At 42.0% G+C, this 288,358-nt stretch overlaps 6 protein-coding genes across 16 annotated transcripts in view; 3 read left to right on the top strand and 3 right to left on the bottom strand.

Moving 5' to 3' along the window:
- hivep2a (HIVEP zinc finger 2a) overlaps positions 1-20,036 on the top strand; it is a 96,864-nt gene extending 76,828 nt beyond the window's left edge. For all 4 annotated transcript variants that reach the window (XM_021611989.2, XM_021611988.2, XM_021611990.2 and 1 more), the window contains 7 exons: positions 8,086-8,155; positions 8,281-13,411; positions 13,675-13,826; positions 14,646-14,821; positions 15,069-15,170; positions 15,618-16,558; positions 17,271-20,036. In XM_021611989.2, the coding sequence (XP_021467664.2) occupies positions 8,522-13,411; positions 13,675-13,826; positions 14,646-14,821; positions 15,069-15,170; positions 15,618-16,558; positions 17,271-18,137 (7,128 nt within the window). In that variant the 5' untranslated portion in view covers positions 8,086-8,155; positions 8,281-8,521 and the 3' untranslated portion in view covers positions 18,138-20,036. The remainder of the gene's footprint in view (positions 1-8,085; positions 8,156-8,280; positions 13,412-13,674; positions 13,827-14,645; positions 14,822-15,068; positions 15,171-15,617; positions 16,559-17,270) is intronic.
- A 20,017-nt stretch (positions 20,037-40,053) lies between these two features.
- si:ch211-202p1.5 (uncharacterized protein LOC103909337 homolog) lies at positions 40,054-60,434 on the top strand. The gene is made up of 4 exons (XM_021611987.2): positions 40,054-40,305; positions 52,698-52,863; positions 58,756-58,884; positions 58,992-60,434. The coding sequence occupies exons 1-4, from the start codon at positions 40,245-40,247 to the stop codon at positions 59,119-59,121; spliced, it is 486 nt and encodes a 161-aa protein (XP_021467662.2). The 5' UTR covers positions 40,054-40,244; the 3' UTR covers positions 59,122-60,434.
- A 14,036-nt stretch (positions 60,435-74,470) lies between these two features.
- Positions 74,471-130,111, bottom strand: adgrg6 (adhesion G protein-coupled receptor G6). 6 transcript variants are annotated; one of them, XM_036985050.1, is made up of 27 exons: positions 129,246-130,111; positions 124,979-125,067; positions 110,691-111,038; positions 107,843-108,445; positions 106,592-106,639; positions 104,212-104,277; positions 102,822-102,890; positions 91,628-91,716; positions 91,401-91,453; positions 91,234-91,272; positions 90,878-91,020; positions 90,450-90,561; positions 89,851-89,939; positions 89,349-89,550; positions 88,945-89,110; positions 87,741-87,887; positions 87,416-87,532; positions 86,047-86,092; positions 85,847-85,953; positions 85,611-85,738; positions 85,174-85,442; positions 84,897-84,999; positions 84,370-84,653; positions 83,931-84,032; positions 83,323-83,478; positions 83,001-83,038; positions 76,700-76,847 (listed from the first exon to the last, which is right to left on the bottom strand). In XM_036985050.1, coding segments are annotated over exons 1-26 (3,594 nt in total). In that variant the 5' UTR covers positions 129,248-130,111; the 3' UTR covers positions 76,700-76,847; positions 83,001-83,021. The 6 variants fall into 6 exon arrangements, with proteins under 6 accessions (XP_036840941.1, XP_036840943.1, XP_036840942.1 ...); XM_036985046.1 differs by lacking the exon at positions 83,001-83,038 and having other exon boundaries at positions 74,471-76,847; positions 129,246-130,106; XM_036985048.1 differs by lacking the exons at positions 83,001-83,038; positions 102,822-102,890 and having other exon boundaries at positions 74,471-76,847; positions 129,246-130,104.
- Positions 130,112-132,835: 2,724 nt separating this feature from the next.
- Positions 132,836-180,243, bottom strand: vta1 (vesicle (multivesicular body) trafficking 1). Its single transcript, XM_021611986.2, has 8 exons — positions 180,013-180,243; positions 166,153-166,247; positions 158,306-158,433; positions 154,416-154,491; positions 151,880-151,991; positions 138,935-139,177; positions 137,445-137,522; positions 132,836-134,241 (listed from the first exon to the last, which is right to left on the bottom strand). Exons 1-8 carry the CDS (start codon positions 180,101-180,103, stop codon positions 134,096-134,098), a joined length of 969 nt encoding a protein of 322 aa, XP_021467661.2. The 5' UTR covers positions 180,104-180,243; the 3' UTR covers positions 132,836-134,095.
- Positions 180,244-180,575: 332 nt separating this feature from the next.
- Positions 180,576-185,221, bottom strand: gje1 (gap junction protein epsilon 1). Of its 3 annotated transcripts, none has more exons than XM_021611983.2 (3): positions 184,954-185,221; positions 183,425-183,607; positions 180,576-183,020 (listed from the first exon to the last, which is right to left on the bottom strand). In XM_021611983.2, the coding sequence occupies exons 1-3, from the start codon at positions 184,981-184,983 to the stop codon at positions 182,625-182,627; spliced, it is 609 nt and encodes a 202-aa protein (XP_021467658.1). In that variant the 5' UTR covers positions 184,984-185,221; the 3' UTR covers positions 180,576-182,624. The 3 variants fall into 3 exon arrangements, with proteins under 3 accessions (XP_021467658.1, XP_036840947.1, XP_021467659.1); XM_036985052.1 differs by lacking the exon at positions 184,954-185,221 and adding an exon at positions 184,103-184,369; XM_021611984.2 differs by lacking the exon at positions 184,954-185,221 and adding an exon at positions 184,039-184,353 and having other exon boundaries at positions 180,577-183,020.
- Positions 185,222-186,463: 1,242 nt separating this feature from the next.
- Positions 186,464-200,263, top strand: nmbr (neuromedin B receptor). The gene is made up of 3 exons (XM_021611982.2): positions 186,464-186,951; positions 192,961-193,306; positions 197,635-200,263. The coding sequence occupies exons 1-3, from the start codon at positions 186,551-186,553 to the stop codon at positions 198,016-198,018; spliced, it is 1,131 nt and encodes a 376-aa protein (XP_021467657.2). The 5' UTR covers positions 186,464-186,550; the 3' UTR covers positions 198,019-200,263.
- The last annotated feature ends 88,095 nt before the right edge of the window (positions 200,264-288,358 follow it).

Genomic DNA, 288,358 nt, shown 5'->3' with positions numbered 1-288,358 from the left:
GTACAACGCCCTGTTTGATATATAGTACAACACCCTGTTTGATATATAGTACAACGCCCTGTTTGATATATAGTACAACGCCCTGTTTGATATATAGTACAACACCCTGTTTGATATATAGTACAACGCCCTGTTTGATATATAGTACAATGCCCTGTTTGATATATAGTACAACATCCTGTTTGATATATAGTACAACACCATGTTTGATATATAGTACAACACCTTGTTTGATATATAGTACAATGCCTTGTTTGATATCTTGGGGTCCCCATGGTGTGCAGTATAAATTAGGAATAGAATACCTCAACCTTGAGAGCTGGGAGGGATCTGTGTGGGGGAGGAGGGGTATGTTGATGGGGAGGAAGGGGGGACATGGAGGGTAGTGAAAGCTTACTTGTTCAATGTCACGTGATGAGCTTCCAGGCTTAATTAAACCTGTGTTAATCCTCCATCCAAGATAGTCACATCTGAAATGTCCGTAAGGAAGCGTCCCTCTTTCCTACAGTTACATGGTTTTAAAGGTTAACTGCTGGTCGCCCATTTTATGTTGATATAAAGTTCAGACTACCTCATGAAGTTCTACTGTAGGTGAAAAGACGGTGGGCTTTCAATGAAGCATGGTGTTGTAAGTAAGGAAGACAATTAATCAGTACCATTCCAGCTGCTTCCTGTCATTTCTGCAAAATGTTGTGGAAAATGTAATGAAGGCTGGCTCGGTAATGGTTTCAAGCTTACCCGGTGGAACTTACGCGGTGGAAAATATGACCGTCTTTCCATATACAATTAAGACCGACATGAAGCCCTTTTCTTTTTTTATCCTGGAGTTTTTTCTTCATTCTCCTTCTTTTTCCTTCCAGAGAAAGGATGTGATGTGTTTCATCCAGGGCTAAATGGAAACATGTACATTAACCGTCTACAGCTGTGGAGCATGAATTAACTAGGGATACTTGGTTCTGCTGCTTAGCTGGAGAAATCCCATAATTGCACCTCCAACAACATAGAGCGTCAACGCTGGGTCACATGGTTTATCCCACAATGCACTCAGCATGCATGTTTAGCCGTTACCACCTCCAGGAGAAAAATCCTCAAACCTGGCTGCATGCTGCTGACTTTTTGTTGTTGTTCTTTCTAACATTGCAGCAGTCTGCAGAAATGCCTGTTGGAGCATCTCAGAGCAGAGGGCCGGTACACAGACACAGCGAGAGGTGTTTTCCTCTATGCCGTTTTCAATTACCCAGCCCTGTCCCACAGTTGGTCTCCCAGAGTGTCCCACAGTCCCTCCCTTCCCCTCCCTCCCTCCCTCAACCTAGCCTCCCCAGGACCTTAGCATGGCGACACTTACTGCCTCTCCCTTTTGTCTGTGTCCGTCTGGCCACTTGTTTGATTGGTAACTGTATATCAGGCTGGGGACACTGGCGAGGCCGCCAGAGTTCCCGTTGCATTAAGCATGACCTCATGTTGAAAGGAGCTGATTTTCCCTCTCTAAATGGCTCTCAGCCTGCGGGGGCCCGGCCCGGCCTTTTGGCTCGACACCCCAATCACTATGCTCAGACCACTGAACTCTCCCAGCACCCCATATTAGGCCTCTCACTGATAGAGGAGGATGAGGAGAGAAAGAGAGGGAGGGAGAGAAAGAGAGTGAGAAGGAGGACAATTGTGTGCTGGTGTGATATTGTGTGTGTGTGTGTGTGTGTGTGTGTGTGTGTGTGTGTGTGTGTGTGTGTGTGTGTGTGTGTGTGTGTGTGTGTGTGTGTGTGTGTGTGTGTGTGTGTGTGTGTGTGTGTGTGTGTGTGTGTGTCTACTCAGGCTCAGGCTCATGGACTGGCTTGTCTGGGGAAATGATGTCACGCTCTGTTCCCTATCAAGCCTGTCCAAAGTCCACAGATGATTCTGGGCTAATTCATCTTCAAGATGAGGCGTTGGGCTGGTGGCATGGCCAAACCGGTTGCACTGTACATATACCCCTTTAGCTTCTTCTGCACATACAACCAAACACATAATACTGGACTCTCAGAGTATGAACAGCATCTTCTCTGTGTTGTAGTCCTTTACCCAACACCTACAGACAGCTCTGTGTTGTAGTCCTTTACCCAACACCTACAGACAGCTCTGTGTTGTAGTCCTTTACCCAACACCTACAGACAGCTCTGTGTTGTAGTCCTTTACCCAACACCTACAGACAGCTCTGTATTGTAGTCCTTTACCCAACACCTACAGACAGCTCTGTTGTAGTCCTTTACTCAACACCTACAGACAGCTCTGTTGTAGTCCTTTACTCAACACCAACAGACAGCTCTGTTGTAGTCCTTTACTCAACACCAACAGACAGCTCTGTTGTAGTCCTTTACTCAACACCAACAGACAGCTCTGTTGTAGTCCTTTACTCAACACCAACAGACAGCTCTGTTGTAGTCCTTTACTCAACACCAACAGACAGCTCTGTTGTAGTCCTTTACTCAACACCAACAGACAGCTCTGTTGTAGTCCTTTACTCAACACCAACAGACAGCTCTGTTGTAGTCCTTTACTCAACACCAACAGAAAGCTCTGTATTGTAGTCCTTTACTCAACACCAACAGACAGCTCTGCTCCTGGTCTCTAGAACTGACTAATGTCCTCTGGGAGAGAGCCAGGGGTCAGATCAGACACTGGATGGATGCACCAATCAAAAGCTCATAAACAAATGAGCAAACGGTGTCTTTGGGGCAAGTGTCTGTGAGGTGAGGTGTGTGCTGTTGGCCTGAGTGTCTGACTAGCTCCGCACCATGGACAGAGATAGTGTTTATAGCCGGTGCTCCTACTGTAGATGACTTGTTCATAATGGCCCAGAATTCTTAGATGAGCAGATAACATTCATCACAATCAGCAGTAACATCATCAGGCATGGGGGCTGTCTTATTTAATGGCCGGTGTCATGGCCCAGTGAAGATTTGGCACACAGCGATTTGTTAAGAGACAACCCAGCGCCCAGATTTTTGTAACGTCGATATGTTTAGAATTAGTTGCTGGATGATGTTTACTTGTTCAATGCCAAATATGTTTGTGGTATCTCACAACAACAAAGGCAAATAGAAGCAAGAATTTCCACCTGGCCTGTCAGAGGTAAAGAACAACTATCATATTGCTTGTACCTTTTGCAGGGCTGCGCACAGTTCACACATCAATTTAAGGTGTGGTTTGCTATGCCTATTGAACGTCCATCTTCCTACTCTCACCCCACACAGACGGAGAGTCGAGGTGACCCGAGCAGAGCGAGCGACCAGCCGCCTAGCCAGCTTGTGTAACCAGCCTCTTTCGTAACGCCAATTCATAAGTTTGGTCACCCTGCTGCATAGAATTCAGGCTTGTTCCTCACACAGGAAGTGTCACCCACACTCCTCACCTCAGCCAGTCTGAATGAGAATAGCCGAAACCTCTCACCTACGCAGAGCGCAGCTCTCTCTTTTCACCACTCACACACACACATCCTCTACGTTAAAAATATCTCCTCCCATCCTATTCAACTGCCTAGCTAAACCTCCTACTTGCTGCTGGAAATATAGACCTGGATATGACAGGATGGATGCCTGTTTGGATAGGATTCTTGTCTGAATCCTGTACCTAGTAGTTTAATCAGTAGAGAGTTTGTCCCGAAACAAAATATCCATCCCATCATGCTATAGACATAGCCCATTCACACATACCATCCTATACATTTCTATAATACACTGTACACTGTAGTTGTAATTTTAGTGTTGCTCTGTGAGGCCAAACTGGCTCTGCTGATCATCTGGACCTGTTTGAGCGATGGATGGTCTCTCTCTCTCTCCCCTGGTTTTTCAGCCTGTTGCGTTCTGCCTCTTCACAGTCTCAGACTGCAGTATCTCCCAGCTGCAGTCTCTCCCGGCTCCAGGCTGTGCTTCATCTTTGGGCTCCTAATGAGGAGTCAATATGACACTCCCGGGGGCTGACTTGCAAACAGCCTGGGTGATACATCCACAGAACCTGCTTACAGGGGATAAAATCACACCCCAAACCTGCTGGCTGTGCAAATGGTGCTGTCACATGCTGTCAAAACCCAAGCTGCTGGGAGTTAAGTTTAAGTGTGAAAATAGTTATTGCTGGGATTTCAATAAGATTCAGGGATATTTTCTGTTTCAAAGATTTTTCCCGTGGCGGGCCGAGGGGCCTTTATTTATAGTGCTTTGTTTTGCTGATGTTTGTATTCCATTCTATTTTAGTCATGGTCAATATGAAATATATTGATACACGATACAGACTGGTGAAGACCATGCAAGCTACTTTTTGTTCACCTTTAGAGCCACAAATGAACCTGCAACTGAACAGAACCGAGAAGTGTGTCCAAGACCGCATCATTAATACAGTTGATTCAGTCCTTTCTATAGTCACACAAACATGTGTGGTCTGTCAATGATGTACATGCAGTCCATTTGAGAACCAAGTGATTCTGAATACAGCACATTGTGAATAATTCCCTGAACCCGTTCAGGTGAAAGGCAACGTTGAGACAGATGCGCCTAAAACACACAATACTTTATTTGTACGAGCCTTGCCTCAATCTATTTTCAGAGCCCTTTCACATTTTCCCACAGCTAGCAGTTGATAAAGCCAGTTAGAGCTGTTAAAGTTGCCTCCATCCCTAATGAGCTGGATAGCTGGAACAAAGACCACAGCACACCGACCCAGCTCCCCTCTCATTCCCACTGTAAGGAAAGATAAAGAAACGATAGCATGCAGATATGTATGTGTTTCTATGCCAGTTCTATCTTCCCATAAAAGCCAGAGGGAAAAAACAAAGAAAGAAAATGAAACAAGCCAACACACAGATAAATAAATAAGAGGTTTCAGTTGGGGGTCTCATTAGGCCTCCTGAGGCTGAGGTACTGACCATGATGCACTTCTAGGCAGGACTACCATAAACTCTGTAATTACTGAATGGAAACAATTAGCAATGCCTTGAATTATTCAGTCTGCCCTGGAAAGTACAAGAAACTGTGCCTGTTTCTGCTCAGGGAAATCAGAAACGGCCTGTGTGTGTGTGTGTGCCTGCCTACATGGCTGTCGTGAATGTGATGTCACCAGGAGGACAAACAAAAGGGGGTAACCGGAGCCCTAAAAACACGCCACCGCGACCGCACGCTGGTGGGTGTGTCACAGTCAACCCCACAGACGGGCCACTGAATTAGGCCACTGTGCTAATCGAATGGCCCTCTGGTTTAAGCGATAACCAAAGCACACAGGCGTCTGCCCATGTGACTAACCTTTGTTTCTAGAGGAATTACACACATTTTTGAATTGCCAAACTCTGTAAGAGAGATGGGACTGGAAGCAGATGAGGTTGATTGAATTGTCTCTATTTGTGTTATAACATGTAATGCTGGCAGGTCTAAAACAGCAGAGCAGTCGATAATAACAGTGTTAAAGACTGTTATTAAGACGTTTATTTACACTATTTTGTTTGTATATTTATATACAGTGCTCTTGTCCTGCATTGAACTTTTGGTTGGACAAGGAGAAATATGGCGTCATGGTTCATTTTAACTTCAGATGTTGGTATTTGAGGGAGGGAAAAATAAAATGGGATTCACTCTATTCTCTATTTCAGTGTTGAAAGGAATTCCAAGCACTTCAAATTGGTATGTGGCATCTTGGCTGGCCAAATGGTTTAAGGATAACTATGGCTGCCACACATAAGTGATTGACACACAAAATAGCACAACATTCTATAATCCTCTCTCCTGAATCTGCCTGCCCAAAAAACGCTCAATACCTAATCCCTGCTTTGGAAAGAGGACATATTTTGCTAGAGTTAAAGGGCCTCTGTAAGGTTTGATCTTTTCACAATGGAGATGTGCGTCAGTGTATAGGGCATGGCACTGCCCCAGGCTAGCAGCCTCCTACACTCCCCGTAGATCCCTAGTCAGAAACCAGAACTGGGCCGAAGGTGGGCAGAGGCTCTCTCTCAGCGTTCTGTCCTCCCCCATTATGCATACCTCCGGGGGAGGAGGGGTTGATGGAGGTATATGTAGTGCATGGCTTGATGTGTGTGTGTGCTCGTGAATGCGTGCAGAAACTTACTGTAGGGGCCGGTGGACTGTATAATAACAATGGCTGCTTTATCAGGGGCATCAGTTGTTGGCAGAGGGCCATCATATCAGATGATGTACTGTTGGACTATGGAGATGTTACATAAAATGCTTGAATCATCCAGTGGAGGGTTTCTGTTTATATCTTTGAGGATGTTCCGTTTCTATAGAGCGAAGTGTCCCTGACACACTGCCTCTGTCACTGTCCCACGCACACTTCCTCCAGGTACTCCACTTGAAACGGATGCCAATGAATATTCTCACCCACACTCAATCAGAAAATAGGGCAGGGTTTTAGTTGGGATGAATAGCACTTTATATAACCCATTCAATACTTTTTCTTTGATTTACAAAATGGTAAGCTTCTGCTTCGGCACCATAGTAGCAGAAATGTATAGATTAACAAGAGATACGTTTCTGTTTATCAGCATTGCATCCACATCCCTGGTGCCCAGCAGCAGAGCTAGAAAGATTCATTAAAGGAAGGAGATGCTCCCAATTGTGGAGAGGGGAGAGGGGGCGAGGGGTGTGCCAACGTGGCCGCCATTAAGTGTGATATATGAAACTGACTCCAGCTTAGACAGATTGCTCTTTTCCACTCAGTGATAGGTTTGCTCTGGTATCACGAAGCTCAGTTGCGTCAGTTGACCCTTATTTCACAAAATACTAGCAATTGAGAACATATTTTGTGAAAATAAGCTAGGAGGAGTTAAGAGGCAGGTACAAGTACTTTAGGTTTGGACATCTTTGTTATTTATTATTCCTCTCTGAATATCTCTCTCAGAATGTATCTATATCTACGTTATCTTTACAAAGCTGTCAATCAAGCACATTTCATTAAGTTGGTATCAACACCTGTTCATGCAGGTGTGTTTCAATTGAGACTGCTTTCTGTATTTTCCTATTTTTAAACGTAGCAAAACATGGCTGTTTTGAAACATACACATTTGGCTTTTGATTTAATTGAAACATATATGGGTGTTTTACGATATTGTTGGTGATATTTACAGAAAGGGGCTCTGGCCTGTAACAAACCTCCATCCAACCACTTATACTGTAGTTGCGAAACTGTAGTTGCGAAACTCAGGCTTCCACAGAGGGCTTATGGGATGTGCAGAGGGGTATACTAGAAAGCTTGGATCAAAGTTAGTCAGCTAACTTTGATAAGCGACCAGAAATGACTGTTGATTTGGTGGTTCATTAAAAAAAGTTCAAGTTAGATATGCTTTTTTGTTTGTTGAATCAATTAGACCATGCCGATTTTCAAGCTTCTTTAAAAAAAACAAATCCAAAGTTAGCTGGCTAGCTCCTTGAACCTGCTTTGTAGTGTACCCCTCTGGTGTTTGCACACATTCCTTTTGTGTAACAGCATTGAAGAGAATGAAAACAAAAACGGGACCAAAAGTAAATATTTCCGGTGCTAAAAATACCAGTGGTTTTCTGCCGGGCTATTTTTAGTTCTCACGTTGGCCTCCAGACACCCGCGTCACACAGCTTTCGTGCTCTTACCCCAGCAGCGCCAGAGCAAAGGGGCCTTGTGTGTGTGTGTGTCTGTCGCAATCAGAGAAAAAAAAACTGAAATCAGGAAATACACAGCATAGACTTGCAGGTTCAGCATGTTAGCCTCAGAAACTGGAGTTCATTCTGTATTCAGGTGTTGGTGTGGTTTCTGTACGTTAACACTCGGAAATAGAACCACAAATGTTTATTTATAGTTTCTGTGTCTTTTAGGAACTACGTGGGCCTATTTGGTACTGATGACTCACTGTTAGCAAGAGGGGGTGGTTCAGTTTGAAACTACACTCAGTCAACTTCAGTCTAGTTTAGCACTGTACTCTTTGTACTACATGCCACTGTACATGAGAATATAGATGACCGAACTGGGATTCATTTATTTGAAAATGGAGGAAAATCCTAGAGACATAAGTTATTAACAGTGACTTCTCAGTGAGTGTTTTGTTTCAATCACTGAATTATTTCTCTCTCCTCTCTCCAGGTCTTAAGTGAAGATTCTTTTGGAAGTTGTAAAAAGAGAGAAATCAACAAGCATTTTTTTTTTAAGACCGGTAAGTGTTCAATAATAAATATGTACCCAATCAGGATTTTTAAGATCATGTCTTATTTTACAGTACATGGCATTTATATATATATATATATATATATATATATATATATTCTGTTTTGTTTTCAGATCACGAAAAGATCTTCATACATTTAATGAATTGGACAGAAAATTGGAGGGATGTTAGCAAGTCTACAGTATGATTGACAGAAAGAAAGTGTTCTGATGCAGACTATAGAGGATCTTCGTGACTCAAATGTGGAACAACCCAACAACTTCAGCAATGGAAGGCCCCTTTGTTTAAGATCTCCAGGTGTGACAGCATCTGACATTTGACCTTTGAGAAACCCAACTGACGTCTAGCGGGACAATGGAGCCACGTGAATCTGCTGCTGGACCAAAATGCACCAAGGATCCCCGGGAGAAGCTACAAAGGAAGTGGGTCTCTGAGCCCTCAGCTGGCACAAAAAGAAGCACTTTTGCTGACCCGGAGGAAAAGAGGCACTCGCATCGCGAAATCCTTCAAAGTGGTGCCAGTGGCAGCAATATTACTGGCTCAGCACGAAAGTATGGCTCTGGGAAGCTGCTATCAACTGCAATGGGTCAGTCATCTCAAGATAGTCAGTACGCACAGGCTTTCCCTCGTACTTACTCCTACCAGCTACCACAACCGTACCCACAACAGCCCATGCAAGAGCGCTTCCTGTCCGGAGCCAAGCCACAGCCCGGTCTGGAGGCCCATGCCTGGCCCTTCGCTGGACAGCTCCCATCCGACGACATATTCCCTGGACACTCCCGTGCCCATGGAGTTTTCCCTCGTCAGAAATCTCCCAGTTTACCCAGTTCTTTTGGCCAGTATTCCCAGTCAGGGCCGGAGCCACCAGAAGAGGGATACAAGAAGGAGCAGAAACCCAAGAAGCCAGGGAAGTATATCTGCCACTACTGTGGAAGGGCTTGTGCTAAACCCAGCGTGCTGAAGAAGCACATTCGTTCACACACTGGGGAACGCCCCTACCCTTGTGTCCCCTGTGGGTTCTCATTTAAAACCAAGAGTAATTTGTACAAACACAGGAAATCTCATGCCCATGCCATCAAAGCAGGACTAGTCCCATTCTCCGAACTGGCAGTTTCACGCACAGACATGGATCAGGCATCCTCAGTGGGAGAGACGGAAGTACACTCAGACGGTGAACAGAGCACAGACACCGACGAGGAAACTGCAGAGGCCTCCATGTTAATGGACAAATGCAGCCCTATTCCCCAGATATCATTTGAGATGGACAAAAGCACAATGGAGAAGGGTAGGGAGCCGGCATATGCTGACTCAGCTGAGGAGCTAGCTATGGCTTCCATGAAAGTGCCTATCCTAATTGTCCCAAAACAAGGGGTCCCACCAACAGCATTGGAGTGCCCCCCATTCACGGACCTCAAGGCTTCTCACATCAGCTCCCAGGTTGGCCGCGTGGATGACTCTCCCACTATCAAACAGAGACTGGCTCTGAGACTGACAGAGAAGAAGGGATCACAGGACTCAGACCAGCAGTCCCAGCAGTCCCTGAACCTTCTGAGTCCACACAGCAAAGGCAGCACAGACTCGGGCTACTTCTCCCGTTCAGAGAGTGCAGAGCAACAGATCAGCCCTCCCAACACAAACGCAAAGTCCTATGAGGAGATCATGTTTGGTCGGACTTGGTATTACAAACCTAACTCTGCTAGATCTAGACAATCCATTGCAGTAGGCATGGCCACTGTTGGCCAAGACACTAACATAGTAATGGGGAAGATATCTGAGGATCATATTTTTTTCCGAAATGATAGCGGTGAAGTGCAACTATTAGCAGGTGTTGACCCTAAGCAGTATCCCACAGGCCCTTGCCAAAGCAACACAGGTCTACTAGAGACTCCTTCTGATTCAGGGACACTCATTAGGAGTAACTCAATGCCAACATCCTCCCCGACCAACCTCAACGTCCCACCGGGGATAAGAGTGAGCCACTCCTTCGACGAGATGATGACCTCTGATGATGTCTTCTACCCGGGTGCTGCCGGTCTGAGGAGGCTTAGGAGACAGGCAGCTTTTGAGCATTCAGCACATGAAGGGCATGGCGACTATGAAACCTATGGACACGTTCCCAAGAACGCAGCCCCATCCGTGGCATTAAAGCTAGGGGAGCGCAGTCCTGTGGTGCCAGAGCATACAGCATACAGCCCATATGGTACTAAAGGGGGAATGACAGAGATTGCCACTCGTAAACGCAGGAAGGAAAAGAGTGTAGGAGATGAGGAGGATGGCCCTGTCCAGTACGACAGTAGTTGTAGTGGCTCAGTAGATATGGTCAGAGATTATGATTCAAAACAAGGTAGTCAAGAGGGTTCAAGGGGGACACCTACTGGAAAGGGATCCATGGGATCTATGTACAGTGCACATAGCCAATCAGACAGTTTTGAAACATGCTGTAGTAGCATGTGCTCAGAGGATGTAGTGCTAGTCCCAGACTCTGACAGAAAGGCAGCTGGCAATGTTATATCTGTCATTCAGCACACCAACTCACTCAGTAGGCCAAACTCCTTTGAGAAGTCAGAGTCCTTCGAGCACCCAGCCTACCTGCAAGATAAACCCTCCAGCCAATACTCAGAGCAGTCAGATACAGAGAACATAGAGGATGTGCAGAGCCCAGAGTTTATCCTGAGGTCTGAGAGCATGGAGCTGCAGCAGCAAAGCAACAGTGATTTAGTTTCATCCAACCAGCCCTGTCACATGCCCCCCAAACTGGTACGTCAGCCTAACATCCAAGTGCCTGAAATCAGGGTGACAGAGGAGCCAGACAAACCAGAGAAAGAGCCTGATGTACCGACCAAGGAGCCGGAGAAGCACGTTGAAGAGTTCCAGTGGCCCCAGAGGAGTGAGACACTGTCCCAGCTACCTGCGGAGAAGCTGCCTCCTAAGAAGAAGCGTCTGCGTCTGGCAGACCTGGAGCACTCCTCTGGGGAGTCCAGCTTTGAGTCTTGCACCAGCCTGTCCAGGAGCCCCAGCCAGGAGAGCAACCTGTCCCACAGCTCCAGCTTCTCTATGTCCTTTGACAGGGAAGAGAGCCTAAAGTCTGTGTCACCGTCCAAGCAGGAGGACTTTGGCAAGCAGTCTGAGTACAGCGGAAACTCTCTCACTATCCCCGGCCATCACCAGCAGAGGGAGATGCGACGCTCCTCATCAGAACAGGCTCCCAGCGCTCTGCCCACCGAGATCCCAGAGATCCGTAGCAAGTCTTTCGACTATGGTAGCCTCTCAACATCATCCAGACAGGGAGAGGTTTACTCCAGTGCATCAGCCATGAAAGATCGGAGACGGGGCTACCTAGTAAGGCAGGCATCCCTCAGCGTTTACCCTGAGACTGCGGTGCATGAGCATGGTGGTCTCGAAATTACTGTCAAGCAAGAGCACTCGGACCATGGACCTTCATCTTGGCAGAGCCCCCCATCCTCTCAAAGTTCTCTCGGTGCATCAGCCAGCGAAGTAGCAAGACCCAAGAGAGGGTCACATCATCATCTTCTGCAACAGAGCATTAGTGAGGACAGCCAGGACGACTCACCACTGTTCCAGAAGTCATCTCGTCTGCCAAGTCAACAGTCATCTGAGGGAGAGCATCCAGGTCACGAGCTCATGAGCAAGGAAACGATGCAATACTCCTCACTCCAGAACAGCTTGGCTTCACTGCCTTTCCTGCCATGTCAGCCGGGTCTGTTCTGGCATCCCGAGTCCACACAGAGACATAAGCAGCATCTGGCTTTCCAGCCACACCAGTTACAGAAACTACATATCAGACAGCCTAGTCTACCACACATGATCCAGAAATCCAACCCACCTCTTAATCAGCTACAGCAGATTCAGGAGCAATGCGATGCAAAAGCTGACGGTGCTATCAGTCAGAACTATCAGTATCCCTCCAGAGCCTCCCCGCAGGCCCAGCATTACGGATCTCTACCGTCTAAAGTGGCCCTCACCGAGAGCACGGTGCTCCTGCAACAGGTCCAGCCAATCTTCGCCACTCAGAATGCAGGTTCACAGTCATCTCTCCCAGGTATGCTAGTCCCCGTTAGGATACAGACTCAAGTGCCATCTTACGGAAGTGTTATGTACACAAGTGTTTCACAACTCTTAGCTAACCATGGCCAGAGCACTTATTCAGCAAGAGTCATATGCTCAGAGAGTGTATCATCTAGTTCACCCACAGGTTGCACTGTTTCAAAGCAAGGCGTTGGCTTCAATTTATCTCAGATCCTTGGTCAGTCTGAGGGAGCTCTACGTTATCCACTGTGGAATATTCCAGATCTGAACACTGAACACGGGAGACTGAACACGGGAATTCCGCTGTCGTTGACATCAGGAACCATCTCCACCACGGATGCGTCCTCCTGTATTGGGGGAAGCAAGCGGATGCTATCACCCGCCAGTAGCCTGGAACTCTTTATAGAGACCAAACAGCAGAAACGGGTCAAGGAGGAGAAGATGTACGGTCAGATTGTAAAGGAGCTGAGCGCTGTCGAGCTGAGTGCTTCGAAAGACAGCGGCAAGTTATCAAAGTGTGCCCCTCTGAAGAGCGAGGGTTCAATGGACGATCAGGAGAGGATGTCCTCCTCCCCACCAGCAGACTTCCCCTCCACCAAAATCCCAGTGCGTTCCAACGCACCTCACATACCTGATGTGCCACCAGCTGACAGCTTCACTCCCCCTCTGCAAATCGTGACGGACTTCCCTGGTGGCAGAGAGTCCCCAGAGGAGCTGGACGTAGATGACTCCACCCCAGAGGCTAGCTGCAGCCCACAGTTCATGGTCTCCTCCAGTGACACTCCAGAGGAAGCCAAGCCACTCATGGGCAGCAAGATACCTGTCAACATGCTGGTGCAGCTGGCTGCCAATCAGAGTGGGGGTGCTGCCGGAAGCACTCTAATGCTCACAGATCTGGCCGACGTTCAGCAGTTCTTTCAGTTCCCCAGTCTTCGCACGACAACCAGTGTCAGCTGGTGCTTCCTGAATTACACCAAGCCAAACAACGCTCAGACGACTCCCCTGACTTCTGTCTATGGCTCCTGGTGCGTCAGCTCCTACAACCCCAACCCTCTCAGCCTCAGCACCAAGGCTACTCTGGCCCTGCTCTGCTCCAAGCAGAGGAAGAACACAGAAACCTACACGATGGCTGCTATGTATCAACCCAGGACTGGAAAACTTGTGTCCTCTCTTGCTTGGAAGCAGAAGTTTGAACAGGTAATCACACGTCACATACAGCATGCCATCTATTCATAGTTAATGTATTTATTGGTTAATGGGTGGTTAACGGTTTGTTACTAAATAAGTATTCAAGGTTTAGAATTTGCATGCTTTAGAGAGTTTGAAATCTCCTACAATATTAGAAACCAATCTGGGATAAAAGTCTATTTTGAAGCCAACATTCCAGTACATCTGCCATCAAGTGTTTTTGTGTGTTTGTGAGGATTGATTGGAGTGTTATGCATGTTTTTCACTTGCAGATGAAGCCAGAGCTCATGCAGCTAGATGTGAGCAAATATGGGAAGAAAATCAAGGGGCTGAGCTCCAGGGATCGAGTCAAGGAGGACCACGGAGAGAAGGAGGCCTCCTCAAAGCAGGCTGAGCCCACTCGCATCAAAATCTTTGAAGGAGGGTATGTGAAGATGGCTGCCATAAGCCATTAAAAAAAATGAAAGCTTTTTAATATCAGTGTCGCACCTTTTCGAGGAGGCTGCCTAAATTTGTATATTGTTGTGACTTTTACACAAAATGTACAGTTTTGTGAAACGCAGAAGATGAACAGCACTTTATTTATTGCCTGGTGGGTGAAACCACTTCTTCAGAGATTATATTATTTGAGAATGGTAATAAAAAATGACTGTGATAACCGGAAATTAAGTATTACCTGATTTTTAAAAATGACTTCACATTTTTTATTACTTCACATTTATGGACTTGAGGGTGTTTTCTGTAGAAATTTGATAGATAAAAAAAAATGGGATGTATTTTTCAGGTGTATTTTAAATGTGGTTGAAAAGAGTTACTAGTATAGGCTTCTGTTTTTATAGAAATATAGTAGAGCAAAGTTTTGTTTAACAGCCAAGGGTATTATTGACTACTGTGCATGAGGCTTCGGTGCAAGCAAAAAATACATTTCCAAATTAGTTTTTCAATCATCTGAAATGTTATCAAAATCACATATCTGTAATGTCTCTTTTATGATATTACTATGTACAGTGAGAAAAATGTATAAGAATTCCATTTCATAAATGGGAACAGCTGTAAAAATATCTCTGACCAATACCCAGTTGAATTTGGCACCAGAATAATTTTCTCTAAGCAATATAAGGCAAACCTTCCCAATGTAAAGTGGTCTGTTTGATGTACTTGATATTTGCCCCCTTAACACATGCTTCGATATACTCAAAATCCTCCAATAACGTTGACAAATCTGGTCTTCTTATGTTTTCAGGTACAAATCCAATGAAGACTATGTTTACGTGCGGGGAAGAGGAAGAGGGAAGTACATCTGTGAAGAGTGTGGGATCCGCTGTAAGAAGCCAAGCATGCTGAAGAAACATATCCGCACACACACCGATGTCCGGCCGTATGTCTGCAAGTTCTGCAACTTTGCTTTTAAAACCAAAGGTGGGTTTCCTTCTTCTACTTCATATAACCAGACATATACGAATGTACACCTTTCCTCTCAAGTAATTTAACCTGATAGTTCAAACATAAACAGTGTTCACACTGGAAAATGATTTATGTAGAACTGCAAATACAGACTTCGGTTTACATTGCATTAGGAGAGTGGCAAGGTTCTTTCTCTCTGCTTCAGTAACGTCCTATGCTGCTTCCAGTAAGACTTTTTAAAAGTTGTAAACTCTTGTTTCAGGAAACCTGACAAAACACATGAAGTCGAAAGCCCACATGAAGAAGTGCTTGGAACTCGGGGTGTCAGTGACATCTGTGGAGGATCCTGACGCCGAGGAAGCTGGTATGAATCAGACAGACTGACTGAGCACATTGTGTAGAGATGAGCCAATATTTCATAAATACTGAGCCCTGTAAGTTGCACTGGTGCGGTTCTTGAGGGACAATTATCATGATGAAAAACAGGAGCCACCTCTCTGCCAGTTTTATGTAAAATATCCAACTTTAAGATACACAGTTCACATTTTCCCTGCTTGAATTCCATCATTCTGCATAGAGTATAAAAGAACTCCAGTGACCTATTCAATCCAACTGAAATAAATTGCGGTTGCTTTAAAATATCTGTAAAACGCATAAATATAAAAAGTCCTACTGTGTTTTTATATCCCATTTCCTTGTTAAGACTGCACTAAATGCCGTTTATTTGTCTTGCAGAATAAAGTAGGCTACTGTTATTGCATTTGCATAGCGACTGGATCAACGGTTGATTAACCAATATGTTTCTTTTTAGACAATGGCGAGGATGGCCAGAGGGAGTCTGGGAAGATGTCAGGCATTATGGCGGACCACCAGTTCTCAGACGCTGATGATTCTGATGGTGGCGAGGATGACGGGGATGAGGTGGATGATGATGAAGACGATGACGACGATTACGATGGCGACTCCACGCCGAAAACACGCTCCAGAAGCACTAGCCCTCAGCCCTATGGCATACCGTCTCTCTCCATCACAGCTGTGGCGGCCTCTCAGAGTGCCTGCTCCTCAGACCTGCTGGGCCACGGCCCCAAACCTCCCATCTTCAGCTACTTCACCAGCCTGCCCAGCATCCAGATCACCCAGCTCATGGTGCCTAGCGAGCGTGCAGGCCAGGGCCAGATGGCAGAGTATCAGCGTCTGCTGCAGGGCGCCCTGGGCGAGGACTATAAGAACAGGCTAGACATACCCAGCTCCATGGACAAGGACTTTGGCCTGTCCACAGATCACAGCTCCTCCTCCTTTGACCTGTCCCCGTCTCGCCTCTCCTCTCCAGGCCTGGGGTCCTCCCCTCTCCGAGAGCCCTCCCCCACCACCTCCTCACGCAAGTACCTCTCCCCCCGACGGGACCTGTCCCCCCGTGGCCGCCTGTCACCCCACAGAGAGGTGTCCCCTCTCCGGCACATCTCCCCCAAGAGAGACATCTCCTTCAGGAGGGACCTCTCGCCTCGGAGGGACCTGTCCGCCAGAGGTCACCTCTCGCCCCTGTCCCACGCCGGACGCCCCACGTCACCGGGCAGGGACCTTGCGGGCAGGAGGGAGCTGTCTCCACGGAGTCACCACCGGGGCATGATCAGACCTGTCTCCCCCAGGAGGGGAATGCACCATCACAGTGCCCCTTGGAGTCTAAGTCAGCACCTAGACTCAGAGATGGTGTCACTGGGCCAGCGCAGTAGGAGCCACTCAGAGATGGAGACAGTAAGTGTTCCAGAACATATTCAACTGTTCTCTTCTATTTTATTCTATTCACACTTGAGCCTTCATAAACAGCTCCTTACTGACGGTATGTTAACTAATGAATGGTCTCTTCAACCGTCTTAGAGAGTCTAACTTAAAGTTAAAGTACAATGGACCCATGAAGGACTACCATATAGTGCTACTCTATCTGCAGACATTACTATTTCTATTTCTAATTAAGAATCCCTGGGGAAATAGGTCAAATAGGTACAGTGTGCATGTGCTGTGCAGTTATTCTTCTCTTCTCCGTGCCATCTGGCTTGTTTCCATGGAACTGAGTGATATACAGATAAGGCTGCCATAGCTTGGCTCATCACTCAGTGGTTAATAACTGCTGTTTTTGTTCTTACGAGTCTTGTTAAACCCAACTTTCCAGGAACCCCAGTTTAAATAAAGCATGACATGGAGCCCGCTTCAGCTGTATCATTTTCAAATATTCATATTTGACTTTTTTTTAGCTGGTAATAGTTTTGTCGTGTGGGAGCAGATTTTTCAGTACGAACCCACATTTTTAAGTGTTAACATTTTATACATCATTAGGTGTACCACAGTGTAGATGTTTTGCTGCATATAGTTGTGACATTTACTTAGATCATCTGCATACTAAGATCCACAGACCCTATTGATCTACGGCCACTATACTTTGTACTGAATTCACCTTGTATTGTTTCAGGAGCAGAATAAGGGTTCCCCTCCCCACAGCAGCCAGGAGTCCCCTCTGCCCCACCAGGGCCTGTTCAGCCACCTCCCTCTGCACTCCCAGCAACAGGTCCGCACCTCCTTCCCCATGATCCCCATCGGCGGCATCCAGATGGTGCACTCCGTGCCCACCTCAGTCACCGGCCTGACCCATCCCGCCCGCCTCCCCCTGCAGAAGAGCACGTCCGAGGAGTCCAGCACCAGCGAGGTCTCCTTCCACCTGGTCGAGGGAGGAGGAGGGTCCAGGGGTTCCACCGGGTCGTCCGACTCACCCCAGCGCCAGGAGAGGATGGTGTCATCATCCTTTTCCTCTCGGGGGACGCCGGTCCCCTCCCCTGGCCCGTCCTTACCCTGGTCAGGAAGTCGCCAGGACAGCGCAGACATGTCAGACAGCAAGGACATTAAGCAGCAGGAGGAAAGCATACAGACTTGTACCAATGCTATCGCCTCGCTCCGCATCGCTACAGAACACGACACTCTGGAGAAGGGCATGTTGGTGTGCTCTTCAGACGCCCATCAGAGACACCCCTCCCCACTGCCTCACTCCTCTCACTCCCCTTACCCCAGCCCTCAGGAGAGAAGCTCCAGCATCATTCAGCACTTTAGTGGCCTAGAGGTTAGGCAGTCCCCGGACGGCCACTCTGCCTCCCCTCTCCCCCTACACTCCAGCTCCAGCTCGGAGACCTCCCTGCCAGCCACATCAAAGGGCCCGGCGGGTTCCACGGCAGGCCCAGGCCACTGTGCCAAGGAGAGGTCGCCAGGTCAACAAAGCCCTGGGGAAAGACCAGAAAGCACAAAGAGAGGCAAAAATATATTAAAGGATGCCACCGAGAACAGGTGAACATTGTTAAAAAGGGAAGGACGTGCAACGCAAAGACATCAACCCGTACAATTGCACACACACACACGACGCGCACACAGAGAGACAGACATTTAAACACACACACACACACACAAACAAGTCTTTAAACAAGCAAATTAAGTAGATACTCTGTAGTTTAAATGTATAGCATGCCTTTTATAACCTGGTTTGCTATTTTAACAATTTCTTTCTTATTTAAATTTTCAGAGAATATACATACAGTATGTTAACTTATATATGAGCCTGACCAAATTGATGATGGACTCCAGTCTGGTACTTTTAAATGTACAGATGTGTGTGCCTTTTCTTTACTTGTTGCTTATATTCTTATAAGCATATTAAGCAGGAAGATATGTTAATATATCACGTTTGTGTATCAGCTTTGTAATAAATGCAATTTCTCGTCTTTTTTAGACACTTGAGTCTGAATGATGTGAAGTATCAATATATGTAAGGTTGCACTAAAACATATTTTTATATGAGTGAAATGAAATGGCTTTTGTGTACAGCAGCAATTCTATAATACTATTTATTGTATCATGTTTCATAAAATGTACATTTTTCTTAATGTTGTGGATGCCTTTTCTATGTAAAGCATGGGTTTTGCTATGGCATAATTAGAGCAAACAATATGTACACTGTAAAATGGCTTTATATGTTAGAAGTATTTATATACACCTAAGTGAATGCACTTTACTTGGAGGTATATACATATGATACAATTTACCAGAATATATATCTAGTATATAAATATATATATATATAGTATATAAATATATATATATATATATATATATATATATATATATATATATATATATATATATATATATGTGCACTTAGGTTTTAGATTGACACCCACATACAGTATGGTAGTTAGTTCTAAATGCTTGGACCTTTTTCTCTCCTGTTCGCTGGATTGGCTACACTAGTTGTGATTTTACATTTTTTACAAAAAGTAGAACTGTTCAGCATTAAGTGAATCAATGTGCTTTTATTTTTTGTTTTCATTCAACGCTTACTGAAGTAGTAGTGAAATATTAAAGATAGTTTGATCTTCTGTGAATCACGTTGCTTGAAGTACTTGATTTATTGATTAGTATGGGGAACATTCCAGCTGATGTAAATATTGAATGCCCATGAATTTGTATACACACACACACATACACAGACGCATGCACGCACGCACGCACGCACGCACGCACACACACACACACGCACAAACACACACACACACACACACACACACACACACAGAGATTAGTGAGACACCAGTGTGTTACCTACGAGGAGACCCCATCGGCTTACACACACACAGTCATACACATTTATACATGGAAAGAGTTCATTCTGGGCAATGACGTCAGTTCATCAACAAAACAAAATATATGAAATGCTTGTACACACAGATATCCAGAACTCTGAAAAATGCACCTTATGTTTCCTAAATTTGGGGGGGTACTATCCAATAATGCTGTATCTCAATTTTGGAACTGGGATTTGGAATCCAGTTGCTTTTAAAAACCTGTTTGCGAATAAACAACCTAAACGAACAGGAGCATTCAGCCCGTCACTCGTGTGTGTATATCTGTATTTTGTATGGTGTGTATAAGATCTGTGTCATTTACTCTTTGGACATTTTTGTCACTAGTCCTTGGTATTCACCTAACTGTATCAACATGTCTTTCAAATCTAAGGTATCAAAGCACAAATCATAGTATAGAAAGAAAAAAAAGAAAGATGTTAAACATACATAGAAAAGGTAACATTGTGATGTTCAGTGGAAAGTACAATATCATGGAAGACCCCAGTTTCAACAATTAATCACAGTGCAGGTGGAAATAAAACGGATTGTTGTTTTCAAATAAATACCACTACAATAAAATGTCCTCGATGCTTTAATTCTTTCCAAATACCTTTGGGCCTCACTGTATGAGGGCACACTTGCAATATCACGTAGGCCTACAGTGCATGTCCTACTTTACAGTACCATAGGCCCCATTAGGAGTCTGCACACAAAATAAGTGTAGGCCTTTGGTAAACTTAACTCAGTTATAGCTCTTCTGTAAAACCTGAAAGAGCTCTCCAGTTGCTAATCTTAGGCTATCACTGTCATACTGCGTAGAACACATAGTTACTTCCCTTTGGTTTAATCCACTCTGACACAACTAGGTTGGTTATTCTCACTAACGTGTTTGTCTCTCAGATCACTTTGAAAGATACTTTGATCTTAGGGGTATTTTAGTTTTGATTAGTTTTGATTTCTTTACTTTGAAAGCAATTCTGTTTACGGAAATTGTCATGGGAATTCTCACCATAGATGATCAGTAACTCAAACCTATTTTGGATTGTCAGATTGTCATCCTCATGAATATTGCAACTGAAAAGAAAATCTTATTTACTCAATAATACATAGTCATATTCAAGTGATCAAGTGCTACAACACTAAATGGGTATTATTGTAAAAATGTCCTCTAATGGTGTTACACTGATCATGTAGAGATTAACATGTAATACATATTGGTATTCAGGTAGAATGTTTAAATAGGAAATCATTACACACAATACATTTTAACCAGCCACCAAATGGCTATTGGTTGTTTCCTATCCAGGCATGTGGATGCAGTGGCATGCTGCTGTGACAGTTGTATGTGAGAACATTATAGGTATTCTAGTCCTCACACCTCCATCACGGTGGCGTGCAGGTGTTCGGTTGAGCGTCCGCCCCAAGGACATGGCTGTGTCACTCAGACACCGGCCATCCATCTGCCCGTGTCCTGTCTCTTCATGTCCAACCCTCTCTGATGAACGGCTACAACAGACAGATCAGGACTGCAGGACGGCCGCTGGAGCCAGCCTCTTAGTATAACTAAGCATGACCCTGCTCAGGGAAAACTCCTGGTCCTAAAGAAAGGCTACCTACTCCCTATTGTTCTTTTACAGCCGTTTACAGTCGTCATTGATTTAATGGGTGAGGCGTGTACTGTAAATACATATTTTGATTTGTTTGAGAAATCCACTGCCCCTCCCTAGTGCCACAATCACCCACTTCACCCTTTGTATTGAGTGGTTATTGATGGCACCGGAGGGGATGGCTGTCGTTTTATTTGCTCTTAACCAACCGTGCTATTATGTTTGTGTTTTCGCATTGTTTGTAACTTATTTTGTACATAATGTCGGACTCTGATGCCCGGAAAGAACTTCTGGACATCAGAACAGCGATTACTCACCTCGAATTGGACAAATCATTTTTCATTAATGAGTCTGCACCGGAAGGATATACTCCAAACACCCGAACAGGCCCCCATCCCCTCATTCGCTGGAGAAAGAAACAGAGATTTTGCGGAAAGAGATCGGGGTGCCTTGTGAGGATCAGGCGACGAGTGGCTAATCTGCCTTTGCCATCCATACTGCTAGCTAACGTTCAATCGCATATTTGCATATTGCATATTTGCATATTTGCATATTTGTAAACAACAGCTGGTGCACAATATCTAAGGAAGTCTCAAGGTTTTGCACACCTGAGAATGAGTATCTCATGATAAGCTGTAGACCACACTATCTACCTAGAGAGTTTTCATCTGTATTTTTCATAGCTGTCTACATACCACCACAGACCAATGCTGGCACTAAAACCAAACTCAATGAGCTGTATACCGCCATAAGCAAACAGGAAAACGCTCATCCAGAGGTGGTGCTCCTAGTGACTTTAATTCAGGGAAATTTAAATCAGTTTTACCTCATTTCTATCAGCATGTTAAATGTGCAACCAGAAGGGAAGAAAATGCTAAACCACCTTTACTCCTCACACAGAGACGCGTACAAAGATCTCCCTTGCCCTCCATTTGGCAAATCTGGCCATAAATCTATCCTCCTGATTCCTGCTTACAAGCAAAAATTAAAGCAGGAAGCACCAGTGACTAGGTCTATAAAAAAGTGGTCAGATGAAGCAGATGCTAAAATATGGAATATCTTCCGGATGGCATTGAGGAATACACCACATCAGTCACTAGCTTAATCAATAAGTGCATCGATGACGTCGTCCCCACAGTGACTATACGTACATACCCCAACCAGAAGCCATGGATTACAGGCAACATTCCCACTGAACTAAAGAGTAGAGCTGCCGCTTTCAAGGAGCAGGAATCTAACCCGGAAGCTTATAAGAAATCCCGCTATGCCCTCCGATGAACCATCAAAATGGCAAGCATCAATACAGGACTAAGATCGAATCGTACTACACCGGCTTCGACACTCGTCAGATGTGGCAGGGCTTGCAAACTACAGTATTACATACTACAAAGGGAAGCACAGCTGAGAGCTGCCCAGCCTACCAGACGAGCTAAATAACTTCTATGCTCGCTTCAAGGCAAGTAATACTGAAACATGCTTGAGAGCATCAGCTGTTCCAGATGACTGTGTGATCACGCTCTCCGCAGCCAATGTGAGTAAGACCTTTAAACAGGTCAACATTCACAAGGCCGCAGGGCCAGACGGATTACCAGGACGTGTGCTCCGAGCATGCGCTGACCAACTGGCAAGTGTTTTCACTGACATTTTCAACCTCTCCCTGTCTGAGTCTGTAATACCAACATGTTTCAAGCAGACCACCATAATCCCTGTGCACAAGAACACTAAGGTAACCTGCCTAAATGACTATCGACCCATAGCATCACGTCTGTAGCCATGAAATGCTTTGAAATGCTGGTCATGGCTCACATCAACACCATTATCCCAGAAACCTTAGACCCACTCCAATTCGCATACCGCCCCAACAGATCCACAGATGATGCAATCTCTATTGCACTCCACACTGCCCTATCCCACCTGGACAAAAGGAACACCTATGTGAGAATGCTATTCATTGACAACAGCTCAGCGTTCAACACCATAGTGCCCTCAAAGCTCATCACTAACCAAGGGTTAGTGCACATTGACTCTGTACTGGTACCCTCTGTATATAGCCCTGCTCTTGTTATTTCCTGCTGCTCTTTAATTATTTTGTTGTTCTTATCTCTTAATATTCTGTGTATGCAGCAAAGTGTATACTGTATGATCAATGTATTTTTTACAATGTATAATTTATAAAGGTCTCCTGTGTAAATTAGGTCTTCTGACCCTCAGCTGGACTTTTCTGGATAAAACCAAAGAATTCTATTTAGAATTGTTGAATCGTCAAGCCATGCAATTGTTTCGTGCTGGTAAACAAGCTGTCTAAAAACTGTCATATTTAGCCAAACTAGTCACTTATCTCATTTTAAATTTGCCCTTTGCAATCACCATCATGTAGTACTACATGGAAGACTGCAATTTGTCATCAAGATGTGTTCCAAAGAAGTGGTGCCTGTTTTCCTGGAGAGGCATCTGGTTGGAGGAGTAAACAGCTTTCCAATTTTAAGTGCCAGGAAAAAAAGAAACAAATTAAAACCATAGCCTCTCAAATTTTCCCCTCTCATTTCCATTTTTCAAGGATCGGGAAAGTTCATCTGAGCACTTGACAGGAAAAACTGGTGTCATTAACAACCTCAGATGGAAACCACTTGCCTTCGGAAAGTATTCAGACCCCTTGACTTTTTCCACATTTTACAGCCTTATTCTATAATGGATTAAATATTTGGATTAAATATTTTAAAAGTCTCAGCAATCTACACACAATACTACACAATGACAAAGCAAAACAGTTTTTAGAAATGTTTGCAAATGTATTAAATAGGCCCTTTTTTATGAGACTCTAAATTGGTCATCGGTCATTGGTCATTGGTCATTGGTCATTGGTCATCCTTGAGATGTTTCTACAACTTGATTGGAGTCCACCTGTGGTAAATTCAATTTATTGGACATGATTTTGAAAGGCACACACCTGTTTGTATAAGGTCCCACAGTTGACAGTGTATGTCAGAGCAAAAACCAAGCCATGAGGTCTAAGGAATTGTCTGTAGAGCTCAGAGACGGGATTGTGTCGAGGCACAGATCTGAGGAAGGGTACCAAAAAATGTCTGCAACATTGAAGGTCTCCAAGAACACAGTGGCCTCCATTATTCTTAAATGGAAGAAGTTTGGAACCACCAAGACTCTTCCTAGAGCTGGCCGCCTGGCCAAACTGAGTAATCGGGGGAGAAGGGCCTTGGTCAGGGAGGTGACCAAGAACCTGGTGGTCACTCTGACAGAGCTACAGAGATCCTCTGTGGAGATGGGAGAACCTTCCACAAGGACAAACATCTCTGCAGCACTCCACCAAACATGCCTTTTCTGGTAGAGTGGCCAGACGGAAGCTATGCCTCAGTAAAAGGCATATGACAATCCCCTTGGAGTTTGCCAAAAGGCACCTAAAGACACTCAGACCATGAGAAGCAAGATTCTCTGGTCAGATGAAACCAAATTTTAGCTCTTTGGCCTGAATGCCAAGCGTCACGTCTGGAGAAAACCTGGCACCATCCCTACTGTGAAGCATGGTGGTGGCAGCATCATGCTTTGGAGATGTTTTTCAGTGGCAGGGGGACTAGTCAGGATCAAGGCAAAGATTAACGGAGCAAAGTACTGAGAGATCCTTGATGAAAACCTGCTCCAGAGCGCTCAGGCCTTCAGACTGGGGCATTGGTTCACCTTCCAACAGGACAACGACCCTAAGCACACAGCCAAAACAACGCAAGAGTGGCTTGGGGACAAGTCTCTGAATGCCCTTGAGTGGCCCAGGCAGAGCCCGCACTTGAACTCAATCAAACATCTCTGGAGAGACCTGAAAATAGCTTTGCAGCAACACTCCCCATCCAACCTGACAGATTCTGAGAGGATCTGCAGAGAAGAATGGGAAAAACTCCACAAATACAGGTGTGCCAAGCTTGCAGCATCATACACAAAAAGACTTGAGACTGTAATTGCTGCCAAAGGTGCTTCAACAAGGTACTGAGTAAATGGTCTGACTGCTCATGTAAATGTGTTATTAAAGTTTTTGTTATTTTATAAATTAGCAAACATTTCTAAAAAACTGTTTTTGCTTTGTCGTTATGGAGTATTGTGTGCAGATTGACGAGGGAAATAAACAATTAAATCCATTTTAGAATGAGGCTGTAACGTATGAAAATGTGGAAAACGTCAAGGGGTCTGAATGCTTTCCCGAAGGCACTGTACTGTAACTTTACTGTACCTATGTGTGATGGCTTGACCAAAGAGGAGATAATAATGAGGTAGGTGTGTGTCAGCGCCATTGGAATATGAACCATAACAACATGTTTCCCAATTGGTGTTCAGAAACTGTCATTCAATGAATGTCAGTGCAAGACATAGACACATAGGTTTATTCAGAATATCTGCACTACATAAAGGCTTGGCACATTGTACCCTAAATAAAAGTCAGCACAGACATAGAATAGAATATATGAATGTAGAAACTGTTTTGTCGACTCTGGGCTAAACTGCTTTGAGAACGTTCATGTCATAGAGATATACTGCCATCTGTAGGTAAAACAAAGTAATACAGCTGTGTAGAAAACCTGGTCAAAATGTGGAGGGAAAGTATCGGCCTGCACGTAAGTAGACGGATGACTGTCCTCTATTAGTCAGCACCTCTCATGTATTTCATCTTATCCCCTTACATGAGACTTTAATAGTTTTTATTTCATGAGAAATGCTTTCAATCATTTAGCATCACAGCAATTAGATTATAATACCCAAACAATTTATGCAATTATATACGTAAACACTGCATCAATGTTTCCCAAGGCAAGAAATTTCCAAACATCTGTCCCAGTTACTGACTATCTCACAATCACACAACATGAAGAAACTGTCTATGTCTATGTCCTAGGAGAAAAATCACTCCAATGTCCCTCATAAGATCCCAGCCACTGCGCAGACATGAACTTTCCAATGTTGTGTACAGTATTGACTGAGTCTGACTCTGATTGGGAGCAGCTCTTTTTCCACAAGGGAGAGAGGTATTTTTATTGTCCAAGCTGTTTGGCTGCCTCCCAGATGGATGAAGCTTCTTCTCTCTCGCCCTGAGCTCCAGGCAAGCTGATAGGGGACTAGAGCCACATGTGGTCCACATAAACGGAACCAGATGTAGGGCAGAAAACAACAGTCTCTGAGCCAGACTAATGTTATTGTTTACTGTAATCTCTCACATTGGTGGTGATATGAGACTTCAATGAAACAGATACACAATCACAATATGTAAGAGAGCAGTTTGGGAGAATTATTGAAATATCTGCGACCTGACCTGAATATTCCTTTAACACTACATTTATTTTATGGAAACAGGGTTTTCCTAAAAATGTGGTCCTCTGCACGTATTTACGCCAGGTGTCCTTGGTTCTACATGTCATATACTGTGTCAAATCCTGGTTCATTTACTGTTTATGGTCTGTACATGCTAGCCAATGTTTTCCATTTAGGATCCTCTATGTTCCTTTGCATTACATCTTGAACATTATTTAAATGTTTTGTAAACCCCCACAGATCCTCTAAAGATAGAATCCCCCCCCCCCGCCCACATACACACCTCTTCACCTTTCTCCCTCTCTCTCGCTCTCTCCAAATGCAATCCCATAATATGTATTTTAGGTTCATTTGGATATGGGAACGAGATTTTGAAGGGCTCTTTCTGAGAAGGAGAGCTGTTTTTTGCATTATCCACACTGCATCCTGGCACTGTCCTAGAGAGAACACTGAGTGGTAATGAGTTAATTGCTCTGTAATTAGGAAATTGTAGAACAGCACAATAGCGGGTTTGGAGGGATGGCCTCTCCATACCCTGATAGCATCCAGTCATGTCAGATGATGCTCTCTCTCTCTGTCTACAGTAACTGTTCAAGTCCACATAGTTATCTAACACGCTGCCTTTTCACCCTAACTCTCCGCACTGACTGAGTGTGTGTGAAATGTATCTAAGGAGAACAAGATGGCCCAGAATGCCTTCCGTTTGAGTCAGGCCCTGCTGAATTGTGATCACACTCACAGCTGCCACCGTTAAGATTTATTTGGAAACATCGGGGGAAAGAACAACATCCATTCTGCTGTGATGGGCTTGAAAAAGGGCAAGGGTGTGCTGAACATACTGACAGGTTACTTTCAATCAGATGGAGGGAGCTTGTGGAGGACAGAGCAGGGCTGTCTGCTTCACACCGAGACAACCCTCTCTCCATTAATCCAGCCCTCTAAATCAGTCAGCAGCATCACACCATCACCACGCCGTGTCTCTGTCTTCCCACCGACACCGCTCCAGGTCACACATTAATGACACGTCTCAGCAGAAATCTGGATAGTAAAACCTTTTCTTCTCTCCTGCGACAGGTCCTCGCTGGGGTGTTTATGGGAAAACGGGAATGTGTTGAAAAAGTGAAGAAGGTGTTGCAGCAACACATTCCAAGGTCTTGTCTTCTACTCTGTAGTGTGTTACAGTACATTGAGATGGGAATCCTGGAGCCAGTTTCAGTCAGGAGCAAAGGAGGGGAGAGCAGCCCAGCTGTCAACTTCAGAGATGTGGCTAGAATGCCCAACATCTCTGGAGATAATTGTGGACTACAGGAAAAGGAGGACCGAGCATGCCCCCATTCTCACTGGTGGTGCTGTAGTGGAGCAGGTTGAGAGCTTCAAGTTCCTTGGCGTCCACATCAGCAACAAACTAACAAGGCCCACCAAGACAGTTGTGAAGAGGGCACGACAAAACATATTCCCCCTCAGGAGACTGAAAAGATTTGGCATGGGTCCTCAGATCCTCAGAAGGTTTTACAGCTGCACCATCGAAAGGGTTGCATCACTGCCTGGTATGGCAACTGCTCAGCCTCTGACCGCAAGGTACTACAGAGGGTAGTGCGTACTGCCCAGTACATCACCGGGGTCAAGCTTCCTGCCATCCAGGACCTCTATACCAGGCGGTGTCAGACGAAGGCCCTAAAAATTGTCAAAGACTCCAGCCACCGTAGTCATAGACTGTCCTCTCTACTACCGTATGGCAAGTGGTACCGGAGCGCCAAGTCTAGGTCCAAGAGGCCTCTTAACAGCTTCTACTTCCTAGACTCCTGAACAGCTAATGAAATGGCTACCCAGACTTTTTCCATTTTCCACTGCTACTCTCTGTTAATATCTATGCATAGTCACTTTAATAACTCTACCTACATGTACATATTACCTCAATTACCTCAACACCGGTGCCCCCGCACATTGACTCTGTACCGGTATCTTCTGAATATAGCCCTGCTATTGTTACTTAATGCTGCTCTTTAGTTATTTGTTATTCTTATCTCTTACTTTTTGGGGGCTATTTTCTTAAAACTCCATTGTTGGTTAAGGGCTTGTAAGTAAGCATTTCACTCTAAGGTTTACACCTGTTGTATTTGGCACGTGACAAATAAAATTAGATTGGATTAGATTTGATTTTGAGATAGACATAACACAGAGGAAACAACAGAGCCAACACAGAGATGTGCATATAATGTGAGCTTCCCAAAGTGGGTAGGAGAAAAAGGAGAGGAGCGGGAGAGATGGAGGGAACGGAGGAATGGATGGGGGGTGGACAAATTAGGGGGAGGGTGAAGCAGCGGGGAAGATGGAGCTCAGTGAGACAGAGAGGACATATGGTTGGAAAATCTGTTCCTGATTACATCACCACACTCTCAGGCCACATTTGGTTGAGGTATGCCCAGGGATGGAGGAGGGAGGTGGTGTCAGGGAGAGAGGGAAGGAGGGATAGAGAGAGAGCAGGTCTAATCTCATTGATGTGTGTTTGAGCTGGGGTACAGGGTGGACTTGGCTCCATCTGTCTTTTTGTTATTCTTAGAGCTACGTTGTCGTCATCCGCTCCGCGTTGGTGGCGTTTGAAAATGTCACACTGTGTTGCAAAATGCAGACCGTCAGCATACTGACTGATGCCTCCATCCAAACATGAGAGAACTGGACAAAAACAAGAATGAGAGTGTTTAATACATTGGGAGTGAGGAATGATGTTATGATTATTATCAGTAACGCAACATTCACAAGTGATTGCACATTCTGACACCAGTGAAACTGGGTGAAATAAAAACACAATCTTTTACACACTTGTGGCAATATCATTGTAACTACTACATTTTTACTTTAACCGCATGGGCGAAGACTGCTTATGAAAATATTGAAGACTTAATTGACATTTGAATTTCAAAGCCAAACAAGCCAAAAAATTATGGATTTTTTTTTATTTATAAAAGAAAATTATCCTAAATGATAATCAGAACAACCAAATACAAGTATTTCTGTACATTTTTGGTGAATTATACAATTTAGCCTCAAAGCAATCATCCAAGAACTCCCAAGTTCTCTCCATGAAACTAAACCTCTAGATATAGGCACAAACGTTATAAAACATTTGAAGTAGCAACCTAAAAATGTATGTTTTTCTGGTTGCATAATTACATGATTCTACAAAGGAACAACATCGGGGATTCTTTTCTTAACGTATGCTAAGTACTGTTATTTTACTTCATTCATAAACGGTGGATGTGGTAAGTTGATTATGGTTACTGGGAAAATGTGGATAGGTAAAAAATTGGATGAGCAAAGGTCCCAAACAAGCTAATCCCATGTCCCCGCAAAGCCTTCTGCTGTGGTGACGCCAGGAAAGCAATTCACCACAGACAGTGGATCATTTGTTTCAGCATACACACACTTCTTTGTTGTTTTGTTGCGCCTGGAAAAGGACGTGTAAATATGCCATTGCAAAAACAATGCTTTTCAAATGTATAACTGTTTCGAAATAGTAACATTGGGGATCATTTCGGTGATAAGGTTAGAGTTCAATAAATCAAAAGATATTGGAAGATTGCCCCTCTTCAGTTGATGTTGGAAGATTTGCTGCTGAGATCGCTATCCAGTCTATCAGGAGTCTAGTCTAGATACATCCATCTCTCCTAAGGTATTCACAGATACTGCTGAGTTGTCTGCTTTCAAATGCATTCAACAGGATGAGCTCAAAACTGTGTTTTTACTCAAAGGGGACTTTTATGCTTATTAAACCAAAAAAACATTTACTGGCAATTCCACTTCCCTTCTCTCTCCTCCCGGTGCTTTCCAGAGGGGCTAATCAGTAATAATCCCATTTGATTTCTCTCCACACATGGCGTCCAAACCCCAAAGTGGACCACGAAAAGCAGGATGTGGTGAGGCTCCTGTAGATATGGCCACTGAGACACATTATAATGTGGTCTCTCTCCCAGTGCTGTGTCTGATTGTGGCAAGAAGGGAACTCCATTATGGCTTTGGGAACACCATTAGTTTAAAACCTTCAACATGATGGGCCTGGCAGTTCCAGAAGACAGATAGGCACAAAGAGCCCATTTCAAGTCTAACTCCTCTGTTTTCTGTTCTGTAATCATATGTTCACGTTACACAGGGGACAGGGTAGTGTGTGGGTGTTGGAAAGGAAGGGAGAACATTGGATCCATCAAAAGGTAAGGAACATATTTTTAGTATGAACTACATTTGAATCAATTATAATCTTGGCTGAATCCCATGACGAATCTCTATTTTGGACTAAAATTGAGATATAAATAAAAAAAACCACTCCATTTCCCCCAATAAACATATATTGACATAATGGTCAGGAGGTGTGTCAGCTTACATCAGTCTCACCAAAAGCAGCAAATTTGAATCTAAAGGGTCACATGGTCTTTAACTGATCTTTTAAATCTTATGATGTGGAACTGTAGCGCTTGGAGAGAAAAAACTAAACGATGCACTTACAAGGATTGTGTGCTAGGTGGAGCTGTCTCAAAGGGAGTGAGTAACGTTCCACTAAAGCCAGAAAATAAAAGTGGCACAAATTCCTGTTGGCCATAGGTTATCTCTGCTCTTGAACTACTTATGAGGAACACAACCTTTTGAGCATAAACATACAAATAAATACATATTCAGTAATAAACAAAACAAAACAAAAATCAGCAAATCAGATAGCTGCAAATGCTCTGATAGTTTTAACTCTTCTCTATTTTGATGTGTTGTACAGTATGCCAACCCTGTGGCGACCAGGAGGTGAGTACTGTTCAATCTCTCAATATGAAGCATGTGAACCCTGTCTGACGTGTTGTAATTCATTCCAGGTGCCACCTGTTAGAGTGGGGCTGGCTTTTGTATTTAAATGCCCAGTGTTTCCTGAGTCCAGCAGATCCCTTTTTATTTTGATCCATGTAGAGGTTGGCGGTCGAGAGAGGGAGGACGGTGTGGCTAAAGGCGTTCACTTACATAGGTTCCCTTTGCTTCTAGCAGAACTAGGTGTGGCTAAAGGCATTCACTTACATAGGTTCCCTTTGTTTCTAGCAGAACTAGGCTAAGCAAAACAAACGTCTGTGCTAGCATATATTACTCCCTAAAGACCTTCACTTGAAAAATGAAAAAAAAAGTGGCAATATTACTGTTGTTTGTTCCTTTTGAGCCCCCGTAGCAACAACATACACTTCCTCAAAATAGGCTGAATTGATTAAGACAAATAATTAATTTAGATGTTTTTGCCAAGGAGGTCTTAGGCGCATAATTTTAGATCTACAATGTTTATTGCAGTATTTATCAATTGAAAATTTGCATGAAGACTAGTGATCTCTTGTTGAGGGACAAAACACTTAATGTTTCTACTCCTACTAGGAGGAGTACTGTTGATCAATCACTGATGAAAGGTTCGTAGACTTCGGCTTCCTTCCGAACTTCGGACTTGCCTCAAGAAAAAAATGTGTGTTCAAACAACTGATAAAACCCCTGCCAAAGACCAAAACGTCACAATATGCATGTGCAAACTGTTTCAACTGGGAAGCATTAGTCAATCCCTGTTCCTGGAAAGCTACCATCCTGTAGGTTTTACTCCAACCCCAGTTGTAACCAACCTGATTCAGCTTATCAACCAGACAATTATTAGAATCAGGTGTGATAGAGTAGGGTGTGCACTCAAACCTACAAGACAGTAGCTCTCCAGGAACAGGGTTGGGGAGCCCTGCTTTAGTCCATTTGACAGGGCAAATTAGAGTATGTGCCTTGCTCAGGGGCACATCAACAGAGTTCTCACCTAATCAACACAGGGATTCAAACCAGTGATCTTTTGGTTACTGGCCCAACGCTCTTAACCACTAGCCTACCTGCCACCCATAGTCCAAATTCAGTGAAACTAGATTGTAAGTATGCTTGTGGTGTGAGAGCCCATCTCCCTACAGATCCGTTCTCCTTCCCCCAGGACATGCCCTCCTCAATAGCAATATTAAACATTAGCTTTACTATAAATATCAACAATTACAAGTGAACACCTGAGGAGGGAGTGCTCTGGGAGAAGCAGAGAAGATCTGAAGGGAGATAGGGGACTCGCAGAGCAAGCACACTTACAATCCGGTTCCACTGAATTTGGACCAAGCCACACCATCCCTGCTCTCGTCCTCCCAGCGCATGCCAAACTGTGTACGGAAAAAAAGAGATCTGCTGGACACAGGGAAAGACTGGGTATATACTGTAAAAAAAAAACTGCTCCCCTACTGACAGGTAGCACCTGGAGATAATAGCATATACATGACACATGTCACACCTGCAAGAGTGTTAAAAGAAAGAGGTAATTGTAGGAACCAATACAATTGATGAAATATCTCCCTTTGGCTTATATTCTAGAAACAGACCTGTGTGCCAGGGAGAAGGTGTCAAAGAAATATATGGTAAACTATTTCTATCCTTGAACATTCTTAGTAGACATAATCCTACATTGAGACTGGCAAACAAACAAATATATGCACACGCATGCACACACAAACACACACGCTCATAGACAAAAGGTTTGCCGGGCCACCAGACAACACTCTGTCTAAACTACTAACAAACTCTGCAACGGCTGTCCTGCCCTACTGACATGTCATATAGTTAAGGATTAGTCGTTCCCTTTTTATTTGCCTTTTATCAATGTCCAATAGTGTCCTTTTGTGCTCTCCAGGTAGTAGAAGTACATTCTTTGGACTGTTGTGTCTATTGCTGTAGTGGTGACACATTTTTTCAGTTCAGGAGATCATACATCTCAACTTTCCACTGCACATGTAAATGTTTAGCGGTCTATCTGCCGCCAGTTAAGGAAGTAAGAAAGTGATGAAAAGATGACATTACAGTCATAGTCACTGGCTCCTGTTATCTAGGCATCAATGCAGAAAGCATGTTGCTCCAGATGTACCACTGGTGCTGGAATAATTCAGTTGGAACCATCTGTATTGGGAACACACTTACTGCAAGCGTCATTAGAATTAGATAGTTATTGGGTTAGGTTGGGGTTGAGCCAGGGTGTGGACTAGGGTTAGGGTTATGGCTAGGGTTAGGGTTATGACCATTGTGTGGACATGAAGCTAGGGTTAAAGTTAGCGTCAGGCTATCAGGAATCAAGGTAAGACCAAGATTGTTGAAGTGACAATGTTTATTATAGCAACAGGGACAGGCAACGACAGGTCAAGGCAGGCAGGGGTCGATAATCCACAGTATAGGGCAGAAATCGGTAATCCAGAGGTAGGGCAAAGGTACAGGACGGCAGGTGGGCTCAGAGTCAGGACAGGCAGAGTAGTTGGGCAGGCAAGGGTCAAAACCAGGGGGGGCAAGAAAAAGAGAGACGGGGAAACAGCAGGAGCTGGTGAAAACGCTGATTGACTTGACAAAGAAGCCAAACTGGCAACGGACAAACAGAGAACATGGGTATAAATACACAGGGGATAATGGGGAAGATGGGCGACTCCTGGAAGGGGTGGAGAAAATCACAACGACATGTGAAACAGATCAGGGTGTGACAGTATCGGGGTTCAATGGCGATCCTCTTGTTGTTGATACCTGGAGGTTGTCTTGAGGAGGGCCGACCGGGCTCTCCTCCAGGTACCACGACTGCGTCGGACAAACATCTGGGCAGAGGGTATGCCGACCTCTTCCTCCTGCTCAGAGAAGAGCGGGGGCTGATACCCCAGGGAACACAAACGGAGATAGGCCCGTAGTCTCAAGATCCTGGTTGGCTCCGACTGGTCCTTTGGACTAGGGGTAGAACCCAGAGGACAGGCTGGCCGACGACCCAATGAGGGCACAGAATGCTTTCCAGAACTGGGATGTGCTGTAACCCCGGATAAAGCGGCGATAGAAGTTGGCTAACCCCAGGAAGCATTGTAGCTCCACCCTGGAAGTAGGCTGGGGCCAATCCACCACTGCTTTCACCTTCCCGAGATCCATTTGCACACTTTCTGCGGCGATGATGAAACCCAGAAAGGGATGGTGGAATGATGGAACTCGCACTTCTCTGCTTTTACAAACAGCTGGTTCTCCAGGAGGCGTTGGAGAACCTGTCGGACGTGGAGTACATGTTCTTGGTTGGAACGGGAGAAGATGAGGATGTCATCTAGGCAGTCAAAGATGAACCGGTTCAACATGTCGCGGAGAGCATCATTGGCCAGAGCCTGGAACACAGCAGGGGCGTTGTAGGCCAAATGGCATGACCATATATTCGTAGTGAACGCGTTGAAGGTGGTCTTCCACTCGTCCCCTTCCCGTATCTCCACCTGGTGGCAGGTGTTCCATAGTTCCAGCTTGGAAAACAAGGTGCCCCCCTGGAGCGTCTCAAAAGTAGAGGAGATGAGTGGTAGCGGGTAGCGGTTCTTCACCGTTATGTCGTTGAGACCCCGGTAGTCGATGCACAGGCACAGGGTCTTGTTCTTCTTCTCCACAAAGAAGAACCCAGCACCGGCGGGAGAAGAAGAACGGATTAATCCTGCAGCAAGGGATTCCCCAATGTATGTCTCCATCCCCTTTGTCTCTGGTCCCGGCAGAGAGTACAGTCGTCCCCGGGGCGGAGTCGTAATAGAGAGAAGGTCAATCCCGCAGTCATTAGGTCGGAGCGGCGGGAGCAAAGTGGCCCAGGCCTTGCTGAACACCTCCCAAAGGTCCTGGTACTCCGCGGGACCAGCGGAGAGGTCAGAGGCACCTTCCGAGGGCAGGTTGTGCTGATTTCAGGCAATGGACGTGGCAGAACGGGCTCCAGCCCATGATGGCACCAGTAGACCAGTTAATGAGGGGATTGTGTCGCTGGAGCCAAGAGAATCCCAATACCACGGGAATCTGAGGGGACTTGATGAGCAGGAACTGGATAGCCTCGCTGTGGTTCCCTGACACACGTAGGTTGATGGAAGTGGTGGTGGGTGACTCCGCCTGTAGAACACCCGTCCAGCGATCTAACGTCCATGGGAATGGAGAGGAGCTGAGTGGGGAGGTTCAGTTCAGACGCCAGGGTAGCGTCCAAAAAGCTTTTGTCGGCCCCAGAGTCAATGAGAACCCGGAGAGATTTGGACTGGTCTCCCCACAGTCGAATGGCATGAAAAGGGGTGCGAGCAAGGGAATCAGGAACATTCTCCATATGGCCCACCAGAGCCTGGTTCTTTTGAAGGACACGAAATGACCAAGAGACCCACAATACAGACAACTCTTTGTGTCGATCCTGTATTGCCATTCCACTGGCGACAGCCCAGCTCTGCCTAGTGGCATAGGCTCTGGAAGTGGTGACTCGGCCGTCTTTGCAGCCCTCAGGGCAGGTTGGGAAGCCTCGGGTTCTCTCGGCAACGAGACCGTCGGGAGTTTCCGGGATGACTAGGAGGCTAGGCGGGATCCCTGGGCGTACAAGCGAAATCGAATTCCCTCTCCCTCCGTCGTTCCTGTAATCTCCAATCGATACGGATGGTCAAAGCGATGAGGGACTCGAGCTCCGAACTCCTGGGCTGCAAGCTCGTCCTTGACCTCCTCCGAAATGCCATGCAGGAACATATCAAAAAGTGCCTCTTGGTTCCAAGCACTCTCCGGCAGGCAGGGGTCAATAATCCAGAGTATAGGGGCTAAGGTACAGGACGGCAGGCAGGCTCAGGGTCAGGTCAGGCAGAGGTCGGTAATCCAGAGGTAGGGCAAAGGTATAGGACGGCAGGCGGGCTCAGAGTCAGGACAGCCAGAGTAGTCGGGTAGGCGGGCTCAGAGACAGGACAAGCAAGGGTCAAAACCAGTGAGGTGAGAAAAAGAGAGACTGTGGAAAAGGCAGCATTGGAGAAAAACGCTGGTTGACCTGACAAACAAGACAAACTGCAAAGGTATAAACAGAGAACACAGGTATAAATACACAGGGGATAATTGGGAAGATGGGTGACACCTGGAGGGGGGTGGAAACAATCACAAGGACAGGTGAAACAGATCAGGGTGTGATCAGGGTTAGAGTTATGGCTAGGATTAGGTTTGAACTGGGGTGTGAAGATGAAGGTAGGGTGAGGGTTCATAATGCACATTGTGCAGCCCTGATAGGATAGGATGTCAATGGACATTTTCCAAATTTGGTGTGGGGTCTTTCCATGAAATAAGTGCCTTTTGCCTCCCTTTGACATTTTAAGTAAGTATGTTGCACAAATACTGAATTTGCAAATATGTTGCACAAATACTAAAAGCCTGTTATACTGTATTAAATGAAGTGCCCATCAATATATGATGAAAGACCCACTTAAGGTAACGTTTATCGAAGTTTTCACAATCATTGTAAAGCCCTAGTTATTTTGCTGCTTTGACAAAAAGTCATTTCTGAAGATGATTATTTATCTAAAAAAATACTGTCCCTCATTTAAGGTCAACCTTGTTATGTGAACTAGACTCTTGTTTTAAGATGGTGAAACTATTCCTTTTTAAATATTTTTTTCAAAAGAAACACAGAACACATACAGCAGTAGTCAAACAGAACAGCAAACTCTCACATATTGGCCATGAGACACATGCATTTGACCATCTTCTCACGCTCTCACGGCACTTATATCTCACGCATTGAAAAGTACTGCTTTTATTTTTCTAATCAATCCATTGTATAATGAGTGCGTTACCTTTTATACTGTGCTCCTAATCATTTTGAAATCGGAGCATCTGCGCATGCAATTTAAGATCATGAACTGAAACTCTATCATTGTCTTGTCTTGCCACAGCACTGGGAACAGTGGCAATCAACGGGATTGGATGTATGTTTTAAAGAAATGCCCCTCAAGATTAGTGTGGAGCTGAATAGAGCCCCACAGCAGAGGTGTCATAATACCCATAAAACCTAACGGTCAAATAGGGAAATGGTTCCAATCGTTTCTCCACCATTAATTTTCCCCATAGGGGTTATTAGAAACACTTAAAATAAGAGCTGTGTTCTGTGTGGGCTTATCCCAGCGTGACGTTTTGATAACCATGTAAATCTCTCTCAGACAAGGTGACTTTTATCAATATATTCGGCTATGTTTACTTTCAGATTCGAAAATGCTAATTAGCATCAAAGTAGACATCATGGAAGACTACAAATCCCTGCAAGCTCCTGCACGTCATCTCTAGCTGATACGTTTGCTAACAGGTATTGTGTCAATTTAAAACTTGCACAACAGTTCATAAAATTGTCAATTTAAAGAAATGCATGTAATTTATGCATTACTACACATAGCTAACATCAAACACAGTTGAAGTCAGAAGTTTACATACACTTAGGTTGGAGTCATTAAAACTAGTTTTTCAACCACTCCACAAATTTCTTGTTAACAAACTATAGTTTTAGAAAATTGGTTAGGACATCTAAATATAGCTTTCAGTCCTGCTGTCACAAGGGGATTTATAGCTGATTTAAGATGAAGTTGTCAACCCTGGTACTTTATTTGGCACTTACTAGGTACTTATTATAGGATACATTTTTTTTAACCTCTTGAGATATGAAAACATGTTTTTTATTAAGTTGAACATGTGCTCTTTATGACAGAATGTTACAATTAGGAGCAATAAAAAGTGTTTTTTCCCCCCACGAAGTTACACTACTCAAAAGACACATAATTGGTGGAACGACCCTGTGGTTGTGTGACTGACTGATTGTGACTGCCCTGGAGTGATTGAATGTGTAGACAGTCTAATTGTGGTTGGAGGTCAATGGAGTAATTGTTCCTCGGGAAATTTGAGAATGTCCTCCTAAGCCCAAAGCTGCCATTTACTAAATCACCCAATAATAATTTATCACAGGTGGTTGTCATGATCTGAGTGAAATGGAGGGAGTCATCAAGCTACTCTAATTGCAAGGAGTTGATCATCCACAAAATCTTCAAGAGATGATCCAGTTTTTTCTTGACTTAGTGAGTTTAAACACAACACATCCAACACATCCTCCACTTGAAGTTAACGTTCTGTTAGACATTTTACTAGACGGCATTTGGGATTTTATAGATTTGATCGAAAACATTCATCAAAGAAGGAGAGAAAGACAAAAAACATCTTCCCAAAAATCTGTCTTGTATAAAACAATTCCTGAAATGATGAGAAATGACGGTGAAGTCCCCTGAGCCAGTAGAAACTGTAGATGTCACAACACCAAGGGATCACACCTATGTGTCACAACATAAAACTGTCCCTTACCCATACCTTAAAAATAAATGAAACGTTTCTTTCTGCCTCTCCTTTGATCAAAACTTAACAGTAATCTAAGCCCTTTACTTAAGGGTAAATGTATTTTTTACATTCTGCATGCACTGTTGAGATATCCCTGCAGAGCTAACCCTGGGAGCCTAAGTGAGTGAGTGGCCATATGTACTGACAGTCGATGAAATACTGTTCATTAAATCCCTTCCGCAGCCTTTGGGGAAGAAAAGTTGGGCTGAAAAGTCTCGGATGTGTTTTTGCTCCCTCTCCCCTTTCATCCACTCCCACCTCATTTCACCTCAAGTATCTAATTGCTGTAGCCAGGGGCACACTGAGCAAAGATGTTGTTTTGTGTTTCGTCAAGCCTTTAATTATCTCTCCTGAATGTAAAGCTAAGCCTAATCTCAACTAATGAGAAGTCTAAAACTCTGCTAAATGGGAGTGAGGGTGGGAAGAAATAGCCCCTGTGGTGTGACTCAGAATACAACAGTATACACCTACTGTGATCATGTTACAGGCCCCATTGAAGAGTGCTCAAGGAAACTTTCACGCAGAGGGTCTCTAAGGATTAGGTTACTCACCAGGGTCATCTTCACAGTTTCTATAGATCACACACAACCCCCAACAATGATATTAGGCTTTGATAGGATCAAAATGCGATGTACAAAAGAAATAAACAATCTAACACACAAAAAGTGTGGAATATGTGAGTACTGTCAACTATTTTGAAGGCAGCAAAACTTTACCCAATAACCCGGCTTAGAGCAATTATCAACATGTCTGGAACACAGATGTTTCAATTCACTCTTTGTTTTAATGAAAATGTTGGTTTACCACAAAGGGCTTCCCTTGGTTTGGCTAAAAGACATGGTGCTAGACAGCTTCGATGTATGAAGTTGAGGGGTTTCCTCCCAAATACTCCCCCCCCCTAGCTCTATGGACTTTGTTCTTTAGACCTTTCTATGCCAAACATAGCCTCCAAATCCACTGCCTGCTGGGAGTCTGACAACCCATCATTCCCCAGTTACCTTCCCACTAAAACATCTGCTTCACTAGTTCTCTAGTTCTGAACTCATAGCAGGGCTCTAATCTAGTCCCACCTGGCTCGGACTGTGACAACATCTTCAGCACACCTTTTGGTCAGTGGGAGAACACTTTACAGGACCAGAACTCTCTTCTCACAAGGTAGCTCTTTCCTGCTGCATGTTATCAGTGACTGGCAGGCATGTAGCACATGGCAGATGTACAACACACACACACACACACACACACACACACGCACACGCACACGCACACACACACACACGCACACACACACACACACATACACACACACACACACACACACACACACACACACACACACACACACACACACACACACATGTAAGGCTGTTGTACATGTGTGGGACTCTGTGGGGGTAGCCCTGGGAGAGAAGAGGCATCAATAGTGACAGAGACAGAGTCTGGGAAGGAGGAGGGAGGGTGTGTGTGGTGGTGCTTGAGGTGTCTGAGGTACTGCTGCTTAAGACCAGACCAGAGCCTGGGACTGACTCCAGAGCTTCTCTGAGCTCCACTTCTTACTGATCCCTGCTTCTGGATCGATCTGCCTGTTGTGTGTCTCAAGGAGAAATTGTCACTATCTTTTTTGAATTTGGAACTGTTTGTACTCATTGGAACAAAATAATGGATCTCACCACTTTTTACTTCCTGACCACTACTTTGGTTTTGATACTGGAACATGAAGGTAAAGACTTTCTCCTGATATTACAGATGTTTACATTATTATTGAGCGCTTTTTGTTTCAATTGGAATAAAGTGTTTTTTACTATCATGTGGGGTGTAATTGTTGCACCTAAGCTGTGGTTTAATAGAGACAACATGTAGTAGGTAAGTGAGCCCTCATGTTGGCCATGCCTGTGAGCAGATGCCTGTCTGCTTTTACTGTCTGCTTTTACTGTCTGCTTTTACTGTCTGCTTTTATCTGTTGTTCAAAAGCTGCTTCAATTGGATTTATTGTGTCTACTGGGAACTGTGCAGCCTGTTTTCAATTATTTTGACAACTGTTGCCCACATCCCCTGCTCAAGAGTTACAATATTCTGTGTGAGTTTGCATAAGCATAACTAACCTCTGATATGATCTTTGCTGCTGATGCAATGTTGTGAACTGATATCCTTTTTGTGCTCATGTCGAATGAGGACAGTGTTATGTAGTACACGTTTCAAAACAAAGGGAAAAATTCCATCTGAACTCAAACGATAAAACATACCTGTACTGTACAACTTTGGATGATGTCATATGTACAGGTAAAGGGAAATGGATAGGAGAAATGTGCAGATGCGGTCCAACCAAAGTTCTTATCTATGCTTGAGACTGATTGACCATAGGATTTATGTGCGAGCTAATCTAAACCACAGTGTTCTGATTAAATACCCAACTGGGCACTTCAACTACCATATATTCATCAGAGGGAAAAGTCCCAAAGCACCTACAGACTCCTTGATCGAAGAAGGAGAAAACTGAAAGTCTTATGTTAGGACACAAACAAAAGTAAAAAGGTAACTATCTAGAGATAAGTCCTCTCTACAGATACTGTACCTTGAGATACAGCAGGTCAGATCTCTAGATCAGACGATAGAAGGCAACAGGTGTTCGCAGTGGGTTTTTGTTATATCATGCAGCACTTTTGAGGAATTTCAACAACGCCTTTAGCATGTTCAAAAGAATATACTGCTCTTTTGGTCTGAATATTTCTACATTATGTGCTGCTGTCCATGTGTGCTGCACATTCCCTTAGGAATCACAGAACAGAAGTTAGTTCTATACCCGGGCTCTCCAGGCAACCCCCCCCCCCCCCCCCCCCCCCCTCACTCCCGTAGAAGGCTTTAGCCAGAGGAAACAGGGATTCAGCTATGGTGGTGGACTAACATTCCACAGCACCCCCATGATCTGAACCAGGAAAGACATTCACCATAAATGTCGATCCAAGTCACATGAATAGACAGCTTGTAGACAATATGTCAATTTCAAGACTTTATGAAGGGGGGAAAAAAGTCCTCTCTCATTTTATTAGATGAGTCGGGGAATCCAGGAGCATTGGTTAACATGGGTCCTTATTATTAGACAGATACTTCTGAAAACGATTTCCTGTGTCATGGTTGACTAGGCGCTGTTAAAGTACACTCTTTGGTTTATTGTTTCTTATACATGATAATAATGGATTAACATTGGTTAGTTCAGCAATCTCTGGAATCCATAAACCCTGTTATACACAGCACCACTGTTGCTTGTGCCACCCAAAAAGAAGACCATGTGTATATACAGGATTACCAGGGATAGAATCTGTGGTAGGTTATCCTGTTATATCCAGAACTAATCTTGTAAAAGCACAGGGCCAGGGGCTCTGACAATATTGCCTCAAAATTCTGCCAGAGATGGTTTTTGGACTAAATGGTATGGATTAAATAGTAATCTCATGGACGTATTTGCCAATCAACTCCTGAACCTCTAAAGCAGTGAACGCTCACTTCTCCAAACAGGTCGCTAAATTAAATTTTGCTTGGCAATCACATGGCATCTCAGGAGGCACACAAGGCTTGTAAGCGTAACATTTCCATGCTAAGTGCCAATACAATACAATCCATGGGCCGGGCGTCTGTTCGACGCCGAGGAGTCTAAAGTAACAAATCCACTATAAAAAAAAAACAGTTTCCTGATCAGGAGATGATTTACCTCAGCTATTTACGCCAATCAAATCTAATTTACGTAAACCCCTGAACACCTGTAGGATCAGACTCTCTATTAGGGGATTTTCAAGGAGACTTGTTTATGAAGAGCTGAGAGCACTGTTTGGGTGTACAAGGGAAATCTGTTTTCATTCAAGTGATAAAAAGCCAGAGGCAGGCCCAGCTATTGGAAGCTGCGCTCGTGGCTTGCACCAGCAGACTCCTGAATGCACTAGAGGAACTTGTGCAGGGTACAATGTGGTTCGCCACTGACTCATTGGGGTGAACCCAAATCCACATGGCATTTGGGATTCTCCACCACTTTAGTTTTATAACACATTTATTGAACTACAGTCCTTTACAGGGTGTAACAGTTTGATACAATTGACATAAGAAAATGCAAAGCTGTGAGAAATATATTAGGGTTAGATGTGGAAAAAATAATAGCCAGACAGTGTTACTAGGTAGACAGTGTCACTATCAGGGTAGACTGTGCCACTATCATGGTAGACAGTGAAACTATCAGGGTAGACAGTGCCACTATCAGGTAGACAGTGCCACTGACAGGGTAGACAGTACCACTATCAGGGTAGACAGTACCACTATCAGGGTAGACAGTACCACTATCAGGGTAGACAGTGCCACCATCAGGGTAGACAGTACGAATATAAGGGTAGAAAGTGCCACTATCAGGGTAGAAAGTCCCACTATCAGGGTAGAAAGTGTTACTTTCAGGGTAGACAGTAGCTCTATCAGGGTAGAAGTGCCACTATCAGGGTAAACAGTAGCTCTATCAGCGTAGAAGTGCCACTCTCAGGGTATACAGTACCACTATCAGGGTAGAATGTGCTCCTATCAGGGTAGACAGTAGCTCTATCAGGGTAGACAGTGCCACTATCAGGGTAGACAGTAGCTCTATCAGGGTAGACAGTAACACTATCAGGGTAGACAGTAGCTCTATCAGGGTAGACAGTAGCTCTATCTGGGTAGACAGTGCCACTATCAGGGTAGACAGTCGCAGTATCAGAAAAAAAAATCCCCTGTATCTATTAGAGCGCACATAGAGTGGCAACATAATCTAGACTTAATTTAGACTTCAGAGAGTACTACTGTGTCTGAATGACATCAAATTAATAACCAGTGATAATCAGTATCTTTCGGAGGGCTGGATGAAAGCTATCGAATTAATTAATGAATGAATGTGTCATTTTTTGGTGTCAAGTTGGCAACCCATAAATTCACACACAAACAAGCAGTACAATAATTCACGGTGATAATTAGCCTTCCGGTGTTTTCTGCAGTGCGCATCCCATAAAGAAAAATAAGAAAAAATACAAATACAAATTAAATATCTGTTGCAAGTGCTGAGATGGGCTATAGACAGAGAGATGGGCTATAGACAGTGAGATGGGCTATAGACAGAGAGATGGGCTATAGACAGTGAGATGGGCTATAGACAGTGAGATGGGCTATAGACAGAGAGATGGGCTATAGACAGAGAGATGGGCTATAGACAGTGAGATGGGCTATAGACAGAGAGATGGGCTATAGACAGAGAGATGGGCTATAGACAGAGAGATGGGCTATAGACAGAGAGATGGGCTATAGACAGAGAGATGGGCTATAGACAGTGAGATGGGCTATAGACAGTGAGATGGGCTATAGACAGAGAGATGGGCTATAGACAGTGAGATGGGCTATAGACAGTGAGATGGGCTATAGACAGAGAGATGGGCTATAGACAGAGAGATGGGCTATAGACAGAGAGATGGGCTATAGACAGAGAGATGGGCTATAGACAGTGAGATGGGCTATAGACAGTGAGATGGGCTATAGACAGAGAGATGGGCTATAGACAGTGAGATGGGCTATAGACAGTGAGATGGGCTATAGACAGTGAGATGGGCTATAGACAGTGAGTTGGGCTATAGACAGTGAGATGGTCTATAGACAGAGAGATGGGCTATAGACAGTGAGATGGGCTATAGACAGAGAGATGGGCTATAGACAGAGAGATGGGCTATAGACAGTGAGATGGGCTATAGACAGTGAGATGGGCTATAGACAGTGAGATGGGCTATAGACAGTGAGATGGGCTATAGACAGTGAGATGGGCTATAGACAGAGAGATGGGCTATAGACAGAGAGATGGGCTATAGACAGAGAGATGGGCTATAGACAGTGAGATGGGCTATAGACAGAGAGATGGGCTATAGACAGAGAGATGGGCTATAGACAGAGAGATGGGCTATAGACAGTGAGATGGGCTATAGACAGAGAGATGGGCTATAGACAGTGAGATGGGCTATAGACAGAGAGATGGGCTATAGACAGTGAGATGGGCTATAGACAGTGAGATGGGCTATAGACAGAGAGATGGGCTATAGACAGTGAGATGGGCTATAGACAGTGAGATGGGCTATAGACAGTGAGATGGGCTATAGACAGTGAGATGGGCTATAGACAGAGAGATGGGCTATAGACAGAGAGATGGGCTATAGACAGTGAGATGGGCTATAGACAGTGAGATGGGCTATAGACAGAGAGATGGGCTATAGACAGAGAGATGGGCTATAGACAGTGAGATGGGCTATAGACAGTGAGATGGGCTATAGACAGTGAGATGGGCTATAGACAGTGAGATGGGCTATAGACAGTGAGATGGGCTATAGACAGTGAGATGGGCTATAGACAGTGAGATGGGCTATAGACAGAGAGATGGGCTATAGACAGAGAGATGGGCTATAGACAGAGAGATGGGCTATAGACAGTGAGATGGGCTATAGACAGAGAGATGGGCTATAGACAGTGAGTTGGGCTATAGACAGAGACATGGGCTATAGACAGAGAGATGGGCTATAGACAGAGAGATGGGCTATAGACAGAGAGATGGGCTATAGACAGTGAGATGGGCTATAGACAGTGAGATGGGCTATAGACAGTGAGATGGGCTATAGACAGTGAGATGGGCTATAGACAGAGAGATGGGCTATAGACAGAGAGATGGGCTATAGACAGAGAGATGGGCTATAGACAGTGAGATGGGCTATAGACAGAGAGATGGGCTATAGACAGAGAGATGGGCTATAGACAGAGAGATGGGCTATAGACAGTGAGATGGGCTATAGACAGTGAGATGGGCTATATACAGTGAGATGGGCTATAGACAGTGAGATGGGCTATAGACAGTGAGATGGGCTATAGACAGTGAGATGGGCTATAGACAGAGAGATGGGCTATAGACAGAGAGATGGGCTATAGACAGAGAGATGGGCTATAGACAGTGAGATGGGCTATAGACAGAGAGATGGGCTATAGACAGAGAGATGGGCTATAGACAGTGAGATGGGCTATAGACAGTGAGATGGGCTATAGACAGAGAGATGGGCTATAGACAGAGAGATGGGCTATAGACAGAGAGATGGGCTATAGACAGAGAGATGGGCTATAGACAGAGAGATGGGCTATAGACAGAGAGATGGGCTATAGACAGAGAGATGGGCTATAGACAGAGAGATGGGCTATAGACAGAGAGATGGGCTATAGACAGAGAGATGGGCTATAGACAGTGAGATGGGCTATAGACAGTGAGATGGGCTATAGACAGTGAGATGGGCTATAGACAGTGAGATGGGCTATAGACAGAGAGATGGGCTATAGACAGAGAGATGGGCTATAGACAGAGAGATGGGCTATAGACAGTGAGATGGGCTATAGACAGTGAGATGGGCTATAGACAGTGAGATGGGCTATAGACAGTGAGATGGGCTATAGGCAGTGAGATGGGCTATAGACAGAGAGATGGGCTATAGACAGAGAGATGGGCTATAGACAGAGAGATGGGCTATAGACAGAGAGATGGGCTATAGACAGTGAGATGGGCTATAGACAGTGAGATGGGCTATAGACAGAGAGATGGGCTATAGACAGAGAGATGGGCTATAGACAGAGAGATGGGCTATAGACAGAGAGATGGGCTATAGACAGAGAGATGGGCTATAGACAGAGAGATGGGCTATAGACAGAGAGATGGGCTATAGACAGAGAGATGGGCTATAGACAGAGAGATGGGCTATAGACAGAGAGATGGGCTATAGACAGTGAGATGGGCTATAGACAGTGAGATGGGCTATAGACAGAGAGATGGGCTATAGACAGAGAGATGGGCTATAGACAGTGAGATGGGCTATAGACAGTGAGATGGGCTATAGACAGTGAGATGGGCTATAGACAGAGAGATGGGCTATAGACAGTGAGATGGGCTATAGACAGTGAGATGGGCTATAGACAGTGAGATGGGCTATAGACAGAGAGATGGGCTATAGACAGTGAGATGGGCTATAGACAGTGAGTTGGGCTATAGACAGAGAGATGGGCTATAGACAGTGAGATGGGCTATAGACAGTGAGATGGGCTATAGACAGAGAGATGGGCTATAGACAGAGAGATGGGCTATAGACAGTGAGATGGGCTATAGACAGTGAGATGGGCTATAGACAGTGAGATGGGCTATAGACAGAGAGATGGGCTATAGACAGTGAGATGGGCTATAGACAGTGAGATGGGCTATAGACAGTGAGATGGGCTATAGACAGAGAGATGGGCTATAGACAGTGAGATGGGCTATAGACAGAGAGATGGGCTATAGACAGTGAGATGGGCTATAGACAGTGAGATGGGCTATAGACAGTGAGATGGGCTATAGACAGAGAGATGGGCTATAGACAGAGAGATGGGCTATAGACAGTGAGATAGGCTATAGACAGAGAGATGGGCTATAGACAGAGAGATGGGCTATAGACATCGAGATGGGCTATAGACAGTGAGATGGGCTATAGACAGTGAGATGGGCTATAGACAGAGAGATGGGCTATAGACAGTGAGATGGGCTATAGACAGTGAGATGGGCTATAGACAGAGAGATGGGCTATAGACAGAGAGATGGGCTATAGACAGTGAGATGGGCTATAGACAGAGAGATGGGCTATAGACAGTGAGTTGGGCTATAGACAGTGAGATGGGCTATAGACAGTGAGATGGGCTATAGACAGTGAGATGGGCTATAGACAGTGAGATGGGCTATAGACAGTGAGTTGGGCTATAGACAGTGAGTTGGGCTATAGACAGAGAGATGGGCTATATACAGTGAGATGGGCTATAGACAGAGAGATGGGCTATAGACAGTGAGATGGGCTATAGACAGTGAGATGGGCTATAGACAGTGAGATGGGCTATAGACAGTGAGATGTGCTATAGACAGTGAGATGGGCTATAGACAGAGAGATGGGTTATAGACAGTGAGATGGGCTATAGACAGTGAGATGGGCTATAGACAGTGAGATGGGCTATAGACAGAGAGATGGGCTATAGACAGTGAGATGGGCTATAGACAGAGAGATGGGCTATAGACAGTGAGATAGGCTATAGACAGAGAGATGGGCTATAGACAGAGAGATGGGCTATAGACATCGAGATGGGCTATAGACAGTGAGATGGGCTATAGACAGTGTGATGGGCTATAGACAGAGAGATGGGCTATAGACAGTGAGATGGGCTATAGACAGTGAGATGGGCTATAGACAGAGAGATGGGCTATAGACAGAGAGATGGGCTATAGACAGTGAGATGGGCTATAGACAGAGAGATGGGCTATAGACAGTGAGTTGGGCTATAGACAGTGAGATGGGCTATAGACAGTGAGATGGGCTATAGACAGTGAGATGGGCTATAGACAGTGAGATGGGCTATAGACAGTGAGTTGGGCTATAGACAGTGAGTTGGGCTATAGACAGAGAGATGGGCTATATACAGTGAGATGGGCTATAGACAGAGAGATGGGCTATAGACAGTGAGATGGGCTATAGACAGTGAGATGGGCTATAGACAGTGAGATGGGCTATAGACAGTGAGATGGGCTATAGACAGTGAGTTGGGCTATAGACAGTGAGTTGGGCTATAGACAGAGAGATGGGCTATAGACAGAGAGATGGGCTGTAGACAGAGAGATGGGTTATAGACAGTGAGATGGGCTATAGACAGAGAGATGGGCTATAGACAGAGAGATGGGCTATAGACAGTGAGATGGGCTATAGACAGTGAGATGGGCTATAGACAGAGAGATGGGCTATAGACAGTGAGATGGGCTATAGACAGTGAGATGGGCTATAGACAGAGAGATGGGCTATAGACAGTGAGATGTGCTATAGACAGTGAGATGGGCTATAGACAGAGAGATGGGTTATAGACAGTGAGATGGGCTATAGACAGTGAGATGGGCTATAGACAGTGAGATGGGCTATAGACAGAGAGATGGGCTATAGACAGTGAGATGGGCTATAGACAGTGAGATGGGCTATAGACAGAGAGATGGGCTATAGACAGTGAGATGGGCTATAGACAGTGAGATGGGCTATAGACAGAGAGATGGGCTATAGACAGAGAGAAGGGCTATAGACAGTGAGATGGGCTATAGACAGAGAGATGGGCTATAGACAGAGAGATGGGCTATAGACAGTGAGATGGGCTATAGACAGAGAGATGGGCTATAGACAGTGAGATGGGCTATAGACAGTGAGATGGGCTATAGACAGTGAGATGGGCTATAGACAGAGAGATGGGCTATAGACAGTGAGATGGGCTATAGACAGTGAGATGGGCTATAGACAGAGAGATGGGCTATATACAGTGAGATGGGCTATAGACAGTGAGATGGGCTATAGACAGTGAGATGGGCTATAGACAGTGAGATGGGCTATAGACAGTGAGATGGGCTATAGACAGTGAGATGGGCTATAGACAGTGAGATGGGCTATAGACAGTGAGATGGGCTATAGACAGTGAGATGGGCTATAGACAGTGAGATGGGCTATAGACAGAGAGATGGGCTATAGACAGAGAGATGGGCTATAGACAGTGAGATGGGCTATAGACAGAGAGATGGGCTATAGACAGAGACATGGGCTATAGACAGAGAGATGGGCTATAGACAGAGAGATGGGCTATAGACAGAGAGATGGGCTATAGACAGTGAGATGGGCTATAGACAGAGAGATGGGCTATAGACAGAGAGATGGGCTATAGACAGTGAGATGGGCTATAGACAGAGAGATGGGCTATAGACAGAGAGATGGGCTATAGACAGTGAGATGGGCTATAGACAGAGAGATGGGCTATAGACAGAGAGATGGGTTATAGACAGTGAGATGGGCTATAGACAGAGAGATGGGCTATAGACAGTGAGTTGGGCTATAGACAGTGAGATGGGCTAGAGACAGTGAGATGGGCTATAGACAGTGAGTTGGGCTATAGACAGTGAGATGGGCTATAGACAGAGAGATGGGCTATATACAGTGAGATGGGCTATAGACAGTGAGATGGGCTATAGACAGTGAGATGGGCTATAGACAGTGAGATGGGCTATAGACAGTGAGATGGGCTATAGACAGTGAGATGGGCTATAGACAGTGAGATGGGCTATAGACAGTGAGATGGGCTATAGACAGTGAGATGGGCTATAGACAGTGAGATGGGCTATAGACAGAGAGATGGGCTATAGACAGAGAGATGGGCTATAGACAGTGAGATGGGCTATAGACAGAGAGATGGGCTATAGACAGAGACATGGGCTATAGACAGAGAGATGGGCTATAGACAGAGAGATGGGCTATAGACAGAGAGATGGGCTATAGACAGTGAGATGGGCTATAGACAGAGAGATGGGCTATAGACAGAGAGATGGGCTATAGACAGTGAGATGGGCTATAGACAGAGAGATGGGCTATAGACAGAGAGATGGGCTATAGACAGTGAGATGGGCTATAGACAGAGAGATGGGCTATAGACAGAGAGATGGGTTATAGACAGTGAGATGGGCTATAGACAGAGAGATGGGCTATAGACAGTGAGTTGGGCTATAGACAGTGAGATGGGCTAGAGACAGTGAGATGGGCTATAGACAGTGAGTTGGGCTATAGACAGAGAGATGGGCTATAGACAGAGAGATGGGCTATAGACAGTGAGATGGGCTATAGACAGTGAGTTGGGCTATAGACAGTGAGATGGGCTATAGACAGTGAGATGGGCTATAGACAGTGAGATGGGCTATAGACAGTGAGATGGGCTATAGACAGTGAGTTGGGCTATAGACAGTGAGATGGTCTATAGACAGTGAGATGGGCTATAGACAGAGAGATGGGCTATAGACAGAGAGATGGGCTATAGACAGAGAGATGGGCTATAGACAGAGAGATGGGCTATAGACAGAGAGATGGGCTATAGACAGAGAGATGGGCTATAGACAGTGAGATGGGCTATAGACAGAGAGATGGGCTATAGACAGAGAGATGGGCTATAGACAGAGAGATGGGCTATAGACAGTGAGATGGGCTATAGACAGTGAGATGGGCTATAGACAGTGAGTTGGGCTATAGACAGTGAGATGGGCTATAGACAGTGAGATGGGCTATAGACAGTGAGATGGGCTATAGACAGTGAGATGGGCTATAGACAGTGAGATGGGCTATAGACAGTGAGTTGGGCTATAGACAGTGAGATGGGCTATAGACAGTGAGATGGGCTATAGACAGAGAGATGGGCTATAGACAGAGAGATGGGCTATAGACAGTGAGATGGGCTAGAGACAGTGAGATGGGCTATAGACAGTGAGTTGGGCTATAGACAGAGAGATGGGCTATAGACAATGAGATGGGCTATAGACAGTGAGTTGGGCTATAGACAGTGAGATGGGCTATAGACAGTGAGATGGGCTATAGACAGTGAGATGGGCTATAGACAGTGAGATGGGCTATAGACAGTGAGTTGGGCTATAGACAGTGAGATGGGCTATAGACAGTGAGATGGGCTATAGACAGAGAGATGGGCTATAGACAGAGAGATGGGCTATAGACAGTGAGATGGGCTATAGACAGTGAGATGGGCTATAGACAGAGAGATGGGCTATAGACAGAGAGATGGGCTATAGACAGAGAGATGGGTTATAGACAGTGAGATGGGCTATAGACAGAGAGATGGGTTATAGACAGTGAGATGGGCTATAGACAGAGAGATGGGTTATAGACAGTGAGATGGGCTATAGACAGAGAGATGGGTTATAGACAGTGAGATGGGCTATAGACAGTGAGATGGGCTATAGACAGAGAGATGGGCTATAGACAGAGAGATGGGCTATAGACAGTGAGATGGGCTATAGACAGAGAGATGGGCTATAGACAGAGAGATGGGCTATAGACAGAGAGATGGGTTATAGACAGTGAGATGGGCTATAGACAGAGAGATGGGCTATAGACAGAGAGATGGGCTATAGACAGTGAGATGGGCTATAGACAGAGAGATGGGCTATAGACAGTGAGATGGGCTATAGACAGAGAGATGGGCTATAGACAGAGAGATGGGTTATAGACAGTGAGATGGGCTATAGACAGAGAGATGGGCTATAGACAGTGAGATGGGCTATAGACAGTGAGATGGGCTATAGACAGTGAGATGGGCTATAGACAGTGAGATGGGCTATAGACAGTGAGATGGGCTATAGACAGAGAGATGGGCTATAGACAGTGAGATGGGCTATAGACAGAGAGATGGGCTATAGACAGAGAGATGGGCTATAGACAGAGAGATGGGCTATAGACAGTGAGATGGGCTATAGACAGTGAGATGGGCTATAGACAGTGAGATGGGCTATAGACAGAGAGATGGGCTATAGACAGAGAGATGGGCTATAGACAGTGAGATGGGCTATAGACAGTGAGATGGGCTATAGACAGTGAGATGGGCTATAGACAGAGAGATGGGCTATAGACAGTGAGATGGGCTATAGACAGAGAGATGGGCTATAGACAGTGAGATGGGCTATAGACAGTGAGATGGGCTATAGACAGTGAGTTGGGCTATAGACAGTGAGATGGGCTATAGACAGTGAGATGGGCTATAGACAGAGAGATGGGCTATAGACAGAGAGATGGGCTATAGACAGAGAGATGGGCTATAGACAGTGAGTTGGGCTATAGACAGTGAGTATGGCTATAGACAGTGAGATGGGCTATAGACAGTGAGATGGGCTATAGACAGAGAGATGGGCTATAGACAGAGAGATGGGCTATAGACAGAGAGATGGGCTATAGACAGTGAGATGGGCTGGAGGACAGACAATAAGTGGATTGTTCTATAGACTGTTGGCCCTTTTGAAAAGCGTACAGTAAGATGGGCCTGATGTGTAGAGATTAGAACAGCATTAGCAGTGCCAAATGATCTACAGTGCATACTTCAGAACAGAATGAAAATGGAGTGACTGCAATCTCCCAGTTCTGTACCGTCTGTCCTTGTAAACGTTTCATCAGCTTATAGTATTATTTTTTATATAATGCTTTATTCATGGGGTTGTTCCTTCTCTCCTAGCATACTCAGACTCCACTGCCCCTGGGCCTGGCGCAGAGGAGGGCCCCGTGATGCAGCTCATCTACAGACCCCTACGGCGGGAGAAGCGTTGTTCCTGTGAGAACCTGAATGATAAAGAATGTGTGTACTTCTGCCACATTGGCATCGTCTGGGTCAACACTCCTAGGTGAGTTCATCAAGAACAACATCTCACAGCACAACTCACCCTCTCATAAACAAAACGTAGGTAGAAAGATATCTACGACAGAGATATCTGTGTTGTGAAAACAGAGAGGTTTGTCTGTACTTTGTTAAGTTGTACATATTGAAAAGGTGGAGATACATAACATTTTAATTATCATTTCTCACGCTGTATCATATTTGCATATTGAGCCATATTGTAGAGTATATTTTAGAAATAAGGCTCGTTGGGGGCTAAAGGCTGTAGTTAAGCACGACGCAACGAGGAGTGGCTGGATACAGCCTTTAGCTGTGGTATATTGACCATAATCACAAACCCCCGAGGTGCCTTATTGCTATTATAAACTTGGTTGCCAACATAATTAGAGCAGTAAAAATAAATGTTTTGCAATTATAAACTGGGTGGTTTGAGCCCTGAATGCTGATTGGCTGACAGCCATGGTATATCAGACCGTATACCACGGCTGTCAGCCAATCAACATTCAGGGATCAAACCACCCTGTTTATAATTGCAAATTAAGCCATGATATGGGATGGCAGGTAGCCTAGTGGTTAGAGTGTTGGGCCAGTACTGAAAGTTTGCTGGATCGAATCCCTGAGCTGACAATGTAAAAATCTGTAGTTCTACCCCTGAACAAGGCAGTTAAGTCACTGTTCCCCGGTAAGCCGTCATTGTAAATAAGAATTTGTTCTAAACTGACTTGCCTAGTTAAATAAAGGTTACATTTAAAAAATGTTGTGACAGTGTTCTGAGAAGCCACAGGTTTTTTGTGTGTGATTTATTATCACATCAGAGTGTAATGAGCTGGATGATTTGTGGTTCTTCATAAAACTCAAAACCACAGTGTCAAGGATTTAATTTAAGTTACTGTCTATCATCAACTCAGACTTTCTCTCTCAACTCTTTCCTGCTGAAGCTTTTTGTTTAACACGAGTAAAGGTGAATACCAGTGAACTTCAACATTACAGTCGACTCACAATAAGTTGGATCTGAACATACAGTACTTCCTGATCCAAATATCCCACATCCAATTAGTTAGAGGAGCGGTTAGGGCATCTGCCCTCTCTTCTGAATTCCTTGTTTCCTCATGTGTTCTAAAAGTCCCAGGTTTCTATAAGTTTTCCAATATCCTTTCCAATGGTTAGCCTAAAACCAGCTGCTAAAGACCAAGACCTGTACAGTGTAGGTACTGTGCTATGTTTAAACATGGAATCACAGTAGTAGTATGCAATTATGTGATCATTGGTAATACCACATTTCCTCCTACCAAACACACTTAAACATAAGAATGGAAATCAGTAGTTAGGAACTGATATTACATTTCACATGAATGTTCACAAATGATCATTCATTTCCAAACTGAGCATAGAATTTTCTGAGACTCTCGCATGGTTTCTACTCAATTCTGTTGACTCAAGCTATCTACTTTCAACTCAAGAAATTAAGACAGTTCACAGTTTATAAAGAGAAGAGACAGGCTTTCACCATCCAAAAATACTGAGGTTAAACTACAACAGAGAGAAAGAGACGAAGGGGGGAAATGAAAGGGTTACCTTTCAACAGCTGCCAAAAACACCTTATGGAATGCAGATGTTTTGGCTGCTCAGACAGACAGGTAGACAGACAGTCAGACAGATGGGTGCATGTGTGTGCGTGTGTGTGTGCATGTGTGTGACGGTGTGTGGAGAACACAGGGAGGAGGTGACCCTGTTTGATGCTGTTGCTTTGAGTCGTGCATGGCATCTGGAATCAGTTCACTGTGTGGTCTTGTTAACATGTCCCAGGCTGTAAGGTGGGACATCATGGCGGGCAGGCAGACTGGCTCTGGTTGGCTTCAGGATCAGGTTAATATCCAGAGCAATGAAGCAGCAGCTTTAGGATATATACATGTGTTATGGAGGACTGGCGTCCTCTCTGTGTCCTGTAAGACAGGTTTAATACATCATACCCTCGAGACTCACTAGACACCAGTGTTTGCCCAGCTTTTCAGGGCCATGCAGCTTTATTTACGTGATCTGCCTCGTTGGTTCTATAAAAGCATTTTGTGGGTGCCAATAGAGATATAATATAGGATATTGAGCAATTAGCCCACAATTTCTCTGTCCCTGCGGAAATCTAATTAACATAGAAAAAAAATTCCTACCAAAATCTGTCTGTTTTATGACCACTCTGTTGAAAGTTGAAGACTCTCAAGAACATGATGGCTTCTGTCTGTAGCATCCAAATGGTTTGGGCTATAAGGTCCTGGTACTAGTTCAAAAAGTGAATGGAAGTACAGTTGAAGCTACATACACCTTAGCCAAATACATTTAACCTCAGTTTTTCACAATTCCTGACATTCAATCCAAGTAAAAATTCCCTGTTTTATGTCAGTTAGGATCACCACTTTATTTTAAGAATGTGAAATGTCAAGAATACAGTGCCTTGCGAAAGTATTCGGCCCCCTTGAACTTTGCGACCTTTTGCCACATTTCAGGCTTCAAACATAAAGATATAAAACTGTATTTTTTTGTGAAGAATCAACAACAAGTGGGACACAATCATGAAGTGGAACGACATTTATTGGATATTTCAAACTTTTTTAACAAATCAAAAACTGAAAAATTGGGCGTGCAAAATTATTCAGCCCCTTTACTTTCAGTGCAGCAAACTCTCTCCAGAAGTTCAGTGAGGATCTCTGAATGATCCAATGTTGACCTAAATAACTAATGATGATAAATACAATCCACCTGTGTGTAATCAAGTCTCCGTATAAATGCACCTGCACTGTGATAGTCTCAGAGGTCCGTTAAAAGCGCAGAGAGCATCATGAAGAACAAGGAACACACCAGGCAGGTCCGAGATACTGTTGTGAAGAAGTTTAAAGCCGGATTTGGATACAAAAAGATTTCCCAAGCTTTAAACATCCCAAGGAGCACTGTGCAAGCGATAATATTGAAATGGAAGGAGTATCAGACCACTGCAAATCTACCAAGACCTGGCCGTCCCTCTAAACTTTCAGCTCATACAAGGAGAAGACTGATCAGAGATGCAGCCAAGAGGCCCATGATCACTCTGGATGAACTGCAGAGATCAACAGCTGAGGTGGGAGACTCTGTCCATAGGACAACAATCAGTCGTATATTGCACAAATCTGGCCTTTATGGAAGAGTGGTAAGAAGAAAGCCATTTCTTAAAGATATCCATAAAAAGTGTCGTTTAAAGTTTGCCACAAGCCACCTGGGAGACACACCAAACATGTGGAAGAAGGTGCTCTGGTCAGATGAAACCAAAATTGAACTTTTTGGCAACAATGCAAAACGTTATGTTTGGCGTAAAAGCAACACAGCTGAACACACCATCCCCACTGTCAAACATGGTGGTGGCAGCATCATGGTTTGGGCCTGCTTTTCTTCAGCAGGGACAGGGAAGATGGTTCAAATTGATGGGAAGATGGATGGAGCCAAATACAGGACCATTCTGGAAGAAAACCTGATGGAGTCTGCAAAAGACCTGAGACTGGGACAGAGATTTGTCTTCCAACAAGACAATGATCCAAAACATAAAGCAAAATCTACAATGGAATGGTTCAAAAATAAACATATCCAGGTGTTAGAATGGCCAAGTCAAAGTCCAGCCCTGAATCCAATCGAGAATCTGTGGAAAGAACTGAAAACTGCTGTTCACAAATGCTCTCCATCCAACCTCACTGAGCTCGAGCTGTTTTGCAAGGAGGAATGGGAAAAAAATTCAGTCTCTCGATGTGCAAAACTGATAGAGACATACCCCAAGGGACTTACAGCTGTAATCGCAGCAAAAGGTGGCGCTACAAAGTATTAACTTAAGGGGGCTGAATAATTTTGCACGCCCAATTTTTCAGTTTTTGATTTGTTCAAAAAGTTTGAAATATCCAATAAATGTCGTTCCACTTCATGATTGTGTCCCACTTGTTGTTGATTCTTCACAAAAAAATACAGTCTTATATCTTTATGTTTGAAGCCTGAAATGTGGGAAAAGGTCGCCAAGTTCAAGGGGGCCGAATACTTTCGCAAGGCACTGTAATAGTAGAGAGAATTACTTATTTCAGCTTTCATTTCTTTCTTCACATTCCCAGTGGGTCAGAAGTTTACATACACTCAATTAGTATTTGGTAGCATTGCCTTTAAATTGTTTAACTTGGGTCAAACGTTTTGGGTAGCCTTCCTCAAGCTTCCAACAATAAGTTGGATGAATTTTGGCCCATTCCTCCTGACAGAGCTGGTGTAACTGAGTCAGGTTTGTAGGCCTCTTTGCTTGCACACACTTTTTCAGTTCTGCCCACAAATTATCTATAGGATTGAGGTCAGGGCTTTGTGATGGCCACTCCAATACCTTGACTTTGTTGTCCTTAAGGCATTTTAAAACAACTTTGGAAGTATGCTTGGGGTCATTGTCCATTTGGAAGACCCATTTGCGACCAAGCTTTAACTTGAGATGTTGCTTCAATATATCCACATAATTTTCCTCCCTCATGTCGCCATCTATTTTGAGAAGGGCACCAGTCCCTCCTGCAGCAAAGCACCTCCACAATATGATGCTGCCAACCCGTGCTTCACGGTTGGGATGGTGTTCTTCAGCTTGCAGCCTTCCCCCTTTTTCATCCAAACATAACGATGGTCATTATGGCCAAACAGTTCTATTTTTGTTTCATCAGACCAGAGGACATTTCTCCAAAAAGTACAATCTTTGTCCCCATGTGCAGTTGCAAACCATAGTCTGGCTTTTTTATGGCGATTTTGGAGCAGTGGCTTCTTCCTTGCTTAGTGGTACTTCAGGTTATGTCAATATTGGACTTGTTTTACTGTGGATATAGGTACTTTGCACTGGTTTCCTCCATCATCTTCACAAGGTCCTTTGCTGTTGTTCTGGGATTGATCACTTTTCGCACCAAAGTACGTTCATCTCTCGGAGACAGAACATGTCTCCTTCCTGAACGGTATGACGGCTGCGTGGTCCCATGGTGTTTATACTTGAGTACTATTGTTTGTACAGATGAACCAGACTTGTGGAGGTCTACAATTTGTTTTCTGAGGTCTCGGTTGATTATTTTTTTCCCATGATGTCAAGCAAAGAGGCACTGGGTTTGAATGTAAGCCTTGAAATACATCCACAGGTACACCTCCAATTGACTCAAATGATGTCAATTAGCCTATCAGTAGCTTCTAAAGCGATGACATAATTTTCTGGAATTTTCCAAGCTGTTTAAAGGCACAGTCAAATTAGTGTATGTAAACTTCTAACCCACTGGAATTGTGATACAGTGAACTATAAGTGAAATAATCTGTCAGTAAATAATTGTTGTAAAAATGACTTGTAGATGCACAAAGTAGATGTTCTAACCGACTTGCCAAAACTATAGTTTGTTAACAAGACATTTGTTGAGTGGTTAAAAAACGCCAACCTAAGTGTATGTAAACTTCTGACTTCAACTGTATATATGGAGATAGTTTAGTACCTAAAATAAAGGGATAAATATATGTAAATAAAACAAAAATTGTTTCCTGATCTTATATCTCTCAGATATAGGACAGACACTTCAGAACAAACTTCGTTTAGATTTTTGGCGGGACTATCTGTTGTTCCATGTTGTGAATCTGTAATTCAATGCATTTCTATTGGCTAATAACAGTAATGCCAAATTCAATGTGTCATCCAATAATTGTTTTGTATATATTTTTTGATACCTTAAGGGGTCTTAAGAGCACTTGAAAAATGAATTCCTGACATTCTGTGCTGTGGTAAAATAAAACACTGAGTTCCCTTTGTAAGTTGAAAAAGACAATACATAAAATTCAAAGCTGTTGTGTTTATCAGTGCATGTACATCGTGATCTCATCATTCCCTTAACTCTTTCTCCAGTCAGGTAGTGCCATATGGAGTGGGCTCCTTCCCTGTTCGACTGAGGAGAGAGGTGGGACGGTGCGTCTGCCTGAAGAGAAGGGACTTTGAGTGTCTTTACTTCTGCTCTGCCTTGCGTACACTCAAAGAGTAAGTGTTCTTGAATCACACTTGAAATGTGTTAACATCATTGCTATCCCATATCAAATATTGAGAGGAAAAGAGTTAACACTGTCATGATTTATTTGTTTTTATAGAGGTCAAAATGATTTGGTCAAGAGGACATTTGCGACAAATTTGAAGAAGAGATATAAGGCTGAAATGTCAAATAAAAGGATCCAACAAACACTTAACGCAAGAAACCTGAAAGAAGAGAATGGACACTAGTTTCATCACCCTAGTTTCATGTCATCTGATTGGTCTCTTTTACAATATGACGCAAAAGGACATTGTACAGTGGTGGGGCACTTCTGAAACGTATTTATGAAATGTTGTAACTTTGCCGTCTTTTTGTGATTGTGACTCATTCTCAAATGTTTTAATGCTGTACATAAATATTTTGTTACTTTACAACATACAGTACATACGTCATTTTCAAATCAAATGAAGTTATATAGTTACAGTAATGCATAAATGAGCAGTATTTAAGATGTTACATGTAAAAATGTCTTGTATCTCTGTCAATGTTGTTTCTGCATGTTACACTGTTTTGGCCTCGACATCCTTTCGCTGTCATGGAGCTAGAACGTGAAAGACATGCTAGAAATGGAAAGCAATGCAGTTCACGGGTCTTAAAAGTGAGTTACAGCATGTATCAAACTAGACAGGGAATCATCTGTGTGATCTAGGACAGGTGGGTCATTTAACGCATCATATATCCAAAAGGTATTCAAGTAGAGTTTACATGTCACGGCAGTGGTATTCAACGTCGGGGTTGCCAAAATAGTCCCTGCTGAACAAGTTTGAATACCAGTGTTACAATTAAAATTGCATTGCTACCAAACATGGATTCCAGACTAGGGCTGGTATTCAAGCAAACCTGCAAGGCTACCAGACCGCTGAAGAAAAACCCATTCCATACAGTATTACTATCTCTACAGGGTCCAAAGCTAGTCTGTATTGACATAGTATCTGATAACTAGCTATGCAGGTTTGTTTGAGCACCAGTATTGTTTAAAAGATGATCAAATGACTATTTATTTTGTTTGTGAGATGATTTTATAGCTAATACATTCAAATCTAAACAACATCCTTGTCACAGTGTGGTTTTATTACAATAGTCCCTTGTTTGTTACAGTGATCTTCCATCAACCCTTGAGTCTAGATCTGCCTGTGAAATGTTCCGTATAGGCACAGACTAAGAAGTGTGTGTGGTATGTACAGTACATTATGTATCACTTACAATGAAGGAACATTCATTGGCCGAACGCCCTAGCCTGTCCCGCATTTATGGATCAAAAGGATAGTGGCTGTCAGCCAATCATCATACCTCTTCTCTTCTCTGGTCACCTTGCGGTCAGGTCAAGCGTTGCTCTGGGGATCAGTGTCCTCTCTGTGCTCCCTGCGGAGCGTCGTTCTGCCAGCATGAAGAAGCCCACAGGACCGCTGGATTGAACATGATTACAGCCTGAACCCTATCTAATCTTCTCCCACAAAGCTGTTCTCACCACTCAGAGGAAAATAACTCAGTTCTCGCTGCATGACTTGTGGCTTTCTGTTGCTGCAATTTCCTTGACTATGCTCTATTATTGTTAACAGGGTTGTTTGCAAGGTTTTCCTTTAGATTACTGTGGCACATCCAACCATCCCATGGGGAAAATCTAAATGGACCAATTCTACACACACAACACAATATCATTTCAACTTGATATAGTAAAGCTGAAGCCTTTCAATTTTTTTCTGAACGCACCATGATAATTAGTTTTCTTTTGAACAATTTTGTGAAAGAAATAGATATTGCATGTAGAAAAATCCCATTTAAAGCCATCAGTTGGCAAATAAATCTAACAAATACAGAGGTGGAAACAAATGTCTCCTGTAGACAGTTGGCACAGGGGCAAATGTTTATTTTATTTGCTTTTTATACTTAGGGGGTATAGGGGATATATCAGCTTTAATAATGAAAGACAGATTGTAGATTCCATCAATGTAATTGTCTGCATCATTTCCAATCCCCCATAAAAAATGTTGTACACATAAACAGTAACGGTCAAAAGTTTACCTACTCATTCAAGGGTTTTTCTTAATTTTTTAATATTTTCTACATTGTAGAATAATAGTGAAGACATGAAAATGATGAAATAACACATATGGAATCCTATAGTATCCCAAACAAATATATTTTATATTTGAGATTATACAAAGTAGATACCCTTGGACTTGATGACAGCAACTCTTGGCATTCTCTCAACCTGATTCACGAGGTAGTCACCTGGAATGCATTTCAATTAACATGTGTGCCTTCTTAAAAGTTAATTTGTGGAATTTCTTTCCGTCTTAATGCATATGAGCCAACCAGTTGTTGTGACAAGGTAGAGGGGGTATACAGAAGACGGCCCTATTTGGTAAAATACCAAGTCCATATTATGGCAAGAACAGCTCAAATAAGCAAAGAGAAATGACAGTCTATCATTACTTTAAGACATGAAGATCAGTCAATATGGAACATTTCAAGAACGTTTTAAGGTTCTTCAAGTGCAGTCGCAAAAACCATCAAGCGCTATGATGAAACTGGCTCTCATTAGGACCGCCACAGGAAAGGAAGACCTAGAGTTACATCTGCTGCAGAAGATACTTTCATTAGAGTTACCAGCCTCAGAAATTGCAGTCCAAATAAATGCTTCACAGAGTTCAAGTAACAGACACATCTCAACATCAACTGTTTAGAGGAGACTGTGGGAATCAGGCCTTCATGGTCGAATTGCTGCAAAGAAACCACTACTAAAGGACACCAATAAGAAGAAGAGACTTGCTTGGACCAAGAGACACAAGCAATGAAAATTAGACCGGTGGGAATCTGTCCTTTGGAGTGCTGCATCAGATGACCTGGCCTCCACAATCACCTGACCTCAACCCAATTGAGATGGTTTGGGATGAGTTGGACCGCAGAGGGAAGGAAAATCAGCTAACCACTGCTCAGCATATGTGGGATCTCCTTCAAGGCTGTTGGAAAAGCATTCAGGTGAAGCAGGTGAAGCTGGTTGAGAGAATGTCACGAGTGTGCAAAGCTGTCATCAATGCAAAGGGTGGCTACTTTGTTTAATATTTGTTTGGTTACTACATGATTCCATATGTTTTATTTTATAGTTTTGATGTTTTCATTAATATTCTACAATGTGGAAAATATTACAAATAAAGAAAAACCCTTGAATGAGTAGGTGAGTCCAAAATATTCACTGGTAATACTGTATATATATATATATATATATACACACACATGTAAACGCATACATACATACATACAAACGTACATACATACATACATACAGACATACTGTACATACATACATACATACATACAGTACATACATACATACATGCATACATACATACACTTGGGAGTTTTTTCCATTATTTTCTGCAGATCCTCTCAAACTCTGTCAGGCTGGATGGGGAGCATCGCTGCACAGCTATTTTCATGTTAGATCGGGTTCAAGTCCAGGCTCTGGCTGGGACACTCAAGGACATTCAGAGACTTGTCTAGAAGCCACTCCTGCTTGGAAGCCACTTGTCTTGGTTGTGTGCTTAGGGTCGTTGTCCTGTTGGAAGGTGAACATTCGCCCCAGTCTGATGTCCTGATCACTCTGGAGCAGGTTTTCATCAAGGACCTCTTTCTGTACTTTGCTTCATTCATCTTTCCCTCAATCCTGACTAGTCTCTCAGTCCCTGCGGCTGAAAAACATCCCCACAGCATGATGCTGCCACCACCATGATTCACCTTAGGGATGGTGCCAGGTTTCCTCCAGATGTGACGCTTGGTATTCAGGCCAAAGAGTTCAATCTGGGTTTCATCAGACCAGAGAATCTTGTTTCTCATGGTCTGAAAATCTTTAGATACTTTTTTTTGCAAACTCCAAGCGGCCTGTCATGTGCCTTTTGCTGAGGAGTGGCTTCCATCTGGCCACTCTACCATAAAGACCTGTTTGGTGGAGTGCTGCAGAGACAGTTGTCCTTCAGGAAGTTTCTTCCATCTCCACAGAGGATCTCTGGAGCTCTGGAGTGTCCAACTTCCTGACCAAGGCCCTTTTCCCCCAATTGCTCAGTTTGACCCGGGCGGCCAGCTCTAGGAAGTGTCTTGCTGGTTCGAAACCTCGTCCATTTAAGAAAGATGGAGTTCACTGTGTTCTTGGGGACCTTCAATGCTGCAGAAATATGCTGGTGCCCTTCCCCAGTGGCCAGACGGTGCCTCGACACAATCCTGTCTCGGAGCTCTATGGACAATTCCTTCGACCTCATGGCTTGGTTTTTGCTCTGACATGCACTGGCAACTGTGGGACCTAGTATAGACAGGTGTGTTCCTTTCCAACTAATGTCCAATCAATTGAATTTACCACAGGTGGACTCCAATCAAGTTGTAGAAAGATCTTAAGGATGATCAATGGAAACAGGATTCACCTGAGCTCAATTTCGAGTCTCATAGCAAAGGGTCTGAATACCTATATAAGTAAAGTATTTCTGATCTTATTTTATTTGCAAACATTCCAAAAAACAGTTTTCGCTTTGTCATTATGGGGTATTGTGTGTAGATTTATGAGGATTTGTATTTATTTATTTCATTTTAGAAGGAAATATATATATATTCATTCATTATTTTCCCCTAACCCTACCCACCCCTCTCCTAATTGAAGTAAACAAATGGACAACAACACCTAGGTTCTACTTCCAGTGTATACATACTATATACATATGGACACAATGCACCTTACAACAGTTATCTTTTGATTGTTTTTAATCCCATCCTTCAGCTACCATCAAGCCCTCCCATCCATCTCCGAATCCCAGCCAGCTTGATTTCTACTTTGCCATACATTTTTAACTGTGCTGTTTTACAAGAGTTCTGAACCCATATACATTTTATGGACACAGCATAATTTACATGATCTTTCTTGTTGTTTTTAATCCCACTCTTCAGCTCCACACAACCTGTCCCATCTATCGCCCAACACCATTACATTTTTATTTATATTTTCCATATATTTTTCAACTGTGCTGGGATTTTTCTCAAAAGTTCTTTACCTTTTTATTATTTTGGATAAAGAGTGTGGACAAATTAGCAGTGGGCAGGATTCGAAACCAGGCTGCAGCAGTATTTGTGCACCGGAGGCTGCGGCATAGACCGCTAGACCACCCTAGGCCACGATCTACTGATTCTGTCTCTTCGCAGCAAAATCTGGAGAGCTGGGATGGTTGCATCCCCCATATATTTATATAACATTCTATTGGTTGCAAAATTATGTATAATAATTTAAATAAAACAATTTAGAGTTTTAAATTCAGCGTTGTTTCATAACAGTTCATAAACAATGTGTCATGAAATCGGAACTTCGAAAATCTCTTCCCGGCTATTTAGCAATCTATATGGCACAGCTGACCTTTTTTTGGCCCTTAAATGAAACTGGTATACTTTTTATTTATTACAATTTTCTTGAACCAATTTTGGTCATAAATGCTTGCCCAACAGACGAGTTCCTTACTTTTTCCCCCTTCCAATTTCCTCTTCCATTTTTGCGGTGAATCTGCAATTAGTTGGTTGTAATTTTGGGAAGAGCAGACATTTCCATATATTTTTCTGAGCTGCATGTGTGACATACTGTAACTCCACCAGTCGTATTCATTAAAATAATTTATAAAGACTATACAATTTTCAAAAAATTCTGTTTTTTTAAATCAATTAGTATGTTTGAGTTTAACCAAAATATTTGTTGTATTATTTGTTCTGTCTTTTCTGGTGGATTAAACTGAAATTGCAACCAACGTTCTAAGGCAAATAATTTTTCCAACAATTGTTTACTGACAGATTATTTAACTTATAATTCACTGTATTACAATACCAGTGGGTCAGAAGTTGACATACACTAAGTTGAATGTGCCTTTAAACAGCTTGGAAAATTCCAGAAAATTATGTCATGGATTTAGAAGCTTCTGATAGTCTAATTAACATAATTTGAGTCAATTAGAGGTGCACCTGTGGATGTATTTCAAGGCCTACCTTCAAACTCAGTGCCTCTTTGCTTAACATCATGGGGAAATAAAAAAAATCAGCCAAGACCTCAGAAAAAAAATTGTAGACCTCCACAAGTCTGGTTCATCCTTGGGAGCAATTTCCAAATCCTTGAAGGTACCATGTTCATCTGTACAAACAATAGTACGCAAGTATAAACACCATGGTGCAAATCAATCCCAGAACAACAGCAAAGGACATTGTGAAGATGCTGGAGGAAACAGATACAAAAGTATCTATATCCATAGTAAAAATGAGTCCTATATCGACATAACCTGAAAGGCCGCTCAGCAAGGAAGAAGCCACTGCTCAAAAACCACCATAAAAAAAGCCAGACTACAGTTTGCAACTGCACTTGGGGACAAAGATCATACTTTTTGGAGAAATGTCCTCTGGTCTCATGAAACAAAAACAGAACTGTTTGGCCATAATGACCATCGCTATGTTTGGGGGAGACTTGCAGAAGAACACCATCTCAACCGCGAAGCACGGGGGTGGCAGCAGCATGTTGTGGGGGTGCTTTGCTGCAGGAGGGACTGGTGCACTTCACAAAATAGATGGCAACATGAGGGAGGAAAATTATGTGGATATATTGAAGCAATATCTCAAGACATCAGTCAGGAAGTTAAAGATTGGTAGCAAATGGGTCTTCCAAATGGACAATGACCCCAAGCGTACTTCCAAAGTTGTGGCAAATGGCTTAAGGACAACAAGGTCAAGGTGTTGAAGTGGCCATAACAAAGCCCTGACCTATAGAAAATTTGTGGGCAGAACTGAAAAAGCATGTGCGAGCAAGGAGGCCTACAAACCTGACTCAGTTACACCAAATTCTTATTTTCAATGACAGCCTAGTGGGTTAACTGCCTGTTCAGGGGCAGAATGACAGATTTGTACCTTGTAAGCTCAGGGGTTTGGACTGGCAACCTTCCGGTTACTAGTCGAACACTCCAACCACTAGGCTACCCTGCCGTTTGACACAAGTTAAACAATATAAAGGCAATGCTACCAAATACTAATTGAGTGTATGTAAACTTCTGACCCACTAGGAACGTGATGAAATAAATAAAAGCTGAAATAAATAATTCTCTCTACTATTATTCTGACATTTCACATTCTTAAAATAAAGTGGTGATCCTATCTGACCCAAGACAGGGAATTTTTACTAGGATTAAATGTCAGGAATTGTGAAAAACTGATTTTAAATGTATTTGGCTAAGGTGTATGTAAACGTCCGACTTCAACTGTATGTATACTGTGTATATCCACATCACCGTCAGACCATTTTATTGGTAAACCACATGGTAAAGTCAAAGTATCATGTTTTAATGATCGAATACTTAATATATATCCTTAGAGGTTAGAAAATATCTATATATTCTATGAGGCTGTGGAGGGAGCCAACTTGTAGATTTAAAAGAAAGCATAACATCGTTGTTTTTAAGCCATTGATTTCTAACCCTTTGATATTATTGTTGGATCGGATTTTAAACAACTTCTTGTAACTAGGGGGCAGTATTTTCATTTTTGGAAAAATAACGTTCCCAGAGTAAACGGGCTATTTTGTCAGGACAAGATGCTAGAATATGCATATAACTGACAGCTTAGGATAGAAAACACTCTAAAGTTTCCAAAACTGTAAAAAGATTGTCCGTGAGTATAACAGAACTGATATTGCAGGCAAAAGCCTGAGAAAAATCCAATCCGGAAGTGACTCATGTTTTGAAAGCTCTGCGTTCCGATGCGTCCCTATTGAGCAGTGAATGGGCTATCAACCAGATTCCTTTTTCTACGTATTCCCCAAGGTGTCTACAGCATTTTGACGTAGTTTCACGCATTTATGTTGAAGAATGAGCGTAAGCGACTATATTGCGTAAGTGGTCACCTGATGGCTCTCAGAGTGATTCTTGCGTAAAATACAGAGGTAGCCATTTTTCCTCTCGGTCCTACTGAAAAGCCAACTGTCCCAGTTGATATATAATCGAATAGTTATTTGAAAAACACCTTGAGGATTGATTATAAACAACGTTTGCCATGTTTCTGTCGATATTCTCAGCCAAACGTGAAGAACAAACGGAGCTATTTCGCCTACAAAAATAATATTTTTGGAAAAAAGGAACATTTGCTATCTAACTGGGAGTCTCGTGAGTGAAAACATCCGAAGCTCATCAAAGGTAAACTATTTAATTTGAATGCTTTTCTGATTTTCGTGACCAAGTTGCCTACTGCTAGCTGGACATAATGCTATGCTAGGCTATCGATAAACTTACACAAATGCTTGTCTTGCTTTGGCTGTAAAGCATATTTTCAAAATCTGAGATGACAGGGGGATTGACAAAAGGCTAAGCTATGTTTCAATATATTTCACTTATGATTTCATGAATAGGAATATTTTCTAATAACATTTATGTCCGTTGCGTTATGCTAATTAGTGTCAGATGATGACAACGATCCCGGACACGGGATGGGGAGTTACAACAGTGGCTAACATTTTGATGGCCATAATAAATAGATATGCAGTTAGTGGACAACCTTGTTTTACTCCTCTTGACAGTTTAATACTTATAGAGAAGTAGCCATTATTTACTATTTTATACCTAGGGTTACTATAAAAAAATAACTTTAACCCATTTTATAAGAGATTCTTCAAAATTGGCATTTATATATAAATTCCAAATTCCTTTCTATATCAAAATCCTTTTCAAAGTCAGCTATAAATACCAGGCCTGATTTCCCAGATCTTTCATAGTGTGTTCTATTGTTTCCAGTTCTTGCCTTATATTATCTCCAATGTATCGTTTATGTAAAAAAAACTTTCTGATTAGGATGAATAATAGCCAACAATACCTAAATTATATGCACTATGCATTTCGCTGGAATTTTTGCATGACAACACTAAAGTGTAAGGGGCCTTCAATTTTTTTACATGAACTGGATCTTTATCAAGATTTATCACTTGGATCCTGTTTCAGTAATAATGAAATTAGACCTTCTTTTTAATAATGGATTTAATGGTGCTCAGTGGGATGTTCAAAGTTTCAGATATTTTTTTTATAACCAAACCCTGATCTTAGCTCCTTGATCTTCTTCATGCTGCTTGCTTGGTGGTGTTGCAGACTCTGGGGATTTTCAGAACATACTGAGATCATGTGACAGATCATGTGACACAGATTGCACACAGGTGGTCTATATTTAACTAATTATGTGACTTCTGAAGGTAATTGGTTGCACCAGATCTTATTTAGTGAATACAAATGCACGCACAACTTGTCCTTTTTTTGTTTTAGTTATTTTTCATTTCACGTCACCAATTTGGACTATTTTGTGCATATCCATTACATGATATCCAAATAAAAATCCATTTAAATTACAGGTTGTAATGCAACAAAATAGGAAAAACACCATAGGGGATGAATAATTTTGCAAGGCACTGTAATTTGTCAGAAAAAGTACTTTGTCAATTATTATGCCCTAGTTAAGAACAAATTAAAAACAAGCCAATAGGCTTTGATTCATTTGACCATATCCTCGCCCACATGGAAATTCTGTAAGAGTAAAATATATGACAATTATTTGATTGTCCAACTGCATTTTGTCCCCTATCAACACTTTTTAAACTTTTGGTGCCAGCGAGAATGACATGTATATCTCACTAGGTCAGGATATTTAAGCCTCCATATATCCACTAGTTCCAATATATCCATAACATTTGTGATTTCATTCAGTGCCTGAGGATGATAGTTTGTAGTGTGATTTCCTTTACTGTTCATTGAGGTATTTAAAACCGTATTATAATCTCCCACCATAATAATTGTGTCTTGTGTTGCTTGTAGGGTTGATAAATTATTATATCTATTTTATTTTTATAGATTTTTTTTGCTTTTTTCTCCCCAATTGTAGTTAGTCTTGTCTCATCGCTGCAACTCCCGTACGGACTTGGGAGAGGCGAAGGTCAAGAGCCATGCATCCTCCTAAACACAACCCGACCAAGCCGCACTGCTTGACACAATGCCCACTTAACCCGGAAGCCAGCTGCACCAATGTGTCAGAGGAAATACCATACACCTGGCAACCATGTCAGCGTGCACTGCGCCAGGACCTCCATAGGAGTCGCTAGTGTGCAATGGGACAAAGACATCCCTGCCGGCCAAACCCTCCCCAAACCCAGACGACGCTGCACCCATCCTGCCAGCTGCAACAGATCCTGGACTCGAACCCCGAATCTCTAGTGGCACAGCTACTTAGACCACTGCGCCACTCTGGAGTCCCTTATATATCTCCAAAGCTTGGATCATCATTATTTGAACCGCATAGATTAATACGACATATCTGTTTATAGTCAAATAACATACTTAAAATCACCCATCTACCTTGCAGATCTTTTTGGACATTGTGCACATTTGGATCAAAATAATGGCTAATTATTATCATCACCCCATTTGAGTTTCTTTCCCCATGGGAGAAGTATATTTGGCCTCCCCAGTCCCTTTTCCACACAACTCCATCTAAAATTGTTGAATGAGTTTCCTGTAAACAATATATATTGTATTCCTTCTCTTTTAGCCAGGTAAATACTGATCGTCTTTTCTTATTATCTGCTAAGCCATTACAATTATAGCTGGCTATACTTATTTCACCATTTACCATAATGAGATACACGTTTCAAATCTATTTATCATAATATATGTTTGTCAACTTTTCCTTAAAAAGTGCAATAGTAATTGAGTGTCCATATAGCTGTTTCATGATTTTTGCATTGCTACGAAGTAAACCTCCAAATGTCCTCCACTATGTTGGGTTGTCAGCCCAGTGACCGGCGCACCACGTCTGGCCCTCCGGATTCCAAGGCCGCTGAGAGACCAGGACCCATCCACCCACAGAACAGAAACAGATCAACTGCCAATATATAGTTAGTAGTATATAATATATAGTTATCAAAACATAAATATATACAAAATCTTGTGTATCTTAATTTCCACAATTCACCAAGAATATGCGTAATAATGTAGGCAGTTAATGTGAAGGATTGTTACCTATAACCAGTACTGCCATCACAAAGATTACATTTTTGGAAATAAATGATTATTTTAGTAAACATTTATTGCGATTTGTCCTATATTATCCCAAACATCATAATCCCATAGCAATATATGTGGGACACGCACACGCACACGCACACACACACACACACACACACTCGACCCCTCTTGATTTGATGTATGAATGCAGATGCAGCTGTTTGAGAAGGCATGCAAAATTGAGCAACAAAAAAAAGGGCAAAAATTGGTAAATTTGATTAACCAATGTCAAGTCCTAACTGATGGAGATCAGATACACCTCCTTCCCCTGAAACACACACAAGCTGGTCCCCCGTTGTGACTATTTCCCCAAGCATCTCTGTGCAGTCAGACCTTTGATCATTCCGTGCAACCAGCGCCACAGTAGTTAGCCCCCTCTCTGTGACCCCCATGTGTTACTGTAGCTAGTGTGCCAGCACTGCCACTAACTGGGTGGGGGGACCCCACCAGCTAGGTGCAAGGTCATCAAGGTTCTCATTAGCAGCTCTGAGAAATTCCCTGTATATTATGCTCACTCATTAGGGGGCTTTGCCAGGCAGGCTCAGAATCTTGAGGGGGCATATGTTTTACAGATGGGTCTTGAGGGTCAGATCTAGTGTGCCGAGGGAGCTAGGTGAAGCTAAGGCCATGTCCTCTCGAAACAGCTAAGCTATTTATAGTTAAATAGCACAAGAGTATTATAACTGGTAAATACAATTGTAGTAACCCAGGTGAGTTGCACATGTGACCTGCAGATCAATCTAACCACTTACGATGCCTGTCTAGCCAGACAGAGTTTCTAAATGGCCCAATCGTCTGGTTGTGTAATTACCCTTCCATTTCTCTGAAGAGTTCCTTTCTTGCAGGGTGTTTTCTGACTACTGATACTTTGTTGACTGACTGCACCTACCACGTCAGTGCCATGTCTGGAGAAGAACAGACAACAGACACTGTCACACATACACCCTGCCACTGGAAGATGTGGGGGAATTAATTCATTCCAGATAATCCAGTGTACCCTGTCTCCACATCATTGTGAGTCTCCTGTAGGAGAGGAGGAGAGGGGAGGCAGGCCGATAAAAGTGTCTGTGCCAAGGCGCCCTGGCATCAAACAGGAGCATGATTATCGTCGAGATTAATGGGGAAGGCTGAATGTTTCCACAGCTCTAGGTAGCTATTTTAAAACCCAATAATGTTGACTCTGCCTTTTGTTTTTGTTGTTGTTTATTCTCCATGTGCCATCCTCCAGTCTGAGGTAGTCTAAAAACAGTCTGGTCAACAGGCCGGGATAACTGGAGAGAAATAGGCCATGCATACTCCTCTACATGTATATAAGTTTAGTAGTATGTATGTTACTAATATCTATACCTTAATTTAGAATGTTTAGTATCTGACTGCTGCTATAGCTTCCCCTCTTATCATTGTGTGGCTGCCTGTGCCTCCCTCCCTCTCTTCCTCCATTTCCAGCGTCCCCAGGAACGTGTTTGGTTTACCTCACAGGAAGGTTTCTACAGGAAACCTCTGGGAGGAATGTGTGGGGTTTTCATTTACCCAGAGAGGGGGAAGAACAAATACTCTCTCTCTGCCTCTACCTTCTCCTCAGTGGTGAAGTGAACAGCCCACAGACTTCCCCATCAGGCCTACGCAGGGCCCTGTAAAGACTGTCACTGAGCTTGTAAACGTTAAACATGCACTCTTAGAAAAAATTGCTGTCTAGAACCTAAAAGCGTTCTTCGGGGTCCCTATAGGAGAACCCTTTGAAGAACCATTTTTGGTTCCAAGTAGAACCCTTTCCTCAGATGGTTCTATATTCTACCCTAAAGGGTTCTTACCTGTAACCAAAAACGGTTCTACCTGTGACTAAAAAGGGCCCTGGTCTCGGGACAGCCAAATAACCCTCTTGAAGTCCCGTTTGCTGTATCTAAGAGTGTGGCTTGTCAAGTCAATCTAACAAGGGAAGGGAAACCTCACCTTCATGGAATAATGTCAGGAAAATGTAGATCATAGAGTAGGAGCCAGAGGGATGTGTTTTGAAATCCTTGTAGGTCTCATCTCTTCCCGACATACAGTATATGATGATTTACTTTAGATGGAATTCTTTGGAGCACCGAGTTCATTCATACAATATCTCCAGAGAAAAAGTGTGTATATTTCTTCACGACACACATCACGAAGGCACCAGATGCTGAGTAATCTTTTCCGGATGATAAAAAAATATTTATCTGTTTTGCTTATTGAAACTTCATATTTGACATTTTTGTGCTCAGAAGAAGTCATATATCATCAGATCAACTGTTAATTCCATGCCAGATCATTCCAAAAGCAGTGTCAATGGATAGTTGAGTGAATCTGTTCTTAATTTTTCATAATAGATTCCATTGGGAACTCAAACCGAACAAACAAATAACAACATAATAGTGAATAGTACACTGGCATATTCAACTGCAGCAATGCCCATCGAGCAAACCCTGTTTAAGATTCTGCCTGTGCCACAATATTTGATTATGTCTAAATTCTAAGAAAACTAAATGAATGTAGCCACTACAGGTGATGAGCAGTTTCAATATCTCTCCAGAAGTTGTCTTTCTCTGATCCACCTGTTGTTATGCAAGGATCTGAGCCATGTTATCGAGAATAAGTCTGTTTACATCCTGAGAGGTTATCGCTGGGGTCATGTTACCTTACCTGACCCGTTACCCCGGACCAGACAGACACACATCTGCTGAGAGCAGACCTGGCGCATCAACCGCCTATCAACACACATGACACCGACAACATCAGTTAGCACGAATTGGGGAAGATAATTTTCACCATAAAAACGCACCTTTATAATAAAAGCATTACATGCATAATTGCATTTGCGGTCACTTTCGATAATGGTGTATTCCGCTAATGGAACATGCTAGTGGTTGTATTAATTTGGGACCTATCGCATCCCACAACTGTCTCAGACTCTGTTTGGAATATTTATTTCTCACACAGAATAGAATAGATAGGCTTTTGTACTTTGGGGGGGGGGGGGGGGGGGGGGGTTAGAGAGGCTTTTTATTTCTCTATTTGGTAAGGTCAGGGTGTGATGTGGGGTAGGCATTCTATGTTTTGTTTTCTATGTTTCTTTATTTCTATGTTTTGGCCGGGTATGGTTCTCAATCAGGGACAGCTGTATATCGTTGTCTCTGATTGGGAATCGTACTTAGGTAGCCCTTTTTCCCATCCTTCAGTGTGGGTAGTTAACTTTGTTAGTGGCACTATAGCCCTGTAAGCTTCATGGTTGTTTTTCGTTTCTGGTTTTGTTGGCGACATTTTAAGTAAAAAGAACGCTGACCACGCTGCACTTTGGTCTACTTCTTTTGACTGCCGGGACAATGCTATTATTGTTCTTCTGAAATAGAAAACATTTGCTTCATATCCTTCTTTTTTAGGCCTGTCTAAAATAAATAATGAATTTGTTGTGAATGTGTAGGCTATATTACATGGATGTATTCTACTTTTGAAAATGGCTTGTAGGATATGTGTGGGAGCCTGGAGACGCTATATGTGTTTATGTTGATTAACGGCCAATTACGAGTTATTCTCTTGACAATCACCCGCTGGCGAAATTTCGTGACCGCCACATCGATGCATTTGATGATGCTAGTAATATCCTTTTCTGTGAAGTACGTCTCTACACAAAAGTCTGAGGGACAACAAGCATCAAGGGTGCCGGAAGGTCGAAACGTTGTTATAAATAAAATCACCTGGGAGCATGAGCAGCAGTGTGCAGCTTTTTCCTTAATGTTTTCCATGAGTTGCGGAAAGCACCTGGATGAGCGTATGTTCTTCAGCTTTTGTACAAGCATCAATACCACATGTACTGTAAATAGGATAGTATAAAATATTTAGGATGACTCTGCTTGCTTATGAGATTATGTAAACGGTATAGTGTGTAAATGCTATGGTCTGTCAATCTGATGTAATACAATACAGAGGTATCTACATTTGTGAGAGGCAGATGTAGCAAGAATGGTGGGAAGCCTGAACTCTTCTGGTCAAAATGGTCAGGTCGGTTATGATGACAGTGTAGTTTGTCAACAATAGAAATGTGAATGTTGGCAGGGATGAGGCATCACATCTCTCGAAGACTGGACCACCGTGGCTTCCCAGATTATGAGGCATTAAAACACAGTTCCCGAAGTCAAGAAGGGGAAACCATATAATTTCAATGTTTGAGTGTGAAAAATGGTTTGAAACCTTGTTTCCCTCTTTGACTTCTGGCAGCAAGCATGACTAGAATATCAACCTCTTCCCAGCACATATGCACCCAACCACATATTGGATATTCTGAGTAAACCACATTGCGAAGACTTGGCAACTGTGCAGAGAAGAACAGTCAGTAAGTGTAAATTGAGAATGAATTAAACAGTCGTAACCGTTATGTCTTTCAGCAAACTCATCTGGTACATAGAACTTGACATGACACATATTAGGGTTATGATTAATAGAATTAGCTACTTTTCATTCCCTTTATTGGTGAGACACAACTCGTCAATGGAGAGGCAGCTTCATGAAAATACATTATTGTCAGGAGTTGTGGAAAAACAAATAACAGGGTCTGGATTTTTTGTTGTTGAATAGAACCAGATCAGCCACATTCATCAGAGTGATACGTCTAAGGTACAGTGTTGGTTTGGATGTAGCCATAGTGATTTTATAGCTCTGTGTCCCTAAATTAATAGAGACATGTACAACTGAATCAGAAACAAATCATGTCTGGATTCCCTCTGCATTGATAGAACTAGATAAGATATAACCTAGAGGATCATTTGGAATATTTTATGCAAATATCTATAAAGATGGCAGAGCAGTCGTTATCTAATTCATAGTAAAGCTGAGAACTCCGTCGTATTAGCTCAAACCACTTTATAATCCCTCCCCACACAATCTTGAATTGAAGACCCTAAATACGTTCAACACGAGATAACCTTTCCAAGCAAGGTTTCTATCATAACAAATTCGGCCCGAGGGAATTTGTTAGCGATGTTTCAATTATTTTCTTGATGCTGGAAAATAACAATTGAGAGCTCTGACTGCTTCCAAAATATAACTGGCCCTGTTCGCCTGCCCAGGTCAAGATCAATGCTTTGTTTTGCCACCAAGCTGCATCTCTCCAAATCTATCTATCCAAGATGAACAACAAATGTAAAAAGCTCTATAGAAATAAATATAACGATACAGTAAAATAACAAGATTGTTCCATCGCTTCACAAACACAAAACAATAGCTCACACAGCAACATTTAACACAATGCAATATATTCCGTTCCCCTATTGGTGGGAAAATAAGACTAAGTGAAGTAAAGCAACAACGAAGAGAAGATTAACATTTAGCTGCTTACAAATGTTGGCATTAACTTGGATGAACAAATAATGTCAGTGTTTGTAGTCCCTTTTCAATCAGTCCTGTATTATACGTTGTGCTGTGAGTTGCTCTATTGTGAAATTATTCAATGTGGAATGTTTATGAAACTATGAGCTGGATCCAATCCGTATTGCAGAAGATAAACGTTTTAGCGCAAGTAAAACATAAAGGAAATTTCCCAATGCACCAACATATGCTGTGTTTACATCTGTGAATGCCGAAACATTGCCTTGAAATTTCATTCGTGCTATAGTGCGGATCTCCCGCGATACGGATTGAATCTAGGCCTACCTTACCATATCCAGGTTTAATGGCTGGGGTTTGATAACCTCTATCCATAGAACAGTCAGAGAAATTACACTTGACACACAGATCACAGATCAAGTTACCAAAATGAAGTAGAAATTAATGGACCAATTCTATACATTCTTTCTGCATATGTTATTCAGTAGTAGAGCATCTGAAGCTTAATGTTTCAAAAATATACACGCCAAATCATCTCATCATTGTGTTGATGATGATGTTGATTGGTTGACCAAGATAAAGTAAGCACTTTATGCAAAACATCCTCATGTAAGACACTGTAAAGGAGCATAACATTGCTTTCCAGCAAAAAAAGCACACACAAGATTCACAAATAGACAACTGCAAATTAGAACTACACCTAAACTTGATCCATTTTCAACACACATTGACAATGCTGCAGCTTTTAAAAACTCCGTCATGTTAGTCTTTGGATTTGAAATATAGGCCTATGCCTGAGCATTTAGTCCAGATTTGACCCTTTTCCTTCATTGCTGCCCATACTGGAGTTCTACAGACGGCATAATGAGAATGGAACAGCTAAACTGGATGACATTTCTGTACAGGAATGGTGACCCTGCTGAGAATCCTAGGCATGTGCAACACCAACTGAGAAGCAATTATACGGGGGCATATCAGATATACCATCAATATTTACACAACACATAGCCAGTTGAAGATTAGCATCACAGTATGTACATTGCAAACTCCATTCTCTGCTTCTCCCGTTTCTTTTCTATAGAACTATACATTTCCCCATTTCTCTTTTCAGTACTGACTGGACCAGCTGATTGAGTCAGATATTATACAGTATACACATATTCATACTACTAGCTACCGTCCTGCTGCTCTGGAGGCTATAACCCTGGGGTGACATTGTGGACTGGGGAGATCACCAAGGGTTAGGGGCTAGCAGCAGCAGGAGGAGGAGGAAGAAGAGTTGAAGTGCCGGGAGGTCTAGAACTTGGTGCTGTGGCTGAAGCTGTCCGACATGATAATGTTCTTGTAGAAGTTGTCGGAGCGCACCGAGCAGTAACCTTTGACCTTGTCAATGACCTGGTGCACGGGGATGATGGAGGAGGAGGCCTCACCCTCCGAGGAGACAGTTTTAGCATTGGTCTGGTTGGCGTAACCTTTACCTGTTAAATATGAAGGAGAGACAAGGTCATGGTTCAGAAAGAACACAATGATCTTTGTGCAGTGCACATTTTTGGTTTTTTTCTTAAACTCACAATGACACAAAACGAATGGCTCCAGACAATTGACAAATAAGCAAAGTGAAAAACACATCACTAAGCACACACACAATGTAGATAGAAATCTATATATGATTGTGTATATATGATTGTAGGTTGAATATGTGGCACTCATTTTAAACAATTCTAATGCATAGGCTTTGCCAAGATGATTCGCCTGTGTTTTCTGTGTAAAACAGCTTGTTTCTTAATCTTGAAAAATGTTTGAGGTTTAGGTTTATGTCTAGTTACTGTTTAAATTGAGTCCCAATATTTTCTGAGCAAAAGTTCACATGCATCTGTGCATTCTTGTGGAAATCATTCCTATACACGCATGCACATTCAAACAACCTTCAAATTCTACCACAACGGACAACTATGCATAACTCTGTGTATCTTGCCAAAATGTTTGAACCGTTTTCATCTGTTTTTGTCTTATTCTTGTTTTGTTTGCCAAGTGATAAAATATTTTGGTTGGTCTTTTCCATTTGATAATGTCAAGGCAAAACCATCCATCAAAACTCAATTATTTGAGTGGGTCAACTCAGGAATAACACAGGCTTTGCAATGCAAATACTTTGGCATCTTCAGTGACAGAACATCTGGCTGCCTCCTCACCAGACTGTCAACTCACCATGTATGGGAAAAAGCGCGACTAACAATTTTGACTTATCGAGAGTAGAAACATACAGTGCATTCGGAAAGTATTCAGACCCTTTGACTTTTTCCACATTTTGTTACATTACAGCCTTATTCTAAAATGGATTAAATAGTTTTCCCCCCTCATTAATCTACACAAAATACCAGGTTTTTAGATTTTTAGCAAATGTATAAAATAAACTGAAATATCACATTAACATAAGTATTCAGACCCTTTCCTCAGTACTTTTTTGAAGCACCTTTGGCAATGATTACACCCTCGAGTCTTCTTGGGTATGACGCTACAAGCTTGGCACACCTGTATTTCGGGAGTTTCTCCCATTCTTCTCTGCAGATCCTCTCAAACTCTGTCAGGTTGGATGGGGAGCGTGGGTACACAGCTTTTTTCAGGTCTCTCCAGAGATGTTCGATCGGGTTCAAGTCCGGGCTCTGGCTGGGCCTCTCAAGGACATTCAGAGACTTGTCCCGAAGCAACTCTTGCGTTGTCTTGGCTGTGTGCTTAGGGTCATTGTCCTGTTGGAAGGTGAACCTTTGCCCCAGTCTGAGGTCCTGAGCGCTCTGGAGCAGGTTTTCATCAAGGATCTCTCTGTACTTTGCTCCATCCATCTTTCCCTCGATCCTGACTAGATCCCAGTCCATGCCGCTGAAAAACATCCCCACAGCATGATGCTGCTACCACCATGATTCACTGTAGGGATGATGCCAGGTTTCCTACAGACGTGTGGAAAAGGGGAAGGGGTCTTAATTTGAATACTTTCTGAATGCACTGTATGACTATATATGTCTGCTTTCAGTTCGAGAGAGAAACAGCTACAGTGCCTTGCGAAAGTATTCGGCCCCCTTGAACTTTGCGACCTTTTGCCACATTTCAGGCTTCAAACATAAAGATATAAAACTGTATTTTTTTGTGAAGAATCAACAACAAGTGGGACACAATCATGAAGTGGAACGACATTTATTGGATATTTCAAACTTTTTTAACAAATCAAAAACTGAAAAATTGGCCGTGCAAAATTATTCAGCCCCCTTAAGTTAATACTTTGTAGTGCCACCTTTTGCTGCGATTACAGCTGTAAGTCGCTTGGGGTATGTCTCTATCAGTTTTGCACATCGAGAGACTGACATTTTTTCCCATTCCTCCTCGCAAAACAGCTTGAGCTCAGTGAGGTTGGATGGAGAGCATTTGTGAACAGCAGCTTTCAGTTCTTTCCACAGATTCTCGATTGGATTCAGGTCTGGACTTTGACTTGGCCATTCTAACACCTGGATATGTTTATTTTTGAACCATTCCATTGTAGATTTTGCTTTATGTTTTGGATCATTGTCTTGTTGGAAGACAAATCTCCGTCCCAGTCTCAGGTCTTTTGCAGACTCCATCAGGTTTTCTTCCAGAATGGTCCTGTATTTGGCTCCATCCATCTTCCCATCAATTTTAACCATCTTCCCTGTCCCTGCTGAAGAAAAGCAGGCCCAAACCATGATGCTGCCACCACCATGTTTGACAGTGGGGATGGTGTGTTGCTTTTACACCAAACATAACGTTTTGCATTGTTGCCAAAAAGTTCAATTTTGGTTACATCTGACCAGAGCACCTTCTTCCACATGTTTGGTGTGTCTCCCAGGTGGCTTGTGGCAAACTTTAACCGACACTTTTTATGGATATCTTTAAGAAATGGCTTTCTTCTTGCCACTCTTCCATAATGGCCAGATTTGTGCAATATACAACTGATTGTTGTCCTGTGGACAGAGTCTCCCACCTCAGCTGTAGATCTCTGCAGTTCATCCAGAGTGATCATGGTCCTCTTGGCTGCATCTCTGATCAGTCTTCTCCTTGTATGAGCTGAAAGTTTAGAGGGACGGCCAGGTCTTGGTAGATTTGCAGTGGTCTAATACTCCTTCCATTTCAATATTATCGCTTGCACAGTGCTCCTTGGGATGTTTAAAGCTTGGGAAATCTTTTTGTATCCAAATCCGGCTTTAAACTTCTTCACAACAGTATCTCGGACCTGCCTGGTGTGTTCCTTGTTCTTCATGATGCTCTCTGCGCTTTTAATGGACCTCTGAGACTATCACAGTGCAGGTGCATTTATACGGTGACTTGATTACACACAGGTGGATTGTATTTATCATCATAAGTCATTTAGGTCAACATTGGATCATTCAGAGATCCTCACTGAACTTCTGGAGAGAGTTTGCTGCACTGAAAGTAAAGGGGCTGAATAATTTTGCACGCCCAATTTTTCAGTTTTTGATTTGTTAAAAAGGTTTGAAATATCCAATAAATGTCATTCCACTTCATGATTGTGTCCCACTTGTTGTTGATTCTTCACAAAAAAATACAGTTTTATATCTTTATGTTTGAAGCCTGAAATGTGGCAAAAGGTCGCAAAGTTCAAGGGGGCCGAATACTTTCGCAAGGCACTGTATAATCACTGTCACATATTATAGGCATTCAGGCCAAATATGTTCAATATTGTGTTCAATATTGGTTTCAGATAATCTTGTTTCTCATGGTCTGCGAGTCTTTATGTGTCTTTTGGAAAAATCCAAGCGGGCAGTCATGTGCCTTTTACTGGAGGAGTGGCTTCTGTCTGGCCACTCTACCATAAAGGCCTGATTGGTGGAGTGCTGTAGAGATGGTTGTCCTTCTGGGAAACTGTCACATCTCTGGACCTCTGTCAGACTGACCATCGGATTCTTGGTCACCTCCCTGACCAAGGCGCTTCTCCCCCGATTGCTCAGTTTGACCGGGGCGGCCAGGTCTAGGAAGAGTCTTGCTGGTTCCAAACTTCTTCCATATATGATGGAGTCCACTGCGCTCTTGGGGACCTTCAATTCTGCATAAATGTTTTGCTACCCTTCCCCACATCTGTGCCTCGACACAATCCTGTCTCTCAGCTCTACGGACAATTCCTTTGACCTCATGGCTTGGGTTTAGCCTTATATAGACAGGTGTGAGCCTTTCCAAATCATGTCCAATCAATTGAATTTACCACAGGTGGACTCCAATCAAGTTGTAGAACGATCAATGGAAACAGGATGCACCTGAGCTCAATTTCGAGTCTCATAGCAAAGGGTCTGAATAGTTATGCAAATAAGGTATTTCTGTTTTTTAGAGTTGCAAAAATTACAAACAAATGTTTTTTGCTTTGTCATTATTGGGTATTGTGTGTAGATTAAGGAGGATTTAAAAAAAATGTAATACATTTTAGAATAAGGCTGTAACATAACACAATGTGGAAAAAAGGAAGGGGTCTGAATACTTTCTGAATGCACTGTGCGACTATATTAGTCTGCTTTCAGTTCAAGAGATAAACAGCTATAATCACTGTCACATATTAATCACTGGCTGTTCATTAAATGTCATCCTCACTTTGATCTTTCACCAAACCAACATGTCTCATAGAGTCATTACTGCTCACTCTATTGCACGTGTCCATCCTAAAGTAACATAAGGTCATCGTTAAAGGCCCAGTGCAGTCATGTGTTTTGTATCATATTGTACAACAGCTGATGAAACTAACACTGTTAAAGTGTGACCAATTTTATTTGTGTTATTTCCTGATAGTTGCTGGTTGAAAATACAATCTACACGAGACCTTCTAATCAGCCTGTTTGCATGGGCGGTAGTTTCGGCCTGCCTGGTGACATCACCAGGTGGCAAATTGGTTAATATTTATTTTACCTCTTATTTACAATGACAGCCTACCCCAGCCAAATCCTAACCCGGGCGATGCTGGGCCAACTGTGTGCCCTCTGGGACTCCCAATCACGGCCTGTGATAAAGCCTGGAATTGAACCAGGGTCTGTAGTGACGCCTCTAGCACTGAGATGCAATGCCTTAGACCGCTGCGCCACTCAGGAGCCCACTAATAGACCAGACCAATAACAAAGAGCGTTCCAAACCTATCTGCCAACAACAGCTCGGTTTAAGTTTTCCCTCCTCACTCAGACCACTCCCAGACAGCCCTAGCAAAATTCTAGCTTGAGAAATAGTTTTTGTCAATTTTTATGGAAAACTATTACAGTAAGGTACTTTAAAAAATTGTGTTATTTAACCTTTATTTAACTAAGCAAGTCAGTTAAGAACAAATTCTTATTTACATTGACAGCCTACCGGGGCAGAACAATAGATTTTTACCTTGTCAGCTCAAGGATTCAAACCTTTCGGTTACTGGCCCAACACTCTAACCACAAGACAATGCCATTAATCGTTGGATCAGTCCAATATGACAACATCATATGACAATTACAGATTATCTCACTAACACATCTGGAAGCAATAGGAGAACACACTGCAGCCTAACATGAATGGTTCTCTCTCGAAGCCGTGGCCTACCTCAGCGAGGCAAATAATAGTGAGAGTATCTACGCATGTGGATGCTGAAAAATGACCTTTTACATGATCTGAGATCTCTGTGAAATGAAGACCCGAATGATAAGAACATGTTGTAACATGTTGCATACTGTACTTTCATCATTACCATTTCCATATGTACTATAATAGTGGCGGTCCCTCACTGGCTATTCTAGAGTGTCTGAGTACATTGGGTACATACCAGATTTGAAACATGTGCTAAATATCAGGGAGCCAAGGTACTTCACCATCGAATCATCACAGGGCCTGTGTATAAGCAAGTAATAACGCACAAACATCATGCTTGAATTGTGCATTTGGTTGTACAGTGCGTGACGGTGATCTTCATTCCATTCCGTGGGTCCGGGATGCACACACACACACACAAACTACAATTTCCCATGTGACAGTGGAATGCTACAAATGCAAGCTGTGTGTTTACTGTGGTATCATTGCTGCTAGCAGAAAACAGAGGCATCCTAGTGGAGCAGAATTAGTGTGGTATGAGAGAGAGACATCCAGAACCGCTGAGAAGGCAAAGGAGCTCACCTGCCAAACTCTCTCATTGGTCAAATCAGTCAAATGTAACTACATCTGTATTTATACAGAACCAAATTAAACATCAATGTTGTTATAGCATGTTATGTCTGATTAAAATCTTGAGATGTTTTACAGTGACTTTAGAGAGAACAATGGCAGAATAGAGCTCCTTGTGTTACAGAGTCTTCATGTCACCATTCAATCTGGATTCAATCTAACTATCAAAGGTAGCATTTTGCATCGAAACCAAATGCACACATGCCAATTTTTATCCTCAACATGTTGTGTTAAATCCAAGATGTCACACAATATTTACATTTCAAACTATTAAATGCTGCATAGTTCTGTTAGACACACCAGTGTTAAGGATAAGTGCAACCAACAGCTGTTAGGTTGAATCCAGGCCTTTATGTTCTAAAGGTGAAAGGTCAATAACACAACATCACATCACACTGTAAGAAAGCATGGAGTCAGGCTGGCTTTGATGCAGTTCAGTTTACCTCAGGAGGTTCTCCTTCGTGCTATTGGTGGGCTACATCTACACACCACAAACATAAATACATACAGGAGATCAGCCACCACGTAGCCCAGGAATGACATATTGTAAACAGAAAAGCAAGAAAATAAATGTTTCACACAGTCCAGCTAATACAAATAGAGGAGAAAGGAAAAGTGTCCAGAGTTAAGTAAAGTATCCTTCTTTTCATAACTACAAAATGTAAACTTTTGTATAAATGAAATGTGGGTCAATGAAAAAGACCAACTGAAAGTAGACAAACGGCTGTGTGTGGCTCAATATTAGACCCTCCCATAGTGTCTTACCTGCATTCCTGCTGCGCTTTGCAAAGGGGTTTAGAGTTGCTTTGGCCTTGGAAGTCCAGTTTGCTGTACTGGAGACAAAAGAGCTGGAGGACAGGGACTTCCTCACGGTGTCCGAGCAGGCCTTCTTGGTGTTGTTAGTGGCTGTCTTGCTCCAGTCTGCCATTCAACAAGACACATTTCACAAATGCTTATTTGGGAGAAAAAAATCATATAAAAAGAGTGAAGTGACATTTTATTAGGGCAGGGTTTTATGGAGTTTCTGTTCATTTGATTGCCTATAAATCTAAGACTTCTCAGGTTTTATAACCACGGTTCTTTGTTACTTTGGAAATCTGGAGTCTAACTTGCTGCACAGGAGTTTCACAGGACTTTCATTTCAATAGGAATTCTATTAACATTGGACAATATTAAATCAAATAATATTATCTTGTCTTTATCACATAATCACATCTGACTTTTATTAGCAATATACAAGTACAGTAATTTCCCTCCTCTCATCTAAAGCCTGATATGATGGTAGTATGATAACAGTTCTGAATATCAGGCCAGATATTTTTCCTGAGAGCAAGAATAGTCTATTTCTTGTCTGTTTCCTGTCAGATCTTTACCTGAGTTGTCTGACAGGCGGAATCTGCCAAAACACAAGTATCTCCTCCACTGTTTCTGGACATTCTCCTTCAGTGCACAGTGGAATATGAAGATGAATAAACCTGTTGGCCAGAGAAGGACAATAAAGGAAAAAGCTGTTAAATAACAACGAAGATGACAGAGATGACAAACAAAAGAGAGTTTGGGTTGGTTCGGCTTTCGGAGCTACCAGGTGTTGTACTAAGGAGCCCTCTGGTGGAACAAATAGTACATAACATGACAGTGAGGAAACTACTTATAATTCTTAACATATAATACAATACAGACCTGCTTTGTAAAATATTTATAAAAAAAAAATACAGACACAAAACTACAAACATTCACATATCCTTAATTAGTAACCAACACTACTGTGTATTATCTTTAGGGTGCACAGCGCACCATAGGGAGGCCCTGTACCCTGCAGTGAGTTGAAGATGGAGAAGAGATACATGAAGGCCAGGTTGACGGGTCCCCAGGCGAAGAAGGCGAAGCCCCAGGTCATGCCCAGGAGGAAGGTGAGACTGATGACGCTCCTCAGGTTCCTCAGCATCTCCTCACGCAGTGTGTGGTTGCTACGCTTCCCGTTGCGACCACAGATCTGGATCATAACCACGATGAACATGGCCACGTTCAGGAGGAAGAGGACAGAGAAGTAGCCCACACAAGTCACATAGAACACCACCTGGCTCCGGATCCAACAGCTGGAAGGAGGGGGGGGGGGGGGGGGATTAGTAATATTGGATGCAATAGGTTAACTGAAATGTTTTAGCTGGGAGGCTGGATCTATATAACGTACTGTATACATACATTAGTCCTGGTCCTATGACTGCCATATGGGAAACATACACTTGGATTACTCAGACTTCATCTACATATACATATACATATACTGTACCTTATGTTATGTTTTCTATCCTATCTCTTGAGCTTGATGCAGGACTTACAATTCAGAAGAGCCTTGTCCAGTCTCCCCCATTCCATACTGCATTTTCCCATAGGAGTTTTTGTCAAAAGCTACCACTATGGCCACTATCGCAGCAGGCAGACCTGGAAGTGAGACATGGTAATAACAATTCAGGTACACCACGATCCAAACAAATGTGAAAATGCCGTGTGGAGCGTAGATAATTCATGCTACCATGCATTTCAATAGGAAGCAAGAATATGACACATACAGCATACTGTATAACAATTAGTTCATCCAACTTTAGTGACACTTACCCCAGCCGACGATGCAGAACTTGAGGATGTACCTCCGGATGTAGGTGTTGAAGACTTTGACCAGGGCGATGTACATGTGGATGGACTCGAGGCCCATCCAGGTGAAGGATGTGAGCAGGAAGAAGTGGAGGAAGACGGCCACGGCTACACACAGGCCCTCCACATCGAAGGAAGCCAGCCAGCCATCCAACAGGAACACCATGTTGAGGAACAGCAGCGACGTGCTCAGGTTCATCAGGATCTTAGAGGGGTAGTCACGACGTAACTTCCTGTACAAGACATACACTGAATAACACTGTGACGACTACAGCTCTGGTTGTCTTTCTTATAATATCATGGCCAATGACTAGGACCAAGAGTCCAGGTGACGTAGATTCAGAAGACTAGTTATAGGAGTATTTCCTAGTCACATGTACTATGGATGGAAACACACTCACTCAAAGGCAATATAAGTCAGAAGTGTTGCAGCAGAGAAGATGGCTGATATGCCACATCCGATGTAGGTGATGAAAGTGAGAATCTTGGTGTTTTTCTCATCAATCTGTGCAGCGGAGCCAGAGATATCCTTCACAGAGAATACAAAAAAATCTTAGACACACTAGCCCATTTTATACAAGGAAACACTACTGTTTTAAATGATTCAGTTACATTTACATGATTTTACTAGTCTTACCATTAGGATGCCAAAGTGTGTGAGGTGATCACAGAGGCAGATAGTCTTGTTTCTATTGGACATGGGACTAACCCTGCAGCCTTTACTGTTCCAGCCACCTGTACCGTCTTGTGGAAACAAAGATACAGTACATTCTACAATTGTATTTGGAGACATATCTTCTCTGTAAAATAAAATCACAATATTTTGTTCAGACTTACTCTTCATGGTGAAATCCCAGAACATGCAGGTTGGCTTTGGTTTTGTCTGAAAGACACCGACACACTTAATCACCGTCTGACAACAGGCAGACGTTCCAGGTGGCAATTTGTATTGTACTACTACTTTAACTGAGGAAGTACCATCAGGAATCAAATATCATCAACTGGGTGGTAACAGAAATGATTTTTTTGACCTATGTGGAATGAGTTTATTATCAAAATAAGAGGAGGAAAAAAATAAGCGAGGGAGAAAACAAAGAAGAAACAGAGGAGGAACAGAGCATATAGAGATCAGAGCAGAGGAGAGGAGAGGAGAGGAGAGGAGAGGAGAGGAGAGGAGAGGAGAGGAGAGGAGAGGAGAGGAGAGGAGAGGAGAGGAGAGGAGAGGAGAGGTGAGGAGAGCAGAGGAGAGCAGAGGAGAGGTGAGGAGAACAGAGGTGAGGAGAGGTGAACAGAGGTGAGGTGAGGAGAGCAGAGGAGAGCAGAGGAGAGGAGAGGAGAGGAGAGGAGAGGAGAGGAGAGGAGAGGAGAGGAGAGGAGAGGAGAGGAGAGGAGAGGAGAGGAGAGGAGAGGTGAGGAGAGCAGAGGAGAGCAGAGGAGAGGTGAGGAGAACAGAGGTGAGGAGAGGTGAACAGAGGTGAGGTGAGGAGAGCAGAGGAGAGCAGAGGAGAGGTGAGGAGAACCAAGGTGAGGAGAGGAGAGCAGAGGTGAGGTGAACAGAGGAGAGGAGAGGAGAGGTGAGGAGAACAGAGGTGAGGAGAGGAGAGCAGAGGTGAGGAGAGGAGAGCCGAGGTGAGGTGAACAGAGGAGAGGTGAGGAGAGGTGAGGAGAACAGAGGTGAGGAGAGGAGAGCCGAGGTGAGGTGAACAGAGGAGAGGTGAGGAGAGGTGAGGAGAACAGAGGTGAGGAGAGGAGAGCAGAGGTGAGGAGAGGAGAGGAGAGCAGAGGTGAGGTGAGGTGAGGAGAGGAGAGGAGAGGAGAGGAGAGGTGAGGTGAGGTGAGGAGAACAGAGGTGAGGAGAGCAGAGGTGATGAGAGGAGAGGAGATGTGAGGTGAGGTGAGGAGAGGAGAACAGAGGTGAGGAGAGCAGAGCAGAGGTGAGGTGAACAGAAGAGAGGAGAGGTGAGGAGAGGTGAGGAGAGCAGAGCAGAGGTGAGGTGAACAGAGGAGAGGTGAGGAGAACCGAGTAGAGGCGAGGAGAGCAGAGGTGAGGTGAGGAGAGCAGAGGTGAGGAGAGGTGAGGAGAACAGAGGTGAGGAGAGCAGAGGAGAGGAGAGGAGAGGAGAGGTGAGGTGAGGAGAGGAGAGCAGAGGTGAGGTGAGGAGAACAGAGGTGAGGAGAGTAGAGGTGAGGAGAGCAGGTAGACTACCTGGTAGTTCAGGTGTGCTATCTCAATCTCCACGGGATCCTGCAGGTTACTGATGGAGTAATTGCCCACACTGCTGGCCACAACATAGCTGTTAAGAGATAGCTCGTCCTGTTTATCCTGAGAATGATCAAAGAAAACACACCAAATTTGTTGAGTTGCATGAAAAAGAGCTATAAACCTGAACATGTCACTCATAACTATAGATTTACATACCAGACACATGAGTCACCATCCATGAAAAGGATGCGTGCGAAATGAAAACATACTGTTATATGCTGAAAGGACACACTAAATCAGATACATTCCATCTAAAAGACGTATAAACCTGGAATAGTCCTGTTTTGCGGAAGAACATGAAGTTGATCCTGGAGACAGCAGCAATCTCAGCATTGGTCCGGGTCAGGTTGTTGAGCAGTGTAGCTGGCAGTGTGACCTGAGCCAGGGGGTTCAGCTGACCCGACTTAAAGGCAATCTGGTGGCAGAGAATCTAGTTAGACCATTGGCTTTACAATAGACAATCCTATGTGACAGTACTTGACTTGCCAATGTAGACAGGTGCCTGCTGACTAATATGCTGATTATATAACGAGTCCCCTGCTGTACCATCTGGAGGTCCTTTCCAAACCTCTGGCGTCCCCGTGCCCTGACATGCCACCACACGTGTCTTGTCACATCATTTACATGATCCACAACATGTGGTGGAGTATGATTAAAGTGTGCCCTTTCTGCTGGCACAGCACAGCACCAGCACAGCATTAGCACAGCATTGACACAGCATTGACACGTAAGGCAAAGGCATAGGGTAAAACACGTGAACCAAAGTGACAACACAGGAAATCAAGAGAGAGGGAAGGCTGTGGTGGACTCGGCTTGCTAGTTAGTCAGCTGATCCTTGCATAATTCTGAATAACAGGACTCCATGTGCAGCACAAGGTTATGAATGTACAGAAAATACTGTTAATTACTTAAACAAATATACATCCTCCCATTTATGTTACATGGACTCAACAGGTCTGATGGGTTGTGAGTCACCTTTAACACTGAACGAGAGTTTCCACAGGAAGGCTTTCCTGGAAGCCTCGGCTGACTGGTTGACTGGCTGACTGGTTGACTGGCTGACTGGTTGACTGGCTGACTGGTGGACTGGCTGACTGGTGGACTGGCTGACTGGTGGACTGGCTGACTGGTGGACTGGTGGACTGGCTGACTGGTGGACTGGCTGACTAATGGACTGCCTGACTGGCTCACACACACAGTAGGAGTAGTGGTGGGGCATAACAACCCCTATTGACTCTCAGTGCACATTGACTGTGAATGAAACAACAACTGCCAGGTATGGATGTTATGAGCTTTGTGCACAGCAGAGACATATATATATATATATATAGTAGGAATCAAATATCATCAACTGGGTGGTAACAGAAAAAATGTGGAATGAGTTCATTATCATAATACAGTACAGTGCAGCAGATAATACTAATCTGTATAACTCTTGTGTATAACACTGACCCTAACTGTTTAGTGAGTACCTGGAGGTCTGTGGAGTTGGGGTGTATGAAGGCACTGAAGGAGGTCCCATTGAAATTGCTGTAGTTGAGGGCTGAAATTCCCAGAGCCAGATTTTTAGAGGTTATGTTTTCTGTAGGCCCATCAAACTCTATCTTCTGAACCAACTCATCCACCGTCTTCAATGTGCTACACATAGATAGAGAGACATTTAGGGGTTATCACAAAAATGGACTTTCACTAGTGTATCACAGTACTTTGGTACTTTGGTACAAAGAGACCACACAGACCCCATACAGTAGATCTACCTGCGAGATATAGTCATCACTCATGTATGTATCCCTCCCAGCATGCTGGACAGTCAGTAAGAAGTGGATTCTGAGGAGAGGAAAGACAATCGCAATGGGAGCAGAGAGGAGTATCTTACCACGCTGAGGATGTAACCAGGGCTGACATGGAGCTGGTCATCACGTTAGAGAGGATGCTAACTACGGTTTTGGCCAGATGGGTGTTGATCTTGGCCACTTTGACCAGCTCCTTAACCTTTCCCACCACCTTGAACACCTCGTCTGCGGAGAGCTCATTGTTGGTGATGTTATCAAGTTGGACGGCGACTTCGGCAGCATTCTCTGTTCGGAGACAGTTAGAAGGGAGACGGATAAACAACTAGAGAGCTCTCCTTGGGCTGTCAATAGACATGTATTATCAGCTGTCTGATGACTGCCCACTGTCTGCCACGGTGAGGGCGTTTACACACGTTTTATCTCTAAAATTGCATCTCAGTGGGCATCTCTGTCCCTCTATGTCTCTAAGAGCAGTGTGTTGAGATCAAATACATCTCAAGTATTCATTCGGGCAGCCGTTTTGATTTCATCTGCTGTGGAGTCATTAAAGTGATTTGAGAGAGCGTGAAGATGTCTGTGGCCTACCTGCTGACACTTTGATGTTATCGATAGCAATGCAATTCCTGAGGTCTGGGGCGCACCAAAACGTTGTGTAATTCAGGGGGCTGATAACACTGGGGATAAACAAACACAGAATGCAATCTGGTATTTTGAGGAAAGATAAATTACCTCAACAAATGAATGCGTTTATTGTCAGAATATCAGCAATGTCAAGTTCTTAGATCTTTTAAAAGCAGACTGATATCCCATTGATATCCCATTGATATCCCATTGACATCCCATTGATATCCCATTGACATCCCATTGATATCCCATTGACATCCCATTGATATCCCATTGACATCCCATTGATATCCCATTGATATCCCATTGACATTCCATTGACATTCCATTGACATTCCATTGACATCCCATTGACATCCCATTGACATCCCATTGATATCCCATTGACATCCCATTGACATCCCATTGACATCCCATTGATATCCCATTGACATCCCATTGATATCCCACTGATATCCCTGGAAATGGGTGATGTAATATTCCTGGAAATGAAAATGAACTTGCTAATTGTTTGTATAAAAATAGGACATCATTTGATACAGTGAATGTGTCAGTCTCACCATGTTCTGGATGCAGTCTGGTCTTTGTTGGGGAAACAGGGGATGTACTGAGTGACCGTTGGTCTGCTCTCTGGCCAGATGTAATGGAGGGGAGTTTCCCCCGTGCAGTTCTCTGAATGACAGAGAAAAGCATGCAGCAAGAACATTTTTAACACTGCACACCAGCAATATATTAATATATTAAGATCCAATGACTACAATAAGATGTTCAGAAACCTTCGAGGCATTCACATTTCAAACCTAATCTAATTAGGAGGTGCTTTAGAGTCGATGTGTAACCGTGCGCTGTGAAATTGGGTTCTTTCTCTGGGCTATGTGAGGGTCATGTTTTTGTGATCTTGGCGAGGATCTCTGCCACAGTCACTTCCTGCAGTAAGAAGGGAGGCATTGAAGTGATTTAAATGGGTCTGGGTGAGATCATGTCCTACCGACAGACTGCACGGCGACAGTGTCTAGCTCCAGTCTGTTGCTGATGCTGGTGCCGCTTCGGCCCATTCTGGTGGAGATGGCAGCTTCTCCCAGGGTCACGTTGGTGGTGGTCTTGTAGACCAGCAGGGCCCGGCAGGTGTATCTGGAGGGTGGAGAAGGAAGAGGAGGACGGGTGGGGAAGAATGAAGAGGGAAGAAGAGTAGCAGGATACTTAATTCACATGGAAAGGCAGACCTAGTGAATTACCATTCTTCTTTTAGGATTAGGGTTGTAAGGGCACAGAGTTTTCCCGAGTCACGTGATGTGGTCAGGAACAACTCCCTACCTACTATACCATATTAAATATTGTCTTTACCTTTTACTCTCTAGCTGTAAGTCACTGCAAGGCTGGACACTGGGAACAAGATAAAAAGGAAATGGAGGGCGATCAACATTATTGATCTGTAATACAGCTCTAAAGAAAACTACATAGAATGGATATGGAGCTGCATTTTATGATGGTACAAAGATCTAAATGCTTACCTGACATTAGCGACATAGACCATGTGTGTCCAGTTTTGGAATGTTTGATTGAGCTGTAAATGAACCAGTAAAACAGTGAAGTTCTCACCTAGCCATCTTAAGATGACTGCGCTAATTGTAATGCACTATAAGAGCGTCTGCTAAATGTAAATGGAATGAATTCAGTTCATCTTGTATTCTATTGATGATTTGATACAAGATGAATTGAACATGACCAGAAGCCTTACCCATTGTGCAACAGATTTCTCAACATCAGACTCTCTTACGTCGGCCTCCTTGTCACGGACAAGAAAGGAGATCCTGTAGAAAAGACCCTCTGCAATTGAAAAGAAAACACATCAATCTATATTTGACGCAGTTCATTTTACAACTCTCAATGGAACACGTGTCTGTGCTGCATAGCAGGAGTGCAAGGGTTGAGACACAATTGAGTTAAGTAAAATACAATTTCATACGACAAATGATGTTGACAAGCTGCTCCTCCACGGAATAAAAAACATGGGGGCTTTTTCATAAGGAAGAGGCTAAATTAAAATACTCTGTTATCATCCTAGACGACAGTAATCAAAACAGAACTAATAGATATAGTACATGCCATTATATGACTGATCTGTATTCAGTGCCCAAATGATTGATTGTAAATGAGAGCATGTACCGTGTAGTACATCACTCTGTTTGACCGTGTTGGTGATCTGCTGCTATGCCTCACAGCCATCACAAGATGGCTCCCAAGCCTCTTCTGTTGTTACTGCTGATCTCAGTACAGTACAATGCTGTTCCTAATCCATATCAAAACTTTTCTTCGGAGACTCCAGTAATTAGAGATTCGGTAGATAGGTCACCTCAGAAAGTTCTGAATTATTCAAAAGATATATATATATATATATATATCTTAGTTGATCAATAGTGTTCTTTTTTTCATCGATTTTCTATCGTAGAGCAATAACAGATTACATTTAGAGGAGCAGTTATTTGCTCTAAAATCAAATGATAACAGTATTGGAAGTCTCCCAAAAAACATGTATTATTAAAAACTTGAAATCACAAGATGAGAGCTGGGCCCCATCAGCAGAGAAGAGGCCATTCTAGAGTTCAGTGATTTGTCACCTACAGTACACGCCAATGTTAATGTTCTACGGCCCGTCCAACATCACAACACAACCTCAATCATCAACCTCCTCCAATAGGACGCCTGATTTCCACCAGTTTTCCTATGTCAACCTCATCCCACCACTACTACAGTAGCATTCAAAGCAGAGATTTTTTTTATTCAGCTTTATTTAACCAGGTAGGCCAGTTGAGAACAAGTTCTCATTTACAACTGCGACCTGGCCAAGATAAAGCAAAGCAGTGAGACAAAAACAACAACACAGAGTTACACATGGGATAAACAGACAATAACACAATAGAAAATTATGTGTACAGTGTGTGCAAAATGAAGTAAGAAGGTAAGGCAATAAATTGGCCAATAGTGGCAAAGTAATTACAATTTAGCAATTTACACTGGAGTGATACATGTGCAGATGAGAATGTGAAAGTAGAAAATACTGGTGTGCAAAAGATCAGAAAAACAAAAACAAATATGGGGATGAGGTATGTAGTTGGTTGGATGGGCTATTTGCAGATGGGCTGTATACAGCTGCAGTGATCGGTAAGCTGCTCTGACAGCTAAAATTCAGCGAAAGAGGCTCTCTACCTTTATGTTTCTACATATAGTGCTTCGGAAAGTATTCAGACCTCTTAACTTTTTCCACATTTTGTTACGTTACAGCCTTATTCTAAAATGTATTAAATTATTTTTTCCCCTCATCAATCGACATACAATACCCTATAATGACAAAGCAAAAACTGGTTTCTAGAAATTAGAAATATCACATTAACATAAGTATTCAGACCCTTTCCTCAGTACTTTGTTGAAGCACCTTTGGCAATGATTACCGTCTCGAGTCTTTTTGGGTATGACGCTACAAGCTTGGCACACCTGTATTTTGGGAGTTTCTCCCATTCTTCTCTGCAGATCCTCTCAAACTCTGTCAGGTTGGATGGGGAGTGTTGCACTCACAACTATTTTCAGGTCTCTCCAGAGATCGGGTTCAAGTCCGGGCTCTGGCTGGGCCACTCAGGGACATTTAGAGACTTGTCCCGATGCCACTCATGTGTGGTCGTGAGCACTCTGGAGCAGGTTTTCATCAAGGATCTCTCTGTACTTTGCTCCGTTCATCTTTGCCTCGATCCTGACTAGTTTCCCAGTCCCTGCCGCTGAAAAACATCCCCACAGCATGATAATGCCACCACCATGCTTCACCGTAGGGATAGTGCCAGGTTTCCTCCAGACGTGATGCTTGGCATTCAGGCCAAATAGTTAAATCTTGGTTTCCTCAGACCAGAGAGTCTTGTTTCTCATGGTCTGGCCACTCTACCATAAAGGCCTGATTGGTGGAGTGCTACAGAGATGATTGTCCTTCTGGAATGTTCTTCCATCTCCACATAGGAACTCTGGAGCTCTGTCAGAGTGACCATCAGGTTCTTAGTCACCTCCCTGACCAAGGCCCTTCTCACCCGATTGCTCAGTTTGGCCGGGTGGCCAGCTCTAGGAAGAGTCTTGGTGGTTCCAAACCTTTTCCATTTAAGAATGATGGAGGCTACTGTGTTCTTGGGGACCTTCAATGCTGCAGAAAATGTTTTGGTACCCTTCTCCAGATCTGTGCCTCGGCAAAATTCTGTCTCAGAGCTCTACGGAAAATTCCTTCTTCCTTCTTCTCATAGCTTGGTTTTTCTTCTGACATGCACTGTCAACTGAGGGACCTTATATAGACAGGTGTGTACTTTTCCAAATCATATCCAACCAATTGAATTTACCACAGGTGGACTCCAATCAAGTTGTAGAAACAACAGGATGCACCTGAGCTCAATTTCCTGTCTCATAGCAAAGTGTATACACACTTATGTAAATAAGGTATTTCTGTTTTTTATTTGTAAAACATTTGCAAAAATTTGTAAAAACCTGTTTACATTTTGTCATTATGGTATATTGTGTGTAGATTACTGAGGATATTTTTTTATGTAATCAATTTTGGAATAACGCTGTAACATAACAAAATGTTACTCGTCGAACACTCTCGCACTGTATAAGTTGTTATTGCAAAACATACTGTTCCCAGTTCAAGTCCACACAGACATGAAAAATTAAAGGGAGTTTTACAATGGCATGGGGCGAGAACAGGGGTGCCCGTGATGCAGGCTGTGGTACGTGCGATGGCGTGTGTGGTGGACACTGTGCCACTGCCTGCATTCAGCACTTCATGTGGAGTGGTAAGAGGAAAGTAGGGGCTCTCTGTAGGAACAAAAGACTGGTGATCCACGTCAATGATGGCTAGTGGCATGGGAGTGGTCTGTGTCTCTCTGTCTGTGACAGTGCTCTGATTCCCAGTCACATTGTTGCCAGGGCCCAATCTGCTTACTGACGTGCTTGCAGCAGTGGAGGGTGTGTGTTAGATGAGGGCCGGTCCATGTCTATTACCCTGTGTGTCCTCACTGTGGTTGGCTGTGAAGGAGACTGATACAGGGCTAGCCCCAGCCTGGTAGGTGTTTAGGGCCGTAAGAGGCTGGTCGGTGAGGGTATCGGTGAACTGGATATTTGGAGAAACAGTTGGCTGTTTATTGGCAGTGGTGAGTTGTGTGTATGTGGCAGACTGTGTGTTTGAGGCAGAAGGAGGCTGCATAATTGTGGTAACAGTGGTGGGCTGTATAATTGCAGCCTAATGGTGAGGTTACCAGAGGCAGCAGCAGTGAGCTGTGTGTCTGGGGAAGTGGACAATGCTGTGTTCTCTCTGCTCTCTTCAGGCCAGGCCAGTGTTCCATCAGTTCCAGCAGGCTGAGTGGGCTCTGACTGGCTGCCAGTGAGTGTAGAGGATTGTCGGAATGCAGCCATTGGTCTGGTGGGCAGTGAGGCGCTAGCTCTCCAATACGAGGAGCGTTTGTTGTCATCGGTCTGTGGAATACGGGAGATTCAGAAGCATCGGACATGAGCTGATCTGACCTGGAGGTCATGGCGGAGAGTGTGTGTCTGTGTGAATCACACAACCAAGACCGCTGACCGGCCGTGACCAGCCTAATTCATGCATATATGCCTGCTGCTGTTCATGGGTAACGACGCTGCCATATTCTGACGATGTGCTGCTGATGTATGGCGTTGGCAGGGCTGGAGAGGGAGAGGGGGCTAGCATGGAGGAGGAGAGGGCGGGTCTGGGAGACATATTCAGATCCATCATCATAGTTGTGTAAGGTCCCATGGTATCCAAGCTGGGATACAGATGGGTTGCTCTGCGTGCTGGGGCGGAAAAGAGAGATCGGAGATGGAGAGGAGGAAGAGCCACTTACGGGTGACGTGGACTTCCTCTCCTTACTCTGGAGCCGAGTGTCTCTCCATCCCATCTTTACTTTCCCATTCGGGAAAATTGGTGATATGAAGCTTCTCTGGCAAGGCTGTCTCAGACATGGGGTCAGAGCTGAGAGAGACCAATCTGAACGTGATGGGCAACACATCCATCCACTCCTGTCTGCTTGGGGAGATTGTATTAGGAGGTGAGGACTGAGAGGAGGCCCATTCGTCTGGCATGGTGGCTGGGAGGAGCGCCTGGTGGTGTAGTTGTTCTGTGATAGGAGTGACAAAAAGATGGGATGTACGTGACAAACCTCTCAGATTAGCACTGAGTGGATAAAAGCCCTCTTTCCTGTCTGTGCTGCCCAACATACTGCTGTCTGACACATTGTTCATAAATTTGACGATTGCTCCAGAGCCAGAGGTGAATCTAACCTTATCCCCTCATTCACTGGCAATACTCTCACTTAGTACCATACTGGCTACCCTACTGTCCACAGGATGAGAGTTAGTTGAGAAGGAACTCAACTGATTCCTCAAATCACCTTATACCACACACCACTGCGACCTGTATGCTCTAGTCGGCTGGCCCTCGTTACATATTCGTCACCAGACCCACTGGCTCCAGGTCATCTATAAGTCTATGCTAGGTAAAGCTCCGCCTTATCTCAGCTCACTGGTCACGATAACAACACCCACCCGTAGCACACGTTCCAGCAGGTATATCTCACTGATCATCCCCAAAGCCAACACGTCGTTTTGGCCGCCTTTCCTTCCAGTTCTCTGATGCCAGTGACTGGAACGAATTGCAAAAATCGCTGAAGCTGGTGACTTTTATTTCCCTCACCAACTTTAAACATCAACTATCTGAGCAGCTAACCAATCGCTGCAGCTGTACATAGTCCATCTGTATATAGCCCACCCAATCTACCTACCTCCTCCCCATACTGTTTTTATTTACTTCTCTGCTCTTTTGCACACCAGTATCTCTACTTGCACATCATCATCTGCTCATTTATCACTCCAGTGTTAATCTGCTAAATTGTAATTCTTTGCTACTATGGCCTATTTATTGCCTACCTCCTCATGCCTTTTGCACACACTGTATATAGACTTTATTTTTTTTCTACTGTGTCATTGACTTGTTTATTGTTGTTTATTGTTTATTTATGTGTAACTCTGTGTTGTTGTCTGTCACACTGCTTTGCTTTATCTTGGCCAGGTCGCAGTTGTAAATGAGAACTTGTTCTCAACTGGCCTACCTGGTGAAATAAAGGTGAAATAAAACACAATATTAAAGAGGGTAAAACCAGGTCACTGTGGTGTTTGTCAGAGGAAGAGAGGTGTGTTTCCTCAAGGAAAGTTAGAGCTGTTTTAAGGACTGACAGAGACAGTGGAATGGGCCTTGTGCCCTCCCGCATCAATAAATCACTTTGAACCTCCATTGAAGGCTGCAGCACACTCGCCTGTGAACTCTCCAAGAGCACCGGGTCGGTCTCAGTGGCAGCTAGCCTGACGTGTCCTGAATGACTAACATCACCTTGTTCCATCCTGCGGATGGGTAAGGAGGAGAACGCAGGGTAGGGAGAGGTGGGGTGAGGTATGGTTGGAGTGGAGGGAGTTAGGGACCGATAAATCTGTAATCACAACTGCCCATAGGCTATCTGGAGGCTGGAGCTGCTGCAGTGTAGTAAACACGGTAGGTATGGGAGTAGGTTAGGGTGTAGTAGACTGTTGGTCTGGAGATCTCCATTGTGAGGTCACTTTCAGAGATCATCTTGACCCTCATAGAGACTCTGAGCTCTGCTATTGTTAATAATGAGGGAGACTGTGGCGATATTTGAGTGGGCCTGTGTGATTCTCTCTGCTTTTTGCTCACTGAAACCGCTGCTTGGCCGGGCCTGATCCATTTGCACACCTGTCTTGTCTGGAGCCGTGCTGAAAGGAGGGATTTGAGTCCAGCTGCTGTGTGCTACCACCACCCAACCCTGCTCCCCAGTCCCAGCCTCTCCTACAGCCTCTACCAGAGTGCCTCCTGCCAACGCCTCCCGGGGTAAACTGGGCTCTGATTGATTGTGTAAATGTTCCCCTCCTCCCCGGCATTTCCCCGGCAGTAACAGAGCCGCCCATAGTCACACGGTCTGGGCCCTCAGTGCTGACTCCAGCCCCAGTGTGGGAAAGGTTGTGTGGGCCAGAGGCAGCCAGAGCCAGGCCTTCATCCAGGGAGTAGGGTGAGTCATATTGGAAGAGGCTGAAGGGGTTGTCCCCTAGGTCCAGGTCGTAAATGAATGGCTCAAAGCCTGATGTGTCCTCCACCAGGGGCTTAGTCCAGTTCACAGTGCTGCTGCTGTTCTCTCTGCTGGGACTCAGTGGCACCCAGTGGTGGGGGCCATGGGCTTACTCTTCTTACAGTTGCTGAGTGATGCTGATGCCGCTGCTGGGAAAGATTCCAGGTCCTCCTCATCACTACTGTTCCCAACATCCACCGCTCACCCTGGGAACAACCACTGGGGACTGGTCGTGGCCCTGGATACGGCGTATCTTACTGGCCACCAGCGCTGTTGTTGTTGTGATCACCTTGGGTACAGGAGGAGGCTTGGTCGGCTAGAGGATGGGTCTGATGGTGGCCTCAGGTTTCTTCCTCACGGGCCAGAAGAGGGGGGTAGAGATGTAGCCCAGTGAGGTTATAGAGCTGTGGGGACCAGGCAGGACGTGAGGCCTGGTGTGGGGGGTGGTGGTGGTGGAGGAGGCCACTGGCCAGGGGGTGAGCCAGAGCAAAGACCACAGATACACTGTTCTCTCCTTGTCTGTGGCGCACCAGTCCAGTCAATGTAAAAACAGTGGGGTCAAAGCAGGTTGCATATTTTAAATACAGACTGACATCCAGCATATACTGTAGCTGAATAAACAAATACAAAATAGTAGCCGCTGTATGGAAGGATCACCTAGATTTCTGGCAGTTAACTAGACCTTCATTTTGAGTTGACAGAAAAGATACAGATATTGTCAAATGCATTTTGGCTGAGGACAGGATAGAGTGAGAGTGAGAGGCAAGCAGACAGGTGGAGGCAGGCTGAGAGAGAGAACAGTTTGCCAAAGGAAGCTGCTGCGTCTCACTACAAACAAGTCAAGGAGATGTGTGTGTCTTACCCAGGGTAATGATGTTGGTGGACAAGACAGTAGAAGACAGGTTAGTCGAGGGCGGTGGTCTAGTAGTGGCTTCAGACAATGTTAGCAAGAGTGACAGCACAACTAAGTCAGCAAGGAGAGTATCTCAAGATTTCCTAAGTGTATGTTTTACCCAGCTGAGCGGAATCTGAGCAATGACAGAGGACATGATAGTAGAAGAAACCAAGAACAAAGTAAAAGCTTCAACTACTGAAGAAGTGGAAGCTAGAAATAGTATGTGATTAGTCAAGTGTCTCATTTTAAAGCTGTGTATAGTAACTACTTCTGAAACCGTTATAAACACATCCTAAAACCTTGTGACGTCTAGTCTACCTTGATTATATTAGTAATTAGTCATTTGGATGCCAAACATAGAAAAATAGAGGCCCCATGTCTTCAGACTACACTTTGAGGTCTTTTTGCACAAAGTGCTTGAAAGTTACAGTAATAGAGGCCAGGTGTACTGAACAAAGGTATACAGTATACTTTTTTTCTGTAAAGCCTTACTCGGAGTAGTAGTGATGTTAGCTGGTGTGTTAGTGGTAGTAGTGATGTTAGCTGGTGTTTTAGTGGTAGTAGTGATATTAGCTGGTGTGTTAGTGGTAGTAGTGATGTTAGCTGGTGTGTTAGTGGTAGTAGTGATGTTAGCTGGTGTGTTAGTGGTAGTAAGGGATAATAGGGGAGGATTTGTCACTGTTAGTAAGAGTAAGGGATATAAAATGAAATTCACAATTAAGAGAGACACATTTGAGACAAAAGGGAACAAAATAGACAGTTGATATTGAATTCTCCCCAATCAGTCCGTAGTCACTAACAGGCAAAAGGGAAAGTGGGCTGTCTTACCATGCACTGTGTTGTTAGTGGTAGGTGAGTTAGTCGTAGCTGGGTTTGAAACAATAGTAGTTGCAGAAGCTGTCGGTGCTGGTAGAACATAGGTGGAAAATTGTCAAAAGAATTGTTAAAAAATAAAATGGAAGGCAATAACGGCAAAACACACAATACAGGGCTACTAGAGGTGTTTTCAAAATGTCAAGAACCACTTAGACAGTATTCACTGCTGAGTCCATTGTTAAAAGGAAGCAACATGGGAAAACATACTCCCACTGAGAAGCCATGACAATTGCTTTCCCAGCTTAATCCATGTGGAAAGTTACAAGTTGGTCAAGGATAGCACTGCTTTCAAACCCATTCCCGACACATGAAGGAACCTGCCACAAGCCGAGTACAAAACAAGAATAAACAAATAGACACATCTTACCATTGGTTGTGCTGTAGAATAGAGTTGTGTTAGTAGCGGCTGCTGCAGATGGGATAACGGTTTGAGTAACTGGTGACAAGGACAGCAAATGTGAACTAAATTGTTTGAAAGAGTGAAATTAACACACACACACACACAAACAATAAGCAATGCACTAGAGAGTATGCATGGGGTTATATGGGTCAACACGTGGCCATGCCATTAACAACCTCACTGGCAAGATCTCTCATCTTTACCTTTTTTCCTGAAAGTAAATGACAATGTAGTTACTGCCAAATGTCATGTGTTTGCTAAATGTTCTGAGAGGGAAATCAGACTAAACTACGTAGACATATTATATGGATGTACCAAAATTGATGTGTTTATAAAGGCCTTATAAGTAACACATTCAGAAAAATGCAATTCGCACTATAACTATAATCAGATTCAATTTGCATAAACTGCGATCAGTTCCATTGGGAGAGATACCTTACCAGTGGTTGTGCTGTATAATGTTGGAACATTAGTTGTGGCTGCAGGAGTGGTCGGGGTAGTGGTTTGAACTGGTGACATTTACAGCACAAGACAGCAAAAGGAGGGTATAATAGCAAAGTGGTTAATGGTTGAGGCATTCTCATCTCTAGAGGGAGAATAATGTTGAGAAGTAAAGATGGCCTTACCAGTTATTGAGCTGGTAGTTAGAGGCATGCTAGTAGTGGTGGCAGATGAAGTGGTAGCAGAGAGAACTGGTGATGGACAGCAGACAGTATGAGATGAATAAAATATGGTGAAGTATTGAGAGCTGAGGTTGAGATCATAGACGTAGATGGGTATGAGTTGGTAATTTTTTTAAATATAACCTTTATTTTAACTTTAATTCATATTTACAATGGCGGCCTACACCGGCCAAACCAGGATGACGCTGGGCCAATTGTGCGCCGCCCTATGGGATTTCCCAATCACGGCTGGTTGTGATACAGCCTGAGAGGACAGTTACATTTGACTGTCAAATGAACCATTGTACTCTGTTTTGGATAGGGGATAACCAAAACTCTTAGAAAAAAGGGTTCCAAAAGGGTTATTTGACTGTCCCTATAGGAGAACCATTTTTGGTTCCAGGTAGAACCATCTGTGGAAAGGGTTCTACATGTAACCCAAAAGGGTTCTACCTGAAACCAAAAAAGGGTTATTCAAAGGGTTCTCCTATGGGGACAGCCGAAGAACCCTTTTTGGTTCTAAATAGCACCTTATCTTCCAAGAGTGTACAGTGAGCTAAATCAATCTTGTTCAACCATCCAATTGATGTCATGTCTAAATATATCATGTCTAAATATATATAGTCAATATATAGTGGCTTCAAACTTAAAAGGGAAAACCCAGGACCTTGCTTGCGTTACTTCAACGATGGGTCAGATAAGAAAATGATGAAATGTCTCCTGCATTAAACCCATTAGGTAGTAAGTACAGCAGTAGAGGCTGGTGGGGGGAGCTATAGGAGGACAGGCTCATTGTAAAGGCAGCAATGGTATTTTTTGGAATGGAGTCAAACATGTGGTTTCCATATGTTTGATGTGTTTGATACCATCCATTTATTCCATTCCAGCTGTTACAATGAGCCTGTCCTCCTATAGCTCCTCCCACAAGCCTCCACTGAAGTACAGTATCAGAGACATGGTGTTTACCTACTGCATGGCCTGCAACCCACCAAACTGCCAAATAACTCAAACACAGCTGTTCTTCAAGTCTTCATCTTTCATGTTTAATAAGAGTCTTCCCTCATTACAGAATCCTACTTGATAAAACAGGTGGCTGCTTTTCACAAATCTTTATTTATTTGGGCTGGGAAATGAATTTAATTTCAGAAATTAACCAAGCGTTTCATATGAGCCATTGACAGTTAATCAAATCATAAACTTCCTTTATCAACACATTTTCTTAGATTAGATAGAAGTTGATGTGAATGCACCTCCATTCCTCAAACAGTGGATTCAGTATTATGTGGGTTTAATAGATTGGAATTGGCTGTGTGGTATTTGAGAGGGAACCATCGGAGCAATCACAGAGGCTTTGGGATAAGACCTAAATCTCTCTAGTTTAATGGGCCACATGTAAATATCCCCTAAGTCAGTCAGTGGACATTTTACATATTGATTAAAACAGGGGTGATCCATCAGCTGCAAACTGCATTAAAGCTAGAGTCCTTTATTAAAACAATAACAAAGCCATCAACCCGCATCTGATTTGGTAAAAAGCTGAGGGATGGGCCTGAAGAAATGTAATCACTCTCAAATTCATAGACAGAGCTATGAATGCAAGGACTGATTATCCATGATATCAAGATTATAGTTTCAACCATGTTTTGGGGCTATACAGTGTTTACATTTACGTTGTTTACAAACATTGGAGTAAAATAAGCTTACATTTTGGATTCTGATGGCGTATGATAGTTGAGGCATTTCTAAGTTATTGCCTTCAAGAATCAATGGGTCTGTATCATTCATTTATACGTCCAAAAAAGTCCAAACTAAGGATTCTAGCTTTAAGTAGATCGTATTGGCTTACCTTCATAACAACAGATAGGCTGAAAATAACATGTGCTCTTTACAAACAATGTGAAGGAGGGATGGATGCTTACCGTGGGTTGTTGAATTAGTAGAAATCATGTTAGTGGTGATAATGGATGAGCTGGTAGGAGTTAATGTTGCTGGTTGCAGGGATGTACGGAGAAAGGTTACATATGCATTAATTGGATGTAAAGTGAGGCAACACAAATGCACCATCCACCAGCCACAAAAGATGACTGATGGCGCAATGAAGCATAGCATAAGGAATATAAATACAAATATGCAGAGAAATCTTGTCCAATTGTGTGATGCAGTAGCTTTAGAAGCGATGATTAGCACGTCTATGAAAGACAGTTTTAACATTTACTCAGTAAACATACGGTTTCTACTAGGATAGGATCAACAGGTTTAGAGTTGAAAGTTATTTATTCTGTAAAACATATACAAAGTCAGGGGTCCCCAATTACATTCAGCCGTAGGGCAATTTGTCCTTGAGCAGATGGTCGGGGGGCTGGAACATAGTTCTAAATCATTTGTACACTGCAAATTGACCACAAGAATCTCAATCAGATATAGTATTTGAGAAAAACAGAATCACATCAAACCTTGATTACGTTGGGATACGATCGCACATGTCTCTATTTATACATGTGAATTCTTGGACAGATTTCCTAAATTAAAATCACATTGAGCTCATTTCCTGGTGATTTTATGTCTAAATATTTACATATTTTTTCTTCAAAAAACTTGGCAGGCCGAATAATAAAATCTCCCACCGCATATAGTGAAACCCTGCATTAAGCCATCACAAGCCACAGAGGCCATTATTTGATGGGCTTCATCCATGTCTCATTTATTTTCATCCAATCACCTTGATGAATCTCCAGCACAGTGCTACAGGTGTTTCTGATAAGCAAAGTATATAAGAGTTGACCTCTGAATAAATGCACCATAGACAGAGCTTAATAGATTTGCTCACAGCAAGAGAACTGACATTTTGGAAAGTGTCGCTTGTAAGTCAACATCTAGCTCTGGCTGATGTCTATGGGAAGGAGAGGCCATATTAACCCTGCATCATCTTATCCAGAACATGGGGTCAAACTGGACCCATTTCTATGTGATTCCACAGAGGCTCCATAAAATGACGTCATAATCTGCATTGACTCGATACCGTGGCCATCAATGCAAAGTGACGTAGAAAGAGTGAAGCACTGTGTGCTTTTTAAAATGCTGGCAGGATGTAAATATGTAAAATATGTTTAAAAAAAACTAAAACAAGATGAATAAAACATAACAGGGAGCTTACACACAAACATGTGGAAGAAGGGTCAAATGGTATGTCTGTAAGTATGTTAATCAATATTCAATCACATTTAATAATTGATTATTGTGTGATGCTTGATAATCATTGTACTGTCTGTTGTAAATGATTGATATGCGTAACAGTCATTGGTTTCCTACCTGGGCAGTTCAGTCCAGGAGAGGAACAGCTGGTGGTGTGTGATGTGTAGATGGGTACAGAGGTACCTTCAAAGTGGATTGGAAATAAACATGTTAAATCACCTTAATCTACAATATTTCCCATGGTGAGTGATAAAAAAGAACACAAACAAGTTTATGCATTATTATGTTAATTTCAGTACAGGCCCACACATTATACATTCATCAAACATTTATATTTGGCATGACTTCGGGCTGGGTATTAAGCACCGCCCATGTAAAAAGATTGACAGTTTCCCAGCAGCCGCTCAGCTAGCTACATGCTCTCAGGCTGGTATGGGACCCAGAAATGTCAATAAATAATCAGAATGATCTGCCATATAAAAGCCTAAATACTTCTCATCTTGTTGAAAAGGGCGAGGAGTTTGATATTTTCCTCACTGTTCTATAGCTGTGCCCAGTCCAAACGCCAACACTTCCTCTCTTGTATAAAATATGCAGCACTTTGTGATACAGGGATGATGCTGCTTTGCGTGCACCCCTCGCATATTTTCTAATGTTCTTAAACAGAAGAGCGATCAGAGGAGAACACAGCGAGACAGACCCACCTGGACTTGATGGACATGGCTAATCAATTTGATAATCGCTGGTAATGAAAAGTAATGACATGTCAGAGGAGGGAGAGGCCATGTTTAATATCAGTTAGTGGATGTGAGTTGTCATTACTGACACTCTTGTCACTCCCAGGCCAGTACCCATCATTCCCACTCAAAAAGCCTTTTGCCTTAGGTTGATGTGGATGAATTGCTAGTGCTATTCCATATATCTAGACTGGTAGACCAACAAGAGTAAACAACCCCATCGTGCCTGGGTCAGGACTGTGAGGACTCAGTGAATACTGGATCTCTGACAGAGTTTAGCCATGCAGCCATCCTCCACTGAAGGCCCAAAGAGCTTCACTGGGGCCAGTCCTCTTCACAAGCCTGATAATTAGCCCAGAGCTAGTTTACACCAGACAGACTACAGCTACAGCCTTGAGTGCCATACACTTTTGGCCAATCAAACTACTAACCAGACTACCAATCAGACTACCAATCAGACTACCAACCAGACTACCAATCAGACTACCAATCAGAATACCAATCAGACTACCTACCAGACTACCTACCAATCAGACTACCAATCAGAATACCAATCAGACTACCTACCAGACTACCTACCAATCAGACTACCAATCAGACTACCAACCAGACTACCAATCAGACAACCAACCAGACAACCAACCAGAATACCAATCAGACTACCAATCAGAATACCAATCAGACTACCTACCAGACTACCTACCAATCAGACTACCAATCAGACTACCAACCAGACTACCAACCAGACTACCAATCAGACAACCAACCAGACTACCAATCAGACTACCAACCAGACTACCAACCAGACTACCAATCAGACTACCAACCAGACTACCAACCAGGCTACCAATCAGACAACCAACCAGAATACCAATCAGACTACCAATCAGACTACTTACCAGACTACATACCAGACTACCTACCAATCAGACTACCAACCAGACTACCAACCAGACTACTTACCAGACTACATACCAGACTACCTACCAATCAGACTACCTATCAGACTATCAACCAGACTACCAATCAGACTACCAAACAGACTACCAAACAGACTACCAATCAGATTACCTACCAGACTACATACCAGACTACCTACCAGACTACCAATCAGACTACCAAACAGACTACCAATCAGATGACCTACCAGACTACATACCAGACTACATACCAGACTACCTAAGGTTTGAGCCCCTCAGCCTCCTGACAATATCATTGGCTCAGCTGTGGATCAGTGTACATGGGGTTTGGTTGTCACATCTTAGTTCCTAAGAAGTCACTGTCTGCTCTGTAAGCATGGGGTCTTTAATGTGCTTCCTGCATTAGAAGCCCTGGACAGACGAGGCTGGCAGATACATTGCTGTTATTCAAAGCAGGGACAGAATCATGTCATGCAGAGTCTCATTTTGTCACGACACAAAGTCTGGGATCAGAGAAATAACTTAGAACTTCACCTGGTTGATCTTGAGTTGAGGCTTTCAATGTATGACGCAAGACTAATAATCATCTATCGGTGCACAGATTTGGCATATTGACTGTGGATGACTCTAACTGGGACCTGATTTATCATTGACATGTTACGTCCAGAATCTAAGTAGAAAGTTCCTCCATAATACAACTAACGCAACCCTCTGTTTCCTGGAACCATTAGTTTAAATGTTATATTAGTTAACACCGTATTTCACATGCATCTCCCATGGCACTAAGCACTCAAGCAAGCAACTTTCACAAAGCAATCAAGTTGTTAGCAGCACACTCACCACTAGATGGAACAGCTGTTGTTAAGTGTATGCAATGTGGGAAACAGACTGTAAAGAGAGAACTTGACATGAGTAGGTATCACAACAGTCAGCCATGGGCATTTAACTAGCATCCGCTGCATGAGCCAGTGACATGGAAACAAACTCCTGTGGGCAAAGCAAAGCATTTGTTTGTCTTGACAAACATATGTACTTATTAATAAGTGAATTAACATTTAATAATCTAATGGACCACAATGCAACATGGAGGTGTGTTGATGTAAAGACGAACAAGGACACAAGGACGTTGATATACTTCTGAACAACAGTATATTGCCTAACCTACTCCTCTTCTAAATAGTGTACAGTAGAGTAGAGCTAGATTCTATCTGCTTTCACATCTGGCATGTATGATTCTGAACTGGAGCAGCAGCAGAGATCTTAACTCCGACTGCGGTGTGGTGGGTTATGGAATTGAGAAACATTGCTCGGAGTACAAAAGAGAGAGCTGGATGTTTCAGATCATCCACACCCATGAGCAGTTTAAAGGCTAACACAAGAGTTAGGGGAATGTTCCCGAGAGACATCTTTCTCTGTGCACCTCTGTGAAAGGGAGAGCTTAGGGTTGGGAAGGGAACTCCTACAATTTGATCTTAAAAGTCCTCTGAGCTGAACTCTCTTTCACAGACTCTCAGGCCCAAGCTGTAGCCGAGCAGATAGTGTTTCGGGAATGGGACTTAGTAAAAAAAAAGTGTTTCCTCAGCCATGGGGCCTGTGTGTGTGTTCTGTGAGACTCATAACGGGTAGGTGAAATGCATGATACTGCACTTCGTACTTTCCACAGCTAAACCACACACAGCACCATTCTCTAGTGGGCACTGGGCAATCGGCAGACATTTCCCGACACCCCTGGCTCCTTTCGCTGTGGCTACGCTCCTATCGCTACAAACAGATTCCTAATACTTTCAAAGGTAGAGACATGGAGCATATCTTTGTCCTGCTGCTGCTGCTTTCATCTTCCTTAGCAGTTTGGATAACACTGGACTGTTTGAGTTACTTAGGATTTAGATGCCATTTTAGGTTCTCTCATAACTAGTATATCACTTGGAATAATATTGCATGAACTGTTACTAATGAACCAGGAAATTGTCCCGATAACAATATATAGACTTCTGTCAGTCAAACACCTTTGAAGTTCTGCTGATGGGAAGTAAGTCATCATAAATAGAACATACCAGTGTGCAAAGGATATGACTATATTTGGATACTCACTGCAGCTCAGTGTTCTGTCTGTCTGTGCCAGCGAAGAGGGGATGTCCCAGAAGCTGTTGTCCCAGTCAATGACGTTGCCGACGGCGTCACAGGTAAGGGCGGCCAACTGTGTCATGCTCATGGCGTTATCCCAGAGGCGGAAGTTATAGATGGTCCCATCGAAGCTATTCTTGCCCCCCAGCCTGAACAGGCCCCCGGCCCCCACCAAGCGCCCACTTGTGTTAGGGCAGGTCCTGGTCCGGTAGTTGCTGTTGTAGTAAAGGGTCACCTTGCCTGTGGTGGAGGCCCATGTGAGACAGAACGGCTTCATGGTGGAGGTGAAGTCCGAGGGATTGAGGATAGAGTCTACCAGACATGTCTCGTTACTCATGACCAGTGCCATTCCATCCTGGTTCATTCCGAAACTTAGGGCTTCATCACCACTGCTGTCCTCTTGCCGGGTGTAAGAGAAGATGGTTTCCTTGTTCTTTTGGTTGGAGCGGGCTACCTCAAAGCACACAGTGAACTGCTGAAGGGTCGGTATGGTCACTGAATTAGAGACCTTGACCACTTTGCCATTGCCGTTCGGCAACATGACCTTCTGGTTCCTCAGCGCCACGGCAACTACAGCACACAAGTAGAAAGAAGAGCATTAGAGAACAAAGTGTTTTCCCCTCCAGGCCTAATTAAACTGCAGAATCAACCGATCACAATCATTCTTCCTGCGGGGCAGAGCTGCCTGCAATACAAAAGTTTTTAAAAATTCAACCTGCCTCATCAAGTCATCAACTAATCATTAAGCCTTTGATCAGTTGAATCGGTTGCGTTAGTACTGGGCTGGAACAAAAACCAGCACTGTGGATCTCCTGGATTGAAGTTGAGAACCACCACATTAGATGACTGTCAGATATTCAGTAGAACCAGAGGCTCTAAATAAAACTGTACAGAACATCTTGTCTGAATAACGACACAACTAATAATCCATATGTCTTGGTAAACTCACCATTTACCTGACTAATGCCGGCCATTACTGCTATTCAGTCATACTCGGACTTTTGAATGCTTAAAAGGCTATTTCACTGACTGATGAGTGTGGGAGAATAAAAGTTAATGTGAGGCACTACATAAATTACCACGTCTAGATGATAGGCTAACCGATTGAATAAGCTTCATGTGTCACTCTCCTGCTGTCTGTCGTTATTCACGTTTTTTCATTTAATGAGGCACCATCTCCACATCATTGTTATATGACTGCAGAGTGTTCCACAGCCCAGAGGATGAACAGTGTCAGTCAGCAGGTGACATCTCAGGCCTTCCTCTTATCACTAAGATGAACATGTCAACTATCACTCCACATTCCCCATTCCCACCAATAAATGAGGTTTTAAAGGAAGAAAAAAGTTTTTTCTGTTCCTTTTTAAATGTACTGTACGCTCATTCCATACTTTCTGACACGTTTCATTTTAATGAAGCTCTGGTTTGTTGCTGTTGGCCATCCCCACTGCCAGAGTGACAGCCAATTTGGAATGGAAAAACTCAGCTTTGAATGTGGTATCAGGATTTGACACAGTTCAGAGGCCCTTTTGATAGATCCTGCAGGGCTCTGTTTGTGTCGTTGATCTCCGATCTGCTTTGCAAGCCATACGGAAAGGCCAGGGCTTACTGTGACACCGTCATATGATTCCAGGGCTCCAGGCAGGACGTTGGACTGCCAACAGATTGAAAACCAAGTTCAATAGGTTGCCTGCCGGTTGGGATATCACCTTGAGTTTAAACCCAATTTTGAACTTAGACCACAAGACTCATGTGATACACTGTATGAATTATTCAATTTAAATGATAGATGCTGACAACTCTAGCTCATCAGACAGCCATGCGTTAAATTGATACCCAATGCTTGAGGACAGCAAAGGAGCCAACCAGAACCAAGCACTGTGGAAACCCCCCCAAAGCAGGGTTTCCTTGGCCTCCCTGGTGTTTCACAGCAACAGAAAGATTGCTTGCATATTGCAAAGCATACCATGTTCCAACTTGACTGGCTGAAACTTTTTGTCCTGTGGTCTCTCACAGTAAAATTGGTCTCCAGAATTTTGTGAAAATGTTATTAAATAATGTGAAGGCATTGAACAGCTACGGCACCCGTCCCTGACACTTGATTCGCACTTGGACTCGATGTACATCGGAGGTTCTATTCAAGCTAGGAGTGAATTTGATGGATTAGTGCTCTTTAAAAGGTTACTGGAAGAGGGGGGTAGGGTGGAGCTATGTGCATATTACACTTACTGTAACTCTTTGATGTGCATTGTTTACATGTGGTGCCTAAATAAAGGCTGGGACTAGGATTCTATAAACCGAACATACACCATTTATAGGCTATACACTATAAAACAATCAATGTTATTAGAAATCATAGGTTTCTCTGACTATTATGTTGAGAATACAACATTTGAGTTATTAGCGCTTTTGGTATTCGAGGAAAAGGAACTGAGTATGTTAAAGGCCGAAGCACTGCCGTGTGTCAGAAATAAGAAAGAAAAAGGGTACTTTTTTAAGCATAATGGATGGAAGACATGTTTGTCCTAAGCCATAATGTTGCTGTTTGGTTAGTATAATGGCGGAGATGTTTGATGTTTGTGTAACGTGAAATCCCTCTAAAATGACGTGGGGAATTACTTATAAATACCTCAAGCTTACTGTCATAGAGCATGGCTAAACACTAACATCTAAACTACCACGTACAAAACAGAAAATAAAATGTCATGTAAAAACATTCAAACTATAAAACAGAAGAATCGTAATAACAATAATAACCATAAAAATCATAATCATTCAAGTATACCTGTAAAAATGTGCCCGCTTTAAAACATACCTTGTCTGTAACTGACATTGAATCCTTTCTTTTGGACGCTAAAGTCTGAGTTAAATGACATCTCCATCACATTGCTGGTGGAGTTTAGCATCAGTCCGTTGGCTGTCAAGCCACAAAATTTCACATCTTGGTTTCCGGTGTTGACAATGACGCGGTCATAGATGCACCCCAGAGCCTCCTCGAGATCAAAGTCGAAGAAGGTTATTTGCACAATGAATCCAGCCGGGGCCTGCAGAGTCCACTTGCAGGCCTGACTTTTGGGGTACACTTGGGGGTAGCAGGGGGAGGTAAAGGTACCCTGGGAGTCCGTGAGCACCACAACGCAGTTGGAGTTACTACAGCTCAACACTGCTGGAGCAAAACATGGACATGTTGTCACTACTATACCCCAGCACCAGGGAGTACAGGAAGACACCAGGGGACACCAGGACAGGACAGGTAAGGCAGTGGAGGAGGAGTCAGGTCAGTAGTGCAACAGTGCAAGGCCAATGTCAGAGGTCAGAGAGACTGTGTTAGTGGACCAATAGAGTCAGACAACAGGGACCATCTCAAGTTTAGACTTACAGGAGATTTAGATTAGGAGTAGCAAAGAGACAAGAGTCAGTCAGTGAAAAAAGACACTAATACTACTTATGCAGTTGAAAAATATATGTTGAGATAATAAAATACCATAGCTATGATTTAAAGGTCATCTAAAGACTATGCAAGGATAAAAAATGTAATGGGCTGGAAAAAAAACCTTCACTCAGAAAACAATGACTTATGTTCATCCAGGTCAGACTAATGTGTGAGCCAAAACCATGTTTCTGTTTATTGGCAGAAACATTTGAGCAAAATACCACTGCAAAGCAAGGCAAATTTGTCAAGTACCATTCTTGATCGGCATTCAACACAAGTTACAAGACCGTCTATTTTATTTAGCATAAATAAACATTAAATGTGAATAGTGTTGAGAGTGGTCTGCAGACATCTAAACATAGGCTCAACTCAAACAAGGACTGTACGTAGCTAGTACAGTCAGAAGACACTCAAAGTCGGCATAATGATGGGATCCCTTTCAGAATTGTTCAAAGTCATTTAACACGGTTATGTAATACAGTCTTCTAGAACTGTAATAAGACAGAATTAAATACAGCAATCTCAGTATGGCCAGTAATCGTGTTTGTCTCTTCTCCATTAGCTTATTGATCCAACTTTTTAACATGATTGTGAGCAACAGTGTATATTCTGTAAGTCTTACTCTATGAAATTTCAGGAACATTTATATTACAATTCAAAAGCCAAACCCTGGATAACACCCATACAATGGAAACCAGCAGTTGTTATGTTGAGTGTTTTCGTTTACTTGCCTAACTCTCTGATCCTGGATCCTGATGGCTTACAGGCAGGAGCCATGTTACCTTTGAGGTGTGATTTCTCTACAAACTGAATCAAATCAGGTATTAGGAAACCTGGAAGGCAACAATCCAGAGAATTCTACCCTTGGAGAGGGTCGAGGGAACAGTAAGAGCAAATTAACCATTGGAAAAAAATACTACCAAACCACACGTTTTTGTTTATCGCCTGATTCCAGTCCAGAGTTGTCGTTGCTTCAGAAAAATGACTCATTAGAAGTGTTATGTACCCCACAATGAATGGCTGATGCAGGGTCAGATTACAGCCTGGTCCTACTGTGGCCCTGTTATACCTGCCAACATGTGCCCTTTTCTAAGCCGAGAGGGTCAAGAGGGTCCTAAAATCTAAATCCACTCACTCAGGCCGACCACATTACAGCTTTAAGTGGCTGTTCCTTTTCCTGGTCCACAAACACCTATTAACGTGCATTCGGAAAGTATTCAGACCCCTTGACTTTTTCCACACTTCTGTTACATTACAGCCTTATTCTAAAATGAATTAAATCGTTTTTTCTCCCTCATCAATCTACACACAATACCCAATAATGACAAAGCAAAAACGTTTTTTTATTTATTTTTGCCAAAAAATAACAAATAAAATAAAATATCACATTTACATAAGTATTCAGACCCTTGACACAGTACTTTGTTGAAGCACATTTTGCAGGGATCACAGCCTCGAGTCTTCTTGGGTTTGACGCTATAAGCTTGGCACACCTGCATTTGGGGAGTTTCTCCCATTCTTCTCTGCAGATCCTCTCAAGCTCTGTCAGTTTGATGGTGAGTGTCGCTACACAGCTATTTTCAGGTCTCTCCAGAAATGTTAGATCGGGTTCAACTCCGAGCTCTGGCTGGGCCACTCAGGGACATTCAGAGACTTGTCCCGAAGCCATTCTTGCATTGTCTTGGCTGTGTGCTTAAGGTCTCTGTCCTGTTGGAAGGTGAACCTTCGCCCCAGTCTGACGTCCTGAGTCCTCTGGAGCAGGTTTTCATCAAGGATCTCTCTGTACTTTGTTACATTCATCTTTCCCTCGAGCCTGACTAGTCTCCCAGTCCCTGCCACTGAAAAACATCCCCACAGCATGATGCTGCCACCACCATGCTTCACCGTATGGATGTATTGGCCAGGTGATGAGCGGTACCTGGTTTCCTCCAGACATGACGCTTGGCTTTTAGGCCAAAGACTTCAATCTTGGTTTCATTAGACCAGAGAATCTTGTTTCTCATGGTCTGAGAGTTCTTTAGGTGCCTTTTGGCAAACTCCAAGCGGGCTGTCATGAGCCTTTTACTGAGGAGTGGCTACCGTCTGACCACTCTACCATAAAGGTCTGATTGGTGGAGTGCTGCAAAGTTTGGCAGGGTGGCCAGCTCTAGGAAGAGTCTTGGTGGTTCCAAACTTCTTCCACTGTGTTCTTGGGGACCTTCAATGCTGCAGAAATGCTTTGTTACCCTTCCCCAGATGTGCCTCGACACAATCCTGTCTTGGAGCTCTACGGACTATTTATTCGACCTCATGGCTTGGTTTCTGCTCTGACTTACACTGTCAACTGTGGGCCTTATATAGACAGGTATGTGCCTTTATATTAGACAAATCATGTCCAATCAATTGAATTTACCACAGTTGGACTCCAAAGAAGTTGTACATCTAAAGGATGATCAATGGAAACTGGATGCACCTGAGCTCAATTTCAAGTCTCAAAGCAAAGGGTCTGAATACTTATGTAAATAAGGCCTTTCTGTTTTTAATTTTTCTACACATTTCTAAAAAACGGTTTTCGCTTTGCCATTATGGGGTATTTTATGTTGATAGATGAGGAAATAAATTAATTGAATCAATTTTAGAATAAGGCTGTAATGTAACAAAATGTGGAAAAAGTGAATGGGTCTGAATACTTTCCGAATGCACTGTGAGGCCCAGTCAAAGAAAAAACTACTACTGCCAGCAACATGAGTCTCAAGCATTATCATACATATTCAGGGCTCTAAAGTGCGACCAATTTGGTAGCATATGCAATGAAATACTTGGCTGTGCGACCAGGAGTTTTCAGATAATTATTGTTGTAATGATAAGGTTCGCTGTACATTTGTTTCCTTGTGCCCTAAAGAAAAAAAAGAGTGGAGATTTGATTGCGTCAAGATTGCACCATGGTTTGCTTCGAACCCAACCAGGTCAACCGATCTGACCAATATTACCGGCGCAACATTTTTATATTCCTGTAGCTGATAGCCAGGACTGCTTTTTACTTTCAAAAACCATGTCATGGGTCGTTCTAAAACGACTCACATGTCGTTAACCATTTGTTCACACCTTGTTCTGTCATGTTACCTCATTGGCTAGTTAGCTAACAACCTGGTAACTTTACAAGTATATCCAAACATTTGGGGGAACAGAAAGAAAGAAGCGATATCTTCTTCAGGAGATCAATGATCATAGCAATGTATGAATGACTGATCTGTTGCATGTCCTCATCACAAACTTTTATAAAGAGACAGTGTACAATTTAAAGGTCAACTATCCAAACAGCCAGTGGTGTAAAGTACTTAAGTAAAAAATACTTTAAGTACTACTTAAGCAGTTTTTTGGGGGTATCTGTACTTCACTATTTATATTTTTTGACAAATTTTACTTTTACTTCACTACATTCATAAAGAAAATGATGTACTTTTTACTCCATACATTTTCCTTAACACCCAAAGTACTCGTTATATTTTCAATGCTTAGCAGGACAGGAAAATGGTCCAATTCACACACTTAACAAGAGAACATCCCTGGTCATCCCTACTGCGTCTGATCTGGTGGACTCACTAAATACACATGCTTTGTTTGTAAATGATGTCTGAGTGTGCCCCTGGCTATCGGTAAATGTGCTTAACATAAGGAATTTGAAATGATTTATACTTTTACTTTTGATACTTTAGTATATTTAAAACCAAATACTTTTAGACTTCTATTTAAGTAGTCTTTTACTGGGTGACTTACACTTTTACTTGAGTCATTTTGTATTAAGATATATTTACTTTTACTAGAGTATGATAATTGGGTAATTTTTCCACCACTGCAAACATCCCACCAGCACTGTCTTCTATTCAGGCTGCACTATATCACATGCCAGATCACCTGTCATCTAAATAAGAAGCTAACTGCACACATTATCCAGTTGTCTTTTTTTTAAATCCATCAAATAGTAACAGCCACACTTCTATTCAAAATAAACATAGATTGATATAATTATAGTGAAAGCTATTAAACTCTTATTGATGTAAGGGATTACCAAACAGTCCAATTAATGGCCTAGACATAATTGACTGTGGCATACTGGTGCTGTGCGCTGGTTTCATTTGGAGTGTCTGAGTGGAGGATGAAACGCAGAGTGAGCGACAGCCCCTCTCATTTGCCTCTAGGATTTATCAGGGCCATAGTCCAGTCCCATAAAAGACACAGAGAACATTTCTACACCCCAGGTCAACAAGTGGTCAAATATAAGGTATGTGGTGTAATAAAGAGACTGGGTATCTTCTTTTAACCAGTCAGAATCACTAGTGATTTACCATCTATGTGCAAACAGAGAGAAATACGAGGGAGGACGTTGGGTGTTGTGATGTGATACAGATGTCGAATCTTAATCTGAGCCAGTCTCCTACAGCAGGAAAATAATCCTGCAACAAGAGGAAATTTGAATTATTATGTGGATTATAATTAAATGGACATTTTTGTAACGGTTGATACATTTTTCGTAAGTGAAAATCAAGTTTGAAATTTCTAAATGGAAATGACAAACTTTAGAAGCCTTTTAAAATCTCAAATACACTACACGTTTTAAAAATGTCCTGCGTTGCAGAAAAGTTATCCTGCCACAGGGTGATCAAATTAAGATCCTACATATGTATGGTTTTACAATGAGAAAAACTGAGACAAAAGGAACGGTGAGAGGCTCTGAACAAACACTGGTGAGGAAGTAACACCACCGCAAATGATGACCATGATAACCATTGATAGGAGACAAACGGGAATTAAGGTTACAATGGTGCGCACTTGTGAGATCAGGAGCTGTGGTCGGGTTTCCAGATTGATCGAAGGAGAAACAACTGAGTTTCTAAGCATCATTGGTGGCAGAGCTCTATTTTTTTTTATTACTTGCCATAACAAAAGTGTGCCCTGTGTCTGCAGGTAATTGTTTAGGGAACACCATTGTCATGACAAGTATTAGTTCTCCATTCTAATTTCTAAACCCAATGAAATTCCATTATCTCTTTTATCTCCAAACAAAAACCCATTTCAATGTAAATGTCTGTCTTACCTCCCACAAGCATTTAATCCAACAATTACCAATGATGTGTCCTAGCAAATGTACTCTCAGAATGTAGGCGTTGGTATTCGCTGTGGTTCCAATTGGACTTGTCAGTGTCTAAATACTTTAAAAAAAAGTTTGTATCCATACATTTCTATGTAATAGGAGCCCGGCCAATGAGAATCATCCCACTGTAATAATATATTTGGACATGCAGTATTAGTTTGATTTGTTTCAGCATGTCATGCTAGCACTTGAATAAGATTAAAATACGACTGAATTAGAAAAGCAATGTGTGTAAACATGAAAATACTGATTTTGGACGGTCTTGGAATGAGCACTACTGCAGAGAATAAAGGTCATTTGTTTTATTACCCTTTGTTCCTAAATGTACTACTTAGCACATTGGAAAGTCTGAATCTTTCCTGACTCTGTGACCAGTAAGGAATTATAATACAGGGGTTTTACATAAAATACTTTACCTCGATCCACTCTGCTTTGAACATGTTTTTCCCCCTTTTTCCATGTTATGAGAATAGACCCTGAACATGAATTATAAGGAATTAACAGAGCTAATGCAAAACAGACACTCCATGTTATTAAATCATGGTATTGAAAATGTGAACAGATGTTGGAAAGTGCGACTGGATGTCCAGACAGTCAGTCCATCGCCGTTTCACTTCCACAACATTGAGATACATTAGACAACAACAAGGGTGATGCCTCAGCATTTGCATACCAACAGAACTGTGGTTGTGCTGCTGCGGTTACCATTTAGCGGAGTCAACTAGAATCCCTCCCAACAAAATGGTGGCAATTTCATATAATATTTGGCAGGGTCCAGAGAAAAAACAACAGCAGGAACAAACTCCCTTCATGGTCAGGATTTAAATAAACAAGCAATAGGATCAACGTTTGACAACTGGACTGGGTCTGTTTTGCAAAGGAGAGTGAAATCACTATTGGACGGAATCATGCTACTGGAATACCCTGCAGTTTTACAGACGTGTGTGTGTGTGTGTGTGTGTGTGTGTGTGTGTGTGTGTGTGTGTGTGTGTGTGTGTGTGTGTGTGTGTGTGTGTGTGTGTGTGTGTGTGTGTGTGTGTGTGTGTGTGTGTGTGTGTGTGTGTTGCTGTCAGCCACTGGTGTGGTGTGTATGGTGCGCAAAAGGAAAAACAACATGCCAAATGATGTTTACTCAGTTTGTATGTCCCTGTTCACATCCCTCTGAGACCCACTAAGCCCTGACCGCTGCCATGGGCCTGACCAGCCCCCTGTGTACTGAACCACCCTGCACTCACATGGCCCAGAGAGGGAGGGAGGGAGGACGGACGGACGCACGCACGCACGCACGCACGGACGGACGCACGCACGCACGCACACACACACACTCTCACACACACACACTCTCACACACACACACACACACACACACACACTTTATATACGTACGGTGAAAAGCATTTGGACAGAGACACATATTTTGTTGTTTTGGCTCTGTACTCCAGATAGCTTTAATTTGGGGGTATTTTCATGCATATCAGGTGAACCATTTAGAAATTACAGCACTTTTTGTACATAGTCCCTCCATTTTAGTGGACCAAAAGTATTGGGACAAATTAATTTATATGATATTAAAAGAGTCAAAAGTTTAGAATTTGGTACCACATTCCTAGCACGTATTGATTACATCAAGCTTGTGACCAATGTTCCCTCAACTTTTTTGGGGCACTGAGCAAATTTTAGGTCTTGTGAGTGGAAATTTGAACGCTGTGAGAATTTTGTGCAACTTCCAGCACGCGTTTACAGTTAACACTGAGGCTGTACCCTTACAGTTTTAGACAGCAGCCAATAGGAATGTAAGCCTACCAACAAAACCAATGGCGCAAATCCCAACATTTTCACATGGAAATAGCTTTTGATTTTTAAGATATAGTCTACATTAGCCTATATGTCGTGTTCAATGAAGGCCTACATTGAATGAGACTTTTAAAAACGTTTACATGATAAAGGGCTACACATGAATTAATTATTTTTATGTGGTCTGTAATACCATGGGCCAAATAGGTGTCTGTAAATTGCATTGTATTGTGTTGTATGATGCAAGAAACCACTTTGCAGAATACAATTAATTATTATTGCCATACAGAGAATCAGTGGTGTGAAGTACTTAAGTAAAAATACTTGAAAGTACTACTTAAGTAGTTTTTTTGAGTAGAAAATGGTGTTGTCTTGGTTTGCTTATATAAGAAATTATACATTTATTATACATTTACATTTACTTGTACTTTTGATACTTAAGTATATTTTAGAAATTACATTTACTTTTGATACTTAACTACATTTAAAACCAAATACTTTTACTCAAATAGGTTTTTACTGGGTGACTTTCACTTTTACTTGAGTCATTTTCTATTAAGGTATTTACTTTTACTCAAGTATGACAATTGGGTACTTTTCCACCATTGCAGAGAATTCGACAATGTAGACCACCCTCTCTGCCTATTGGCTTATTTGCATATTCAAGCCTGTCTTAAAATACAACACTGCTCCTTTAATGATGATATATGCTTTTTAACTGATTGGGTTTTCAAAGACAGCTTGAAATGTAGCATACACGATTTGTGCTCTTGTATGAAGCAGTAGAAAGCACTCCTCATTGCTGACATCTACGTATCAATAACTGGGCTAATAACTCGCTAACTAGCAAAGAATATCAAGAAATGAGTACAAGCGTGGCTCTGCGCTCTGATCTGACCGCTCGTGGTCTACCCCCACAAATATAATTCTACTCCGTTGCGCTCTTGCTCTGCCTACAACAAAATCACAGACTCAATCTTACAAAGCTTGATTTGTTTTTGGTTTGTTGCATTGAAAAGGGGCGGATATAATGTTGATTCAATCACAGAAAAAACGATGATCTATATCGTGAAAACTAATGGGGCGAACTCGTTGAAGTTCAATCTCTTGCGTCTCTGCCCAGCCTGGCATTTCTTCTGCACTGCAATCTAGGAGAAGCGCGCACACATTTTAGCAGTTATGAGGGAACACTGCTTGTGACTCTACAAACTTGTTGGATGCATTTGCTGTTTGTTTGGTTGTGTTTCAGATTATTTTGTGCCCAATAGAAAATAATCGTAAAAAATAAATGGTGTCATTTTAGAATCACTTTTATTGTAAATAACAATATAATACGTTTCTAAAAACGTCTACATTATTCTATTATTTTACCTTTAGGCAAGTCAATTAAGAACAAAATCTTATTTACAATGACCCAGGCCAAACCCAGATGACACTGGGCCATTTTATGCGCTGCCCTATGAATGTGATACGTCCTGGATTTGAACCAGGGACTGGGGCCTCTTGCACTGAGATGCAGTGCCTTAGACCACTGCACCACTCGGGAGCTAGCGTGGATGCTACCATTAATGTGGATGCTACCATTTTCACAGATAGTCCTGAATTAATAATAATGTTAATAATCATACCCCCAAGACATGCTAACCTCTCACCATTACAATAAGGGGGGGGGGGGGGGGGGGGGGGGGGGTAACTGATTTCTGACAATTACATGTGAGAGTACATGTTGAATAACTGGCTTCAGCATCTCCTGGGAAGTTATTTCATGTTAAATAAAAATACATATTTTGTTTAAAAATGTTCAAAGACTTTTCCATCTGACTGGCGAAGTGTTCAATAATTGTGGGTTACAAAAAGTGATTGTGTACAGTACAGTGTTGAAAAAGAGCAACATGTGTATACATTTAACTGTCAAAGAGAGGGAAACTATACATTTCTGTGATTAAACGTTTTGAAGGACACATTAACATAAGAACACAAAACCCCATTGTTGCTGCATAAACCTCAAGACGCCGACTTTCGCACGTTGTTGTTACTGTAGCATGACTGAAAATGTGAAGTGTGCCAGGGAAGCGAGTGCCTTAAAAACAGGGTTTGTTCAGATAACTCCTTTGAGAGGCGGCAGGGCAGGCTGCAGTAGAATGGTGCCAGGGGATGGAATGCCAGATACAAAACAGGGGAAGAAAGGGGTTTATAACTGATACCCCCACCGCCTAAAAACAGATTATTTCAGATAGAGGACCTCTGAGAAGGTGTAATCCTCCAGATTACTCTACTGCTTTCAAGCAGCCCTCTCCTGGTCTCATGGCAGCTCACCAGCTAGCTGTATCTCAGCTGGTATCTGCCACACCCCTGTTTTAATGAGAGGGCTAATTAAGTGCTTATACCTCAAGAGGGGAGAGGAGGGAAGGCAAGGGAGGGGGGTTGGGGGGGGGCTTGTGATGACCCATGCAGTTTAATCGCATATGACCCCATCTTTTAACAGACAGGAGTTTTGCTTAGGGCTATGGCAGTCAAACTGTTGTCAGCTGGTGATTGTCAAGCAAATAACTGCTGGTCTTAACATAAACACATTTAGCATCTCCTGGCTTCCTGGCCTACAAGCCACTGATGAAGACCTTAAGAACATCTACATTTTAAAAAGTCTAATAAATCCATATAATATAGCCTACACCATCACAATAAATCCATTATTTATTTTAGACAGTTTTAAAGAAACATAATGTGAAGAAAATGTAGTCTATTTCAGATCAGATTAGCATACTCTGAGTTGTCCTTATGTTAGGCCCTGATCTAACTATGCCATATGGCTGTGGGCTACACTAGTTCATTTAGCAGACAAGACTCGCTTAGAATGAGGTGGCATTATTTTATAGTATGAATAATTGAACATAGCTGAATAAAATAGAAAGGATATTTTCTCTAAACGATCTGAGGGAGTGTGCACATGTGGCTATTCTGTGGTTGAGCGGTTAACAAAGACACAGATCCTCCTAGATGCTTCATTTAGAGATATGTAACTTTTGTTGTTCTACAAACGTTGGGCTGTATGTTTAGATTTTTAATGCATTCCAAGGCTGCACAATGTGACTTTAATGATGATTTGAAAACAGCTGTATGAATGGCATGAGCTCTGCTTTGTTTTTTTTTGTTGCACAGACTGTACACACTTCATCAGTTTCTCATTCACAATTTGACAAGCAATTGATAATGCCTCCAATTTCCCGGCTGCATCCCCTTTGTGTTGCCGTAAAGCCCCATAAAAAAATCCATGCCTTTTGCGGCCAGTGGCCGTTGTGCCCTTGGGCTGAATATAACAATTAGAATTCCCTCCTCCTAGCTGCTTGCTGAAGCACCTCACACTCACATGGCTCTCCATCAAATGATCGGGTCTTTTTCACAGGCTACAAGTGAAGAGAGACACATCTGGGATGCAATTGCATGCATCCTTATCCAAGTCTGAGGCGAATATTGAAGATATTGGAATAACCTTCAACATTTACTTTCCGTCAGCCAACAAGATGAGTAGGCCTTACTAACAGCAAAAGCACTAGCCTCTGTCAATCTACTATCCCCCATAGTACAAAAGTTGACCTATTCTATTCTGTGTGAGAAATAAATATTCCAAACATATTCTGGGACAGTTGTGGGATGCGATAGATCCCAAATAAATACAACCATTAGCATAAAAAACCCTGTTTTGAGCAATGAGCCTGATACAACAGAACTCTTTGCTTAAAATGTTGATAAACTATTTGGCTATTTCTTCACATAAGCGCAGCAATGCACACACGGCAGTAGGCTATAAGCGCAAATGTTCCATTAGCAGGAAAACACAATTCTCAAATGTGACCACAAATGCATTTTTATGGTGAAAATGATCTTCCCCAAACTTGAAACTTACTCGCTGCGTATGTATGCCATTTAGGCTCTACACCCATTGTAAAGCTAATTAATGTGCTTAATTTTAAGAAGTTATTTGGCCACTTTAGTTGTGATACAAACCTTATCAAAATATATAGGCCTGTGGGCTAGGCTACATGAGATGTGCGAATGTGATTTGAAAAAGTGACAAAAAAAAAGGCATGTGCTGGTTCTTGCCTTACACTGGGCATCATTCACAAGTGATAATATATAATTCACAAGCGATAGGCTAATATTGTCCCCCATCAGACTATCCTTGATTTAATCTTGTCTTTACGTGTACAGTACTAAATAACATATGTCTGAAATTTGTTTTGATTTAGAATGGACCATTATCTTGCACCTGTCTCGAAAATACATGTCATCTATGCACTTAAATAGCAAATTGAGGACGCTTTTTCTGTGGTTCATTTTCATGCCAGCCAGGTAGGCTATAGTCCTGTTGCAAAGCAAAGCAATGTGTTTAACATTAAGAAAGTTGATAAATAAATATAGTAGGCCTAGCCTATTGAAAGCTGATGGGATCCTCCTCTTTTTAATAGAGGCCATAACTCTGTTTTCTCACGCAATGGCATAGCCTATAGAAATGTTGCGCAACATGAGCTCATGGGCTCTCATGAAGTGTTTGATTCGATTTTCGATTACATTTGCATTGATGTCAGAGTGAGTAGAGGGACAATAGAGTGCTGAGTACCAGGCAATTAGCAAGTTTGGTAGGGTACTAATGACCATCAGCTGCATCAGAGCTTGGAGAAGCCTAATTACTGTGGCTAAATGGTCACGCCGAATTCGACTGCCATCATGACTCGGGACCGCCAGTGTGGTGGTAATACAGTCACCATAGCAGCCCTAGTTATGCTGCTGGAACATGGCGGAGGACGGAACAGCTCTGCCAAGGTATTTTTATTTATTTCCTAAAGGTCTGCTGAGACCATGGCTCATCACTAGGAACCCAACTAAACATGTTATGACAGTGTCAAAGCTGCTCCCTGCGTAACACTAGATCATGATCAGAATTACTGAGTAGAAGATTGAGATTGCAGGAGTGTCAATACAGGACATTAGAAGGGGAATCTGTGGCACCACAGAGCAGAAAACTCCCATTTCTGTTGTGTTTTTATTGTGATAGGACACTTCTTCCAACCACAAATGAACAGAATGTCAATCTTGCCCTTATATTATATTTTTGTGGAATGACAATTGATGGGGGCAAGATTGACTTTCTGTTCATTTGTGGTTGGAAGAAGTGTCCTATCACAATAAAAACACAACAGAAATGTGAGTTCACTGCTCTGTGGTGCCACATACCCAAGTGGACTTAATCAGAAAATGTTGACATGTCTGAGTCAAGAGGATTCCCCATCTAATGTCCTGTATTGACACTCCTGCAATCTCGATCTTCTACTCAGTGATTCATAATCATACCTGCCCTCTTTCTTGTGATAAGAAGCTCTATTGTTAATTGTCAAAAATGAGGCAGCATTTTATGAGAATCATTTTTATGAGAGTGTGAGATTACTCTGTTGATTCTCTCTCTGGCACTAAATGCACTTAAAAAATGCCTTGTTTCCCAGCACGGAATCTCCTATGATCCAAGCCTTATCTGAACACCAGCCAGAACTATAAATGTTTCTGCTTCAGGTCTGCCTGCCAATACCGACCAACACAGCCAGCTACGGCATGTCACAAACTGAAAAAAAGACTATGCTTTCTAAATAAACTAACATAACATACTTCAGTAACATAACAGCGTAAAATAGAACAGTCAGTCAGTCAGGCTTACCACAACATGAAGTTAAGCATAGAACGTGCACAAAACGTGCAATGTTATAACTCCTAGGTGAGAGAAATGGTGTGAGCTTTATGAAGAATGAACTGGACCAGAGTGGAGGCCTTTTCCTGGCTTCAAGAGGGCTAGTCCCTGTGGTAAACACATTAGCCCAGTACATACAACACATGCTGAGCCTAAAGACTATCTTAGCAGAACGTCCAACGGCACCCTTGGGCGACATTATAAAAATGGAACGTTTTCTGGTTACGTGTGCTTGTTTAATGTGTTTGTCTTTTTGCCGTCAAAAATGTCACACGGCGAAAAATGGAAATGCACTCACTAAAGCAAAGTCAGTAAGAAATGATTTGCTTGATGCAATTTGGGAAACATTCACCCTGTTTCAGAGTCTGTTGGTGTAAGGAAACACATTTGAAATCCCCTCTCGTGATTACCTGGTAGTGGTAAATAGAAAATGGATGGTCATCGCTGTTTAAGTGATTCTATCCAGTTCTGCACACTGAATGCATTTATCCATCACTGGTACTGACTGCCCCATATATTTCTGATGGACTGTAAAGCCATCACTTGTGCAGATATCAAGAGGGTCTTGTTCTTCATTATATCTACCATCAGTTATCACAAAATCACAGATTATAAAAAGGTAACACCAATATTTCTGACCAGTAGTCCCACTTGCCAAAGACTGATCAAGTAGGTCTACTTTGATATCAAACTATTGTACTTAAGGACAACAAATCGCTTTCAGGTGTTCAATCATTCTGAATGTGCATATGTAAATCAATAAGTGCTAGTGTTAACTGAAACACAGACATGAGAAAGCAGAGGTTGCAACAAGCACAATCAACGAAACAGAAAAAAAGACACGAATGAAAGTACGAAAGAAGGGCAATGTTGAATAGAAAGCAATGGCATACAGTACAACAATGAAATGATCAATTCATATCCATTTGTCTGTTTTATTTCATGATTCATACCGTTCTAAACATAAGAAAACACAATCAATGCCAATAGTTAAATCAGACTGTGTACCTTGTCTTTGCAGGGACATCCACAGCAGGGCAACTGGCAGGACGTTACGGAACTTCCATCGCCACCATCCTCCACAGACGTAAGACTCCCTGTCAATCACAGTTAAGATGGAGACATACTAGGTATCGTCTGATAGCGCAGTCTTACACATGCAGTACACACAAGCACACAAATACAGTATATTTATTCATACTGATGTGTCTGCAATTTGGGTCCACTTTAAAAGTTTGAATGATGTATTTGTGGTATGGAAACATATTTTCAGCACAAAGAGAGACCACAGCGAAGCAAATGCAGTTTTGTTATATAACGATAAATCATTCTTTCATGTCAGTTGTAATGACTTCCAGAGTTAGAGGGCACCAGTGGCGAGTATCCGACAGACGACATCAGTGTGGTTCATACAATAACGTACAAGAGATGCTCCTTGTTTGAATCGAACATAAAAATGTAAATTATAATGAAGGAAAATATACCAATTACCGCGATTAGTCATGCCTCCATAATAGCCAATGTGGTCGTTTTGATCACTGGGAAAATATATACAACCCCATCGCCTGTAGACTTTACATTCCAGGAATATAATTTGATTAATGACATGACTAGGCTTGGATAAAAGCCTTGTCTACGATATAAAAAATCCACATTGTCTGATATACAATTCTGTCTGGGAGGAGTTCAGCATAGATACATGGAAGTCAGTCAGGATAAGTTCCCTGTAATCTTATCTAACCTGTACGCAAGTGAATTGGATAAATCACTTACAAGACAATCAAACAGTACAAATATAAAAACAGGTTTACAGCAAGAATACAGAATTACAAATTCAATGTGATGGGAATAGAGAAGACAAAAATAGCAGCCAGAGACAATCCACTCATATCAACACATTTCTATAGCTGGGTCTCTGCAGTCCAGATGCATCTATGTGGGGTAATTACAGATACTACAAAATCAACCTCATCAACTTCTTGTCATTGGTTTCTAGGTGTAATTTCCCTCTTTGTTCATACGTGATCATGACCCCATCTGAATCTGCTTCTCAATCAAAAGAGTCATTTGTTCTAACATTTCTGTATAAAATGTAATTGTGGTCTCCCAATCAACTCAAGGCCACACACATAAACAAACCTATTAGTCAGGATATTGCAGTATACTCCAAACCCAAGTCATTTCACAGAGCTGGCTTAGCTACTATTAGTTAAATCATATGGTTGTGCTGCTGTGGGCCCAAACTATATGGACTGGATGGAGAGTCTGCCAAGAGGCCCTGTTCTCCTCTTCCATCTTAGAGAATAGAGCCTCTTAGCCTCCTCTGTTCATTTCCACTACACTGCGGTGAACTGGATGGATGGCTTTTCCACTTCAGCAAACACTACCTTCATTAGCCAATAGCCACATCTGGTCTGGGCCTAATTGATACCAATTACTCTAGGTGTTGCCTGAGCCTGAGGCGTGGGTGGTGCTGGAGGAAGGTTCAAAATAACATTTCACAGCTTTCCAGTCTTTCTAATTTGCATTTTTTCAGAAGGTAGTAGGTTTCCCACATTGAATGATTCCTCAAGAGAAACAATCACTGTACTCAAGTGATGGTCATTTTCTGACAACAATGTGAACCTGATGACTCGGAGCATCTTCACAGTGACAGTGTCAGAGTATGGAAGAATACCAGACCATCTCCCTCTCCTCCATGCAGACTTTTTAATTATATCATTCAATTCACCAAACTTCATCCATTAAATAATGAGAGGTCTGCATGTCTGATCCCGGTTCTGTTTTGTTCACCGTGTGCCCTCCCAAGTTCACGAACTTAGACAAGGTGATGAGTATCGCAATTCAACGTCAACTTCCTCACAAGCACAAGGAGAACTGAGAAAAGTGATATGGAGCTATGAATAGGCCACCCACACAAAGGCCATGATCACTAGTCATATTTTATTCAGACAACAGCAGGATTTTAGCTCATCATGTTCAGGAAACAAAGATCAAGAGAGGTGCTCTCATCGAGAGAAACCCGAGTCCAGCTTACATTGTCTTCATGGAGATAAGGAAGGAAAATCTTATCCTATAGTCATTCAGAAAACAACACTCAGTAGTGAAGAACTGGCATGTTTGCGACTCCACAACCTAATAACTCACAACCTTATCTCAAAGTAATTATTCTTGCTAAACACACACAGTATAAATAATGGAAATACAGCAATATATATTCTATTCACATTTCACACAAAAAAAGACACAGATAGGCTATACTTCCTCATAACTGTAAATTCATCTATTGTTTCTTGGACTATTCAAATACATGACTAATATGGTTTTGGAAATGATTGTGTGTTCTACAGACGACGGAAACCTTAAAAAAATAAACGTTCATATTTCTTTTCACATTGGATACAAACTTACACACACACGAACAACAACTTACAGACGCACACAAACAATGACTGCATCTCATCTGCCCAGACTCACATGCTCCCACCCCCATCCCCAGTGCCTGCATTCTTTGTTTGAGAATCCTCCAGCCCATTGACTATGTCACTACATACCCATATGCCTTGTCTTGAAATATGCAGACAGACAGATTACATTGAAACTTTCAATTTCTAACAATTGCTTCTTTTAATTTGCCAGTAGTTTAAACAGTGTAGTAGACAGCAGTATTTCCCAATGTAGAACTTGTTTTGCATAAGGAAGTTAATTAAATCTTAATACATAATTTATAACATTAGGGCTGAGCGAACAAACTCAATAAATTGCGCACTTATTACATACATTCATATTCATATATTCATGCAATTTCTGACATTAGAGAAATTTGGTCTTTGTTGAGTTGTTTCTCTCAAAATATGTTAATATGAACGCAAAACAAGCTGAGGTCAGTTCTCCGCGTCCCTTGGAGACCACATAAAGACTTCAATTCATCTGGTAGAGAGGATGGAAGGACTGTACTGCATATCCATCAAACCCATACTAACAAATGGCCAGTTGTAAATTAATATACCAGTGTAACCGATGTGAAATGGCTAGCTAGCTAGTTAGTGGTGGTACGCACTAATAGAGTTTCAATCGGTGACGTCACTCGCTTTTGTGGCGCGATGGGTAACGATGCTTCGTGGGTGTCAGTTGTATGTGTGCAGAGGGTCCCTGGTTCGAGCCCGGCGAGGGGACGGACTAAAGTTTAAAACTGTTACACCATTACCAATATTCAAACTGATTAATCATCGTAGAGAACTATCCAGTTGTTAAGATGGTTGGAATCATGAACCATCTTCAGACACATTCTTGATTATATGTAAAGGCCTGTCTTTCTCAACCTTATCATGGTATAGCGTCATCACAGAGCTGCCTGTCTCAGAATATGAGGGCCATTAGATCTTTCATTTATCATTAAATCCCCCAATTTAGTGGTGTCTGATTTCAGTCACCTGGACAAGCACATACTATTCATCTTCCTTTCAACAGATTCTCTATGACTTCATCTCACATCTCCTAAAATGTTCTGTCCAGTCAGAAGTTTCACATTTAGGACCTGGTGGAACTGACTGGCAGCTGTAAATTTAGTCTGCTGTAATCATTCAACTTTTGGATGAATGTGTTCTAGGTTGTGTAACACAAGTAAGTAAGCACATAATAAGACCACTCTTTCGATAACAATTTCTCACATGCTGACTGCACTTCAGAAGATAATACATGTCATGGCATAGTCTTCATGAAGACACAAAATATTGTTTAAAAGTGCTTAATGATACTTAAAAATGTGGTATAGGCTACTCCACACCAACACAGCAGCCAAAGAGATGGAATAACAAGCATTTCACTAAATGGAGTGTTCAGTAGTGTCTTCAATAATTGAGCTAGGGGGAAAATCACTTTTAAAAAAAACTTTTCTGTAATGTAGGTTGCTGAGGAACGCTCAACTCCGTTCGATTTGAGATAAGAGAGTTTAGCGTTCCTCAGCTATAATGTAGACTATTTTCACTAGGCCTACCTCAAAAGTAGTTGAGTTTACCTTATGTCATATCATACATACATTTAGCATGTAATAATTTAGCATGTCTTGATGTACTGCTATAGAAGATTAATTCATAAACTGTAGGACCATTCTCAAAGTCAATCCGCTAATGTTGTAAATAAACACATAAACTGACAACAATGTGACATTCATTGATCCTCTGGTCACACTCAGGTCAATTATCTCCAAGACAATCGAAAAGTAAAGCGTCTGACAATAACGTCATGAACAACAACAAAAACATTTACAACTTACATCCTCTTATTGGAGAGGGAGCTGGTCTCATTGAAGGATCATATTATCTACTCCGCTGTCGATCCGACTGGATTTTTCCGTTTTTGAAAACTTTTGGCAACTTCTTCAAATTCGTGCCACGCCGACGTTTCAAAACTTAATTCAGTGTATAAACGCAAAACACGCGCTTATCACAAAGTCGAAACCTCAAATCGACGGTTGACCCTGTTCCTGTCACGCAAGATGCTTGAAACAGCAGCAAAGTAGTTTTAACATTCAAGGAGCGTGTCCTTGCACACAGCTGGAGGACGTTCTCTCTCACTCTGGCGCCCCACCCCAAAGTCCCGAGGGGTAAGAACATTTAAGAAAATGTGCTCAGAATCACCTAGAATTCTAAGTTGCTTCTCCATCACACTGAAAATGGACAAATTACATTTACATTTACAGTTATTAGTCCAGTGGTGTAAAGTACTTAAGTAAAAAATACTTGAAAGTATTACTTAAGTAGCTTTTTTTTGGTATCTGTACTTTACGTTTTATATTTATGACAACTTTTACTTTTACTTCACTACATTCCTTAAGATAATGTACTTTTTAATTATTCGTTAGATTTTGAATGCTTAGCAGGACAGGGAAATTGTTTCAAGAGAACATCCCTTATCATCATGAGTCCGATCTAGGTACTAATTTACACTTTTACTTTGATACTTAAGAATATTTAAAACCAAATACTTTTTGACTTTTACTCAAGTAGTATTTTACTGGGTGACTTTCACTTTTACCTGAGTCATTTTCTATTAAGGTATCTTTACTTTCACTCAAGTATGCCAATTGGGTACTTTTTGTACCACTGTATTAGTCCCAGGACATTTTTTTTGTGTTCTGTCTGTGCTTTTTAAAATTGTTATAATTATTTTAGTTTTTTTATTTAACAAGGCAAGTCAGTTAAGAACAAATTCTTATTTACAATGACAGCCTACCCAGGGCAAACCTGGACAATGCTGGGCCAATTCTGTGCCACCCTATGGGACTCCCAATCACAGCCAGATGTGATTCAGCCTGAATTTCAGCCTGGGACTGTAGTGACGCCTCTTGCACTGAGATGCAGTGCCATAGACCACTGGGCCACTCGGGAGCTACAGCACAAGTCTGTCTGACAAGGCCTATGGATTGTGTATGCCACAATGAAATAAACACACTATTGTTATTGGAAACTACTGCTAAATTAAAATGAGGGAGGACAAGACTGAAACAAGTTACATTTTGGACTGTAGTCCAAAATTAACAGACTTTGTACAATTAACAGACTTTGATTTGTTGGCTTTTTGATCCATCATTTGCTTCAAACGTCAGTTCAGATAATCTTCCTTTGTGATAACTCTCAAGAGAGTTGGATATCTGAATTTGCATGCCGTATCCACTTTTTTAGCTTTTTGGTCTCCACAGCCATCACTTTGATGTAGATGAGGTTTATCCACAGCTAAAAGACTAAATTACATGTCTTCTATTGTATATAGAACTACAATAAAGTCACTGTGGTTCTATCAGCTCAGTTGGGTTGGGAGTTCAATAAAGATGAATGAGTATGAGAGATATTTGAATGAAACTAATGGGAAGCACTTTATCCACATTGACTCTTATGGGGTGATGAAAAAGTCAAACTCATTTTAAAGTATGGTTTCCAGTTGTGAGTTTCTTGTATAGCTTGGGACAGCACAGCTGTTTTATATGGCGGAGAGGAGAGGCTTTAAACTTTCACAAAAGCCAAAGAAGTGGCTGTTCTCCTACCAGTACATAACAATGAATCATGACTGAAAGGGATGATCAAACCCAGCTGACGTTCCCCACAGTACTGTCATATGTGAGCTCAGTAGAGCCAGTATTGATCTCATGAAAAGAGTGTTTACATCGTGTGTGTAAGAGGGGGTATACTTTCAATATTTAATGCAAGGATTTAGAGGACATAACTGCCATGTGATGACATGACATTGTACTGTTATTCACGGTCACTGTCAGAGAATGACCTATTTCAGCTGACGGGTGACTTTTCTCCCCCAATGACCTTACAGCTAGAATAGACATGTGCAAGGAATCCACCTGATTTTCATTTGCATCAACCCCAATGCCCTTCAACAAAGAGGAAGGGAGTCAGGAAAATACATGCTGGTGGTGACAGTTCAATACCCTTTCTGTAACTCTTAAGGCAATAGGCAGGCATTGAAGATAAGACAATGAGCGCAATGACATCAAGAATCTAGGCATGATAATCACTTTGAACAGGTTGAGCAAAACAAAACGTGACCCGGGCGACTAATTGATTATTTCCTTAATAAGTAAAGGGCTTGGGACACTCAAATGGAGTGGAACACAGAAACCGGATTAATTTACTAAACATAAATGGGGTTAAACAGTAAATATGTGGTATTTTGGAAATGCACGACTCAAAAATGTCAGTCAGCAATCATGTAGTTCATTACAGGTTTACTTTCTATGCCTCTTGAAATTACATTATAAATATTAGAAGTTCTTGTTCACACCTTTAATCTAATTTTCTCAAATTGCACATTCAAGCGTTCCTTTTAATGTGCCCGCAGAGTGAATATTCCACTATGAGGTCCACTCAATTATCTGCTCTTAAGAGTTTCAGCACAATTTAATAATGGTTGATGGCTATAAATTAGTTAAATTACCATTATCCAAGGAGCAGTAAGAGACATTAGGGGATAATGACTTGGAGAAGGTCATTTTCAGAGCTTAGTTACATAAACAGAGCAAATTAGTTAAATATACTGAACAAAAATATAAATGCAATGTGTAAAGTGTTATTCTCATGTTTCATTAGCTGAAATAAAAGATCCCAGACATTTTACATACATAAAAAGCTTATTTCTCTCAAATTTTGTGCACACATTTGTTTTCATCCCTGTTAGAGAACATTTGTCCTTTGCCAAAACAATCCATCCACCAGACAGGTGTGGCATATCAAGAAGCCGATTAAACAGCATGTTCATTACACAGGTGCACCTTGGGCTGGGGGACAATAAAAGGCCACTCTAAAATGTGCAGTTTTGTCACACAACACAATGCCACAGATGTCTCAAGTTAAGGGAGCAAGCAACTCGCATGCCGACTGCAGGAATGTCCACCAGAGCTGTTGCCAGATAATTTCATGTTAATTTCTCTACCATAAGCCACCTTTAAACTCATTTTAGAGAATTTGGCAGTATGTTCAACCTGCCTCACAACCGCAGACCACGTGTAACCACGCCAGCCCAGGACCTCCACAAACGGCTTCTTCACCTACTGGATCGTCGGTGAGAAGCCACCCGGACAGTTGATGAAACAGGAATATTTCTGTCTGTAATAAAACCCTTTTGTGGGGGGAAAACTCATTCGGATTGGCTGGGCCTGGCTCCCAAGTGGGCCCTCCCAGGCCCACCCATGGCTTTGCCCCTGCACAGTCATGTGAAATCCATAGATTAGGGCCTAATTCATTTATTTCAATTGACTGATTTCCTTGTATGAACTGTAACTCAGTAACATTTTTTAAATAGTTTCATGTTTCGTCTATATTTTTGTTCAGCACACATTTGAAGTGGAGACAGCAATCGCACGTTCTGGATATATTTATTCAAATAACCCATCAACTGGGACTGTTGCTGTCTCTACGGTGGAGCACTGGCATGCTTAATTACTTTCCAATTCAAAATCCTTATGGAAATGTATTAAATAATGAACAATGACCTAAACACTTCAATTGATTTGTTTTAATAATGGTCAAATGAGTCCTTAATTTACATTAAGTACACATTGACTAGAAAATGTAAAAAACAAAACAAGGGAGTTTAAATGAAAAATTAAAGAAATCAGAAACATAAAACACACTAAGGAACTTTTGCATATTTGAGGATGGACTGATCAACTGCTCAGTCAAAGTTGACTACATACAAAATTACAAGTTTAGTGTTAAAGTAAGGGAAGCGCTTTCAACTATAGTGACATTACCGTACCCTTGGAATTAGTTCTCTATGAGGCGGTTTCCTGGACACAGATTAAGTTTAGTCCTAGAATAAAAAACATGCACAATGAAGACTCTCCATTAAAATCGTTTTTTAGTCCAGGACTAGGCTTAATCTACGTCTGGGGAAACTGGCCCCAAATGTCCCCTCTCTGACTGCGCCCTCCCCAAGAAGCCATCACACAAAGTAAACATGAACAAGTCTTCCTCTTGCTTGGACAGTTTTGTTTGTACAGCTCTGTGTACTAAAGCAGACAGCATCAGTACAAACAGAGCACCAAGCATTAATAAATCACTTTAAAACATTTATTTAAATTGTGTTGATGCAGAAAGGACAGTCTTTCACCAAAGAAAAGGAGATAAATAGATACTGATTTGAAAACACAGTAAAGGGCAGATCAATAATGTCCCCTGATAATAATCTTTTGAAGCATTGGCCTATAAATTAAGTTTAACGAGAGAAACTGTGTAGTCTTAAAGTATTATGAACTGCAAACGCTGAGCATGTCCCCAAAACATACATGCATAAGGAGGGGATGTGTGTTATCAAAACAGTCAGTTAGTTGCTAGTGGAAACTAATAAGGTGGATACTGTGCTAATAGAGGAAGGATGCACCGTTTTAATATACAGGCTCAGGAAGTCTTTATTGAGCGCTTCACTCTAGTCATGGACAGCCATGTTGGAAGCTACACAACAGGAGTCCAATATGGAGACACAGATGTCATTGTTGTTTACAGTGATGTTGAAGGCTTGGGACAGAATTGCTCTCTTCAGACGCATGCCGTAGACTAGAGGCTAATGGTCTCTTCTGGACCAGATCAGCAATACAGTGACACCCAGGGACAATGGGTCTCATTCTTTTCCAGTGGTCAGTAAGTTGAGGGCCTTCTGCAGATTTTGCACCGCCGTGCCCACGTCTTCATACTGCAGGGCGCTGCCAGCGTACTTGCAGTACTTCTGAGCCCTGGTGTAGTCCTCTGGCGTGAGGCGCACGTCACCTGCCGAGACAGAGCATTAGGTGTTCCTTTGAGACGAGTAATTATTGAAAATGAAAGATACATTCTATGTGATCCCTTAATTAAGAGAGATTGTGTGTCTGAGTAACACACACCACCCGTTACTCTCTCACTGACCCACCGTATTAGGTCATCAACTGAGTTAGCACCAGCCTGACATAGCTCTCTGATTTACCTTTTAACTCAAAACATATTCCAAATCCAACCTCCCTATTCAATATCACCAGAATTTGAGACGCTGGCCATACGTCCCATGACTATTTTTCAATAGAAGACGCTATTTAGAACTCTTAAAGAACCATGTCAGTCAAGACCAGAGTACGTGAGCGGAGCGTGCCCAATTTGACTGGAGTGCGGAGCGCGTTTCCCAAAGGCTGGAGTGTCGGCCTTCTCGCCCGCTCCAATTTAACTCCAGTACTGCTCCAGTAGCGCTCACTTCACCAGCTCAGGGCATTTATAGCCCAGCATGCATTTGTAGGGTACTTGTGTGCTGCTATTGCCTCTTGCTTTAGCTACTGTCAGGAGTTCGCAAAATATTTTCATAAAGACACTTAAAATACTACGCAGGTGCAAAATCAAGGCGACTTTGTCAAGGTGACAAAGATGAGGAGGACCAAGAGCATGAGAGGGAGTGCGGTGATGTAGTGCCCACAACGAAAGAATCATTGTGGAATCTGAAAAGACACGTATCCTGAAAGGATGATGGTGTAGTACGTGCACATAACACAAATGAATGAGGCGGGTAGCTAGCTAAGTGACTCATTGTAGCAAAGTATTTATAAACATAAAAATCAGATCTCTTAAAAAGTTTGTTAATTTTCGTTCTATCATTGATTTTGGCCCAATAGGCCTGACATAATAACTCTTTTAAAGAGCGTTCTGTTTTGATAGGGTTATTTTGCCTAAAAATCTTTAGGCCTACCTATAGAAAAGTAAAAATACAAATCCGCATCCCTGCCCAGCCTGGCAAGAGTGGCCCGAAGGGTGTTTAGCATCCCCAGTGGCTCTGCAAGCGTGGAGAGGGTATTTTCTGCTGCTGATCTGCTCTCCAGGCACCATCGCATGAGTCTGAAGCCACAGACTCTGGTCAAACCGGTGTTTCTAAAAGTGAATCCAAAGGCATTAGATGCTATGAGCCTAGTAAGGCTAAGTACACTACCAGTCAAAAGTTTTCTTTTGCATTCTCTTAACCAGCTTCATGAGGTTGTCACCTGGAATGCATTTCAATTAACAAACTCTTGAGGGATAGGTTGTTATTCTGACACCACCCGGCCAGGTCTCTGACCTCCTCCATATAGGTTGTCTCGTCATTGTCGGTGATCAGGCCTCCCACTGTTGTGTCGTCTGCAAACTTAATGATGGTGTTGGAGTCGTGCCTGGCCATGCAGTCATGGGTGAACAGGGAGTACAGGAGGGGACTGAGCACTCACCCCTGGGGGGCTCTAGTGTTGAGGATCAGCTTGGCAGATGTGTTGCTACCTACCCTCACCACCTGGGGGCGGCCCATCAGGAAGTGCAGGATCCAGTTGCAGAGGGAGGTGTTTAGTCCCAGGATCCTTAGCTTAGTGATGAGCTTTGAGGGTACTATGGTGTTGAAGGCTGAGCTGTATTCAATGAATAGCATTCTCACATAGGTGTTCCTTTTGTCCAGGTGGGAAAGGGCAGTGTGGAGTGCAATAGAGATTGCATCATCTGTGGATCTGTTTGGGCGGTATGCAGATTGGAGTGGGTCTAGAGTTTCTGGGATAATGGTGTTGATGTGAGCCATTACCAGCCTTTCAAAGCACTTCATGGCTACGTACGTGAGTGCTACGGGTCGTACGTGAGTGCTAGTCATTTAGGCAGGTTGCCTTCGTGTTCTTGGGCACAGGGACTATGGTGGTTTGGGGGAAGAGTAAATGGTCTGGTCAAAGACTGCGCTCTCAACGTCGCCTAACGCTGTCTCAAAAAGAGAAAGAGAATGCCTATATACAGTACTTAGAAAGTCTTATTTGAGAAGCGTCCAGATTCAGATAATGCGTGCTGACGCTGCATGGTCTGGGAACCTCAAAGCACATGCATCTCAAATTGTATTTTTGTGTCTCAAACGGTACGTGCTGGCACAACCTGTAGACATTTGTTGGTCTCGTGTATCGCGTGAGTCAGTAGCTTCGTTCCAGGGTGTCCGTGTGCTACGTACATACTAGGCAGCGCACTAGCTCTGGTCCAGGGCATTACACTAACCACTGTTACTTGTGCAGCTAAGTATTACGTGCTAGCTAGCTAGCACACTGTAGCTAGCTAGCAGACGGCTAGTACACACTAGCTTCTAAATCTAAATGTAATTTCACCACCCGTGCTGTTGGTGGAGATAACGCATCATCCTATCTGGCACCATTCAAGAATTTGGTCTCATCTCGTATGTCTAACAGCGTCTGTGGCGTGAGAAGGTATCTGCTGGAGCCAGACCCTATACTCTTATTTTGCTTGGCTTTGAAAGGTTAGAGTCCTAGCTTAGAATTTGAATCTACAGAAACTCTAACTCAACCACTTAAGTAGGATTAGATCCAGCCAGATTATGGGTGATCTGCTTTTTGTAAATTATATTATACTGGACACTTTTATTCTATACACTTCAAGCAGAGAAAATGTTTCATTTGCCTCAGTGTTTTTGGTAATGTTCCCCCCATACATACGTCCTACAACACTACTAAACTAGACTCTGCTGAGTAAGCCATGTAATTATCACCTCTCATGCCAACCCAATGCTGTGTATTCTGCTCTCTATTCATTATGATTTATTAAAGCCACATTGCTATGACACTGCAATTGTTCATGTAGTCATTTTCTTTTCATCAGCCACAGACTGATTATTTGGGTTTGTCTGTGGTCATATTTTTCCCACCAGTGCTGGAAACCGAGAGCCCACAGTCTGTTTTCCATAAACCGTTTTATGAGGAGACCTGCCAGTCTCCCTCTCCATCCCCCACCCCCCTTCATCTCCTCACAGCCAAGAGGGGAACCATCTCATCCTGGCCACTTCAGATGAGCTGTAGGGTCTTCATGTTGTAAAAACTCAGCAGTCAGGATTTTCCACAGAGGTCTGTGGGACAGCAGGTGTGGCATGGTGGTTTTGGGGTGTGGGTGTGGTGAGCCCCAGGGTGCTTGGGGAAGGGAAGGGGGTACTATGCCATCCCTGTCCTTACCTTCCTGAGTGGCACTCAGCAGTGAGGGGTCGACTGCTGGAATGCTTCGGGGAACAGGCACTGGTTTAACGGGCTCTCCTGTAAACAACACAGGGGAACAGGGAAGAGTTATTCTAGTCCACCCAGATCCTCTAGAGTCCAGGAAAAACCATACAGGGCACTTTCAACTTCTGCTACGCCACAACCAAGAAATGTGTTGGCTAACGCTGTGATATGACTTTATGATGTATAAAGAAGAGAAGTGGTTTGAATGCTGTTAGAGAGCAGAGAGCTGCTCAGGCCTCATTACATTTCTGACTCGAGCCAAATGGACGATTTACTGGTAAACTACAATGAAAACAAGGTCAGATTTGATGTAATCTGGAGCAATGTAAATTTTGCGCCTCAATTTATAGACCCCCCAAAAAACCTGCATTGAGAGGCTCCAGATACATAGGTACAACATAACAAGGGAGGTCACAGGGGAAATCTGTGCAGCTATATTTCATGTGTTTCTTTTGCAGGTCCTGGAGTCTGCAGTGTGCCGCCCCTGATTCAATTAGCACCAGAGAACCTCAGGGGTCACTGGGTGGAGATGGGTCACTGAGGCTCTCATAGAATGCTTTTCCCCTGAGGCCTAGGGCCTGCCTGTGTCATTTGTGATTAGCTTACTGGCTTCCAGGCACAGAGGACACAGGCAGGCCCTGGGCATCCAGGGAAAATCTATTTGAGCCTCAGAATGGACCCTGCTCCCACTGAGCCCCTGCTCTCACCCCTGGCTTCGCTTTGGCTTTGATCTTTAAAAGGTGAAGAGAGAGAGGGCAGACAGACAGACCTCTGGTACCACAGCCTGCCAAGCCTGAGTCAATAAGGAATACATCTTGACTGTCCATATTACATCAACAACTACTTTAATGAGCCTGTGACATATTAATAAGAACCACTAGAGAATGAATAAACAAACATATCTAGTTGGTCATTATCTGGTGGGGCTGTTACAAATGACAGTGTTGGCTGCTTTGTGTGAGGTAATTGTTTTCTGGGTGATATGTGACAACACCCAAGTCAGCCACAAAGAAAGCAGTCATAGGGTTCATAGACACAATACTGTCCCTCCACTCACAAAGAGCTGCAAAGGAAAAATGATTAGGCCCTTTTTCTATGCTTGTCGACCATGCCAGAACATACAAAAACGGATCTAATGGCAAAGTTGATCCCACGGGCTTGAGCCAAGCTGTACTCCAGTTATGCCAGTGGATACAATTTGTCTTAACTTCAACACAAGAACACCAGTCTATTATACATCAGGTTTGTGAAAATTTTCCTAATGGTTAGATGAAGAATTAGTCAAATTAGCTGTTGGTTGCTGATCAGGATTGTAATGACATAGCAAGACTGCAGAGAGGAATTTATCAAGAGTCCATATGGGTCCTATAGATTCTGATGGTATTGTATCATTTCCTGAGGCTCTGCTGAGTGATAGGATGGTGTGTAGAGGTCCCATACTCTACCTGCAGGTGTGTTAGCTGGACAGTGGGCTCCAGGAGGGATGTGGATGTTGTTGTAGTTGGTGGGGGGGTAGGGGGAACCCCCCATGGACCCCGGACCCTGAGGGTAGGGGGGACCCCCCATGGACCCTGGCCCCTGGTCTGGATCCCCAAAGCCGGGCTGGGAATGGGGTGGAGACTGGGGCTGAGCAGGTTGGGAGGACTGGTACGACGGTCCCCCTCCACCCTCAGCACCATACTCCTCATCTTGGGAGACAGGAAGACAAAAAGTGTAGTTTGTAGTCCCTCAGACTTTTGTCAGGGAACTTATATTGTAGATTTGCCCTAACCTTTTTTTCAAGATGACAATACACCGACCCCATATTCTGATGAGGCAGAACTTATGCAAGACTGAGTGTTAGCTACATGAGGTATACATCTATAAATATTTGCAATAAAATCAATTTTCCGCAGATGAACATGCTGGTAGACTACCCACTGAGTTACATCATTACCGTGCTGTGGCAACAATATCAGAGGCTGACTCAATATAGCTAGGAACTATAACAATTTAAGCTAGGTCATCAGAGTCCCTGCCCATCTTCTAACAACATCTGAAGCCCAACCTCTTCAAAGAGTATCTCAAATAATCCAAGAGCAAAATAAATAAATAAATGCAAGAATTGTGAACTAAACACTCGCACTGTACTTTTTTCCCCCCTTACTAGCTCAGACTTTACTGATCGCAACTTTATTAAGGAAACATTTACTTACTATGACTGTGATATGTGGATGTCCAACCTATCTTAAGATGAATGCACTAAGTGTAAATCGCTCTGGATAAGAGTATCTGGTAAATGACACAAATGCAAAGTACGTGTTACAATTCTGTCAGGCTCGAAACACTTTTAGTGTTGACACCACTTAGGACATACTGTAGGAAGTGTGAGCCCAACAGACTGCTACACTTTATCTTAGTAATTCCCTTCCAAACATCACCAACATTATCTTTCAATCATGTGGATTTTACTCGCAATATGCCTTCATCTAAAATCGGTTTTGTTTAATTCATTTTTCATTGAGGAGTCAGACCGTCGGTATGCTTCAAGTTTAAACTATGTGCAGCACCAGGTCCCAGACCGTGCAGCACCAGGTCCCAGACCGTGCAGCACCAGGTCCCAGACCGTGCAGCACCAGGTCCCAGACCGTGCAGCACCAGGTCCCAGACCGTGCAGCACCAGGTCCCAGACCGTGCAGCACCAGGTCCCAGACCGTGCAGCACCAGGTCACAGACCGTGCAGCACCAGATCACAGACCGTGCAGCACCAGGTCCCAGACCAGCCATCCTCTCCTCATGCAACATGAGGAATGAGTCACCAAGGAGCCACTCTTTTCTTTCATGCAACCACTGATGCAAAGGAATGCTACAGTAAACCCTACAGCTATGGAAGTGGATCTGAGCTTCCAACACACTGCGACAGCTTCTTGGCAAGGATTTGCTGAGATGAATTAAATGGCCACTTTGGGGCAATGTGCCGAATGCCTACATACTGCTCATTTGGAACGATGTACATACAGTACATAGGAACAGTAAGTTGGAAACAGTAAGTGGAAAAACATAAAGCATTAGCCTAAGTTTTGTTATGCAAAAGGGAAGCCTAAGATTAAAACACAAGTACTTGATTAGTGATGTATAGCAGACTAAACATATTTTACTTTAAAAGTCTATTCAGACAAAAACATGATTTGAAGTGTTGTGTGTACTGAACTTATATCAGCTTGAATTGGAAAAAGTGATCTACTCTGTCTTTGAGCTACGATATGCACCATATGTTTATATAGCACAGTGAGCCAATTCCCAGAAGAAAAAGCTTAAATCCAGTACTGAAGAAAATGAAAAAAGGAAATTCCATTTAAAATGGGTAAGGCACCTATTCTTTAGACTCATTAAAAGTAATATGTTCAAAACATATTTTGGAGTGAGCACATTTAATTTAAAGAAAATATTATATTACATCCATACACTATATATACACACAAAAGTATGTGGACCCTTCAAATTTGTGGATTCGTCTATTTCAGCCACACCCATTGCTGAAAGGTGTATAAAATCGAGCACACAGCATTAGCAGCAGAGTGGCCTTATTGAAGAGCTCAGTGTTTTTCAATGTGACACTGTCATAGGATGCCACCTTTCCAACAAGTCAGTGTCATATTTCTGCCCTGCTAGAGCTGCCCCGTTCAACTGTGTTGTTACTGTGAAGTGGAAACGTATATGAGCAAGAATGGCTCATACGCAAAGTGGTAGACCACCCAAGCTCACAGAACTGAACCGCCTGTAACACTACCGTGTTCCAAACTGCCACTGGAAGCAACGTCAGCACAATAACTGTTCGTCTGGAGTTTCATGAAATCGGTAACCATGGCTGAGCAGCCACACACAAGCCTAGGATAACCATGTGCAATGCCAAGCGCCGGCTAGAGTGGTGCAAAGCTCTCCGCCATTGGAATCAGTGGAGCAGTGCAAACACTTTCTCTGGAGAGATGAATCACGCTTCACCATCTGTCAGTCCAACGGGCGAATCTGATTTTGGCGGATGCCAGGAGAACGCTACCTGCCCCAATGCATAGTGCCAACTGTAAAGTTTGGTGGATGACGAATAATGGTACTGGGCTGTTTTTCATTGTTTGGGCTAGGCCCCTTAGTTCCTGTAATCTTAATGCTACAGCATTTCAACAACATTCTAGACGAGCCAGGCCTAATCGCCCTACATCAGTGCCCGACCTCACTAATGCTCATGGCTGAATGGAAGCAAGTCCCCGCAGCAATGCTCCAAAATCTAGTGGAATGCTTTCCCAGAAGAGTGGAGGGCATTATAGCAGCAAATGGGGGTCCAACTCCATATTAACGCCCATGATTTTGGAATGAGATGTTCGACTAGCAGGTGTCCACATACTTATGGTCACGTAGTGTATTTTCAGAGTTTAAAAATCAAACATTCTATGTGCTATATTTGACACCACTTAGGACATACTGTAGGAAGTGTGAGATGAATGAAAAACAGACGATAACACATTTTCATATACAGTTGCGGCAAAACATATCAGCAAGCTAGCACTTTTCTTAAATAATTATGTTTCTTCTAAAATAAGTTGAAATTGGATTTTCAACATTGCAGAACCAATTTTATTTAAAAGGGTAGAAAAATGTACATGGAAAAAATGATTGGCACCATGGAGCTAGTATTTGGTTGCACAGCTTTTGGCCAAGATAACTGCCAACAAATGTTTATTGTAGCCATCAATGAGCTTGCTGCACCCTTCTACTGGCAATTTGTCCCACTCTTTGGAAACAGACTGCTCTAATTCTTCAATGTTTGAGGGGTGCCCTCCACCAACTGCTAATCTCAGCTCTCACCATAGATTTTGGATGAGATTCAGGTCAGGACTCTTCGCTGGACACTCCAGAACAGTCCAGCGTTTCTTCTTGAACCTTTCCAGGGTGCTTTTTGTGTGTGTTTGGGGTTGTTGTCTTTCTGGAAGATCCACTGCCTTCTACACAGACAGTTTTTGGACACTGGATTGAACATTGCACTCCAAAAGACCTTGATAATCTGCTGATTTCATGATGTCCTGCACATAGACAGGGGTGGTCTTAGTGATTTGGATGCCCCATGCAGGAGATTTACAACAGGTGTAGAGCCTAACTGGCATACAGTTGAAGTCGGAAGTTTACATACACCTTAGCCAAATACATTTAAACTAAGTTTTTCACAATTCCTGACATTTAATCCTAATAAAAAATCCCTGTTTTAGGTCAGTTAGGATCACCACTTTATTTTAGGAATGAGAAATGTCAGAATAATAGTAGAGAGAACGATTTACTTCAGCTTTCATTTCCTTCATCACATTCCCAGTGGGTCAGAAGTTTACATACACTCAATTAGTATTTGGTAGCATTGCCTTCAAATTGTTTAATTTGGGTTAAATGCTTCGGGTAGCCTTCCACAAGCTTCCCACAATAAGTTGGGTGAATTTTGGCCCATTCCTCCTGATAGGACTGGTGTAACTGAGTCTGTTTCTAGGCCTCCTTGCTCGCACACACCTTTTTAGTTCTGCCCACAAATGTTCTTTCAGGTTATGTCGATATAGGACTCGTTTTACTGTGGATATAGATACATTTGTACCTGTTTCCTCCAGCATCTTCACAAGGTCATTTGCTGTTGTTCTGGGATTGATTTGCATTTTCACACCAAAAGTACGTTCATCTCTAGGAGACAGAACTCGTCTATTTCCGGAGAGGTATGACGGCTGTGTGGTCCCATGATGGTTATACTGGTGTACTATTGTTTGTACAGATGAACGTGGTACCTTCAGGCGTTTGGAAATTGCTCCCAAGGATGAACTAGACTTGTGGAGATCTACAAAAAAAAATTCTGAAGTCTTGGCTGATTTCTCTTGATTTTCCCATGATGTCAAGTAAAGAGGCACCGAGTTTGAAGGTAGGCCTTAAAATACATCCACAGGTATTGACTCAAATGATGTCAATTAGCCTATCAGAAGCTTCTAAAGCCATGACATCATTTTCTGGAATTTTCCAAGCTGTTTAAAGGCACAGTCAACTTATTGTATGTAAACTTCTGACCCACTGGAATTGTGATAACTTGAATTATTAGTGAAATAATCTGTCTGTAAACAATTGTTGTAAAAATTACTTGTGTCATGCACAAAGTGGATGTCCTAACCGACTTGCCAAAACTATAGTTTGTTAACATGAAATTTGTGGAGTGGTTGAAAATCAAGTTTTAATGACTCCAACATAAGTGTATGTAAACTTCCGACTTCAACTGTACATACGCAAGTTTCGAGTTTGGGGAAGATAATTTTCATCTTTATAATAAACGCATTACATTCATAATCGCATTTGTGGTCACTTTTGAGAATGGTGTTTTTCAGCAAATGGAACATTCACGCGAATAGCCTACTGCCGTGTGCGCATTGCTGCACTTACAATGTGAAGAAATAGCCTAATAGTTGATCAACATTTTCAGCCAAACATTATCATTTGTTCAGTCAGGCTCACTGCTTAAAACATTTTTTTTTTTTATGCTAGTGGTTTTATTAATTTGGGATCTATCACATCCCACAACTGTCCCAGAATATGTTTGGAATATTTATATCTCGCACAGAATAGGTCAACTGTTGTACTATGTGGGATAGTAGATTGACAGAGGCTAGTGCTTTTGCTGTTCATTAGGCCAACTCATCTTGAAGGCTGACGAAAAGTAAATGTGGACAGTTATTCCAATATCTTCAATATGCGGCCCGGAAAAGGACGCGCGCATCTTTGTCCCAGATGTGTCGGTCGTCACTTGTTGCCTGTGAAAAAGACCCGATCACGTGATGGAGAGCTATGTGAGTGAGGTGCTTTGGCACGCAGCTGGGAGAAGGGAATTATAATTATTATATTCAGCCCAAGGGCACAATGGCCACTCGCTGCAAAGGGAATGGATTTTTGTAAGGGGGCATTACGGCCACACAAGGGAATTCAGCCCGTAAATTTAAGGCATTATCAAGTGCTTGTCAATTTGTGAATGAGAGACTGATAAAGTGTGTTCAGCCTGAGCAAAAAACAAAGCAGAGTGCATGCCTTTCACGCAACTTTAAAAAAAATCGTCATTAGAGTCACATTCTTCATACTATAAAATAATGCCACGAAATTCTAAGCAAATATTGCTTGCTAAATTAACTAGTGTAGCTCACAGCCATACTGCATAGCCAGATCAGGGCCTAACATAAGGACAACTCAGAGTACGATATTCTGTTCTTCTGAAATCAAAATAAATCTAATTCTATTTGTCACATGCGCCGAAATACGTACTTACAAGCCCATAACCAACAATGCAGTTAAGAAAATATTTAATAAATACATTTAAAAATTTAAAAAGTACCTATAAAATAACAATGAGGCTATGTGCAGGTCAATGTGCGGGGCTACAGGTTAGTCGAGGTAATTTGTAGATGTAGGTAGGGGTAAAGTGACTATGACTATGTATAGATAATAAACAGTGAGTAGCACCAGTGTAAAAAACAAAGGTGGCAATAGTCCGGGTGGCCATTTGATTAATTGTCCAGCAGGCTTGGAGGTAGAAGCTGTTAAGAAGCCTTTTAGACCTAGAATTGGCGCTCCGGTACCGCTTGCTGTGCGGTAGCAGAGAGAACAGTCTACAACATGGGTCCTCTGACACTGCCTAGTACATTTTTATTTTATTTAACCTTTATTTAACTAGACAAGTCAGTTAAGAACAAATTCTTATTTACAATGACAGCCTAGGAACAGTGGGTTAAGTGCCTTGTTCAGGGGCAGAACAACAGATATTTACCTTGACAGCTCGGGGATTCAATCTAGCAACCTTTCGGTTACTGGCCCAAAGCTCTAACCACCTGGCTACCTGCCACCCCAAGTATATATGTCCTGGATGGCAGGAAGCTTGGCCCCAGTGATGTACTGGGCCGTACGCACTACCCTCTGTAGCACCTTATGGTCAATAGACTACATTTTCTTCATATGATGTTTCTTAAGAGACCTGTCTAAAATAAATAATGGATTTATTGTGATGGTGTAGGCTATATTAAAATGGACTTATTAAAATGTATAAGTTCCAAAGGTCTGCATCAATGGCTTGCAGGCTGTGTGTGGAAGACAGGAGATGCTAAATGTGTTTATGTTAATTAACAGTCAATTATCGTGAGAACGGCAGTTATTTGCTTGACAATCACCTGCTGACAAAATTTCATGAGCACAATATCCCTAACGGAGACCAACGTTTTTTTCTCCAATTTCTGCTTATTTTAAATAGGGAATTATTTAAGAAAAGTGCAAGGGTGCCAATTTATTTGTCCGCCCACAACTGTATGCATCGGTGTCAGTCTTAAAACCAGTTTCACTGCCAATATGTGTTTTTCTAGCCTATTGTCCAATTTTCCCCCAGACTCTAAGTTAAATAATATGGGTGGGGTAACTCAAATAAACCATCTTGGCTAATGTCAGTACGTCTGCATTTGTCATGATACGAAAAGGAAGTCTATAGGGAGAACCAGAGTACTGAGGGATAATATGAAGGAATGCGCAAGGGCCCAGATGGGGAGGGGAGGGCTGGTCCCCGAAGAGCTCTCTGAGATAGCTCTCCCTATGGAGCTGTGAAACAGGAACTGGATCGTTTCCCTGCAGACACTCTCCCCTGACTCCCCCTGCTCTGCTCCAGTCTGTCACAAGCCAGCCAGCCCTGCACAGCACAGCCGCCCCCTGCCTGGCCTGCACAGCCTCACACACTAAGCAGCTTTGTATCCTGCTTACTTACAGAGCGGGAACTTGATTGCCCTGAGATAAAATGTCCCCCCCCTCTCTCTCTTTGGATCAGACGAAACTCCCACGATTAGGGCCACGTGAGAGACAGATAGTAAAGATAAAGCTGCAGTTAGTCTCACATTATGTCTGAATTGGTTAAAGGAGGCAGAGAGACTGGATCAGTGGTTGAGCGGTTTCGCTCATGGTCCACTTAATCTTGATTTGTGCCAATAACAGATGGGAGTGATGGGCATTTTAAATGGGTGTGGATAGGCTTGGAATATTGTTTCACATTTGAGTCGCCTGCTGCCTTGTGCATAGGACAGACAGTCCCAAAGTTTGAAAATAAATGCACTGCTGACACTCTAAATTCAGTTCTGAAATCACAGACCATTGATCCACTGCACTGAAACTCGCCTAATATCCAAAGGACTCTCATAAATGAGACATTTTCGAACCCAATTATAAGATTCAAACAAAGTAGCCTCGAAACATATGTGCTGATTCTTATCAGAGCTGAGCTGATGAGTCCTCTGCTTGGCCAAAAGTCACTCTCAAAAATGGCACTGGGGACTCCAGAGGTACTGAGTGTTCTGAAAGAGCCATCCAATGATGGACTAGAAAAGAAACTTCAATACATTATTGATACCTTTGCCTGTGACAGAGTGAGAATGTTGAGTATTTGCAGCTTTTGAAGTTAAATTGGAGAGAAACTCTCCCGAAATGTCACCCCTTTCCATACTTTGGCCTTAACACCTTTGTTATTTGAGATGTGACCTTATTTCTTATGAAATGTTAATGAATCCGTCTGTACTAGTTTCCATCTTTTGGTGGCATGGCTACAAAACAAACGTGCCTTCTCCGACTAGACTGGTGGGAAACATGGCATGAAGCTTGCACTTGTTTATTCTACCCAGATGGAAGCATGGTGCGCTCTCTCTTCCATCGGAACATGTCAGTACCAGGGTTCAGCACCATGGTTGAAGCTCTGGGAAAATATGCTAATCAACAAAGTTGCTTCCTATTGGCTTTCCATCATTTCAACAAGTGTTTTCCTCCATCCCTTTCCCATTGCTAATCATCTCCTCCTCGGAAGTGGAAAGTTCAGGAAATATGTATCCGAGACAATACAGTTACTGTGGCCTCTGAACAAAGCAAGATTTATTCCCACATGTTTCATTAGGATACCTAGTCAGTTGTATAACTGAATGCCTTCAACTGAAATGTGTCTTCCGCATTTAAAATGTGTCTTCTGCATTTATCCACTTTAACAGGTCAAATAAATGGTGTTTTAACATAAGAAAATAATATTACTGGTTGTAAGAGTACAAGCAATAAAATGAAAAAAAAAATGCTTCTCAAAACAACCTAATTGAATACAAAAACTCTGAAAATCTATCCCATATCAAAATACAGTAAAACCAATCAACCAACTCAAGACTCAAAAGGAAAGTCGAAAATACAAAATGACCACCTAAATTACAGTAACTGTTTATCATTGAAACATCCAATTTTCTTTTCCATTTTTACCCCGCAGCATGTCTACATGTTTTCATATTTTCATTTGACGAGTAGCAGCGGGCCACCCTCTTCCTGAGGTGTTTGGCAGACATGTGGAAACAGGAAGATGCAGTGATAAGATTATGCTGCGTGTGGACTGAGTTAGACGCAATACGAGAGAGAGGAGAGAGTATAATATCAGCTTTCTCTTGGCAATGTTACACCTCAGTGGGAATAACCCTGCATGATGTCACCACTTACAGAGGGAGGCCCAGATTCACAACAGGCGGGAGGGGAGGGACGTTGCTCTTCCCTAACAAAAGAGATGAACTACACCAGAAAGTAGGCTATGACTGACAACATGGCTAATAAGCTACACTGACAGTCATACTCTAACTTTTCTCATTTGTTCGACTGAAAACAAAAAAGGGAGCTGAAATAGGGGACAGGGTAGCGACACGTAGACTTAAGAGGTCCCGTCCTCAGTTTCTGCCTGCGTGCGGTTCGGCTCGCAGTGGAGTGGAGGGCTACAGAGATGACTTAAATCCCTGAAATGGGCTGCTCAGGTCAAATACACTGTAGCACATCCAGCAGATGTTCAGAGAGGAGCACAGTGATCTAACAGCTCGGCAGCGCCATGGTCGGCTTCTACCTCGTGGTTAGGAGGGTCCCCCTGCTCAACCTGGCCAAACGCTCTGTTCTTGGTCCGAGATCTAGTTGCTCTGAGAGTATCAGTCTCTGAAGGGTGTTAAAAACGTACACCGACAGACAGGCATGGAATCTGCACACAAACCAAGATGAAACTGAAGTATGTAACATAATCATACATTGTAAGACTGTTCTTAACCAGTGGGTTTCAGCCGTAATCTTCAATAATAGGTTTTGTAACATTATATAATTGTTACACCACAGCGGTAAAACCACCCTGCCTGATCCTCTCAGGATAAGGTGTTCGAAAGCATCATAAAATAAACATCAGCTCTGTCACACAGAGCCAACACCGCAAGTTCCACTGCGAGCCTCGGGTTCGCAGTGGCCTCGGGTTCGCAGTATATATATATAGTGCCTTGCGAAAGTATTCGGCCCCCTTGAACTTTGCGACCTTTTGCCACATTTCAGGCTTCAAACATAAAGATATAAAACTGTATTTTTTTGTGAAGAATCAACAACAATTGGGACACAATCATGAAGTGGAACGACATTTATTGGATATTTCAAACTTTTTTAACAAATCAAAAACTGAAAAATTGGGCGTGCAAAATTATTCAGCCCCCTTAAGTTAATACTTTGTAGCGCCACCTTTTGCTGCGATTACAGCTGTAAGTCGCTTGGGGTATGTCTCTATCAGTTTTGCACATCGAGAGACTGAAATTTTTTCCCATTCCTCCTTGCAAAACAGCTCGAGCTCAGTCAGGTTGGATGGAGAGCATTTGTGAACAGCAGTTTTCAGTTCTTTCCACAGATTCTCGATTGGATTCAGGTCTGGACTTTGACTTGGCCATTCTAACACCTGGATATATTTATTTTTGAACCATTCCATTGTAGATTTTGCTTTATGTTTTGGATCATTGTCTTGTTGGAAGACAAATCTCCGTCCCAGTCTCAGGTCTTTTGCAGACTCCATCAGGTTTTCTTCCAGAATGGTCCTGTATTTGGATCCATCCATCTTCCAATCAATTTTAACCATCTTCCCTGTCCCTGCTGAAGAAAAGCAGGCCCAAACCATGATGCTGCCACCACCATGTTTGACAGTGGGGATAGTGTGTTCAGGGTGATGAGCTGTGTTGCTTTTACGCCAAACATAACGTCTTGCATTGTTGCCACAAAGTTCAATTTTGGTTTCATCTGACCAGAGCACCTTCTTCCACATGTTTGGTGTGTCTCCCAGGTGGCTTGTGGCAAACTTTAAACAACACTTTTTATGGATATCTTTAAGAAATGGCTTTCTTCTTGCCACTCTTCCATAAAGGCCAGATTTGTGCAATATACGGCTGATTGTTGTCCTATGGACAGAGTCTCCCACCTCAGCTGTAGATCTCTGCAGTTCATCCAGAGTGATCATGGGCCTCTTGGCTGCATCTCTGATCAGTCTTCTCCTTGTATGAGCTGAAAGTTTAGAGGGACGGCCAGGTCTTGGTAAATTTGCAGTGGTCTGATACTCCTTCCATTTCAATATTTTTGCTTGCACAGTGCTCCTTGGGATGTTTAAAGCTTGGGAAATCTTTTTGTATCCAAATCCGGCTTTAAAACTTCTTCACAACAGTATCTCGGACCTGCCTGGTGTGTTCCTTGTTCTTCATGATGCTCTCTGCGCTTTTAACGGACCTCTGAGACTATCACAGTGCTGGTGCATTTATACGGAGACTTGATTACACACAGGTGGATTGTATTTATCATCATTAGTCATTTAGGTCAACATTGGATCATTCAGAGATCCTCACTAAACTTCTGGAGAGAGTTTGCTGCACTGAAAGTAAAGGGGCTGAATAATTTTGCACGCCCAATTTTTCAGCTTTTGATTTGTTAAAAAAGTTTGAAATATCCAATAAATGTCGTTCCACTTCATGATTGTGTCCCACTTATCGTTGATTCTTCACAAAAAAATACAGTTTTATATCTTTATGTTTGAAGCCTGAAATGTGGCAAAAGGTCGCAAAGTTCAAGGGGGCCGAATACTTTCGCAAGGCACTGTACATCACACACACACACCTGTTCTGAAAGGCCCCAGAGTCTGCAACACCACTAAGCAAGCGGCACCTTGAAGACCAAGGAGCTCTCCCAACAGGTCAGGGACAAAGTTGTGGAGAAGTACAGATCAGGGTTGGGTTATAAAAAAAGATCTGAAACTTTGAACATCCCACAGAGCACCATTAAATCCATTATTAAAAATGGAAAGAATATGGCACCACAACAAACCTGCCAAGGGAGGGCCGCCCACCAATACTCATGGACCAGGCAAGGAGGGCATTAATCAGGGAGGCAACAAAGATAACCCTGAAGGAGCTGCAAAGCTCCACAGCAGAGATTGGAGTATCTGTCCATAGGACCACTTTAAGACATACACTCCACAGAGCTGGGCTTTACAGAAGAGTGGCCAGAAAAAAGCCATTGCTTAAAGAAAAAAATAAGCAAACACTTTTGGTGTTCCCCAAAAGGCATGTGGGAGACTCCACAAACATATGGAAGAAGGTACTCTGGTCAGATCAAGCTTTTTGGCCATCAAGGAAAACGCTATGTCTGGCGCAAACCCAACACCTCTCATCACCCCGAGAACACCATGTTTTTCCCATCAGCAGGGACTGGGAAACTGGTCCAAATTGAGGGAATGATGGATGCTGCTAAACACAGGGAAATTCTTGAGGGAAACCTGTTTCAGTCTTCCAGAGATTTGAGACTGGAACGGAGGTCACCTTTCAGCAGGACAATGACCCTAAGCATACTGCTAAAGCAACATTCGAGTGGTTTAAGGGTAAAGATTTAAATGTCTTGGAATGGCCTAGTCAAAGCCCAGAACTCAATCCAAGTCAGAATCTGTGGTATGACTTAAAGATTGGTGTACAGCAACGGAACCCATCCAACTTGAAGGAGCTGGAGCAGTTTTGCTTTGAAGAATGGGAAAAAAAATCCCAGAGGGTAGATGTGCCAAGCTTATAGAGACATACCCCAAGAGACTTGCCACTGTAATTGCTGCAAAAGCTGGCTTTACAGAGTATTGACTTTGGGGGGGGGGTGAATAGTTATGCACGCTCAAGTTTTCCGTTTTTTTTGTCTTATTTCTTGTTTGTTTCACAATAAAAAATATTTTGCATCTTCAAAGTGGTAGGCATGTTGTGTAAATTAAATGATACAACCCCCCCAAAAAATATATATTTTAATTCCAGGATGTTAGGCAACAAAACAGGAAAAATGCCAAGGGGGGTAACTACGTTCGCAAGCCACTGTAAGACACACAATGATGGCTAACCTTTACCAACTGAAGTACCACGTCACCCAGACGGAGGAAAGCAGGTCTAAAGGCTCCTAAAGGAAAGGCCAGGAGAAGAGGTATTTTCTTAACGGGAGACACTGTTTGTTTGAGTCGCAGTGCTGATAGGCAGTGCTGATATAATATCAGTCCTTACCATACGTTTCCTCCTCATAGCCATCAGGGCCAGCCTGTGGGGTTTCACCGCTCTTCAGACAGTTGTGGATGTAAGTGGCCTTCCATCTCGCATACTTCCTGTGCTGGATGTTCTGAAAAAGGGAAAGGAACAAGGGAGGCAGGGAGGAGAGGGGGTAAATAAACACAGAAATATTCAAGATAAGAGATGTGGAATTAAAAGCAATTAGTTAAACAATGGAGACTGGATGAAAGGCTTAAGGTAGGACTATATTTATTTTCCTTTAGCTTACGGTAAAGGGATGGAAGGGGAGTGGGTGAAGCAATAACTGTGGTCTAACACCCAGGTCACCAAATTCATTAGAAGTTCTATGCACCTAATTTAAAAAGTTCTCCCCCTGTTAATCTTATCTGGAGATTAATTAAATGGAAATTCTTGAGGAGCTTCCTTTGGAGAAAACACAACTTCAATGTTGAAACTACACATTCACAAGGGTTCTTCCAAACCAGTACATCCAGGTGGTTCTTTCTAAATGACTTAGCAAAATTAATACAATGAAGACATTTCTTTCTGAAGCAACTAACACACACAATCATATTTCTAATCTAAATTATCCCTGGAGATAACAACATGCTAGCCCTGAGGGGAAGTTTAGGATTGATGGTAGCTATGATTAGAGCTCACACTTTATAGTCTCACATACTCCCTCAATCACCACTCTCTGGTGATGAAATGTCATTTTTTTCTGTATGAAATCCAATCTCCCACAATGCATCGTGACATGCTTTGTATAAAAAAAGTATATACAGCAATCAGCGAGCGGGCAACTGTGAGGCTCCATTGTCTGGGTTAGTGTTACAGAGAAAAAAAACTGAGTTGTAAAGCAGCCTCTCCAATGAGCTATCTGCAGCAGGAAAATGTGTGGCCCTTAGGGAGAGACAAGCAACTCAATGAAACATTGTCTGTTGTCTGCCACAGGCCACTTCCCTCAGTAGAAAAGCCATCTGTAGCCATGGAGAGAGAAGCTTTAATAAGCCCACAGCTGCTGAGATGGGGTCTATGGGTATTTCTCAAAATGCATACTACCGTGCTCCGAGCACGCACATTGGAGCGCGGGAGGGTCGGAGTCCAAATCAAAGTATTCGAAACAGAGCACGGAGGGCACTTCACAAATGCATACTCCGTTTGTACATATTTTGAAGCATGCATTGATGCAAGCTTCAATAGAAACTAAGCAAACAAATATGACTCAACCACGTAAAAAATGAAGCTACATTTCTTGAAATCAATGGCGGCCTTTATTTGAGCTGAAGCGAGAGAAAATACACACCTACTAAGGAATTAAATGTTGCCTATTCACATCTCATGTTGCCTGACCACAATATTTCATCTTGATATATTAATAAAAACATGCTGTGTTAATTTTGGTATGTTTACCTGCCAACATAGTGTAGATAGCAAGTCCAAAATAAGGCAATAGGGCTAACTGGCTAGCTAATAGTACTGTTAGCTAGCTATCCACAAATAATTGATATCTTGTATAATATACATTTTCAGTCAGTTTTGCCTGTTAAACTATCTGGTTTGATATATTATTAGGATTCACATATAGCTAGCTGATAGTTATGAAGTAAAATGGTTGCTTTGTGTGTGTGTGTGTGTGTGTGTGTGTGTGTGTCTTGTTTCGTCTCTATTGCCATTGTTGTCCTGGCTGGAAGACAGTTGGGGGAATGGGTAAGTCCATAGTAAGTCAATAAAGCTAACTGGCTAGCCATAAAGAATTGGTAACTACACACGAAAAATGTACATCTACCTTGCATAACATTAGATTTAGGTCATTTCTGCCTGTTTAACTAGCTGGATATCTAGATTATTAAAATTCACAAATCTAGCTGATATTTATGAAGTAAAGCGTTTGCTGTGTGTATATCTTGTTTCGTCCATTGTTGCCATTGTGCTGGCTGAAAGAAGTTCCAGTGAATGAGGGGGTGAAGCTTGAGGTAATACAGACACAGTAGGGTGAGTGGAGGGCTTCTGAAATGTATCGTTGTGTGCATTCTCCACACTCTTGTCCTCAGAAGGACGTAGTCGGAGAACGCACTCGGAGCACTGTAGTATGCATTCTGAGAAACACCCTGTCTAGTAGTGTCTACTTGTCTACAGTTCTAGACTGGAGAGGCTCTATATGTTACAAGCTGTTTCCAGGAACACGCCATTTTCCAGTCAGATCAGACAGTAATCTCACGACTGGAATGAGTAGATCAAATAGAAATTCCCCATATTTTCCCGTCTCTTGGATTTTCTATGTCTTTGAGAGCAGCCATAGACTGATGGACGGATGGCATTGTGGCTAGTCAGTTCACATTACCTCACACATATGAATTAATATGCTGAAATAAAAAGGTAGATGTAGTTACAGTAGTTTATAGGCCCTATACAGTAGGATGAGGGTATTCAATATAGTATGCGCTGCAGGTAGCCTAGTGATTAGGAGCGTTGGGCCAGTAACTGAAAGCTCATGTCAAAAATGTTGTTCTTCGTTTTGTTTTTTACTTACCTCCTCCGATAACTCGCCGAAAACTGACAGGACATCTAACAAAAGGCTAGATGTATAGAAGGACTTAATCATATTCCTACAAAGAGAGACAAAAAAAAAAAAGTTAATTAAGGCATACTGAAGTCATTAGACCCAAGTGTTTTAAACCTGCCAACTGTGACAAATGTATTCTACAAGACTGGATTAGGCTGCGTCACAGAACATGGATAATTCTATAATTATCAAATACACACAAAAGTATGTGGACACCCCTTCAAATTAGTGGATTCAATTTTTTCAGTCATACCGGTTGCTGACAGGTGTATAAAATCAAGCATACAGTCATTCAATCTCCATGGACAATACAAATAAATAAATAATAATAATTTTAAAAACGTTGGCAGTAGAATGGCCCTACTGAAGTGACATTCAACGTGGCACCGTCATAGGATGCCACCTTTTCTTCAAATTTCTCCCCTGCTAGAGCTGCCCCGGTCAACTGTAAGTGCTGTTATTGTAAAGTGGAAACGTCTAGGTGCAACAAAGGTTCAGCTGAGAAGTTGTAGGCCACACAAGCTCACAGAATGGGACCACTGAGTGCTGAAGCACGTAAAAATCATCAGTTCTCGGTTGCAACACTCACTAATGAGTTCCAAACTGCCTATGGAAGCAACGTCGGCACAAGAACTGTTCGTTGGGAGCTTCATGAAATGGGTTTCCATGGCCGAGCAGCCACAGACAAGCCTAAGATCACCATGTGCAATGCCAAGCATCGACTGGAGTGGTGTAAAGCTTGCCGCCGTTGGTGGAAACGCGTTCTCTGGAGTGATGAATCACTTCACAATCAGGCAGTCCGATGGATGAATCTGGGTTTGGTGGATGCCAGGAGGACGCTACACCTGCCTGAAAGCACAGTACCAACTGGAAAGTTTGGTGGAGGAATAATGGTCTGGGGCTTTTTTTCATGGTTGGGGCTAGGCCCCTTAGTTCCAGTGAAGGGAAATCTTAATGCTACAGCATACAATGACATTCTAGATGATTCTGTGCTTCCAACTTTGTGGCAACAGTTTGGGGAAGGCCCTTTGCTGTTTCAGCATGACAATGCCCCTGTGCACAAAGCAAGGTCCATACAGAAATGGTTTGTCGAGATTGGTGTAGAAGAACTTGACTGGCCTGCACAGAGCCCTGACCTCAACCCCATCGAACACCTTTGGGATGAATTGGAACGTGGACTGCGAGCCAGGTGACTTTTGGCCATGTAGTGTATGTGGATTTGTCTCTTATGAATTTGAATGATAATTGGATCCAAGGAACCAAACAGGTCTGTAAATATCAAACTATGACACGAGTCATGATACTAAAAGAGAGGACTGTGGGTCTGGAGTCAAAGTTCAGAGGCGACACCACTTGTGGAGATTCAGTGTAGATCACAGGACAGGAAGCAGGGAGGAAAAAAATGTCATAAAATCCCACAGCTGGTTCCAGGAAGCATAAAACACAAGGCTGTAAAAAAACACAGAAACATAGGGGCTTGCTTTCTGGGGGCTTCCAGGGCAGAGGTGTGCCATGTCAATATAAGACTTGTCGTGGAGCAGAGCAGTGCAGAGTGGAAAGTAGACCAATGTATTGAAAAGCTGAAGGAAGTTTCCTATTCAGGATTAGTTCCCATAAACATTCAACTCTGCACCTCTACATAACATAACATTTATAGCTTATTTATGTAGATCTAGTTCCTTGTAAATCAAAGCTTTTTTTGTGCCGGAGAGGAATATTAATATAGCCTACTTCTCGTTATCCCGACTTGAAGACAAGCGTGTTTTATTTGTATTTTCACATTTCTTCAAATGTGGTTGTACGTATGTCTACATACCATTGCTGGCACCAGTTTTACCAGACAAACAGAAATGACGTCATCAATAAATACTATAGGTATACTATATAACTCTCTCAAGATTGGCCTCAAGTGCATTCCTTGTTCAAATATCAATTATTAAACACTGGGTATATTTAATGTTTTCAATTTCCTAAGAAAAATAATTTTGTGAGCCAGAAACCATTCGCTGTCCTTTCTTCAACACACAGGGCAGAGCAGCCACTCCCTCTCCGTCTGCGGCCAGCATTAATCAAAGGCTGACCACACTTCATCCATTCCTATTTAATGGTCTGCAAAATACTAGTACTGCAGAGCACCGTGGAAACCATCCTGATGTCTGGGTTGATCACAGTAAATCCTTCCACACCGCTTCACCTTAACCTGAGGTTTACTATGATGGCGTTCACTGGGAGGGGATTCATGGCGTACAGCTACTTCAGCAGACCTTACTGAAGGTTGAGCAATATTTTTGTGGGTTTGTAGCACGTCTCACTGTCGTGTTGTGGAAACAAGATGCTAAGACGAAAAGGAAAACAAAATGCATCTTGAATAACAATACAAGGCTGGAAGTAAGACAACTAGCCTACGTTGACAAAAAGAGATCTAGGCCTATTACTGAAAGATTTGGAAGTTCAACTCCGCCCACTTCTCACTTGTACACATCTGATGAACGTCATTGGCATTTGGATTCTCATGACGCAGGGGTTGGGTCGCGGGGAAGGGGAGGCAAACGTGAAAACAGAAAGGGATGAAACAGCATGGAGGTTCATTTACAGCACATTCTAGCCTGCATTCTCAACACAACAGTGTGTGCTTTCATGGCTTTTATCTGGCTGGCTCTGCAGAGGTCAGCATATTGGACAGAAATTGGGCCTGCCTCAGGCTATTTACATGCATTATGTCAAAGGCTCTGGACAGAGAGCCTCACAAGACCTCAGTGAATGACTTCACGCTTCCAGCTATGACATATTTTATCTGACCCTACTTTCATGCACTATCTTTTTTTAAATTGAAGGATAAAATCTTTCACTGGAACGGATGGATTTAAAGCCTCCTGATCAATTTAGAAGTTGAAACCACGTTAGATTTGTCAACACTTTGGCACTGACTCGATTTAAGCTTTTGAAAATACAAAGACCATAACCAGCCAACAACATAATAGCTGGATAAAAGTCCAATGCTTATATGATTACCCCTTTATACTCAATGGAATCCCCAAAATATCCAAGTTTTACTTGTTGGGAGAAGAATATGAATCATCAGAACTGTAGATTTGACTTCCACTCATCAGTTGGGTAGCGAGTTCAATGAGGCTTTAATTAAACATTGCTCATTGCTAAGAAACAAATTAGTGGATTGGTGAAAACCTGCCATCTTAAAATATAGGCGGAAAACATTTTTCATCCCAATTGCTACATTGCACAAGATGAATGGGCACACAGACATATGCAAAATGGATGAAGCCTTTAACTACTAGCTGCAAAACTCAAATGTTATTTCTCTCCCATGTTCAGGACTGTGTCTGGCGCTGTATCTGGGGCCTTGAATCAGCACACAGGAGACAGCATCCTGTCCCTGCCTACAGTACTGGAGACCCTGGCTGGCCTGGCCTGGCCTGGCCTGACCTGGCACCCAGAATTCCTGGAAAACTCTGCTCTACTGTCCAGCCTGCTGCTGACGTCAGTGCCCGACGACACACTCATTATGGCAGCCAGACCTGTAACACTACACCTGCATGGCCAGTAGGAATCATCTCGCCCTTGTGGCAATCTATTTACACAGACAGGGCTTTGTTGCTAATTTTAGACTCTGGAAGGGACCCTTCATGTGCAAAAGCAACAGTGGGATTATTTTATGTCAAGGTTCAGTGAAAGGAAATGGTAATCATGAGGGCTTACGTATTGGAATCAGAAAATTGGAAACAGTCCACTGCCATGCTGAGATTCAAGAAGCAGGGAGCTGTCTGCAGCTACAGTACAGTAAGACTTCTTCCCATGCTAAGCAGGTAGTAAGACAGTGAGTGAAGAAGTAGCCTTACTTGTGGAATCGTCCAGATCGATCCTCGTTGTCAGCGTAGAGGAACATTTTTAAGGCATAGTTTTCGATGTGGGCATTGCCGACAACTTCCTGGGAGATTGAGTCATTGTCAGTCAGCTCCTTCTTCATCTGAAAAGCACACAACAGCATCAAATCACGCAAAAGTAAATTATGTTCTGCAGGTAGGCACATTCAACCTGAAAAACCACAGGCTGTAAGTGGCAAACATTTTACAAAGGGCAATCAATCAACACAGAGTAGTTTCAAAATGCACATTCACTTGAACTTCTCAGCTTATCAATCTTTCATCGGACACAAAACATTCCTCCTAGGTTCCTGAACAGCACAGACATAGTCTATACATAGAGGGAGCCTGTGTACTGTACTGTGTATGAAACGTGTGAGGCTTGGCTTTCCATGGTGTGAATAATTCATTCCTGGGATGCAGCAGAGCGCAGACACTGATTCCACTCCAATAGAGTCTAGTATGGTGGAGTGGACGGTCTCTGGAGATGCACCCACAGATCATTACATGGACAATAACCAAGGGTGGATTTTACCGCTTTCATTTCAACAGTGCTGGACAATAAATCTTGTGCTGAGCACCACTCACCAAAAGGATATTTAACCAGAAACATCAAAGCCAGTTGCAAAGAACTGGCAGTTTACTTTACCACACCGCTCTTACATGGCAATTAATCATCTACGACAATACCAGTAACACAGACACTAGAAAACTCACTTACACAATTTTATTGTTTCTAACTGACTTGTTTGTTTTGTCAAAACTTCATTGTCTGTGTATGGTCAACCACTGCATGCAGCTGACAAATTAAATTATTGCTGTGCCCATATTGTGTCTTAATGGTTTGTTGTGGCCAGCTGCCAAAAATGCAGCCGCAAAGCCCACTCACTGTCACAGAGCCAGGCTCTCTCTGAGGTGTTACAGTCTGCTAGAGAGGTTTCCTTGTAAAATCAGCAAAGCACATAATACTGATTACATTTCAACAGGTGCCCTCTGCTCTCCTGAATGGACTTACTGTTCATGTTAATGAAATCTCAACCTATGTTTACATTTTATTTTAAAAGAGGTAACACGCAGCACAGTACATTACTTGTGTTAGCGAAGGACTTTAAAAACATAACTTAGATGGAAGTGTGCCGACGTTCTAGAAAGTCGAGCCAGACGTTTCTAATTGAATCAAAGGATTCAGCTTGGATCACAAAACACCACTAAAACTACTCTGGGGTTCTCTAGAAGTCCCTGCTGTACTAGAACAGCTTAGCAAAACACAATAGTCATTTTCAATACGTCAGGACAATATTACCATGAAAGGCTGCATCTTCTTTGATGGTTTTGCTGTCATTGCAAAACAGAATGAGTGAGAAATGTGTTTCTTACTCTTGGGGTAAAGCAACCCTAACAGATGAGAACTAGGCCTACTGACACTCATCAGGTCTGTATAGGCATTGTAGGACAACAAAAACAAACAGCTAGTGCTTTGAAGTGACTGACAATGCAATGTTAAAGACGGCCAAAGCAGCAATCAGGAAAAGAAAAACTGCCGTTTCCATGAAACAGAGGCCCATCAGTGTGTAGCCTAAATACAGACAATCTCTTCCACCACACCTTCACACCCTAATCCACTGCTCTCCAAATGCTAATTTAACGATGGAGAAAATGAGCCAAGTGTGCTGGTCAATATGCTGAGGGCCAGGCTGTGGGCTGGCTTTAGTTCATCTTCAATACCAGAACAAAAAAGACAGATTGGCATCTTAATTATTCATCCTCTGCACAAAATAATAATAACGCGTTGTTTGTTTCCCTAAAAATGTGTAGCTTTAGTGAATATTAAACTGTCATGAGGTGAAATAATAAAGAATCACATGGTGCGATGTAAGATTTGTTTCTTCAAAACAAACTTTATTTGCCACATGCGCCGTATACAACAAGTGTAGACTTTACCGGGAAATGCTTTCTTACAAGCCCTTAACCAACAGTGCAGTTCAAGAAGAAGAAAATATTTACCAAGTAGGCTAAAATAAAAAGTAACACAATAAGAATAACGAGGCTATTATCAGGGGGCATCGGTACCGAGTCAGTGTGCAGGGGTACAGGCTAGTTGAGGTAATCTGTAAATGTCGGTGGGGATGAAGTGACTATGCATAGGTAACAAACAAACAGCGAGTAGCAGCAGTGTACAAGAGGGGAGGGGGCGTGTCAATGTAAATTGTCTGGTGGCAATTTTTATGAATTGTTCAGTAGTCTAATGGCTTGGGGGTAGAAGCTGTTGAGGAGCCTTTTGGTTCAAGACTTGCTCTGCTACCGCTTGCCGTGCAGTAGCAGAGAAAACAGTCTATAACTTGGGTGACTGGAGTCTCTGACAATTTTATGGGCTTTCCTCTGACACCGCCTATTATATAGGTCCTGGATGGCAGGAAGCTTGGCTCCAGTGATGTACTGGCTGTACGGACTAGCGCCTTATGGTCAGATGCCGAGCATTTGCCATACCAGGCAGTGATGCAACCGGTCAGGATGCTCTCGATGGTGCAGCTGTAGAAAGTTGAGGATCTGGGGACCCATGCCAAATCTTTTCAGTCTCCTGAGGGGGAAAAGGTTTTGTCGTGCCCTCTTCACGACTGTCTTGGTATATTTGGCCCATGATAGATCGTTGGTGATGTGGACACTTGAAACTCTCGACCCGCTCCACTACAGCCCCGTCGATGTTACTGGGGGCCTGTTCAGCCCACCTTGTCCTGTAGTAGCGATCAGCTCCTTTGTCTTGCTCACATTGGAGGGAGAAGTTGTTGTCCTGGCACCACACTGCCAGTTCTCTGATCATCTCCCTATAGGCCGTCTCATCGTTGTCGATGATCAGGCCTACCACTGTCGTGTCGTCAGCAAACTTAATGATGGTGTTGGAGTCGTGTTTGGCCACGCAGTTATGGGTGAATAGGGAATACAGGAGGGGACTAAGTACACACCCCTGAGGGACCTCAGTGTTAAGGATCAGCATGGCAGACGTGTTGTTGCCTACTCTTTCCACCTGGGGGCAGCCCGTCAGGAAGTCCAGGATCCAGTTGCAGAGGGAGGTGTTAAGTCCCAGAGTCCTTAGCTTAGTGATGAGCTTTGTGGGCACTATGGTGTTGAACACTGAGCTGTAGTCAATGAGCAGCATTATCACATAGGTGCTCCTTTTGTCCAGGTGAGACAGGGCGGTGTGGAGTGCGATTGAGACTGCGTCATCTGTGGATCTGTTGGGGAAGTATCTGAATTAGTGTGGGTCTAGGGTGTCCAGGAGGATGCTGTTGAGGTGAGCCATGACCAGCATTTCAAAGCACTTCATGGCTACCGACGTGAGTGACATGGTGCGGTAATCATTTAGGCAGGGACTATAGTGGTCTGCTTGAAACATGTAGGTATTACAGACACTGTCAGGGAGAGGTTGAAAATATCAGTGAAGATACTTGACAGTTGGTCCGCGCATGCTTTGAGTAAACGTCCTGGTAATCCGTCTGGCCGAGCAGGCTTTGTGAATGTTGACCTGTTTAAAAGGTTTTGTTCACATCGGCTATCGAGAGAGTTATCACACAGTCATCAAGAACAGCTGGTGCTCTCGTGCATGCTTCAGTGTTGCTTGCCTCAAAACGAGCATAAAAGGCATTTAGCTCATCTGGTAGGCTCGCGTCACTGGGCAGCTCGCGTCTGGGTTTCCCTTTGTAGTCAGTAATTGTTTTCAAGCCCTGCCACATTCGACGAACGTCAGTGCCGGTGTAGTAGGATTCAATCTTAATCCTGTTTTGACGCTTTGCTTGTTTGATGGTTTGTCTGGAGGGCATAGCGGGATTTCTTATAAGCGTCTGGATTAGTCTCCCGCTCCTTGAAAGCGGCAGCTCGAGCTCGATGCGGATGTTGCCTGTAATTTATGGCTTCTGGTTGGGATATGTACATACAGTCACTGTGGGGACAACGTCGTCGATGCACTTATTGATGAAGCAGTTGACTGAGGTGATGTTTTCCTCAATGCCATTGGATGAATCCCGGAACATATTCCAGTCTGTGCTAGCAAAACAGTCCTGTAGTGTAGCACCCACATCATCTGACCACCACCGTATTGAGTGAGTCACTGGTACTTCCTGCTTTAGTTTTTGCTTGTAAGCGGGAATCAGGAGGATATAATTGTGGTCAGATTTGCCAAATGGAGGGACTTCTTTAATATTAGACATTGCGCACCAGCTGTTATTTACAAAAAGACACCCCCCCACCCCGTATCTTACCAGAGGTAGCGTCTCTGTTCTGCCGGTGCATGGAAAATCCTGCTAGCTCCATATTGTCCATTTCTTCGTTCAGCCACGTCTCAGTGAAACATAAGATGTTACAGTTTTCAAATGTCCCGTTGGTAGGATAATCTTAATAGTAGGTCATCAAATTTTATTTTCCAATGATTGTACGTTAGCAAGAAGAACGGCTGGCAATGGGAGTTTACTCGCTCGCCTACAGACTCTCAGAATGATCCCCGATCTGCTTCCCCTTTTACGGCGTCTTTTCAAGCAAAAGGCGTGGATCTGTGCCTGTTCCAGTCGGACTCATTAAAGGAAAAAGTGTCTTTCAGTCCACAATGAGTAATAGCTTTTCTGATGTCCAGAAGTTATTTTCGGGTCATACGAGATGGTAGCAGCAACATTATGTACACAATAATTTTAAAAATAAGTAAAACAAAACAAAAAAATTGCACAATTGGTTGGGATAATGTAAAACGTCAGCCATGTTCTTCGGCGCCATCTTTAATTTCATACTGTGCTTCCTCTTCTGGAATGGAATGAAAGTCTCATTCATGTTCCCATGATTAGGGAGGAAAAATAAAACAATGATTTCACATTAGCTTCCAGAAATATCATACAAGGCGCAAGACATAAAACAAAAGAAGTTGAACAATCTGTCCCGAGTCCACATTGACATAATCTGCGACAGTAGGTCAAATATGTATTTCACAGAAGTTTCTTCACCACCTTTTTAAAGCCCTTTAAACTGGATGCACCCACCAGGTATGGGCTGTTCGCTGGCTGAGACACTAGCTCTATAAAAATCCCTGAGTAAACAGCATCCAGAGGTTGTTTCCTGCTCGTCTTTCAGAGGAAGACCATAAACCCAGTCTTTTGAACTCTTGATGAGAATACAGTGCTCTTACATTTTCTCAAAAGGGAACAATTAACAGATAGGATAGATAAGAAATGTTAAAAAAAAATCAGAATAGGATATACCCGTTCTCTTTCACATAAGAATGTATTGGTTATTAAAGTTGCTTCCTTTCCATGACATCTAACAAACATTTCATACCAAAGGATGTGCAAATGTGACGTATCAAGAGTTGGCTACAGTGTGAGAGAGAACACCCATGTTGCATTAAAACCTTAAGAAAATCAAGGAAAATACAGCACCTTCTGAAAGAATTCAGACCCCTTGACTTTTTCGATGTTACAGCCTTATTCTAAAATGTATTAAATAACAAATGTCTCATTAATCTACACACATTACCCCATAATGACAAAGTAAAAACAGGTTCAGATTTTTTTGCAAATGTATTAAAAATAAAAAATTGAAATACCTTATTTACATAAGTATTCAGATCCTTTGCTATGAGACTCGAAATTGAGCTCAGGTGCATCCTGTTTCCGTTAATTAATCATCCTTGAGATGTTTCTACAATTTGATTGGACATGATTTGGAAAGGTACACACCAGTCTATATAAAGGTCCCACAGTTGACAGTGCATGTCAGGGCAAAAACCAAGCCATGAGGTTGAAGGAATTGTCCGTAGAGCTCAGAGACAGAATTGTGTCGAGGCACAGATCTGGGGAAGGGTACCCAAAGATTTCTGCAGTATTGAAGGTCCCAAAGAACATAGTGGCCTCCATCATTCTTAAGTGAAAGAAATTTGGAACCACCAAAACTCTTCCTAGAGCTGGCTGCTAGGCCAAACTGAGCTATCCGGGGAGAAGGGCCTTGGTCAGGGAGGTGACCAAGAACCCGATGGTCACTCTGACAGAGCTCCAGAGTTCCTCTGTGGAGATGGGAGAACTTTCCAGAAGGACAACCATGTCTTTACGGTAGAGTGGCCAGACGGAAGCCACTTCTCAGTAAAAGGCACATGACAGCCGCTTGGAGTTTGCCAAAAGGCATCTGAAGGACTCTCATACCATGAGAAACAAGATTCTCTGATTTGATGAATGCCAAGCGTCAGGTCTGGAGGAAACCTGGCACCATCCCTACAGTGAAGCATTGTGGTGTCAGCATCATGCTGTGGGGATGTTTTTCAGCTGCAGGGACTGGGAGACTAGCCAGGATGATGACAAGATGAATGGAACAAAGTAGAAAGATCCTTGATGAAAACCTGCTCCAGAGCGCTCAGGAACTCAGACTGGGTGAAGGTTCACCTTCCAACAGGACAATGACCCTAAGCACACAGCCAAGAAAATGCAGGAGTGGCTTCTGGACAAGTCTCAATGTTCTTGAGAGGACCTCCCAGAGCCCGGACTTGAACCCGATCTAACATCTCTGGAGAGACCTGAAAAAAGCTGTGCAGCAACGCTCCCCATCCAACCTGACACAGCTTGAGAGCAGAGAAGAATGAGAGAAGAATGAGAGAAACTCCCCAAATACAGGAGTGCCAAACTTGTAGCGTCATACCCAAGAAGACTTGAGGCTGTAATCTCTGCCAAAGGTGTTTCAACAAAGTATTGAGTCGAGGGTCTGAATACTTGTGTAAATGTGATATTTCAGTTTAACACATTTGAAAAAAATATATATATAGTTTTTGCTTTGTCATTATGGGGTATTGTGTGTAGATTTATGATGGGGAAAAAATGATTTAATCCACTTTAGAATAAGATGTGGAAAAAGTCAAGGGGTCTGAATACTTTCCTAACGCACTGTATATGCCGATCAGGTCTTACATTAAACACAGAGCTTAAAACTCAAATCAGATGTTTTTTTTATTGCAAGTCTCGCAATTCCACTCAAGAAATTTCGGAAGTACATTTCTGATGGAATCCATTATTCAAAAGGCATGCATACCGTAACTAATGGTGGTTCAGATTGCAGTCTTACCGAAGCTTTGACTGAATGTGTGATCCAACTATCTCAAAGACTCCAATTTCTCCTTGGATAACTTTAAAAGTAGACCTAATCGAATCTAGGGGCTACATTACTATCGATTAGAGACATGAATATCTGATGGACAAGCTAAAGAATAACTGCTAGACCCTCAAAACAAGCAGAAATTACATTTGGCATTCACCTTTTGAGAAATTTGACAATGTAAATCAAAAAATTCCTCCTATATTTAGATCATACGGCAATTACATTACAGATGTTTGGAATCAAAGAGTATTTCACTCTTATAATTGAAAATGACGAGGTGCAGATATTTCAATCATGTTCGCAGAACTCAATCAAGGGAGGCTGACGCTTTGTTGTTAATGTCCTTTTTCTGAAGGGAAACTGAATCCACTGCAAGGCCTGTTCCTGACTAGCTTTGAAAATAGTAAAATGTCAAGACTCCTAAAGTGCACTTAGTGGCCAATGGCTTTGAAGATATTCATTACTAAACTGCCCTCAGACATTCACGACGTGATAAGCTTCATTTAGTGGATATTGGTACAGAATAGAGGAAATAGAATTAACAAGGAATATGAAGTAGTACATTATGATAACTACATTATGATATCTTACCCAAAAATCCACAAATCATGATGTGAAGACAATTAGGAAATAGTAGATAAATGTGTCATTCTTAAACGTTCCAAAGGCTGTATCCAACCTTTAGTGTAGCTGACTAAGTATCTCACCGTTTCTAACTGATCCATCAGTTGCACAAGAAACTTCCGACATTCTGGGGTTTTGCTGTCCAGTTTCATTCCCGTCTGCATGGCATAAAGCCGACCTGAAAGAGAAGGAAAAGGGTATCACCATTTTATCCCAGAGCAATGTGTCAGGGGTGATGATGACACTTCAGGTTTCCCAGAAATACACTGCGTACCCTGAGAACTGCCTCAAATTCGTTGGGGTATGGATTACAAGGTGTCGAAAGCGTTCCACAGGGATGCTGGTCTATATTTACTCCAATGCTTCCCACAGTTGTGTCAAGTTGGATGCATGTCCTTTGAGTGTTGGACAATTCTTGATACACACAGGAAACTGTTGAGCGTGAAAAACTCAGCAGCGTTGCAGTTCTTGACGTACACACACACACACACACAAACCTGTGCGCCTGCCACCTACTACCATACCCCGTTTAAAAGGCACTTAAATATTTTGTCTTGCCCATTCACCCTCTGAAATGGAACACATACACAATCCATGTCTCAATTGTCTCATGGCTTAACACTGATTAATGTGGATTTAACAGGTGACATCAATATGGGATCATAGGTTTACCTGGATTCACCTGGTCAGCTTTACCTGGATTCACCTGGTCAGCTTTACCTGGATTCACCTGGTCAGTGTGTCAGGGGAATGTTTTGTACACTGTGTTCAAACAAAAAGATAGAGTAGTCTCTCTTTATTATCCCCGAACAGCAATTCTTATGGTAAAATCAAATGTGGACTGGGCACATAGTTCTGTTAAATGGTCAAACATTTTTGGGGTTCAGGGTGAGGTCTTTCAAATTAAAGTAGGCTACCCTAAATCACCCAAAGTGTCCATTTGTCCAGCATGTTGGGGCGGCAGGTAGCCTAGTGGTTAGAGCGTTGGACTAGTAACCGAAAGGTTGTAAGATTGTTTTCACGTTCTTCTCTGAGTTATGATGCTCACTTTGAGTGAAATGATTCAACATCCCATCAGCGCAAGTCCGTGAATGAGGCTGTGTACATATTAGCATTATTGTTATTATATCCTTAGCATTGTTTCACTCAGCACATAGCAGCCAAGAGGGAATCTTGGCTCATGTTTTCAACACACGCTGTCCATCCACCCTCTCCTCCATGTTGACAGATCCTTGTGTCCTTTGATTTTATGCATCCAGGCTCAGGACCATTAGCGCTCTTCTCTCCGTTTTCAGAGATTGAAAACATGCGCACACCCAGACATCTGGTGAAGGACTGTCCCCTGAGCCTTAAAGTCTTCCCTGTGTGCCACTTTGACACACACTCAATGTTTGAGAGGCCATTGCCAAATCCAACAACTCTGGGTTTACAGCTGTTTCGAGTGCTGCAGTTTCCAACCAACAAAGAACTCTAAAGAGCCACACCTAATTGACAGACATTCTATTGAAGTGGTACATGAATGAAGATGTGGGAAATTATACAGTGGGGCAAAAAGTATTTAGTCAGCCACCAATTGTGCAAGTTCTCCCACTTAAAAAGATGAGAGAGGCCTGTAATTTTCATCATAGGTACACTTCAACTATGACAGACAAAATGAGAAAAAAAATCCAGAAAATCACATTGTAGGATTTTTTATGAATTTATTTGCAAATTATGGTGGAAAATAATTATTTGGTCACCTACAAACAAGCAAAATTTCTGGCTCTCACAGACCTGTAACAACTTCTTTAAGAGGCTCCTCTGTCCTCCACTCGTTACCTGTATTATTGGCACCTGTTTGAACTTGTTATCAGTATAAAAGACACCTGTCCACAATCTCAAACAGTCACACTCCAAACTCCACTATGGCCAAGACCAAAGAGCTGTCAAAGGACACCAGAAACAAAATTGTAGACCTGCACCAGGCTGGGAAGACTGAATCTGCAATAGGTAAGCAGCTTGGTTTGAAGAAATCAACTGTGGGAGCAATTATTAAGAAATGGAAGATATACAAGACCACTGATAATCTCCCTTGATCTGGGGCTCTACACAAGATCTCACCTCGTGGGGTCAAAATGATCACAAGAACGGTGAGCAAAAATCCCAGAACCACATGTGGGGGACCTAGTGAATGACCTGCAGAGAGCTGGGACCAAAGTAACAAAGCCTACCATCAGTAACACACTACGCCGCCAGGGACTCAAATCCTGCAGTGCCAGACGTGTCCCCCTGCTTAAGCCAGTACATGTCCAGGCCCATCTGAAGTTTGCTAGAGAGCATTTGGATGATCCAGAAGAAGATTGGGATAATTTCATCTGACCATATGACACCAAAATATAACTTTTTGGTAAAAACTCAACTCGTCGTGTTTGGAGGACAAAGAATGCTGAGTTGCATCTAAAGAACACCATACCTACTGTAAAGCATGGGGTGGAAACATCATGCTTTGGGGCTGTTTTTCTAAAAAAAGGGACCAGGACGACTGATCCGTGTAAAGGAAAGAATGAATGGGGCCATGTATCGTGAGATTTTGAGTGAAAACCTCCTTCCATCAGCAAGGGCATTGAAGATGAAACGTGGCTGGGTCTTTCAGCATGACAATGATCCCAAACACACCGCCCGGGCAACGAAGGAGTGGCTTTGTAAGAAGCATTTCAAGGTCCTAGAGTGGCCTAGCCAGTCTCCAGATCTCAACCCCATACAAAATCTTTGGAGGAAGTTGAAAGTCTGTGTTGCCCAGCAACATCCCCAAAACATCACTGCTCTAGAGGAGATCTGCATGGAGGAATGGGCCAAAATACCAGCAACAGTGTGTGAAAACCTTGTGAAGACTTACAGAAAACATTTGACCTCTGTCATTGCCAACAAAGGGTATATAAAAAAGTATTGCGATAAACTTTTGTTATTGTCCAAATAATTATTTTCCACCATAATTTGCAAATAAATTCATAAAAAATCCTACAATGTGATTTTCTGGATTTTTTTTTCTCATTTTGTCTGTCATAGTTGAAGTGTACCTATGATGAAAATTACAGGCCTCTCTCATCTTTTTAATTGGGAGAACTTGCACAATTGGTGGCTGATTAAATACTTTTTTGCCCCACTGTATATGACTAGGCAACTAGATTCAGCCATGGGTGAAGTGGAGTGGATGGTTGGGGGGCCGAAACGTAATTCTATATATTTTTTATACTTCAAATTGACCACAAGTAAGCCCTAATGAGATTGGATTGGAAAATAATCATTTTATCCCCCCAGATCTATAATTTTTATTTTCACAAAAAACTTTTGGGGGGGCAAAAATGTATAATCACTTGGGCGTGTTGTGGCCCGTGGGCCGCCTGTTGCCGACCTCTAGACTGACTAGGCTATAGACATAACACAAGAAGAAGCCACTCAGAATAAGAGCAATGCCATGAAGAGGCAGAACAAAAAAGTCCACAGCCTGAAGTGTGAGCCTCTGAAGGACTGCAGTCAGAGCCTTAATAATGAGCTGTCTCCAACCGGGACAGAACAACAATCATCGATCCAGTGAGTTCAAAGTCATTAGCTACACAAAGTAAGACAGGCAGGTGAAATGTTTTCCAGACCAGCACCCAAGTAGTTGTCCACCTCTAAAATGAAGATCATACCTTCCACACGTTGGCGATTTAAATGCTAACAGCATGAAGGATGCTGCTGTCCCTTAGGAAATTAAAAGATGAGCCACTAGATCAGCTTGTAGCCTAGAGCCTGTCTAGCAAAAAAACATGGCATAATTGTTTGCCATTCTTCAAAGAGTGCTTTAAAAGAACAGGATAAAGCTGTACACTAGTAGGGATGGGCATTTGACATTTTATGACTGTTCGAGTACTCGCATTATTTTTTTTCCTCCAGAGTACTCAAATATTTTTTAGAACATAAGGCCCACACTGTAAAGAAATGTGTGCATTTATCTATAGGCCTATGCCAAGTGTTGCGACAATGCCTCATTTATCATAACCATTAGAGATAATAAATCCTAATTGCTAAATTGACCCATATATATATTAATTCAATAAAAAAGCATGTGCCATTTAATTTAATGAAACCGTAATATCAACTATATCGTGAAACACAATCTTCAAAAAGGCAGTCACCTCAGCAGTGGCGATTGCTCGTAGAAGCCTATGGCTATGCAATGGCATAGCCTTATATTGTTAATTTAGCAGACAAGACGCTCTTATTTCCCAAGCCCTTATCACAATCAAGACACCTATTTTAGAGTTTAAAAAAAAGAAAATAAATGAAAAAGTTGCCACTGCAAAGTGAGGCGCGTCTAGAACAGTTTTTTAAACATTATTTTAAACGGGGCTCAATTTGGCGAGTTAAAATACTTTTTCAGGGTTACAAAATCTGTCTTTTCGCTATGCAGATATTAGTTTATTCTGCCAGTTGTTTTGAATTTTCTGAATGGATGAACAACTCCACATTGAACACTGCATGGCTACATCTGTTTGGTGAGTAACCCTACGCTTAACGATTCTGGTGAAAACATGCTCTGTCTTTATCAAACTATTTTTTTGTGCGTATTTTCAGTATGGAACCTGTCTATTTTTACGGGGTTATAGCCTAGGCTAACCAATTCTAAAATGGCACTATCAGTTCGCAATGAAGCCTAAACGGAAAATACATGGGAATATTATTCCAACTGCAGCTCGTTGTTAGAACACGTTTTCCTACTTCAGTCAACCAGTCCATTTTGAATGTGTGATAACATTGTTGTTATTTGGCAAGGAATGTAACTTGTGTATCCCATCAGTCAGATACGTTTTTACAGGCATTTATTTATGTAGGCCTAACGGGAGCTTGTGTGCGCAGTCAGCATGTGTATGTATGGAGCGGTTAGAACGCAATTGAGATAATAAGACATGGAACTGTGTGATGCATGGCTTGGTACATTTTTTGTTGTGCCCCGCAAATGCACAAATGGAACACTAGAGTCAAAGCAAATCAACGTTGTCTTCAAAACAATTTTCAATGGCCCGTTCAGGCAGCCACAAAGCACATTCCACCAAATAGTTTTACAGTATTTGATTATTATTATTATTTTATGTTGTTGAATTTTTACCCCCTTTTTCTCCCCAATATCATGGTATCCAATTGTTAGTAGCTAGTATCTTGTCTCATCGCTACAACTTCCCTACGGGCTCGGGAGAGACGAAGGTTGAAAGTCATGTGTCCTCCGATACACAACCCAACCAAGCCGCACTGCTTCTTAACACAGCGCGCATCCAACCCGGAAGCCAGCCGCACCAATGTGTCGGAGGAAACACCGTGCACCTGGCAACCTTGGTTAGCTTGCACTGCGCCCGGCCCGCCAATGGAATCGCTGGTGCTCGATGAGACAAGGATATCCCTACCGGCCAAGCCCTCCCTAACCCGGACGACGCTATGCCAATTGTGCGTCACCCCACGGACCTCCCGGTCGTGGCCGGTTACGACAGAGCCACTGCGCCACCCGGGAGGCCCCCATTATTATTTATTTTTTATCTCTGGACAGAGCTTTGACGTCCGTTCAGTACTCATGTCCATCCCTAGTAGCGCCGATGCAATAATTTATTCACCAACATTTCGACAGCAAGCGGTCTTCATAGAATAGGCTACACCAAACCATGAGCAAGCACAACATTTCAGCAAATTTGGCCTAATTGTTATCAAGAGGACAATGCAAAGTACTGCATTTTATTGAGATCTTCAGAGACACCAGTGATGCAGTTGTCATTCTGACCTATAAGTTTTGACAACTGCCTGGCCAGCCCTCTTTGCCTTGAATGCAACAGGTTCCATAGGCCTGTCTGTGAGCTGAGAAAGTAGGCAACCCAACATCAGCTTCCAAGTCAGGAGCACATCAACAGGGCATTTTAGTAATAAAAAAAGAAAGTTATACTAAATCAGCAAATGTCACATTTCCAAGGTGGGATAGGGTATCATACGTTATATGTTATGACAAAGGTTGAGTTTTAAATCACTCATCTAACTCTAATTTCACAGTCATTACATTGTAAAACAGGGTGGACTAGCAATTAATACTTCCCAGCAGAAAATAAAAAAGCAAATATACCCAGCTGGGAGTTCTCTAAGTATGGCAAAAACACTGATCGTTCATTTTAATGAAGGGGTCTGTGTCTTTGATACAGGGCTGCTCTAAGTATGAAGCCTATGAGTGGGCAAATGTTAATGTTTAATTGTAAATGTCAATGTTTACCAATGGAATTTGGTAACATTTCTTGTCCAGATCCATGTGTGATAGGCATGTGTCAGTGAGTCAGTTATAAGAGTCAGTTATAATTGTAACAACATGGCCTTAAGATATCTAGCTAGGCTAAATTCTGCATTCAAGGCACAGATATTGTTGTAAGGCCTCATATAGTGAACAAAATTATAATTTTCTTTTGTGTTTTCAACACCTGGGATGCCATCAGTGTATGGCAGGTTGAATGCTGCTGCATTAAAAATTAACAAGAAAAAGCCTGGGGCTTGAAACCAATAGTGGGCCTGTTACATGGTTCTCTCTCCTACAATAACACTGGCTCAATTCAAATTGCAACTGAACATAAAACACCGGAAAGACGCGTTAAGGTGACCAATTTACAAGACAGAAGAAAAACAGAATACAGTCACTACTTTTGGTTGGCTGAAGCAGTTTAGATGTGATTCTAGTAGGTTCAGCTTAGATAGAGGCACAATATTCATTATGCTCACCATTAGCTTTTGAGAAGAGAATTACATGGCTTTTAAAATGGCTTCACCATGTGTCATATATCAAAACAAAGCATGTCAGAAATCAGAAGAATTGAACATTTTTGAAAACACTTTTCAAAAGTTTGAGCCAAGGTGCAGCTGTGTAAGGCTCTGCATCGCAGTACTCGAGGCGTCACTACAGACCCGGGTTCGATCCCGAGCTATGACGCAGCTGGCCATGACCGGGAGACCCATGAGGCGGTGCACAATTGGCCCAGCGTCGACCAGGTTAGGGGAGGGTTTGTCTGGCTGGGATGTCGTTGTTCCATTATGCTCTAGGGACTCCTTGTGGTGGGCCGGGCGCCTGCATACTGACTTCGGTCGCTCAATCTTCGCCTCTCCCGAGTCCGTACGGGAGTTGCAGCGGTGGGACAAGACTGTAACTACTAATTGGATACCACGAAATTGGGGAGAAAAAGTGGAGAAGTCCATTAAAACTATGCCAAAGGCCACCTGTTGATATTTCCTAAACAGTTAGCCATAAGGAAAGCAATAGGGATAATTTTGCTCAGATATGATGATGGTCACTGCACATCACAGCGGGCACTCACAATGTCATCCTTTGTCAAGCCATTACGCCCATACAGCTTAACATCCAATTCTCCTCTTCTGAAACAATGCAACACTGAGACCATTCACGACAGACGCAAGGCCATGAAAATAAAATCCATAATCCACTGTACTTCAGAGGGGGAAATTATTTTGCCATGGGCAGAACTTTCTGTGTGAGTGTGGAAGGGGGTTGGTGAGTAAGGGAACTTCATGGATGGCCAGGGGGGGTTACAGTATTCTCTCCCCTAGACAGAGATGTAGGAGAATGACAAACTACAGTGTCCAATGACACAAAAAGAGACAGTCAGCAGCATTCATTCCTCTGCAAGACTCCACAGATGGTAGTGCGTGCAGCCCAGTACATCACTGGGGCCGAGCCCCCTGCCATCCAGGACTTCTATAACAGGCAGTGTCAAAGGAAGGTCCCAAGAATTTGAGGACTCAAGCCACCCAAGTCGTGGACTATGCTACCGAACGGCGGCGGTGCCGATGCACCATGTCTAGAGCCAACAGGACCCCCCCAGGCTTCTACCCCCAAGCCATTCCTGATAGAAAGTTAAATAGGTAGCCAAATAGCTACCTGGACAATCTGCATTGACCCTTTTTGCACTAACTTTGACTTATCACATACGCTGCTGCTACGGTTTAATATCAGTCACTTTATTCCTAGTTATATGTACATATCTACCTGAATTACCCCTGCACATCTACTCAGTACCCTGTGTATTTAGCAAAGTTAACGCTATTTTTTTAAACTTTTCTATTATTTCTCTCTGTATTGTTGGGAAGGACCAGTAAGTAAGCATTTCACTGTTAGTCTATACCTGTTGTTTACGAAGCACGTGACGAATAAAATTGTATTTACTTTAATTTCAGAAATGTGGAATATACAGTGCCTTGCGAAAGTATTCGGCCCCCTTGAACTTTGCGACCTTTTGCCAAATTTCAGGCTTCAAACATAAAGATATAAAACTGTATTTTTTTGTGAAGAATCAACGATAAGTGGGACACAATCATGAAGTGGAACGACATTTATTGGATATTTCAAACTTTTTTAACAAATCAAAAACTGAAATATTGGGCGTGCAAAATTATTCAGCCCCTTTACTTTCAGTGCAGCAAACTCTCTCCAGAAGTTCAGTGAGGATCTCTGAATGATCCAATGTTGACCTAAATGACTAATGATGATAAATACAATCCACCTGTGTGTAATCAAGTCTCCGTATAAATGCACCTGCACTGTGATAGTCTCAGAGGTCCACACCAGGCAGGTCCGAGATACTGTTGTGAACAAGTTTAAAGCCGGATTAGGATACAAAAAGATTTCCCAAGCTTTAAACATCCCAAGGAGCACTGTGCAAGCGATAATATTGAAATGGAAGGAGTATCAGACCACTGCAAATCTACCAAGACCTGGCCGTCCCTCGAAACTTTCAGCTCATACAAGGAGAAGACTGATCAGAGATGCAGCCAAGAGGCCCATGATCACTCTGTATGAACTGCAGAGATCTACAGCTGAGGTGGGAGACTCTGTCCATAGGACAACAATCAGTCGTATATTGCACATATCTGGCCTTTATGGAAGAGTGGCAAGAAGAAAGCCATTTCTTAAAGATATCCACAAAAAGTGTAGTTTAAAGTTTGCCACAAGCCACCTGGGAGACACACCAAACATGTGGAAGAAGGTGCTCTGGTCAGATGAAACCAAAATTGAACTTTTTGGCAACAATGCAAAACGTTATGTTTGGCGTAAAAGCAACACAGCTCATCACCCTGAACACCATCCCCGCTGTCAAACATCTTCAGCAGGGACAGGGAAGATGGTTAAAATTGATGGGAAGATGGATGGAGCCAAATACAGGACCATTCTGGAAGAAAACCTGATGGAGTCTGCAAAAGACCTGAGACTGGGATGGAGATTTGTCTTCCAACAAGACAATGATCCAAAACATAAAGCAAAATCTACAATGGAATGGTTCAAAAATAAACATATCCAGGTGTTAGAATGGCCAAGTCAAAGTCCAGACCTGAATCCAATCGAGAATCTGTGGAAAGAACTGAAAACTGCTGTTCACAAATGCTCTCCATCCAACCTCACTGAGCTCGAGCTGTTTTGCAAGGAGGAATGGGAAAAAATGTCAGTCTCTCGATGTGCAAAACTGATAGAGACATACCCCAAGCGACTTACAGCTGTAATCGCAGCAAAAGGTGGCGCTACAAAGTATTAACTTAAGGGGGCTGAATCATTTTGCACACCCAATTTTTCAGTTTTTGCTTTGTTAAAAAAGTTTGAAATATCCAATAAATGTCGTCCCACTTCATGATTGTGTCCCTCTTGTTGTTGATTCTTCACAAAAAAATACAGTTTTATATCTTTATGTTTGAAGCCTGAAATGTGGCAAAAGGTCGCAAAGTTCAAGGGGGCCGAATACTTTCGCAAGGCACTGTAGCTAAAGGGGATGGTTGACTCTGTCCAATGTAGCTTGATTCACAGGGATTAGTGTCGTTCATTTAATACACTGAATGTTAAGAATATTTCCCATCTCAAAAGTGAGTCAACTTTTCCCCCTGCAGATGTTCTTCCACAGAAATAGACAGTGTGGTAGTTGAACCTCCACTAAGTAGGCCTAATCCATGACATCCTTATTAATGTATGTTGAAGTAACAAATCGGCCTATAACTTTCAGTCAATCTTTTGGGTTTCAGATATGGTAGAATTTGACTAAAATCATTGCCAAATGGAAATAAATTGGAGGAATACATGCCTGTCCTGGCATGCATCCCCAACGCAAGCTTGACATTAGTCATAAACAGAGTGTGAGTTGAGTCCTCAGTTTGGGCGTGACAAAGTCTTCACTGACATTTGCAATGAGAACAGAATTGGGTATGCTGGGATGCTAGCCCGCGCACTCAGCTCTCCTCACTTCAAGGATGTTATTATGTACTATAGCTGCAGTTCAACCGGAAGACTAGATCAAGTCCCGGAAGCGGGAGAGAAAACAACTCAAAGAGAGCCTTTTCCATAAGTTAATACTATAGCACAATGCCAGGGCGCAGGGGCCTACACTAGGAGACAGAACACAGGCCCATGGTGCTGCAGTCGAACCGGAGGTTCAGCAATTTTCACTTCTGTGCTTCAAGTTGGCCATGTTTTATACAATATAAAGCAGCAGGAGAACACAATGTTCTATTTGAAATGAAAGCCTCTGTGTTGGTTAGGGTTACTATGTGCTGCTGAGGCGGGATATTAAATCACTGTGGTATCCTGCTGCTAGCTTGGACATTCATATTAGGGAAAATGCAATCCATTAAGTGGAAGTTCATTTGTAGTCATTGTTTGGCCTGGGGGTGCTTGGGTTCAATAATGGTGGGTAATTATAGGGAAACAAATCAGTGCTTTTGTTTAAACCATGAATTTCCCTAGTTGTATGGAATGGATCAAGTAAGCTGTAGCCTAGATGATGAACATTGCACAAATAGGCTTGGCGTATTTTGGTCAATGTAATATAACGGCTCGCCGATTTAAAAAAATGAATGATTGTTGCACCACTCCTTTGTAAAGCCTGCCACCACTAATCCCCTAAATCAATACACTAACCTAAAAGTCTTTGAGTCCTCTAACCATTGTCATGTGCTGAATGCTTGACAAAAGAGGAAGCTCATTTGCTATTCAGATGGTTTCATCCAGACCATCAAAATGTCAGGCTAATAACTGTGAGAAAATCTTTATTACATTAGGTAGACTAGTCCATTTGATCCTATTCAGTCTGATTCAAATAATGGCAGCCATTTTCCTCTTGTGAGTCTGATTTACATTGGACCTTTGAAGCTAGAATAGCCTGGCATATAGGATACTCTGCAATGAAGTAGAGGTACTACATCGTCTTGATTCTTGACAATTAGATTTAGAGCAATGAAGGTTCTCTTAACCATAACATTTCAAAACAAAGGCAAAATCCGTTTGAGAGAAAAGTCAGTCCCTATGGCAGTCAACTCTACAACCTTCTTCCAAAGACAATGGGGTTGAGTCATTCAGAGGATATGTCGATGCTGACCTCCAGTGGCATGTTGAATTACTGGTCCACTCTGATGCTCATGGGCCGTGAAACAAGGAACTCGTGCTGAAAACCTTCAACCATCTCTGCTTCAGTCCAAACCAGCCTAAATAAAATCAGACAATTGGAGAACTCAAGAAACACCAAATCTACCAGACTTTCTGTCTAAGCCCATCAACTAACAATCCCCAGCCATAATTATATACACAAGAAAAATATCAATAGGGCTTATTCCAATAAGGCTCACAAAAACAGAACAGATTAGTGTCCTTCATCCAAAGGACACTAATTTCTCTACTCATGTCCTTTCAATTCTACCAACACACCCGCCATTGCAATTAAAATAAAAGAACCAGTCGGGCAGTGAAACTGCGCAGTGATGCCAAACTGGAAAAACATGTTCCTCAGCATATTTGGCTAATCCACCTCACAGCATGTTCTCCACATCCCATACATCCCTTTCAGCCAAAAGCAGCCATTGTCAGTCATCAGTATCTTTGTAATGAGCCATGGTAATTATATTTAAATTCAATCACTTTTGACAACAGCTGTTTTGATTTGAATGAAACCTTCTATACATATTTTCCCATCGCAGAAGTGCTCAGAAGATGACTTTTTGGACCTCAATGCCAAAACATTCAAGAGATAAAAGGTGCTCAGAGATGATCCATGTCTTCGTCACTGGAAAAGATAAACGATTGAGAATTATACAATTTAAAAGCTTACAAACAGGTCAAACTATTTTATAATTTCTTTAAATATCGTGTAAAAAAAAAATAATTTAAAAACCCCTTAATTATCTAAAAACACAAACTCCCATTGAGTTCATATTCGCATATGTTGTAGCTTAGTAGTGCTCAGCAATTAACCAACATTTGTTATTTTACGGTTTTTAAAACAACTATTTGACCGGTTGTTTCAATTATTTGAATTCCATTTCATTTGTTTCTGTTGCTCAATGCACATTGAACAGTTTTTCTAGAGATAAATCAGATCAAACCCGAACTGTGTGATGTAGTAGGGAGTTGCTTCCAACAAGCCAATATTCGACAGTTTGGTAATTAACTACAATGACCATAATCCTTTGCACGCCTACTTGTCCGGCCTTTAGCCGTGGTATATTGGCCATATACCACAAACTCCTGAGATGCCTTATTGCTATTATAAACTGGTTACCAATGTAATTAGAACAATAAAAAAAAATGTTTTTGTCATATCCACGGTATATGGGCTTATATACCACAGCTGTCAGCATTCAGGGCTCAAACCACCCAGTTTATAATCTTTATTAAAACGCTTTTTTCTCAATATTACAGTACATGAATAAAAATGTTTTTCAAACATTTATTTTGAAACATTCCATCTAACAACTCTTAAGCATTATATTACAGAAGTCTCCAAAGCACGTTGTAGAATAACCAAATACGATTAATGAGAATGGCAGGAAAGATGAACCCTATCACTATTCTAGTGATAACATTGCATTGGACGGCAGCTAGCCTTATGTGTTAGACACTACAGATGTACTGCAGCCTAGTAGTTCACTAAACTATAATGTTTTCAAGATTTTGTCAGAGAGTTTAGGACTCCTGTCAGCTCCCAGAGCTAGCCTATAACAAAGCTTAAGCTCAGTAGGCTAACAAAGTGTTAAATCACCCAGATGACGCAGAGACAGTACAGTGCCTTGTCGGTCACAGCATTTTGAAAGAAAACGTCCTTTGTGTAAAATAACTAGCTAGCTAACGTTAGCTAGCCACAATCCACCATAAAGCAATTAGGCTGCGCTTGATAACAACATAGCCTAGTCATAGACCATGTAGTGGCACTGAATAAAATGTGCTTGCTAAGAAAGGGTCAAGTAAAGTAAGTCATTTGTACACGTTTCTAGACTTGAGAAAATATACCTATTTTTATTTTCCTGTCTGGCAAGCTAGATATCAAGCCAGGCTCTGGGGCCAGACACTGGTCACATGAACTGTGTCCCTACCATAGGCAGCTGGCAACGCCTTACAAATGAGTCATGCTATACCACAAAGCTTACCATATAGTTAACTGGCATAGCCTTTTTCACAGAATGTGACATAGTTAGATAGAGTACTCTTATAGTACTGTTTGCAATACACTAGCTAGCTAACAATTAGTTAGTTATGAATACTATGAACCTCGACTACTTTTGATAAAGCCGACTGAGAAGTCAGCAAAGTTAAGAAGTAAACATTTGTTAGGTAACCACTAACATTAGTAAGACTGGCAGCAACAACAAAAAAGGGTGTCGAAGTTGTAGTTAGCAGCTAACGTTAGCTACTGTACCTCTGGTGTTATTGTTGTTATGATTCCATAACTAACGTTAACTAGCTATAGTTAGATAAATGACATGGCTGGCTAGCTATCGACCACATACGTTATATTCACAGAACAGTTAGCTAACCAGCGATTTGACGGTTCATGTCCCCCTAATGGAGTTGACAGCTGAACATAAACGGACAATAATGGCAAGCTATCCGAGTTGGCTAGCAAGTAACGTTACAAACTCACAGTAGTAAGCCACGACAGGATCCCTCTTCTCATGTTCCTGTGCGGTTCTTAGATAGTGTTGAATGGCTTTTAGCTGTGGTGGGAGCGCCATCTCTAATAATGTAAATACACTAGCTAACTATGGCAGATTAGTCAACATTAATGGAAATGTGGCTTGCTAACTAGCTGGGTCTCAACAACAATGCTCATCCTTGCGCAGAATTCTTCCGCTTTCGTGTTCAATACGTTTAGCGCCATCTGCAGGAAAGGAGGACTGTCAAAGCAAAATGGCATCATATTGACATTGACAACATATTGATTACTGTGTGAGCCTATTGCAATGCGTTCCATGGTGATCTTACGGGTTGTGCGTAGCCAAAAATCTTATTATGATATAAATGGAATGAGAATCAACGAGAATTATGGCATATTTGTAGTAAATTGACATCAAGGATCTGCATGCAGCTTATAGATGGGTAGGTAAGTTTTTCAACACCACAATGGTCCACTGTGATTAAACTGCATATAGATTTTTCCCTAGACTATGCGGAGTCGCCAGAAAACGCTAACATCCGTTTTTCAGGGATACAAAAAAAGTAGCATCATAGCACCACCTCTAATAAAATAAAAAAATCTATCATCTCACCGATACTTTTGAGACATAAGAAAGTGTTCAAGCTTTACCTAAAAAGCAGCACAGACAGATTTTTCAGAAACAGCACATTGCAGAACAATATTGTCTGAACATAAGAGGGTCATAAAATGTGCCCCTTTTATTAAACAAATGTGAAAAGTTGTATGCATTTTTATGAAGTACATATCGGAAAGTCAAAACAGACAAACTAGATGTAATGAAATGCATTTCAATTACCCTAAGAAAACTAAACAATGCAACTAAACATTAGTTAAATCAAAAACATACAAAACAAATAATATGTCCTTGTCGTGTATTTCATGATGTAGGATTAATTACTTTGTCAGCTAGATATTCATAGTTTCATTTAAACCTGGAGTTTCTGATTAATAAAGATGAACCTGAAATTAGCTCAAATCAAGTTAACATTTTTTTTAAGCATACGATCCGCAGAATTTCTGACTGAGTGTATATCGGAATTAGCTTGCTAACTAATTGATCCCACTTCCCAAAAATACTCCTCAGATTTACTGACAACCAAATGAATGTCATTGCTTCTTTTAACAGTTACCTCAGCTTATTGTACAAAATGTAAGAGGCAAACATTAAAACCATCCATCTGTCACAAATACCAGAAAGTAGTGTGCCATATTGTACCTGAGATGATACATTTAGCTGAAAATAATAACAAAAGTTGGATGGATGCCTGATAATAACTTACAGATACAAAACAAAAGAGGTAATCATTTTCAGTACGGCTACAACACAGGGTTAAATCAAAAGCATTATACTACATGCTATGAAAAGGGTTTTAAAACAGTCAAATATGGTTTATCCATACACACTGTGACCAGCGCACCTATCAGCAATTACACTTAAACCTACAGTGGTTTGTAGAACTGAATGATACATCTGAGAGCATGGAAACCCATTTTCTTTAACTGTTAATGATATCATTCCTATTTACAGTATTTCAAAACCTTAATTTAGTAATCATCAAAGGAGATGTTCCAAAATCGTTCAAATTCAAACTAACTTGAGCAACTTTATATACTCCGGTTCTTCAGTGAATACACATTTTCTATTAAAGGAATACTTCAGGATTTTGACATTTAGGCCCTTTATCCACTTCCCCAGAATCCAATGAACTTGTGGATACAATTTGTTTGTCTCTGTGTCCAGTATGAAAGAAGTTAGGTTAGTTTTGCGAGTCAGTGCTAACTAGTGTTAGTGAAATGACTGGAAGTCTGCTAGCATGCTAGTAGATACCCATAGACTTCCAGTTACTGAGCTACTTCCAGTTAATGATGCTAGTTAGCAATGGCTCGCAAAACTACCTCTAACTTCCTTCATACTGGACACAGAGACATAAAAATGGTATCTGCAAGTTCATCTGGCTCTGGGGATCTACATAAAGAGCATCAATGTCAAAATCCCAAAGTATCCCTTTCATAATTTATTATGACCTGAACATATTAAACTATTGAAATCAAATCTAAGCTTCATTAGGATACATTTTTGCCTGCCTTTTCTCATCTGTAGGCCTAGTTCAATGCCTTAAAATGAACCCATTTTTAGCTTGTATCGTAGGGTATTAGGATGTTAACCTTGATGACATGACATTGGCCATATGTTAAACTGGACAATTAGACAACATTATATGTCTTTAGGCCCCTAAGAAGACTACAACAATGCTATAATACTTTTCACTGGGTACAAGTACTATAATCTTTCATAACAGGTTTCTTTCTTACTTGGGCCAATGATTGAAAGCTGCATACGATACAACTATATCCTTAGCCTACTGACAAAAGTAGATTTAAATCTGTGTTACTTGATTTTAACAATGGGATTATGGAAAGAAGTGTCTTTGATTGTCAACTCCCAACAAAAAAAGCGGAGGTATGTCGTTTTCGGCCTTTGTGTCCATGTCAGACCTGGATTAGACAAACAGAAATTTGAAATATGACCTAGAACTCTGTAGCAAATAACACACAGGTCATTGATTGGTCAAATAACCTAATCTCCTACAGAGTATCTCAAATATCTCAGCAACACACAGCAGCAACGTGATCACAGTGAAAGTGTACATTGCACTTAAAAATATGGTCTTTTCAAAGTGTTCCGGCACCATGCATTTGGTGATGTTGAACGTCTTTTCTAGGGCACTGGCATCACACATGTAGAGTGGGTGAACCTGGAAACCAAAGAGATGGCTCTGTAGCCAAAAAGCGATGACTTCCAGAATAATTCTTAGCAGGACAGAGATGATGTAGAAGACGGTGTATATAGGTCTCTGAAGGATCTCCTCCTGGTCAATGTTTTTACAGGCAGCATAGAGATGAAATACAGCTCCAGGGACTAAAACAGTTACCAGCTGCAATGCCCAGAATACCTTCAAGCAGAAGAACATTATGGTTATGGTCAGATGAGTGGAAAAACAACCTATTCACAAGTTCACATTCAATAACAGCTCATCTTTGAGTCCTGTCTGGTCATTACTTTGTTATTCACATTGAATAAAAGCATATCTTTGAGTCTGTCTTTTCATGACTGGAATAAAATGTTTTGTCATTTGAATGGATGATGTGAAATGTGCACAACATTCCTTTGTTCGCATATCACCATGGCATAGCGTGCAAATTGGTGATCTCTGATTCTTTACCAGTACCATTGATGGGATTAGTTCTCAAATGAGCACTGTTTTTAGCTGATTCTGACAGATTATAAAAGCTTTCTGAATAGTTGAAGAGATGGACTTTCTCATGTGAAATCATTTAATGCAGGAAGCACTCTTACCTGAGGTGTTATAGGCCTAAATTGGTTGTAACAGTATAGGTTTAACTCCCTCCTGTCTGGATCGCAGCTGAAATGGAGCGCTTCATTGCCATACACTGCAAAGCCCAAGACGCCCAGAAAGAACATCCGAACAGAGCCAAAGAACAGGGTGTGGAACTGGCCTATCACCGTCGGAGGCCTGAGCTAAAACACAAACAACACACAAACACAGAAAAAGGCTTTAAAACAGCATTTGTTTGTAAACAAATGTTTTTAATTAATGTGTGAAAACTGATTGAGGAAGCATAAGTATGATTGTAATTTAATGAATTACACAAACTATCAAAACAGCTTGGAAAGGGAGTAATGAACAGATGAAACGTTTGGAATGCATCCTCTTCGACAAGAGCAGATGGACCAAATATTATCCGATTTCAACGGAACAACTACAAACATGCTTATAAATCAGTAATGCATGGAGAATGGCAGTAATAGGGTCATATTTCAACAACACACATCTATTCAGAGAGTATGACATTTTCTATATTTACACTCTTATTTAATTCTGCAACACATACAAGTCTATCCAGTCTATTATGCTACAGTCAGATAGATAAATAATTCAGAGAACTCACTGGGCTCAAAGTGACCACGACCATCGTCCAATATTCTATATATTCTTGGTATCACCATACTTACACATCCTTCGTAAAAGTTCTTAATGTAGTTTAAAGACATGACTTTGCTGCTATTCTCCCAGTTCAATTATATTGTAACCCGTGGCCCTCATTGCCAATATGCTGGCATCAGGCAAAGCCCACTATAATTCTGAAGCTCCTAATGACCTTTTTGCCGCTGAAAGCCCTTGTCAATGCATATTTGTCTTTTATCCGCGGTGCCTTCATCAATTTACTCACTCAGTAGAAAAAAACACAACAGGAAAGGGAAAACAAAGGCACGGGGCATGTGGTCGGCTCATAATCCCCATTGAACTAAGTCAGCGAAAAAACTTTTGTAGAACACAATGGGGGAGAGAAAACAAAATAGTACAATACAATAGTGGCACCTGAGGGCACGCTATTTTGAGCTTCCAAACGAACAATTTGAGATGAAAATGGTGTTTGAAAGTTAGTTTTAGCACTACATCTAAAGAATTGTAATGTCAATTTCCACATCATTTCATGGATGACAATTGAAATGACAATTGCAAAGAAGTGATATAGGACCTAGTAAAAAACTTCTGACAAAATATGAGTCAAAAACAAAATATTTAAGCTAATGTTCTATCATTTTTATCATCTTGAAATATATTAACTCAGAATACTGTGACATATTTTATCTGACTTGAGGCACACGAAAAAGTTATGAAAATAACTTTACGCAAATTCTCCCTGTTGCAACATCGCGGTACACACCCTGCACTGTACATTTCTTATGGAAGATCATTCACCAAATTGTCCCAGCCTCGGCGAGCAAGAGCAAGAGCAAACACACAGCAGACAATAAACGACATAATAAACAAATAAGGTAATAAAATAAAGTTCACACACCAACCATAATCCAGGCGGAGTGCTGTTCATTCCCCCTCTCAATCAGAGCTTGGGTCCTAAACTCATGTCACTCTTGCGCTCCCTGGGAGGTACCTGCTGGAAGAGTACCATGATGGATGCGTTTCTTTTACTTAAGGTGTTCTTGTGTCAGAGATCAAACAACAAACCAAAAAGCAAAGCATCAGTGAGATCAGGCATTTGTGGCAGTCAATAGAGAGCATAACGGACAGAGGCACTAATTACCTAAATAAAGCTAACACTGTCCCACAAACATCCAGTCAGAGGGTAAGTGGTCAACACGACGACGCAAGCGCTTAGCTGTCGCTGTCCTCATCCGTCAGCGTAAAGCCACACAGCCTACCGGAGGGAAATACCCTAAACAAGTGCGCTATATAGTTTATCATATGGGATAATAAAACTATACAATTTCATAATAGACTCGTTTTTATTAAATTCAAACATAAGCACTAAGCACATATGCATATGCTATAACTAGAATAGCCTACAACTACATTAACTAGATGAGTGGTTTGAATTTGAATCCGTTGTACGCACAAACTGAGAATAACAGTAGCCTAGACTTCATTGATTATGTACATTCTCAATGGCACATTGGCATTTAAGGCAGGTTTTTCTGTGATAGGATTACACCTACGAGATTTCTAGTCCTTATCATGTAATTAAAAACACTTTAAAATACAACTCACAGCCATACCCATTTCCATTGGCACTGTAGACTCTCTCTCTCTCTCTCTCTCTCTCTCTCTATCTATCTATCTATCTATCTATCTATCTATCTATCTATCTATCTATCTATCTATCTATCTATCTATCTATCTATCTATCTATCTATCTATCTATCTATCTATCTATCTATCTATCTATCTATCTATCTATCTATCTATCTATCGCTGTTTTATCACTTCAAATTGGCATTGACATTCGCCTTTCTTTCGGCTTTTATTTAACCGCTGTGTGGGGAATACTCCTGATTACGTATTTATTGGATTTGTACCTCCACTCACTTCCCCTGGCGGCTGGTGACTCAAATAACGACATCATACAGCTCCTACAGATAAGGGCTGGCTGACAATGAAATACCTGTGCAGGAGATCAATATCCCGCTCAGTTTGAGAGGTTTCCGTTTCGAAAAATGACATTGGATTTTCCTTAGTAGACTCAAATAACAGTTCATCCTACTTCACAAATGTTTTCAAGCACAGCTTTCTGAACGTGAAATGGGTATTTGGTGGTGCTTGTTTAATTAATGAAATCCAGTATAACCTATTAGTTGATTCCGTTTATAGTCAATCAAATTTCCACTATGAAATAGTATGTGAGTAACCTTGACAATGGTACACATCATATGCAAAACTGGTGTGAGTAATTTTCCGTCATCGGTGCTGTATGCGTGTTGAAAAAGTGCCTCCTTCTTTTGCGCGCCAGTCAGTGTGGCTTCAGTCGTGCGTTTTAGCACCCCGGCCGTTTCAGCACTTTGTTGGAGGGACAGCTCCCGCGCCTCAGACCTGCTTTGGCAGATGGTCAACATCTTCCGTGCCATTTCAGCAGTGATCATTGTACAAATCCCCGAGTAGCAATGGACGACATTTTAAATAACTTATCTTTTACGGGACATTCTGTCTTTTATAACTTTACTGATGATTGGATACCTGATGGAAGGGAAACTATTGATTTTATTATACGATGTGTCATACCGACTGTGTATATTCTGATCATAACGATTGGGTTGTTGGGGAACATTACCTTGGTTAAGATTTTTATCACCAACAGTGCAATGAGGAGCGTCCCCAACATATTTATTTCGAGTTTGGCAGCTGGGGATCTTTTGCTTTTGGTCACTTGTGTTCCAGTGGACGCATTCAGATACTTCTTTGAGGAGTGGATCTTCGGTGTTGTGGCTTGTAAACTAATTCCGGTCATTCAACTCACCTCAGTCGGAGTCTCAGTGTTCACTCTCACGGCTCTCAGCGCTGACAGGTAAGATCAATAGTAGATGAATGGGAAGTAATCTTATTGCCAATATTATTGTTATGTATACCTAATTGCAAATGTTAAGAATAATTAACATATGTAATTCATAATGATTCATCAATTGTTATGATTATTTTTATTGACAACACAAGTTTTATCATAATTCAATGCTGTGTAAATGTCACTGACAAATCTGTGGATATTTTGATTGACAAACCAAGTGTGGCCTCAGAAATGTTTAAAAGGAATAAAATAGTGTACACCTGCTGGTTGTATTGACTTCAATAAGCCTGATTTGTGTTATATTGTTTTATTCTGGAGAGACACGGTTAGAATGGCCATTTATCTTCCCTGGAAGTAGCAGCATGAATGCTGAGATTAGAACAAAAATGGCACTGTACATTTGTCAAATCACAAGAATAAGAGTATTTTGAGTTTATTTCCAAAACACTATATCCACACATTTTTCACAGTTGTGTTTTTTCAACATAAATGATTGCTTATGAGTACCTTCTTGTGTGTGCAAAATATTACTTCATAGATTTTAGGTGTGTATTAAATGTTTTTTTTCTTCTAACAAACGCTATATACTGTATATTCTTTAGCTGGAATGGAATGTTCATATGCTGAATATGTATCTGTGATATGTGGTTGTCTCAACTAGCTATCTTAAGATGAATGCACTAACTCTAAGTCGTTCTGTGTCTGCTAAATTACTAAAATGTCAAATATTAATGTTTTACATAGATATCTCATATTACTGTATTTATAATTTTTTAAATATATTTTTATATTGATTTCACAAATATATCAATTGTACAGTTCTTTATAAAAAATGTAGTTTTTTGTTACATTTGACAGTGTAAAACCTAGCAGTACTACTTATTTCTCTGAGAGTTAGGCAGATATACTGCGTTGAGCAAAAAAACATGTTTATTTGTCTCGCAAATACCTGTATGTCATTAAACAACCCCATGCTATGATTAGATAGTGAAAAACACAAAAATCTCTTTCAGAAGTTCTTTAAACATTTCAGAAAATGTACACTACCAGTCAAAAGTTTTAGAACACCTACTCATTCAAGGTTTTTTAAATTTTTAAATTTTTAAAACTATTTTCAACATTGTAGAATAAAAGTGATACATCAAAGCTTTGAAATAACACATATCTAATCATGTAGTAACCAGAAAAGTGTTAAACAAATAAACATCTATGTTATATTTGACATTCTTCAAATAGCCACCCTTTGACTTGATGACAGCTTTGCACAGTCTTGGAATTCTCTCAACCAGCTTCATGAGGTAGTCACCTGGAATGCATTTCAATTAACATGTGTGCCTTCTTAAAAGTGAATTTGTGGTATTTCTTTCCTTCTTAATGCATTTGAGCTAATTGTGTTGCGCCAAGGTAGAGGGTGTATACAGAAGACAGCCCTGTTTGGTCAAATACCAAGTCCATATTATGGCAAGAACAGCTCAAATAAGCAAAAAGAAATGACAGTCCATCATTACTTTAAGACATGAAGATCAGTCAATATGGAACATTTCAAGAACCTTTTAAGTTTCTTCAAGAGCAGTCGCAAAAATCATCAAGCGCTATGATGAAACTGGCTCTCATGAGGCCTGCCACAGGAATGGATGACCCGTAGTTACCTCTACTGCAAAGGATAAGTTCATTAGAGTTACCAGCCTCAGAAATTGCAGTCCAAATAAATGCTTCACAGAGTTCAAGTAACAGACACATCTCAACATCAACTGTTCAGAGGAGACTGTGTGAATCAGGCCTTCATGGTCGAATTGCACAATAATAAGAAGAGACTTGTTTGGTCCAAGAAACACGAGCAATGGACATTAAAAGGTGGAAATTTGTCCTGTGGTCTGGAGTCCAAATTGGAGACTTTTGGTTCCAACCGCTGTGTCTTTGTGAGATGCGGTGTGGGTGAATGGATGATCTCTGCATGTGTATTTCCCACCGTAAAGCATGGAGGAGGGGGTGTTATCGTGTCGGGGTGTTTTGCTTGTGACACTTTTTGTGATTGATTTAGAATTCAAGGCACACTTCACCAGTATGGCTACCACCGCATTCTGCAGTGATATGCCATCCCATCTGGTTTAGGCTTAGTGGGACTATCATTTGTTTTCAACAGGACAATGACCCAACACACCTCCACAATGTGTATGGGCTATTTTACCAAGAGGGAGAGTGATGGAGTGCTGCATCAGATATCCTGACCTCTACAATCCCCTGACGTCAAACAAATTGAGATGGTTTGGGATGAGTCGGGACCGCAGAGTGAAGGAAAAGCAGCCAACAAGTGCTCAGCATATATGGGAACTCCTTCAAAACTGTTGGAAAAGCATTCCAGGTTAAGCTGGTTGAGAGAATGCCAAGAGTGTGCAAAGCTTTCATCAAGGCAAAGGGTGGCTATTTATTTTGATTTGTTGAATACTTTTTTTTTGGTTACTACATGATTCCATATGTGTAATTTCATAGTTTTGATGTCGTCAATGTAGAAAATAGTAAAAATAAAGAAAAAACTGTGCATGAGTAGGTGTTGTAAAACCTTTGACTGTTAGTGTATATATAGTGTTTTGAAAATAAGCTCTTCATGTTGTGTTCCATAAAGAATGAGGGTGGCAAGCCCAGTTCAGTTGTATTCAGTTATCATCAGGCATTCAGGAGGAGTCATACAGAATAATCTGCACAGTGCATAATTTACTGTCTGAGTGTGTATGATTAAAAGGGCAACCATGCCTGAATCTGTGTTTGGGACCTTAATTTGACCTAGCAGACCATCCCCCCCCCCCATACCCTCACCAAGACCACTGATGCTTGGAGACAGCGACCTTCTCAAGTTACCATACTATATCCCTACAAATAACCTGTCTTCTGGTATTAAGAGCTCCTACCTCAGCTAAAAGTTAACTAGTGTCATGAAAATACCTGGTCTGACTCAGGTCTAGACATCAATATGAAAGTATAAATGTTTTATTATCATATTAAAGTCCATGGGATTCTCTGATATAAATAATACCCATTGTGCATGGCATTATAGCAGTCCCAAAAAATGGTACAGTGCTTTCTAATGACCCTTTTTATGACACAGAACGTAATATAGAGCTCTATCAGTTGGCGGAAAAGTTTTGCTATGTCAATTGTCACTGGAGATGACCATGACTTTTGGCCATCCCTGTCACTAGGGGCCATATGGTGAGATTGCAGTCTACAGCTGTTCTCTCTATGGTTTCCCTAGTCCAATTCAGCATGTCATTTTGTGCTGAAGAGCAATGAAAATACGCCATTTGTATGCTTACTCGATGTGAGGGCTTAAATCATTTTATCTTGATAGCACTCACCTGGGCAATGCTCCCAAGCATGAAAACACAATAAAGTGGGATTACTGTGGTTTGTTCATGTAAATTCAGACAATAACCCATCCTTGTTTCTTTCTGGTGCGGTATCAATGTGTCCATTTTCTTTGCTTGTCTGTTGCTGCCTGAGGCAGCGTGGTCTATGACTATGGGAGATTTCTACACGGGCAGAGGGCAGCCGAGGCTGCTGGAACAGCACAGTCAAGGGCAGTGTACAAACCTCCAACTGCCAATCGAGATTCTCCTCCGGACCAGACATTTCAACAGCAGAAATATCGTTAGAAAACAGTCAGGATGTAACGAGATTCGTCTTCCTCTGACGAGGAGTATGAAGGATCGGACCAATATGCAGCGTGGTACGTGTCCATGTTGATATTTATTAACATAGAACACCAAAAACAAAATAACAAGGAGAACGAACGAAAACGAAACAGTTCTGTCTGGTGAAGACACAGAGACAGAAAACAATCACCCACAACTAAAATGGGGAAAACAGGCTACCTAAGTATGATTCTCAATCAGAGACAACGAACGACACCTGCCTCTGATTGAGAACCATACCAGGCCAAACACATAAATACTACATATAAAAAGGAACATAGACTACCCACCCCAACTCACGCCCTGAGCAAACTAACACAAAGACATAATAAAGGAACTAAGGTCAGAACGTGACAGTACTCCCCCCTAAAGGTGCGGACTCCGGCCGCAAAACCTGAACCTATAGGGGAGGGTCTGGGTGGGCGTCTGTCCGCGGTGGCGGCTCTGGCACGGGACGTGGACCCCACTCCACCATAGTCTTTGCCCGCTTCAGTGGCGCCTTTAGAGCGGCGACCCTCGCCGCCGACCTCGGACTGGGGACCCTTGCAGCGGGCCCCGAATAGATGGGAGACTCCGGCAGCGTCGAAGTGAAGGACGGCTCTGGCAGCTCCTGACTGATGGGCGGCTCTGGCAGCTTGGAGGAGGCCTGGTGCCGGATGGACCGGGCTGTGGAGGAGCACTGGAGCCCTGGTGCGCAGCCTTGGCACCACTCCTCCCGGCTGGATCACCATTTTAGCCCGGACCATCCAGAGTGCAGGCACAGGTTGAACCAGGCTGTGGGTGAGCACTGGAGATCTGGTGCATACCACTCCCTTAGGCTCAATACCCACATTTACCCGGCATGGGAGGAGCGCAGGCATAGAACGCACTGCACCCTCCCAGCTCCTCGGAGACACAGCACGCAGAGCCGGCGCAGGATACCCGTACCGGAGACCAAACACACTGGACTGGCACAACACGGCCTGGCTGGATGCCCACTCTCGCATGGCACTTGCGGGGGGCTGGCCTATAGCCCACCGGGCTATGAGCACGTACTGGCGACACCGTGCGCTTGACAGCATAACACAGTGCCTGACCAGTACTGCGCTTCTTCCGGGAAGCACGAGGAGTGGGCTCAGGTCTCCAACCTGACTCTGCCACACTCCCCATGTGCCCCCCCAAAAACATTTTGCCGTGCTACCTCTTCATATCGCCGCCGCTCAGCTTTCGCTGCCTCCAGCTCTGCTCCTCTGACGAGGAGAGACAACAAACGACACCTGCCTCTGATTGAGAACCATACCAGGCCAAACACATAAATACTACATTGAAAAAAGAACATAGACTACCCACCCCAACTCACGCCCTGACCAAACTACACAAAGACATAATAAAGGAACTAAGGTCAGAAAGTGACACAGGATGTGGAAAATCTTCTAGCATTGGAGCAACAAATCTCTTTATGCCCAAAAGAGCGAACATCCTCTGTTGCACCCGCCTTTCCTATATTTCTCCCCATTGTTTAACTTAGCTGAACTTCTGCTATTCTATACACATAACACTGAGTGTTGATTTACATGGGAGATCAGGCCAAAGTCTAACCTATACATTTGTTTTATTGATCAGCTTGTAAACATTTGGGTTTATATCAATGTTTAGATGCACTTTGGCAGCAGTGCAGAAACACATTGTTGTTTCAGTTAAATCTTTCAAATTTAATTTACGGGCAATTATTGGAACCCTTGATCTCAATCGAAGGATATCATTATTTTGGGTGTGTTACGGTCAGGACATTCATTCGTTAGCTAGTGCAATCATCATGCACTCCATAGATCTTTCATGTGTATGTAAAATATCCCCTCTAACACTCCAGAAAGCTTCTATTCGGTACTCATGGACTCAGAAATGCCTTGTCTTTGTCAAAGCCTCCTAAAGTTAATTAGATTAATTAAATATAATCACATAATTGACATTTGATTTTAGACAAGGAAATTAGAACAGTAAGGACAGCTGGCCATTTAATCCCATTTGCATGGAAAAGACTGCTTTGAATCTAATTTCATTATTAATATGAAAATGTCAGTAAAGGCTTTCCATTAACGTTAATTAGTTTTATCTACAATAATGCTTCACTGAGGTTGAAAAAGGTTTGGAGAGTCTGAAAAAGGTTTTGTGAGTCTATTATCAATGTGTGAGTTGCAGCGAACCAACAAATAATTAATGATCATATCTGTCTATCACTGCCTCTGAGTGTCATGTCTGTCCTGATCCTGGAGTTTTGCTGTAGCCTTTGACACCAAGATGAAGCAGCATTACATTTTTTGGTCTGGTGTTGTTGTGTTTTCAGGTACAAAGCCATAGTGAATCCTATGGACATCCAGACATCCAGTGCTGTGTTCTGGACGTGTCTGAAAGCTGTGTCCATCTGGGTGATCTCTGTCCTGCTGGCGGTGCCCGAGGCCATCTTCTCCCAGGTAGTACACATCCAGGACAAGAACGTGACCTTCACCGCCTGTGTGCCCTATCCCCTCTCCAACGAGATGCATCCCAAGATCCACTCTGTCCTCATATTCCTGGTGTACTTCCTGATTCCCCTGTGGATCATCTCTGTGTACTACTACCACATCGCCAGGACGCTGGTCAAGAGTGCTCACGACATGCCTGGGGAGATCAGTGAGCACACTAAAAGACAGGTAGGTAACAACAACAACATCCTGTTACTGCCTGTATATCAAACAAGCCACGAATGAGGTTTGACTGTTACAGTAATGGTTATCAGGAATGGCATATTAAGAACATTAGGTAACTTGATGGATCCATTTGAATTGGAAATGTGGAATATCTCATTCCATGCTTTTAGGGTACAACACATCTGTTGTTTGATAATACGGGTGTAGGGAGCATACATCGCATTCGGGAAGGATTCAGACCCCTTGACTTTTTCCACATTTTATTACGTTACAGGCTTATTCTAAGATTGATGAAGTAATTTGTCCCCCTCATCAATCTAAACACAATGGCCCATAATAACATAGTGACAACAGGTTTTTAGAAATTTTTGCAAATGTATTAAAAAACAAATAAAAAAAATACCGTATTTACATAAGTATTCAGACCCTTTGCTATGAGACTCGAAATTGAGCTCAGGTGCATCCTGTTTCCATTGATCATCCCTGAGATGATTCTACAACGTGAGTTTAGTCTACCTGTGCTAAATTCAATTGATTGGACACAATTTGGAAAGGCACACACCTGTCTATATAAGGTCACACAGTTGACAGTGCATGTCAATGCAAAAACCAAGCCATGAGGTGGAAGGAATTGTCCATGAGCTCTGAGACAGGATTGTGTCGAGGCACAGATCTGGGGAAGGGTACCAAAGAATTTCTGCAGTATTGAAGGTCCCCAAGAACGCAGTGGCCTCCATCATTCTTAAATGGAAGAAGTTTGGAACCACCAACCAACCACCATGGCTGTCTGGCCAAACTGAGGGGAGAAAGGCCTTGGTCAGTGAGGTGACCAAGAACCTGATGGTCACTCCAGAGTTCTTCTGAGAAGATGTGAAAACCTTCCATAAGGACAACCATCTCTGCAGCACTCCACCAATCAGGCCTTTATGTCAGGGTAGGCAGATGGGTCTGAATACTTTCCGAAGGCACTGTATGTAGGTCACATGAACCTTGGGGCTTGTTACATGAAATCCAGTAACCAGGTTTCCTGAAAAAGACCAAAAAATTATTGCATGTTATAGTGCATATTAGGCTAGAGTGCACATTTGAATTCAACGAAACTGAACAGTATCGCATGTTTTCTCGCTACACAGGATTTGTTTTATTTTTGACATAACCCCGGAACCCCAGTTACAGGTTTTAATGTGAAGAGGCTCCGGGTTTTAATGCAAACATTTCCATTTGTAGTCAAATACACCAAGTAAATATTTTAAATGTTGTAAAGGGCAAGTGGAGGACCATGTCAAGATGTATCACTGATCGTTGCATGGATGCCTGAGCTTTACTGTCTACAGAGGTAATACATTATAGATCAGGGGAAGGAGGAAGTCAATTCTAAATGTAAGCAATGATCTGGTCAGGTACATTCATTTGAGCGTCCATTGACCAAATAACATTAAATCGGACGCTGCTTTGCTTTAATATTTCATAAAAGGTTAAGAACTTCTAACTAGTCATCAGACAAATCCAGATCAGTACCCAACCAAGAGCATGAGTAAACATATATAGTCCTATACCAAAACCCATACCCAGCTTCCAATCAATGAGAACCTGACTCAGACCTGACCTGAATCTAAGTCATAATATATTCAAGTAGGTGCTTGTTGACACTGGCCAATGTGAGGCTATTATCAATAATGAGCAATGCATAGTAAACATTATTGATGAGTGGTGCTGGAAGGCCTCCATGTGTCGTCTTATTCCCAGCTGTGAGGCAATAAGAGACCCGAGACCCAGCTATCCTCTACAGTAGATACCCAGTGAATCTGGTATAAATCTGTGCGACACATGAAAATACGAGAAGCCTGGAGGATGACCAAATCATAGAACCTTCAAATGCACATTAGCTTTTACTGTCTCTGCCTCAAAGTAATCCCCGGCACTATATCCCCACTAATCAAAGTTATTGTCTCCAGATTTGTTTCTGTGCATTTGTATTTCAAATCAAATTAAAGGACTTAATCATTTGGGCGAGCAATTAAAATAGAAGAACAACACAGACTATTGACGCTGTGGTTGTGTACATCTCCTATTAGACAGGGCCAGGGGGATTGGGCTGCAGAGGCTCAAGTCTCATTTAGAGGAAAACTCTGATAGCATCTGTCTCTACTGATAGGCATTTAAAGGTATTTAACACTAATTATATGACAAGTGGCATTAGCCTGATGAAAGACGGGAGAGAGAGAGAGAGAGAGAGAGAGAGAGAGAGAGAGAGAGAGAGAGATTTGCAGACCCTAAACACATGATTCTGGTAATTGTTTGAGACATTATTGGTTGAATCCCTATCTATCATGTCTAACAGACATGCATTTCGGAAAGACAGTTTCTATTCATGGCTTTATGAAAAGCTATAGTAACAGTGGTCTTAAAGGGAAACTTCACAATTTTTCAACTTCCTATTCATCATCTCCAGCACCACCCCAACATCAACATGTGTGAAAATTGTGCGTTTCTGTTTTGTAGAAGAAAGATGCAGGAAAATAAGTCTTTCCAATGATGTCATCGGTGTGAATCGTGTGATTTTGACCATTTGTGAGTGTGCATTGCCTACTAATTGTCTACTAATTGGTTGATGATGTCATTGGAAACAGTTACCTTTCTCGAAACTTTTTACTACAGAACAAAGAAACACGTATTTTCACATATGTTGATGTTGGGGTAGTGCTGGACATGATGAACTGCTGTACGGTACATTTTCCATAAAGGCCGTAGAAAATAGGCTTTCCGATTATCATCTAATCTGTATTTATTTTAAATCACTTTGGAATAGAGTATGGTCCCTACAATGGTGTTTGCAGATTTACAATTGAATATGAACAATGACACCGTCCAGGCAGACACTGCTAGTAAATATGATTTCAGACGTGATATGTATGACCGTAAACATACAGTCCAACCATCTCCCTATGCCAGGGGTGTCATTGTGCTGTTATGATATGCAACAATCGCTCTGGAAGAATTCATTTGGCATGCTTTCTACACAAAAGTAGGCTAACACACAAAACACAGTGACAGCATAATCAAGACAATATTAGTTAAGCCTCCTGTATTTAGAACTATGGCCTTGGCTACAGTCTGTTAACTTTCCCCGGCACACAGTTCCATGCATAACACTCTCCTTGTCGGCTGGAGAAGTTAATAATAGGAATAGTTTATAATTCATACCCCACACTTCTTGCAGAGACCAGCAAATACAACAGTGAATAACATATTGTGGCGTGATAACAACAATGTAGAGGATGACATGTTTGACTATGAAAGATTGTTGATACTGGGCCGAATCATAAGCACAGTTATTTCATTTGGACCTCCATATCAATATAAACCATCTCTACTGTCTAACTAACCAGACGTAACAGCTTGCTATTGACTAAGATTCTAATACATTTCCGAATAATGTCTGAAGTCCAGTTCAACACAGGATATAGAGTGCTGATCAGAAGAAAAGTTGCTGACAAGTTAGTGGATTGTTCAGGTTTTTGTTGAGGAACCTAAAAGGATTGTGGGCAGAGTGTCAGCATCACGTCTTGACAGCTGGCTGCCATTGAATGGCGAGCTAAATCATGACAATTACCCAGGATATAAAACCAACCCAGTCTTGCGTTTCAGAGCTCAATCTCCTGTTCACTTCACTGATGGTTCAAATAGGATGACAGCAGTACTCAGAAGCTGTTATCTGTGCTGTTTGTCAGACACTCTATGGGATGACATGTTGATTGGACTGGACCTTCTTGTTTGACATTTCTGCTCATACGATAAAAGGTTATGACAGTACAGACATCTTTGACCCTTCTGAAGAGTGCTGACTGCAGGGCACTTAAAGTACTGGTGGCTCTTGTTTGTTCATACTTGATTGGTGTCTGGTACATACTGTATTGATACTAAAGGACAATAGCCATACTACTTGTAGCCTGTAGCCTGTAGCCTGTGCACTATTATTCAAAATACAGAAGAGAGTGATTTGGACACATTTGATTATTTATTATTTATTTGGACACACTGTATTCTGTAATCCTTCTAGAGGGAAGCCTTCAGTATTTTGTATTCTCTAGTCGTTCTGGAGGGAGGCCTTCTGTATTTTGTATTCTCTAGTCGTTCTGGAGGGAGGCCTTCTGTATTTTGTATTCTCTAGTCGTTCTGGAGGGAGGCCTTCTGTATTTTGTATTCTCTAGTCATTCTGGAGGGAGGCCTTCTGTATTTTGTATTCTGTAATCCTTCTGGAAGATTGACATGGCTTTATGTTATATACTATGTATTTTCAAACACTGCATGTCTTTTTTTTCTTTTCCAAGATGGAGACGAGAAAGCGGCTTGCCAAAATTGTTCTGGTGTTCGTGGGCCTCTTCGCTCTCTGTTGGTTCCCCAACCACGTCTTGTACATGTACCGCTCCTTCAACTACCGTCAGATCGACTCCTCCCTGACCCACCTCATCATCACCCTGCTGGCCCGGGTGTTAAGTTTCTCCAGCTCCTGTGTCAACCCGTTTGCCCTCTACCTGCTGAGCGAGAGCTTCCGCAGGCACTTCAACAGCTCACTGCACTGCAAGAAGAAGCCCCACCACGAGCGCAACACCAGCTACCTGCAGAGCACCTCAGCCATAAGAATGACCTCCATCAAGAAGACCACCCCTACAGTCATCAATGGACATGGCAACAGGCAGGAGGTCTCTCTGTAGGTTTAGGAGGGGTAGGAGTGGCACTGAAAAAAATATAATGTGCAAAACTTTACAAGGTGGACTATTCTGAAAAGGACATGCATGTGTGCTCAACAGAAAATGCTTGGCTTGAAGCCGCCTTGTCTATACATTTCCCACAATGCTACATATTGCTGCAGATGAGATGGTCACATATGAACTGAAAGTATTGAACTGAACATGTTTGTCAACAAATCTGCCGTAAATACTGGTATCCACAATGTTCCACTTTTCATGTTTTTTGGTCAATCTGATGCATGTATCATTTCACAGAGTTTGTATAGATATATTGTATGCTGTCTGTAACACATACTAACCAGACTCCAAACCTAAAGAGCAGGCAATTGCTTTTACGACAGGAAATCTGTCCATGCACTTAAAAACAACATTATAATGGCTCCCAAGGGGGCACGGGAGTTAAGGGTAATTTCAACAAAAATCATAATGTCCCTTTAAGTAATTATTTCCCTCAAACATCTGCCTGAAAGTGGATAGAAGTGCCAACGCATACAGAGGGGACCACAGGAAATGTATGCTGGAAATGAAACCAACATTTACCAAGTGTTGATGGGAACCTGCATGCCACTATTTCAGGACCACTAGATGATAAACACCATACACATGTGTTCATGAGATATATATTCACTTTGATAATGCCATTTCCTGTGCTATGTTTGAATGTTTATCATCAGATGCTCAATGTGACACCAATGTTTGCTGTTTTGTTAAGTAAAACGTGTCCCAGTACGTTGAACTTCAAATGCTGCAACAGTGCTGTAGATTGTTTGTATAATATTGTGTTGTTATTTTGCAAACTTTGACCATTCCATGCACAGCATAGCTTCATTGAACATGTAAAGGAATAAGCTCTAAGAATAGTGTGCTTTCTGAACATGATTAATCATGCTCAATTACAGTCAATTACATTTAAAGACATGCTTTGGAAACTAGTAAGTATTTTTAAACCTTTGGGCTGGATGTGTCAATGTGTAGTTCATTCATACATAATCTATGAGCAGAATTACTGTCTGACCTCAATAAGCCACGAAATCCCTCATTTGAAAGCGACTGTTTTCTGTAAACTGTAGGCTCCATTTTCCTACATTTACCCCCACGTGGGCAAGCTCCGTAGCAATTTGAGTTCAGTCAATGAGTTTCAGCCCTTTGCCATTTGAGTGACAGTTAGCAACGCGCACACACAGTAGAGTAAGAGATAGAGAGCAATGACGTGTAGCACATATCTGTACACTTGTGACGGAGTATGCAATATTCGGGGGGACCCTTTTTGGCTCCTGAGTGCTACTTTTAGAACTACTGGCTAAGAAGTATACAAAAGTACCAGATAATATCTTTAATTACACTTATCACTCAGGAGATCATGATTACTGGATTAAACCAGCTAACACTTTACACATTAACGTCCTCAATCAAATCTCTTCCTCTTAAACAGAAAATCGGACATTTTTTAAACCAAATCAATCTGTTCAATAGGCTGCATTTACATAGGCAGCCCAATTTGAGTCTTTTGCTCAATTATTGCCAAAAGAGCTGAACTGATGTGGAAAAAGATTAGAATTGGGCTGCCTAAATGCAGCCTTAAGTGACATTTCCTGATACACTGATCTCAAGTGATAAGTCAACAGGTACCTCACTGAAAAGAGGTCTGTGTCCGTAACAACAGAGAAAAGTAAATGGCTGAGTCTACAAGCTATTTTCTATCGTCTGTCCCCTTTTCAGTACCATGGAAATATATCTGTGTTATTCTACCCTAGTTCTCGACTCCTTAATCTTTTGTGATACCTTGAAACACTATGTACAATGTACAATGAAAAATGAATTTTGTGTTTGAAATTCTTCATCATATAAAAGACCTCGTCGCTATCAACGCAATGTGATACTACGCCCACCTCCTAATTTCTGTGGATTTACAATGTTTGTTGAACTGGAACGGGATCCTCCAAGGCTCCTGCTGTTTGTCTGTGTGATAATATATCCACAGCATGTAATACCATCACAACAAATGTGAAAGTATGTCATGTTAAATGTGCCAGGTGAAATTGTCTGTGAACAATTGTAATGTTATGATATGTATGCTTTCATTCAAATTTGTTCTGCTTATGAATTACATATTATTTATGGAATATTGCTATTTGACATGCAAATATATACTTTGTGTTGCTATTACATTATTACATATAATATAAATGTGATGCAATTAATAAATTCTACTCACAAGATTTAGCCTGTTGGGTCTGTGGTGTCCATAGATGTTTGTCTGTATGCATATTTCACATTCCTCCCCAACATGCATTAGTCTTATTTATTCAGGACCATGCCAATGATAAGGTGAGCAACCTGTCTTTCATCATTTCAGAGAGCGCATGCAGTCAGACAAGAGAGACATAGCAGAGATAATGGATTTGTTGTAAATAAAACACTCTTTTTAAAGGGGGCTTTATCTCCATCTACCAGGCCTGATTTGGTTTGAAATCGCAGTGGTTCATCTTGTTTTCATTTCCTTCGTCGTTTTCTGAATAGGGTGATTCCCAGTGCAAACACGGTGGGCTTATAGCCATAGGAGGTGGGAGGTCGATGTCCTGATACATGAATATACTGTATGTCTGCACTGATAGAAGTAGAGGGAAATATATAGAAACCTGAAGTCTCACGTTGCCATACCTCCAAAATCACGTCGTTGTCATGCCTCCCTTGGAGGTCGGGAAAATGTTGTATTGCAAAAACGTTTCAAGAACCCTCCCCGCAGATTAGTGCAAATCCAGGACGTCCCTACACTAAATCCTACCCGTACCTTTACCCTTACCCTAACTTTAACTTTAACTTTAACCTTAACCCTTACCTAACCCTAACCTTAATCCTTACCATAACCATTTTAAATGTCAACTTCAGTGGGGTAATGTCAGAGTTGGGACGTCCCAAGGATTCCGGATGGCATGAACAGTTGGTGCTAAGTGTTACAGTATGTTTGTTGCTGTTTTCAGACCAGGAAGGACCCATGTTTCAGAGAGTTTTTCCGTATGCTAGTTTGCAACATTGCAGAAAACTGAAAAAATCCGTGAGGAAAAACAGAATTCTGTTTTGCCAGAAGTGTGCTCTATACACAAAACTGACATACATCAACATAATTTGATGCGGTTTTAATCGCCGATTTAGACTTTTTTCAGGCTCTCAGGAGTATTCAACGAATAAAGACTCCTGGAAAGAAGGAAGTTTACTGCTGAATTGTGTTAATTGTGCTGTGAGTTGTTTATCCATCAACAATATGTACAACACTGGTTACACCTGCTTGATGAGGATATGCAAACAGTATACATCTTTGGTATAAAGTGAGAGACACAATGAATGGCTTGCTGGCAGAGTATGATTAGCTTTTAGCTTATGACATGATTTATGAACCAACACACCATTGTGCATCTATCATATGAAATACTACTGGGTTGGAAATACACTGAATTTTACTTCCTTGTTCAAGTTTCAAGTTTTAATGCACAAGTACTGTGAAATGCCTTTCTTGCAAGCTCTAAACCCAACAATGCAGTAATCGACAACTAAATAATAATAAGTAATACTAAAAATAACTTAAGGTAGAACAAAAAAACACAAGAAATAAAACAAGGAAGTAGGTAAGCATACTATATACAAGGTGAGTCAGTTCCATTACCATATTTACAATGTCCAGGGATACTGGAGTGATAGGGGTAGATATGTATAGGGGTAAGGTGACTAGGCAACAGGGTATAAGATAAACAGAGTAGCAGCAGCTTGTGTGTGTGTGTGTGTGTGTGTGTGTGTGTGTGTGTGTGTGTGTGTGTGTGTGTGTGTGTGTGTGTGTGTGTGTGTGTGTGTGTGTGTGTGTGTGTGTGTGTGTGTGTGTGTGTACGTGCGTGCGTGTGTGTGTGTGTGTGTGTGTTGGAGTGACGGTGTGGGGCCTCTGAACTACCCAGTGGTGAAAGTGGACACCGGTGAAGATATGCGGATGTTTTCAACCCTCCATTCCAGAAGCGTCTTTACTCTGTTTCATTAATGTATAGGTAACGCAATATGTGCATTATTTGGTCTCAAGTGTTCTTACTCTCAACATTTGATAAAAGAGACCATTTCAAGCATTCATTTGCCACATGCATGAGAAGACAAGGGTGCATTAAGTAGCCACAAACAAAGACATATCCTTGAAGGCAGAACTTGTGAAAACATGTACTTGAATGATGGATCCAAAACACTTTCAGCATATGTGTCAAAAACAGGCCTGAAGTTTGTTGATTTCTCTGGAAGAACCAAAGTCTGATTTGGTATACTACTGGTGAACATCAACTTTGCTATCAGCTTCATGGCCAGACAACATGGTCTGGAATTACTCCTGGCCCTATTCATAACTGATGAAAACACTAAACATAAGTCACATCAAATTAAAATAATTTATCCTACATGAGAACAGCATACTTTTTGCCAACGTAACTGACTTTTTAAATAGTTAGAACAAGCCAGATATTCAATCCAGATATTCAAATTTTCATAACGATAGTAGCTATTGAGGCATGTCATTCCCGTTTGAACATTACATGACCAGAATAATCTAATCAAAGCTTGTCGGTTAAATTGACATCATTGCCATTGAGGACATTATGATTCAACACATTAATATTGATGAAATAATTATATAAACTATGCATGACTTCATTTGATGCATCTACATAGCAATGATATTTTAAAAAGACCCATTGAAGTAAAGAACCAGAGTGCAGAGAACCTTGGCGTGACCCTGGACAACACCCTGCCGTCCTCTGTAAACATCAAGCGGTGCAGGTTCATGCTCTACAACATCTATAGAGTACGACGCTACCTCACACAGGAAGTGTCGCGGGCCCTAATCCAGGCACTTGTCATCTTCTGTCTGGACTACTGCTACTCACTGTTGGCTGGGCTCCCCGCTTTTGCCATCAAACCCCTGCAACTTATCCAGAATGCTGTAACCCACATGGTGTTCAACCTTCCCAAGTTCTCCCATGTCACCCCACTCCTCCGCACACTCCACTGGCTTCCAGACGAAGCTCGCATCCACTACAAGACCATGGTACTTGCCTACAGAGCAGCAAGAGGAGCTGCCCTCCCTACCTTGAGGCTATGCTCAAACCCTACACCTCAACCTGAATACTCCATTCTGCCAGCTCTGGTCTCTTGGCCTCCCACCCCTACGGAAGGGCAGTTCCCTCTCAGCCTAGTCCAAGTTCTTCTCTGTCCTGGCACCTGAATGGTGGAACCAGCTTACCCTGGAAGCTGTGTCAGCAGAGTCCCTGCCCATCTTCTGAAAGCATCTGAAACTCTACCTCTTCAAAGAGTATCTCAAGCACTTCCCATCAAACCAACTCATTGAATGCCCTACTCCTTGAAGTTTGCAGTTGTGTCTAAAACACTATTTTGCGTAAAACATATTTTTTATACCCTTTAGTGTGTGTACTTTACTGTATTTATACTTGGGATATCGCTTTTCAACAGTAAAAGTAAAAAAACATAGCAGGAGGATTAATTTCCTTTGAATGACAAAGTGGCAGAAACACACAGGGTGCATTTGGATTGTTTCTGAGATGTAACTAAGCTGAAATACGAAGCATGATCTATTAATCCATATTTATTGAACAAACTCACAATACGTTAGTGGCAGTTAATCATTTTCACCAAATGTTTCAGAGAATGTCCCATTTAGCAGATGTTCTTATCCAGAGCGATTTACAGGAGCAATTAGGATTAAGTGCCTTGCTTAAGGGCCATCAGGGAAAAAATCCACCTAGCCAGCTCAGGGATTTGAACCAGCAACTTTTTGGTTACTGGCCCAGCACTCGTAACTGCTAGGCTACCTGCTGCCACTCTTTAGGTAGAGTTTTGTTGACATTTGTCAAAAAGGATTCTGCAAAGGTTGCTCTTGTGCATTCTTTGGTAAAAGGAAGTAGGTAGCACTGATGTAGTGTCCTGCCTGTCAAAAACTTCCAGGTAACCAATAGCATTAGGAACATTCTTTTGCCTCAAAATACTATTTGAATACAGCCGTATACTCGAAAGAACCATTCCACTATACAGATAATGTGAGCCTAGGGCTCTGTGTTATTATTAAACATGATTGTACAACACAACACAAAACACAAGTTGTAGTCCTCTTAACCTACGTATATTATGCCCTCTGATTAGCACACATATCATGTAATTAGTGTACCATCCCATTTGTTTACTTGTTGGTATCTCATCTGTAAATTCCAGGTCGGCCTTTGGAGGACGTTATTAATTGGATTGAATTGTGAAAGGCTGTCATCACAGAGACCAGAGGCTTGCCAGGGGAGTTGCTCTATGCCATCCACCCCATGTGGTGTTAGTGTGAGGAGGTGATGTGTGGTTCCTACTTTAGCTCCCTCTCTCTCCATCTGCCTCAAGCAAGCCATCTCTGTCTTGTCAGGCAGTTTCCACTTATTAGCTCTCTTATTAGATGTGACTGGGAGCCACTGCTGAAGTGGCTTATCCCACTTGTAGACAGGCAGGCAGTGTTTAAACATCTACAGCACAGCAGCAGAAACAAACACCTTCAAAATCAAATCAAAGTGTTTTGAACCTATGCACAGATTTGCAGATGTTATCGCAGCTGCTACAAAATGCTAGTGCTTCTAGTTCCAACAGTGCAGTAATACCTAGCAATAGTACAACAACAATACACACATAATCCAGAAAAAAACATTATGAGTATATACAGTTGGAGTCGGAAGTTTATATACACTTAGGTTGGAGTCATTAAAACTGGTTTTTCAACCACTTCACAAATGTCTTGTTAATCAATCTAGAGTTGTGGCAAGTCGGTTAAGGCATGACACAAGTCATTCTTCCAACAATTGTTAACAGACAGATTATTTCACTTGTAATTCACTCTATCACAATTCAGAAGTTTTTTGTATTTTGAAAATACAAATTACAGCTCTCAAAAGTATCTTGTTACAAAATACATTGGAGTGTAGTTCAGCCTAGTGTAATACAAATTACAAATCACTCAGAAGTAATTTAAATACATATTTCAGAAATATAACAGAAATACTGCCCAGGGAACTTGAATTTTTTGGCCCTCTCCACTGCGGCCCCGTAAACATGGATATGGGCATGCTTTCTCTGCTGTCTCTGCTCTCTTCTGTAGTCCACCATCAGCTCCACGTCCCCAACAGATCTCTGTGGACCAATGCGCTTCACAATCAATTGATTGGTCTGTTGGAGAGATGATTGCTGTTGTTTGTGCACTTTCCATGACAATCCCTTATCTTCAACGCTATTGCAGCCATGGGAGGTCATCAATGAATGAGGAGAGGAGGGTCATTTGAGAAAAGCTTCAACAGGCTGAATGGAGTCTTGTTACCTTGTCACCAGCGCCTATAGGGAAAGCCAGCTGTGTACAGTAATTATGAATGTGTTCAACAGCACCTAAATGTCATGTTGTGTGAACTTAATTATTATGCATTGAGAAAACTGCTATTGTCATCATTGAATAGGGATTACAGACTTGGCAGTTCTGCTATTATTGCTAGTAGGGGATAAATCAGAAACAGTCACACTTACATAAAAAGCTCCACAATCCAAAGCAAAGATTGAGAAACATTGTTATGCAGTACTTACTTTGTATTACTGTAAGGTTCTGTATTTATTGTATTAGTCAACCTTATGTCCGGTTTCGTTGTTACATCGCAATTACATTGCATAACCATGTCTATACTATTTTGCCAAGAGAGAAACTGTTCTTAGTGCATGAGATGTCCTCCTTCTTGACCCATATCTACTAACCTAACCTAACCTTACTAACCTGTGACTTGGCAGTCATAATCAATTAAAATGCAATTACTGAAGGATGATTCAAAGAAAACAGGCTGAGGAGGTAGCAGAGAATGAGAAAAGGAGCAAAAAAGGAAACAAATACCAAAAAAGGAACCCCAAACTCAATCAACAAAGGCAGAGTGGAGGACAACAAGGGGAATCAAAGATGGTGCAACTCATTAGGAAGTGGAGAAGAGGATAATCAATCTTCACTTCTTTCCTACATCCAATCAGCAATCAAGAAAATGGCCTAGAGTTCCAAGATCACTGGGCTCAACATCATAGTCTGGAATAGTGACACCTGATTAATTGATTATGACTGCCAAGTCACAGGTTAGTATCAGGTGGAGGGGAAAAACACAGTCAAACTTCCCCTGGATCAGCCTCCTAGCCAAGAAAGGGATGTCCAGCTCTCAACCAAAACAGATTGCAAAACTATCAATCAGAGAGAGAGCAGATAGCAGGTAATGACAAAACCTAAGAATACTACATGATTTGATAAATGTCTTAAATGGAGAAAATGTATATAACTTTCTCGTCTCCTAAGTGACTGAAAAAAACCTAGTGTATTGTTGTATGACTAACACATTTTGAATGTCCAAGAGGGGAGAACATCGAAGAGTCTTGCAGGTATTGTTATATAAAAACAGAGGAAGTTTTCATTTTCCTGTTGGTCAATCATGCTAAAGTGGTCTGAGATCCCCGAGTAAGATCAAAAGGCATATTTGGAGGACATCTGAATATAAGAAGTTAGGTCCCAAAGTACGACAAGATTAGATCATTGCTTACTGGGTCGAATCTAGATTTTTTTTTTATGCCTTAAAGAAACCTGGCTTCGTAGTAACATTTTATATGATTGCTAATTGATGTTCCTGGATACAAATGTTTTAGAAGAAATAGAACCACTGGGAGAGGAGGGGCGTACCAGTCAAAAGTTTTGACTCACCTACTCATTCAAGGCTTTCTCTTTATTTTTACTATTTTATAGACACATCAAAACTATGAAATAGCATGTAGTAACTAAAAAAGTGTAAAACTAATCAAAATATATTTTATATTTGAGATTCTTCAAAGTAGCCACCCTTTGCCTTGATGACAGCTTTGCATCAAGGCAAAAACAATACATGGAGTACTGGACTCGATTAAGTGCAAAGAAGTGAAACATCTATAGAATCTCTACGTGTAAATGTGTCTCTGTCATCACAAATTAATTGTAATATTCTAGTTGTGTATAATCCCGCTGCATGTGATATTATGTAAAATTAGAAGAACTATTTAAATATTTTAAATCCAAGTCCGAATGGCTGGTTTTGGTGACTTTCCATATCAACAAAATGGAAAAACCGGGCAAAAGCAGTCATGACAAAGCTAGATTTCTGTCAAATGCTTCATGGGCCCACCAGAACCACCAGAAACAGTCAGACAGTATCCTGGCCTCAAAGCATTCGAGGTAAAATGTTTCTAACAAAGCACTAAGAGGGTTTGAATCATATCTCAAGAACATGGAAGAAAGTGTAGTGATCAATAGCATCAGGTCTACAGCTGGGTGTCCCACAAAGATCGGTTGTAGGTCCGATATTTTTGGTTTATACATAACTTATCTTCATGAGGTATGTCCAGGGGATACTATTCAGATGTATGCTGATGACACTGTAGTTTGGCGGTTCCCAAACTAAGGGTATGAAAATAGGGTCACAGGAAAAAGTCCAAAATCCTGAAAAAAATATATCAAAAAAGTATATAATATCTTCTTAGTATCTCAAATTCATTGTAATGTGGTTAACCTTAAAAATCTAAAAGAAAATGATTCTAATTTAAAATGTAAAATTCAACCAGAGCGTGCCCTTAGATCATGACAAGAGGCTGCACTTGACCGTTGCACTTGAATCATTCCTACAGTGAATGGCTTGGTGTGAAACCAGAGTCTTTAATATTACCGGCCACAATTGATATGGTGAAAACAGTGTTTTAGGAGGCAGAGGCACAGAAACTCACATCAATACTTTTGTCAAATAACACTGTTAAACAAATAATTTATGCTATTGCTAACAATCAAGAGGAAACCGACTGAACAACAAACTCCCCAGCTTATGGTCTCCTGAGAGGGCGGAGATGCCCATGTACTGACTTTTGTTCGCTATATATATCGGGGGATGCTATTCACGAGGACATATTGTTCTGTCTCACGATTCCCGAGAATGAATGGGCACTGGTGATGTGCTGTGTGGCTATGGTGATGCAAAACAGATTCAAATGGGGTCGTATAGTGGGCTTTTGCACAGATGGGGCTCCATCTATGTCGTGACGGTGGGCAGGCCTCTGCACTCTAGTTATTAATGTGTCTCCCTCTGCCATGTGGATGCATTTTATGATACACCGAGAGCAAATGGCATCAAAAGAGCTGAGCACAACACTTGGAGATACAGTATATTGCAGCTGGTAACTTCAATTGTAAACCACATCAAACCACATCCACTGCGTGCACGCTTGTTCGCAAAACTATGCAGAGATATGGGATCAGAGCATGACCATGTTCTATTTGATACCAATGGTGATTATTGAGGGGGAATGTTGGAAATATTGAGAAAGGAACTGTTGTCATTCACAATGGATGTAAAAAAAGAAAAACAGACTTGGTTGACTTTCTGTGTGCTGAAAATAATGTCTCTCTTTGCCTATGTAACAGACTTATTTGGGAAACTGAATGAGCTGAACGCAAGCATGCAGGGAAAATACAAAAACATTTTACAGATGAGTGACCAAATTACTGGATTCAGCGGAAATAATTATTATTGGAGAGAGAGTCTTTCAAAAGCGAAACATGCCCCCTTCACTCGGCTGTGTATGTTTCTAACAGAAAACAGCATCAGTAAGTGTCCCACACGAGAGATGACTGCTCACCTCCAACGCTTGGAAGAGCACTTTGGGACTTACTTCCCAATCCATTTGACTATGATCCTGGCTCAGTTGACATGCCAGTAAGTGAAATGGAACAGTTGATTGAGCTGTCATGTGACCGAATCCATTCACGGGTCACTACGGAGGAGTTTTAGTTCCTGACTCAAAGGGAATACCCTGCTGTGTTAAAATGCTGTGTTAAAAGCACTGAACTCGGAACTGGGAACTTGGAAATCTCAAACTTCTGACTTCAGTGCGTTAAAGACAACTGAAGACAAAACTAGCTCCGACTGGGAAAAATAATTTGGAATGATCATCTAACTCGCAATTCCAACTCGGGAACTCTTCTGACTTTCCGACCTGAAGACCACTGACATCACGATTTTACCTCGTATTTTTAAGTTCCTAGCTGTCTTGAAAGCACCATTAAACTCATGGTACCCCTCGTCAGCTCATATCTGTCTGAAGCTGGATTCAGTGCTCTCGTCTGCATTAAAACCAAACATCCATCCAGGTTGGATGTGACAGCAGAGATGAGATGTGCACTGTCAACCATGCCCCCTGACTTCGATAAGCTCTGACACCGACATGCATCAAGCACACCCATCTCATTAGTGGTGGAGCGATAAGATACAATCATTTGCAATTGACTGTCAAAGTAGCCCCACATTAAAAGTATGCGATGGTGAATTGAGAAGACAATCAGAAATACTGTTAGAATGTATTTCAATTGACTGCCAGAGCCCCAAATAAAAAAGTCAACATTGGATGTTAATTGCATATTTTTTTTGCACATGGTTGGGGTCGCAAGAATTTTCAAATATCAAAATGGGGTCATGGGCCAAATGTTTTTGGAAACCCTTGCTGTAGTTTATGTGGCAGGAAAAACATGTCTTGCAGTTACTGATTTGTTGACACAACATACGGTTTCAAGTGTAGAATGGCTTGATAACTCATGCTTGACATTGAATATCAAGAAGACTTTTGTGATTTGCATTTCCTCCAGAAAACAGCAAATGGTAGAGTCACTCAACATTATGATCAAAGGAGAGCGAATCAGGCAGATGTTCTAATGTTCAATATCACAGAATCATTTTAGACTCAGCTTAAGTTTGATAAACATGCAAAGAAAATCAGTAGAACAGTGAAAACAAGTCTCAACTGTTTTAGGTGATTAATTTGATACTGCACTTTTGTTTCTACACACAATGATGATTTCACAAATATCCTACTTCAAATTGGGTTAAACATGTGATCACTTATAGACCTCTTATTAATAGGGTTTCTGGACACAGATAATGCCATGTTCTGGACTGGAGGGCAATGGCTATTATCCATCGGGCTTGGTCATTTAGTTGTGGCCTTGGTCTGGGGCTGTGTTTTTGTTACTATGTTTCGTTTTTGTTTGTTATTGTTTACATGTATATGTACAGTATTGTGTGCATGTACAGTACCAGTCAAAAGTTTGGACACACCTACTCATTCAAGGGTTTGTCTTTATTTTTTTTACTATTTTATACATTGTAGAATAATAGTGAAGACATCAAAACTATGAAATAACACATATGGAATCATGTAGTAAGCAACAAAATGTTAAACAAATCAAAATATATGTAATATTTGCGATTCTTCAAAGTAGCCACCATTTGATTTGATGACAGCTTTGCACACGCTTGGCATTCTCTCAACCAGCTTCATGAGGTAGTCACCTGGAATGCATTTCAATTAACAGGTGTGCCTTGTTAAAGTTATTTTGTGGAATTTCTTTCCTTCTTAATGAGTTTGAGCCAATCAGTTGTGTTGTGACAAGGTAGGGGGGTATACAAAACATAGCCCTATTTGGTAAAAGACCAAGTCCATATTATGGCAAGAACAGCTCAAATAAACAAAGAGAAACGACAGTCCATCATTACTTTAAGACATGAAGGTCAGTCAATCCGGGAAAAAAGTTTCTTCAAGTGCAGTCGCAAAAACCACCAAGCGATATGATGAAACTGACCGCAACAGGAAAAGAAGACCCAGAGTTACTTCTTCTGCAGAGGATACATTCATTAGAGTTAACTGCACCTCAGATTGCAGCCCAACTAAATGATTCACAGAGTTCAAGTAACAGACACATCTTAACATCAACTCTACAACGGAGGCTGCGTGAATAAGGCCTTCATGGTCAAATTGCTGCAAAGAAACCACTACTACAGGACACCAATAAGAAGAAGACACTTGCTTGGGCCAAGAAGCACAAGCAATGGACATTAGACCAGTGGAAATCTGTCCTTTGGTCTGATGAGTTCAAATTTGAGATTTTTGGTTCCAACCTGTGTCTTTCTGAGACGCAGAGTAGGTAAATGGATGATCTCCGCATGTATGGTTCCCACCGTGCAGCACAGAGGAGGAAGTGTGATGGTGTGGGGGTGCTTTGCTGGTGACACTGTTGCTGATTTATTTAGAATTCAAGGCACACTTAACCAGCATGGCTACCACAGCATTCTGCAGCGATACGCCATCCCATCTGGTTTGCTCTTAGTGGGACTATTTGTTTTTCAACAGGCCAATGACCCAACACACCTAAAGGCTGTGTAAAGGCTATTTGACCAAGAAGGAGAGTGATGGAGTGCTGTATCAGATGACACTGGCCTCCACAATCACCCGACCTCAACCCAAATGAGATGGTTTGGAATGAGTTGGACCGCAGAGTGAAGGAAAAGCAGCCAACAAGTTCTCAGCATATGTGGGAACTCCTGACAAGCATTCCAGGTGAAGCTGGTTGAGAGAATGCCAAGTGTGTGCAAAGCTGTCATCAAGGCAGAGGCTGGCAACACTTTTTTTGGTTACTACATTATTCTATATGTGTTATTTCATAGTTTTGTAGAATGTAGAATATAGTCAAATTAACTTTTGACCGGTATTGTATATCTGTAGGTATGTGTATTTATTTATTTTATTTTGTAAAGTTTCTTTTCTGGATTTTCTTGTCATTTTAATGTTTATCTAGGGCCGGGCACTGCAAATTAGCTCAAGCTAATGTGTTATGGTACAATGCATCTTACTGTTGTAAATGACAATGTGCCAATGTTATTGCATCTGTGCCTACTCAAAAAAACTTTTAGAATAATAATAAACAAAAGTTCAATATTAGCTGCCCCTTTGGAATAAAATGGCCATTACTGTTGCCCCATTAACAGTGCAGAGAACATTAGGCCAATGTTTCAAACAGACAGAGAGAATAATCTTAACTTAATTTAAACTTTAAGTTCATTCTCTAGAATTGTTCTTAACTTGTGAATTAAATCTATTATTTTGCCAGATCTGTGAAACACAATATTATCCAATGAAAATGAATGTTGAAGGGTGACACTCTGTCTTCTATTAAATTGAATTTCCTCTGAGGATGGTAACTGTAGTTGGAAACAATCTCTTCATTTGATATCCATTTGATTGAATTATAATTTTCCTTGTTTTGTTGGACACCATTATAAAATGTATGGCTAAGGAAGAGCTGAATTGCATAGCACAGAGAATCAGAGAAAGGTGAAAATGAACCGTATTGTGTTACCCTCAGTATGAGCTCATCTTCTTCAGGTTAAGAAAATATAGACAAAATATTAAGTGCCAAGTCAATGTCAAAGTTGTCACAGTGAATGCATTTACCCAGCAGAGTAGAAGTACTGAGCTGAGGCGCCTGCGATTATTTATGAGTTAGTGGATCCTCCTGTCCTGAGGCAGAGAGTTGGTTGAGGAAAGCAATAAGTGTGTCTGTATACGTGTGAACATGGAGACATACACACACACACAACAGATGGAATCTAGTCAGCATCACATTCTTTTGGAAAAACTTGTTTTTCTAGACAAATGTAGTGGTTTTTTTTACATCAGGCCTGTTACTTGGTGATCCAATAAGTGCTGTTTGGTCCTGCTAGGTAGCAGACTGTGATCTGATTGCTGTTGATAGCATTAGCCTGTGGCTAGCAAGTCTCAAAATGTCACTTTGAGAAATCTGGGAGTTATACTGCTTTACTGCAATTTCCCTGCTATGCTGTTTAACACGGAAAGACGCAACACACTAACAAGGCTTTACCAATTTTTGTGACATACAGTTGAAGTCGGAAGTTTACGTACACCTTAGCCAAATACATTTAAACTCAGTTTCACAATTGCTGACATTTAGTCCTAGTACAAATTCCCTGTCTTAGGTCAGTTAGGATCACCACTTTATTTTAAGAATGTGAAATGTCAGAATAATAAAGAGAATGATTTATTTATTTCAGCTTTTATTTATTTCATCACATTCCCAGCGGGTCAGAAGTTTACATACACTCAATTAGTATTTGGTAGCATTGCCATTAAATTGTTTAACTTGGGTCAAACGTTTCGGGTAGCATTCCACAAGCGTCCACAATAACTTGGGTAAATTTTGTCCCATTCCTTCTGACAGAGCTGGTGTAACTGAGTCAGGTTTGTAGGCCTCCTTGCTCGCACACGCTTTTTCAGTTCTGCCAACACATTTTCTATAGGATTGAGGTCATGGCTTTGTGATGGCCACTCCAATACCTTGAATTTGTTGTCCTTAAACCATTTTGCGACAACTATGGAAGTAAGCTTGGGGTCATTGTCCATTTTGAAGACCCATTTTAGACCAAGCTTTAACTTCCTGACTGATGTCTTGAGATGTTGCTTCAATATATCCACATAATTTTCCTACCTCATGATGCCATCTATTTTGTGAAGTGCACCAGTCCCTCCTGCAGCAAAGCACCCCCACAACATGATGCTGCCACGCCAGCGCTTCACGGTTGGGATGATGTTCTTCGGCTTGCAAGCATCCCCCTTTTTCATCCAAACATAACAATGGTCATTATGGTCAAACAGTTCTATTTTTGTTTTATCAGACCAGAGGACATTTCTCCAAAAACGACAATCTTTTTCCCCATGTGCAGTTGCAAACCGTAGTCTAGCTTTTTTTATGGCGGTTTTGGAGCAGTGGCTTCTTCCTTGCTGAGCGGCCTTTCAGGTTATGTCGATATAGGACTCGTTTTACTGTGGATATAGATACTTTTGTACCTGTTTCCTCCAGCATCTTCACAAGTTCCTTTGCTGTTGTTATGGGATTGATTTGCACTTTTCGCACCAAAGTACATTCAACTCTAGGAGACAGAACACATCTCCTTCCTGAGCAGTATGACGGCTGCATGGTCCCATGGTGTTATTCTTGAGTACTATTGTTTGTACAGATGAACATGTTACCTTCAGGCGTTTGGAAATTGCTCCCAAGGATGAACCAGGTGTTGGTCTTGGCTAATTTCTTTTGATTTTCCCATGATGCCAGGCAAAGAGGCACTGAGTTTGAAGGTAGGCCTTGAAATACATCCACAGTTACACCTCCAATTGACTCAAATTATGTCAATTAGCCTATCAGAAGCTTCTAAAGCCATGACATCATTTTCTGGAATTTTCCAAGCTGTTTAAATGCACAGTCAACTTAGTGTATGTAAACTTCTGACCCACTGGAATTGTGATACAGTGAATGATACGTGAAATAATCTGTCTGTAAAAAATTGTTGGAAAAATGACTTGTGTCATTTAATGACTCCAACCTAAGTGTATGTAAACTTCCGACTTCAACTGTATCTTTCAAGCCACTCACTATCTTTACGAGTGCCCAGCTTTTGTGCTTATACACATATTTAAAGTGACAAAGGCTAACAAAACCCAATATAATCAATGCTCTGATTCACTACCAAACTGTGATACTTCATCACAGAGAACGAGAGAGGGAGCAAAAGAGAGAAGAGACAGATGGGGTAGAGAAGGAAGCAAGGATGACGAGAGTCAGGAAGATGCTGTGCAGTTTTTTCGGAATGTTAGTTATGAAATCAATGCTGGAAGAATTACTTAAAAGGAATACATTGGTTGGTAGGTAGTAAAATAAAGGCTAGATTTCGTATTTGGTGAATTTGAAAAGAAACACATCCATAATTTAGATGTGATGTCAATATGAGAATTTAACCAGTGATGGCTTATCTTATTATAATGTTTACAACGGTTCATTAGAGTACATAATTTAAAAAAGTGCCTTACACTGTTACTGTTTGAGTGCACATTATGTTCTCAGCAGCTCCTTCAGTCTAGACAGCTGTAGAACAAAATTAATTTCTGCATCAGAGTGTATAGTAGGAGACTGAGGAGTATTGCTTATGGAAGATGGCCCTTGCTTATCTCCTCACACCAAGTCATAAGCTGAAGCTGCATTATACAGCTCTGGCCATTACAATGTTGCAGATACTGTGAAGCAAATGGTGTCACCCTCTGCGTCACAATGGGATTTGATTAGCTCTTAGCGTCCGTTGCTAGGGCCGTTACTAGAACTTGACAAATTCTGGCTACGTAATGAACATTAAAAAATCTATAACATTCGTTGCTATGCTGGTTTCTATGTTCTGATTGCATTGATTAGAAGAGGCGTGCAGAGAGGCACTTGCAGTCAAAATACAGGGTAAAATGGGATAAAGTGAATGGAAATTATTGCAGAGATCAGCTTTGTTTACGTAGCAGGGATAAAGAGTACACCCATTTATTTGACTGCAGTGATCTCCAAAATGTTTATTGACATAGCAACGGACACTAAGAGCTAATCAAATCCCATTATGACGCAGAGGGTGACAGTATTTGGCATGACAGGCCACTTCAGTATGGTGCATACTGTATGTGAGGAGTGGTCTGTAGAGACTAGAGGTCTATGGTCCAGGATTTAAAGTGTATTAACTTGATTTCAAGCCTGTGTATTGACCCCTGTCTGGCTGAATCAACCTGCTGTGTGCACCAGAGCCTGGCAGTCCTCTTATCAAGAGTAAGCCCTTCTCTTTGTTCCCCGGCCACAGGGCGGGATGCCTCCAGGGTCTATGTCAGACTTCAAATGGAGTAATGCTTTATCTTTCAACTTTTTGGCTCCCGGTCCTAGACCACTATGATCTTTTACTTCAAAATAACCACTCTCTGTCCATTGGCCTGGGATAACCATACCACTTTTTGAGATTGATTACTCACTCACTCAGTCAGTCAGTCTTCAATCCACTAGCCCCTCATTCTCGTTACAGAATACCATTAATACACTGTGTTATGATACTCTGCTAGATAATCTGCATAAAGTCATTAAAGGACCAACGTATCCATTTTTCTCTCAATATCAAATCATTTCTGGGTAACGATTAACTACCTTACTGTCATTGTTTTCAATTAAAATGGTAGAAGAGAAACAATAAGCCTCCCGGGTGGTGCAGTGGTTAAGGGTGCTGTACTGCAGTGCCAGCTGTGCCATCAGAGACTCTGGGTTTGCGCCCAGGCTCTGTTGTAACCGGCCGCGACCGGGAGGTCCATGGGGCGACGCACAATTGGCCTAGCGTCGTCCAGGTTAGGGAGGGCTTTGCCGGTAGGGATGTCCTTGTCTCATTGCGCACCAGCGACTCCTGTGGCGGGCCGGGCGCAGTGCGCGCTAACCAAGGTTGCCAGGTGCACAGTGTTTCCTCCGAAACATTGGTGTGGCTGGCTTCCGTGTTTGATGTGCACTGTGTTAAAAAGCAGTGCAGCTTGGTTGGGTTGTGTATCGGAGGACACATGACTTTCAACCTTCGTCTCTCCCGAGCCCGTACGGGAGTTGTTGCGATGAGACAAGATAGTAGCTACTAAAAAACAGTTGGATACCACAAAATTGGGGAGAAAAGGCGGTAAAATTAAAAAAATAATAATAAATAGAAACAATAATAGCTTCTTAGCAATGAGCAATTTCTCAAGCAAGAATTTTGCTATGACTTTCCAGGAGTGGTTTGAGATGTGAGGGGAAAACTGAAAACTAGCTGTTATTGGCAGAGATTTGGAACTATCTTTCTTATTGGTGTATTAATTAATTGATCGCCAGAGGATGTCAGCAGACAGGCCAAATTTCCATCCCACCAAAACAGCCTGACATTTCAGACAGTATTTTTAAACAGCTCTTACACTAAAAGGGAATTGTCATAATTTTCACAAATTCACAATATTATTCCAACCTCATGGTGTGGAAAACACAGGAAAATCACATATTTGACTGCACTGGGTCTTTTAAAAAAATGCACAAGAATGTGGATCGTATGAAATTCTACATCATGAAAAGTTGTATTTTTCAAAAGCTTTGTGATGACATAATCTCAGCCAGCACACAATTTCATGTCAGGTTTCAGCAGTAAATGCTCCATTCAGGGTCTGCAGCTCACAAACTAATGACTCACTGTGATTTTCTTCATCTTCCTTTCAGAGGCGTAACTAATCAGAGGACATTGTGTCCCAGTCAGAATGCCCCGGCAATGATGTGGACGCTGTATTTGATTACCAATTTAGCCGTATCACATCAGAAGATGAGACACCCCTATGCTAGCATCTTAATAATAGCTATAAATATTCCATGACCAAGACGGGGAGTCGGGGACGTCATTGAGGGGCAGGGGGATGTTGGAGTTCATATCGGTTGCTCCGCTGTATTTTGATTTAAGTTGCATTCAATGAAATAATTATGTGACACATGCTATTCTCCTGCAGCAAAGAGCCATAATATGATTGGGGTTTAGTCACTGTGTGCACTGTATGGCTCTGCTACATCCAAATTGGCATTGAATGGGGAAACATAAGACTAGTTTATCCATAAACTGTCTGTAATAGCTTTCTGTTGCTCAATTGGTATAGCAGAAAAGGTAGAATAGGTGGCTTTTAAGGCCATCTTAGCTGTAGTGTTATTGTTGTGCTCAAATATGAATTTCAACTATTTCAAATACCATAGTTTGGAGATTTGATCTTTGCAAATTTTCTAAAGTAAAGGGTAGCGCTGCATGGATTGTCTACTGCCTTAAAAGACAATGTGTATTGTGTGTGGATATCTCGTTTAACCAGAAAGTCTCAGCTCAGTGAGATAACAGACCCCATTGTTTGTTATGTTTATTGATTAGTAATGAAAGGAAAGGATGGGAGTCCTTAATTGGAGTAAATTGTAATTTTAATGGCAAAGAAAATGAATTGATTGATGGCTATTGATTTTGGCCCCAGATGAATCCACATTTGTGTAGTCAAGGTTTGATCTGGTCTGTCAATATTTAGACATGTCCATGTGCATGCAGAGAGCATGGTTCAGGTCTAACTGATGACATCATCATTAACATCTACTGGCAACCATCTTCATATTAATCTACCAGGCTCCTGGCCAGCCAGGTAGAATAAACTTCTGTTAACCATGGCCACACCATCCAACTGCTGACGTCAAATGTAGCTGATCTGGGTGTAGCTCAAGCGGGACTTGATACGGCAACCTTGCTTCAGTCCGACATCTAAGCAATTATCCCAAATGGGATGAAACTATGGATGGAACAGCTGGTGTTTAGGATGTAACATGGTATGTTTACTCCATCTCAGTTAATGTACCATGTCTTACATTTATTTTGATGGGATCGATTCTGAAAATAAGCCTCTGTAAATTCCAGAAGATATATTGCTGCTATTTGAATGAGAAGAAAACGCCTTCTGGGTATTTTGCCCTTTGCTTGATTGCTTGATGTTCTCACTGTTAAATCAAAATGGAAATATTGATGTGAGAAGAGGAGGAATTTGCTTAATGTGATGTCAAATAGGAATGATATAATCTAATTATATGCCTGGCTGATATTCAGAGAACTCATTAATTCATATTTATTAATGTAATGAACAAACATTAAAGTGGCAATCAGCAGTTGAAACAATAAAAAAAACATCTCCCTACCCCTCTTTCTTTAAAAAGCTGAGGGGTGGGACTGGAGAAATGTAACCACTCTCAAATTCATAGACAGAGCTATGGATACAAGGACCGGGGGGAGAAGAAAAATCTGTTGGAAATAGAAACGAAGTAATAAATAAACGTCAAAATTGTGTTAGCTAATTGATGCCTGGTTAGCAATGTCATGTTTTATGGGATAGAGTGAAACGTATTTTGTTGCTACATCAGTTTCAACCTGTCAGTGCCACTGACTAGTTAGCTAGTGGTTAGTGCTTAGCTAGCTAGCTAACGTTATCGATCATATTTTTGCACAATTAATGTGATAACTAGCTAGCTAACTAACTAATGATTTGCCCTATATTTTAAACGCTTATATTTTTAGGTGAAGAAGTTGCTGTTTTTTAATACTAATATGCATGGAAATGTGCTAGCATCACTGTTCAGTAAGTTCAGCTAAGGTAGCTAATGTTATGAGTATCCTCTTTTAGTGAAATACTTACACTGTTGTCTCTAACATGTAGGCTCAGCATTCCCAAACAGTCCCATTACAAGTCAAGTCATAATGTTGAACAAACTGAAATTGAAATTACTTTACCTGTTGTCCTCTGATTTTTGTCCCTATGTCAGAGATAATCCAAGACAAAATGTCAATTTTTTTATTTTTTTATTTCACCTTTATTTAACCAGGTAGGCAAGTTGAGAACAAGTTCTCATTTACAATTGCGACCTGGCCAAGATAAAGCAAAGCAGTTCGACACATACAACAACACAGAGTTACACATGGAGGTAAAACAAACATACAGTCAATAATACAGTAGAAAAATAAGTCTATATACAATGTGAGTAAATGAGGTGAGATAAGGGAGGTAAAGGCAAAAAAAGGCCATGGTGGCGAAGTAAATACAATGTAGCAAGTAAAACACTGGAATGGTAGATTTCCAGTGAAGAATGTACAAAGTAGAGATAGAAATAATGGGGTGCAAAGGAGCAAAATAAATAAATAAATACAGTAGGGGAAGAGGTAGTTGTTTGGGCTACATTATAGATGTGCTATGTACAGGTGCAGTAATCTGTGAGCTGCTCTGACAGCTGGTGCTTAAAGCTAGTGAGGGAGATGTGTTTCCAGTTTCAGAGATTTTTGTAGTTAGGGAAATTTCCATAGGGAAATGCTATTGTTTTTTGCACAATATGGCCGAGCCTTGGCTGAATTATCAGCCTTACTGTATATCATAGCGATAAAAGACTAATCAACTGTTTCAGAGAAAAGCATGGCCGCCTGCATTCAAATGAACATCTCCGTTCTTCCTCAAAGTTTTTGTTTTTATAATTATATCATTGTATAATGATAAAGGCAACTGTAGCCTACAATTTGTCAAATATTATGACACATTTTACCTTGAAGGTGGTCATTTTAATTTTAGCTTAAATTATTTACATTGGGGTGGAGCTCGTTTCATTGTTATGGTTTCCCTTTTCATAATGTGTGATGTATAAATGAGGTATTGATGTTGGCTTTCAGAGTTGTTTGCTTAGTTTTGTCAACACAAGACAGTTCACTCTGCATTAATTAACTTTCAGTTAAAGTTACTGTTGAGCAAATGTATACCGTACCATAAGTGGCAATAAGAGACTTCAGGGTTCAACTACGGTATGATAGCTTGTATTTTGCACACTGAGACAACATTCAGATACCCACTGTTTCAACAATGGCCTGCAGAGGTATCCCTACTGCATATTTTCTGATGTTGTTCGGACCTTTCTGAAAGCATGAATAAAACATTCAGTATCACGAATATGAAAAACTTGTTTCTACCAAAGTAGAGCACAATTCTGTACAGTTATACTGGATATGTTTGTCTGCTTCCTATGTCCAACTTGTATATTATTCAGTTCATCAGGTATAGTAACGGCTGCCATTTATTCTGACCTCGTGAAACATGGGAAGCTTTTGACAGGTATACCACCTTAACTAAAAAAGGTAATGAATCCCCTTGTGAGTGTCTCTGAACACAAAACATAATTGCTGATGTCCCAGTTTTTTTAACCTTTATTTAACCAGGCAAGTCACTTAAGAACAAATTCTTATTTACAATGACGGCCTACCCCGACCAAACCCTCCCCTAACCTGGACGACGCTGGGCCAATTGTGAGCCGCCCTATGGGACTCCCGATCACGGCCGGTTGTGATACAGCCCAGGATCGAACCAGGGTCTGTAGTGTTGCCTCTAGCACTGCAATGCAGTGTCTTAGACCGCTGTGCCACTCGGGAGAAGTCCACCAACAAGTACTGGAAATAATAGAACCCTATGACAAATCTGGGAAACCAGGCTCGGTATTCATAGCTGACTATGAAAAGGCTTTTGATAAAGTACGACTGGAATATTGATATATACAGTACCAGGACACACCTACTCATTCAATGGTTTTTCTTTATTTTTATTATTTTCTACATTGTAGAAAAGTCCACCAGTCTGCTAATGGACAGACCTATTGTCAATCTGCCTATCAGTAGACATTGTCTTCATGGGTAAAAGACAGAGAGAGTCCTGTCTCATCCCACCCCTGCTCTGCAGTATTCACGATCAGAAGCATTGCAACGTGTTGTAAAGCTCTGTATTGCAAGGCGACAGGCTTTGCAACACTGCCTGTCTAAAGCCTCATCTGCACCATAGCAGTGGGAAGTGGCATCCTTAGAGTGTGAATAAAAGATAATATCACAAGCCTGACCAAGACACTATCTGTCAATCTCTGGCCTTTGTTTAAGTCTTGGTGGTATTATAAATGAGATTGAACTGTGACTCCTGTCAGACAGCCAGAGAGGAAGTTATTCTCTCTCACACCTGAGCTCTGTATTGGAAATAATACTGCTAGTCTACCTAGGCGTCTCAAATGGTATCCTTCCATATTCAGTGCTCTCCTTTAAGCTAGAGCCCTATGTTTTAGGCAACTTGTCAATACAGCTGTACAGTTAGTTATTCACTGCTACAGTCTTCATTTTTTTTTACCCATGAACTATAGGTCAATCAACCCAGACTGAAGTAATGTATATAGACAACTAAAACCTAATGACACTATTGTTTAGCTCAATAAATTAATAAATGTTGTTGACTGTCAGCTGAACTGAAAGAGCTTAAATCTTGAGGAGATCTGTATAAGGCAAATATTGAGACGTGCGCTGATGTCTGAGAGTCTGAGAGTCAAACTGAGGGATATATTGTGTTTTCCTCAGTGCTCTGTAGTAGTAGACACTTTTGATGACAACAGCTACATCCACTTCTCTAAACTGATTTAATTCCAAGTTGAAGTAAAACAATTATCCTGAGATGTTGTCTTTGTTGTGTATAAAGATTTGTAGAGTTTTTTTGAGCAGTTGAGTTGAGGATCAATGTGCCTTGTCAAACTATGGCATGCACATATTTTGTATTTAGGCAGAAAAATAAATAACTATGGATTGGTCAGTCCAAAAAAAGCAAACTGGATGAAATATGGGGAAAAATGCACCAAATAAATGTTTTAATATTCAACATAGAAATGCTACCAAAAATGATCTATTGCAACTTATTACAAATAACGGGTCCCCGATGATTCCCCAAACAATATTTTGAAAGAAGAAGCATATTAAGAAGTATATTAAGCATATGTTTTTGTTTCAGACTCCTCCATCTCCACTAACTGAAGTTAATTGTATGGATTTTTTTTCTATTAATAATGTAAAATGAACAGCTGTACATAAAGACTCATGTGAAGGACCAGATTACGGAGGAGGAACTGGTTGATGCAATTAAAGCCTATAAGCCTGGGAAAACTGCATGGCTGGATGGCATACCAGTGGCTGAATACCATACCTTTTTTGACATACTCAGAGGAGCATGTTTTAACCACTCCTATAAAAATTGAAGATGATCAGATATTCAATAAGAAGGTTTGATTTCATTATGACTGAAACAGTATACAAGTGGTAAATATTAAGATTCAGACCATTTAAAAAAGTGGAGGCCCCTTACACTTCACTGTTGTGATGCGAAAATTCTAGCAAAATGAATAGCTCATAGAATTAAAAAAGTATTGTCAGATATTATCCATCCTAATCAATTTTTGTTTTTACATGAATGATACATTGGAGGTAATATAAGACAAGTACTGGAAATCTGTTTTATATGTGTTATTTAATCATTTTCATGTCTTCACTATTATTCTACAACATAGAAAATAGTCAAAATAAAGGAAAACCCTTGAATGAGTAGGTGTGTCCAAACTTTTGACTGGTAGTGTATGTTTATGTACATGTACTGTATATTTACAAAAATATATATGGCGGGGTTGGAAATGATGCAGACAATTACATTGATCGAAGCTACAATCTATCTGCAATATTAAAGATGATCTACCCACCCCACCCCCCCCCAAAAAAAAAAACTACAAATCAAATTGGTGACTGATACTGTACATTGCTTTGTTGATTTGTTTTAAAGATTATTCCACAGAAAAGGAAGCTTTATCTTCATAATAGGCCAGCAACCAGGCATATTACTGCAGATAAATGAGAAGTAGATTCTAGTGGGTGTTCTCTTCTTTGTTAAAAATGAATTTGCACTCCTGAGCAGGCAGGACCATGAGTCCCTCCACACTCAATATTGAAATGGAGGGTCTCGTTGTGGTGTTGGTTGTCCTAAAACTGTGAGGTGGGGATTAGTTGACTCATTCATGCACATTAAAATGGATCACAACTGACATCTTGTAAGGTCATTTCAAGTGTGTTGTGAAAAAGGACTACTGGCATGATACATTAAACATGGTGGCTGAGGAGACATACACTGCACAGGGGCTGCAACACCAGACAGATGCTAGAAATGCAGATGCCAAAGCCAGAGGGTGTCTTGCATCGCAGGATGAATCGAATGTATTTTATGAATATACCTCTACACTCCATATCAACTGAAAACATGTTTTAAAGCAGTTTTTTGGGGTGCCCTGAAAAACAGGCAAATCCTTGACAAAGTTCTTATAGACACCCAATTACAAATAGACAGGGTCAACATGTAAACAGACTCAATCCTTCAAACAACAAGACTAGACAGTTTCCTCTTGAGACAACAGACAAAAGCACTTAATAACCTTACTACAACCCTTCACAAAATCATTCATCTGCAGAAGTATCCACTGATTATGACAGCATCGCCAGAATAGATAGAGGGACATTAGCTTTGGCAGATAACCTGCATTTTGGTTCCAATATCACCTGTATAATTGCTCCCAAAAGTGGATTCTTGATTGTCTGCCCTCTTTCAGTCATTCACTTATTTCAAATTCCTGAGTCAGCGGGATTATCAGAGGTCACGGAAGCTATTGGGTCGTTCCATTTGATTTAAATCCCTTTTGGACTGTACCCCTTTTGATTTGAATGAAACTTCCCATCCATATTTGCCCATGTTAGAAATTGTCAGAAAGGGACTTTTTGGACCTGAGTGCCAAAACATTCAGGAGATAGAAGTGGTCAAAGTTGGCCCATTTTGCACACCCATCATACCATGAGACATCCATGTCTTCATCACTGGAAAATATTAACTGTTGAGTTTGCTATCATTTAAAAGCTTAACAGAGTTGTCAAATTATTGAATAATTTCTTTTAAATTGTTTTTTTCAATAAAAGTCAATTATCTAAAAGCGCATAAACTCAGATATTTTATGTTGTTGTTGCTTATATTGTTATAAAGTGACTTTCTGGCCACTTCTACCATACGCAAATATGTATGGAACGTTTTGTTTAAATTAAAAGGGGGCGGTCAAAAAGTGATTGAAATCAAATGGAACAAACATATTGTCTTTTTTAGCATCAACGACTGCTGTGAGAGAGGCTGGTAATATCCCCTGCCGGTTTGACAGACTTACACCTAACTCCTCCAGACCCATCTTTGGCAGATCCTTATTTTATCCCCTCTCAAATTCAGCGCACATTTTTCACTGTGACAATGTTGTTGATCACCGGGGAGACAAACTCCCAGCCCTAGCTGCGATGCCATCATTCATAGATCCAGATCTGGGAAGCTGTAGGTGAAACATGTTCATGTATTTCATAGTGTCATTCGTCTTGCCAACAGAGCACCTTATCAGAACTATCAGTGCCATATTTACTGGCTCCCTGACAGGGCCTCCCTGTACGTAGAAAATGGAGAATCAATTCTAGTCTCCCAAAAAAATGACGCCTTCTGCTTTATTCTGTCCCTTTTGGCCTGCTGTACCACTTTCATATCCAAGCTGAAGCTCTCATAACCAAGATAAAGCTCTCTTAACCAAGATGATGTTAAACCAAACTGAAGATCTCATTACAAAGCTGACGTTATAACCTAGCTGATGTTATAACCAAGCTGATATTATAGCCAAGGTGAAGCTCTCAATTAACATCAGGGTTGAATAACCATGTAAGGTTAAATTTACGAATTCATTGCCAGACTAAAAAAATATTGTTATTGTTGACTGTTGACTGATTAAAGCTTAAGAAATGAAAGAATATGGCTTCTGGCAGCGCATGCAATAAAATCTCTTCAATTGGTGTTTTTTTCTGTAATGAAAAGGTATTGCCGCATTCTCATCAACAGGCAAATTCCAATTGAAAGGCATATCCATAGCAGCAAAAGGCATAATCTAGATTCAAGTCTTAACTTTTTGGACAACTGCCATTCGCATTATTGAGTAGCTGTCCAAAGACAGAACATTTACAGTGGCTTGTGAAAATATTCACACCCTTGGAATTGTTCCTATTTTGTTGCCTTACAACCTGGAATTAAAATGTTTTGGGGGGTTTGGTATCATTTGATTTACACAACATGCCTACCACTTTGAAAAAGCAAAATATTTTTATTGTAAAAAAAACAAGAAATAAGAGAAAAAAACAAGAATCTTGAGCATGCATAACTATTCACCCCCCAAAATCAATATTTTGTAGAGCCACTTTTGCAACAATTACAGCTACAATTACACATTCAAGTTGGATGGGTTCTGTTGCTGTACACCAATCTTTAAGTCATACCACAGATTCTGAATTGTTGAGTTCTGGGCTTGGACTAGGCCATTTCAAGACATTTAAATCTTTCCCCTTAAACCACTCAAGTGTTGCTTTAGCAGTATGCTTAGAGTCATTGTCCTGCTGAAAAGTGAACCTCCGTCCCAGTCTCAAATCTCTGGAAGACTGAAACAGGTTTCCCTCAAGAATTTCCCAGTCCCTGCCAATGAAAAACATCCCCACAGCATGATGCTGACACCACCATGCTTTGCCATGGTTTTCTCAGGGTGATGAGAGGTGTTGGGTTTGTGCCAGAAATAACATTTTCCTTGATAGCCAAAAATATTGATCTGACCAGAGTACCTTCTTCCATATGTTTGTGGAGTCTCCCACATGCCTTTTGGGGAACACCAAAAGTGTTTGCTTATTTTTTTCTTTAAGCAATGGCTTTTTTCTGGCCACTCTTCTGTAAAGCCCAGCTCTGTGGAGTGTATGTCTTAAAGTGGTCCTATGGACAGATACTCCAATCTCTGCTGTGGAGCTTTGCAGCTCCTTCAGAGTTATCTTTGGTTTCTTTGTTGCCTCTCTGATTAATGCCCTCCTTGCCTGGTCCATGAGTATTGGTGGGCGGCCCTCTCTTGGCAGGTTTGTAGTGGTGCCATATTATTCCATTTATAATAATGGATTTAATGGTGCTCTGTGGGATGTTCAAAGTTTCAGATCTTGTTTTATAATCCAACCCTGATCTGTACTTCTCCACAACTTTGTCAATGACCTATTTGGAGAGCTCATTGGTGTTCGAGAGCTCCTTGGTCTTCGTGAGATCATGTGACATATTCCGTGATACTTAGATTGCACACAGGTGGACTTTATTTAACTAATTATGTGACTTCTGAAGGTAATTGGTTGCACCAGATCTTATTTAGGGACTTCATAGCAAAGGGGGTGAATACATATGCACGCACCACTTTTCAGTTATTTATTTTTTATAATCTTTAGAAACAAGTAATTTTTTTCATTTCACTTCACCAATTTGTATTATTATTGTGTATGTCCATTGCCTGAAATCCAAATAAAAATCCATTTAAATTATAGACTGTGATGCAACAAAATTGGAAAAACGCCAAGGGGGATGAAAGCTTTCGCCAGGAACTGTAAGCTTTGTGGCTGTATACAACGCCTTCCGAAAGTATTCACACACCTTTACTTTTTTCACATTGTTTTGTGTTACTGCCTGAATTTAAAATGGATTAAATTGAGATTTTGTGTCACTTGCCTACACACAATAAACCATAATGGAAATATGTTTTTTGAAGTTTTTACAAATGATATAAAAATGAAAAGCTGAAATGTCTTGAGTCAATAAGTATACAACCCCTTTGCTTTGGCAAGTCTAAATAAGTTCAGGAGTAAAGGTTTGCTTAGCACGTTACAACAAATACCGACGTGTGTGCAACTATGGGGATTGTTTTTGGCTTAGATTGTTGACATTATATATTTAGTCTCCAAATGTTTATTGAAAACATAAATACATTTGCAAAAGGAACACTTGTTGTCTCTCAAATACATTGTTACAGTTGTTGGTTAGATGGTGAATTTGAGCAATATTAGCATTGACATGAAAGCAATCAAAACACCTCAAAACAAGACATGGTATAAAGAAATGTTGTGACGTTGTCAGCCAACCCGTCTATATGCCCTCCATTTAGATTCCATTATGTGTATGTCCTTCTCTGTTAGTATTTATAGCTGTAACGTTATGAGCTGGATACAATAAAATAGAATTTCCTACACAAACTATAAATTCTCAGGGCAGAGAGAATACCTCTAACGAGCAATCCCTGCACAAGCAATTCAATGAGTGCTCCACCAGATCATCGCTGTTCGGCATTCAGCCTAATTTATCTGCCCATGGTAGGAACACAGTCCAGAGGACATCAGGAGATAGATGCAACTAGTACGTGGTTAGAATCACAGTTCTGACATAAAGTCGGCGGTGGTGAAAAGAAGCTGAGAACTAAGTTTTAATGACTTGAAGGCCTTGTAGCAGCAAGTACCTGGACAGAGGAAGAAGAGATTGAGACGGACTCACATTGTGCCATCTGTATTGGATTTTGCCCAAATAAGTGCGTATATTAATGTGCTATATTCAAAGTGCTTTACCAGGTAAAGCTCCAAAAGAAAATGACTGTTAGATAAAAGGAATGAGATACATTTGGATTTAGACTACAATTGAGAGATGAAACTGTAGAGCATAGCCACCTCTCCACAGGGGATATTGGAAGTGCACTGGAATACTACAGATACACCACCTTTATTTGTACCTTTTGTGTTTTCACACAGTATAAGTGTACAGGAAGACTGGAGCAGGGCCTATTCACACGGACACCAGGTGGTGTGTGGGCAACGTGTGAGCGTGCATAAGAAATGGCGGCTAATGGTTTCACTTTCTTCCCAATTAAATGGTTACATTTGAAGATGATGAAACGTACATTTGTGCGTATAAATAAGCCAACTGATGGAATAGGTTGAACAGAGGCCCAATCTCCCTCTCTGCGAAGATGTGTTAATGACTTCCTTGTAAATAATCTAAATAGAAAAACGAATTATGTTTAGTGCATGTCAGACGACCCATGACATCCCATGAGTGTCAAAACCTTTTTCTTAATGTTGATTGGGAGTACTCATAGATTCCCACATCACTTGTTGAGAAGTAATCAAATATTTGAATGGTGTGAAAATGACAGCCTGAGTTCTTCATCTAACCAGCCCTTCTGCTGGCTTGATGAGGCTGCCGTGTAAGTGCTGAGAAAATCAGAGAGGTAATAAAGTGCTGTGCCAAGACTGTAATCAGGTTCCGGTGAGAAGTCATGAAAGTGGATATCATTAGCAGTATGTAAAGGAAAAGAAAAGGTCACATCACTTCACTTCCTTAGACAAGTACAAGGAGGTCTTTTTTTTAACGTCTGCCCTCAATCTGCCGCACTGCACAGGAGGATGACTTTTATCTCTTATTGGAGATGTTTTATTCGCCACTTATAAAGTTATCTTAAAATCAAAAAGACAATTTATTGGCCATACTTACATAACTAACTGACTGAAGAAAGAAAAAATCTAATTATCAAAGACCAAAATAACTTATTTATTCAAATCCATATAGGCTAATCTGTTTTACTGATAAACACACAGTCTTACTGACTGACACGTTCTGAGCTGTAAGTACTGCTCCTACAGTCCATTTAAGTGGATACAAACACTGTTACACAGGTCAAGGTGTACACTTCTGTCGCTAAAATTCTCTCTCGCACACTGCAGTTTTGACGACTTGGATTAAAGCCGTAAACTATCAGTAGTTGTCAGATTTGACATTTGGCTGTTGAGCCGCTGAGATGCAGCTGTCCAGATATGAGAAGTGTTGTCCTACAGGGATCTAGCCTGGTGTTAACCAGTGACAATGTGACACACAACCTTTTCAGATCTCTGCCCTTTGTCATTCTTCACCCTCAGGGTCATGAATAAGGTTGGGCTCTGTTTGGATTTGAACTCTACTCCAAATCTCAGCAATAGTTTTACATGACAAAATGTGACACTGGAAGTAACTAGGTTGCTGTTGAAAGTTCAAGTGGCCAAGGATGATGCAAAATTGAACAACCCATGCATGACACAGAGATTCAATGATACAGGGTTGAGCTATGTTGGTACGCCACTGACAGAATGGTCAGTGTGCAAATACAGTGCCTTCAGAAAGTATTCACACCCCTTCAGTTTTTCCTCAATTTGTTGTCTTTCAGTCTGAATTTAAAATCTATTAGATTGAGATGATTTGTCACTGGCTTACCCACAATACCCTATAATGTCAAAGTGGAATGATGTTTTTTGATTTTTTTTAAACAAATGAATAAAAAAATGAAAAGCTGAAATGCCGTGAGTCATTAAGTATTCAAACCCTTTGTAATGGCAAAAAAATGTGCTTAACAAGTCACATAATAAGTTACATTGACTCACACTGTGTGCAATAATATTGTGTAACTTGATTTTTGAATGACTACCTTCAAAAATCAGACATTGAATATCCCTTTGTACATGGTGAAGTTATTATTACACTGTGTATGTTGTATTAATACACCCAGTCACTATAAATATACAGGTTTGTGGCATGACATTGGCCTGATGGGGTTTATGACCCCCATAAATACCTTTCCCCCTTTTCCTCTCTCTACTCTACCGATGTGACTATTGAAAATCCCTTTGTTAACATGGAGTCTGGTAACATCAAGAGGTGGGAAACTGAACCATATTTTGGTAATCCAACCAGTTGAAAATATGCGTTGGTACTTAATGAATATGATGTCAGATCAGTTGGCGTCTGAGACATTATTACTGATGATAGGACGACATAAACTGTATCTTGGAAAGTCTACACATTCTAGTTCAGATTATAGATCAGAGTAATTTTAGCTCCTAAATGAGAGAATTGGTTTTCATGAGTGAACTATGGTCAACTCAATTGCCCCGCCCATGTGAACAGACACTGGTTGTAAACTATGAAACACGGCACTCTCTCCCAACCCTATATAAGCCCCTTTAAGAAAATGTGACTTCCTGTTCCAAGGACGTGCAGACTTGAGGTCCCCATGTTGAAAGCACAAAGACCACCTACAGAACTACGCCAACCTCAGCAAGAACCTAACGAAATTAGCATCGAATTTCAGTGTGAAGGTGACGACCTACACGCCGGAAGGATGAATTTCGACTATACCAGCCAGAGTATAGCATGAGGTTAATGTATGGCAACTTGGTATGAACTTTGAACTCTTATTCACTTAAGAAGTGATAGCTCCTAGCCGTTGCGTTAGCGCAGCAACTGTAGACGTGGGCTAGGAGAGGACGGATAGAGTATCTATTCTACCACACGACGACGGTACTACCAAGTATCCGTTCTACCAAAATTCCAGGACTGATTTTCAACCATCATTCTTAATTTAATCTGATCTTTACATACATTATAGCCTACTAATATATGTGTGGAATTATTTTTTATTACAATGGCACACAAAGAAAATGGCATTCGTAGCCTGCAAATAAAAAATAAATGGACCTGATATATGTGCTATGTGCACAGCCATGCATTGAACAGTCATTTTTTTGCAAACAGTGATTAAGTTACATTTTTTGCCTAAATTATGACTATCCAATCTACTCATCACATTATGAATAGTAGGCTATCTTACATAAGTCTGCAAATGTGATTATATATGTAATGCTTTATTATAAAAGGGAATCTTTACGGTGAAAATGATGTTTCCCCAAACTTGAAACTCACACGGTGCTGTATACTGTATGCCAGTTAGGCTCTACACCTGTTGTACAGCAGATTACTGTGCTTAATTTTATTTGGCCACTTTAGTTGTGATTACAAACCTTATCAAAACATATATTTCAATGTGCTTGGCTACATGAGTTGTGAGACAATGATTTGTAAAAGTCCTCACTGCACACACTGGGCATCCTTCACAAGTGATAGTATTGTCACCCATCAGACTATTCTTAATTTATTGTTGTCTTTACATATAGACTACTAAATAATATATATGTCTGAAATTAGTTTAGATTTAGAATGGACCATTATCCTGCACCTGTCGGACACAGGGCCAAGGGAAAAAAATACATGTCATCTATGCACTTAAATAGTGAATGGAGGACGCTTTTCCAGTGGTTCATTCTCATGCCAGACAGGTAGGATATACTCCAGTTGTAAAGCGAAGCAATGTGTTTAATATTAGGAACATTGAGAAATCAATATAGTAGGCCTAGCCTATAGAAAGCTGATGGGATCCTTCTCTTTTTAATATAGGCCATCAAAACTCTGTTTTCTCATGCAATTGCATAGCCCATCGAAATGTTGTGCAACATGAGCTCATGGGCTCTCATGAAGTGTTTGATTTGATTTCCAAATACATTTGCATTGATGTTGGAGTGATTAGAGAGGCAATAGAGTACCAGGCCATTAGGGACTGGCAGTTAGCAAGTTTGGTAGGCTACTAATGACCATCAGCAGCATCAGAGCACAGTTTTGGGGAAGCCTAATTAGCATGTGGAATTTGACTGCTGTCATGACTTGTGACTGCCAGTAACAGCCTTAGGTGTAAGAACAAATGCTTGTTACCATGCTTGTTAAAAACGGGAAGATTTCCACTAAATTCACCAATTTAGTGTTTAGTTTCTTCTCAGCTGCATCCGATTCAGCAATAACTGTTACATGGTTGTAATCTCTTGTGGACAGATGCGTTGGGTGTCCAAGATGACAAAGGTTGGAGGATCAATGGGCTCTAATTACCTACCCGTAATTACCTTAACCCAGGTGGTACACAAAAAGTGTACCATCTGGGTTAACTTGGTTGAGTTTACAACAACAGATCAGATATAGGTCAACCTCACTATCTGGGGTCAATCATACGGGTGTCATCCCAGATTATAATTTAGAAAAAGCATAATTCATTTGTACATTACCCATTATGACAACCTGATCCTCCTTGCCATCCAAGTGAGAGAATAAACCCACAAGTATAGCACAGAGTTCATGTAATATCTGCATAAGTACAATGTAATCACTATGTTTTACACAGGATTTAGCTAGTTAAAAGGAAGCGTATCATGAGGTGTACTTACTTATAATTAATGTGTACTTATATAGTACATTACCCATCCTGACAACCTGGCTCTTATTTTAAGGCTTCTGGAAGCACCATCCAAGTGAGAAAATAAACACTAGTACACAACAGAGAACATGTAATACCTTGAAGTCAAATGTAATTAATAGGATGTAGTTAGATTAAATTAAAATAATTTCTATGTAATGACATTAACAAGTGAAAATACCTACAAACAAAAGATGAGCTTCTACTTTAGTCAACTTTATTGCAAGGTAAAAATACCTTCCATTTCTTACAAAATAATTAAGATTTGGATTGTTAATACGTTGATTAATTAGAGTAAATAAAGATATAAGCCTACTCAATAACATAAATCTGTAGCCTAGATCATTGTTTCCCAGCTCCAGTCCTGGAGTATCCTCAACAAAACACATGTTTGTTGTAGCCATGGACAAATACACGTGATTCAACTCACAGAGGGCTTGATGAATCAGGTGTGTTTGTCCAGGGCTTAAATAAAACTGTGTACAGTTGGGGGTACTCAATGACTGGAGGTGGGAAACACTGGCCTAGATGCTGTAGCTAATTTAGAAGAAATAAACACATATATATGTCAATTTAGTGTAGACACTATTACCCCTAGTTATCATCAGCATGATGTCTTTAGTTTACGCATATAGCTAGGCCTACCTAATAAATGTTGTGTTATCCCGTTAGCAATAATTGTGCTTGCTAACACTAATATTGGTAGATCTTGACATGGTGCCTAATTCCTAGGATATATAAATAATTGCACCATGCATCCGATCCAAAAGTGAGAATGTTCCTAAACAGTGAAACCCTTTTCACCCTTGGTGGAATAAGAGTTTGTCTTATGATCATTTTAAGTGCAATTATAAATCACTTTTCAACCAAGCATAATAGGTTTACAATTTGTCAAGCACGAATGACTATCTCACAATTTTTTACCATAACTGTATATTAATGTACCATTTTTTTTTAAATTGATGGTTAAAGTAATTGTCCCATTGCCAAATGCACCATTAAATGATTTAACAATTTAAAGTATTTTTTTTATGTTAACCATTTGTGAACCCGTTTTTCCCGTTGGGCCTGGGAAATAGACTCAAGAGCCCTTTAATGCACAGTTATGTCAATTAGGTGGTAAATTTTCAATTGGCTAACACTTATCACTGTGGTTTGTGCTGGCTATATGATACGGTCCCATCTGGGACATTCAAGTTCACCCTATCCTATTCTTACCCAATTCTAAAACAGTTCTTTTTTTAGATCACTTGCAATGTGTTGGTATGCATCCCTGTTTAGATTTTTTTTCCAGAGCAAAACAAAATTCAGTTTGATTGACATTTATATTCCGGTCAGTAAAAATGGGTCAAGGTGAGATTGCATCTTTAAGTATCATACATACTGTTTATTGTATCTCTATCAACTCAAGCCACAAAAGCAATTGTCAAAAAGTGCCTAGGATGACCAGCCTAGATTGAAGTTGCTTTGTATAAAAACAATGGAATAAGATACTCCATATGAAAAAAATGCATGATGATAATATAGAAAGAAATCTAGGTTGATGGATGGTGATTGAATCAAAAATGATGCTGAAGTATAGTTGCTATTACAGTACAAGCCATCTTAAAGTATGGCAGTCTTGCTAAGAGCCATGTCACATTCTGTGAGAGTGAAATGACTGGTGACACTTGAAGCGGGTTGCTACTGTATCACAGGGAATTGGTGGGTGTGATTAGCGTGAGAGGCCTGAACTAGCCGGTTGGCTGTCACTGTTATTGCCCACTGTCCTCCAGGCAAGAAAGCCTAGCAAAGTTGCCTTTTGTAATTAGCTCACTGAATTCTATTTGATCCTGATTTGTTACTGCTGTGACATGTGGTGCTTGAAGTGTTACTTTGCATTTTGAGATTCGCAACAGACTGTAAAAGCAATGTATACTAATTAATTCACCCACATGTATAAAGACTGCCGCAAATGCATTTGATGTTTTGACATCAATCCATTTGTCACGAGAGTCACTTTAAAATTCCATATAATTGCCAGTTGTTTATCAGCAAAGACTTCAGACTGACAGTGTGAAATAGATGGAATATAATGGAAATTGTCTGGCCGCATGGCCTGTGAGAAATTTGACCTTTATTGAGATGTTAACAGCATTTTAAGATGGCTCTTTACAAAGGATCAGCGTAATGGGGAAAGGTGAGAGGGTGAGTCATAGCTCTGAGCATATACCGGCACTTGCCTTTCCTCTCTCGCTCTCATTCCTGCAACAGCTGTGCTACCGTAGACAGACAATCAGAACAGCACAAAGCTCGAGCAGCAGTCTGCTTTCATCTCCATTCATTGTGCCCACTATATACTGTTCATACCATTGTCTGACAAGGTTAAATGTCATTTGTATCAAGTGGCAAGGCTTACAGTACCACAATTGCTGGATTTCACTGGACTGGCTAGAAGGGTTAATTAACAGTACATTGGTATGCAATGTGTTGGGGGATGGAGGGGGCAATACTATCCAATATACAAATTACATGGTTTCAGATATTCTCTAACGGCCCGAGAATACAGTCAGTTAGATCATGTAGGAGGTGACAGTGACAGTCGGTACCGTTTAAGATTAGGGAGGACCATTTTTGTGAGCCTTATTTCTATTACAGCATATTGGATGACAGTAATTTATATTCCATTCACCCAGCTCAATGTAACATCAATACGTTTAGGCTATTACATGATACTAAAATTTTCCCTATGGACATCATGAGGTTGCTACAACCTAGCTTATGAATGAAAGTTTATAACATTGGCGAGAGACTAATTGGAGTTATCATGGTGACAGACAGTGTCACATTCAATACCGCCTTGCACACTTGCCTACATGCAGCTGATCTTGGGTGCAATCATTAGTCCAAACAGTTTCAACCAATAGTTTCTAACATAGCTGCTAGAACTAACGCGCTAGTAAACCCCCTACAATCAAACAGTGCAGTGTACAGCAAGCAGTTTAGCAGTTACACCAGCAGACCCTGGTGGCAATACATTTAGAATAACTGGTCAGTTAAAAACGGATCAACTATTTTTCAACTACTCACCACATTTTATGCACTGCAGTGCTAGCTAGCTTATTCTTTCTCTATTAGATTAATTATCTGAACCTTTGATTGGGTGGACAACATGTCAGTTCATGTCAGTTCAAGTAGCGCTGATAGGTTGGATGACGTCCTCCGGAAATCGTCATAATTACTGTGTAAGTTTATGGAAGGGGGTGAGAACCATGAGTCTCCTAGGTTTTGTATTGAAGTCAATGTACCCAGAGGAGGAAGGAAAATAGCTATCTGTCGACTACACCATGATGCTACCCCAGGGAGTGCTGTTGAGGCTACTGTAGATCTTCATGCAAAACAATGTGTTTTAATCTGTTATTTGTTGACGTGAATATATTTAGTATTGTTTTCTCTCTTTTCACTTAAAAAAGAAAATGAAATTCACTGAGTAGGATGGTACTTCCCTTCCTCCATTTAGGAACCCATACCTCTTATCACCTTTCTTCTTTTTTTTGTGACAAACTTTTTATTGTTGTCATTTTTTATATATTCACTTATCATATTTGCATTTCATACTCAAAATAAAAAAACATATATCTGAGAAATACATACTAAGATAAAGAAGAGTATCAACAGTTTGTACTATTTTGTATGCAAGGAAAATAAACAAAAAAGGCTCCCCCTCCCCAACCCATTCCCCACTTCAGTCCCCATCCACCCGCCCGCATCCTCCCTCCCTGCCCAGAAATCCTCCACCTCCCCGACCCAAAGAAAGCATGCCTCCCATCCCTTGCCATTAGTCCCCCTCCCACCGATCCACCCCGAGTCTCCCCTTACATTCTTTTCTATATACATTTAACGAAGTGCACATCAAACTAGCTAAGTTTATAAACTTGAATCTATGAACCCCCCCCCACCCCCCGCCCCAGTCAGTCAGGCTGCAATTCCTCTGTATCATTCAACCATACATTTATTTTATTATGCTCTTCATAAGCACTTTATACATATTTGAGTAAATTGAAATTATCTGGGTGAAATGTCCAACATCTGTTCTGATCAAGCCAAATGTCCTGTCCTGATCATTACAAATGTAATGGTAAAATGGAGAGTACAGTAAATTATAACTGATGACAATTACCTGGGATCGACAAAAATGATGTAAACCCAAAATAATATGTAGAGAGAACTCGTATAGTTAAAGTACTGTACTGCTATCACTTCTGAAGTCGATTCAATTACACTTGAGCTAATCCTTATTGGGGAGGGGGTCCGTTCAATCTGAACCCTGAATGTCTGTTATCCAGCCTTTGTGTTGATAGTGCAATGTTGAGCCCTGTTGGAGGGAAATGTTATAAAGCCCAAGGCTCTGAGGCAGTAAATTGGGACTGTCACATCAGAACTGTGTTTCCATCAGTACACTGCCGCAGCTCTGTGACTCACCTTAAACAGCTCCAGCAGGTCCAGAAATATATTATTAATCATCGTCCAATTGATATGACAGTAAAGAATATGTACCTTAGCAATAGTATAGGTTGGACTGATAGTTAATCCACAGGGAAGATTCCCCCCACCCATTGAAAAATGGATGTGAATTTTTTTGTGGTGTCCTGTGACTGCATGGTAAATGGATATTGAGGAGGCTTGTCTCTAGCTGAGTGTGGCACCTAAGGGGTTGACGTTCCCCCACCAGAGGTCCCTCTCTCTCTTTTTGGGGCCAATGCTCATTTGAACTTAAGTCATCCATGTTTCTATTTTTTTCTTATCTGAGAATCAATGAATGATGTGGAGTTATACTGATTTAACCATGCTCAAGGGATTTTCCTGTCAAAAAATATAACGTCTTACTTTTTGCTATCAATCAGCTACTTGGAGGAGTGTCTGTGATACCAGAGATACTGTATATACGGTCACCCTATTGAAGACTGAATTTCACCTGTCCTTGTGCTTGTCTCCACCCCCTCCAGGTGTCACCCATCTTCCCCACTTATCCTCTGGGTATGTTTTCTGTCTGTCTGTGCCAGTTCGTCTTGTTTGTCAAGCTTACCAGTGTTTACCCTGTCAGTGCCTGTCTTTTCCCAGGCTCTCTTTTTCTTGTCCTCCTGGATTTTTACCCTTGCCTGTCCTGACCCGGTACCCGCCCGTCTGACCACTCTGCCTGAGCCTGCCTGCCGTCCTGTACCTTTGCTCCACCTCTGGATTACTGACCTCTGCCTGTCCCTGACCCTAAACCTGCCTGCCGTTCTGTACCTTTGCTCCACCTCTGGATTACTGACCTCTGCCTGTCCCTGACCCTAAACCTGCCTGCCGTTCTGTACCTTTGCTCCACCTCTGGATTACTGACCTCTGCCTGCCTTGACCTGTCGTTTGCCTGCCCTTGTTGTTACAATACACATTGTTACTTCACAGTCTGCACTTGGGTCGTACCTTGATACCTGATACAGTATATTCTCATTGTAAGGAATACAGTAAATAATACTTTCCTTACATAAATAATGCACGTTTTTGACTTCCTTACTGGCTGACCTTGACAAAGGTGAACTATCGATTTACAAATGATAGAAATCTATTTGAAACAAAAATCCCTTACTGGTCAAAGTCCATGTGAACACACATTGGTCAAAAAGGTAATGGGTATACTATACATGGTTCTCATTATACAACCATCCTAGCTCACGAGAAAGTAAGTAAGCTAAATATACAGGGTCAGTATTGGCACTGACCCTGTATATAGTTTAGTTACTTTCTCCCGTTCTTCTTATTTCTAATTTTAGTGGGTTTTTCTTCTACTTTGGTTATTTTATAGTACTACTGATTTAGATTACTGCATTGTTGGGAATTTGTTTGCAAGGCATTTCACTGTACTTGTGCATGTGACAATAAAACTGGTAACTTGAAACCTTAATTCAATCTAGACTCTCTAGACCTACAGTATGTGAGTTCTGCACCCTTTTGCTTAGTTTACAAAAACATTCCATTTCAAATGTAAACTTTCATCATTATAGCTAGAGGTAGATGTGAATGGTGCTGACATGCATAGCAAATGAACAGGTTGACACTGGGACATTTCTCCTGAGGTCGTGTTTCCCCTCTGTGACAGATTATGTATCTTAAATACATTTAAAAACATAATTTACATAGTTAAACTAGGGGTAATATTCACTGAAGCTTTCTCCTGGGAGTAAATTGCAACTCACATTTCTATGCATGTTATCTCATAACCACAGACATGGGTTAAAAGCTAAATTAAGCAATACATTTTAATGAGGAAATTGAGCTAGTAAGGGAATTCACTGACAGAATTGTTGTAATGACAGAAGGAGACTATTACATAAATAGTTATTAATTTGAATGAACGTCTCTCAAAAAGCTTGATTTTCACGAATTCATCTGTATTGACTTAATTTACTTACTCTACATTTTGAGTCCCTATTTGCACTCAGTTGTGTCAACTTCAATAAGAAACTCTAAGAACAACTACCTGTAAAGGTTATAAAGGTGAGGAAAGTCAATTAAACCTTAAAATAATATCTCTATATAAATAAACAGAGCAGAAAGCAAAACTGAAGTAGCACCTAGAAAGATATTGAAGGACATAGCTAGATCTTGGACCTTGGACTAATAAGCCAATATGATGCCAATTCCATGACTTTGAACAGCATTATATCACAAGACTTATCCACATTTAGATACAGAAAGGAAAATTAAGCTACACTGTAAAATATATTTTTTTCTGGTCTAATCTTTGAAGCAGAGTTCTATGTATTTAGAGTAGGATGTGTGGATTTAGTTATCTCTGTGGTTATAGAGATTGTAGTCATTTGCAAGTTTGAAAGGCACTACAAGATGATGATTTCACACAGCTTATTCCACACCTATCAAACCCATTGCTTAAAAAACCCATGAAGAGAACCAGTGACTGGGGAAACTGTTTGGACATTGTCAGACCATGTCCTTGTACGGAATCGTGCCCATGCAAATGTTTGAAATGTTTAAACACTCTGGAATGGAGTTCTCACTATTTTTGTTTTAGCTGGATGGCATAGTTTATCAGAAACCCCGGGCAGTGCTAACATTGTCATGATGCAGTGCATGTACAGTATAATATGAGAGGTAACATATAATAGATTAACTGCTCATTTCTATTTTGCTGACTGGATTACACTTCCAACATACCACCTCATTATTCTGATTTAAAAATATATATGTGTATTTACCCTTTAGCATGTCCTTTTATGCATTATTTTCCCACCGAGGACCTTAACAATTAAATGGGGAACATTTTTCCTACATAAAGGATTGTGTAATAAATCTTCTCCAAATGGCTGATGTATGATATGGTGATGGAATGTTTTGGATTGTCTGAAAATATTGGCTTATTCAGAAGAACATTATTGGACATTCTGCTATGTGTCCGTGAAATAGATTATAAGATTATTTCGGTTTTATTATTATTATTTTTTACATTAAATGTACTGCATCATGTGGGTTGAATAAATAAATAAACGATGGTAGTGACTTCCCATGACTGATTATCACTTATTAACCACCATTTATTCATATTTACTTTAAGAAAATATTTCAGTTGTTGTGTATAGTACATTTGTTTCATTTTATGACTTCCTTATTTAATTTCAAGTCATCATCTGATCTCTATAGAGCTGCTGAGTCCAAATTTGAAATTGCTGGTTCCAACCACCGTGTCTTTGTGAGGTGCAGAGTAGGTGAACAGATGATCTCCGCATGTGTGGTTCCCACCATGAAGCATGGAGGAAGTGTGATGTGTTGGGGTGCTTTGCTGGTGACACTGTCTGATTTATTTAGAATATAAGGCGCACTTAACCAGCATGGCTACCACAGCGATACACCATCCCATCTGGTTGGCGCTTAGTGAGACTATCATCTGTTTTTCAACAGGACAATGACCCAAAACACACCTTCAGGCTATGTAAGGGCTATTTGAACAAGGAGAGTGATGGAGTGCTGCATCAGATGACCTGGCCTCCACCATCACCTAACCTCAATACAATTGAGATGGTTTGGGATGAGTTGGACTGCAGAGTGAAGGACAGTCAGCCAACAAGTGCTCAGCATATGTGGGAACTCCTTCAAGCCTTTTGGAAAAGCATTCCTCATGAAGCTGGTTGAGAGAATGCCAAGAGTGTGTAAAGCTGTCATCAAGGCAAAGGGTGGCTTTGAAGAATCAAAAATACATTTTGATTTGTTTAACACCTTTTTGGTTACAACAAGATTCACTATGTGCTATTTCATGGTTTTGATGTCTTCACTATTATTGTACAATGTAGGAAATGGTAAAAATAAAGAAAAACCCTTGAATAAGTAGGTGTGTCCAAACTTTTGACTGGTACTATATAAACCTTGCCAACTACCCACACAGACCGAACAATGGATTATTGCTGTTTTGTCTGCGCTAAACTATGTAGAATAGTTGCCTGTTGGAAACTACAACCCCCTACTACATTGCAGAGTTCGGGCTTGATCTTATTTATCTGTAGAGAAACTGTGAATTGAGCTCAGAAAAAAAACGTAATGAAATAGAATTAAAATGAATGAACCAACTTAAGTCAATTAGTCATAGAATTGTTTCATAACCTAAATGTTGGTTAAGAGCTTAGCAACTCTAGGGATGGGCACAGTTATTCAAATATCCAAATGGACCTTAGTGTTCTATTATTTGCAAGAGTATTCATTTTTTAATAAGCAAAAAATATATAGGCCTATTTTAATGAAAAGGCTTTGTCTAAATGATCTATGTGACATTGCTACCTACTGTACAATGATAGTCCATGACATTTTAATAAAACACGTTTCATGACAGTTTGAGTGCTTTCAATAAAAAATAAAACTAGTAGCCTACACACTTTTCACGTGTGTAGCGTGTTATTGTTGGTCAACCAAAGCAGCACATTTTTTATGAATGCAAAATGGAATTACAATTACAGAATGAAGTTGGCTAAATGAAAAGTAGTAGGCGACAATTATCAACCAACAGGTAGGTTGTTGTTTAATAATCGTAATGTGCAACACAACACGATAACAACACAACATGATAACACAACAACACAACATGGTAGCAACACAATATGGCAGCAGCACAAACACGGTACAAACATTGTTGTGCAGACAACAGCATGAAGGACAAAAAGGTGGAGACAACACATCATGTGAAACAGTGTCAGTACAATCTTAGAAAAAAAGTTGCTATCTAGAACGTAAAAGGGTTCTTTGGCTGTCCCCATAGTAGAAACCTTTGAAGAACCCCCTTTGGTTCCATGTAGAACCCTTTCCATAGAGGGTTCAAAATGGAACCCAAAAGGGTTCTAACTGGGCCCTAAAAGGGTTCGACCATTTGTTCAAAAAGTGTAAGAGTCTTTGAATGAAGAGATTATCATAAAACTCTCCATTTGAGTGTTTTTACAGCTCGTTCCAGTCGCTAGCTGCAGCAAACTGAAAAGAGAAGCTACCCAGGGACGTGTGCGCTTTGGAGACCTTTAACATAACGTGACTAGCAGAACGGGTGCTGTATGTGGAGGATAGGGGGGAATGAGGCCTAAGAAGGTTTTATAAATAAGCATTAACCAGTGGGACTTGCGCCGGTTATACAGAGATGGCCAGTTTACAAAGGAGTATAGAGTGCAGTGATGTGCCTTACAAGGAGCATTGGTGGCAAATCTGATTTTTGAATGTTTTTAAATTTTACCTTTATTTAACTAGGCAGTCAAGTACAAATTCTTATTTAGAATGACGGTCTACCCCGGCCAAACCCTAACGGGACTGGGCCAATTGTGCGCCGCCCTATGTGACTCCCAATCACAGCAGGTTGTGAAACAACCTGGAATCGAACCAGGGTCTGTAGTGGCGCCTCTAGCACTGAGACCCCTGCGCCACTTGGGAGAAGCCTGGTAAAGAACATCTTGCCACTCAAGAGCACCCTTACCTGCCTGTCTATAAATCATGTCTCCGTAATCTAGCATGGGTAGGATGGTCATCTGAATCAGGCTTAGTTTGGCAGCTGGGGTGAAAGAAGAGCATTTACAATAAAGGAAACCAAGTATAGCTTTGGATATGTGTTGAGAGAAGGACAGCCGTACTCCCAGTACTTGTATGAGATGAGTACCTCAAGCCCTAAACCCTCCGAGGTGGGAAATTCTTCCCACCGAACAACATAACCTTGTTCTGAACATCTCCAAAACAAAGGTAAAGGGCAGAGAAAGCTTGCTGGACACTAAGAAAGCTTTGTTGTAGAGCGTTCAACGCAAAATCCAGGCAGCTGAGTAAAAGATTATCATCTGCATATAAATGGAAGAGAGCTTCCTACTGCCTGAGCTACCGTATGTTGTTGATGTAAATTGAGAAAAGGTGGGGCCTAGGATTGAGCATTGGGGTACTCCCTTGGTGACAGGCAGGGGCTGAGGTAACAGATGTTCAGACTTGACACATTGCACTCTTTGCGAACGGTAGTTAGCAAACCAGGCTAAATGCCCCTCAGAGACACCAGTACTCCTTAGCTGACCCACAAGAATGGAATGGTCTACCGCATCAAAATCTTTGGCCAAGTCAGTAAAGATAGCAGTACAACATTGCTTTGAGTCAAGGGCAGTGGTGACATCATTTAGGACCTTTAAGGTTACCATGACACATCCATAACCAGAGTGGAAACCAGATTGCATACCAGACAGAGAATACTATAAACATCAACAAAGCTAGTCAGTTGATTAACAAGTTTATCCAACACTTTTGATAAACAGGGCAAGATAGAAATTGGTCGATATCAATTAGGATCCCCCTTTAAATGAAAGGATGCCTTCCAAGCACTGTGAACCTCCCCAGAGAAGAGAGACAGGTTAAAAAGGTGAGAGATAGAGGCTGCAACATTAAAGTATAAAGGATTTAAGCCATCTGAACCATGTGTTTTTTTAGGGTCAAGTTTAAGGAGCTCCTTTTGTGACATGGTGAGGTTGGACCCAAGTGCAGAAAAGAGATCTGACAAGGAATCAGCAGTTAAGGATAAACATAACACTTTACTGAGAAACCATGGGAGAAATATCACAGTGACACTGGGAAAACAACCAAACCCTAAGTCTCAAAAACTCACTCAGGTGACAATGCACACAGAACATAATTTAAGCTTCAGCAGAGGACAACAGAAAACACACCTCTTTTTAGCAGGGAAATCATAATGAATAAATAGGACACACCTGAGAGTCGTTAATGTCTCTAGGAGGGTCTCTGCCGCCCTCTGGTGACAGGAGGAACCATGACAACTTTAGCACCTCAGACTCAATAACCGCCTGCAGGGAGAAGATGTGTGGCAGGGAAAAAGAGGGAGGAGCATCAGGACTTGTAGCATTAGAAGGGCTGGGAGATGAGTAAGTGTTGGACGGGCAAGGAGGCATGGCTGAGTCAAATAGGAATCCTTACTCAATGAAGTGGTAATTAAAGTGCAGCCATAACCTCTTTTTCAGTAACAACCACATCATCAACATTAAGGGACATGCACAGCTGTGAGGAGGAGGGTTTATTCTCAAGGACTTCACAATTTTCCAGAACTTCTTGGGGTTAGACTCACAGATAGTGAACTGCTCCTTAAAGTAACTAACTTTGGCCTTCCGGATAGACTGAGTGCAGTTATTTCTCATTTGCCTGAACGACAGCCAGTCAGCCTGAGTATTTGTGTGCAGAGCCTTTCGCCAAATGGTGTTCTTGAGGTGGAATAACCATATCACAGTCAAACCAGGGGCTGAACCTGTTTTCATTTCAAATGTTAAACTCAAATTTTCTTGTTAACAATACCACTGAAATCATTTTTTAAAAGAATGTGACAAATCTATAACAAATCTGGCAGGTCGTTTAACTGAGTAGCCATTATGAGCACAGGGCATAAAACAGTGATCACTTCGGTCATTTCAGAAAACAACAGACTGATACTTATTAGGATTATACCTTATGGGATTGGTAATTATCTTAGTGAGTTGGTTTAAGCATGTGCCAGTTTAATTCGCCTAGCAAGAAAAAATCAGACTTAGTGTACAGGGCCAGAGAGCTTAGTGCAACTGACAACCTGAAATGGTCCCTCCATACAGACAGTGGATGGGGTTATATCCTGCCTGGTCGGCCGTGTCCAGTTGGCCCTGTCGGGGGTATTGTCAGACGGGGCCACAGTGTCCCCGGACCCTCCCTGTCTCAGTCTCTAGTGTCTATACTGCAATAGTCCATGCTAGGGACAGTCTGTCCTATGTGGTGAAATTCTCCTGTCTTATCTGGTGTCCTGTGTGAACTTAAGTGTGCTCCCATCTCTCTCTCTCTCTCTCTCTCTCTCTCTCTCTCTCTCTCTCTCTCTCCCTCCCACTCTCTCTTTTTCCTAGTCACCGAGCTTCTACATCTGCATTGCTTACTGTTTGGGGTTTTAGGCTGGGTTTCTGTACAAGCACTTTGAGACATCTGCTGATGTAAAAAGGGCTTTATAAATACATTTGATATGATTAAACACTAGTCACTTTAATTAATGTTTGCATACTGTTTTACCCACTTCATAAGTATTTACTCTATTCTAGTCAAGGCATCCTATATACACTACCGGTCAAAAAATGAAGAACACTTACTCATTCAAGGGTTTTTCTTTATTTTTTACTATTTTCTACATTGTAGAATAATAGTAAAGACATCAAAACTATGAAATAACAAATGGAATCATGTAGTAAGCATTTAGTTTTAAACAAATCAAAACATATTTTATATTTGACATTCTTCAAATTGCCACCCTTTGCCTTGATGACAGCTTTGCACACTCTTGGCATTCTCTCAACCAGCTTCATGAGGTAGTCACCTGGAGTGCATTTCAATTAACAGGTGTGCTTTCTTAAAATTTAATTTGTGGAATTTCTTTCCTGCTTAATGCATTTGAGCCAACCAGTTGTGTTGTGACAAGGTAGGGGGGGTATACAGAAGATAGCCCTATTTGGTAACAGACCAAGTCTACATTATGGCAAGAACAGTAAAAATAAAGAAAAACCCTTGAATGAGTAGGTGTTCTAAAACTTTTGACCGGTAGTGTAACTACTGCTGTACACACCTTTTCTATTCAGAAATGAGTCCATAATGTCTATACACACCATCATATACATACAGTATATTTATATTCCAGACTCTGACATTATTCCTTCTAATACTTATATATTTCTTAATTCCTTTCTTTACGTGTTGTTTTGTATTGTTAGGTATTACTGACTGCACTGTTAGAGCTTGGAGCATAAGCATTTCGCTACACCCACGATAACGTCTGCAAAATAAGTGTACGCGACAAATAACTTTTTATTTGACCAACACATCTGGATTGAAGCTGTGAACCCACACTTTCAATTGATACATTTTAGGTAATAAGCTCCTGGTGTTAATGTGCTGAAAACCCAGGCTTTTACGAGAGAAGAAATCAGTGAAGCAGACATCATCAGAGCACAAGTCAGAATTGGGTCTTGCAACAGCAGATGGGCCAGGGTGTACATGCACATTTCCACATATCCTCAGCAGTAATACAATCAGGGCACAGCAGAGGAAAGGGAGAGCTTCGCATTGTTGATTTTTATGACATTTAAACGTGCATCAGATGGCAACAAGATGTTGTATAGCAATTTCATCAGGTAACAAAAATAAAAAGACGGCGAGAGAGGGATAGAATAGGATGGGAAGCCAAGTCTGTGTAACCAATAGAGAGTTAGAGTCGTGAACGTGGGAACAACATTGTCTGTCCCACGGTCCCATAAATGAGAAAGTTCATATTCAACAAAATGCGAAGGAGTCATTGAGAAAATAGCACAAAGTACAATAACAAATGTGAATGGCTTGGAGCTAGTCATTGCCAGTTTAAAGAGTTACTTGCCCAAACAAAATAATATGAGAAAGTAGTCCTGTTGGTTCCAGACATGGTGCACTGGTACTGCTTGCCATGCGGTAGCAGAGAGAACAGTCTATGGCTTGGATGGCTAGAGTCTTCGACAATTTTTTTGCCCTTCCTCTGACACTGCCAGGTATAGAGGTCCTGGATGGCAGGGAACTCGGCCCCGGTGATGGACTGGGCCTAACTCACCACCATCTGTAGTGCCTTGCTGTCGGGTGACCTGCAGTTGCCGTACCAAGCGGTGATGCAGCCAGTCAGGATGCTCTCAATCATGCATCTGTAGAACTTTTTGAGGATCTCAGAGCCCATGCCAAATATTTTCAGCCTCCTGAAGGTGAAGAGGTCCTGTCATTCACTCTTCACAACTGTGTGGGTGTATGTGGACCATGTTAATTCCTTAGTGATGTGGACACTGAGGAACGTGAAGCTCTCGACCCGCTCCACTACAGCCCCATCGATGTGGATGGGGATGTGCTCACTCCTTCATTCCCTGTAGTCCAAACACTGTAGTCCAAACACCCCAGAGGGGCCCCAGTGCTGATGGTCAGCTTCACAGATCCTACCCTCACTGCCTGGGGAAGGCCTGTCAGGAAGTTTAGGAAACAGTTGTAGAGGGAAGTGTTCAGTCCCAGGGTTCTGAGCTTAGTAATGGGCTTGGAGGGGACTATGGTGTTGAATGCTGATTTGTAGTCAATGAATAGCATTCTTACATAGGTATTCCTTTTTTCCGGGTGAGGGAAGTGTGGAATGTAATAGAGATTGCATCATCTGTGGATCTGTTGGGTCGGTGTTCAAATTGGACTGGGTCCAGGTTGTCTGGGATGATGGTGTTGATGTGAGCCATGACCAGTCTTTCAAAGCATTGTATGGCTATTGACATGACTATATATGTGATAGTAATTTAGGCAGGTCACCTTTTGTTTAAAAGACAGCATTGAAGTATTCATTATTGGCATTCCCATTGTGAAGGTACTTGAGTCCCTGAGTGACACGCTGAATGCATTTGTCAATAAAGCTCACATCAGGCAAGAGGAAGCATCTTCCAAGGTGGCGTATGAGCATGTTTCTTACTGAATACCAATTAATGGGATGAGAGAAAAATAAATATAAACATCTAAACATTTCATATAACTTCCTTTCCTGTCATTTTCAGCATTTGCTTCAATGTCTCCTCCAATCTTTGATTCATCTTTCCCCATGCCAAACTCAATAACAGATGGGGTGGCTTTGAGGATTATCTGCACTCTCGGTTAAATGGACCATCATATCTTACCATGTGTGTTCCCACCTCTCCCTTAGGCATACAGATGGTACAGCGAGAGCACACACCTCACAGCCTAGAATGTTGCTGCACATCCCATTTCCCCATGGATTCACCCAAGGGCTCTGAGAGCAGCGTTAGAACACCAACGTGATCTTGCGCTATCATGCAAACACCTGCCTCCATGCTGAATTGATTTTACTGGTAGCTCCATTCGCTTTGAAATCAATTGACTCATCTCAGATATCTAATACACTGTATACACCACGGTTCAAAAGTTTGAGGTCACTTAGAAATGTCCTTGTTTTTGAAAGAAAAGCAAATGTTTTGTCCATTAAAACAACATCAAATTGTACAGACCCATTTCCCACCAAACTTTACAGCCACTTATTGTGAAACAATGTCAGGCGAGTTCTTAATGTAATTCAAGCCTACCAATCACTCCTGTGTTCCAATGGCATGTTGTGTTAGCTAATCCAAGTTTATAATTTTAAAGGCTAATTAATGATTAGAAAACCCTTTTGCAATTATGTTAGCACAGCTGAAAACTGCTGTGCTCATTAAAGAAGCAATAAAACTGGCCTTCTTTAGACTAGTTGAGTATCTGGAGCATCAGCATTTGTGCGTTCGATTACAGGCTCAAAATGACCAGAAACAAAGACCTCTCTTCTGAAATGTGTCAGTCTATTCTTAAATGAAGGCTATTCCATGCGAGAAATTGCCAATAAACTGATGATCTCGCACAATGTTGTGTACTACCGCTTCACAGAACATCGCAAACTGACTAACCAGAATAGAAAAAGGAGTGGGAGGCCCCAGTGCACAACTGAGCAAGAAGACAAGTACATTAGAGTGTCTAGTTTGAGAAACAGACGCCTCACAAGTCCTCGATTGGCAGCTTCATTAAATAGTAACCGCAAAACACAGGTCTCAAGCTCAATAGTGAAGTGGTGATTCCAGCTGTGCTGACCTTCTACAATAGTCATTTACAACATGAACAATGTCTACAATATATTTAGGATTAATTTGATGTTATATTAATGGACAAAAAAATTTGCTTTTTAAAGAAAAATACAAGGACATTTCCAAGTAACCCCAAACTTTAGAACCGTTGTGAGTATATATGCAGAAGTATGTGGACACGCCATCAAATTAGTGGATTCTGCTATTTCAGCCACACCCGTCGCTAACAGGTGCATAAAATCGAGCCCATTGCCATGCATCCTCCATAGACAACATTGTCAGTAGAATAGCTTTACTGAACAGCTCAGTGACTTTCAACGTGGCATCGTCACAGGATGCCACCTTTCCAACAAGTCAGTTTGTCAAATTTCTGTCCTGTTAGAGCTGCCCCGTTCAAATGTAAGTGCTGTTATTGTGAAGTGGAAACATCTGGGAGCAACCATGGCTAGCAACAGCGTAGAGTGTAAAAATCGTCTGTCACAACTGAGTACCAAACTGCCTCTGGAAGCAATGTCAGCACAAGAACTGGAGCTTCATGAAATGGGTTGCCATGGCGGAGCATGCACAAGCATAAGATCATCATGCGCAATGCCAAGCGTTGGCTGGTGTGCTGTAAAGCTCGCCGCCATTAGACTCAGTGGAGCAGTGGAAACACGTTCTCTGGAGTGATGAATCACGCTTCACCATCTGGCAGTCTGACGGACAAATCTGGGTTTGGAGAATGCCAGGAGAACGCTACCTGCCCCAATGCATAGTGCCAACTGTAAAGTTTGGTGGAGGGGGCTGTTTTTCATGGTTCATTCATTTGTGGTTCGTTCATTCAATTCATTTGGGTTGAATTTCATGGTTCGTTCATTCAATTAATTTGGGATGAATTGGAACGGCGACTGCGAGTCAGACTTAATTGCCCAATATCAGTGGTCGACCTCACTAACATCAGTGGCCGACCTCACTTCTCTCATGTGGCTGAATGGAAGCAAGTCTCAGCAGCAATGTTCCAACATCTAGTGGAAAGCCTTCTCAGAAGAGGGGACCAACTCCATATTAATGACCATGATTTTGGAATGAGATGTTCAACGAGCAGGTGTCCACATACTTTTGGTCATGTAGTGTATCTCTGTAGGCATTTTCACATTGTGTTCTCCACCCCAAGGTGACTCCAGGGAAAACAGGCTAGTGTTTCAACTTTAGCATTTACACCCCAGGGTAAGATTTTACCCAGGTTGAGTAGGGCATTTGCCCATGGGTGAAACACCAGCTTGAAAACTTTTGTGTTGATCTTGTTTCAGGTTTTCTTTATGACAAACATCTACTGTATAACTGCTCAACATGGTCTAACCCTGTATAACACTCAATCCAATCTGAGACACACCATAACCAATTATTTTGTACAAATCCGCAGAATGAAAGAATTAGAGCCACAATGGTATAATGTGTCATATGGCATGGCATTATGCAAACAAATATGTGTGTGAAATCATAATTTGATAATTATTGTTAATTAAAACATTGTCAAGACTCACCTTTTATGGGAATGTGTAGCTGCTGTCAGTATGTGAAATGTCACAGTTTACATTTCGTGCTTCTTTAACGTGGGTAACAAACATACTGTACTTACCTGTGGGGTGCAAAGAACACATTTTATCAACAAAAGCACAGTGTCAAAATGACCCAAGCTCATATTCGGCCCATTCCCTATTCAACAACGTCTGAATCAGAAAAAGCCACACTGCTCTGAATGACGGCAGGTCTGAACAATTTTATGATAGATTCTAAGAGTAATGACTTCAGGAGCATTTAAAAAAAAAACAGAGACAGTCAGATCTACAACTAGCTTTCACAAAACAGTTTCATGAAAAGATTGTAGAAACTGAACAGAAGATGTGGGGATCCTATATTTTTTTACCTCTTGGAATTACACATGAATGTCAGCAAAAATCTTAATACAGCATGGATTCAATGCACTGGGCCATTAGCTATATTGCTGAGCTATATCACTACATCTCTCTGTGGGGTAAACAGTGGTGTCCTCTGTGGTGTCCTCAACAGTTTTCAGTGAACCTCTACTGACATCATATGGTCATTGATAGAATGCTTTCAGTGTGTTTTGTTGGAGGTGGTGAAAGAATGCTGGTATATTTCCATGTCAGTCATTTAGCAGACACTCTTATCCAGAGTTAATTTATTTTCATACTTTTTTCGTACTGGTCCTCCACGGGAATCGAAACCACACTGCTCTAACTGCTACTAAGTGCTAAGTGGAAGTTGATCGTATACTAGGTCAAATGAATGATCTGAAAGGAAATGCCTGGCATGACCTTCTTTGGTGTCCCGACTTGTGCCGTACCATACTGTCATTCTCAAAATGGGAGTAAAGAGAGCTGTCGTGTACATCTCTAACTAAGATCTTATGATCAATTAATTATCTCTGACCCTGCAATTGAAAAAACACACATAGTAATTAATTACATTAACATTTACCCATTCATATTTCTACAAACTATTAAGGACAGTGCAACTTGGAACCTACACAGACAAGTGTGCAATACAAAGTCCTCTCCTTTGAGTGACCTCAAGGGGGCACTCTAGATACATCATTCGACCGATGCACCGAAAGAGAGACAAAAGTGAGTAATAGTTGCAACACTTTCAGAAACACCTTCTCCTGTGAAGGAAATCAATACTGACAGAAACATGACAATGAGTCACATAAGATCTTGTTTATAGAATGATATATAGATTGATTAACATTTATGGACATCTTACTACTCTGATAAAATAGAAGTTTCTGCAGATCACTGACACTCCCTTCCTTCCAGTGCCAAGCCAGTGTCTGGCTGTAGAACTCTCTCACCTCCCAGACCTTGGCCAACTGACCTCTGATTGGTTGCCATGTAGCCCAGCAACTATGATCCTGATCACCAGACACATCTAGCCAATCAGCTCCATGCAATTAGGCTACCTGGTTTGGACCAGTTTAGGCAGCTTTGACCTTAGTCTCCTCAAGCTGCACAGAGAGAGCGGATGCTCCTGTATCTATTTGCTGCTCCTTTCACCTCTGGACTTCCCCATCCAAGGACTACCACCTGCGGACACCTTTCTTATGGACTCCTTTAGTGTGTGCGTCACTTCCCAAAGTAAGTGGACTTTGTGGAGCCAGAGTGACTTTGTGTATTAGTTACCTGTTGTATTCCTTTGTAAAACCCCTTTATTACTTGGTCACTACTATTCCTAATTGTTATCCAGTTTATCTTGGTTAATATTGCACATGTATGTAATTTCATTTTTGGTCAAGTTTGAAAACTTTTACTGTTGGGCCAATAGTTACACTCTACTTGCCATTGAAACCATTGAGGCCTAAGATGGCCGCTGACTTAAGATAATTTACATATTCAATATGGCCGTCAAGCATTACCACATCCAATATGGCCACCACGGCCCTCGTAGCCTTATGTATATTAGTATGCTAGCGTAATTAAGCACTGAATGCTAACTTGCTATGCGAAGTAATTATAGCTATGTATGGGCTTATACTGTTTGCTATGTTATCTTAAACTGTTTATTATGTATCCATTTCATTACCATCATATTGCCTACTAATAGTCTACCTGCTAGTATCCTTTACTGTGCTCCATACTAACTTACAGAATATGCTAGTGACCTTATAGTGTGTTTCCTATTAGCCTGTTGCTAATGCTTAACTGCCAAGCTCCTTAGCCGTTACTACTACTGCTATAGCATACCTTGTCATTACAGTGCATTTCTATTTTTTACCTTAATTTAACTAGGCAAGTCAGTTAAGAACACATTCTTATTTTCAATGATGGCCTAGGAACAGCGGGTTAACTGCCTGTTCAGGGGCAGAATGACAGATTTGTACCTTGTCAGCTCGGGGATTTGACGTTGCAACCGTTCGGTTACTAGTCCAACACTCTAACCATTAGGCTACCCTGCCACCCCATATAACATAGTTAGTATTATTGCTCCCAGTACTGCCATTGCTATGGTATTAGCCTCGCTGCTATTAGTTCCTCTTGATGCTATTACTATTAGCCATTAGCCTTATACTGTTATAGCACATTTATAGCCGTATTATTACAGTGATATCCCTATTAGCTGTTATCCTGCTATTGTAGCACTATTGTCATTGTTACATTATCATGCCATTACTGTAGCTACATCTTTATAGTTATATCACTATGTAATGCATCTTCCTATGTCTTCTTCCATAGCTTCCACACTCTATCACGCTCTGTCTCCCATTCTCCTGCAATGCTGGTGTGTGTTGAGCCTGGCAATAAACCTGTGTTCTGAGTCATCTGCCTCTAACCGGGGACCTAGGACAGATGTTTCTTACACCTTGCACTGGCAACTCTATGCGTCCACCTCTTACCAGGTGGCGCTCTCTTTCAGTCACAATGAGACTGCAGCAGTCTATATTGTGAAGGAACAGTCTGGGATGATGGCTAACTTGAACTGATTTGAATGAAGTGATTTTGGCACATCTGTGCTGTTATTTACATTAGTTTGCTTTCGAGGACAAAAATGTTGCAAGCTGAAAGATTATTAATATTCTCTCTTACAAACATTTAAGTCCAAAAATCACACACAAAGTGCACATGATATCATATGAAACACAGCATATGTACATCTCCATTTCCCTGTGACCTCAGGACAAGCGGGCTGCAGTTTCAAAGACATTTTTTACAAGCTTTATTCTTTGTCTCCTCAAACTCAGATTCAGAGGTTGCCTAGCAACAGTGACAGTAACAGCTGGGACAGCCTTGATCTTGTTGCTTAAACCATTAAAAATAGGTGATGGAAGGTGGCACCCATGGTAACTAAAACAGAGCCACAGTGCTCAGGAGCAGGTGTCTATGTTGGCACACTTCCAGCCTGAAAGAGAATCCACCTAACTAAGCCACTCCCCAACTATTCATCACAAATGATAAACAAACATGTTTTTACACATTATCTGAATTTTACCTTGCTCATAGGTGGTAGTCATGTACAACTAAATACAGTGGTGTGTTGTGGCTAGGTTTTTCCCCAAAACATGTTTTCCAATATTATGCATTCTACAGAATAACAACCATTTACATACGGACTGATTCTCAAAGTGTAAAACACAGAGTGGACTGTATATGGCTTCAATAATTCAAATGACATTGTGCCCTTGAAACCCAATTTAGTGACTAAATCACAGTGCAAACCGCAAAGCCATAAAAATCAAGATGGGAAGGCTGTACGGTAATTGTAACATTATAGAGGTAATCCAGTGGTCATATCTCAATTACAACAGGATATGTATAGTTATGATGCAAGGGCAAAGCCATGCCAAAAGAAACAGATCATTGACGTGCTATACGTCCGCTTTATTGACCCATTAACATGTAGAGATGGATATGAATTGTTTGCCTAAAGACAGACATGCATTTCCACGTTCATCAATCAATGGCCCATGAGGGAGCTTCCGGTATCTCTCTTCTAAGCAATTCAAAAAGATTGTGAATAATATCAGTGTGCTTGGCTGAAAGTCAAAGAGAATTTCTGAGGAGACAGCAGTAATGTTGATGACCAAGCAGAGGTTGGTTTTTTTCAGCAGACACTGCTGTGCTCGACAGATTTATCCTACAATCAACTTATTGTTGATTGTGCGTGCGTGCTTGCTTGTGTGCGTGCGTGTGTGCGCGGGCATGTGCACGCATGTGTGCATTCGTGCAGGAGCACAAATATTTACATACCTGTGTTGATGAGGGTGAGATGTGAGCATTTGATTCATTAGTGGTCAGATTACAGTAAAATGCAGTTACAACATTACAGGCCAAAATCAACTTGAAACAAAATATACATCAAAACCCATGTACCTTTGACATATTTGAAATGATAAACATGTGGTTACATGGATAAGTGTAGTATAGTGTTCTTGGTACAGCTCGCTCCCTCTATCCCTTTGCATGTGGCACTGGCAGATCTCTAGTTCCTCATTGATATAACACCATCCCAGGGACAACATATGTTGACAGATTTAGGTTGCTGAGCAGCACCTGGTCAGTCTCTGTGTGTGAGTTGATACATGTGGCGGCGCCCACAGTTCCTACTACTCCCTGCTCTACAGGAAGTGCTGCAGGGAACCAAACACAAGGATGAGCTTCTCTTGTGGCCTGAACGGCCCTGAACGGCCGGCCCTCAATGGATCCTCTCATCCAGCTGTGAGAGAGCCTATCCCCACAGGCCTGGACATAATGCAGTAACCACTCTGTGTGCACGGGCTATGGCCGCCAACTCAGCATTCTTATGCAGATGGGGGCCAACCGTTTGAATGGGCAGTGAACCCAGAGTGGGTCCAACACAGTGGGCTCCCAGCAGCATGGCTTCTTCATTAAGCTGGTCAAGAAAATGAACGCTTCACTTTGATCATGTACCCAAGTCCCCCCTCCATTCACCTCAAGCTATGCATCAGTACTGTACATGAAATGACACACAGTAGTGTAGGTGCTTCAAACAGGGAGCACAGCCTTTAGCCTGTAAATGTATTTCATCTTACATATGGAACTGCATAACTATGCCATAGCAGAAGGCCATTTTATGTCAGTGTTTAATAAGACTAGAAAATATGTAATCGCAGAAGTGTAGCGGAAATACCTGCAGGCTTATTGGACAATGGTGCAGTAAGACCCATATTTACACATCCCAATCTGCTGTCTTGCAGCATGATGGAGCGTTCCTATTTGCACCACAGTGAACTGTCTCTTTAGAAGTGAAGTAGCCCTTCATTGAGGTTGAACACCGCAGACTTTATCCTTGTGAGAAGTGCTTCGGATTCCTGCTTCTTGGCACTGACACTCATAATATTCTCCCTTTCTGATGACTCCCCCCCCCCCCCCCCCCCCCTCTTGTTAAACAAAGTAATTTGTGATATTGCATTCACAAGGTTATTTTCCTGGCCCTAGCATTGGGCCAACTGCGGATCTTCTCCTTGACTCTTACCCAGTGTTTATGTAAAAAGTGAGCGCGAGAGGGGTTGACCTGGGGAGGTACCAAAATACATAAGAAAAAAAATCACATTCATATTATCATCACATTTGCATAGTGGCATAGAGCAGTAGAGTAGAGGCACTTGCAGAAGTTGCACACATGGGAAACAGTTTTAATAGCCTAGGGTCTAGGAAAAATGTAGCCTTTTATAAATGCATTTCATGGAATTCTTCAATTAAGCAATTAACACCCCGTCATGCTTAAGGTAATGTATAAAAATTTGAAGGTTTGAAGGGTGTGTGTATTTGAACACTTTCAACACTTATGGGAGATTCTGGAGCAGCGCCTGAAACAGTGTTTTCCACCACCATATATGGAATTTCTCGTGGAAGAACGGTGTTGCATCCCTCCAATAGATAAAGGTTAAATACATAAATAAAAATACAATTAAGTTCCAGACACTTGGTGCATTGAAGGTGTTCTGGCGGCTCCTGGTGGCCCAACACCTTATTACAGTTTTTTTCAATCACTTTGGTGCAATTTTCAGAAGTATGTGGTACATTTTCAAAGCACAAAAATCTAAAAAGATCATCAACATGGCTTATTTTTAAAAACTCGAAGCATATTTTCAATTGACGGAGTACAACAAACAAATTCACCAAGTCACTTGTTCACTGCACCAAATCACTCTTTCAATTGGGATACATTTTAAATCTAAGTATCTGCTTTGAAAAATGAAATATTCACTTTACTTTTGATATGATTTTCTTGAAATTGGTTAACAATCACTTAATTAAACTGCTCAAAACTGACAACTACTGAACCAAAAGTATGTAGTGCCTAGTTAACCTATATAGTTTGATAACTGCTAAGGTCTGTAAAATTTTATATTTTCACCTCATACAGTAATGTATCAATTTGCCAAATCATATATGGATGTGGCTTTAAATATTACATCATCATTCTCCATCAGCCAGTGGAAAGAGTCACTGTATGTGCTACCATTTGGAATTATAGTGTAGAGTACAATGCACTGCTGAAATACCTGGTACACTGCTGAATACAATATATTCCACTCATTATCTGAATTTCAGTGATACACTGTAAGCTAATGAATTTCAAGCAGCGAAACAGGCAATGCTGTATCAGTTGACAAGTCACGTAGGAAAGGTGATCTTGTACAATGATGCACAGGGGCAGAAATGGCATACAACTCCCTGCTACGTTTTTACAGTCCCTAACTGCTTTACAATACCCCTATTTCTGATGATTTGTCCTATGTATAAGGATAATGAAACTGTAAGACTGACATATATCTCAACATACTCACATGTTTAGACACTATGCTGGTGTTTCCTTTACTTTGGCAGTTACATGTATGTTGTCTTTACATTGTTCAACTGAAATCTGATACAGGTAGCAGCTCTCTGATTCTCCTTGGTTTGTCATCAAGAAGGTATTTGGGTTTTCACACACCTGGGCTGGAAGTGTGACATAGTTTGGGGGTGAACAGATTACTTGCCCTTGATTACTTCACTGTCTTCACAAGTAAATGGGGATAGTCAGAATCAGTTTTATTTGGATATTACTTTAAGTAAACTAAAGAATTGTTAGGATTATTGATAAAACAGCAAAGTTGACCTTGAGTATAGCCCCTTTGCTTCTAACTGGCTAGTGAATGGTGAGCATTGTTTTAACTGTATTTCCTTACATTCTCAGTGCATAGAAAAATGAGAAACATCCCCCTGTTGGAGCACCAAAATCAATACATTCTTTCTGGTGCGCTCTACACTAGCGTAAAGTGAACCAAGTAAAGCTTCCCATTGTCTCTCCCATTCAGACTGACCACTCCACAGGTCAAGCTGGAGGGAAAATATGCATTGTATGGAGATATGAAGGATACCGCAACCAAAAGGACTCTCTTTTGTGCGTCTCCATCTTGAACTCTGATCTGTGCAAAGAGCTGAAGTGTCGTATTCAGGAGAAATATTCAGAGCTAGAAATACAAAAATACTGTAGGGCATTGTGTGTGGGACACATCACCATCTACAGATACTAAACTTAGACCAATACCCTGCAGTGGTGATCTATTATCATGTTCCTGACTGAAACACTGCATTCAACATATCTTTAACTGGTTAAGACCAGCTGTCAGTCCAACTGATTGGATTTACTTGGCAGTAGTGGGCCCAGTTCATTTAGTTTAGTGACTCGATCTCATCGGTTATCTCCTGTCATGTTAACACTAGTAAGAGATAGTGGCATATCACAGAACAGAAAGTAAAGTGTAGGAGTACAAAAACCTACTATAATGTCTTTCTACACGACGTTTTACTACAATGCGTTTCTGCATAGCATATTTCACAACGCGATTACATACATCATTCAGAGATCAGCATGCAAATATATATTTCCATCTCAGAATGAATCAAATCAAATAACCAAAGCAAAATACACAGTGATTCAATGTCAGAATGCCAACAGCAAATCAATCGAAGAGTCCCAGTGAATCTTACTTTGACAATAAGTAAGATTAATAGTAGGCCTTATCCACCCCTGAGAGATTTAACATTTCACTGAAAGGTCTTTAACCTTTATGTTAGACTAGCTAGTTTTTTCATCACGTGTACTAAAGTTATTCTGACTGTTCACTGCTCAATAATGCTTCACTGCATATTGTAGTATCTACTGCTTGGTTGATAATGACTACCTTATCATGGATTTGTTATTGTTTTCCAAGGACCACTGATAGCTAGCAGCTATCCCTAAACACATTAATACTATGCTACCCAAAATGTCTGCCCAAAGTATCAGGCTACCAGCTTTGATTTTGAATCATATCTAAATAATAGTCCATCATTCTGTCTGTCTCTTTGTGTGTGTGTGCACATTTGCGTGTGTTTGTATGAATGACTTTGCTTCTGCAGCACTCTCATGCTGTAAATCCCATAAAAGTCCATTAGATCCTGAGAGACACAAACGAGCCATTACGATCTCTGATGATGGAGGAGGATGTACATCGCTGGGGACAGTAAGAGCTGGTTGATCAGTTGCTGCCGGTCGCCCCCCTAACCTCCCCCTCACATCCCATTTGTCTCATAAAGCTTTTACTGTTTGTGTTAGCACAATTACCCCTTTCAGACCAGCCCCTATGGCAGCATGGGCGCAACACTTGAGGGTTAGATTTCATTTCATCAAAGCATTACTGTTTCAGTTGGTCTGAGGATGGCTTTATAATGAGCTGGGCTGAGATGGTCTCAGAGACTCACTCTTAAGAGTGCTTCATCAACCCTGCCTGTGTGTCCTCAATCAATCACCTAACCAAACCTACATGTACATATTACCTCAATCAATCACCCCAACTACCTCGTACCCCAGTACACTGAATAGGTACCAGTGTAGCCTGTATATAGCCTCGCTATTGTTATTTTATTGTCTTACTATTTTCTTTTTATCTATTTGTAAATGTTCTTACTTTATAACTGGATTGTTGGGAAAGGGCTCGTAATTAAGCACTTCACAGTAAAGTCTACACTTGTTGAATTCGGCGCATGTGAGAAATAAAATTGCATTTGGTTTGATTTAAGCTGCAGTTATAAACAGTCCCCAAGCAGCAGTGCTTGCTATACTACACAGTGATTGTTGTTTTAACCCGTTATGGAAAGTAGAACCAACCTGCATGTTGGTCAATGGTGTGACCGTACTAAGGGGCTGATATTTGACTGACTTGCAATGTGGTTGCTGCAAAGGACCAAAGAAAGCAGAATGACATAGCCTTCAAATGTAGGGATGGAGTAGAACAGACAAAAACTGACAATAGACATCCACCAAAGGCTTTTACATGTGAAGGACCTGATTTGACTCAATGCTTTTGTATTACATAGTAACTGGCAAGCCATTTTACATAATCATCCGTACACTGTACACTGTTTTGTCTGTTGTAGCACACAGCATTACAAGGACATCATACATGTGTACGGCATCCTCAATATTTGAGCTAAACTCTTGATGCTTGAGGACATCAGTTTTATCACATTAGAAGCTCTGCCACACAGACCCAAATTCAATCAGGGATGCCTGGCCATGTGTAATTAATATCTGATTAGACAGATGCACAGGACTGCCATCTCACTGATGGAGAGAGGGAAGGAGGGAGAAGGAGAGGGAGGGGAGAGGGGGAGATTATGAAGCAGGGATGCAGGGAAATGGAGAGAGAAAGATAGAAAGGCCCAGGGGACGAAATAAGGAGGAGAGAAGGAGAAGAAGATGGCGCCGGAGAAGGATTGGGTGCCAGAGAGGATGAAAGAGAAAGAGGGAGAGGGAGAGAAAGGGGGAAATAGAAAGAAAGTGGGTGAAGTGCCAAAGCAGTCACAGACCCATCACAGCTGTGTTGGCGTGGTTTGGACCCCTTCCTTTCTCTTTCCTTGTACAGCACACACACACACACAGAGAGACACACAAACACACTGCACAGATGAGTGAACACAGGGATACGCACACACGCTTCGATCCTCACCAGCACTTAATTAGCCATCAGGGTTGGATTGGGCCATGCCTTCAGGACCAGCCCCCTGCCTGCCCGCCTGCCCGCCTGCCTGCCTGCCCTGTGCTGAATGCCTGGCTCGCAGCTGTTGTGATATCGATGGGAGGTTAAAACAAGAGCTCATCAGAGGGTCTTCCTGATGCCCGTCTTTCTGTCATTAGGGAGGGGAACTGTCAGTCTGTCTGTTTCTCACTGAGAGAAGGCTTCACACTCACAGTTCCTCTTTATTCCTTTGTTCATTATGATTCACCATGTAAAGAGACTGGCTGTTTTTGTTGTGGGGGGGGGGGGGGGGCAGAACCCTGGGATGGCTCTTTGAAAGACGAATAGTAGACGAGTATTGACATCTTCAAGTCAACATAAATAAGTGTTGAGTAAAATACAAATAAGAGTAATTGTATTGAGACAGATAAGATCATTAGCGATATAAAAAACGATTTATTATGAACCTGTGTCATTCTATAACTCTTGGCCCATTCAGGCGGAACATAATTGGGGATAAACACATATGCTCATTCCAGTAGCTAGTATTCTAGTTTGGTAGCAAAGCTTCACGGCTAAATAAACACTGAAATGTTTGTTGGTGTTGTAAACATCTGAAAGGACTTCTCATGAGACATCAGCTCTAAACTGCTGTATAACGACGCTGCTCACCAAAGCAAAACCCTCTCTAACATTTTTACCACCATATAGGCGTCAATATGACCTGTCCAGACAAAGACATTCAGGGAAGTGTGATGTGTTTGGAAAGTGGGTTTGACTGACCTACTTTGTTATTTATTTCTGTCTTTAAGTATTCCATCTCTCAGTGTCAATTTGCCAGAGAACAGCATGCCAGGATTCTTATTTGGCTTATGCCCCCAGCAGCTCCTGGTTTGTAGACACAGCAAGGCATTAGACACTAAGTATGCCAAACATTATGAACACCTTCCTAATATTGAGTTGCACCCCCTTTTCCCCTCGGAACAGCCTCAATTTGTTTTGTCAAATGTGCTTTGTCAAAAGCTTCCCACAGGGATGCTGGCCCGTTTTGACTCCAATGCTTCCCACAGTTGTGTCAAGTTGGCTGGATGTCCTTTTCGTGGTGGACCATTCTTGATATACATGGGAAACTGTTTAGTGTAAAAAAAACAGCAATGTTACAGTTCTTGACACAAACTGTGCGTGCGCCTGGCACCTACTACCATACCCTGTTCAAAGGCACTTTCCCATTCACCCTCTGAATGGTGCATACACAATCCATGTCTCAATTGCTTCAAGGCTTAAAAATCCTTCTTTAAACTGTCTCCTCCCCTTCAACTACACTGATTGAAGTGGATTTAAAGAAAGTGACATCAATAAGGGATCTGTCACGTCTACTCCCGCTCATCCACTCCGTCGTTCGACGTCGCCGGTTTACAAAACACCGGTCCTGGCAACCATCATTACGCGCACCTGTCATCAATCATTACGTGCATCTGCTTCTCATGATTAGGCTCACCTGGACTCCATTTCCTCTCTCATTACCTCCTCTACATCTGGCACTCCCTTAAGTCTATTCCCCAGGCAGTATTAATGTTGTTCCATGTCCGCACGTTACACTTGTGTCGTACATTGTGCTCTGTTACGTTTATTATTAAACTCACTACCTGCACTTGCGTCCCATCTCCCAGCGTCGTCATTACAGAATACTGCCTCAACAAATGGACATCTACCAGACAGTCAACGAACAGGGATACCTACTTCGTAAGCAACACGACTAGCTGGCGAAACTGGGGACGGCTATGGAAGAGGTTCTTCGTAGTCTTCAACATCTCAAACACGCCCAAGAGGCATTACCTTCCACCAGCAGAGGATACTCTGCCACCAGTCGGCCCAGCGAGTCAGCACATCAGTCTATTCAGCAGTCCGCCCAGGTCAGCAATGCTAGTTTGTGTCTTCCGGATAAATATGACGGAACCCCATCTAAATGTAAAGGCTTCTTACTCCAGTCCTCCCTCTATTTTGTGCATCATATGGGAGGCCCCTCTACCGAGAGATCAAAGGTTGCCATGGTTATTTCTTTGCTGACTGGGCGGACGTTGGAGTGGATTACGGCCATTTGGGAAAGGAGGAGCTGGCTAAGTATTAGGGGTTCATGGCTGTGTTCAGAGGTATTTTTGATCATCCACTGGAAGGCAGAGAGGGGGTGAGAGTGCCTACTCCAACTACGGCAGGATGACTGGAATGCTGCCGAGTCAGCGCTCACCTTCCGGACAGTAGCAGCATACAGTGGATGGAATGAGCCGGCGCTCCGTACGCTATTCCGAAGAGGACTGCGCTAGGAAGGCAAACATAACTGGCATGTTGTGATGAACACCTCTCTTTGGACGCCCTCATCACGATGGGCATCTGGTTGGATAACCTACTTCAGTAGCGACGATACCCTCATCACTTCTCTCCCTCCCTCAGTGAACGTTCTGTAGCAGAGCCTGAACCTATGGCGATAGGGGTCACATGCCGCCCTGCAGCGGAGCGATGCAGACAGAGACAGCTGAGGCTCTGTCTCTGTTGTGGTCAAGGAGGGCTTCAGCACTGTCCGGTACGTCCCAACCTGGGATCCACGAGAGTAGAGGGACGGTCACTTGATCTTTCAACTCCTGGGGTAGGTGTGAGTATCCCATCTTCATCAGTTTCTGCTAAAACCTTTTTAGTGTCGATCAAGCTAAGCTAGCAGGCTGTCCCTCATGTACTGTTGCTACAGCGTGAGTGGATTCCTGTGACACGGCACACTTTATTGACCAGACCCTTGCCGCCTCTCTGAACATCTCCTCATACCCGCTCCGTTTCTGGTTCAAGCCCTTGATAATCAACCACTAGGATCCGGAACCATCACCACACCACTCACCCTCACTGTGGAGTTCATTCATCAGGAAAACATCCCCTTCATCACAAGTGCACCAGCTCACAAGATCAGCCTCGGCCTCCCATGGCACCAACTCCATAACCCCACCATCTCATGGTCAAGGATGAGAATCATGGACTGGTCACCTGAATGCCTGTTTCCTGTTCCCTCTCATGTCGCAGCCCCTGTGGTCTGGGATGTAGCTGTGGACATTCGCCAGGCTCTGGAGAGGGAACCCGCTCCCACTACCTGTACTTATTTTCGGAGAGCTACATTCCCACGGGGATAAGGGAGCAACTGTTGACCTGGGCACACACAGCTGTCATCGCTGGACATCCTGGGATCACCTGTACTATACAATCGCTCTCCGAAAAGTATTGGTGGCCCACCCTGGCGCAGAATGTTACTCGCTAGTTCAACTCCTGTTCTGTGGATAGATTTTCGAAATCATGTCGTTTCATCCCTGTCTGGTCTTCTTACTGCTCTCCAGGTCGCTGAGGCACTGTTCCTGCAGGTCTTCCGGCATTATGGCTTTCCAGAGGACATCATCTCTGACCGTGGCCCCCATTTCACATCAGGGGTATGGAGAGCCTTTATGGAGAAGCTTGGGGTCACGGTCAGCCTCACTTCCGGGTATAGGCCTCAGTCAAACGAGCAGGTGGAGAGGATGAACCCGGAGCTTGGGAAGTTCCTGAGGAGTCACTGCCAGGACCGGCACAGGGATTGGGCCCAATTCCTTCCATGGGCGGAGTACGCCCAGAATTCGTTACTTCACTTCTCCACCGGGCTGACTCCCTTCCAGTGTGTTCTGGGTTATCAGCCGGCCCTGGCTCCGTGGACCCCAAGCCAGACCGAAGCTCCTGCTCCCATGAGACTCCAATGCGACGTCCACCGTCAGAAGAATAAGGCAGACCGCCACCTCAGAGAGACTCCTGTGTTCCATCCTGGTGATCGTGTCTGGCTCTCTACCAGGAACCTCCCACTCCGCCTGCCCTGCAAAAAGCAGAGTCCCCGGTTTGTTGCAACATTCAAGGTTCTCCGGAGGGTCAATGAGGTGATGTGTAGATTACAGCTCCCCAGTGACTACCGCATTCCACCTTCCTTTCATGTCTCTCTTCTCAGGACAGTGGTTCCTGGTCCCCTGGCTGAGGCTGTCTCCCACGACACTCCAACCCCCCCCTGCACATCGAGGGAGGTCCTACCTATGCCATCAGATCCCCACTGGACTCCCGACGTCGGGAGGGTCGGTGTCTGGTGGACTGGGAGGGGTACGGTCCAGTGGAACAGTGTTGGGTTCCGGTGGTTTCGTGATTTCCATCTTCGCCTACCAGACTGCTCCTCCTCCTCGGGGCCATTCCTCTGGCCAGCGTAATCCTGTGGCTGAAGCCGTGCGTCAGGGGGGGGGGGGTTACTAACCACCGGTTCTGGCAACCATCCTTACGCACACCTGATCCTCATGATAATGCTCACCTGGACTCCAATTCCTCTCTCATTACCTCCCCTATATCTGCCATGAATGTTGTTCCATGTCCGTACGCTATACTTGTATCTTGCATTGTTTTCTGTTACGTTTATTATTAAACTCACTACCTGCACTTGCTTCCTGTCTCCCAGTGTGGTCTTTACAGGATCATAGCGTTCACCTGGTTTCACCTGATCAGTCTGTCATGGAAAGAGCAGGTGTTCTTAATGTTTTGTACACTTACTGTATATGAAATTACCAGGTGTTTTCCATTTTACTTTTACAGTTGGCAGTAAAGGCCCTCATTTAATTTCATTGCCTCACACAAACACTGGCCTACTTAACATTAAATGACAAATATAATACACTATCTCTCTCACTCCAACCCTCTCATCTCTATTGCTCAGTCTCTGCCATCTCTATCTCCCTTTCTCCTGATCAAGGACAAGGGCTTATTTTACATTTCAATTGAGAAGCGTGGCCATGGAATCACCATTAAATCTTGTGGTATGGAGACAAGTTAAACAATTACCAAACTGCTCCCAATCAGGATGTGATAGGTGTGGGGGGTAGGGACATTACTGTAAATAATTTCATTGGTAATTGAAAAAGTGGCCGTATAATGAGGTGCAGGAATTATGGTAAACTCTGACCCTCAATGTCTGAGTCATTAAATGTATGGGGAAAAAAACGATCATACTGTATCAATACCGAAAGCTTTGCCTGGAAGTTTAGAGGTAATGTAGACAGGTGACTTCATATGCATTTGTGTCTTTCCGTCACAGGTGACAGCAGAAAACATTTGCAGTGTGTGAGCTGATAGGAATATCAATGCAATCTCCACATGTAATTCCAGTATCCATCAGGTTGGAAACATTTGGAGTGCATTGCTGGCAATAGCTTTCATCATTCGTAAGCAATATGTGTCTGCTTTTTTCATGTTATAGAAGTGATAGATACATGGACCAATGGTTGTCATTTAGTCTCAAAACTGGGTCTCAAACATACTGTACAGACAGTACGCTTGGTGGTAACTTACACCACTCGTCACTAATAGGTGGGACCGCCTTTTCTAAAGAATGCATCCTAAAGGGAAAATCTCAATGTCATCACAAGCTTAGGTCCCTGACAAAATATCTGAGGCTCTTTTGGATGTGTTCACTGAGCGAATACAAATAACTTTGGATTTGGACTTGTGGCCCATTATAGCACATTCCATTCCCTGCAGCCACTGCGTGAGTGCCCGTTTCTGGCTGGCGAGAGCACAAGTGGAGAGACAACATACAGTCCACCTCAAAATGTATTTTCATCACACATCACAATCCCATTGTCAATTACTATTCTCCAAATCCCGGTGCCCTAGGAGCAGAGACATACATTTTCTATGTGTACATCATGTGTACAACTATGTGTACATCAGTCACTATACTATACCTATTTAACTGGTTTGGGGGCATAGATGTTGGTCAGACAATACAGTAACTAGGTACAGTTGAAGTCAGAGGTTTACATACACTTAGGAAAAACTTGTTTTTCAACCACTACACACATTTCTTGTTAACAAACTATAGTTTTGGCAAGTCGGTTAGGACATCTACTTTGTGCATGACACAAGTAATTTTTCCAACAATTGTTTACAGACAGATCATTTCACTTATAATTCATTGGATCACAATTCCAGTGGGTCAGAAGTGTACATACAATAAGTTGACTGTGCCTTTAAACAGCTTGGAAAATTCCAGAAAATAATGTCATGGCTTTAGAAGCGTCTGATAGGCTAATTGACATAATTTGAGTCAATTGGAGGTGTATCTGTGGATGTATTTCAAGGCCTACCTTCAAACTCAGTGCCTCTTTGCTTTACATCATGGGGAAATCAAAATAAATCAGCCAAGACCTTAGAAAACAAATTGTAGACCTCCACAAGTTTGGTTCATCCTTGGGAGCAATTTCCAAATGCCTGAAGATACCACGTTCATCTGTACAAACAATAGTACGCAAGTATAAACACCATGGGACCACGGAGCCGTCATACTGCTCAGGAAGGAGACGCGTGCTGTCTCCTAGAGATGAACGTACTTTGGTGCAAAAGGTGCAAATCAATCCCATAACAACAGTAAAGGACCTTGTGAAGAAGCTGGAGGAAACAGGTACAAAAGTATCTATATCCACAGTAAAATGAGTCCTATATCGACATAACCTGAAAGGCCACCCAGCAAGGAAGAAGCCACTGCTCCAAAACCGCCATAAAAAATCCAGACTACGGGTTGCAACTGCACATGGGGACAAAGATCATACTTTTTGGAGAAATGTCCTCTGGTCTGATGAAACATAAATAGAACTGTTTGGCCATAATGACCATTGTTATGTCTGGAGGAAAAAGGGTGAAGCTTGCAAGCCGAAGAACACCATCCCAACCGTGAAGCACGGGGGTGGCCGCATCATGTTTTGGAGGTGCTTCGCTGCAGGAGGGACTGGGTCAAAATTATGTGGATATATTGAAGCAACATCTCAAGGCATTAGTCAGGAAGTTAAAGCTTGGTCGCAAATGAGTCTTCCAAATGAACAATGACCCCAAGCATACTTCCAAAGTTGTGCAAAATTTATTAAGAACAACATAGTCAAGGTATTGGAGTGGCCATCACAAGCCCTGACCTGAATCCTATAGAAAATTTGTGGGCAGAAATGAAAAAGCGTGTGCGAGCAAGGAGGCCTACAAACCTGACTCAGTTACACCAGCTCTGTCAGGAGGAATGGGCCAAAATGGGCTTGTGGAAGGCTACCCAAAACATTTGACCCAAGTTAAACAATTTAATGGCAATGCTACCAAATACTAATTGAGTGTATGTAAACTTCTGACCCACTGGGAATGTGATGAAAGAAATTAAAGCTGAAATATATAATTATCTCTACTATTATTCTGACATTTCACATTCTTAAAATAAAGTGGTGATACTAACTGACCTAAGACAGGGAATTTGTTACTAGGATTACATGTCAGGAATTGTGAAAAACTGAGTTTTGGCTAAGGTGTATGTCAACTTCAGACTTCAACTCAGTATACTGTAGATTATGTTGATGTCAAAGTTAGATAACACATTTGGACAGGCTTTTACACTGAAGGGGAATGAACTAGAGATGAGACACAAGAACCAATCTCTGCCTACTGGCTCTAGTTAATTAGGACTACAGTATGCTAGTTTTATACAAAACAAAACATTACTTGAATTACAGTAGATGGCAACTAAATCATGGAAAAATTGCTAGATAATTGTTAGAAAAATAATGTGCCAAGCATTGATCATTGTCACGACTTCTGAAGAATTTTCTGAAACCGTAAGTTAGCAATTGCTAAGCTTTGGTCTTCATTATAGCAAAACTGACCTCTCACTAAAGCAGAAACACAAGCACACCACCTGTACATCTTTACCATATGGCCCCAGTCTCCAAACCATCTGTACAGTATGTTCTAAACATATAGGCTACTATGTCTACAACATGTCAAGAGGACACAATAAAGCCATCACTTTGAAAGATGCATGATATTGATGTTACTTTCTTCTACGTTACTTTACCATTGGTAATTCTGTGAAACTGACTATAAGCTAATGATAGCTGGCATGTAAGTGGAACAGACCAGACTTTCACTTGTTTTGATAACATATAGTTTATAGACGCTAGTAGGGGCCACAATCTCTGCTATGTTGCAAGAGGAGATTCAAACCTTCTGTTTGTGTATTACATGTCATGTCACCCTTACTTAGATATGTATATATCACATTATCACAAAACACATAAATAAACAAAGAACATGACAGCAAATACGTGGAAGTCTTCAATCCACTTCTGAACATGACCTTAGAAAGATCATTTTCAAAACCTCTCAGCCCCACAATTGTTCATGTGATAAATGCAACACAAATATGTTCCATTCCTGTATCATGATGACTACTGCTTGGTCTATTCCCTCCCCTGTTGTCTGAAACAAATCAAATTGCCTTCATGTCGTAGATGTTAGCTAAATGAATGCTGGTCGCAATTTTAATGTTCTTTCTACATGGTGAATGCCATATGCCAGACCAAGCCCGCTGAACCAATAGGCTTTCAGGCCAAGAGATGTTGGCTCAGTTTTGATTCTGAGAGGCTGTTTTTGCCTGACCATCTGCATTGTGAGACAGAAAATATTAAATCACAATGTGTTTAAGACCAAAGCAGATCAGATGCTTGTATAATTCCAAGTTGTGCTCACAGGAGAGTCATTCCCAGGGCATACTGCTATTGCTGGAGTACATCAGCTTCAATGTCAGTTCAGGGATAAATATATTTGAACAACAAAGGAGAGCGGCCCCAGAGAAACACACTGCTCACAGACAGGGATGTTTACATGTTGGTAAATATACAACTTGAAATTATACTGAACAAAAATATAAACGCAACATGAAAAGTATTGGTCCCATGTTTCATGACCTGAAATAAAAGATCCCAGAAATGAAAATCTTATTTCTCAAAAATGTTGTACACAAATTTGTTTACATTCCTGTTAGTGAGCATTTCTCCTTTGCTAAGGTACACACAAAAAGCTTATTTCTTATTTATGTCCCTGTTAATGAGCATTTATCCTTTGACAAAATAATACATCCAAGTTGTTTTAGTGAATTTGGCAGTACGTCCAACCAGCCTCACAACTGCAGACCACGTGTAACCATGCCAGCCCAGGACCTCCATATCCAGCATCTTCACCTGCGGGTCTGAGACCAGCCTCCCGGACTGCTGATGAAACTGTGGTTTTGCACAATCAACAGCCTGATCAACACTATGCAAAGGAGTTGTGTCGCTCTGCATGAAGAAAATGGTGGTCACACCCGATATTGATTTGTTTTCTGATCCATGCCCCTACCTGTTTTTTAAGGTATCTGTGACCAAAAGAGTCATGTGAAATCCATAGATTAGGACTTATTAATGAATTTATTTCAGTTGACTGTTTTCCTTCAATTGACTGATTTCCTGTAACTCTGTAAAATCTTTGAAATTGTTGCATGTTGCATTTCTTTTTTGTCTTCAGTGTATATAGACTTTGACACATCCTCCAAATGTCACAGGAGACATGTAACATGTGCTTCTATAACAAACATGTACCGACTGCTCAGATCTGCTTTCTATGTCGTTTCAGAATGTGATAGAAACAGTCTATTGACTAAATCATCAATCATGGCTTCAAGTCACAGCAATGCTGATTGTGCTTTTTGCCATAATTGCCTGAATGCAGTGTGGTTTTGTCAAATCTAGCCAATCTCAAGAATGTTCTGTCATCCTATTGAATGGTAACTTAATTGGTTATTCTATATTAGTCTGAGCAAACTCAATCTGTGGTGCTTGCCCAGGAAACTGGGAACATTCCCAGAACATTAGCTAAGATTCCTATTAACTTCTAGTTAGGGTTGTATCTAACATTAGGATGGTTACATCCCCAAACAATTGTAATAATGTTTTGATAACAATTATTATTACAATTATTATGCATTTTTTAAATAAAATATCCTTGAAATGTTCTCCTAACATTCACTAAAACTGTGTTCACAACATCTGTCACAACCACCACTGAACTTTCCCCAAAAGTTCTCATTTGGTTAAATCATTTGTGGGATTGAACCGATAATCTTCTGCCAGATCACATAACTCTCTGAGCCACCAGGGGAGAGCTGTTTGTTATTGCATTGAACCTGAATTCGTTTTTGTATATTTATCACCCATGAGTGCGTGGCCAAGCACGATTCCAACACCCTCATTAAGTTAGCAGACAACACAACAGTGGTAGGCCTGATCACAGATGACGAGACAGCCTATAGAGAGGAGGTCAGATACCTGGTGGTATGGTGCCAGGACAAAAACCTCTCGCTCAACGTGATCAAGACTAAGGAGATGATTGTGGACTACAGGAAAAATAGGGCCGAGCACTCCCCCATTCTCATCAATGGGGCTGCAGCGGAGCAGGTTGAGATCTTCAAGTTCCTTTGTGTCCACATAACCAACCAACTAACATGGTCCAAATACCCCGAGACAGACGTGAAGAGGGCACAACAACAAGACCCCCTCAGGAGACTGAAAATATTTGGCATGGGTCCTCAGATCCTCAAAATGTTATACAGCTGCACCATCGAGAGCATCCTGACTGGTTACATTACCACCTGGTATGGCAACTGCTCAGCCTCCGACCGCAAGGCGCTACAGAAGGTAGAGCAGTACATTACCGGGGCCAAGCTTCCTGCCATCCAGGAAAAAATGCCAAAGACTCCAGCCACCCTAGTCATAGACTGTCTGCTACTGCATGGCAAGCGGTACCGGACCACCAAGTATAGGTCCAAAAGGCTTCTTAACAGCTTCTACCCCCAAGCCATAAGACTGCTGAACAGCTAATCAAATGGCTACCCCGACTATTTGCATTGACTCCTCCCCACTTTATACGCTGCTGCTACGTGCTATTTATTATCTGTGCATAGACATTCTGAGCTTGTATTTAAATAGCGTGTAACTACACAATAATACAAGTTATTTAAAGGAAGCTCTATCCAACTAAAATCATACTTCATATGACTTTCAATACGTGGGCCTTCCGGGTGTGCCACCAGAGACTCTGGGTTTGCGCCCTGGCTCTGTCGTAACCGGCCGCGACCGGGAGGTCCGTGGGGCAACGCACAATTGGCATAGCATCGTCCGGGTTAGGGAGGGATTGGCCGGTAGGGATATCCTTGTCTCATCGCGCACCAGCGACTCCTGTGGCGGGCCGGGCGCAGTGCGCGCTAACCAAGGTTGCCAGGTGCACGGTGTTTCCTCCGACACATTGGTGCGGCTGGCTTCCGGGTTGGAGGCGCGCTGTGTTAAGAAGCAGTGCGGCTTGGTACGGGTTGTGTATCGGAGGACGCATGACTTTCAACCTTCGTCTCTCCCGAGCCAGTACGGGAGTTGTAGCGATGAGACAAGATACTAGCTACTAACAATTGGATACCACGAAATTGGGGAGACATTTTTTTTTTTTTTTTAACTTTCAATACGTGACGAATTAAGAAAACCTTAAAATGCAGAGTTACAAGTACACAGCATATGAAATGGAAGCATTTTAATAACTCAGAAATTGTGTCCACAGCTATCTCCTGGTGGCGCAAAGGGTTAATGCTCCGGCTGCAAATTAACCATTTACATTTCAGTCATTTATCAGATGCTCTTATCCATAACAACTTTCAGTATTGAGTGCATATATTTTCATACTGGTCCCCATTGGGAATCAAACCCACAACTTTGGCATGGTATGTTCCCTGCCCTGCCAACTCGTTAACAACCTGTTGTCATGTTCGCATGGTAGTTGTCAACCAGAAACTGGAAATCAGGGTATGCTGTCATTTTATACATATTTTTTTAATTACTTAATTCCTCAAACTTTCAACTTTTCACTGTGGAAGTGACTGTATCTTGGTTACTGATACGGATTCTGAGACATCCTTGCACCTTGAAAGTGATGATTTCGAGTTGAGTGAAATAAGTAAACAGCAGATATATGTTTGGTGTTGTCGATGTTTGATGCTGTGAAACTTGGGGAATAGCTCTAAGATTAGCTAATTCTGTCATGATCACTTTGTTGGTACAGGCGAGCAATAAGCAGTGGAGCAGGAGCTCAAATGATTGCTTTCTGTCTCATGGAAATAGTTGCAGTTTTATATCTGTATATAGTCTGCTAACTAGCTGGTTGATTTGTCTTGTTTCTACCAATGTAATACATATGGAAACAGCTCAAGCTGCTTGCTAGAGCTCACTAGCTAGCTAGTCTGTCAGGCAAGCGTTTTGTGTTGAGGTAATTTGGGCTGTGCTCGTGAAGCGTCAACCTCAGCTGATATTTTCAGTAGCTAGCCATACAGACAACCAGCTAACTAGCCACCGAAATGGAGATTAGAGTAATTTGTGTTTATCTGTTAGGCTTAGGCATTCATAGACTATACTGTCTTGTTTTCCTATTATTTGCCAGCTTAGCTGTCTTGTTAGGGTATATGCCCGTGCAGTGGAGCTCATATGATATTGTGTTGCAGTGATACACTACATGTCCAAAAGTAAGTCGGCACCTGGGTATTAATATGGAGTTCCCCTATACAGACTCCACTCTTCTGGGAAGGCTTTCCATTAGTGAGGTTGTGCACTGATGTTGGTCGATCAGTTGGCGTTCCAATTCATCCCAAAGGTGTTCGATGGAGTTGAGGTCAGGGCTTTGTGCAGTCCAGTCAAGTTCTTCCACACCGATCTCAACAAACCATTTCTGTATGGACCTCGCTTTGTGCATGGGGGCATTGTCATGCTGAAACAGGAAAGGGCCTTCCCCAAACTGTTGCCTCGAAGTTGGAAGCACAGAATCTCCTAGAAGGTCAAAGGTGTTCGATGGAGTTGAGGTCAGGGCTTTGTGCAGCCCAGTCAAGTTCTTCCACACCGATCTCGACAAACCATTTCTGTATGGACCTCGCTTTGTGCATGGGGGCATTGTCATGCTGAAACAGGAAAGGGCCTTCCCCAAACTGTTGCCTCGAAGTTGGAAGCACAGAATCTCCTAGAAGGTCACTTTCCCTTCACTAAAACGAAGGAGCCTAGCCTGAACCAGGAAAAACAGACCCAGACCATTATTCCTCCTCCACCAAACTTTAGAGTTGGCACTGTGCATTGGGGCAGCTAGCGTTCTCCTGGCATCCGCCAAACACAGATTTTTCTGTCGGACTGCCAGATGGTGAAGTGTGATTCAAAGAAGTCGTTTCCACTGCTCCAGAGTCCAATGGCGGCGAGCTTTACGCCACTCCAGCCAACGCTTGGTATTGCACATGGTGATCTTTGGCTTGTGTGCGGCTGGTCGGCCATGGAAACTAATTTCATGAAGCTCCCGACAAACAGTTATTGTGGTGATGTTGCTTCTAGATTTCCACTTCACAATAACAGCACTTACAGTTGACTGGGGCAGCTCTAGCAGGGCAGAAATTTTACGAACTGACATGTTGGAAAGGTGGCATGCTTTGACAGTGCCACTTTGAAAGTCACTGTGCTCTTCAGTAAGGCCATTCTACTGCCAATGTTTGTCTATGGTGATTGCATGGCTGTGTGGTCGATTTTATACACCTGTCAGCAATGGGTGTGGCTGAAATTGCCCAAATCCACTAATTTGAAGGGGTGTCCACATACTTTTCTATATATATAGTGTATTTTCTTACATAGCCTGCTAACATGTTGCTTGTTTTGTCCTGTTTCTACCAATGCAATTAATTTGGAAACTGCCTCAGCTCACATTTCACTGCACATATCCGGTGTATGTGACAATAAAAAAATATATAATAACAAAATGTTTTAAATCATCAGCAAACTGTTGGACAATAAAACAAGAGTTGCTTGGAGGCAAAATTGTGCTTCGCTCGCGACGCTATCGCTTGATCAACTCTATCCCTCCCTACAAAGACAACCAGCAAACTATGCCCATCGAAATAGATGAAATATTATTATAAGCCTGTTTGGCTAAATTGTACAGTGTCATCTTTGTAATGTTTAACTTTCAACATCATATGTAAATAAACAACACTTGAATCTGTAAAACAATAATGTTGAATCTTACCATCTATGAAAAGTCATCTGACCATGGTTCTTGAAGTGTGTGTACCTTATGTAGCATTTACAGTAATAATCTGATCCATCTATGAACATATTCACAAATGTATTTTTCTGTACTCTATCCTGTCTGATTATCCATCATCATGAACTGAGAAACAGTGTGTGTGTGTGTGTGTGTGTGTGTGTGTGTGTGTGTGTGTGTGTGTGTGTGTGTGTGTGTGTGTGTGTGTGTGTGTGTGTGTGTGTGTGTGTGTGTGTGTGTGTGTGTGTGTGTGTGTGTGTGTGTGTGTGTGTGTGTGTGTGTGTGTGCGTGTGTGTGATTAAGAGTGAGTGAGTGTGTGTGGAATGGGAGGTGTGTAATTGTATCACACACTGTTTTATGGAAATCCCTAAGAGGTGATTATTAGGGAGAGAATATGTGTATGGTTGAGAAAAAAGTAGAGGAAGGATTTGAGAGACAGCGTGAGAGGGAGAGAGAAAGATGATGCTCCTGACCACAATTGTGTCCTATTTGTTATTCTGCCTCTCTCTCTCTCTCTCTCTCTCTCTCTCTCTCTCTCTCTCTCTCTCTCTCATTTTTACATTTTAGTCATTTAGCAAACGCTCTTATAGTTAGTGCATTCATCTCAAGATTGCTAGGTGGACAAGTACACTTCTCCTCAATAAAGTAGCTATCAGCAAAGTCAGAGCTAGAAGGGGGAGGGGAGGATCAAGTGCAAGTGTTGGTTCAGTGAATTATATAAGATACTCTTTGAAGAGGTAGGATTTCAGGTGCTTTCGAAGATGGGCATGGGCTCTGCTGTCCTAGCTTAAGGGGGAAGCTGGTTCCACCATTGGTGTGAAAATCTTGGACAGGGCTGAGTGGAGCTGTCCTCCCATAGGGGTGGGAGGACCAAGAGACCAGAGGTGGAAGAATGGAGTGCTCGGGTTGGGGTGTAGGGTTTGAGCATAGCCTGAAGGTAGGGAGGGGCAGTTCCTCTTGCTGCTCCGTATGCAAGCACCATGGTATTGTAGTGGATGCGAGCTTGGACTGGAAGCCAGTGGAGTGTGCAGAGGAGCGGGGTGACATGAGAGAACTTGGGAAGGTTGAAAACAAGTTGGGCTGTAGTGTTTTGGATAAGTTGCAGGGGTTTGATGACAAGTGCCTGAATTAGGACCTGCGCCGCTTCCTGTGTGAGGTAGGGCATGAACCTGGAGGAGCGAGTCACTGCTTTTATGTTTGCAGAGAACGACAGGGTATTGTCCAGGATCACGCCAAGGTGCTTTCCACTCTGGGAGGGTGACACTGTGGAGTTGTCTACCATGATGGAGAGGTCTTTGAGCGGGCAGGTCTTTCCGAAGGAGGAAGAGCAGCGCCGCCTTGTCGAGGATGAGCTTGAGATATCTACAGTGCCTTGCGAAAGTATTTGGCCCCCTTGAACTTTGCGACCTTTTGCCACATTTCAGGCTTCAAACATAAAGATATAAACCTGTATTTTTTTGTGAAGAATCAACAACAAGTGGGACACAATCATGAAGTGGAACGACATTTATTGGATATTTCAAACATTTTTAACAAATCAAAAACTGAAAAATTGGGCGTGCAAAATTATTCAGTCCCTTTACTTTCAGTGCAGCAAACTCTCTCCAGAAGTTCAGTGAGGATCTCTGAATGATCCAATGTTGACCTAAATGACTAATGATGATAAATGCAATCCACCTGTGTGTAATCAAGTCTCCGTATAAATGCACCTGCACTGTGATAGTCTCAGAGGTCCGTTAAAAGCGCAGAGAGCATCATGAAGAACAAGGAACACACCAGGCAGGTCCGAGATACTGTTGTGAAGAAGTTTAAAGCCGGATTTGGATACAAAAAGATTTTCGAGTATCAGAGTATCTGATCAGACCACTGCAAGGAGTATCAGACCACTGCAAATCTACCAAGACCTGGCCGTCCCTCTAAACTTTCAGCTCATACAAGGAGAAGACTGATCAGAGATGCAGCCAAGAGGCCCATGATCACTCTGGATGAACTGCAGAGATCTACAGCTGAGGTGGGAGACTCTGTCCATAGGACAACAATCAGTCGTATATTGCACAAATCTGGCCTTTATGGAAGAGTGTCAAGAAGAAAGCCATTTCTTAAAGATATCCATAAAACGTGTCGTTTAAAGTTTGCCACAAGCCACCTGGGAGACACACCAAACATGTGGAAGAAGGTGCTCTGGTCAGATGAAACCAAAATTGAACTTTTTGACAACAATGCAAAACGTTATGTTTGGCGTAAAAGCAACACAGCTCATCACCCTGAACACACCATCCCCACTGTCAAACATGGTGGTGGCAGCATCATGGTTTGGGCCTGCTTTTCTTCAGCAGGGACAGGGAAGATGGTTAAAATTGATGGGAAGATGGATGGAGCCAAATACAGGACCATTCTGGAAGAAAACCTGATGGAGTCTGCAAAAGACCTGAGACTGGGACGGAGATTTGTCTTCCAACAAGACAATGATCCAAAACATAAAGCAACATTTACAATGGAATGGTTCAAAAATAAACATATACAGGTGTTAGAATGGCCAAGTCAAAGTCCAGACCTGAATCCAATTGAGAATCTGTGGAAAGAACTGAAAACTGCTGTTCACAAATGCTCTCCATACAACCTCACTTGAGCTCGAGCTGTTTTGCAAGGAGGAATGGGAAAAAATGTCAGTCTCTCGATGTGCAAAACTGATAGAGACATACCCCATAATTTTGCACGCCCAATTTTTCAGTTTTTGATTTGTTAAAAAAGTTTTAAATATCCAATAAATGTCGTTCCACTTCATGATTGTGTCTCACTTGTTGTTGATTCTTCACAAAAAAATACAGTTTTACATCTTTATGTTTGAAGCCTGAAATGTGGCAAAAGGTCGCAAAGTTCAAGGGGGCCGAATACTTTCGCAAGGCACTGTATCTATCTATTTTATTTTAAAGTTTCTACTCCGCTAGCCAGCACCTCGTCATACTAGGTGTGCGTTTATTTTTCTTCTAGAGCTTGAGATATCTGCCAGGGACGCAGAGATGTGTTTCGCCACCTGGGTATTAAAATGGGAGAAGGAGAAAAGTAGTTGAGTGTCATCCACATAGCAATGATAGGAGAGACCATGTGAAGATATGGCAGAGCCAAGTGACTTGGTGTATAGAGAGAAGTCAGAGTGCCTAGAACCGAGCTCTGGGGGACACCAGTAGTGAGAATACGTGGTGCAGACACAGATCTTCTTCACGTCACCTGGTAGGAGCGGCCTGCCAGGTAGGATACAATCCATGTGCAGAACCTTAGACGCCCAGCCCTGAGAGGGTGGAGAGGAGGATCTGATGGTTTATGGTATCGAAGGCAGTGGATAGATCTAGGAGGATGAGAACAGAGGAGAGAGAGTCAGCTTTGGTAGTGCGGAGAGCTTCTGTGATACAGAGAAGAGCAGTCTCGGTTGAGTGACCCATCTTGAAGCCTGATTGGTTAGGGTCAAGAAGATCGTTCCGAGAGAGATAACAAGAGAGTTGGTCAGAGACAGCACTCTCAAGTGTTTTGGAAAGAAAAGAAAGAAGGGTTACAGGTCTATAGTTTTGACATCAGATGAGTGTTGGTTTCTTGAGGAGGGGAGCAACTCGGGCCATTTTGAAGTCAGAGGGGACTTAAACCAGTGGTCAGGATGAGTTGATGAGGAATGAGAGAAGGTCTCCAGAGATGGTCTTGAGGAGGGAATGGGGTCGAGTGGGCAGGTTGTCGGGCTGCCAGATCTTACTAGTTGCAGGATTTCATCTGGAGAGAGAGGGGAGAAAGAGTTCAAGGTGTAGGGTAGTTCTGTGTGAGTAGGACCAGTAAACTCAATAAGCTGAGTAAATGAGGAGCGGATGTCGTCAACCTTCTTTTCAAAGTGATTGACAAAGAGGGAGGAGGGATGGGGGGGTGGATTAAGGAGAAGGAGAAGGTGGAGAAGAGTTTCCTAGGGTTAGAGGCAGAAGCTCTAGGAAGTGATAGAGTGATAGAAAGTGGCATTAGCAGTGGATACAGAGGAAGAGAAGGTAGAGAGGAGGGAGTGAAAGGATGATGGGTCTTCCAAAGTTTATTTTTCCTCCATTTTCGCTCAGCTGCCTGCAGCCCTGTTCTGTAAGTTTGCAATGAGTCACTCAGCCACGGAGCAGGAAGGGAGGGCCGACCCGGCCAAGAGGAAAGGGGACAGTGCAAGTCGTAGGATGTGGAAAGGGAGGAGAGTAGGGTCGAAGAGGCAGAAACAGGAGACAGGAGGGAGAAGGATTTAGCAGAAGGGAGAGATGATAGGATAGAAGAGGAGAGAGTAGTGGAAGAGAGAGAGGGAAGATTGTGACGGCGCTTGACCATCTGGGTAGGGGCTGAGTGGTTAGGGTTGGAGGAAAGGGAGACAGAAAAAGAAACAAGGTAGTGATCAGAGACCTGGAGGGGTGTTGCAGTAAGATTAGTAGGCGAGCAGCCTCTAGTAAGATGAGGTCAAGCGCATTGCCTGTCTTGTGAGTTGGAGGGGACTGGGAAAGGGTGAGGTCAAGAGAGGCAAGGAGGGGAAAGAGAGAGTTGGAAAGAAATGAATCGGAGGCAGACGTCGGGAAGTTGAAGTCGCCAAGAATGAAGAGCTAGGAGCCATCGTCAGGAAATGACCTTATCAAGGTCTCATTGAGGAATTCTTCAAGGGCACCTGGTGTTACTCTGTTCCTCTAGGTCATTGAAAGCAAGGGAAGTGATGTGGAGAGTCAGGGCTCAGCAGCAGAAGGCAGGGAGAAAGAGGAGTTAGAGATGATTGCAGGGATAGAGATGTGGAGTGAGGAGGAAAAGGAGGGAGGAGTGGAGCGAGAGGAGAGTGGAGGGAAAGGAAGGGAGTGGAGGGAAAAGAAGAGGAACATGGAGAGGAGGAGTAGAAGGAAGAAGAGGATGAGCAGGGCGAGGGAGAGGAGGAAGCAGAGGGAGAGGAGGAGAGAGGGAAAGAGGGAGAGCACACCTGAGAGGGGAGCCTACATTTCCATGGAGTGAGTCTGCCCCAAGTCCGACCATTCACCCTTGTAACACACAGCCTGGGCATAAAGTGACAGTGGCAGGGGTTTTGAAGTTGTTTTTAAAAGTGTTTTTTTCCCCCTTCAGATCTGGTGTTTAAAAGGAGGCAGGTAGGGAACTTGTTTGCTTGCCATATATTACAAATTGGCTGAAAGGAACAGGGATAAATATAAAAAATATCCCCATTTCATTTGAGGAAAAAAATGTACCGATTCCATGGCACATGGTTAATAAATTGGTTCAAAAAACAACACTTGATTCAACACTTCAAGTTTTTTAATTGAAATTATTCTTGCCACCAACAGAATGCTATATGCAGTATATGGGGCATACAACAATCTCAGCTGCGAAGAGACAGAATCACTAGATCATTTATTCTGGTATTGCTCCTATGTAGCTTGTTTCTGGTTACAGGAATGGTTAAAAAAAATCACAACATGCACTTAAATTGAACCCTACAAATAGCAGTATTGGGTGATTTGGAAAGCCATAGTCAGTCAATAAAAAATATAATAATACTTGAAGAAAAGGTTTTCATCTTTAGCTCACAATCTGTGGATACTATACTATTAGAAAGGTTCAAAATGTATGTAAAACATCACAGCATAATTAAAAAATACTTGTCACATGGAAACCTAACGAGGGTGGCCTATGGTGATAGGTGGGATGGGCTGAGGGGTGGGTTTAAAGAGCTGAGGGCTATGGTGATAGGTGGGATGGATTGAGGGGTGGGTTTAAAGAGCTGAGGCCTATGGTGATAGGTGGAATGGGCTGAGGGGTGGGTTTAAAGAGCTGAGGGCTATGGTGATAGGTGGGATGGGCTGAGGGGTGGGTTTAAAGAGCTGAGGGCTATGGTGATAGGTGGGATGGATTGAGGGGTGGGTTTAAAGAGCTGAGGCCTATGGTGATAGGTGGGATGGATTGAGGGGTGGGTTTAAAGAGCTGAGGCCTATGGTGATAGGTGGGATGGGCTGAGGGGTAGGTTTAAAGAGCTGAGGGCTATGGTGATAGGTGGGATGGGTTGAGGGGTGGGTTTAAAGAGCTGAGGCCTATGGTGATAGGTGGGATGGGCTGAGGGGTGGGTTTAAAGAGCTGAGGCCTATGGTGATAGGTGGGATGAGCTGAGGGGTGGGTTTAAAGAGCTGAGGCCTATGGTGATAGGTGGGATGGGCTGAGGGGTGGGTTTAAAGAGCTTATGTTTGGTAATGTATTATTGTTATGTGATTGCTTTATATAAAGAACAATGTATGCTAAATGTGTATGTAAAATGTATATGTAAAATGTATATGTAAAATACAATATGTAGCAGAAAAGCTGTAAAAAAAAAAAAAATATTGTCCTCCGAAGAGGATGGGTTAATGATTCCAGTCTGTATTCCCAGTCATGGAAATCCATATATTAGGGCCTAAAGAATTTATTTCAATTGACTGATTTCCATATATTAACTAAAACTTAGTCAAATGTTTCAAACTGTTGCATGCTGCTTTTTATATTTTTGTTCAGTAAATATTACTTCCATTGCCATGAACACAAGGGAATGTCTGTGCTGAAGAAAATGATCAAATAAGGTTCAGTCAAACAACAAGTCATTTCAGAACAGTCATTCAAGGATAAGGGTCAAAGGTCATTACAGAAAATAACATTCTCTCTTTCTCACTCTTCTCTCTTTCTCCCCTCTCTCTATACCTGCCCTACTCTCTTTCTCCCCTCTTTCCCGCTCTCTCTCCCTGTCTCTTGTTCGACTTTCCACCACACTATTACCTCATGATGATCCCTACACTGTTCTGCTATGAGTAACTCTGACAATGGCGAGGCAGTAAAATACTGAGGAGGATTCCACAACCACATTCTGTATTGTGTGCTTTACTCACTCTACACCATCCTAATCAACACAACCATCCTGCCATGAGTTTTCCAGTCAGATCAGATCATTGACTTAGTGGCAATAAGCAGGCCAACAATGCAAATTATAAAGGAACAATCAATTAATATCTGTACCACTCGGTGGTAATATCTGTACAACCGAGTTCACCACTGTGGTCTCATTGCTGATTCAATGGCTTATGTTTTGTGGCCAGTGTCATTTATGTGTGGGTTGCAGTTGATTGAACTAATAATGTGTTGTCACATAAAATGACCGTGCAATTTAGATGGTAATTCCCATATGCAGTTGTAGGACACTGGAGGTAATTAGAGAACATAAAGATGACACACCCACAGACAGTATACAGTATCTGCTGCCTGCTCCCCAGGCACTGAATCAATAGTTAGGCTACCAGTATTCATTGTTGGTCTGAGCCATTATTCTTGAGATGTTGACAGTGTTTGTTGATATACAGTACCAGTCATAAGTTTGGACACACCTACTTATTCAAGGATTTGTCTTTATTTTTTACTATTTTCTACATTGTAGAATAATCATGAATACATCACATCTATGAAATAACACATTTGGAATCATGTAGTAACCTAAAAAGTGTTAAACAAATCAATATATATTTTAGATTCTTCAAAGTAACCACCCTTTGCCTTGATGACAGCTTTGTACACTCTTGGCATTCTCTCAACCAGCTTCATGAAGTAGTCACCTGGAATGCTTTTCCAACAGTCTTGAAGGAGTTCCTATATATACTGAGCACTTGTTGGCTGCTTTTCCTTCACTATGTAGTCCAACTCATCCCAAACCATCTCAATTGGGTTGAGATCGGGTGATTGTAGAGGTCAGGTCATCTGATGCAGCACTCCATCACTCTCCTTCTTGGTCAAATAGCCCTTACACAGCCTGTAGGGGTGTTTTGGGTCATTGTCATTGTCCTGTGTTTTGGGTCATTGTCCTGTTGAAAAACAAATGATAGTCCCGCTAAGCGTAAATCAGATGGGATGGCGTATTGCTGCAGAATGCTGTGGTAGCCATGCTGGTTAAGTGTGCCTTGAATTCTAAATAAATCACTGACAGTGACACCAGCAAAGCACCCCCACACCATCACACCTTCTCTTCCATGCTTCACGTGTGGGAACCACACATGCGGAGAACATCCGTTCACCTACTCTGCGTCTCACAAAGACACGGCGGTTGGAACCAAAAATCTCAAATTTGGACAAAATCAGACCAAAGGACAGATTTCCACCAGTCTAATGTCCAATGCTCGTGTTTCTTGGCCCAAGCAAGTCTCTTGTTCTTATTGGTGTCCTATAGTAGTGGTTTCTTTGCAGCAATTTGACCATGAAGGCCTGATTCACACAGTCTCCTCTGAACAGTTGATGTTAAGATGTGTCTTACTTGAACTCTGTCAAGCATTTATTTGGGCTGCAATCTGAGATGCAGTTAATTGCCGATTTCTGAGGCTGGTAACTCTAATGAACTTATCATCTGCAGCAGAGGTAACTCTGGGTCTTCCTTTCCTGTGGTGGTCCTCATGGGAGCCAGTTTCATCATAGCGCTTGATGGTTTTTGTGACTGCACTTGAAGAAACTTTCAAAGTTCTTGAAATTTTCCGGATTGACTGACCTTCATATATTAAAGTAATGCACAAGACATTCTCCAAACACTCCACAGGGCCGACATCCCCGTTATTTGCAAGAGGAAGCGAAGCAGGTACAGAGGACAAAGATTGCCTGGTCAGGATCCAGAGACTGGAAAAGCTGCCGTTACCGCCAATACTACTCGCCAACGTGCAATCATTGGACAATAAATTAGACGAGGTACGATCACAAATATTCTACCAACAGGACATCAAAAACTGTAATATCCTATGCTTCAGGGAATCGTGGCTGAATGACGACATGGATATTCAGCTAGCGGGATATACGCTGCACCGGCAAGATAGAACAGCACACTCCGGTAAGACGAGGGGGGGGGGGGGGGGGCATATTTCTAAACAACAGCTGGTGCGCGAAATCTAAGGAAGTCTCTAGATTTTGCTCGCCTGAAGTAGAGTATCTTGTGATAAATTGCAGGCCACTTGCCTTGATAGTTTTCAGCTATACTTTTCGTGGCTGTTTATTTACCACCACAAACAGATGCTTGCACAAATATCACACTCAGTCAGCTGTATAAGGAAATAAGCAAACAGGAAACCACTCACCCAGAGGCGGCACTCCTAGTGGCCGGAGGCTTTAATGCAGGGAAACTTAAAACAGTTCTACCAAATTTCTATCAACATGTTAAATGTATAAACAGATGGAAAATAATTATAGATCCCCTGTACTCCACACACAGAGACGCGTACAAAGCTCACCCTTGCCCTCCATTTGGTAAATCCGACCACAACTCTATCTTCCTTATTCCTGCTTACAAGCAAAAATTAAGGCAGGAAGCACCAGTGACTCGGTCTATAAAAATGTGGTCACATGAAGCAGATGTCAAACTACAGGACTGTTTTGCTATCACAGACTGGAACATGTTTCGGGATTCTTCCGATGGCATTGAGGAGTACATCACATCAATCACTGGCTTTATCAATAAGTGCATCAAGGACATCGTCCCCACAGTGACTTTACTGTACGTACATACCCCAACCAGAAGCCATGGATTACAGGCAACATTTGCACTGAGCTAAAGGGTAGAGCTGCCGCTTTCAAGGTGCGAGAGCTGAAGCTTACAAAAACTCCCGCTATGCCCTGTGACAAACCATCAAAAAGGCATAGGGTCAATACAGGGCTATGAATGAATCATACTACATCGGCTCCGACACTCGTCTTTTGTGTCAGGGCTTGCAAACTATTACAGGCTACAAAGGGAAGCACAGACGCGAGCTGCCCAGTGACACGAGCCTAGCAGACGAGCTAAATCACGTCGATGCTCGCTTCGAGGCAAGCAACACTGAGGCATGCATGAGAGCATCAGCTGTTCCGGACGACTGGGTGATCACGCGCTCAATAGCCGACTTGAGTAAGACCTTTAAAAAGGTAAACATACACAAGGTTGTGGGGCCAGACAGATTACCAGTACGTGTGCTCCAGGCATGTGCTGACCAACTGGCAGGTGTCTTTCAACATGTCCCTGATTGAGTCTGTAATACCAACATGTTTCAAGCAGATCACCATAGTCCCTGTGCCCAAGAACACTAAGGCAACCTGCCTAAATGATTACAGACCCGTAGCACTCACGTCCGTATCCATGAAGAGCTTTGAAAGGTTGGTAATGACCCACTCCAATTTGCATACCGCCCAAACAGATCCACAGATGATGCAATCTCTATTGCACTCCACACTGCCTTTTCCCACCTGAACAAAAGGAACACTTATGTGAGAATGGTATTCATTGACTGCAGCTCAGCCTTCAACACCATAGCACCCTCAAAGCTTATCACTTAGCTAAGAATCCTGGGACTAAACACCTCCCTCTGCAACTGGATCCTGCACTTCCTGACAGGCCGCCCCCAGGTGGTGAGGGTAGGTAGCAACACATCTGCCACGCTGATCCTCAACACTGGGGCTCCACAGGGGTGCGTGCTCAGTCCTCTCCTGTACCCCCTGTTCACCCCCGACCTCATGTCCAGGCACGACTCCAACACCATCGTTAAGTTTGCAGACGACACAACAGTGGTAGGCCTGATCGCCGACAACTACGAGACAGCCTATAAGGAGGAGGTCAGAGACCTGGCCGTGTGGTGCCAGAATAACAACCTATCCCTCAACGTAACCAAGACGAATGAGATGATTGTGGACTACAGGAAAAGGAGGACGGAGCACGCCCCCATTCTCATCGACGGGGCTGTAGTGGAGCAGGTTGAGAGATTCAAGTTCCTTGGTGTCCACATCACCAACAAACTAGAATGGTTCAAACACACCAAGACAGTCGTGAAGAGAGCACGACAAAGCCTATTCCCCCTAAGGAAAGTAAAAGGATTTGGCATGGGTCCTGAGATCCTCAAAAGGTTCTACAGCTGCAACATCGAGAGCATCACTGGTTGCATCATTGCCTTGTACGGCCTCTGACCGCAAGGCACTACAGAGGGTAGTGCGCACGGCCCAGTACATCACTGGGACTAAGCTGCCTGCCATCCAGGACCTCTACACCAGGCGGCGTCAGAGGAAGGCCCTAAAAATGGTCAAAGACCCCAGACACCCCAGTCATAGACTGTTCTCTCTACTACCGCATGGCAAGCGGTGCCAAGTCTAGGACAAAAAGGCTCCTCAACAGTTTTTACCCCCAAGCCATAAGACTCCTGAACAGGTAATCAAATGGCTACCCGGACTATTTGCATTGTGTGCCCCCCCAACCCCTCTTTTACGCTACTGTTACTCTCTGTTCATCATATATGCATAGTTACTTAAATCCATATCTACATGTACATACTACCTCAATCAGCCTGACTAACCGGTGTCTGTATATAACCTGTCTTTTTACGGTTGTTTTATTTCTTTACTTACCTATTGTTCACCTAACACCTTTTTTGCACTATTGGTTAGAGCCTGTAAATAAGCATTTCACTGTAAGGTCTACACCTGCTGTATTTGCCGCATGTAACAAATAAACTTAGATTCTCTTTGCTTATTTGAGCTATTCTTGCCATAATATGGACTTGGTCTTTTAGCAAATAGGGCTATCTTCTGTATACCACCTCTACCATGTCACAACATAACTGATTGGCTTAAACACATTAAGAAGGAAATACATTTCAATTCACTTTTAAAAGCGCACACCTGTCAATTGAAATGCATTCCAGGTGACTAGCTCATGAAGCTGGTTGAGAGAATGCCAAGAATGTGCAAAGCTGTCATCAAAGTTAAGGGGGACTACTTTGAAAAATCTCAAATCTCAAATCTATTGTGGTTACTATGTACATTATTCCCTATGTGTTATTTCATAGTTTTGATGTCTTCACTGTTATTCTACAATGTAGATACAAAAAAGGTCAAAATAAAGAAAAACCCTTGAGTAGGTGAGTAGGTGTGTCCAGTACCAAGACTGCTACTGTACATGTAGCTTTTATTTGTATAAATGTTAGATTGCTACTGTATTATCTAGTTGTAGAAGTGGTGTTTACAGACAAAATGGCATCATTCAGAGTAACATAATGAACGTTTTGTCAAATCTGAATAGTTTATTGTGATGTTGCAATAAACCATGCAAAGTGCGTACACCAAATGATCAGTGGCTGGAGATTTTCTGGTCAGATCTGGTGCGCAGGAAAAAATCCTGGTCCTACTGTACATGAAGCATATCAATCACTGATGGTTAAGAAATGGTTGATGTCCTGGCTGTTGAGAACATCCTCCACAATGCCATTATACTGTATGAGTAGCTCAATATAGACAAGCATATGCACAGAAACAGCATGTATGCATATTACAGTGAACAATGCTGGTCCAAAAGGGGCACCAGATGATCTTCACCACCCAGTGAAAGGCACACCGTGTTCTTCTCCGGATGTTTCATTCATAAAATGACAGAGAGATCACTGACTGGCACTCAGCATAAATGAAACAGCAATAAGCTGCATTTAATAAGGCAGTTTCAGTGGAACCAGTCTGTTGCAGAGTGATCTAAGCCCTATGCCAAGTGGGCAGATAGTGGGCAGAGTGGGCAGAGTCTATGCTGCCACATAGACTCAGCAGTGATATCATCAACACAGTGCCCTCCCCCGCAGCCCACAGCCCGCAGCCAGCCGGCACTGAGCCATGGTGTGGCGACCAAGCAGCTGGCCACTTGCTCTGACTTATAATCCATCCAGGTAACCATCAACTACAGCTCCATTGGATTGGAGGAAGCCGTTCCACAGCCCCTATAGGCCGTAGATGATATGTTGTGGATGCAAGTGTGTGAAATTAGAGTTAATTTATGTTGTTTGCTCAAGGAACTTAGTGTTTTGATTAAATGAGCAGTTACAAGGTCTTGCATGTTGTAATCAGCTACAGTAGATACGGCAAATAATACCCATATGACGGTAATATTTATTGAACAATACAGGATGTTATTCATATCTTATTGAGCTCTTCAAATATGTGCATAGTATTAATATCATTATAACCTGGTCATTACATTTGCATAAAATAATGCTTTGAAGGAATCACTTTGTCTTTTCACTTTGTATTCAGTGTGCCTATCTGGAAAATGACTGGAATAAATCAGAGGGGGATGCCAATCTGCAGAGAAACTTGCAGGCGTGAACACAATCCTTAAACATATCTATCGTTTTCCCAACTGAAACGTAGTTGCTCCCTTGGGTTATAAAGCCTATCAACATTCAGCTAATGAGAACAATGTCTACACTATAGTAATAGAGAACACACCACCTATGTGTTTTTGTCTTGAAACAAGATATATATCAACATTTTAAAAGTGTTACAAATAACACTATACTTGGAATGAAAATAGAACAATGTCCCGCACTAACAACATTACGACCTAACACCCTGTCATTTGCATTTAACTTATCTTTGACAAAAAGGGCCAAACTCTTGACAAGGAGGTGGAGGGGCGGAGGCACACTTAGACATGTCTGGACATTTCCTAGGGGAGACATTTACAGATTAATGCAACTGGAGTTTTTTGGCTTGGGGATGTCATACTGTACAAAGAGAATGCTAGACTGCCCATAAAATGCACAGAAATGCTACTGAAATGGGGGAAAGTGTGTTTATCCAAACATACTTTAACCTCCTTAATCCTTTTGGAGCCAAATTGGGCTCCCTTGGTTTTGTCCCATGGAAGGACGTCATCAAAACATCCATTAGATACAAGCAAGGTAAGAAACACATGGATCACTTTCTACTCCACATTTGGAATTACACACTAATGGACAAATAAACCATTTACTGTACATGACAAATCATTTGTAATCTCAGAGTAGCTGGTCATTTTATGAGCTCAGCTGGGAAAAAGGATGGGGTCATCTACATTCTGCACGTCATATCCAAGGATAATGTACATACAAATATAGCTTGTGTAAGTGTGAAAGTCGTACCAGTCATGACCTTTATCCATAGAGTAAATTACCTCAATATTACGTCATACACCAGAACATACACATAAACAAAACCAGTAATCTATTAAACAATAGCTTTTATATCTAAACCAAAGAGACGGGGGAAACAAAGCTGGAAAAAATATATTTTGGGATGATAATGCTTTGTGCAAATAATGGTGACAATTATCCTGCTTAATCAAACACTTTACACTCAGTGATAATTGATTCATGTATTCAAATCAGCTGTTAGCCTCTCTCAACCATGAAATTAGAAGACAGGGAGAATGCAGTGCTCTAATACATTTAGTCAATTTGGGTATTTATGGTAAAACACCATGAACAATATAAATCTGAATCAGCTCATTTGAGTGAGACATAAAAATGAATATTGTCCCGGAAATGGAAGTATTTAGTGGATGAAGAATGAGTGAACGCATGAGCCCCACAGGTGTGTAATGAACAGAGACTGATCGCTATGGATGTATGACTTTGATTGGATATCGTAAGAGTGAACAAAGGTTCCTAC

Source organism: Oncorhynchus mykiss, chromosome 8, assembly GCF_013265735.2.
Source record: "Oncorhynchus mykiss isolate Arlee chromosome 8, USDA_OmykA_1.1, whole genome shotgun sequence".
Classification (NCBI taxonomy): Eukaryota; Metazoa; Chordata; class Actinopteri; order Salmoniformes; family Salmonidae; genus Oncorhynchus; species Oncorhynchus mykiss.
The sequence above is the reverse complement of the archived record's forward strand: the minus strand, read 5'-3'. Positions and strand labels throughout refer to the sequence as shown.

What these genes read in the sequence shown, in the direction of transcription:
- nmbr (XM_021611982.2), top strand. Translation starts at nt 186,551, where the DNA reads ATGGACGACATTTTAAATAACTTATCTTTTACGGGACATTCTGTCTTT. An exon ending in ACGGCTCTCAGCGCTGACAG is followed by an intron (nt 186,952 to 192,960) that starts GTAAGATCAATA and finishes TTGTGTTTTCAG; the next exon opens with GTACAAAGCCATAGTGAATC. An exon ending in GTGAGCACACTAAAAGACAG is followed by an intron (nt 193,307 to 197,634) that starts GTAGGTAACAAC and finishes TTCTTTTCCAAG; the next exon opens with ATGGAGACGAGAAAGCGGCT.
- si:ch211-202p1.5 (XM_021611987.2), top strand. Translation starts at nt 40,245, where the DNA reads ATGGATCTCACCACTTTTTACTTCCTGACCACTACTTTGGTTTTGATA. An exon ending in TTTGATACTGGAACATGAAG is followed by an intron (nt 40,306 to 52,697) that starts GTAAAGACTTTC and finishes CTTCTCTCCTAG; the next exon opens with CATACTCAGACTCCACTGCC. An exon ending in GTCTGGGTCAACACTCCTAG is followed by an intron (nt 52,864 to 58,755) that starts GTGAGTTCATCA and finishes CTCTTTCTCCAG; the next exon opens with TCAGGTAGTGCCATATGGAG.
- gje1 (XM_036985052.1), bottom strand. Translation starts at nt 184,141, where the DNA reads ATGTCTTTAAACTACATTAAGAACTTTTACGAAGGATGT. An exon ending in AGAACTTTTACGAAGGATGT is followed by an intron (nt 183,608 to 184,102) that starts GTAAGTATGGTG and finishes TTTGTGTTTTAG; the next exon opens with CTCAGGCCTCCGACGGTGAT. An exon ending in TTAGGCCTATAACACCTCAG is followed by an intron (nt 183,021 to 183,424) that starts GTAAGAGTGCTT and finishes TTCTGCTTGAAG; the next exon opens with GTATTCTGGGCATTGCAGCT.
- vta1 (XM_021611986.2), bottom strand. Translation starts at nt 180,103, where the DNA reads ATGGCGCTCCCACCACAGCTAAAAGCCATTCAACACTATCTAAGAACC. An exon ending in TGATGGATCAGTTAGAAACG is followed by an intron (nt 158,434 to 166,152) that starts GTGAGATACTTA and finishes TGTGCTTTTCAG; the next exon opens with ATGAAGAAGGAGCTGACTGA. An exon ending in TCGGCGAGTTATCGGAGGAG is followed by an intron (nt 151,992 to 154,415) that starts GTAAGTAAAAAA and finishes TCCCTTTTTCAG; the next exon opens with AACATCCAGCACAGGAAGTA.
- adgrg6 (XM_036985046.1), bottom strand. An exon ending in CAATGTCAGTTACAGACAAG is followed by an intron (nt 108,446 to 110,690) that starts GTATGTTTTAAA and finishes TGTGTGCTGTAG; the next exon opens with TTGCCGTGGCGCTGAGGAAC. An exon ending in GTCTATGTCGCTAATGTCAG is followed by an intron (nt 91,273 to 91,400) that starts GTAAGCATTTAG and finishes TCTTGTTCCCAG; the next exon opens with TGTCCAGCCTTGCAGTGACT.